The sequence below is a fragment of the Genypterus blacodes genome, unplaced genomic scaffold (assembly GCF_046128005.1).
Source record: "Genypterus blacodes isolate CSIRO-AG114 ecotype Tasmania unplaced genomic scaffold, CSIRO-AGI_Gbla_v1 ptg000012l_1, whole genome shotgun sequence".
Classification (NCBI taxonomy): Eukaryota; Metazoa; Chordata; class Actinopteri; order Ophidiiformes; family Ophidiidae; genus Genypterus; species Genypterus blacodes.
In genome coordinates, this window is record NW_027466826.1 from 5,172,560 (window position 1) to 5,460,917 (window position 288,358).

Genomic DNA, 288,358 nt, shown 5'->3' on the forward strand with positions numbered 1-288,358 from the left:
TGATGCCCTCTCTTGCACATCTGCAGAAGCAAATCAAATCAAGAATGCAACAACAAGGCCGCACTTTCAAGTCTGCTATGGTAACAAACCTACACAGAATGTACCTTATTCTAATGGTCTACTCTAAAGACTAAGCAAGAATGATAAATAATAGATTTCTTTCATTCATATCGTAATGATTGATAACACAATGTCTAGGAATCATTCAAGTATCCATCCCAGAATTCGAATCAGCACCGAACTTGAACAATGTTCCGCCCTTCCACCAAGTCGCTACAAAATCATGTCTTCATATTTTGAGTAATGCCATTATAAAACAAACAAACCAGCAGAAATAAAAACCTCCTTGGCAGACGCAATAACAACAATGATGCTGCATAGAATACAAAGAAAGTCTATACTTACTGTAAGACTGTACATCACTTTGGAACATTTGTTGTAGTTTTAAACTCAACTTTGTGCACTTAGTATTGACTTAACACTCGCTCAGCGCACATAAGATGACTGTCCAATCCGAGAATTGACCAGATATCTGTTTGCCCTCACAGCAGGATCGGGGACAACTGCTCGTCATCGGCAGGTTGCATTCCCAGAGCACAGCAGATGAAAACCACAGGCTCGGAATGCTTCAACCACCACATTGAGGCCAGACGTCACAAGTTAAAAAAGAAAACATCTTTCAAATGAATCCCTGTAGTGTCTTTGGATGTGTTATAAAATATGTATCCAGTCAGTTTTACTGTGGAAAATAAGGACACTTCAATCAATACTCAATGTTCCAGTTACTTTTTGATGAGGGGGGAGGGGGTGGGCGGGGGCATACACTTTGTTTTATTAATCAGTGTAAGATGTTCTACTGTGACCTTGAGTATAGGATTGGTGATTTGAATTGTACACTTGCACTGGTGAATAATAAAGATTAATGCTCAGAGATTACGCTCTTGCCATTGCGAGTGAGGCATATGAGAGAATACTTAAATGCAGGCGGACTGTGTGTGCGCTGTAATTGATCCCATGCTTTTATGATAAGTACTAAGCACGACACAACACACTGTAACGCGATGGGGTGAAAGCATAAATTACAGACAAGTTGTTACTTTCATTAAAATGATACTGATTAGAATTGTCATGTGGAGTTGGTATAAATTGCCCATTTACTATTTTGTCTGCTCTACTACATTCAAACTTTATCATCCCTTTCAGAGGCAACAATCTTTTCAAACGGCGTGCTGCTAATGCTGCCGTTCCTGGTTCTGCTCAGATAAAAACAACACCTTGGATCTGTATCATAATTAACATCCCGCTTCATCACACAATTAGTGCTTTGGAGCCAACCTTGTCTGAGGAGCCACTGCCTGGATCAACCTGATCACTGTAATGAGGCTGGCTGAAAACTGCCTGCACCACTGGTTTCTTCCTCAGCTGTCCCTGGTGATATCCATCTCCCGAGTCTGGTCCGGTCTGTCAATCTCTGCCATATGAACACTCTGCCTTGCAACAGCGCAAATTGGTCACAGTGAACGATGCTTCTGCCATCTAAACCAGACTGGCTATTGGAATCCACCACACAAAGAATTCCCTGCATCAACAGCACTGAGGTACAATCATTTATAGTTCAACAAGTACATAGAGTGTGAGAGCACAGAAGTTGACAGAATTTCTGCTCGGTATACCTAGTTTGACGTATTGTGAAACTGAAAATCAACAACTATCGTTTTCGTTGCCGCAAGGACGTTATGTGCAACTCCTACATCTCTTGATAGAAGTTATAAAGAAGAAGAAGAAGAAGAAGAAAACTAAAAAACTATGAACTCATGGGAAGCAAAGTTAGGCTAGACTTATACATTTTAGTCCAATTCCATGCTTGAATTCAGTAATTTTCAGTTATCTTCTTAACTTAAATCTGATAGGTGTGTATAAGTGTTTTTCTTCTTGTAATACACAAATCCCGATGGCAGACTAAAATACATGCTTTGACTTGTGGCACATTGATGGAATTGTTGTAATAAATAAATAGGACTACAAGGATCCAACAAACCCAAGCTGAGTGTAGCTGAGATGATGTTGATCCACTAGCAGTTTTCATATATCTTTAGTTAGACAGTTATCACAGATAGAGAGAAATCATTAAAAATATAGTGCTTATTGCAATTGTTTGTTTAAGCCAGTATCCAATAAAACAAGATCAATTTTGTCTGGGCTTTAATGTGATTTGAATTCTAATCAATATTATTATAGCATAGGACCTGTCATGGTCCACTGCAGTAGATGGATACAAGGGAGGCAGATGAGATGCAAAATGCCAAAACATGAAACACAGATGTAATTTGTATTGATATGAAAATACACTCTAAAATGTTATTTACGTGTTTCCTCTATAACTTTGGATAGTTAAATCTAAGACTGTGTCTGGGAATACATTTCTTCTTGGCAGATGAAAGAGAGCCAAGATTTCAATTAGTCATCAAAGCAAACCTGTCCATGTCTACCCCATTAACGCTTAACAGGAGACAGTATCCATGGTGATGGTGAAGGGGGTGACAGATATACAGCATACGGTGGCATTGCTATGGAATTTTGCACATTTATGTGATGAAGCTGTAGCAAATCTACACGAGTCATAAAGTCTCCCAGAGCAGCTTGTGTCTCTTGATAACCTCATATATTAACTTTGTATTTGGTTATTTGCTTTTTAGCATTGCAGAACAACAGTGTGTGTTCATCAATATGTATTCCATTGTCCAAAATCTTAACAATAAGTATTCCTTTGGCATCAATTACCTGTCAAAACCCTTCCTTGATCAATTTGAGTCAAACAGGATACATGAAGGATGAAAGCCAAAGCAGTTGTTTTAGATGATAAAAATCCAAATCAAATGTCATCCCATTTTTATCCAAATGGAAATCAAGTTAAGACGGTTTGCATTCAGAATCATGCTGCAGACATGAAAACAGTCAACTAATCCCAACCAAACATTTCCTTTTTTTCCCAGCAACTGAGCTGATGAACCCTGCAAAAACAATCAGGTTACCTCCCTGTGTGGAGGGTGGGCCACCTGTGGTATCGTACAGATGTGCACCGGAGGGAAGCCGCCCCACCCCCCCAGTGAATAGTGGGATGTATTAATGGGGTAATCTCTGGTGTACATCTCTGAGGGAGCCGGTGAGGAACACCACTAAGAAGTCCTATTCTACCCTCCTGGGGCCTGTGCAGGTGTGCTAATACTGTACCTGAGCTGTCTGAAGCACTTAGACTGTAGAGCAATGACTAACAAGACAAATTAGAAAGGTCCCTCCCCTCTCTTTAATGACAAGCCCTCTTCTCCATTTCTCAACTCTCCAATCATGCAGACAACTCGCCACGGTGTTACTCCAGCCAGGTCCCCAGCATGAGGATGACCCGTCAGTCTGCCACGTGTTCCACAAGCCAATCTGCTGGGATGATAAATGATAAGCAGGAGCCCGGTGCAGCTCGCCCTGTCAGAGGAGATTTTAGATGGGAGGGTTGATGAGGCTGCCGCACTGGAAGCACAGTGGTGGCTCTCAGCAGGTACTGAGCAGAGGATCCAGTGCCACCAATTAATGTTTGTCTTAGTTCACCTCGGGTATTCCAGAGCGAACTACACCGAGTAGGCAAACGCTGGACCCGGCAAATAACAGCCGAGCAAATATGTGAGACTCTAGGGAACACAAGAAAAGCTGCAAGGTATTAGGGGAAAACGAAACAACCAACAGGAACAATTAGTCTGGTGGCCCAATGGGAATCATCACCTGAAAAACAACTTCAAAACAGAAAAACAGAAGTACAGAATTATTTGCTCATTTTTCAACAGTGGGCTTAAATAGAGACCTGAAGAATACTGAACTGAATAACAGATGAACCTCAAATTAGTCAATTATTCATCAAATTGAGACATGTTTACTATGCGAATAAACAAACAAAAGCATATTTATAGGATGAATTATTATAGTTATGTCCTGAAAGCTTACAGAGGGACTACTTCGTTTGGTGTGAAACTGCCCAACACCCCCTCCCTCTTTCTGTCACGTATGAATCCTGCAGCAGCTCTTTTTTAAAATACCATCTAGAAATCATATTAACAGCAGAGGGTGCCAAAGCTTTTCTCTTTTACATTTCCCAGGCGCACTAGATTCCGCTGCATTTTAAACCTCCCTGCTCATGCACAAGATTATACATCTAGTTCACATTTTAAAGACTTAACATTTTCTCATTCAAAACATTTGTAATAACTTAACAGCAACATAATATAAAAGCAAACACCGGTGGGATCTCCTTAACAAATCATTGTCAAATGAACCAACAACACTGCATTAATCCCCGTGAGCTGCTCTCTATCAGCATATTTTCCTCCAGTTTCACACCCAGGTGTTTTCCGCCTCTTTCTTTCTTTCTTTCTTTCTTTCTTTCTTTCTTTCTTTCTTTCTTTCCCCTCCTATCACATCTAATTTCCCAGCAATATTTTAATGAGAAAAGCCTGGGGTTACACATTGCACCATTACTGCAGCTATGATCATGCAGCATATACAGGATGCCTGATAATTAGAGCTCACTTTGGAAGCACCAGTTACTGTGCTAACACGGCCATGTCAAGCACTATAAAGATTTTGATTTTAAATCTGTTGCATAAAACATGCTTCAGTGATACTTCACTGTCTGTATGCGCGTGTGTGTGTGCGTGTGTGTGTGTGTGTGGTATGTCCTCTGTACTAAGAGTGGATCCTCCAGCTCTGCTCTGACACAATGTGAAATGTGTTTGGAAAATAAATGAACCACTTCTGTAGATTCAGTTGCCGTTGCTGTTGCCTAAGACAAAGCAGTGGGCACTGTTCCTTCTTTTGAGGGCATATATGCAATGCTGCAGTGGCCATACATCTGTTCAAATCATCCTTGTTTTCAGGTGGCTGCTGTTCAGGTGAGTAACATTTTCTCCTCATGGTGCATCCCATCATGGTGGCCCCCACGCCACAAGCTCACTGCAAGACAACTCTGTCATTTGGAATGAGCATCCCTGTGACATTTAAACCACAGGGAGTCCCTGATGTGTTGGCAAGAAGAATGGAATTCATCCACCATGAAAGTACTGACTTGGATATATAGCACATCATGTCTAGATTGTCTTAAAAATCTTTAGATTCAAAAGCCAAATGATCGTGGGAAGCAGCAGGCTGGCCGGATCTGCAAGTGACAGATGTCTGGTATGTTTGGCATAGATTAGCTAAAAGCTTATTTCTGCACCTTCGCTGTCAGCGGAGTTCAGTCTCCTCAGACATTTCATCAGTTTTCAAATTATGTGCAGCCTGTGAAGCATCCACGCAACAGAAGTGGAGGTTGTCTAACTTGTGCAAGCACTGTTAAAGAAAAGTAAAATCAGCTGATTGCATTTCAAGGTCAAAGGGGAAGAAGCTGTGGATTTTAATTTGGGATTTTGATTGGATTTTTTAATTGATTTTGATTGGATTTAAAAAAAAAAATTAATAATAAATGAAACTCCTATCCCCATCTTCCAAGACCTGCTTTGCTCTTTGTACATGAGTAATACTAATGCGGCCAGATTTTTCATTGGATCAGTAAATAGGTCGCAGTGGTGACACGCAAAGTTAGAAGTTAGAAGTGGACTAATAAATCCCTTTCCACTAATGCAGGCTAAAAAGCTCTATCCACCTCACATAATGTTCCATCCAGCATCGCCCACAGTGGTGGCCAGTCAAATTGGATTAAGCTGAGGTGGCTTGGGGCTTCTCTGCAGCTGCTGCTGTTTGATATGGGGTTTAGGTGTGCTGCAAGTGTTAACTTGGCTAGACTTAAAAGACTTGCAGAGAAACATTAATATTTCATATGAAACTACAGACTACAATGCCAATGAGTCATTGGCTTGACAAAAAAGAGAACATTAGAACATGTGACTTTCATGTCGGTCTACACAATCGCTATCTGCTCAATAGTGTTCAGATTCACCTCAGTTAGAATCAGCGACTAAATCCTCACAACCTTTCATCTGTCACAAAAGGAAAAAAGGATTTGGTCATGTTCAGTATGAGTGTGAGTTTGAAAAAAAAAATCTTAACTGAAGAAATTTATTTTTCCAGCATAGCTAAATAGTATGCAACAACAGAACTGAATACTTTCCTTGTTGAAGTCATCAAATACAAAGCAAAACTCTGCCAGCAAATGTGGAATTTTTGCTCAAAGACAGTGTCTGGGAAAATCGGATATATTGCTTCACATTATGCAAAGAAGATGTGCTGCTCCAGAAGGCTGAACAGGAGGATAGAATGTAGATTGAACATATACTGTACATAAACTCATGCTCACCCAAAAAATGTTACTCTGAAGATACCGTTTGTTGGGTAGGATTCAAATGAATGATCATTTTCACACCACAATAAAACTGCGCCATGGTTCATTTGGACCCGGAAGACAACCTCCTCAAACCCATCTCAATGTGGTGGATTAGGTTTGCAACCAAATGTGATACAATACACAATATAATATATGAGGAATATAAAATATATGTTATAATAATACAATGAATTTATCAGATATCCTCTAAATTCAACATCCATCAAACATCACACATAACGCCATAACCCAATGTCCAAAAATTTTGAGATTTCTGCATCACAAAACTCCAAATGTCACCTTTCTTATATGGGTATACACTGATGAAGGTGCCCTTTAGGGGATCAATGTCCAGTCTGTTTGATGAAGAAGCAGTGATGTCCAGATCTGTCACCTACATGTATGTCAAACCCTTTGTATGCTACTGAATCACCGCTCAGGCCACACATTAGTGGGTGTCGCATGTCCTACTTCCAGCTCTGCATGGTAGCGATAATCTGTTTGTGTATTGTTTGAAAAATCCAATGTTGACTTGTAGAGCACCTGACATTAGATTGCAACAAAGGTGTTAAGATGTACTTGGTGACCAGTGCCCTTTGGTGAGTGTAGGTCATCTGCTTCTGCTGCCTCGGACACACATCTCAGGAACTATGATCATCTTTGTGACACTGAGACCACCTTGGAATTATTACTGTATTCTTGATCGTTACTGTAACAGATAATAGGTTATGAAATCTTATTAATGAAGTTATGTTTTGTATTTCATGAATATGGTACCAATTATGTCAGGAGCCTCGAAGGAGTTTGCCATACAGGCTTATTTTTCTAAAGAGATAATTAAACAAAGGAGATGTTTAATGATTTTTGTAATCTTTGAATCTAATGAGCTTTAGCATTCTGCAACTAAAATGCAATGAAAGTCATTAATTAGTAATCAATAGGGGGATTTGGGCCCTGACAAGGAACAAGAGATTGAAAGAGAAGAAGAAAAGACCTAAACTAGGCCTATAGAAAGACTAAATGAGAGTTGACATTGCCATGGGAACAGCACCACCTTGGGCATCGCGAGAGAGAGCTGCTGTGAAAACGAATGGGGCATCGGACCAGAGAGATGTTATAATATTGTAATGGAGTCCTGACCCAACTCAGCATGCAAAGGAGAGTTGGAGGGGGGAATACCAAATATCAGATCATAACTGTATTACTCACAGAGGCTCACTGCTCTGTGTTCAGCTTTCTGCTGCTCCGTGGCAACCTTAATGTTCTCATTTGGATATAACCTAGGCTTACAAACTTATCAAAAATGTTGTTGTTTTTTACCACAAGCAGCACAGAAGAATGATTCAAATAAAGCTTAACCATGAAATCCACGAGTTAGACAATTGCAGTCTTTACTTGGGGTCCAGACGCAGGAATCACACACATTGACAATTTATATTACTTAATGGTGGTACGATTTATGGATGTACTTCAAATTAACCTGAAGTTTAATTATACAGGTAATAGTTAATTCTGTATATAAAGACAAAAAGCATGTTGAAAACTGTTACATCAAAATAATGAAAAATGTGTGTTAATCTTTGCTGCTGCCCCATGGAGAAGATGCATATAGCAATATTCTCAGGCATTTATGCATGGGACTTTATGGGGCTAATAAGCATTAGAGAAAATCCCTGTGTGTCACTGATAAAGCCTCACTGTGATATGGATCAGAGAGGCATTTGAGTCTGTCAGATCAATACCTGCACATCTTCTGCCTGCACATAATCACTGTTTTTGCAGTTAGTATGCAATAGATGAAGAGGTCTTTTGCAGAAACAGTTTTAATTAAATCTGTATTATTAAGGATACATTTTTGAAGTCAAGATTGATGCATTCCAGGTCATGTCAAACTTCATGCTACTGTTGTTTTGTTAAACTATTCCTTTACGACCTGACGACTTCACCATTTTTGTTATTGAGACTGCAAAATATTTACAAATTTCACAAACTGAAAAGTGAAAAGTGCCGGTAGTAAGCATTGTCACCTAACAGCAGAAAGGTTCTGGGTTTAAATCCAGCTCAGATTAAATTAGGCCTTTATGTGCAGAGTTTGCATGTTTGGATTTTCCTCCCAGTGAAGAAGACACTTAAAATGAAGTAGAAGTGTGATTATGCTTGTCTGTCAAGTTTGTACCCTGCCTCTCTCCTTGGATAGGAAACTGAATTCTGTGTATTTGCAAATGAACTCTTCAAATAAGTGCGTAACACACTTTGCAACTGCACCTTTGCAAGGCTAGAGCCAATTTAAAAGAAGAAAGAAAAATAGAGCTAAAAACTAATTTAGTGTACCTACTGACATCTTTAAAGACATCATCTACTGCCTGGCCTCCTTATCCAGAATCAGTCATTTAGCAATTGAGTACATATTGAGAATTGAGTGCCTACCTTCTCACCACACTCAATGATAGCAAACATTGTAAATACATTATTTGTATAAATCAGACTTATTAAGCATGATGCAAATGACCTCGCGCAGGCCACAAATGTCTGCATCGTTGCATGTTTTCAGTTGAACATGGTAATTACTAAAACTGATTATGTAACTGAGCACAGCCGCAACTGCTGGTATTTATGGGGATTCTTGCTTCTGTCAGGAGAGCAATACAAAAGGGCCTCTCATAGGGAAATATGCAATAGTGTGACATTTAACGCAGCAAATAGCTTAGCTTTCAGCACCAGGGACAGTGCATTTCAAAACGTGGCCGGAGATCCTGGCTAATGAAGCGACTGGAATGCGCTGGGATGAGCCAGAAGACAGGAAATGCAGCATGGAAAGTTTTGTCGCTGCAGGGATGGGGTTTGTTGTTGGCTCCAGATTATCTGCAAGCTCATCCAGAAACTGGAGTGTGGCATGACTTTGGAGCCTGTAGGCTGAACTTACCTTCTCCTCCTCTCCAAAAAGTGATATTCAATTCAGAAACACTCTCTTATCACACATGATGACGACGTCTCCTCCTAAGTATGACAACAGCTGCCATGGTGAAATCTAGGGCCGCAATGAAGTTAAGTAGTTAAGAAGTAAATAATTAAGAATCTGCTTTTCAAAAGATGGGAATTCATGGACGCAATTACCTCTGCCACAACAGTGACCAGTCATGATAAACCAGTTGCAGTAAGTCATATGCATAAATTCCATTCACTCCTCCTTGCAAGCCCTTAATTTCCTAAGCATTATCCCAAACACGCATATTTAACGGATGCAGCTTTTCTCTCATTTCACCAGTACAAACCCCAGGTGCATCACATTAGTAAATATGGACAAACGGTACATGTCTCTTTATCGTCTGTAACCCCTTAGTAAGTCTGGCCCTAGCAGTTTGAAATTCATTACAGAACTGGCAGAGGTAACAATTTCTCCACTAACGATTGCCTCATTAGAGTGAACTTCAGCTACATTAGGAAACGTTTGCAGAAAATTGTCTTACTTTTTCACTGGAAAATGTTTATTTTATCACTATCATTATTGTCCTCTCCATCCATAGCTGTTGCTGAGTACAGCACACATAGGCTTTTTTGGAATCACTCTGTTGGCAAATACTAACTGAACCACCAGTGAAGAAAGCCAGTGTTAGTAAATATAAAAAATAATAATAATAAAAATAATAATAAAAAATTATTAATAATAATAATAAATTAAAATGTGAACCCAAAGAATATTGAATGGGGAAAATTAGTCCAAGTAAATAATCAGTAACTTGTAATTGTCCTTCTGTATGCTGCAATTCAAATGAAAAGTAAATGATTTGCAGGGAAATATCAAACTTTTAATGAGCTCCAAAATCTACATTTGTATGCAGTTTGACATATTGTAAATTAAATCCAGTCTAGCCCTAGTCATTCTTTACCCCTCATTAACCAGACTGAAAAAGACTTCATATTTAGTGTCAGATTGTACATATATATTGAACTGAGACTGAGATTTATCTATCTTATTTGTGTATTTGTGTATTTGGGTTATTAAATTTGAACTAAATCAACAACCAAATGATATGATTCTTCTGTCAACATTCTATGAGAAACACAAAGACAAACGAATAGGACAAAAAAAATGATAAAAACATTGTTGAGCAATAAATATTCTCTTTATATACAGAATAGATTATTCCACTTGTTTGTGCTCTGTTCCTGACACAGCATCAATTTTACTTTAGTCTGATTGTGAGCCTGAATGACGTTTTTTTCCCCAGTTCCCTGTGAGAGCAACCTTAATGAGCTTTTTTCAGTGCATATATGTGGCACCTTGCATACATTTTTCACAATAATCAGCAAAATAAAATGCTATATGTTCATATGATCTTCTCCTCTACTCTGAGTAGAACTCATCAAATAGGCAAACAACATAAACACCTACACTCTGCTCCACACATGTTAAGAGAAAGGTGACGCACCAAACATGTAAAGCACCCATTTAGTTGTGACCACCCCCTCACCTCATTGTGTCATATAGAGGCACTGATGAATGCACAGTTTATGCATTTGTATTGTATGCATTTTGAATCAGCTGGAATATGAGTGCAGGCGTTATTGAATGGTTACATAAATCAGCCATATTCAACCAGCAATTGAATCTCGATAGACATTAAATGACATAAAACCAGAGGTTAATAAGAGTTCACGATATACAATTCCGGAATTTAAGGGAAAAGACAAGAAATAGAACATTGACAATATTGCTGGATGACAAGTAAAAATGGTGCCTTACATTTAGTGTATCAGAGACATTTCTAAATGTATGTTCCTGCACTGGATGAAGATTTACAATGACCTGCACTTCACCACCCTGTTGGCACTGAATGAAACAAAACACGTTTGGCTCTGTGACAATGACGTGTTTGAATGTTGAACAAATGTTTTTTTTTTTTTTTTTTTTTTAGATGTAGAGCTTAACTGGAACCATTTTCCCTTGGCTACAAGCCTTTGATAAACAACTCAGTTTCCATTGTAAATAAATGCTAATCCTTATCTTGGCTGTCATTTGATGTTTAGAAGGTTATACTAAACACCCACCACTGTAAATGTGACTTTTTTCACTTTAATGAAAATGATTTGAATTTCCAGGATGTCTTATGATGAGCAAATTACATTATTGTTTGAAACCAAATACTGATCAGGGTTTTCACTGTTTTGTCCTTGGTATATCTTACAATACCTTTTGTCTTTTCACATTCAAGCAACACATTTCCAGTAGTGCAGCTTGTATAACCACAGCTCGACTGGTGATCACCTAGCAGCTGGGGGTTAAGTGTTTGCTCAAAGGCACCTGGGCAACAATTGCATATTGCAGATTTTCATTAATGTTACACTTCTGAGCTATTAAAATGTCCACAAAGGTGATTTTCAAAGGCATAGCCAAACCATCTGGCATGAACAACAGCGAAGGAAACTATGACCCATATGAAAGATTTTGCTGGAGAACTGCTGAGTAGCATCTGCTCGCTGCGAAAATGCCTTAGGTCCTTCACATGACATGACAAATTACATTGGGCAGTTTACATTTAATTATCCACTTCATTGCTCACTTCAATGAGGAAGTATGGAGCACATACTTGAGGGAATGAAAAATCTTTTACATTATGTTTAACAAATAATTCTAATCTACCCTTTTCCCCCCTTCTCGACCAGTCGTGAATGGACCTGGTCACGCAGAATCTTCTAAACTATTTTGGTATATCTGTTGGGCAGATATCACAAATTGTAGGCACAGGCTTGGTAGAGGAAATTAGTTTGATGGTGATAAATTGTCAGCGTTGTCTGGTGCAGTTAGTGGCCTGCCAGATGGGAGAATATGTTACCTTCGAGCCACAGCTGGCAGCATTTGCAAGAAGGAGCAGATCCATTCAATAGTTGTAGGCCATCACGACAAAGATCAAAGTAATGATGTTCTGAGGATAAATCAGAGAGCTGCAAAGAGTAATATATCATTTATTATAATGGTAATGCTTCTGTGACCATTGTGTTCCTTCAATGGATATTTGATGATGTAACAATCGGATAAATTAGACCAGCAGTTTCCAGCTGCTTGTTGAGTGAAACTGCTTTATTGCATTGTCCGAGTTCAGGAATAAACCAGAGCTTATATGAAACTAGAAACCCTCAAGTGCTCTCTGCCCACTGCATACGGGTTGGTTGATAAGTTCTGAGATTACAGAAATAGGAAGAAATATAATGGTGTAGTGTTTATTTTGCACATCAGCAGTATTCATTTGAACCTAGTGATTATATACTGTATATGTGACAAATTCCAGAGTTTCCGAAATCTTTTTGAGTTGCACAAGATGGACAAACAATACGCCTGCACACACAGCAGTATTTGCCATAGCAGCGATTTCAGAATGTTCAGCAGCCTTTCAGAATCTTTCAGACTTTCACTTGTGCCCAACGTTCAGCTGGCTGGCTGGCTTTTGATTGATTGAAGGATTTGTCGGCAATGTGAGATTGGTCCCATTCTGCCATTTTACCTTGTGTCTGTGTGTTATCTGCGTAAATCTGCATGAACATTGGTATTTGAACCAGAAATGATGAATGAGGTTAAATCCTCATGTTGAGACATGAAGTTCTTTTATCTACCTATGTTGAACGCACTTATTGGAAGTCACTTTGGATAAAAGCGTCTGCTAAATGACCGTAATGTTACTGTGGCAACGATGGCATCATCACACTTAGCAAAGCTAGACCATTTACGTCACCAAGCTGAGAGAGTTGCAACAATAATGTCATGACGTTACTGGAGGGCCACCACTGTGCCTTTGAGTTGCTCGAGAGATTTTGTCAAGTGAGTGTTTCTTTGTGGTGTTTGGATGTTCTCCCTGTGTTTTCATGCGTTTCATCTGGGTACGCTGGTTTCCTCCTACCTCTAAAGACATGCGGCTTAGGTGAATCAGAAACTCTAACTTGTTGGTGTGTTTGCCCTGCGATAGGTGACCTATCCTTGCCCAATGACCGCTGGGATAGGCTCGAGCACAGCTGTTACCCTAAGAGGATAAGGGGTGGATAAAGGTATCGAGCTATGGAGAATGAATTAATGTTTCTTATCAGCTGCCCTTGGCCACTTCACATGCAGTGTGTACATGGAGGTCTTGGTGGCTGGTTGGGTTCCTCTACTAACATCTCCATGCTTGAGTTTTCCTCCTCCATGACAGGACTTCTGATGCACTGTGACATTTGGCTTGTATCCAGTCACTGAGCTTCACTTGACTGATTTGGCTGACTTTGAAAGAAGTATCAGTCTATAAAGGCCCCTGTCTCTCCTCTCTGAAGAACGGACTTGGGTTTCCACAATCGAGTAGCTCTCAGGAAATTGAGAATCAATATATCCTCAAATCTGTCTGTTTCTCACCATTGTGTTCTATAGAGACCATTCATCCAAAAAATAATCATGTCAACATGGCCTGAACTGTTGATAACACAGCTGAGCATAATAATGGCTGTTGTCTAAATAGTTGCCATGTCAGGTTGCTAAATCCTGTTGCATTTCTTGATTAATTCTTGCATTTGTGGTGTTGCCTTCCCTCTAGTAAAGCTTATTTAGTAATGTCTGATTGATTTCAAGTTCAGTCCATGTTATGTACACACAATACAAGGCATGCATCACATGGCCCTCATCCCCAACCCAGAATGAAACAGAAGATATACTGTATATAGACTCAAATGCACACATACACACACAGGCTTGTCTTTCAACAGAATAGTGGGCATGATTGATGATGATTATACATTCATAGCAAGGTCTAAGTGAATAAATGATGCACTGATCAGTCGGGTGAGGGCACTATTTGATTTTTCTTGTAAATGTGTACTGTTGCTAACACTAGGATTGGCCATAGATCCCTTATTAGTAACAAGAAATAGATTTCCAATTTTATCTATTTTGTTTTCAAGAGATTCAGAGATGGAATTAACTAAACTTAAATAGGAGCACACAAACCAGGTCAGGCCTGACTTAGGCACGACAATTTTAACATTACTGCTATACTTTGCATACGTGAACAAAGGAGATACTCAGGGTTTCATGCTAGGTCCACTTTTATTCCCTGCCCATTCCCATTGGGATATATTATTTAGGAAAAAAAGATTTGTTTTTGTTGCAATGCGAATGGCATTGAGCTGTAACCTTCTTTAAAGTGGGGTCATCCTGATAGTTTATCTACTGTATTTTGGAGAGGTTAAGTCTGAAATGCTTAATGGCTGTCTTCCTCTTGGTGAAAGCAAATCTGAGATGGACTCTTTGGAACTTGAAAGTTGACCCATAAGCACTTTGAAGATCTCATGGGTAATGTCGGTGTGCCCTTTAGCTGGGAATCTTGGGGTTCTCTGTAGACCACTGATTTGGGTAAAGCCACACATGCATTCATATTAGCTTGATGACATTGCATGCATTTTGATGTGCATATAAATTATGGGTACTAATTTATTTAAACATACAACCCCATTTCCTCTGAGCTATTCCACTGAAATCCACATATAGTATGTTTGTCTGTCAATCACAACTTTATTGTGGTATTGAATATGCATGCATTTTGAACATGTGGTATTTGGAGATCTGTTAAATTTTCTCTGTTCAAATTTGTTTTCCTTCAATATTCACTTATCGCAACTAAGGGATTATTAAAGCATCATTAAATTAAGATTATGATTAGGCAAATACAGCCACATCGCTGCACTAAAAACAAGAATGGGATTATGTTTGTTTGGTGTTTTTTTGTCAGCATTCAAAAGTATTACTCCAACATCAATTGAATTAATCCCTACAAAGCCGTTTTATTGTTATTTTTCTCCCTGCAAAGGTAAGAAAGTCACTACTTGATGCTTTGTTAGAAATGTGGCCTATAAACATAATTAGGAAGACATCACATGCATTTGTGTATAAATGTTTGTAGGGAACAGCATACACTAAAGGCTATGAAACTGAAAACAGAAGGTGAGTCACAGCAGGCGCTATGACTGTTGCCCGGGATTTAGGTCAGCCAAATAACTCCAGGTGGCATGGGTCCTTCCCCGAGGACAGAGTGTGGCCTGTATCTGGACCAAGGTTAGCAACAATTGCCCTCCAGGTATAATGGGACATTAATTTTTAATGTAAACTAACCCATCTACAGTTGTGGGCAGAAGGTTATGAGTGGTGTTCGTGACACCACATCCTGTACTGTAAAGGTTCCCATGTAGCTTGTTCTTCCTTATGCCTTGTTTGTTGCCTTGTTCATTCATATTGTCCAGTGGTGGTGAGGTGACAAATCAATCCTGATTGTTATCCAATGAAACTTGAACCTTGATGAAGAGGTCAGAGACTGCAGAGTGGTTTAGTTACATTATTTACTCTGTCCGGGAGTGATAACCATAAACAGACAATACCTGTTGAAGTTTACAATGTTGTGGTCCACAGGTTTCCTTTTCTGTTAGAGAGAACGACTAATGGTGTGTAATGAATAATACTTTAATATTTCAATGTGTCTTGGTCACAGCATGAAATCCGTAAGACCTGCAAACTTTTGGCAAGTTTTTATAGATACACTGTTTGAATTATTGGAAAATGTGTGACAGAAAAAAAACCTAAGTGCTAGGGTGTTTTTGAATGAATTATCTTCATTTCACTCAATGCCCACAATTTAATGCCCAATTTAACACTTCGATAAGAGCAAATAGCAACCCACAAATAGATCCTTTGTTCAGTCTGGTGGTCTGTTTGCTGTGAAATCGTTGTGTTGATAATTGTTAATGTTTTAAACAGTAACTGGGTAACATGTTAGTGATCAACAAATCTGATATCTAAGCCCACAGAGTTGATTAGTCAGTTGATTTATTATAATGACAAGTTTTGAGTTCTGAAGTACAGAGGTAAAAATGTCCCTTGTTGATTTTTGTCCCTTGTTTGACCATTTGTCCATTTTGCTTTTACACCAGTGGAAGCAGTGTAAAGCGTTGCTCCTACATATGCAGCAGCTCATTAACAAGCTGACTCCTTAAAACAATGCATCAGTAATGGAACACCAGTGCTAATTAAAACAAGGAAAACATGTCCAGCTGCACCGGCTGTCCTCAAAAACAACTTCAATTAGTACCTTAAGTTGTTCTTGTCCTCTCATTGAACAACAAATATTTGTGTCTGTGCCAATTTAAGTAGTAGCAGTGGTTAGTAGCAGTGGTGAGCATAACCAGTCCTTTCATAGGCCTCCATCCTTAACAACAATGAACATCGTGGCAGGCAATTTTTGAGGCTGTGTAAAGTATCTTTTGTATTTTTCCTGATGTTTCTCAGTTTCCCTTGTGAAATGCTGAGCTGACTGAAATCATTGGAACAGCAGTACAGTATGTGATCACTATTTATGTTGTTATTATCCTAAATCTTAATTAAGTTTGATTTAAATATGTGTATGTAAAGTGTATTTCACCATCCAGATAAGTGCTATAAAAAAAAAAGTATTATCATTAGTCTAGTAGTGAAAGCACGGAAGTAACACCATTTCAACCAGTTAAGATAAGGTTAACACATCAATTGATCAATACCATACATTGAGGTAATTTCTGTTGTTATTTAACATATATACACATTTATGGTATTATAGTAATAGAAAAATCACAAACTTTGCCTATTGTGAGCAAAACGAAATCTAATACTATCAGATTTTTCAGTGATCCATATCAGATTTTTGATACTTAGATTATATGAGCTCATTAAATCTAAGAGGTGTTGTTCATAATCTTAGGTAACATCAATGACATTTGACCTGTAAAGTGACCTGTGCAGATAACACCAATCTATATTAATGTGTTCTGCTCCAATTCCAATATATATTTATGCGGGGTGAATATTTTCTGTCCTGTGAATAGGCATTTCTTTGGCATTCTCCTGGTGTTAAATTAATCTGTTGTTAATTATTCATTGTGATTTTCAGCAACTTGTACACAACAACAAATGCAGTGTCAGAAATGTATAGCTTATAAGGAAAAGGATGATTTTCTTGGTTATTCTTTTTGTCTATTTGGGTAATTATAACTTTTAATTACACATATAATCAGAAAATAAAGTGAAATCACAAACGCAGCACCTCTGCATGAAAGTTAAAGCAGTAGCCTTAATTTGACCTTTTGTGTATTTTCCAAACAGGATTACGATTTCATCACACGGTGCATTAGTGGTTGAGAGTCCACTTATAACACCCCACACTCATGATTCTTCAGCAGTTCAGGGTAAGCATGTCAGTTCCAGTATGGATTAGACGTTTAATTGCTTACTGTGTGTTTCACATGGCGAAGGTGCAATCGCTTATTTTACTCTCTGCCATCAATCAGTGAAAGGGCTGAACTGTAAACATTACAGTGGATCGAATTTTAGTTTCACTCATGTTTTAATGAAAATAGCCATTACGCAAAACATTCCCCCAACATAACAATCTTCTATTAATGAATAATATTTTATATGCACAAAGGGATCACGTTACATTACAGGGCAAAAATGATATGGTAACAAATGGAAAATATAATGGAAATCACTCCTTGATAATGTAATGGTTTGTTTTTGTTATAGGGTAATGAGGCACTAATAGGGTAACAATTTATCAAAATCAAATCACGTCTTACTATATTACATTACATATGTACAACGACTGTGTCAATCAGAGTTAAGTGAGGATATAAGAGGTTTTTCGAAATAGATAATAAAGGGTTACAATCATCAACAATAACATTAACAATGAGGGTACAATGAGGGGACAACTAATCTAATCAGCTAATCTGTTCACATTATCAAGATTTTAATAAATGTTCATTCTGTAATGATGTGATTGTATCTGTTTAAAGTCATTAAAACTTTATTAAAAGATGGCCATGAGGGTAATATCCTAATAATCATAAGGTCAACCCCTAGAAAATGCAAAACACTTGCTCTTCTGGTTATGTTTCCATACAGATTTTGTCCTCAGTAGGACACTGTAGGTCTCAGTTGTGTTAACTTCCAAAGTGCCAGTTTTTTAGCCTGATTTTAGAACAACTTGAAGGGTAGACAGTTTCACCAAAAGCAACAAGCTACGAGAGAAATACACATTCATGTTGTGTGCTTATTCAAATGTCACGCTATCAATGTGGATTGAGTGGAAATGGTGCAGAAATGAGGCATTAGCTTTACTTATGCCTTTCTGTTTCTTCAGCCTTGTACCATGAACCATCACTGAAAATGAGGGAGAAAGAGAGAGAGAGAACTATATAATCGTAAAACTAAGTAGAAACAGGTGGCTTTGTATTTTACAACCCAGATTCATTGGTATTGCACTGGAGGTGTATGTTTCCAGGAAATGGCTCCATCATTTGTAGTTTAGTGTTAATGAATGTGACCATAATCATAGATTGAAATAGTTATATTTGCATTTTACAGCCCTGACTCTTACACATTAGCATTTTATTATATTTATATTATCACTGTTACCCTGTTTCTTGATTAAGTATTACCCATACTTAAAATAACCACCATGTGTTACCTTAGTGATTATTACAAATGTGAACTCTAATATAACAGAGAGTCATCAGCCAGGCTTTAGTGTTCACTATACAGTGCTGTGAGTGAGCAGGTCTCTGATTGTCACAGTCAAAATCAAATACACTTTAAGACCATATTTTTTAGCTAGACACCAAGAACGTTGTACCAAATGTTTGAAGCCTATAATTTAACAAAATGTAGTCTAATTATCAGTGCAGTGATCAGATAAAGCAGTCAAACAAACAAGTGATTGAGCTGTTAAATTGTCACTTCAAAATGAATATCATGTCCATAAATATTAAGTTTTTCACTTGACATCAACCCATGATCTATTTATCCAACAGAATCAAAACAATTAAATGACAAATGATTTGGATCCCTTTTCTTTCCGGGGTCCTCTGTTAGATTAAGTGGAGCATTCTGAATTGGAATCAAGCAGTGAGAAGCCAACAGTGAGAAGCCAAATCTCCCTCAGATTCTCAACATGTGAATTGCAAACTCTCTGCCAAACAGTGAAGACATCAAAAAGCAATTAAATCTAGTATTAGAATATAACGTTCTGTGATACAGGGCCATGCATTTTAATTTATCCTCCCATGTTAGTTCACATTCTGCTTTCCTAAGCCATGCAGCTTCTGTGCCCTCATTCTCAGAAAAATCTGCAGGTGAGGGTTTGTCTGGAATTTACTTGAATAAGAAATGCAGAATGTTTGCATTTCAACAAATCAAATCAAATCTCGTGATATATAATCCAGTGGAGAAAGCCCCAAAATCTTCTATAAAAATACATCCAGTGTCAGCAAATAATATGAGCCAGTACAACTAGAATGTAGGTTAAATGAGTATTTAAAATTCATGTGTGATTTGGAAAGGAACTTTTAGCATAATAAGTCATAAATAGTATCCTTTCTCCTGAATGCCTGGCAAATAAGTGTGGCAGGTAGTCTAAAAGGCTTACTTACCCAATACTTGATATTCTTCTCAAACAGTGTCTGCGCAGATACTTGGAGATAGTAAATGTAGGATGTGCACCTACTGCCATGGATTATACGACAAACTCATTTCCATGCACACTCTAGCAGCACAGCCTGGCAGTGAGGAAGTGAGACCTCACTACATATATAGATACCGCTTACAAAGACAAAAATCTATTGGGACTCTGGCCAAACCTTTGCACCTGCCTCAGTTTGAATTCCACACACACACACTGTTGGCTGAGGTGAATATCAGATAATAGCGAGACCCATTGTAGATAGATTGGAGCCCCAACGGCTTTATGTTGTCACAATATGTAGAGATCGCTTTTCTCACTTTCCTTTCATCGTGTAATTACAAATTTGTCCTGTGTTGTAAATTTTTTAAAAGCAATGTCTTCCTTTGAATCACCAGTTCCTTCAAAAATGAATACATAGCAATGGAACTGATAAATAAAATCCATTTCCAGCAGGCCCAGAGACGCTCAAGTATTACCACATGTGTCATTTACATAATTTATGCAAATATATACACTGACCTCAAAGTTTCATGTATCAACTTGTCATCATCACTGTCTTTACACTACTCATCCAAATGATCAGACAGAGATTGCAGTTTGATTGTAAAAAGTCAACCCCTGTGCAAATGCATCTTGTATAAGGCCAGTGTGTATGAACACAATCCGGAGCCACGAGTGAGAGAAAAAACTAATGTGGTCAGACAAGTTCTTTGTTGTGGGATGTTATTTTTGCTGTTATACTGAATCCAGATGGTCTTAGGTTTGGGGCAAATATAAAATTGCTTTGACAGTTGCTGACTGTTTATGGTGGTTCTACAATGGTATTGACAGCCAAATGTCCACACAGCCATGAGATAATGGGTCCCATGATTGCATTACAATCTGATTCACAGCCAAGGAATATAAGAGTATTTTACAGGACCAGCTGCATTCTATGGTAGAAACATTGTTGAAGCATTATGCTCCAATATCCCAGGATGCTGATACACTCATACATGCTGCTAAGCAAATAGAAATTTGCAAGCAAAAAGTCACATGCTTTTAATAGTTGGATCTAAATATCATTTAACTTTTATGGGAGAACAGAATGTGAAGTAGATTTGACTTCTGGCAAACACTGGAACAATAATTGGAACTGGAACAGACTTTTCTCTTTTTTTCCCTTGCATTTGTCCCTGTCAAATACCCTATGTGATGTGATCTACAGATTAGCCTGCTGACACCCACTGAGCTGGAGCAGCCCTCACAACATACATACATCACATACATCACTAAAAGTCAATGAGCTGCGTGATTTTCCCAGGAATGTCAGCTCTACCACAATTTATGAAAAATCTGGTCTGAAGTCAAACAAATTAATTCATTGACTCACTGTCACAAAAGCTCAATTCAGTTTGGAATCAGATTAGAATAGTTAAGAATTACCACATTACCACAAAGTTCAATATATAATCTTTTGATCATAATGTACTTTTCAATAAATTAGAATAACTCCTACATATAACATTTACCTCAGCCAGCCCTGGCTGGGTAGCGTAGTTGTTACACATTTGAGATTGTTGCCCAGATCTGTTGTGCCTCCACTGCAACAATTTATCATATATATTTTGCACTGAGCTGCCACAACAATGATTTGTTGATTTCTTTATGTTTAGTGTTCCATTGTAGTCTGTTCCATACACTACGCCCCCTGCACTAATTCTACACAACATGAATGTGTCACAATATCCTCTGATGAAGGTTATGCAATATTTATTACTTACGACATGAATCAATGGAAAATCGAGCTCCTTTGATCAGTCAAATACCAAGATAACAAACAGATATTTGTATACTAATAGTAGGGGCTTGTCTTTGAGTTCATGTTGATTATCTGTCAAAATGTACGTATAATACACATTTAACCTATATTTCAGTATGAAAGGAAGGATAACTCCCACCTAATTAGCTATAATAATATAAGCTTTTGTTTGATCCCGCCATCACATGGCTTTCGATGATGTTAGGTGGTGCCACGTTAAAAAATTGTGGGGAAAAACAATTCCATCAAAATCTCAGTACAGCTCAATGAAGCTGAATGATCTCTCTCAGGCTCGACTGGATAAAGTCAAACGTCTTGGTCACAGACATCAATCCTGTTTATGGCTGTTAGGCTGCAGGATGTTTTCCTGCTCTGCTGTTCAACACAGCAGAGGCGTTGAAAAGACAGCACAAGAGCCGTTATTCTCCAGCTTGGGGCATCGCAGCTGTCAACTGCAGTCGCACATTCATTTAAAGATTGATGCTCGCAATCCATCTAAGTTAAGGTCACGGTTTAGTGCTAATAGTTAAATATTCAGCTGAACAGTGATTACACATTTGCCTCCTTCAAAATAACAACCAGGCATGCTGTTGCGGATATTTGTGAATTCATGTGAAAAACTTTGAATATTTGCTTTTTATCTAATAAATTTATCTGGCTGCTGTAGTAAGTTTGTACTTTACAGCTTAAGATTTTGCATACAAGATTAGATAACAGTAAAAAAGCACTGATACAGACATTGCTAAAAGTGTTCGTAACTTGTTAATAAAAACAAACAAAAACACACTTTTCTCTGAAATAAGTTCATAATGATCAAAGTAATTTGCAACCACCATTATTTATTCCATATTTACTAGAACTAGACACTTTGCTTTTAATTTTTTGATGTAACATATTATTTGAAATGATAAAACAAATGGAAAATGGCTTGGACACAATTACTCAGTGCTGTTTGGTGTCATTGTGAGTGGGAATATTAGGTTAAGGGTCACACAAACAATGACACCAAACAGCACAGTGAGAACATTTCTCCATCTAAACAGGCTGAATGACACCTGTGATACTTATTAAAGCAAAAACGCTTCAAATATCCCTACAATACAATTATTTGTTATCTTCTCTGTAAGGGGTATCAATAATTTAGCCCAAGCTATTTCCATTTGTTATTATTATTATTTTTATTTTTATTGAAAAAAAAAAACTCATATTAAATTGCTTTTGTCAGCTTGAATCCATTTCAGAGAATATTCATTTGATCACCTTGATCTTTCTTTATTTCTGACCTTGCCTTCTTATTTCTGTCTTTAATGACTTTGTTCCTTTGTTCACTCAGCCTCCCTTCCTTTCCTGTCTGCCTATGACAGATGTGAAAACATGAAAGTACGAGTGGCCATTTGAGTATCTCTTCACTGGGCATTGTAAGGAATCTCAGACTGGTTTGCAATAATCGTTTCCATGTTATTGAAATGACTGACACAGATAAGGACATTGTCCATTTGCTGCTTGGACAACCAAAGAAAGTGATGCATGATCCTGCTTGTAAGCTGTTTTGACACGGGTCAGCTGAAACATGGCTATGTGTCCTGAATTGAAGTTCCTCTCAGAGGGTACCGGTGGATTATTCCAGATGTGTACACTGTAGGACACAGATTCATCAAGTACCATCTCACTGGTTATGTCAAAGCAGCAAGCTCCCTCAAATCGAATGAGCTAATGTCCTATTTCATGATCTGCACCAGGAGAAAACAGCCTAAGGTTCTCTGTGTTGGAATCTGCGTTAACAAGCTATGGGAATATGAGAGCAGCGTGGGCAGGAAGCTCAGCTTGAATAAGCCTGGTGAATGTCACATAAGAACCGTCAGTGTATTGAGATTGGGGATATAAGGTTTTTGATTGACCAGCAACATTACATTTTGTGCTTCCACGGTTTCTTGCCATGCAGTGCTAGGAAAGGTGGTTTTGGCTGCACCATGGCAACATTACAACATTAGCACACATTTTAACCGAAGCATGAACCAACAACAGCTGGGAGGAGGCCACCAAATATGGGGACTGTGCCCGGAAAACAGGGATGTCTGGTCACCCCAGTGTTTGTCTGTACAATCCATTATCCACACACACAAGTCATTCACACAGACAGTCAGGTTTTCCAGCTATTTTTTCACATAGGTCATGTTTACCACACTGTATGAAGCAAAGTCACATTATAGGGAATACACAAGCAATATAAACCTTGTTGATGGTAATATTTACACTAAAGGCCTATTGTAGCTATTGGTAGTGCACACAAAAGTGCATTTGATGCAACATCTCAGGGCCATGTTTCATAACTTGATTATTCCATCATTAGGTAAAAAATGTATATATTTTGTGGGCAGCAGAATAATGGTGATTTACATAGAACACACCTAGATGGGCATGAAAAAAATAGAACTTTACTCCAAAACCCTATTCTGCATTAAAGCTAAGTGGTACATCTGTTATCCACAAATGCTGTTTCAGCCTGTATAAGTGCTGTTTGCTTCAGCTCATTACATCCCTACAGCAATGACAGATATGTATGTTCCATTTTGTAAAACGTGCTGTGCCAAACCACTGCGACATTATGGGCAACTCTACATTACATGGAATAAATCATATGCAACTGACAGTCTGATTCCTTTCTACTTTTACTGTAGGCTACAACAGGCTTAAGCTGCATCATGATCATTTGTGTTAAAGCTCCCAAACAGTGTATTGTACCTGAGCACCACCAACAGTAATTTAACTGAAATTGTATATAGGTAGTCATTTAATCATTTGTTCACTATAATTTCATTTCCTACTCTGTAGTAAGAAATACCAACAACAACTTTGTATAATAAATTAATACACAGTACATTTGTTAGACACACAAAAGACAATCACACAAACTGAATGTAATATTGGTATGAAAATATGACTTGATATAATGAAGTAATCAGGCAAATGAAGTGAACGGAATGGAGTAAAATGAGAAAAATATCACATGACTAAATAATGGTTTTGAGCGACAGCAACGCTAAATAGGAGAATTTGGATCAAGAGGTCAATTGGAATGAATCTGGTTGTTGGATCGTGGCTTTGATTTGAATCTTGCAGTCTTTTCAGAACTGAAGAGATGCACTTAAGGTGTTTTTCTCTTTGTCTTCTTATCAGCAGATGTTGTCTAATTATATCTGTCTCTTTTCAACAAAAATACACTACTTTACTATACTACTCCGAGTTATAACACCATTCTGTAAATACTGGGCACCCATCATAATCACAGAGCCTGTAAAAAGTTCAATCAAATAGAAAAGGAAAGGCTTGAAAAAAAGCTCAAGAAGGAATAATATTGTAAGAAAAGTTACATAAATAGTTTATTGGAAGAAAACTTTTACTGTGCCGAGGCATCCAGGCATTTAGGCTAAAAGAAAAGATTCAGGTCTGTGGCCTCCAAGACGATGCCTATAGGGCTTGGAGCACAAAGGTTTCTGTTACATCAGGCAACGGTCAAGGTAAAGGGTTTAGGGCGTGATAAAGTTTTTATGTCATAAACGCAGAGACGGAATGTGAAACTAAAGCTTTTGGCATAAATCTGTAGGGTATCCTCGGAATAAGGAAGAAGGTATGTTACAGAAAAAATGAAGTCATTCAGTGAAGCCATTTCTTTATTCTTCTTTTAACCTTGATTAAAGAATTGTTTACAGTTCCATCACAAAACATGCATTTCATAAGTAATAAAAAGATGTTTCTTATTGTATCAGTGAGGAAAATTAGTGCGAAAGGATATGAATAAATAATATCTTCAATTGTTATGGAAGAAACTGTTATGAAGCTAATGGAAATGTTGTGAGAAGTGAAAGGGACCTGCTGGTGTTGCCAAATGAAAAGTCAGGGGGTTGGTTATGTTTGCTGGATTGATCCTGTGGGGACCATGGCTGTCTCTATCAAACTGAATGACAATCCATCCAATAACCCTGAAGATTTCACAGTGTTGGGTCGGTACACAGACAAAATGATGGACTGCGATTGTCACCTCTAAGCAAGTCACTACCAGGAATAGTGCAGTGCTGTGCAGGGATATTGGCTGACTAGCACAATAGCTGATATTGCACTTGGATACCCACTGAACCAAAACGACAGACATTGCAAACTAACACTAAAACGAAAGTTACCTGAGGATCACAAGTAAAGGATCATTTTAGTATTTCAACTTTTAGCTCCAATATGCTTTAAAATCAAAAAGGTCAGGAAGATATTATTATTGTGACATTCCCATGTGCAACCTGCCAGTGGCTCATTCTGGGATCGACTGGTGCACATGTTCTCTGACTGAGAGGTCTTCCAGTTTCCTCAATGCGTTCACACATTACATTTGATTATGAGTTCCCATCTGGTGACTTGTTATTATTATGTTGCTATGATGAGAAAAAGCAAATGTAGCTTATAGCTGTCTCAATTTGAGAAGCTGACGAAAAACCTACATCATTTAATTGGCTGTAATTTCTGTCAGTGTTTGATGCTGTAGAATCTACATAGATTCACTAAAGTAAACAATAACTATGTGATGGGATGCTGCAGATACTCATTATGTAAACTGTTTGTTTCATAGGTACAGAGACAGACAGGCAGACTGACACACAAACACACACACGCAAAAAAGCCCACTGATCCACATCGGTTTGCCCTAGCAATTTACAAGTTACAGTGTTTCGGTTCAGAAATTGGACACAAAACAATTTGGATAACAGATAAGATTATTATGATTAGTTTCACACTTGGTGCATATTTCTGCTCAGTGTTTATTCACATATACACAGGCATTACCCTGCAGCTTCTTCTTCTAGTAAGCCTTTAATTGACTACCAATTAACAACAGCCTTTCACATGCATTGCTGCCTCTAAGTTTGCCTCAATGTCCATGGTCCCCCGGTGCTTACAGATTTTATGCTTATGAGTGTAACTGAGCCTTTAAATGCCATGCAATGAATTTGTGACAGATTTGTTTTCACATAAGGGCTTTTGTTGCGACCCAGCTCCTAGTTGAAAAGAGAAGCATCATAAAACCAGTTGTTTTTGGTTAAAATCAAAGTTATTAGACTATTGTTACAACAAAGGAAGGGGAGGCAAATTACAATGAAAAGTTTGGGCATGTAGGTGCTGTTTAAATCAAAGAAGTAACCATAACAAAACCAGGACTGAAATAATTGGAACCTATAATTAAAATGAAAACCTCACTGGTTTATCATAATATAGTTCATAAATCCAAAAAGAGCCAAAACAGCACCTCTATACCTCCTGTCACGCAACATTAAGCAATCCCTTTGTGTATGTGTGGTATCCACTTCTAGTAAACAGCGAGTGTGCAGCAGTCGCCAAAATGGCGCACTGACAACTTCAGACACATCTGTCAAGCTGGCCAGGCGTTTGCGCCCTCTGGCTCAGGATTGTCGCTTTGGGATTGGAGGGCCGGACCAGGTGCCATACCAATCAGGTATCTGCAGGAAGGAAGGAGGCGGGACGAAAGAGAAGCTGCCAGTCACATGAGAGGAATCCCACATCCCAATTAGAATCGCTTTTAAAGCGGGACACAGATAGTCCTGTGGCCTTGACAATTTAATGAACTCAGCTCTGCTTAGTGGAGTTTAAGTGTATATTTGACTCTTCTCATTAGTCTCAATATCGGCAAGAATCTAAAGGAGGGAGTATATTTCAATCTGCAATGTACATAAAGTTTTTTTTAAAACAGCCCAAAACCAACTATTAAGAAGTAATCAGAGCCAATCATGGTATTATTTTGGTTCCTGTTCTTCAACCAACTACATCAACTCCAGTTCAACTGTGCAAATCATCATTACAATGCTTGACTGTTATAACAAACATCTATATATCTCAATATGTATGTATATATCTCTGCCTTTGTCATAATAACAATTAAATTAGTTTTTAAAAGGCAGGAGAAATGTAAAAATTGCTTGTGAATATAATCAGAAAACTATTCACAAACATCCACAAATTTCCCTAAACAAATTGAAGCAGTGACATAGCTGGCATTTTCTGCATGAGAAAATGATATCTTTTCATTATATCTTTGTAATATCTGCCAATAGACCTGATTATAAAAGTCACTCAGTTGCCTCTCTGCCCTGCATTACAGTGTGCTCTCTTCTATAAGGAAATGAACACCTTTTATTCCCCCTAGAGGTTCCATTTCCTGTCAGGTTACACAGAGTTCAGTAAACCAAGGCCCTTCTCTTCTTGCCAAATATTGAAGTTTCAATATAAAGCAACTCTTATCATTCAACAGGTTCTTTATCTTCCACAGTCCAAAGCAAAATGATCACACAGGTGCGGTTTTGAATGACCCCTATGTTTTATTGGGACTATAAAGTACCCAAATCCAACTTACTATCTAGCAAGCAATTACCACTTAGCTTAAACTCTGCCCTGGGGTTACAAGCAATTTCACCCAAAGGTGACTACTACGAGGCTTCACGATCATATTTTCCAGCACATTGAAAGCAGATGATAGCTGGTAGTATAATGCCAAACTCATTTTCTAAATATTTAGCCTTATATAGCACAAAAAAATTCAATGAAATAATAATGCACCAGCAAAGGGTTGGTAAGAACGTTTAATGGGTGTCAGTGTTCCTGCAGAAAGAAAGGCCCTGCTGATATGGATGATTGGTCTTATGACAGTGATAGATGGTGTGTCCTGGGGCTTTGCTGGGTCCTGCTGTGCTGCCAGTGACACTTGGGAGTCCCACTAAATGCCTGTGCCCATGTCACGGACCTACAATGAAAGCCTAACAGGAATGTAGGCTAGATAATCCAGGGATACATATTCCCTCAAAACTTTTACGACACTGTGCAGTGAACAATGACGCCATCTTATGAGGGATGATTACTCTCATGGATGGTCATGATGAATGTTTGGTTGCATGTAATATATTATTGGTCGGCATTTTATTGTTTTAATTGAATGCTTGAAAGTCATTGTGCACTCATTACACCTTATTAGTGCTGTGATTGAGTTAATCTTTCTTATGATTAACTTTTTTTCATGACTAGTTTAAATAAAACTGTCTTATGCTTGAGGCAGTCTTTGCATCCATTGAGATTAGTGTATTTCTTTTGAAAGTTATTGACACACTGTATATTTCTGCCCCTGGATTCATATTGGAGACTAAATCTAATAGGTACTACACTGGGCAATGGCCTTCTTTTACACCAAGTCTTGTTGTAATTGGTTGGAGATTGTTTAAGCAAAGCAGCTGATTTGCTATTTTATTTATGCCAGTTATTAAATTCAAAAGGTGACTGCTCATGTGAACATGCTTATGATATAACCAAAACTTAGTTGGTACTTAATACAGGTTTGGCAATTAATGTTATTCAATATTTCTTACAGCTGTCTCAAACTGTAAAGGCAGGGGTTCAAGTGAGAGAGAGTTTCTGAAGGAGTATGCCCTTAATCCATCAGCAATGGCTGACACAATTGCATGCTGAGTAGTAGAGTAATAGGAGTGCAGAGAAGAATGAATGAGATTCTAAAATAACTTGGGTTGATAACTCTGATCTCCATTTTAACCAGAGGCCAATATTTGGGTGGCATTTCTTTATACCGACAGAAATTGGCACCATAATGAATTCCTCAATGATGGTAAGATAAATGGCTCCTAGCAAAAATAGATATGGCCATCTTCCAGATCTGATGTAGGAAATTGTCATTTTATATGTTATTCTGTTATAAAGGGACATCTTTTTGGACTTGAACATATTCTTTAATAAAATAGGTTTGAAATGTCAGATTTAGTTGTAGACAAGACCCCGTGCCTTATTCTGGTTCCCCAAGTAATGTAATGACATCACTGTAAAGTCAGAAAAAGACTGAATTTGCTTTAAAATCCCTTTACACAGCAATACAGGCTTGAAAATCTGAAATCTGAATATATGTATATGAAACTCCAGTTACTGTGAATAAATATAACAATCAAGCCTGGGTTTCTGCTGACCTTATCTATTATCCTGAGTCCTTGTTGACCAACTGTTGTAGCTGTGTAGTTATATGAAAATATGACTGAACCTACCTGGCAGGGATACAAGAAAGCATTTCATCAATGTCAAGAAATGAAATTGCTTTTATCAAAATGTTTTGAAGTCACCAGCAAATGAGCTCATCCTTCCACTGACTTGCACAAAAGATTGTTTCTATGTGATACTAGATTTCAATGCTAATGTATTCTATCATGAAGGAGCAATGAGCTTTGGGGTGCCAAACAGCATAAACAAGATTTTGGCCACTAACCCAAAAGCTGAGATTTTGGTGAGTGTCCAGACAATTTTTTTTTAATAGATTGCATGCCACATTTATATATTTTAAATCATTTTTCATTGTTGTCAAAGACTTTATTTCATATTTTAGATCACTGTAGCAGTATAAATATCATTATTTTGTAATGTACAAAGATTCTAAAGGCTATGCCACATTCATGGAGTCAGTGAGTGTATGGCGGTAGGAAAAAGATGCTTGGAAGGAAATTCTATTTTTGTGTGTGTGGCAGGGGGCGATTTGCATTCAAGTAGAACTATATGAAAGTAAAGGACAGAGTTATGAATTATGTAGAAGTGAAAAAAAGGCCTGCTGACAACAAAAAAACAGACTCCTCAAGCAGAGCTATTGCTGCAGCAGTGCTACGACTGGTTGCATAGACTCTCCAGGAGCTAAACCTATGCTGCCTAAATTATAAATGTAGACAAAAAAAGTCCAATTGTTCTGTTTGTCTTTGTGTCTATGTGATGCTATGGTAGAGGCGCCTGATTGCGATTGGCTTGTATGTAGTTGTTCCTTCACTACGGGGTCTCATAAATTGGGCCTGGGCCTAAGCTTGTTTATTGTTCACTGTTCACTAGTTTACACCAGGCTTCCAGTATGCTGGAGTCCTCTCAGTAATAACATTGTCATTTCCTGCTTGTGTAATGCTCTGCTGAACCTCTGCAGCGCACCATATGTTTCATTTGATGATATGAAAATGACTAAGTGACGCATGTATACATCATGGATATTTAATTCAATTTTAAATGTTTTCAATCATGTATTGTCGTATGCTGTTTATGGACATAGATATGTGCATGTTATCTTAAATTGTTCTGCTAGTGGTAGTGTAGAGGAGTGAATTCAACATGAAAACTCAACTGTGTCAAATTTAGAATTTCCCTTTTAATTAAACCCTGATGTTCCTCTCTTCCTCCTCACCTCATCTGAATCTTATATTTCATTACATGCTATTAAGTAGTCTCTTTCTAACAGATAACTAGAGAAACCCCTTAACATTGGGAGGGAAGAGGCATAATATATCTTTTGACCTTTGACATACAATCATGTTGTATTCACTTCAATTGCTGACACAATGAGTGAGCCTTTCAAGCATTTCAATGAATGCAATTAGTTTAATTGTTTATATGACAGCAATGCTGAAATAGTTCCACATGTTTTAATCAAATTCTTTAATCGCAGTTAAAAGAAGAATAGAGAAATCATTGGCTTTTCCTGACAGATTCCTTCGAGGAGATTCCCCAATGATTTGCGTCAGAAGATCTGGTTTCACATACAGTCTTGCATGTATGCTATAAAACCATTGTGAACCCTAAAGTCATCGCCTTGAGCTTTGCATTGCGCTACAGAAACTTTGCGATCAAAGCCACGTGCCTGTCCTGTGGTCCAAGCCCATGCCACAGACATTAATCCTTTGTTCCACTGAGACTTTCCTTTGTTCTCTATCAAAGCATAAAATTCTACCTGCCTTGGACAGGCAGCTTTTCTTCCAGTAAACTATTTTTGTAATTGCACTTGTAACATTTAATTGAGCTTTACCCAAGCCTACAATTTTCTTTTTCATTTTGTTAAACTCACTTTTATTTACGAGATCAGTGTTTTCTGTAGCGCCCAGTAGTGACAGAATTCTGTTAACAGTCAAGATTATGTCGGAAGAGAGTCAAAGATATTCTGCTAGACTCTATCTGCTGATAAGAAGGAGAAATCTCCATCTCACATCTTCAACTCTGAAAAAGCCATCTAAAAGTGAGAGACACAGCTTTGCAAAAAAGACTTCCAAGTGAAAAATTTCTCCGGTATGACTGACAGCCACCACTGGGAAAGATCCAACACGCCATCTGAATCGTCTTCTGAACAGAGAGACACCTGCAAACTGCTTGCACTGCTCCACTTCTACACAGCAGACCCCATGGTATCAATGGAGAGGTCAAACCTGCCTTGACTCTCTTTCCAAGGGTTGCTGTTATAAATGTGTATTACTTACATTTTCTTTGAATTAGGATACTTAATGAAATTTTCCAATTCATTCAAATGTACTTATTGGTCCAGTATTCTTCTAAAAATGAATACAATTTGAATAATATTATTAGCTATGACAACAATAATATTTCACTAATTGATAAATATAAATACATTTATTATACAAAGTTCTTGTAAGATATGCCTGAATGGTAAAACAAGCTTACCTCACAACTGATTAAATTATACAGTATATGAAATTGGATTTACATAACTGTTGGTGGTGCACTTGTTAGAGCAAAGTATGTAGAGGGTTAAACAGGCAGTAGACAGCATCCAGCTGTTTCATGCCACCTTATTTTGGGTGTTGTTACTCATATTTTTGAGTCTGCACCTGCCTTAAGAGAGTTTTTTCCTTTCAAGACAAGCTGATGGCCACATTTGCAATGGTCACAGTGAGAAGGACACATTCTGCTTTAGTAAGGAGGTGAAAGGAGCTGTTGGTGATTGGCCATATGTTAACGGCTCTCAAACTAACCCAACATACATCCCTTCCAATCTTATCCAGTTGTTTTTTGCACCCCAGTCACAAAAATACCAAGTGTTCCTGTGACAATTGGCTGCTCTTTTGGTGTGCCACTATGATTGAAGAAAATTTCCATCTTTTCTAACTGGCACGTTGACAACAGATGTTTAGTCAAATTGAGGCTCTTACTGTATTTGCTTGTATTTACATTTAACTCTGTCCCACACCTCAGCAGAATAGCTTGGTTTATGCCAGGTAATTAAATTTGATTTATGCTCTGTCCTGTTGCATTCAGTTCAACACTTAAATTCAACATGAATGTAACTTCAACATTGATTTAATTCAAATCTGTTATTCTACATAACGTATGTAAAATGCATAATTCATAATGTACTGTATGTTAAATGTCTTATATCAAGTCCTTAACTGTCTTGGAAGGCAAAAGAAAGAATCGAACCCAAGCATGAGTGGATTTCAACACCATATGTAGACAGACATCAGGTAAAGGAGTTTCTTCTTTTGTCCTTTTCACAGACGCTGAATCGTCTTATGCACATTCAGGCTTTTTGCCTCTTTGTTGGCCATTTGGTTCAGCAAAGACAATTTGCTTGTGTGCATATATTTATAAGCATATTGGGGTGGAAAGCTTTTAAAACTAAACCTTGTCGTATATTGCTACAATCTAAACGAGTGAAAGCAGCCATTAGAACCACCCAATAAAATCGGAAACTATCTAGTGTAACTTAATGGTGCACTGTACTATAATGTTTCTCAATAAGCCTCAGTTACTGTATTTGCAGCAACATTTTTAATGTAATTATCCTAATTACCGCACCACTTTCACAACCAGCAGTCTCTCAATGCCACTCACTTACATGACCTTTAAAAGCCTCAAACTAAAGTCAGAGTTTTGCTTGCGACACTCTGCCTGAATCTCCTCCTTTGAATGCCGCATAATAGTTACACAATTATACTGACTGCAAACTATGAGCAATTTCAAGGAGCTATTAATTTATCTGTTGAGAATGACACATTTACACTTTCTATTTTGCAAACATCACATTAGGATGCAATTTCACTAAATGTGTTCCATGTGTAGTGTCGTGGTGTTAATTATATTATTCTGATTATTTCCAGGCTGGTGGTTAGTGTATGCTTTTTCTCTTCTTGCACACAGTGTAGTGATAACATCCTTTCGTACTTTATCTGTGCTGTTTATTTATCTGTAGGGAGGCAGTGGCTCAGTGGGTAGTGCTTCCGCTTGGAAACCGGAGGGTCGCCGGTTGGAGTCCCTGCCGAGGTGCCCCTGAGCAAGGCACCGAACCCTCAATTGCTCCCCCCTCTGCGAAGGGTGGTAATGTAATGTAAGTCGCTTTGGATAAAAGCGGCTGCCAAATGATCGTAATGTAATGTAATGTATCCTATCTGTAATTTGTATCCCTCCTGCACAGATGTGAGCAATAGTATTTCTAAGCTAAGTTAAGCATAAGCAAGAAGTATTTGGTATGGAATGCATTTTGTTTCCCATAGAATGTTGCTTCTGATTTTAACAGCCCCCTCAGAATGGTCCAATGTTTTGTTCTCACCCATTCTTGGTCCTGTTAGAGGTATGTTAATGGTCATCAACCTGCTTGAGGATCCTGAGTCACAACTTTCAGACGGTGGGCTGAATGTTTCACTCCAAAATCACCTCTGATTACATGCTGCTCTGCACATAATCAAGTCACCCATTGCCAGAGGCAGAAAAGCAACCACACACATCACTGAGCTTACTTTATGTTTCTCCATAGGGATGTGGTTGTTTTCCTCTATGTATCTGATGTGATTTGGCTGCAATTTGGTTTCATCTGTGGTATGAACGTATTTTGGCAATCTCCTTTTTATTCAGATGGGGACATATCGCTGAAGCTTTTCTTGTTTATTTTATCACCATTCAAACAATATTTCTCTGTATTCTTAATTTTTCCTCTCACACAGATTTAGGGATGTTGACTTCGGTCCCACCAGCTGTAAATGTCTTGGTAGCAGTAACAACAGCTGTCACAGGAAACACTTTGAATGGCCTTACCATGAACCAGGCCTGCATGATACCTTGTTATATCCTTTCATTCTCTTTTCCAAGTTTAGAAAGAGAGAAAAACAAGTTCCAAGAGTACTTTTCTCCAATGAATGAGTCATTAGTAGACTCTCACAACACTTTGCTTGGACCTCCACTACAATACACTTATCAATAATATTGTCCAGGCATTTGTAGAATAAGCAAGACATAAACATTTTTTGTGCAACTGTTAACACTACAAGACATGTGTGTGGATATATTGATGTAACATGTTTTAAGACTGTTAAATGCTCAAGACTTTTCAACTTGGCAATGGTGTGTATTTTGCATAGAACTTGGACAACTGACATTCCTTTCCACCCTTTACCTTGCCTGAATCCAATCAAGGCAGAGACTAAATGACTTTAAACCACAAGAGTGTATCACAAACTCAATTCAGGACATTGGTGTTGTTGCTGCATCCATACCTGGCAAGCCAGAGCCTCATTTTCTGAAAGTCTTAATTCAGTTGCCTGTTGGAGCAGTGCCAACCTCTTGTACTTCCTTCTGCTTAATCTATAGCTGATGATGCATATATAAACTATGGCTGTGGCTCACTGATGTGGAGCTCTTTGAGATACTGAGCATTTTCCCTGCACAGACAGAAATGTGTAATACTTTCACTAAAAAACTATTTGGGCTTTGAATGTTCAACTGTAACTTGATTTGTTTTGATTTGCATTAAGTAGCTTTGATTTGAGATGACCTAAGAAAAAAACCGGAATTCTCATCCCTATGTCATAGCAGAAGACATTCTTTCTTCAAGGTGCTTGGGTGAGCTGCATATCCTGCCCTGCGTTCGTCATATGTTTCTTTTTTATGTTTCTTTTTATTTGGGTAATAATTTTAAATAAGGTGCAGAAAATCTACTAAACAAGTACAGGACATTCCATGAGCCTATTGTGTATTCACTCATATAAAAACATTCATGAATAATTATGAATAAAGCACAGTATAGTAGACAATGTTAAGTTAATGGTCTACTAGATCCTATATGTTAATATCCAGTGTGTGACATTTGTTCACAGATATTTGTTAACCTGTCTATGCTCCACTAAAATTATGTGTGTAATCTTTGAATGGATTTCATTTCTGACTTTTATATACCCAAATGTTTATGCACCTTTCAGTGACAAGCATTTAGTGATGTGTGCAACAACCTTAGTTGGCTACTTAGTATTTACACTGGTGTGGCTGTTTTCTCTAATAGTTAGATGTATAGATGGATGTAAATAGTAATGCAAAGGTCTAGTGAACATGATAACTGAAAGAATACCACATAGTATTCATGTACAAATGGCTAATTCCCAGTCAAAACTAAATGTTATGGGAAGATGCACTATGTTGATAGTAATGTTACCAAAGCTTTTGAGTAACAACTTAATATGATGCATTACTTGAAGGAAAGGAACAAATAAGAGAGTACATGTCATTTGGCACCTTATACCAAATTAATCAAGACAGACTGGGTCATTATCTGGGTCATGGTATTTAACAGCCTGTAATTAAGTAAGTTATCATGATCTACTATGTGGTCCTTGATTCAGAGCTACTATGGAACTATTGGTTAAATATTAATCAAAGATAGAGGTCTTACAGATGTGTCAGGATGTTGTGTACATTATTGCACATCATTATATTAGTCATCATGTCTTTTACACCCTGGAAAAATTTCATTAAGTTACCCTTCAGTGCACATACTAACATTTTTTTTCCTTGATTTCTACAAATAATTAATTAAATTTCTATTTGAATGCAGGGCACAACTTCATGATGTAACACTGCAAGGTCTTTGTAAATCAAAGCAAGACGTCTTTGGGAAAAAAACTGTAGATGAGGATGGAGCTGTCTGTATCCAGTTGCTAAGACATGTCAGTGTAGCAAGCCGAGGTAGAAAATGATTATGATTTCACCAGGAGAAATGTCTTGCTCCAGGCACAGAGACGAAGAATGCTGCTGCCTGTCCGAACAGTATGATGTGTTCATGGGTGAACATGACTTTGAAAATGATTTTGTAACATGACAATATTATTATTTTCTGTGTCCATACAAGCCTGAAATGATAACACTATATTGAGATTCATGATCTTGATTAACTGCATCAGCTGGTTTAAAATGTCTCATTGGTGGTGTCATTGATAATGTTACAAAGTGTGTTTGATGCACGAGGAAATAATGCCATGCAATAAATATTACATTCTGCGGTTGCTTTTTTTCACTCATAGATCTATTGATCCATTTCCTCAGGGGATTACGCCTTCATACAATACAGCACAATGCAATGACGGTACAGATGTGGTTAAACGTTTCAATAACCTTAAAATGAAAACAACAAACCTGCAATTTTAAATGAAATAAGTTGAAACTGAAAAAAGTAATTTGCATCCACCATACTTAATGTGATATTTAATGAAACGTGACACTTTTTAATAATTGGATTGTAATGATATTTTAAGCAGACTATTTGCTTTGACAATTACAATGATACCATACAGGCTGAATGATTAAGATTGTAGAAATCTGTATTGCTTGAAATATCACTTTAATCCAATTATTTATTATTACTTCTAAGAGGTATCAATAATTTGTCTAAGTCATTTTCAAATGTTTTATTTGATTAAAAGAATATGTTACATCAAGTGTCAGTTCTACTAAGATTTTATTTTAAGGGTACCAACACTTTCAGAAACGTCTTTATGTTACACAGAAAAAAGTTTGAACTAAATCTGTCTCTTTCTTTTTTTACTAAATGAATGTGACCATGTTCACAAATGCTTGTTGGGAGCTGAAACACTGAAATACACTAAGCACAGGTTTGAAGAAAAGATGAACAGCACCCTCTTTTCAAGCCCTGCACAAAAATATCACATAACAAGTGAAAATTTAAATAATTAAGTTATTCAAAGGAATGTCAAGCACCATATATTTTTTCCAAACCATTCACTTCATAATTTCATATGATATTTTGCTATACTATCATATTCTAAGAAAGCAAACATTCTTTCACCATACAGATACGACTCAACAATGAAGCGTCAAGGGAAATATAACAAATAACCTGCAGCAGACAGTATAGAAACGGGATATTACATCTAAGGGAGAAGACTGCTGACTAAGGGAACCTCCAAGGCGAACAGCCTCTCATGCCTCACAAAGGCACATTTGAACAGGTCCGAGCACCTGGTTGAATAACCATAGACTGGAAATTGCGCACAGCAGGGATGGTGCGCTTCTAATTTGAAACATATTCTGGCTATGAGTACACATTTATTCATTATAGCTCTTTTATTCTGGTACTCATATTCATGTTCACATGTTCACATCAACGACACTATAAAATATATTTTTATCTTGGTGGAGATTTAGCAGTACAGCACATTTACCATATACATTTATGAATATGACCTAATATTTGTTGCACAACCTTAAATCCCAAATATTTAAAGTGCTTGTACTGTTCTCTCACTATGTGTCATTTTGAATGTATTGATGCAGTATGTCTCTAGTCCCGAATAGAATGAATCCAGCACAGGAAATCAGAGCTACCATAACAGCATCACAGTAAAACTTTAGTGATCTTGTTAGCCATCAAGAAATGCTTCTAGAATCCATCAGCAATGACCTCTCAGGGGTCATTGGTTACAAAGGTATGCTCTCTCTGAGTTGATTCATGTTCTGGCCACTCTGAGTCATGGCTACTCCCCATCCAATTACTATCCCATAATATATCAAGGGAATTACAGGTACACTGAGCAAAGTCAGAAGGACCTGAAGACACCTGTGGGTAATGGACAGTGGTGGTGGTTCGGATCACACCACAGATATAATGATTCAGATGAAAAGGCAGCGGAAGGAGGCCAGAACGTCTAATAACTAGGTCAAAAAAAAAGCTGTGCTTGATCCTTCCCCAGCTCCTATGGCTACAGCTTCATTTCAATTATTTTTTTACTTCCATAACAGACAGGCAGGAGGGGACTGTTCTGGCACTGGAATAAAAGTAAGTTAGTCATCAAATCAAAGCTATCTCAATCTGCTAATGGGTTCAAATTCATGATTCAGACTCATGATAAAACTTGTGATTGGCACACAGGTGAGGATACATGTGTCCGCGATTTAGTTTTTGTCCTGCATCTCTATGTGAGGAGATGTAAGCAGCTATCTGCGATTCAGACTTGGGACTTAAAAAGTAACAATTATTATCACTATGTTCTGAGCTTATAATCACCAGCACAACACATGTAGTTTATTTTAGTCACATGTATATAAGCCTACATTATTGACGTAATGCTGTCAGTGATCACACACCCTGCTGTGATATCACCATCAATCCTAAATCATTTTTAATTTGGTTTCAGTTTTTCACAAAGTACTTCCCTGCACTGGTTGGTTATACAGTGAACAAATTTGAACTACTTCACAGCTGAATTAATGATCTTTTCGCAGCATCACTTACTTCAAAATTCCACTCAGTATTGATAAGAAAAACAGAAATTGCATCCCAAAATAACAATATGGATGTTACCATGGTTGACTTCATATTTTAGCATATTTTATAGCAAAGCAAGCGCATAAGGCAGAGAAATAGCCCCTACGGCCACACAGGGCAGAACAGCTGTACCAATGTGCATTAAGTCTCAACACTGGCTTGGGGTTACTGCCTTCATGTTGTTTAAGTTTCATTGAATTCCATTACAAACTGTTTTTCTGAATGCTAGAGCTGAGGCTGGGAATAAAAAGCTAACTCTAATGCAAAAAAAGGCTGTTGTGTAAGGGTTATTCATTGGATATGGAGGTAGAAATTGCTCTTTGGATAAGAAGCCATTATCAGGAATGTTTTTTCTCGATTATTCTGTCTCATTAAAACCCAAGAGCCAAAAAACACACTACAAAGAAATTTAATTCCAAAGTAAAATGAGCAGCAATGTCTAATGGTATGTCTAGATAACAGCTCCTACCTATACAGAAGAGAGTGAAACAACAGGCCTTTACACTTGCCCTCCCACGTTCATAACAGACTGGCACTGTGCTGCCATTACTGTCCCATCTTGTTACTATGATTAAAAGATGTGGTTATGTTTTTATGATATCTTAATATACATGCAGACATCCCCCTGCTGTATACTCACTCTTTCTGGGTGGATCTCAAGAAACTAGAGTAACATCCCTGTGTGTATTGTAAAGCACACTTCCAAATGATTTGGTAGGTGGAGATGCTGTCATTATAGGCAGAAAGTAACATTTCTCTTCACTGATTTTCCCTGCATGGACTGACACATATGTGAGTGCGGAGCTCAGTCACCAATATGTCTTGCACTTCCATGATAGTTTATATTTTGCTGCTTTGTGGATTTCGCATTCCTCATAATGTATTAATTTTAATAATTCAGACTTTTAACTAAATGGACAGGTGTGTTAACTTCTCAGTTTGTTGTGCTCAGCCCTCCAGAATACTATTCCAAGCGATTCCTAGGTTTTTGTGCATGAGTTGTCTTGTGACATTGATTTCGGGCAATACAAATGGTGGATATCGGATAATTATGCAGAACTTAACACAGCTCCTTTCTTAAAGAAACTAAGCTTAATGATATATCCTAAAACTGAATAGTGGATAGCTGCAGACACTTTTTTTCAGGGGAAACTCCACCACATTCACATGGTAAGTCACCTGAGAAGCAAGACCAGGCAGCTTTATTTGTATAGCACATTTCAAACAAAAGTACATTCAGAGTGCGTAACATTAGCAGAGAAAACCAATCAAATACATGCAACGAAATAAAATACATTTCCAAAGCAGTTGTAAGTTGAAAAGACGGATTGCAACTCCAGCCCACTTGTACTCTACCTCAGGGTCTATGTATAAAGTTCAACAACAATAGTAGGGATATCACAACCTTCCTCCCTTCTCTCTATCTCTCCTCTTCCCCCTCTTTCTATATAATAAAATGATCTCCAAAATTCCCTACACCTGTATGCACAATGTCATGTACAATATCTGCTTAAATAAAAAAACAAATTGCAAAAAAAAAAAGAAAAGACGGATTAAAAAAAAAATTAAATAAAAGTTACAGTGGAGTTCAAGAAATGAATAACTTATCTAATAATTAAATAATTACATTTAATTCAGGTTTTTATTTTACACTGTTGTCATGGTGAAATATGTTCACATTTATTTTCAGGACTGAGTAGCATTTACTCAGTTTCTGTCGAGCCTTGTAAGGAAAATCTACAAGTATACCCACACCTGCGCACTCATCGAGTGCGGCGACCATTACATGCAGAGCCAGGCGGCCGTAGACGCTCACTACGCCATTTGCGTTAGGCCGCGCAAATTACGCAGAGGCCCCGTCGCGTCAAAGCCTGTGTCAATGTTTACAATTTCGAGGAGAGGATGAAGCGTAACGACACTTCTGCCCACCAAAAGAGAATGGGCGAACAGCAATCAGGTAAATCTGTGCTCTTTCCTTTCAAGTTTGACGTCAGGGAATAACTAATATTAAATTGATATGCTAGCTGTTTGTCTTGCTAACGTAGCTGGGCGGTGCATGTCTTGATTTGTTTGTGTCGTGCTTGTTTGTCAGCCACTTTTAGCTCTCTTTACTGTGACGTTTGACTTGGCGAAAGTGTTGTTCATTCCTTTATTTGCATTCATTACGTTTGATAAAAGCCTAAGGGCAGCGGCGTTTATAAACTGCAACTCGGAAAAGATCAACGTTAGTGCCGCCACGAAATGAAACTCGCACTTACCAGTAGTCGCCTCTGTGGGGCGCTGTCCCGACAGTACAGTATAATGAACGCGATGGCTCCTCATCATTTTAAAACAAGACAGTGGTCATCTAGTCTCTCAGTTATGGCTTAGGTACAACTCTGGACTAATGCACGATGGAGAGCAATGGATTGACATGACTATTGATGAACTATTGAATTTAAAATGTTGATTAACTGGTATACTTAAAGAATGGATGCACATCTCTCAGTGTTAGGGTTAGTAACTACAAACATGATATGGAACATACGTATGTAGGGCAAACATAATTAGTCATGTACTTCTGGAAACAAAGGACAAATGGATAACAACAGGGCAGTACAGGAACCAATATGTTTGTCTCACTGAATGGATTTCTGTAGATGTGAGTTTGTGTAGTACGTCAATTTTCAACACATACTCCATATTTTATCACACTGAAAAAATGATAATGATAATACTTCCCCTTTATATTTTTGACCTCGAACACACAATTGTACACCTGCAATGAAAAGTGATATTTTGAGAACATTTACCATGTATTTGTTGAAGCTCCGTGTGACTCAAGAGATGCTTTTAATCCAAAAGCTTAGTGGAAAGCATGAGCCCTGGTGTTATGACAAACTCCTTTTTAATATAGAACTATAGGTGGCACAGAATTTGTCAGAAATGCTTCTGAACACAAGAAAATAGTTCTAGCAGTAAAAACTCGGAGCTGTTCCTGATGTTAATGCATTCACATGTCAAAACTGCGCACTATAATCTGCATTAAAAGTAAAATATGTGAAATGCAAGAACGTATTATATGTCATTGGAATGTTTGAGTATTTTTCAGCTAAATGAACTTGTGGAAGCATGCAGGCCGAATGTTGTAAATGTTAATACTTGTATTGTGTAGTTTGGCCCATTTGTGACATTTGCAGCCTATTCCCAGTGCTCACTAATAATTTTTACTGGCTCTGAGTAGGATGACCTCTGAGCATTGATTTACTCCTACTCCAAGCCACTGTGTGAGAGAGAGTTGTGGTCAAGTTGAAAATCTGCCACTCTGTGTGTCAGCAGCACATCCTGATGTAGTAGCCAGTCAGTTTGTAGCTGAATGTATTATGTATCGTATGTCATGCTGCAAATATGAAAAAATCTGCCTAAAAGTACATAGTTCAAGTGACATGATACAGTATGTAACATGATACATAAAGGCGATAAATTGAGGTGAATATAACATGATATCAAATATTATGTTACATTCAGAATTTTTTTTTAATATGGTTTACTGACATCAATTTAGATGTATTTCGTTTCTTCATTGTAATGTTCCACATTGAACATGATTTATATAAGCTATAATTAATTGCCAAAACATTGTCACTTCTTTAATTTACATAAATGATTGTCAAACTCCATAACTCAAGTAAACAGAGCTGGTTTGTACCCTAACTCATTATACTGTAGCATTAATAAAAACATCCTTCATGTGAACTATTTCAGACTGTACACAAAAAAATGTAGCCACTCTCCAAGGAAATCACTCAACTCACTGGCCTCATAAACATTTTTTTCCAGGAACCTGAAGTCACACTAATATGTGACACAGCAGGTACTTGATGGCACTGTTAAAACAGAATATCATTGCTTAAGGCAAGGTGACAGGGATAATAATCCACCATCCTTTATGTTTAAAATTTAAATCCCAGAGGTAAAGGGAAAAAGATGGCGATGTCCTTGTTTCACACACCCTCCATACTCAATCTATTCCGTCCAGGGCAATCAGTCAACAGCAAAGAGCAATCAGCAATCGCAATTTCTTTTTTGTTTTCAATACATCTATGATTGATTGATCGATTACTGTAAAGAGAAATCATCATAATGTAAAGGATATGAGACACAGATAACATTTTGAAGTGTAGAAAAGAGCCAGAAGTAATGAACCACACATGCTCTCTAATCACTGATGCTATACACACATTTGGTCCTATTCACCAAACTAAATTGATACTTGAGGCAATGTCACCCATCTCAATGACCTTATAGGGCATACATACACATATGTATCAAGAGTAATCAGTCAATAGCTATGAGCGCTTGGCAATCAGAATTCAAGATTTCTATTACAAATGATTGATGTATATGTAAATCATGTATGTTTTCTGTCAATGATGCACACTTCGCTTAGCAAGCAATTTCCATATAACAGTGCCAACAGTAATCTTCCCAGCTGTTTATAGTTATGTTCCTCATATTTTGCACCTTCTACTTAAAGATTTTTTTCTTCAAATCAATACATAAGGCAACAGTGCTGACCTCTATGACCTCAAAGTAAATACAGCTTCCATATAAGAAAATGGAGATCAATAATCTTTTGCCATATTATGTTAAACAATACATTTAGCCTTTTCTTCCTTTTGTAGTTTGTATATAGTTTCTTTATCTCAGGATGATGGGAATAGATATGTTACAGGTCATTTGGGGAAACTGCAGAATAATTTATGCGTATGCATTAAATGAGCATACGCTGGCTGCCAACCAACAGCGTTTACCCTAGAGCTCTGCGGTATGCAGTTAAGGAAAATGGGAAAGGTCACATAACTCAGGGGCACAGTAAGTGCTGCTACATGTAAATGTTGATTAATCTCTACAACACTCAAGAATTGTATGAAATATAATATATAAATACTTAGATTTTTGCATTTTTATCTCACAATTTTATAGTGGTATTTTGTCAGTTGGCTATGAATCTGCAATTGAGTAATGTAATGTTTTCATGACATTTTAGTAATCGGAGCCTACAGTCATTAATATGGTGTCTTTATTCATTAGTTCTGGTCCTATTTCCTTATTTGACATTCTGAGCTAGACCTTAATCAAATGTCAACGTTTACAGATTGTACTTATTCACTGTTGACAGCAACTACCAACAGTAAGTGAAGTAAATAAAGCTGGGCAAATTGTTTACCGCATTATCCTACACAACTTTTTGTTTAGTGAACATGCGGCATGTGCCTGAATTCCGCCAGCCTGCTCTAGCGCAACAGTCTAATTATATCTATATTCAAGAGGGATCCAAGTATTTCTCAGTGGGCTCTGTGCAGCTGACTGTGTGTGCATAACTGTGGGCTTGATTAACAAGTTGTAGAGTCAGCACATAGTGAAGTGTTTCAAGCCCACAGACTTTTTAAGCTATACAGCAAGATGGTGAAAAGTACCCGAAATTACTGCAGATCAATTATCACTCGGTCTCAGTTGATTAGATTTCACGCAATTTTTAGTATTACATATCTGTTTAACAGTTTCAAGACTGATCAAATGAATTTAACTGTTAATAAAATGTAAATATACCTCATAGAATGCCACCCAACAGTCATGATTCAGTACAATGGAATGATGAGAATAGTTTACAGAGTTATATATAGATAAATGCTTCCTTTACTCTGTTATATATTCTCATAAAACTCACTGAAGGTCAATATTTCTTTATCTAATGAAGATTCCTAAAGCTGTAGGAAATATGGCCAATGCTACAGGCAAAAGGGCAGCTCGTTAATCTAGTCACAGTGGGGTAGCAAAGCAAATTCGAGAACTTAAATGTCTTTCACTGGGAAACGCATGTAGCAGATAGAATATGTCAAATCTTAAGGTCAAGCAGGTGCTTCATTCTGATATATCTTGATAAGAATAGTCGCGCAAAATCGATCCTGAAATAACTTGAAACTGACTATTGAGACAAGATTATTATTGGTTGATTGTATCTGAAAGGGCAAAATAAGTACAAGGTATTGAGAAAATCTAGACTTCTGAAAAAGAAAGAGTCATGAATATTACTGTGAACAAACAGTCTCGGGTGTAATACTGTATGTGTAAAACATCCATGTAAACATATGTCATCCTGCTCTGTATTTCACTTCTGCTGGGTTCCAACAAATATTTGTAGAACAGAATTTTGGACATGAGCTCAATGCAAACGATAAAAAACAAAAAATCCATCCTTGAATTTCCATTTTGGCCAGTGGAAGAATGGAAAAGCAATTAGTATATTGTGCCCCAGTGGATCAGTGGTTAGCACTCCCACTTTACAAGAAGGTCCTGGGCATGAAGCGGCCAGCCAGCTCTGAGTTTGCATATCATTCTTTTGTGGGTTTCCTCGAGGTGCTACGGTTTGCTCCCATGTTCCCAAAAGAAATGGAATGACTTAAGCCTAGAGAGAAAAGTACTACTTTTACAGTGTCCACACATTTCTTGTTCTATTGAGCTCACTCTTCAGCATCACAGGAAGCGGAGGCTACTTGAAGTCATGTGCTTTAATGCCCATGGGGATGGACTTTGTCTGGGTTATGGACACTAACTATACCCATTCTCATTCATTCTGCAGTACCATTCCGTTAACAAGGACAATGGTCTTTAATTCAGGGAATTTGTATATGATCTGCTAGGGCTTAAGTGGTTAAGTAAACTGCCTCTACTTCTGTGAGTAGGGATGAGTTTGTCTGTTTGTGTATGTAATGAATGTTAGGATTGGCCGACAGCCCGCCATCAATCCTGAACAGGTGGCAATGATACAGAGAAAGGGTGACTTTTTCTTTTTTAATTAAAAGTAATACAAAGCTCTTGTAATTAAATCGTCCTGTCTACGTCCAGAATTACTGTATAGTTGGAAAGGCCAAAATGGAATTTGTAACACATACACCCAGGTTAAAATTTTACAAATAGAAAATGTGAATTCAGTGACCCTGTAATGGATAAGTGCTGTATCTGTGTATGCAGTCTTGCCTCGCAGCAAGAAGGTCCTGGGTTCCATTCCTGGACAGGTTCTTTCTGTGTGGAGTTTGCATGTTGTTTGCGTGGGTTTCCCCCGGGTGCTCCGGTTTGCTCCCACCCCCAAATACATGCAACTTAGTTGAATCAGAACCACTAAATAGGTGTGAATTGGGAGTGTTTCTGAGTTTTCCAATGACCACTGATATAGGCTCCAGCACTCCCGCGACCCCAAAAGGAGAAGCGGTGCAATCTGTGCAAAATAATGTCCAATCTCTGTAAGGTATATTTCTGCAAATCAGGATTTTAATGAGAAAAGATGGAAATAGTGGCCCAGTGAATTCCTACAATGTTTTTTGGGGGGATTTTTGGATTTCTGTTCAGTGAATGCTGGTGATCAAATGACCAGGCTCCAGTTTGAATCCCATATTCATATAATTTTAATCTCTCATACTCAAATTACACCTCATCAATTACTTGTTAGTTTGAACAAACAGGTTGAATGCTTGCAGGGTATTTGTTTTCATAAGATAGTGATCCTAAACCAGAGCTGCTATGGTCCAATTTCAGTCATTACACTGTTCAGTTTATTAACTTTTTATTTATCTCATCCCTCAGGTACAATTTAAAATTAGTTTCACTTACCTAGAGCTTAAGTTGTTTCTACCACATAAGTCAGCTTGCCTTATTAAGACTAAGTTAAGGCTAACTAAATAATCAATTAGCCAGACTGTATCCCCGCCCTGGCCTCTCCTCTGAAGGAGGGCCCGCCCTCATCCCTGAGCGTCTGGCACGTTTCCTTAGCAACGCATTGCCTCGTGTCTGTGCTGAGAGGCTGACCTGTCCTTTTCCCAATGGAAAATTATTGAAAGAGAGACTCCTGTAGTGTAAAAAAAAATCACCCTCAAGAACTGAACACTTTTTCTTCTAAATGGTGAGCATGCATCCAGCCGGCACACACCGTGTAACATTACAGTGGGATTGTCAGTGTACAGCTCACATGCTTGTATTGTTTCACAGTAGCAGATGGTCACTTGTGCACCCTCATAGTCAGATTATCTGTCCCAAGTAAATCCTGAGCCTGTGCAGAATGCAGACAGAGATGCATTGACTAGGTCGGGCATTGTTGCACTGTTAAAAAAAATCCTGTGGTTTTTTCGATTTTTTTATAACCGTAGGAATATTAATTCTACAATTTATGCCATGTGAAATTATATTTTTAGGTTTTGTTTTAGAAACCAAAAGCCCCTGCATACAGTGACAGGAAGAGACCTCATACTCAAATATCTACAACATGGGAATAGGTTCATCCTTAACAAAATTGTACAGCCTAGTATCATTATTATTATTATCTATATGAGTAGAGAACAATGACAAAGACATGAGGAAAATATAAGGCCATAAACTCTCTACTGAATTCTGACTGAAGGGACAAAGAGGATGTCGTTGACGCAAGAGGCTGAGTTCCCGCTCCTAATGAGTGAGGCTGAACCTCCTCCCACTGCCAACAGTGATCAAAATTGTAACACTGTATATTTATATTGCATGATCTATGGCTATAATTGGGCTCAACAGAGAGACATGACCTATTTATTAGACAAAAAAGAGAAACATTTGCCCTTCTTATTCTTGAAGCCATAGTAATGTAGGGTTACAGATTTATTCATGTAGTTTGTAGCCCATGTTTTTTTAAATTATGGCTCTGAGATACTGTATTGTATGTATACTGTAGTTTACTTAATTTGTAACCTGTTTGAGCTGACATTTGTGAGGTACTGTAAAAATGTTGTTTGAGCATGCGCGTTTTTGCTGTGGGTGAAATTTAATAATATTCTTACATATTGCAGCAACCAACGGTAAACAGGTTTAACTTAATTTTCATTTAGAGTAGGTTTTTTTCCCCTCACTTCTTATACACAAATGTATGTGGCTGATTAAGACCATGTTCTGGTAGTGGAGTGGAGCTACATTGACTTCCTGGTCTCTGGTACCACACACCAAGTGGCTCATGCTTACTGTCCGTATGTGACTGACCTGGTGGTCCTGTGCCAGATATAGTTCCTTTTATGCGTGGCTTTTGAATTTCCATCTGAGTGTAAATGTGCATACCATTATTCCCCAAAGCACCGCACATGCACAAGTGTTATGAACAAAGATGCACAGTCCATCTTTATTGAGGTGTTCTTCCAGAGCACCAAATAAACTAGAAGCACTATAGACTATACCACAGGGGGTCTTGTGACTGATGAAAGTATTGCCTCGAACAAAATGAGCAATTCAGAGGGGTGAAGCTGGAGAATCAGTGCTGCTCCTGGCCCTGGCCTAATTTAACCCATGCTTATACACCTGCTTTGAGGTATTATAGTCTTGGAAAAATCCCACCTTTTGTGATTTTCTTTTTCCTTTTTTTTTTAAACATTATGTGGGATTATAATGCGCACAGAGAAACTCAGGTTTACGTTATTTAGGAACGTTAACCGATTCAGTGCTATAGTAACCATTCTGAGATGAAAGTTGTAGATAGTAAATGTATGAAATTAGATGTAAGCATTGGCCAACAGGTTTCGCTAATAGTAGGGTTTCCATTACAGACAAGTGACAAGTTTCTAGTGTCTAGTCTAGTGTTGTTATCTAGTGTGGGCAAAATGTTTTGTTGCAGGTTGGAGGGTATTGGGTCCAACAGACAAGCAGTGGGACAGCAATCTCCTCTGTCAAAAATGGAGAATGACATGAGAGAAGTCCTGTTAGCTGGCAAGGGTGTTTGCTGAGTTGGTCAGAGTCTGAGAACGGTTAACTGTTGGCAGATACCTCACCGGTGAAGAAGGAGGCCAATGAGAAGACCTACAGGGAGCGTAGTGGATGGTGGCGGGTTTGGAAGAATATTAAAAGTTAAAAATAACTTTCAAGCATCAGTGGTGCTACTGACTTTGTCCTGGTAGTATGTGGTGCTAGTGTTTTTATCCTAGAGGTGAAATATGAAAGGAGAGATTGATACTCATAGAGATTGTCAGCTGAGGGTTGCTCATTGCTCTCTGCTGGCATCAGTGAGACGTGAGGCATAAAGGAATGTGTCTGTAGCCTGGTTGAGGCGAAGTGAGGTAAACTAGCTTTTAGGGGGCATGATAGCTTGGACCTCATCTGATCAGCTGAGCTGGTGTGAGAGACAGGGGGTTTCTCTTGAAGGAGACCATAGTCAGATGAGTAGGATGGGAATGTTCAGGTAAGGAAACAGTGAGTTTGTCAAGGCTATGTCCAGGGTTTTATCCCCTTTGTGTGTGGTTGGGAGGCACTCACCACAAATGATTAAACCAGAGAGAGAAAGTAGCCGTTGAAGCTGTATTATCTGGACTGATCTTGGTTTCATTCAGCCCAGTACCTTTATGTACAACATGCGCAGCAAGTCCTTGAATAAAGTCAGTTTCGTATTTAAGTAAAAGAGAGTACAAGGGTAGAGTTTTTTTCTGTAACCCTGGATGACAGGGATATTGAAAGCACATGGCTGAAAGGTGAGCAGATGGGAGAGTAGTCACTTGCCAGTGTCCTTGCTCGGTGAATTCATTCAGGAAGACTTGCAGGTCTTTATAAATAGGTCTTCACATAATATGGTGCATGCTTCAGCTAAGTGCATGAATACACAAAATACTACAATTTGCCCAGCCTCAACTCTTTACCTTGGCTTTATCGGCCCCTTTCGGTTTTTCACAACAAAGCAAAAGATTGGGGGCATTTTTCCCCTTTTACAGGACCCACCTGTTGAATTTCAGAGAGTGAAATCAGGAAGTGCACAGCCTAACCAAATAACAAAGCCAATGACCTAAGTCCAAATCTACAAAGAAACAAAGATTCAACCACGCTTTACTGACTAATTGCTGTGTCCTAAGTGTCCCAGATCAGCTACCCAGAATGCACAAGTGATCAGTCTGCCAGCGGCTGTGGCCAGCAACCTGCTGGTGTTTTTCTAATCAGTTCTCCAGTGGCCCAGCAGTGACATCAATAGCTCAGTGCTGTTTCAGTGGAATCCTGCTGGCAAAAGCACATTAAAAAAAAAAGATTCTATAATTTTCAAGTTAAGCTGCAGGATATAAAAGTCATTATTCTTCACACGAATAGTGGTAAAGATGAGGAAACAAATGCATTTGTATTTCAGCCACTCAGTCTTTCATTTGTCATATGCTTACATGATGTATATGCTCATGTTTTCTGCATTTGTTACTGAATTTAATTAATTTTATTTTTAAGCAGAGGTTGCTACAGGTTGAGATAGACATGTGATAAAGAATGAGGACGGACAAACTGGTACAAAAAGCTCTGAGTTCTGTTTATCAGAGAACAGCGATGTGATTTTTAGAATGTAGCCACTGGGAGACTTTTCCTAGTACACCCAAATGAGTGATGAGGTGAAAATGTCATGGACATAAATGGTGAACCTTATTCACTTTACTGCCCTCGTCTGTTGCGATAGCTTGACAGAGAATTCACTTTTTGTCTTCTGATTTACTGTTTTCTATTATAGAGACCTGTAAAGAACCTGTTGTCTATTCCAGGGCTTTGTAATAATACCTGTCCATTTCTGTATGAGGCTTATAACTGAAACTGAAATCAGAACTGTTATTTCAGATATTGAGATACATGCATCAGGGATCATATACAGTAAACATAAACAGGATTCAGAAGTCACACTGTGCAGAGATGTAGCCTTACTAGGTCAGTTTTGATTCCCAATCCCTAAGCAGACATACAACAGCAAACAGTGCATAAGGAGCTGCATAGCAAACATTAATTGCATTTTTTGATGCAGATGACTTTTAACAGCCACTGCAGCTTTCAGGCTTTAAAAGATCTAGATTCAGAAAATTATAATTTGAAATTCCCATGTAAAGGGAGTAGACCTACTTATTTCAGTAATGTTTGCCTGTGCTTGCTTATTTTCACAGATGAATTCCAGTAAATGGAGCAGTTGCTCCTGACTCATTAGCCAGGGTCAGCGGCTTGCCTTGCTCATAAAAATTAAGGAAATACATATTTTTTGACATATCAGATGTGACACGACACCAAATGTTCACAGTTCTCTCACTATTCTTTCCCTCTCATAAATGTGCTGGGAGACGTTTGGCGTGAAATAGGCCATGGTGTGCATTTCCAATGGAATGCAGCATATGCTATCCATTTGATTAGAAGATAACATTTAGTCAACTACAAGTCATTTGGTTTCCTCCTGTGTCTCCCTTAGTCATCAGTCTCGCAGAGGTATAATAATAACACAGCTATCGTGATGTTGGCTGTGCTGAGCCGTACTGAAAGCAGTAGGCAGTTGGAGACCATTAGCTGACCCTCACATGTATGGCTTTGCTTCTGACCCCATGGCCCTGATTACCCGGGCCAGCACATAGCCTTTGGTATAATCCTGATGCTCTAAATGATCAATACTTTGAATGCATCTTGATATCCAGGAAAACCTTTCTGTCTAGTTTACTTAAATGGAGGTCAACAGTGTGACCATTGGTATGAATTAGTATTGAATATAATTCAGATTTAATCACATAGGATAATTGCAGTTAAAAGGTCTGAATTAAGTTCACCCTGCAGAATACAGGCCTTAAACTACCTTGATATTTTGAACTCTGGAATTTATTAGTAGCAGTTAAATCAGGTAAAACAGTGTATTATTAATCATGGGGGAAATATGTGGATGTAATTATTTATCTAATATGAACCATTGGACTTGGTGTGTGTGCTTTAGTGCCACCTTGCTCTGTTTCCTCCATTGCAGAGGAGAATGTATAAAAATGGAATTATGCTCCTGCTCAACCTGCATCACTGCATCTTTGACTCATTCCGCTTGATGACGTTTGCTGCCACATGCTAAGTGATTTAAGAGGGTTATATTTTTCATCCATGTCTTTCTGCTTTTGATTAGACATTTTTGCGCAACAAGAGATAGGCGAAGTATTTTTTTTCTGAGATGCAGTGAGGTTCCCCCCCCCCCCCCCACATTAGGGAGAGAGGAGCAGCAAAGCGAGTGTCACAGGCATTCCAGGCCTGCGCTGCAATTTTGTTGTCAACATTGGTCAGGTTTTATAGCATCCCCACTCACCTGTTTGAAGCATGTCACCAGCAACATTTTCCCACTGTACCCATGGTCAGGGTTATTTTCATCTCATTAGTTGGTGGAGGCCCAGCCACATAAATTTCACAAACCCCTATTTGCTTGTCTGTGTCTCTTTGATTATATAGTCTTATCTATTCTATTCACGCAGACACCACATCTAAATAACGATTAATATTCAATGAATATTCATGTTTAATGTGGTTTGGTAATTGTGACATTTGAGGTTGTGTTAAATGAGATCTAACATTAATTATCAATGGAGTGCTATTTAGAAAACAAGGTTGTCAAGCTGTCCTTGACCTCATGCCTGTAATGATATTTACATGGCATGTTCCAGACAAGAATGTAATGAAACATTCCACATGCGGTTGTCTAGGGATTGGAAGGTTGCTGGTTCGATTCCGGGCTCCTCCTTGGGAGCATGTGGAAGTGTTGTTGAGCAAGACACTGAACCCCTAACCTGATGTGCAGGTTGCCCCTGTCCTCAGTGTATGAATGTGTGTGTGTGTGTGTATGGATGGGTGAGTGTGAAGTAAATGTAAAGCACTTTGGATAAAAGCGCTATATAATACAGTCAATTTACCAAACTGTCAGTACATGACAGGAGCCAACACACTGGCCACCATGATTACCAGAACCTATTTCCCACTGCATTACCCCATTTTCACGTGTTTCATGTGCAAAGATTATTGTGGTTGCTCACATCCACCTTTTTCTGTTGATTCAAAATTTTCGTAAAATATTTGACAGTTGTCTCCGTGCTAATTTCTGCCTTTTCATTTACTTTTCATTTCTCACGGTCATGTTCTCAATTTCTCTACTCTTTCTTTTTTGTCATTTGTTTTTTTGTTGTACATTTGCACATTCGCAGCCTGACTCTCTTTAATGAGTGGAGTGATGCGAGTGGACACCCAACCCCCGACAACACGTGATCATTCCCAGTTGGTCTCTAGAGAGAATAAATAGAATGCATGGAGAATAAATAAATAATAATAATAATAATAATAAATCTAATTATCGAATAAGAGATGTCTTGTCATAACTCACCCTATAGAAAGAGGGAGAGTGAAAGATATATTATAATTCTTCCATAATATAATATTTTGCAAAATGCTGCATTCAAGTGCAGTCATGTTAATTGGTAACAGGACTTCCCTAATCAAATATTTCCTAGACTCCCAATTTTCTAAACTTTATCGCCACTAAAAAGAGTGTTCTAGTTGTGCATTTAACTTTAATGGGAAGTAAACACTACTTCTGATAAGCCACAGCAATCAAAGAGGTGCTGAAGAAACATGGTTATACACCAAGCTTACTGTAATCGTCTTCAGATGAGCGTGTCGAATGTTAGCATGTTGTATTTGTTCAAATGGTGTTCCATTCTCCTGTCCTGCCATCTGAAGGTAATTCCTCTTATTACGTAAATAATCTACTGTGAAATTCAGCATCTTGTTGTCAGGTATGTAGCTCTGTGTTGAACAATCATTCAACTTCTTCCTGTTTGTGACCTTTTTGGTGTGTTTATAGTCTGAGGCTTTTGCTACAAAGGGAGATTAAGTCAGCTAAATTGAGGCAGATTTTTTTCCAATGTGACGAAACTGACTCACCTGTGATTGCACTTTGTCTCCATGGTTATTTATGCATTTATGCTCCATGGCAGTATATGTTGGAGCTTAGTCGGGCTGAGCTATAAAGCCTCCTGACCAATAATTTTGCACCACTGTTCCTACAGGGTCCCCTTAACAAATCATTAGGGGGTCTCTCCACATAATGCAGGTGAGGATATTTAGATCCCAACAAAATCCACTTGATTTCCCAGAGGATATTCTTCACCAATGCTACAGATTATCAGCGGAGGGCAGACGTTATTTATACGTGCTTCTTCAGTGTTGCAACTGAAACAGTAACGAAGAGAGTAATGGTTAAGATATCACAGATGATATTCAATCAACAAGCTACGGTAATGGCATTGAAGACAACTGGTGTTTTGCGAATGAAGTGAAATGTTGAAAAGCAGTTTTATTTACAGTGCCTTTGACATGAATGGGTCAGTACATATGACATGAAATACGTATGCCGCACATGACCGTTCCATCTTATTCCCATAGGCTTGCCTTTGCAGAAACTCCCCCTTTTATGGCAGCGCGCACTTTGCAGTATTAAAGCCGTCACTAACAAAGTGTTGATCACCAGTGTTGTTCGGATTTTGTCAAGCCCGCTCACTCAAACAAGGCCGAGCCTCCTCCGTTGTGCAGAGTTTGCTTAGGAAAGCTAAAAGAATGTTTCCTGTGTAACCAGTGTGCTTAGGTAGACGTTCACTTCAGTACAACATACAACATTAAACCAGTACAACATACAACATTAAACCTTTTCCTATTTGTCATACATGTATTTGCACAGCCGTTCGCACTTTTGTGTTTTTGCTTCTATTGTGCTAGATAATAATTGTAAAACTGCAAAGCCATGATTAGTTCTCACAACACAAACAGGGCACGCTGTAATAACCCTATTTGTGAGTGAAATGACCACCAACAAGCTGACCACCACAACCTTGTTGACATGTAAGCAAACACTGTGAGCTGCACTCCCACTAATATTTGAGCTTCAGCTTTGTTCTCTGAATAGCAAATCCCATCTGTTGTATAGTTTTCAGTCATTCAAGTTTTATCCTGTTTGCTTCATTTTTGTGTGTGTTTTTATTCCTTTAATATCTGTTGACACTTCGTTTTGCGGAACAACCTCTTCTTATGTTAATGAGGTCTTCAGGGTGCCCACAGAGCCTCATCACAACTCATTCACTTTATCACTCCCCCTGTTGCAGCGATAGCGGCGTTTCATATTCAACATTTTATTACTTATCATCATGTAATTCATATCAGCCTTTGTGAGTTGATCAAGAGAAAATGTGACCGTGCAGGGAGGGTGCTGTACTTACTTATCTTTTGTCCACGTATGAAAAGCACCTAAGGGAATAAGACAATGCTGTCTGCTTTAACCCGGTGTTCTGCCTGACACAGGGGTATCGGGCATCAGCTGGGGAGAGAGATTATTTTATCCGACGGTGTCATTCTGTGTATTAGCGCCATGGAAAGGGAAGCTGTTGTGACACACTTGGTGGTCAGCAGCACTGTATATGATTATGACAACTCTGCCACACAGCAGCTTCAATGTTACAGCTACGAGTCATGTGATATAATGAAACAATTAAAGCCTCTAATGCTGTCTTGTGACATTTTATAGAGTAAGCTTATTGTCTTCTACCATGAACAGTGGGGAGGGAAGAGAAGGGTGGGCTGATAATCCATTTCCTTTTTATATTTAGTACAGATATATTGCATAGTCTTTGTTAAGTTTAGCTTACCACAAAGAACTGAAGCATGGGCGCACTATTTACAAAATACATACACATTTAATTAAGAGATGCCTGTCTATCCATAGCTATACTCATCTTCTGGATCTCCATACTTATAACTATTATTATTATACTTAGAAGATGGACCAAGACATTTTGCATTCCACCTGAACGAGATCCAATATCACATTATAGAATATAAAGACAAAAGAAAGAATTAAGCCTTCATTTCCTACACAGTGACTGACTTTAATACAGGGTCTGTTCGACATAATTCACTAAGGAAAGCATTTGGTGACTCGGACAGTGTTGCACTGGAATGCGACAATAACAATAACAAGTTATCTCCTTGCTGTAATGCAAACTTTATTTCACCTCCATCGTGCCAAGAAACCTTTGCAGATATTTTACCAATTAGAAATAATCAGGATTCCAAAATAGTGTCCCTTTTTGGAAATGGGATAAAGTAATATCAAATTATTTCAATAAGATCAAGAACACTGTTGTCATCATATTCTCTCAGTGTCTTGTCATGTTGTTCCCCATGTATGCATCTCTCTGCTTGCCTGTCATCTCTCCTTACGCTGTCTCCACAAAGCAACAGCTCAGACATCACATTCCTGAATTTAATCTGCTTCTCTCTGTCCCATGTGTAGTCCAAGGTTGTAACAAATGGAAAATAGGGATGTAACAATCTTGTCAAGCATATATTATAATTCATTATATCATCATTCAGTATCACACACATAAAATGAATCCAAAAATCAGCCAAAATATGATTTTAACTTCACTTGTTATCTCTTTGTGTATATTCCTATGTAATTACATTTGTTTGTGTTATAATGAAATGCCTATAGAAAGTGATCCAATCGTCAATTATTCAAATTTTAACCTTTTAACATTGAAGAACTAACTACAGTTAGTTAATGTAGCTTAACATCGATCCTATATTGATTCAGACATACAGTATAAAGCCAAAAGTAGTGTTGATATTAACACTGCTTGTATTAACCCGTCAGTGTTCTTGTTTATTCATGTCCTTTATGTAATTGTGTTTAAAAATTTCAATGGGTGAATGGATATGCAATATTTGATCATACAGTGTCTAGCAACCGTTGTAAATCAAGTATCGGCAGGACAAAGAACTGCATGGTTTGGTGCCAAAAAGCCCTCAGCCAGGCTCACACCAAGCTCTGGTGTGAAAGCAGATCAAAACAAGAGGAAACTCTCCTCTTAGTTGTCTTCCGACTTCTGCTCAGTCTTTCAGTTTTTTTCTTTTGTCCGTTTACTTAATTATGAGAAAGTGATAAACAATAATTCATTAGTAATGGTTTGTCAGTGTTGACATTTGTTATGTTATAGTACTTTAACCAATATCTTTACTTTCCCCAGACTGCTGTTGCTTCTCATCATGTGGACTTCTGGAAAATGTGGAGCAGCATCTCATGAGACCGGATCCTCCACCTATTTGCCTTAACCATTCTGTACATCCGGAAATCAGCAAGAGAGAAGAAACATGGGAAGATTCTTATTTCATTTGACTGCTGTCTTTACACTCTTTGGCAGCTGTGTCATCCATTGCCAAACAGTTTGCAAGAGACGAGCTTCACTTGAATGGCAGAGCAGACATAAACAGCACCCAGTGCAAATGAATTGGACACTTGTGGAAAACATCTGCAGCGATTTTGCTGAGTGTTGGGATTCTCGCGTGAGAGAAGAGTTGAGTTGGCAGACGTTTAATTTCCCACAAATATGCCCACTTCAGTTGCAACATGGAGACAAACTGTTAATGTCTGCTGATGAAACACTGAAGTCATATGGCATCAAACTCCTGAACGTATCAAAAGAGGACTTTGAAAGCTGCTCCATAAATAGACAATTAAAACCTCAGTTTCTTTTTCCTCACAATATCAATGAAAGTGAGCAGGTGGAAGCGAAGTGGCTTGTCCCAGGTCATCATTACTTTATCGCTGTGCATAAGGGAGATACCCAGCTGTGTAAACTTGGCCTAAGGCTCAACATAACTGTAAAAGTGCATCTTTGCCAGAATTCTCCTCTGCTTAGGCTATGTTCCGGGAATGGTATTTGTCAGAGAAGCCTCTGGGAAGATGCATACCACTGTCAATGCTACCACTACAACTCCGGGAGGTTCTGTGAGAAGTTTGATGCTTGTGTGGATAACCCTTGTGAAAACAAAGGAGTGTGCTTGAGCAATGGCTCCACAGATCCAGGCCAGAGGACATATAAATGTTTGTGTCCTCCACATTTTACAGGTAAGGACAAAACTCGCATTCCATTGTTTAAGCTTATATAAACTAGAGGGCAGTAAAAGAGGACATACCAAACAAATCCAAACATTTCTCAGATTTCTATCGTTACCTTGAAATCCCAATGTAAAAAGATATTTATTGTACAAAACGGTTATAAATCATAATTTTGTCTACCTTATTCTTCTTGTTTTATACTGCTAAACAATCATCAGCATCTTAGCTTTGGTGATTACCTAAATTTGACCCATGTCCAAGCATATTATATTCTATAATACCCAGATCATTTTCTGTATCTAGGCTGAATTGCATCTCTTGTTCATGTCCATTACAAAATATACATAGCTCATTTTTATCAATAGCATTGTTGCCTTTTTAGAAATAGGTAAACTGATTTTGCACTGTATAAGAATCCAAATGCCACTCCTACTACTAATTAGAATAATGAAAATAATTTGACGCCTGGCCCGGCCTCAAAATTGATTTCTTCTCTTTGACCCACCCATCTACAAAATTTCATGGAAATACACGTTGACATATTCCGCTGATGAAACCCAGGCAATTAAGGTAATTGCTGCTTTCAAAAGGCAAATCTCCATATTTCCCTGCATTTTACTCAGATTTGTCTCTGTTTTACTCAGAAGTCACTATATGTCAGATGCCGGGTGAACTAGAAAACACTGTTACAGTGTTTATCAAAGAATAAATAACTAACAATTCATCCAATGCAAATGGAACTAGAAGGCACTCAAAGAGCAGATACCTTCAAGACAGGCTGGCTGCTTTTACATCTTGCATTAACAGCCGTTCTCAGTGCTGAATACATTTTCTGGATAATGACAGCTGATGATTTGCATGTAGACCTCACATTAACATGCAACCTTGTTATGCGGTCATCAGATCATTCCTAGTCTATCCTATCTCCTTGCTCCGTGGACGACCATCATCCATCCATCCAACCTAATAACGTTTATGCTTGTGCTGTCATTGTTCAGCATTGTGGTGACAGGTCCCCGTTAATGCCAAGTCGCAACTCCTACTTGAATAACTAAAATGAATGAGAGCGAGCAGAGCCAGGAAGATGAGGCGAGGGCGACATTTACAATTTGTGGGAGGATTTAATCACACAAATGTGTCTCCGCTGTCTGCATTGCATTTACGCCTTTTTCACTTGTGAGACATTATCACAATGCAAGCATGATCAGATAGCTTTCCAATCACAATGTGTACAGGAAGGATTCACATGTGACCTCATAATCTTATAATTATTAATCTAATTTATGCGGATAAAGAGAACATGTAAATTAAGCCATTGTTTAGTCTTGATTCTGTTTCAAACAGGTGTTTCCAATAAGGGAGTTAAAATGGTTGGAAGGGATTTGGTGATGATGATGATATGTCAATTTCCATTTCAGTTGTGACAATTTGACAACCAAGCCACGTAAGTCAGCGTAGTTACAAATTAAAATAAAATGTAATGTAAGTAGAATAAGGCCAAGTAGATATCAAGTTCCTTACGTCACAACCTTAAACGATTAATTAAGACTGCACACACTTAATTTATGTACTGTGCATTTTCAGCTTCTTCAAACAAGTGTCAGTTTTCCAGTCTTATCCATTCTTTTATGTACAATGTAACAAAGGATTCATCACTCTTGCGGACTCCAGGGACCTGTACTATGAAGCAATATTTGGTTGCTAAGTTTAAACTCAAGTGTGATGTTTCGATGCCACAAAGCTGACTCACTTCTGATTGCAGTCTGTATAGTAACTACATTACTTGTTGTTGTTTTAGGAGCTAACTGTGCCGAAATCACTGGACAGGAAAACTGTGACAAAATTTGTCAGAATGGGACATGTGTTCAGGCGTCACCTACCACCTTCAGATGTGTCTGTGCCACAGGAAACTCAGGTAAGCAACTCCTATTGAGATGGTTTTAGAAATGGTACACACGTATTGTCCAACATATGTGTCACAACATTTGCTTCAAGACTGGATCGTTTCCTTTCTGACCCCATATGGTTGACACATTTCACACTGATACCCAGTTTAGTCTTTTATTGTTCTTGATGGGATGATGTTTTGTTGTATCTCACTTGATCCTAGTTCCATATGCGCTTATATTGCAGCGGCACAGAGTGGGCTGGCTTGTTGTGCTGCTTGATGTTATATTTGTCGTCATACTTTATAGTGGTCTCTTTAAATCAGATACCTTGAAAGCTTATTTTATATTCACTGACACACACTCAGGAAAGGCCAGGACAAACTGCTGTCTAACCAAGCATGACTCAGTTGATAAAACAAAAGGTTTACTGCAAACAATGGCGTTATGAGTTACAGTATATTGTTTATACTGGCTATTATAAATTATTTTAGCAGTTTCTCATTGCTCAGCTTCTGTGGGCTTTAACATTATTGGCTGCAACTTAAATGGAATTTGTTGTAAAAGCAAAGCGACATATCAAATTTGTTATGTTTTTTTAATGCCCACTAGTCTGAGATGATGGACAAAATTGAAATACCCCAGGGCAAAGAAATCTGTTTTTAGCAGTTCATTACCACTTAAGAATCATGGATCAATTAGGGTTATACACGGAATGTCATCCAATACAAACACTAATGGGTAACTGATTTACTGTGTGTTGCTCACTTCAGACAAGTCATTTGCAATCAGTTGTATTCGAGCGCACAGTAAAGTAGTTCACGTTCTGTGTTTGTGTGACTATGATGTAGACCTGAGACAAAGGGGTATGAGCTGTGGTGCTTGTTTATGAGACTCTACTGGTTCAGTCTTTATTGCCCGTAATGAGTCTCATTTGCTGCAGTAACGAACAGTCAGGTTAATGGGTATCACCCACAAATGGATTACAAGACCCGTATAGGCCTCCGGTTGCCCTGGATAGCACAGTCTGCTGTAACAACAAGCCCGCAACAATCTTTTTCCAGTAGAAACTCCAGGTGGCTCGCCAATGTGATTCATCGCTTTATGTGTAGCACAATTTGTCTTGGCAGCATTCTTGAAGTGACAACGCTTTGCCTTTGGAGTCAGCCCGTGCTTTCAGCTTCCGATTTCCGATTTGGGTGATGTGCTGTCAAAGTTACTTCCAGAAGCCACAGGCATTTGTTTTTTTTTACAATAGAAGATCAGGGCCATTGTGATGAATCTTAATTAATCTTATTTTATTTTTCTTTAAACATTTGACCAAATGTTCTACTTTGGATGTCTTTCTATGCTATGGTCATACCTTTTGGATTTGTAAGCTGATATAAAAAATGTATGGGGATTTTATTTGTACCAGTACAGTATTATTAAAACAATGCATCGCTGTAAAGCTGTAATTGATGACCTAATGTTCAGCTGAGAAAATGAATATGCCTTTTTCCCGTCTAGTAAGTAACTGAACCTGCACATAGAATAATAGCCAATACTTCAAGTAAAATATTGCCTGCAGTAAAAAGCCCATGTCCTTTTAAAGAAAGATAATTCACATCAGTCATATCAGAAACAGTTTGGAGAGCTCAATGCGTCCTGCGGCTTCACAACTTTTATCTAATTAGTTTTAATTGTCACTGCTCTCTATGGTAAGCAGACTCCACTGGGTGCTTTCACATCGTCATGGTGTCCTGCTGTCCCATCAGCTTCTTGGGAGTTCTGTGGAGCTTGTGTTTCCTCCACCTCCCCTCTGCAGTTGCCTCATTAATCAACTGGAAGTTAGTGGCTGCTCCAGCACTGGCTGCCCTCACAGGCCAAAGTCTATGCGCACAGAATAATGAGCCCAACTCGTGGGACGTTTCAAATGAGATTTTCTTTTGATTTGACTGTCCTCTGTGGCACCTCTTGTGTATAAGGTGTAACGTATTACCATCTTTAAAGGACCATTTCTGTTTGGTATTAGGTGTTAATTGTTTTAGCTACCTTGTTGGTATATCAGACTTTTAAAGGTTAACCTGTCCATGATATGCAATAATATGATTATATACTGATAACAAAAGTTGGCAACAGTTAACATTTAAGGTTAGCACGTCCTAAGAAAGATTAATGCGATATTTTGCCATAAATGCTGTATATCAGAACTTCCATAGATTAAGAAATTCATTTGTCTCCATTGGTTCACCAACCATCTTTAGTTCTGTGCAAAAATATGAGACAAATGGTGCTGCTGTTGGTATAGACAGCTATGTTTCTGCAAGTGTAGTGGACATGTTATGAAAACTCAAAACTAGGTGGAAAACGAGGCAAAAGCAAGGCCTGAAGGTGTACACGTGAAGATTGATTCCCACAGAGGAGACTAAGAGGAGCCTCTGGGACATGAGCACTTGTATCAGCAGGGGAATTCAAAAAAAAATATGCAAAGGAAGAGGCTCTGGAAAGATAAATGTGCATGCACCTTGTGAAGAACACAAAAATCAAAAACCTCACCAGGGAATAACATCAAATTTTATTCACCTTGGACCTGCAGTGAATCCAGTCTAATTTTATTCTTCGCACAGTGTCACTATGGCAGTCGCCTGTCTTTGGATGAGTTGGTTGTGTTGATAGTTGATATTTATACTCTGCAGCAGTTAAACACCTCTGATTACAGCTTAGTTCAAGTAATTTTTGCTCAGCAAGTCACCATGAATGCTGCTTTGTTAGAGCGCTGTGCTACTGAGTTTACAGTTCAGGGAAGATCCTCCATGCAAAACACTGTTTATGTTAATAAGAACATTAAGCAATCTCTTATTCCAATTCAAATTTGAGCATAACAATTAAACATTTCTAAGACTTGTAAATGCTTTCAAAACACCAAGTGACCTGCACCTAATTTGATATAACACAGTGTATCATATTCTGTCTGTCTTCCCGTACAGCAAATTTACAGATGTGTGTGTCGGGACAACACCAGAGAAACACTAACAAAGCCCACACATATTTATAGCTGTATATTACAATGATACAATCTTATCTACAAATATGTAATTTAAACAGTGACAGAGCAGCGTTTTAAATTACCGTATATTCCAATTATATGATTACATGCATATTATGTACAGAGTTAACTAACATTTTAAAAGGATGAATGTAGAAGGTGTGCAAAGTGTGGTGGCTGCCTGATCCAGGCTATGGTACAAACCCTGTGACATTATTTCCATATTCTGAATAAGATCACAGTCATTTTAAATATGTCGAGTTGGTTGGTTTTTGTCTGACACTTTCTTAAATTGACAATTTAATTCGGAAGGATCTAAAGCCAAGATCAAATTCCGACAACAATAACACAATGTAGACTATTCCTGACTCGTTTCCTGACTATGAAAATAACATTTATATTATATTTATTTACTCAAAGTGTATATATACATACACATACATGCATAGCATCAATGTATGTCACATCAATAACTGTGTTAATAGTGATAATAATTATACTAATCATCAAGGTCCAGTGCAACTTCACACTTCTGTTAATGTTATTTGTCAATGATTGGGTTTTACTAATTTCAGTGAGCTCTGAGCGATGGTCACGTCACAAAAGCTGATGAAATTCTTTTACTCGTTGTAGTTTCTACGTCTGTAAATTAAATTGCATCAGTCTGAGTAAAAGTGCAGTAATGATGTCATCTCTTTTGCAGGCCCGCTATGTGAGAGGAGGAAAGACCCTTGTGATCCAAATCCATGCAAAAATGGTGGCATATGTAAAGAGGGTCCCAATGGATTGGTTTGTCATTGCCAAGACGGATTCAGGGGCCTCAACTGTGACTCCCAAGTTGATGTGGATTGCAAGTCTTATGCATGTCAGGAGGAACAAATTTGCTCTGTGGGGGATCATGTGAGCACTTAATTTGCCTTATTTAGTTTTTGGTTTTACCTCAGTGGTGCATACATATGAAATGACACATGGAAATGAATGCAGTGTCCTGATCAAATAGTTTCATTTTGAAGGCTGCAGCAGCAATTAATATTTTATCCCGAAGATTAGATAAGGGGAAGAGTGTTTGCTTCCTCTCGGGTTTTGATTGAATGACCCGCTGCACATTTAGGTGCCAGTTTGAAATGGCTTCCATCAGAACTTTGTATAATTGTATGGCTGCTGGAATTTTCACCTTTCAGTGAAAATGCTGCTCTAGTCACTCATTTTTCAAAATGAGTGTCATGTAATTAAGGATACACAAGGGGAAATACAGAAATGGCCTTAGTGTCTTTTCTGAACTTGCTGTATCTTGGCTATTTCACATAACATCTAAGCCTTTATGGCTAATTTAGATATTTGTGTGTATCGGTTTTTACCAACCTCTTTACATGTTCAAGTCATGACAGTGACTAATGCCCAAATGAAAATTAATTTTCTGCGATAAAGGTAAACATCATTTTGCTGTGGACACAAATGAGACAGAAGTAATTATTCAAGTAATTGCTTTCTGAAGCATCTTGAAACGTCTGCAAAGACTTATTTATATTCTAAGGAGGAGAAGCGAATTTTCCGCACTTGTTGCAGCTTGGGTTTGTGTGGCAATGATCACTGCTGCGCCATAATATGTGGACAAGGTAGATGATACTTGCATTTTTATGAGTTCAAATTAGGTCATGTAAGTGGTTGTTTAAATATAAATGAGTAAGATGGACAATTCATTCAAAATCATTCAAATAATACGTTTGATATGTCGCATTTTTGTAAATTCCCTTTATTTTTCATATCTTAATATACATCATTATTTACATGAATCGTAATGAAAGTGACTCCATAGACCATATATCTCAGGTACAGCATATGTGAGTGACCAAATGTGCAGTTAGTCATCTGATGTACTTTATGTAATATAAGCTTGTTTCTCAGGATGACAGGTGACCTGGTTTGTTTTGCTTCTGTTTGCAGACCTCTGAATGTGTCTGTGCAGATGGTAATATGGTCCCACCGTGCACGAGGCAGAAGAACCTCTGCAGCCCATCACCATGTCTCAACAATGCCACCTGTGTATCCAGGGAACATGATTACACCTGCAGGTAAAAACCACAAAAGGATCTAATAGAGGCCACTCTCATGGTCCCTTATGTAAAGATGACTGTAAATCTGCATTTAGGTGTGAATTAATCTTTAATTCTAGCTCTTTCCATCTGTAATACATTGTTAATACTTATTTTAGTTTATAGCTTTACCCTAATAATATCATCCTTTGTTGCAAAGACTCCAGTCTAAACTAGATCTTAATACTGTGTGTCTATAAAGGTCATAATAATATCTAAAAGTACCTCTTAATTAAGCTTTTTGCATGAGTGTTAAAACATTTTCTGTACAGCAGTGCCTTTGGCGTTGTACTTCTAGGCACAGGCTTACTCCATTACAGTATGCCTTTAAAGCCCTTAAGTTACCCCTCATTAATTCCATACGGTATACGCTAGAATTCCCAGTTCTAAGGCTCAGTTCTAAGGCTGACAGCCTTTGTCCATACAAGTTTGTTTCGATATATGAAAATTACCTCTGAAAAATTGACCTCGAATGTGGCTGTAAAACATCCAGATTAGTGGATTGAAAACCATTTCATCATTGTATATATGCCTGTTGCCATGTGTGTGATCGTTTGCTGAAACCTGTTTTATGTTTTTGTCTTCCCTTTGATGTCTCTATAATACAGATTATACTAGACGGATCAATTAAAGATAGTTTATTGGGGGGGGGTTCTAATCACAGTAGACTACAGGGGTGGTACAAGATTGGGGCAATTTTTGTAAAATTGCTTTGGAACATTCCTTAATTTGGTTACAGTGAGCTATTTTCATTTGCCAAATGAGGGCCACGCAAATGTAAAGCACGGCCTGTATTCTTTCACCGAGGTCTGTAACGCAAACAGGTCATGTAGTAAACCAAATTATGAGGCTTGTGTAATCGAAGCGCATGGCTTATTAGAGCTCAAGATTTAAGGTGAATTGATTTTAATGACACTAACTCTGTCTTCACAGATGTCGAAGGGGGTTTGCCGGGAAGAATTGTGAAAAAATAATTGACTACTGTATGCTGCTCAGTATCAACTGCTTACATGGGGGATGGTGCATGAGTATAATTGGAGGATATAAGGTAAGTAATTAAATCATTCAGTCTTGATGAAATATGAAGAAGTGAAAACAATACATGACTCATGCAGGACCTTAATGGATATTATTACCAGCAGGTTATTTTCCTCAACATATTTAGCCACATACTGTATTTTTTCACCTATCTTGAATATGCTCTCGTCTAACTGGTCAGAATTAGTCTCTATTTACACGTTGCTGTGAAATGTTATCTCAGTGTCTTGATTCAGTGACAAGAATTGAATTTACACCTTGCATCTTGATAATGGCTTCTTGTTACCTAGATGCTGCCTGATTTCAGAGCTCCATTGATTGGTCTTTATCCATTTTGAACAAAGAACTTGCATGGGCTGTCACTGTCCATGTTCAAGGCATAGGTACCCATTTACCACAAGTCATGTTAAAGCAACTCTGGTGAAATAACTATATAATTGAGAAGGTTGACTTTCGGGCTCATGGATGGATTTGGATTTTGACTGAGAACAATAAGAAAGCATTTACCGTAATGCTATCCGATATGCCAGACCACATGTGCTTGTAATTTGGCATTGTCATTTTACAAGCATTTACACAATAGATCACCAGCCAAAACGTTTTATGTCCTTGTGTTTATTGTACTTTCCTTGCCTAATTCAGAGTTGGCAACTGATGTTGACCGTATAAGTGTGTCAAGTCAAAACATCCGCTGTGAAAGTTATGCATATTCAGAGATGACTTCTTTGGCTTTGTAGCTCCATTTCTGAGCAGCACACTGAAATACTTTGAGTGAAAATGAAAAATTAAATTAATATTTTGAGTTTGACTGCAGAGGGAAAAAGAGAGACAGCGACAGAAGGAGAGGGAGTACTTCCTTTTCTCTGCAAATTTGCTCTCATCCAAGAAAGCACTGTCCTATGCTTAGTGTGCAAAGTAATATTCTCTGTTTTTCTTGTACGCCTCCGTAACAAAAACAGAAAATCAACAGAAATTGTTTAGAATCTATGATCACTGATGACAAAGTCTGATGTGTACACAGCAACTGGTGAATATACTGGATATTAAATATACAGTATGAAAAATATAATAAACACTTGTGTCAACACTGCATGAGCGTGTTAGGCTGCAATCAAACTTGATCTTCAGGCTGTAAGAAATGTTCTCCAGCAGATATCAGAGAGTTACGTGGGAGTTACTATAGCTCCCTGCTGGAGAGTTACATGTGTAATGAAAACGTACTGAAGATCTGAGTCTGAATCACAGATAGCTGCAGTGTGGGGAGGTCACAGTAATGCCGTTTGAGGACAAGTAGTATAAATACCAGTTAAATTTCACAATTCTCCATTTCAATTTGACAACTTGATACAATTGGAAATGTCACGGATCAATACCCTTTATTTAGAAATGTTACATTATATAACTAAACTAAAGAATTTATCTTGGAAATATAATGTCGAAATGTTGACGCAATTATGCAAACAATGCTTACAAGTATTTAAGTCATAGAACAAATATACCAAATTTGTCAAATGTAAACTTTACAATTGGGTGCAACATTGCCAAATACCCTTCAATTGAAAACAAGCAAACAAAAGAGATGAAGTTTAGACAGGACAATCCCCCACGGATATAAATGGAGTCACTGATTTGTTCGGTTTTCATGCTTGATATGAGGTTTGAGCATGTTCAACACGGAAATCCATACCTGGGAAGCCTTGATTAGGTAGGGCGGTAACTATAAGTACCACAGACCAGTTGGAAATAATACTTTTGCCTTTCAGTGTGTCTGCGCCCCTGGATGGATTGGAGAATTTTGTCAATATGTTGAGGATGCCTGCCTGATAAAGCCAAACAGGTGTGAGAATGGAGCCACGTGTATTACAACAAGTCAGCCAGCATCTCCCCCAGAGTACACCTGTATCTGCACCCTTGGCTTCACAGGTGAGATAACTTAGGTTTGTTGTTGGTTTCTGGAAGAATAACCAATCTCTCTGGCTATTTGCAAAATATCTAAAAAAAAATGTTGTTGATGATACTTTTTGTTTCAAGGAAGGTGGCATGAAATATCAAACAACTTATGAGAATTGTACCACTTCACCTACAAACTGGTTCATTAGATCAATCAATTTATATATACATTTAGATATTTTCTGTTGTTGCCTGTGGTAACTGGCTTTGTTATAAGTATGACATCTGTTCTGGAATTTGCTGATAGAAAATAACTGACTCGGCAATAAAACGCAGAATGTAAATTATTTATTGCTAATACTAATACATACTCAAACATTAGCATTCTCAACACGTCCAGGTTGTGCTTTGCTGGCACTATTTGCTAGTTGACAGGAAATAAACTCCCATCTAATCTGCTCTCTAAAGATGCATTAAGTGTTTCGGTTTAACCCGAGACTTGTTTGTATTTACAGAAAGTAAGGGTAGGTAACATAAATAGAATATAAAAGTAAAAGATAAAATAAAAGTCTTAAGCAATATACTGTGCACAGTGTTGTGTTGTGTGTGTTCACTGACCTGCTCTTTCATGTTTTGGTTTTAAATCTTATCATGTATACTGGTCTTCCCAAAGACTCGCTGCTAGAATACTGATCTGTAATTGACATTTGGCGTCTGGCGGCCCAGTTGTGGGTATGCATATTTTTGGAAAATTCCTGCTCAATTGAAAATCAATTTCTTTGGGACCGATAAATAGAAAAAATAAAAAAATTCATCCATTGAGATCATTGAGAAAAGTGAGAATACTTATTTTGGATGTGAAACGTCCCTTATTGTCATTTCGATGGTGGGTGGTGTGAGTTTTATGTTGGCTGGATGGAACACATTCCTTTGTGATACCTTACTCTTTTCCTTATTACCTCAGGAGGAAATTGCATTGAATAGGTTGCTAGTTGTAAGCCATCTTTGAAAGGGCACCTCTGGGAGCATTCGTTGCTGAAGGCTGATTCTCAGGTGTAGGATGTCTGGTGTGACAATGGCCCTATTATAGTCACTACACAAAAAGTCACTACTCTAGTCAGTAATGACAATAAATTATTGTTTGAATTTATATTGTCATTGTTAAAATCAGTAGTAATTTTTGTTATTTTGTTTATCTATTTTAGATTTTATTACTGAATTATATTAATATTTGATAGACATCCTGAGGAAACAATTAGCCCGATACAGCCAACATGTTGTTAATTAAACATATGAACATTCTGTAATCTGACTGAGGCTATGGTTTAGCTAATTAAACTGAAAAGAGCAGCAAACACCTACCATTTAGGTTGATATAATTGAAATTCTGTCAAGAGGGAAAAAATATATTTAGGAAATTACTATGTTAAAAAAAAAAGAGGCATTTCATCACCCAGCAGTAGATTTGAAGCAAAGGTCAATTCTCCTGTTGAATCATTTTTTTCAACCTTAAACTTGACTACTGATTGCGTCTAATCTCCCTACTCAAGAAAACTTCTTCCTAATTAGCTGCCAGCTCAGAAAAGAGCTAAAACTTGTTAAGTTGACAATGACAAGTGGGCTGTAAAATACAGTTACAAGGGAGTGTATTTCAGATTATGGGATTTTAATATTAGATAAAGTCCTCTCATGTAATATTTTCAAAAGCCTGAACAGTATGCATACATTAGCATCTCATAAGACAATTTTCACTGGCCTGGTTATAGTCCATTTAGTGATATTTGCTGGTTGATCAAAGTATCAATCAGGAATTTTCCTTTCCCTCTATATATTTCTTGTCCTTTCGATCAATATACAATGAGCTGAGAGGAATTGAACTAGTGACGTTAGTATATCATCAAAGGCAGCTCATGTTTTTACCTGTTATATCACTCCACTTTAATATGTAATATGTTTACAGAAAGGTCCAGACTTTGCATGTAGACACCAATTGACAAAAAATGATCAGCATTGACAACACTGGCATTATGGTCCTTGCTGAACATTGTTTTGGTGAAAGTACATTTTCTCTTCTTCCATTATTTAAACAGCCAGTGAATGTGAACATGTTCCGAGTGCACTCAGCTTTGAGCATCCCCCTCTAGCCTTTAGTCCTGACACACTCACCTGTCACTCAGATAAACCCTTACATAGCACTACATGAGCACATCCCCCCCCCCCCCCCCCCCCCTTCTCTTCAAAGCTGAAATCTTTTGCCACTTCAGGAATGGAAAATTGTCTCTTACACCACGGCAGGTCTTAGTGACTGATAGAATTCATCATTTTCTGGCATCTAGGGATTTCTGCTTTTGAATTTCAGGCCAAGCGGTATAGAATGGCCAATTTAATTTCAAGCTTTGCCCAGAACCCCCACTGTACTTGTAGATCATGACTCAGTATGCATTACTCATGGTAGGTAGGTCCAGTTTCTAGTTTCGTTTTGGAAGGCTTTTCTTTTCATGCAACAACAACTATTTTATTCCCGCTGTATATACTATATGCATCTACACACACACACACACACACACAGTTTTGGATTTGGAAAAAATTCAATATTTACATTGACAAACACCTGAAAGGAACCTTCTGTTGATTTTGACCTTCAATTCAGTCTATAATAATTACTAGTATGTTATTCTTTCCAGACATCTGTTTTTTTTGGATGAAATGTTTTGCATGCTTAATCATCAACCATTTATTATTGTATGATGAAAAAAAGGCTAACAATACTGCACACATAATTAATTATATTCACAGCCATAAATGAGTGTAGGCGTTTCTCAGTTTTTAGTAGGACAAACTGGTATAATTTGCTGCTGCACAGCATGGCATATTTTACTTATAATGACCTGTAGAAGCTATCGTGCAGATGATATCAATCATAGTGTTTGTGCTTTAGCATGAGGTTCCCACTGTCAAGAAAGGACTTTCACTATATGTCACTGCTGCTTTGTTATTGATGATAGAACATTTTAAATTAATAACCTGAGCTGGAAAACACCGCTCTCGCCTTCACCACCAGTACAGTGGTAGAGCAAGCAGCTGAGCACCCAACAAATATCTATCATGCAACCTGCATCCCCCACCTCATCTATTCTCATCCATCTACACGTTATTAAGTGTCCATTTTCTTAACAAGAACATGAGCCTGTCCAAGCAATATTATATTTTCTCTTAATTCTGTCTTGCCTTTCCTTGTGTTTGCCATCCTGAATGTTAGTTATTTCTTAAAAAACGACCTTTTCTTATTTTGCAGTCTTCTTTTACACTAAATTCAAAACCTCAAAATATATGGAGTGTTGATGGACCCTACAGCATTTTAATAATGAGGTGTTTGTTTCATGACACAAGTGATTTAAAGAGTTGCAGGCAACTCTTGAGAAATGGCAAAATAATAGATTTTTCAATCAAACTGGTTTGATAACAATATTTTTTTTAATACATTTTTCTTCCATTTCCATGGCTCCTATTTAAAATACATGGGTTGTATTTGAATAATGCAATGAACAGTTTGTGACAAGTAGCTACTAGTTACATTGTGTTGACAGAAAGTTTACAATATGATAGTAATGCAATGCAAATGAAAGTAATTGCATCCGTTTCACCTCTATTCTCAGGTACTAACTGTGAGAGTGATATCAACGAGTGTGACTCCAATCCCTGTCGCAATAATGGTTTATGCTCTGACTTGGAAGGACACTACAAATGCCAATGTCCCACAGGTATGTCAGACTGTGGCCAAAACTACTGTTGTGAAAAACATGCAAGTGTTAATTTTTAAAGAATAGAAAGCTGTGGTAGCAGGAGATGGTATTAACCTCATAAACTTGGATGCAGCGAAAGCAGGGTCCCACTGGTCATTTCAGCATACTCAAAAACAAAGCTGCTTAGTCTTCTCTGGGGAAACGTAATATTGGAAAACCTGTAGTATGTAAAAGAAGTTGGTATAATTTAATTAATGTGTGAATCACAATATAAAAAAATCACAATTTGAATATTCCTAAAATTTGCTATCAGCTCATTTTCAGGCTGATCTCCATTGTACGTTACCTGAGAACCCCTTACGATGTCATGCCCGCCATGGGACACAGATTACATTCTAAATAGGTTTCAATTATCACAGTGAGTAATTACTGTGGTGCTGTAGTTAAAATATTCTCCTGGTGCTTCAATTACACATTAATTTTACCTGAAAAAGCATGCTGATCAGCACACTACTGATCACAAGATTTATACATGTATACAAGTCACACAAACCAAATGGCTGAAGCATGCAAATGTTACATTCTGAAATTATTATTTATTAGTTTTAATTTGTAATAGTTGCTTATTTTGCTGCAGCAATTGAGACTGAATTTCATTCATTGAATATAAACTAATGGACCATTCCTGAGAGCTTTTTGTTGTTGACATGGAACTGTTAAGCCTGGTAATTATTGTTTCTTCCTTTACTGGAACAACAACAGCAAATCACTATGGGAACAGAGCTAATAATGTTGGATAGTTAACTATTATTTCAAAAGAAAAGTTTTATTTTAGCTGTTGTTTTAGCAATTCTTTATTTTGTGAAAATGTTACATTGTTGGCAATGCAATACTCAAGCCATGATACTAAAACATGTCAAAAACAAAGTCATTGAATAGATGACCCAAAACCAATGTTCAGTCAACCAGTGGACAATTTAGGATCTACAATATTTAAACAGCATCCTTAATTTCAATTTGACCAGATGTGATGTATTGTCCCCTGTGTTTTTTGGGCACTGAAGTAGAAATCTGGCTGGGATGTTAGAGGAAAAAGGCAGTAGACTGAGGACTATCATTGAGGTTAACGAGTGCGAAACTCCCATCACAGATGTCCGGCTGCATAACGCCCATGACCTCCCAGAAGGCTCTGCTGCAGCTGATGTGAACCACCCCAGTTAAATTTGCTTTCAACACTGTACCAAACTGATACCATTCACACTGAGAGGAGTTACCTATAAATAATGCAACTATTCAAACCATCCTAATTAGACAAATCATGTTTTGTGTTTGATTTCTCTCAAATGTTTATTAATCATACTGTTCTACACAAGAGTTTGTTATCAAATTCACATTACTGTTCTATGTAGAGAGCAGACTACCATACTTCTGTGGCTGTGGCATTGTGATGCTGTATCTTCAGTGATCGGATAATGTTTTGTATTTTGCACACCAGCTGGTGTGTTCTCTTTTCAGCTGGAGCAATTGGTTGCTCTTTTCAACAACTTCAGAAGCTGCCCTTGTGGCCAGGCATAATCCCTATTCATGTATCCCCAACTCCCTGAGTAAATGGGTACTAGATTTAGCCACACATCCACGGTAACAACATTCCACAAGGGGTACTCTGACTTTCCAGCCTTGGAACTAAATCACATCCGCTTCTTCTTCATCTTAAAAAATCTTAAGGTCTTCCTATCGTCCTTATTTCTTGTAACTCCTCATAATGAAGCTATTTATGTAAAATCAATAGATAAACGTGAGTTTTGTTTGGCAGTACACAAGCCCTTCACATGAGTGCACCAACTGCAAATTGCACCAACTACACATATAAAGCCCAAGTGCAGTGATCCCTCTCATAAAGCTTAGAAAATGTATTTATGTTTGCCCATTGTCTGTTGTTATTCTCAGCAAAGTCACAAAAATATTTATCTTATTAGACAGCGGAAATAATCCAAAAATAGAAACCCTTTTTAGAAACAGAACACAGATGGCTAAAGATGAAAAGGATGGAAAAACAGTTTAAGATAAAATACTATTTACTCATGTGGGGTTTTAAGGCAAGAACCAATAAAAGTTGACCTCTGCCAAAGCCAAGACCAGTTATTGTGAGTAATTGTCACTAGTTAAGATATGTGGATGGATTACTATGACACTAACAGCAGGATAAGACATTGATCTATGTCATAGTCATTGTCCATTGGTGGATTCTTATTTTGAATCTGAAATACTTCCATGGACCACTCAGCAAAAGCAAAATAGGCAAAGTCTTCCTAATGGGAATGTTGCTGGGCTCAAGAGTAGCAGTTGTGCTCTTGTTATCTATCAAATTATGTCTTGTTATTTTCTACTCCTTCAGGTGTTCAAGTATTGCATTGATTATTTAATTTGTATTCATGTTTTCCTGCAGGTCTTCTTGGAAACAATTGTGAAGTGGATATCGATGCTTGTGCTCTATCAAACAACACATGTCCACCAAAGACTCAATGTTTGGATCTTCCTGATGACCTTAAATACACCTGCCGTGTGCCCTGCCCTCAAAACATTCAAGTTGGTAAAAATATATTGATGGTCAATTTGTCTACATACTGTTTGCCATCTTCATGTAATGTTTTGACAGTGAAACTGTACCAACACACCTTTGCTGTTTTCAGTTATATAGACACAGTGTCATTATGTGCAGAGGGGCTGTGTGGAGTGGGATGTAAATGGTGCAGTGTGGCAATTGCTCAGTGTTACCCCAGCCAGTAACTTTACCCGTCTCAGAGATTAAACCAGCTGTGCCAGTCACACTCCACTCATAAACTCACATCATAAATGCTCCACCAAGAGGAGAGTAGAGTGCAGACAGATTTTTCAAGTGGGAACATTATATTGTTTTCCTGGAGTTGCCATTAACTCACAAATGCAGCACAGCACAGAACACATCTGCAGCCAAAGACAAATGACATACCTGTTAGGTGCGGCATGGCTCGGGAAATTTGAGTGGCTGTCTAGCAATCAGAAGGTTCCCGGTTCGATTCCGGGCTCCTCATAGAGAGCCTGTCGAAGTGTTGTTGAAACAAGACACTGAACCCCTAACTGCTCCTGATGTGTTGGCCCCTTACATGGTATGAATGGGTGAATATGAGGTCATTGCACAGCACTATATAAGTATATTTATATATAAGTATTTAAAATGAAATCAGTCTAAATTTGTGGATAATATTTGGATGAAAAATACATTTTCAAGACACTGATGCACGTAATAACCTCTCTGGTCTAGATCACATTTTACAATAATGAACATGCTACAGTAATTTTTATGCCATTACTTTGGGTTAATGAGTGCATAAACACAGTGTGCGGCAACATGATCTTAATGACGGCACAGTGCTTGGACATGGCAGTATAATAAGAGACTGCAGAGATTTACTCCGCTGAAGCTGAACACATTCATGTGGAAGAAACTGTATTATTTTATTTATTTTGTATGTGTGTGCATTTGAAACACCATCCTGTCTTCGGTTTGTTTGACTTGAGATGACACTCAGTATAGCAAAAATGTAGTAACAACATCATTATCACTTAAACGTGGGATCCTAACAAGCAGTCTAACGAGAAAGTGTTATATTTGGTGGGTTTGTCCATATAACCTGCAATTGGATGCTGGGCAAATAATCCTCTTGATACCTTGCAGAGATTACAGTATTGGTACAGTTCCCAAAAAATTAGTATCCCATGTTGAAATGAGACCCTCCTCAAATTAAAGACAGACCCATCAGCAGGAAGCATATCCCCTTTGGCTTTCAGTGTAATATCACAATGTTTAATGTGATAAGTAGGGATGATTTTCTGTTATTCAACTTACTGAATTTAAAATGATCTGCAAATGTCTTTACAAACATTGTCTTATTTCTGATTTTTATTTAGTGAGATAATCCTTATATATCCTTATACTTGACAATCCAATTAATTCCCATAGGAGGATTGACTGTAAATACAATAATCTGACATTGTTTCTGCTGATGCTGTACAGTATATTGGTTTAAATGTGCAGGAAGTCCAGTTCAATTTCAGACTTTTATTAATCTGTTGTTCAATTAGAGTCATGCTCTGTGACCGAGTCCATGTGCAAATGCAGCAAAGTCACAAAATCTGACCTATGCAAATCTATCTTTAAAACATGAAGTCAGGGAAGGTAGCTTAACATAAATGTATGCATCCACAGTTGCATAATTCAAACCACAGAGGCACATTTTTCCATCTGCTTTTTGAATGAGGCCGTATTGAGAAGCATATTTTCTGGATTTTCTTGGATATTTTCTTCCACCATGTCTGGAAGAAGACAAATGTGGAAACGTGTGATTGTTTGGCAAGCTTTCCGCTTCTGGCATTCACAAAGGGAGCACATATACAGGATTGAAAATGTTTCTGCCACCTGACATGAATGGCTGCAACTCAAGATATGCAGTGCCTGTATTTTTGTTTGCATGGGATTCTTTATATTTGGAAGAATTGACTCTACATACAAACAAACCCTGAATGGAGGAGTGCCTACTGATGACAGATGGTGCTGATCATCACTGTGAAGCAAAGCTTGTGTTTGGCCCCTTTACAGAAATGCAATGATGTCTGCATTGTACACCTTCCCACCAGCCGGCTCTGTCCCTTTGTTTCCCACTACTAAACAAACACATGTACCAGCTAGACTTGGTATCTTTTGTTGGCGATATCTCTTGTAAGCTTTAGCGCTCAATGGCCATTGATGTCCTCCTGTAAGACATGACATAGATGTTACATGGAATACTGAGTGACTCCAGTATAAAGCCCAAATCAGTATTCATGAGTGCACCATGTGGCTGTAATGAAGCTCATTTTCAGCCAAGAGCAAGACGTGATTAGTGGTTGTATTGTAAGATAATGACTGTATTGTTGTCCAGATAGGCCTCAACACAGTCCGAAATATTCCCTCTGTGAAGTCATTTTGCATTTAGTAACATACAGTCTATCATATTTCACGGAATGCATACCTAACATCTTTGCTTCTGTTGTTTTTACAGCCATGTGCTAATGGAGGAAGCTGTGTGTGGAATAATGCCACTAACTATACCTGTGTCTGCTCATCTGGCTGGTCTGGTCAGAATTGCCATATAAATGTCAATGATTGCGTTCAAGATTGGTGTCAGAATGGAGCCACTTGTGTGGATGAGATTGATGGATATAGGTGAGCAAATCTTATGTGTCTTCAGGCATGTGTCAATGCATCCAAAACAACAATATTTACCATTCTATTCTTTAGGTGGTAAAACAATTCCTTGCTGTTGTTGTTGCTGTATACAGTGTTAATGAATTCTCTTTAATCTCTTCCTAGCTGTCTTTGTCCCAGAGGATACACTGGTGTCTACTGTGAAGAAGACATTGATTACTGTGTTGGACACTACTGCTCTGAACATGGTGTTTGTGTGGACTCGCAATATAACTTCACCTGCCGCTGCATGCTCGGATATGAGGGGCCGCTCTGTGAACTGGAAACAAATGAATGCAGCAGCTTTCCTTGCACAAATGGTGCCACCTGCATGGACCTAATCAGTGATTATCGGTGCAACTGTCCCCCTGGATTTGAGGGTATGATGTGAACATGAGCTTATTCTGGTCCACCAGTATGGCCAGCTCCATCAATGTCAGGACTTAGATTTGGTTAAATGTAATTATTTTTATTATTATTATTATGAGTGTAGTAGTAGTATTATTAGGGGGCAGTTATCTTATTCTGGTCACCAATGTGAGTATCTTACTGTAAATGTTAAAAAGGGCATTTGTCAGTGTATGGGCACATGATGGAAAATGTATGATCACCTTTAGTCTAGACTGCAGGCAGAAAGAGGCTCTGAGGATGTTTGCATCTTAGTACTGTAGGAACTCTCAGGCTCGGAGAGGACTGACAGTTGCCAGTGGGCAGATCAACTGGACCTTTAAAGTTGTCAGTTAAATCTTAAATCAATTCTATATCTTACTCATAGCTAGAGGAAAAATACTTGCACTACACTTGCATTCTAATGCTGCAGCATTATGAACACATTACCATCTGTGCAAAACAGAACACAGAAGATGAATTGTTGACAGATGTTTTGCATAGTGCAAATATAAACAGCGATAGTCCGTTACCCAATCAAATGCATCCCTACATCCAGGAAATATATACATAAACCAGTTACTTAATGACATTTCCATTGATGTTTTCTGAATGTTCATATAGCATTGATTCATATTCATATTAGACCTCCACATTCTCATTAGGGCAAAACTTATCTAATTTTCTACAATTGCATATTTTGTAATCAGAAGACACTGGAATGTCCTCAGCTATTGTCCCTGTGACGTAAGACGAAGCTGATTGTGTTCATTTTTGTCTCCTGATTATACAGGTAGGACCTGCTCAGAGAATGTAAATGATTGCTGGTCACAGCCTTGTCTTAATGGAGGCTCATGTATGGATCTGATTAATGACTTCATCTGTCATTGTCCTCTTGGTGAGTACCAACTACATAACATTCATATTTCTAGTATTTTGACGTGAGTACTATGCCATTCATTTACAGGAAACTAAGAAAACTATGCATTCTGAAACAAAAATCACAAAACAAATTTAATGGCATCTTTTTGAAAATCATTTTATTCCCCATTCAGAAAAAACATTATCAAAGCATTTTCTGAATCAGAAAATGGCTACATAAATACAGCTTTACTTTGCTTTATTGATCTGGAAATAACAAAGCACAGTAAAAATATGAGCAAAAATTGTTTGCAAGAACATTATGTGACCGACGGCAATTAATGATCCTATTAAAGGTAAACAAGAAGATTACATTCAAGGACATCATGATCACCCTGAAACGTAAATGTGCTGATGCATCAGTACTACTGATAGCAATTTATAACAAATGTGGGACACACAATACACAAAATCTGCAGACCCTAATTTCAGATCATCCCTGGGTGGAACTCTCTTTCCTTTCATTTAAGATCAGCTCATATTTCCTCAGTTTTCAGTGTGAAAATCCAATGGGGGAGGAAAGGAGAAAAGGCAATAAAATGTAAGGAGGATCGATCATTTAAACTCTGATCCCAGGCAATTTACAACTGTTTCACAGACTCAGTTGATTGATCAGTTTATTTAAGTGGAATGTTTTGATCTAATCTCGCACACATTCTGGTGGTGCTGTGCCTCTTCGTCCCTCTTTATGCCAAAGTCTATGAATTAGTGTAAATCTGTGTGTGTGATTATTTTGCTATCTGTTAACAAAAGCATCTTATAACTATGAGAAATATAATACATTGAATTAAAAACATTTTATGAAGTGTAGACTTTATATTACAATAAGTTTTCATTATTCATCACTACAGGGAAGGTTAAAATCTAGTACATATCAGTAGACCTGTATGGAAAAGTCTTGCTTTGCATTTCAAGCTTGCAATTTTCAAACAAGCACACTATTTATTGTGTGTATTGTAATGCATCAGCAAACAACATATTGACCAATCGTAGGTTAATGGAAAATCAGTAGCAGCTCTATGGCTGGTTGGTTAATTCTAAAGACTCATCTAAACCTGGCTTCAGCAAATTCAGCAGAAGCCTAAGGTGTGTGTTTCAGCGCGGTCCTTTAATCAAGTGATGCCTTGTGTGTGTGACCAGCGTAGAACATTCTACAAAGATGGCTGCCGACGTTATTAGTGTAAGATGATTTACCGATCTACTGTCATCCAGAGGTTCTTTGTTATCTATACTAAAGTAGTGCCCATGGTCCAATTTATCTTGAGGATATGTTGTCACTGCCCCATTTCCAAATACGCTTCTACCTCATGTTACACAAAATCAACAGAAAGGCCTTATAAGTCATTAAAACATTTATTGCCTTGGAACATGTGGCCTGTGACCTGCCACTCTTATGACATTACAGGAGGAGCATGGGCGTCAATTAAAATGTTGTGCTCTTAATATTTTTTTGCCATTTGCTTCAATTTAATTTGTGCAAAAACAGAACACCATTGTGTCAGTAAAACCTCCATTAGAGCCTTGGTTTCACTGACAGATTTATAGACAGCTGTTCTTTTATTCCTTTCATTTTGCAGAAATTAAATTAGATAAGTGGTCTGTCACGTTTGCTTGCTTCACACTGCACGCATCAGGTTACAAAATTACATGATTGTGATTATTTTCACAGTCCTGCTTCACATCAACTTGCCAACTACAGTGTGTTTCTATTGTCAAGCCACAGAAACCTGTGTTACCAAGATGACTTTTAACCAGTATACATAGCAACTCGTTCAGCATGGCAAACCTGCAGCAGTGCAGGTTTAGTGTGGACCTACCTAAACCTTAATTCTTATTCTAAGAATTAACAGTATGTCATGGTGAAATGTTTGGTAATGTTTATCAGAAAGGTATTCTAATTTAGTAATCATTTGGAAAAATGCAGCATTTACAGAGGCAGACGCCACCAATGAAGAATGTGTTAGATTGATATGACAGGGGGTTGATAAAGACATTAAAGCTTGTTGATGTATGTCACTGTCCTAACATTACCAAACGTAGTGAGGCAGATTGCTAACCCTTCACCTGACATCAAACAGTATGACAAATGCATGCAGCCTTTATGAGGACCTTTGGCTTCCTCTGTGCTGTTGGAGCCATAGAAAAGATCCTGCAGTATTAACATCAGGCCAGGGCATGATGCACAACTAAAGCTATAGCTTACAGAAGGCCACAAGTGGAACAAAGGTTCAATTAGGTTTATACTAAATCAAGCTGCCAATTTTATTACCAGAGTCTGTCTCTGACTTGTTATCGCATCACGTGGATCACACAAGGCTTCAAGAGCTGTGGTTGAGACAGACAGTAGGCAGTGAAATCGGTGAATGAATTTAAGTGTGAAATAGCCCTGACACATTGGTTTGCAATTCTGATTCATTTTTTGAGTCCTCATCATAGTAGCCCGTACTTCACAACATCTTGTAATTCAGGGGTGGGGAACCTCCGGCCCGTGAGACAATTTTGGCTCTTTCGATGACAGCATGTTAATATTTATACTGTGATCATAATCAGACCGGCAGATTGTAGCGCAAATTTCGAAGCGCCCCTCACCTCTCTGCATGCCTCCTTCACAAGCTTTCTTCTAAAAAGTAGAGGTTAGAGGGAATGCCTGGTTTCAGCTATGGCCATATTTATATTAGCAATGAGGCAGAAACCTATCTCCAGGTTTATGTTTCTACCAACATTACTTCAGGCACTGATGCTTCTAGCAATTTTCCAAAGATCCATATTTGACATTATGCCACAGTCCGGCACATAAGCTGAAACAAGGATGGGAGATCAGATGAATGTACAAGTGTGTTTTTAAGCATTTATTGGAAAAAGAAAAATAATACATTTCCACAGACTCTGTGGGAAGAGTGGTGTGGTGGTGTGGTGTGGCTCCTGAAGTTAATGACGACCATCCATCCTGACCCTGATCCTGCAACAAAGAAGGATCAAAAAAGCACAGTGACACCTAGTGAAGCGGAGGAGTCACTTTCATTTTTGCAGAATATAAATTCATTGCTTTTGATTTGTTGACGATCGATGTGATTGGCTGAAATGCAACATGTTCCATATGTTTTCATGGCTAATATCCAGAATTTGCTAGTATTTTACCTCAACCCAAAGAGAGCCTGATAAAGTTGTAGTCCAACCCATCAGCGTTATTAGGTTCTTGGTTATTATTCACAGTAATGATGGAACAGTGGAATATTCAAAACATACATGTCCTATTAAATATTATAAAAAGCTTAACCCAGGTTTCAAAACCATGCCACCACCACACCAGATTTATTACACTCATTACACTTTAATATAATGGTTCTCTCAAAGAACATGATTTCCTTTCCTTTGATGTGTCAATTGTAGCACAGAGGGGGGTCCAATTAAATATGCTGGAGCACAACATATTTCTGCTAAGGAAAATGATTAAAACCCATAAAGCACTGAACAAGGAAATCGGAAAAAAACTGCAGTGGTTGCTTTTAATGTGTGCAGTAAAATATTTGCTTTCACTATAGTATGTCTTGTTACCGGGCATTTTAAATGAAAAACAAGTTTCAGTTCTGCCATTTAGTTCAGTTAAGCCACAAGTAGCTGTCAGGTAGAATGGGAAGTCCCATTTGGAGATGGTGACACTGTAAATGTGACATTCCTTCATGCAACATTAACCTCTGAGTGAATTGCACGCACAATTGGTTATTAAACACTTCTGAAGCACTTTGTTGGAGGCAATAGCTGTCCATTAACTAGTCAAGGCAATTCATAATGTGATCGGAAAAGGGTAGTTGGAAGGTCATGAAACATCTAGATGGATCTCTTGATGTAAAACACACTAAACAGGTTACAACGTAAAGAAAATGAAGCGTGCGTAAAGCTAAAGGAACTACACATCTGAAATAAATCTGCTATGTCTCCTCTGTGTATTTTCTGGTCTTGATGAAAGGGATTCTATTTTGGGATTCTCATCTTTATTTGTCCAAACACATGTAATCATTATGGGCTGCACGATCTGTCTATGCTTTATTTATAACAATAGATATTGACATGGGTATCTATCAGTGACATGCAGACGTCCATTTGGCGGGGCAGATAAATGTGATATAGATCAGTCTGGTGGGGTGTGTCTTTGTCAATGATTCCTTTGATTAGCATATTGCATAGCAAGTAGATTGTAAAAGAAAGAATCAATATCTCCATAAATCTACTGGAGAAACGGTATCTTTACCTCATAAAACTTGGTGCAGGGAGCCACATAATGGGAATTACTGTCATTTTATGTGTTTGATTTTTAGGGTTTAAAGCCCAAGGTTTTCTGTTTGTCTTCTCTTCAGGATTCAAGGGGAAAGATTGTTCTGTGGATCTTGACCTTTGCACATTTGGATTGTGCACTGAACATACACTGATATGTGTGGAGGCCAAGGATGGACAGAATGTCTCTTGCACATGTGAAAGAGGTAATAAGACCTTGATCAAATCCCTTGTACTGCAGGAATATGGTGCTTTATAATGAATGCTGCCGCTTTGCATTGTTTTGGTTGTATAATTAAAATTTTGCCAGCTAATGTTAAGAAATAGTTATATTGTGTGATCAGACATGTGTGTCACTAAAATATTACTAACCCCATTGATAAATAAACATTTTTAATCCTGTATAACCTGACAAATCCAACAGCTGGATTTTATAATTCATGCATAACACTGAATTTAGGTCAATCATAATTTCATCTATAGCTCCCATTTCCCTCCAATAGGATGGCAACAGCAGCTGATACTTATGATAGGGACAGCACAGATGTAAGGGGAGGAAGCGAAACTAGTGAGGTGCTGCAGAATAACCAGGCTCAAGACCCTTATTTTCTCAAGACAGGGATGTATGTAACACTGCATATAATAAACACTGTGGGAAATAGTGGGATGTGTTTGCTGAATGCAACTAAAACAAAACTTTCCTCCTTTCAAGATCATTATAAGTCTACCCCTCTCCACATCGGCTATGGTTTACATCCTTTTTCATATGAGTTTTTTCATCGTATAGTACTTCATGTAACCCAATCAATAAGCATAACTTCATTACTCCTTTTGCACTTATGGTTGGCAGATGTCAAAGTGAAGGATTGTAAGTGATTTCATATGTAAATGAAAGCAACCTGCGGTGAGCTACTCCACCCAGATCACTTCTCAAGGGCAAACTGAGATGCTTTCTTTTCTACATGTTGCAAGTTGCCTGACTTGACTTCCATGTTTGCGGACCAAATGTGTACTATCTCGAGGAACATTAAAGTCATACGTTCCCTTGCTTTAGGCCAGACTGACTCTACTTTTTGTTCATCACTTATGATGAATTCAGCATCTGTAGTCATGTGAGTTATTTATCAAACAGACACAACAGACTGGAAGTGCAGTATTGTGGTCATCTGAGGTGCTCTATGCATGAACATTGAACTTTTCTTCCTCTCTCCTTATTGTGTATGCATTTTTGGTAATATATTTACTAAGGTTCCTCTCTGCATCAGAAGAGCAGGTGCTAATAGCTCAGATGTGTTAAAAATAGTTGGTTAATGGATGGAACCTTTACTCTGCAGATATTAGCTGACAAAAAGTGCGCTGAGAAAGAGTGAGCTGACAAAAGAGTGAGCACAATAAAAGATCCTCACTGTATCAAAACATACAGAAATGCAAACAGATTCTTAGAAAGTGCGCCTTAGCCTCACAATAAACTGATAGAATATCTGTTTTCACAGAAAATAGGGGAGGGTCGGGGAGTTTTGGTGATATGCTCATTAATTTTAAACATCCAGTGAACTGAATATTAATAAAATTGTGCTAGGTCACTCTTGATAAAATATTGCACTTGCCTCAGTATTCTAATGAGACATTGGTTGTATTAACATCATCTCCACCTTCTCCAGTCAGACCCACTGCATCCCAGTCAGCTCTCTCTCACCACAGTACACTCTGGATGTGGTGCCCATTATAAGCTATACATTATAATATAAAGAAATACTATTATGTATTCAATTCAATTTGTGGTTTGTTTGATTTGGTTAATGAATCTTAATCCATCAGTATTAAAGATACAAATTAGATACATTAGCTAATTTACAGATTGTTGAGGTGGAATTAAATTCGTTAAATACATTTTTCCCCATGGTTCATTAGGTAATAAAAAAAAAGAACAGGAATTTTAAATTATTTACATGTAATTGTTTGTTGTGGTGGAGCTTCAGTATTAAGTTATGTCAGTTTATTCAGTGGCTAACATTACATTTGCATTATTACAAATAATCTGTGGGCTGTAAGTATTGTGATATAGGCGGGACATTGACATGCCTGTGTGTGTGTGTGTGTGTGTGTGTGTGTGTGTCTTGGCACACTGATGCATGTTATTTGCTTTATGTGGTTCCCAGTTTATAGCCTGCCTTTGATCTTGAAAACTACTTGCTTTAGCTTGTTTCATGTATTAAATCAGGGGCAATGACTGACTCTTATTAAACATGATTAAATGATCCAATGGGCTGAGTCTGCATGTGCCCTGCAAGCTCTTTGAATCAATACCGGCTTTGAAAACCAGCTTTTGTTTGTCGAAACAAAGTCATACTGATCCTAATTGGCTGCGGAATTAAACCAACCAAAGGGATTCCAATAACAAATGTTTTTTTTCATTCTTTTACATGTGCTGCAGGCTTTGGAGGGTCATTTTGTGAGGTAAATCTCAATGAGTGTGAATCAGAGCCATGCCAGAACGGTGGTATTTGTGTCGATGGCATTGACCTGTATCAGTGCTTCTGCTCAGAGGGTAAGTTGTAATGTATTTAGATCCTCCAGTAGTTTGAATGGCATGATTATGTGCCACATTCAGCTAATTCAAATGTCTGACCCTTACTTTTGGACTATTGTTTGGTTTTTTTGGTGTCTTCCTGTGGACATATATTACATGTATTCTATTTGATGGGTGACATTGTATCACTTTACATTAAGTCAGTACAAATGACCTATAACATAGAGTGTAAAAATCAATTTCTGTTGAAAAGCCACAGTGAAGCCCTGCCGAAAAGATGTTTTAAACTTGGCCATGTAGGTACAGGCAGTCACAAGGTGTATCCCTATTGTTCTTGATGGTGCGCCGTCTCTGTTTATAGATGTTATTTAATTGCATCAGGTTTGACAGCTTAGGCACAATATGAGACAGATATTTTAAGGCACCAAAGTAAGTGATTTCAATTGCCCTGTACCTGAGCCAATTGCACACATCGGGAACAGCATGTCTCCAGCTGATGCGATCATTGCCTTGCTGAGTTGAGTGTTTTCAGAATATGGGTCAGGCACCAGCACTGAGCTGTATGTACAAGAAGCTCCGAAGGGGGAACGTTACACCACACGTATTCTGTGCAGGAACAAAACCAGGTGGAGGTGCAAATGCATGTATTGTGTGTACTTTTGGTTTTGTACAAATCTATTTTCTCATGCGTGTGGACAACACATTGCTCTGCAGCACACTAATCAGCCAGACTTTTTAGCCAGATGGAAGCTACAAAGGTAAAAGTCACAAGTGCGCTTTGATTGGACTCTGTTTCTGATGTTCAAGCTGGGAAACATGGCAGCTTTTATGTCTCATAAACTTATATATGGTATTGTAATTTCTTTGACAAAAACATTCCAGTGTATTCAGTTGGTGGTCCATATTGATGCATATTTTTGCGGATTTCTTTTCTTCTTTTATAGCACAACAATTCGACACAAGCTCTGTTTCAACAACCCCCCCCCCCCCCCCCCCCAATTTAACGTAACTGTTGATTTTGCTGATTACCACAACTTGAACCAAAGAGGAGGAACTAATCAGTGGAATCAGCTGCTGTAGTGTTTGCTCGAAGCGAAAATCTGCATCCTCTCCATCCTCCACTACAGAAGGGTTGACACCTGCAGTTTATAGCACATGATGTTGATTGCTACTTCATAATTTTCGCCTACACATTTTCTCAATTATCTCGGCTTGAGGTCAAATGGCCTTTGTGTTTACAAATATTTACTATACATATCTCTGATCGTGTCACCACATTCCTACACTCAAACGCCTGATTAAGCAAGACGGAATACATCTCAGCTATTTTGCCAACAAATTCCTTGGTCCAGTTGAGTTGTTACCTGTGAGACATACCTCTGATTGAACCTTGATTGCGGGTGAAGATAGTTATGCATTATTAATGAAGTCAGGATAATTGTCAAGTTTTATGACATGGAGAGAGGTGGAAATTGGTTCCATGGTCAGTTTGAGAAATGATGAGAATTTGACCTGCAATGATGGTGTTGATGGCCAAGCATTAGTCATGGGCCTCCTGTAGCTGTAGCGTGTGACAGTGTTAATGATAGTCGTTTTGCAGCGTGACCATGCGGTGGAATATATTTATGGGAGAATAAAATGTCAGAAATTGGCAGTGCTCACTTTTATTTCAAGACATTAACCTTTTATTTATAAAATATTAAATGTGCTGATATAACTTAAAATTAATTATCCTGAAAAAGTGTTCACCAGGTACACACACAATATGAGAAGAATATGTTGAATAATATACGTAGGGGTAGGTTTTACTCCCGCATAATGTTGAATAAAAGTGAAAATTCAAGTTGGGTATAATGTAATATGAATTAGTTTCCTTTGTCATTCATGTTTTTGTCCCAAATCTGACATTCTGACATTCATGCCTCTGATGCTATATTGTCTCTTAATACAGGGTTTGGGGGGTTAAACTGTGAAATCAACAATGATGAATGTGCCCACGGATACTGCACGAATAATTCCACATGTAATGACCTGGTTGCAGACTATGAATGCATCTGTCCTTCTGGCTTTACCGGTGAGTTATTCATGTTATCATTTTCATAATCTAGGGTTTGATACATGTATAGTGTTGATTGGTGACTCATCACTATTGGAGTGGTCTCATTCTCTAATGTAAGAGCTTGTTTACCAATGTCACAATCATTGCAGAATCTGTGGCATTATATTTGTTGTCTACTTTGAGTGAGGACACCATGCTGCCCAAAATAGAATGAAAAATGATTTAATAATAGCACTGAATTGCTGTATTAGACCTAGGTCTTTTTTTAAATCTATCCAGACCAAATTCTACTCATTTAACTTTTGTGGAATAAAAACATAATTTATTTTCATTGATTGGTTTAACTGTGGTTCTACCATCTCCAGCTACTGTATCAGCACGGTATGTCTGCTCGGCATCACAGTTTCATTAACATGTCTGACTGTAACAATAATCCCACAAAATGAACCATCATTAAGATTTACGGACACTTTAACAAGCTAAATTATTCCTGCATCTGTCCCGACAAATTGCCTGCACCTGTGTGCCATGCTCAGCATATGTAAAGCAGTCTGTTGTCCAACTAAGATTTTTCCTGCATTTTAACTATTTGTATGTTACTAGAGTGGTAGACATAAATCATTCAAACATTGTAGCTCAGGTGAAGTGTTAACCCACTAAACTAGTTCAGTATACTCCCTGGTAACTCACCAAAGCTTTTACCAGGAAGACTATCTTTCTTCAGGAAGAATCTTTCATATGCGGGTGCAGATATGATGAGAAGGTGAACATTAGGCATGGCTAAATGAACTTGTTTGTGCTTTTGGCTTTTGGAACGAACGTGTCAAGATGAAATGATCTCTGTCGACTCCATTACTGCACGTAGACGTACCCCACATTACACTCGTTGTAATGTTAATGTCCCTTCCTCCCTGTAGGAAAGCTCATTTATATGAGTGGATGCTGAGTTTTGTGGCTACGTTGGTGTGTGTGTGTGTGTGTGTGTGTGTGTGTGTGTGTGTGTGTGTGTGTGCGTGCGCGTGTGTGCATTTTTATTGTGCCCAATTAACAATCTCTTATTTTACCCTACATCCAGATAAGAATTGCTCGACAGCTGTCTCTGGATGTGGCTCTGATCTGAAGTCTTGCAAAAATGGACAAATCTGTTCCCGCGGCTCGAGTGGGGAAGCACAATGTATTTGCCCTCCAGGTATTTCTTCTTTTATAGTATCCAAATGCAGTCAGAGTGTAGTTTGTTACATGTATTCATTTATTTATTGTTGTTTGTATGTATGTCTGTTTACAGATTTCACTTCGTCCTACACTGACATGCTACATTAAATACTACATAATTAGATAATACTGCTATTGTATCCACTTTGTCCCTACTGTCCTCTGCTCTGTTTAGCTTTTTCTACAGTAATCCCTCTTGTGAATTCAGCATTTGGAACTCATTATATCGTTGCTTGTAGTATCACCACCAAAACATTATTCTCTACTTAAATACCACTAAGAGCACATCTACCAATCCATACATTCACTTTAAAACTTGAGGTTGAAATCCCCCCCACCCCACTTGGTTGAATCGCTGTTGCTTGTCTCTGGATAGGATGCTGTTTATAAGTCAGCAGAATGGAAACTACTGGCAATGACAGCATTTTGTGAAATTCCAATTCAAGCGTGTGCCAGATGTGGGAAGGCAGATGGATGCTCTACACAGCTCAGCACATCAATCACTTCTTTGATCCAACTACTCACGGGCTACCATGGCAATGACTGCTCTTCATCTGAGCCATTGTGTGTTAAATCCTTGTGACCCTGAGGGGAACCTCCTCCGTGAAGAACTGGCAAATACATATAGATGTGTGTGTGTGTAAACATGGCTATGCTGGGCCATGCTGCAAAACTCCTATAAACCATTGTGTTGCTAGGATTTTTCATGATGGTTCAGGGTGTGTGGCTCCGTCAAGAGGGTTTCAAGCATGATTGTTTACCAGGTAGGTTTGCTATCCAGGAGGGGCTTGTTTCAAGTGGAGACATTTCTTTGAAAGGAGCGTGTACATAGCCGACACACTCCAGGGTTCGATGCTTTTCCTTGTTCTCCCTTTTCTGTTGAAGTGTAATCTCTTTGGCCTTAAGCAACACCAACGTAAGAACCTTATTAAATGTGTAAGTCAGAGCTCACGTAATCATGCTGTGAGCTGAATTCAAAGCAGTGATGATAGTGTTGCCCGGTTAGGATCCAGGATGTGGTTTTTTTCCACTTCTGTCAGAGGAGTAATATATCAGCAAAGGGAAATGTTTTCATTTTCCCCAAAGAAATAATTACCTAATATTTTCTTGGTACTTATTTGATAAAAGAAATATAACATAGGCTGTATACAGACCTGCGGTTTGTTTGCTTTGTTCCCATTTGGGGAATGTTTACAAACCATCCTTGATTAGATTTGTGTTCATACAATCTGACCAGGGAGTTTCCCCCTTACCTGGGAATAGTTTCCTTCTTCCGGACAAATTCACAAAGACAGGAAATCATCATCAGTTCTATGTGTGCATCATTGCTTTGCCTGCTATTGTCTCATTGATTTAACAGCACTAGGTACATTGACAGTAAATTAACTTTGGGGGAGCATCAATCAAAAACAATGTGGTGATGCGTCAAGTCATCTCCGTCGAAACAGCTCTTACAGAGTATGGAGGCAAACAACCAAATTTCACAAACAATTTCTCTTCTGAAGACGCATCGGCTTGGTTAGATATTTATTAAATGTATGAGCCGATACACATTATCAGCAAACAACTCTTTTTCATAGCATATACAGTACAGCGAGTGATTTTATTGAGTGGGTTGCTTTCTAGCTGCAAACAAACTGCTCCTCGGAGGGATTGCAAGCCGAGACCGCCCTTTCAAGACGTTCTCGGCCCAGTTGATTTGGTTCGGACGCTGTTGCGGTGTTCACACATTCCCAAACGAACTGATCTAGGGGGGTAAACGCTACCGGTTTTCAAACCTATCCCGTTTCATCAGTTAGTACAATTAGTTGGTAAATAAAATGTTTTACCAGATAATGATGCAGTAATTATTAGTAATTGTGTAGTATCAGGTTCGGTTGGTTGGTTTGTGTGTTTGATCTAATTTTTTCACTTCTTTCTTGTTCTTATATATTGGTACTGGTGCAGTACCTGTACTGCTCTTTTCAGCACATAAATTCAGATTATGAGCCTGGTAGTTCACAGAGGTCCACATACAGTTTTGTTCTCTTGTTGTTTGGTACCAAAATGCAAACCAGCAAGTGGGGATGCCAACACAAGTGCATACACTCTTAGTACATGTACGTATGTACTATGAACTATGTGCCTCTTTAATTCCAAGACAATTCTCACGTTCTCATGACGTGTTTCTCTACCTACTGCAGGTATATATACTGCGTCTCTTCTCTGTTCGGATTTATATGCACAGAGCATATGAATGTGCCTTGCACCCATAAAGTTTCAGAGTTCAATTCAATTAATTTTATTACAATCAAACACGGAGAGATAGAGGGGAGAGTGCGACAGAGAAAGGCGGAGACAAAGACTCCCCGTCGACACAGTTGACTACACAAGACACCCCCACCTCCATCTCTCTCTTTGTCCTTTATTTTACTGTGTGCATGTTTAGCCAGTACAGATTATGTGCAGCCCTGGTAATACATAATTGGTTATTGCTGTATCTGTAGCTACTAAACATAGATACATATGACAGTGGTGTCATTCTACCAACCATATCTAATAAATGTTTCTTCTCACAATAACATCATACTTACTGACATAGTTCTATCCCAGTTAACTTTAAAAGTGAACAACTTACAACATTAAGGGCCAGGTTCACTCAGGGTTTGTGGGCCTTTTACAGACAGTAACGAGACTGTCCATATTTACAAATGTGACAAACCGTGTGTTAACTTCTTTGCAGAAATGTTTGTTTCATACATACATACATGAATGGTTTATATCTACAACATGATTATAGATAGTTTATTGTGAAGTACAATGATATCAACTATAACGATCAATCCAATAATAGAATCATTATAATTGTCTTAATGTACTGTGATGTAATTTTATATATGAAGAAGTGAAAAAAGCAAATTATTATTAATTGAAATTGGGAAGGCATGTTGGATAAACTGTCCTTTCTCCGCAGGGTTCACAGGGGAGTTTTGTGAGGTAAACATTAATGATTGTGAGAAACAGCCCTGTGGATTCCTCAGTGTTTGTGAAGACACCTTCAATGGCTACAACTGCTTCTGTGCACCTGGATTTGTCGGTAGGTGAAGGTTTCTTGAGGTTACTGTCTGTCATTACTATTGCTATCCACAGACCCATGGTGTCAACAGGTTGCAGATTGTTACAGTGTCCTTTTCACCATCTTCTTAGGTAATAACTGCGAGACTGAAGTAAATGAATGTCTCAGCCAGCCGTGTCAAAATGGAGGCTCCTGCACTGATGAGCTCAACTCGTTCAGCTGCCAGTGTCCTCCTGGAATTACAGGTAATTGCATGCTTCTAACAATTATTTTCTTTTCACAAAACCTTTAAGTCATGGTCAGTAAAGGTTTAAAACAAGAGCTCTTTAAGTGGAACACATGACAAGCAAAATCTGATTTTACTCTTTACTTAGGTTACTAGTGCATATCAATTAAATAACAAATAGACATGTGTTGGGCTTATTTAGAAGTTGCATTCTATGTAACACATGCCATCCATATACAGCTAGCACACAAACAATGTAAAGAAATTGGAAAGCGAATCTAGATCCAGATCTCAGTCAAAGGAGACATTTTAGTTTGTGCCATTTCACTGTGGTCTCATATAGTCTTATTTCTCTCCTATAGTTTCCCCTCCAGGATACAGTTATATTACATTTTTATAGTTGCCATGCAATTCTTTTGCACAGGTATCGCTTGGTGCCACTATCTAGTTATCCAAAAGACACCCAGTTATAGTATCCATACATTAGTTTATTTGATTATGACAAGAAAGACAATTTATAGCATACCAGTTCCTAATTCAACAATGATTAAATGTGATCAGTACGTCTTTATTCTTTTGTGTGGAATTCTGTGGTGGGGTGCTGAAATGTTGTAGGTGATTAAGATTCACTCAAATGCTTCTGTTCTGATTCTGGAAACTGGGACATCATACTCCCTCCCCCACATGACCCTGCTGAGGCTGATGAAACCTTTGCTTGTGTCAAGGAGCCTACTAGCAACACGGAACCCTTAGTTCTCTTTTGAACCACAGCCATCTCAAGGTTCTTTGCCTTTGGGTGGTTTTGTGGATGGCTCTTCTTCTCCTTTCCTTTTCATTGTTCCAGTGAACTGTGAACTGCTCCGGCCAGTGATGAGGCTGCCAACAAAGCAGATTTGCTGCTCTTTGCTTTAGTGGCTAGTCAATACAGGACCCACATAAATTAAGAAAACGTTAAACAATAATGTAGCACTATGGCACATCATGGAAATGTGAGTCCACCAATAGATTTACTATCATATCTTTCCAGGAACCTACTGTGACATTGACATTGATGAGTGCATATCAACTCCCTGCCTCCACAATGCCACATGCGTTGACCTTGTACATGGCTATGAATGCATCTGTATGCCAGGCTTTACAGGTTAGTGAATGCAATGTATAATATTGAAATGTATAGATACTTTTCTTTTCTTCAATTCAATGGTGAAGATGCTGCATCCTTATTTTTCTTATTGAATGACACTCTATGTGATGTCCTTGAATCATAAGTTGTATCGTCATGAATATTATGGTTATCTACTCTCAATCATATAATGTGATGCAGCAATAGCCAGTTTGTCTAAGGGTATTATTAATGTTGTATCTAATGAAATCTATTCATGCTATTGCATTTTCATATTGTGAAGCTTCGTGACTCAGGTCAGACAGGTGTCAACAATGCTAGAACCAGTAGAAAGTTTGCATTTCTTCGGATGCACAGTGGTCTGACGTGAAGGTAAATTGTACTTTATTGACTCCCATAGGGGAATTCATCAAATCCATTTAACCGACTATCAAACTATTAGAAGCAGTGGGCAGCCAATATGCAGCTCCTGAGGTCCAACTCTGTGGCAATAATAATTAATTAATAATTAATAATGTTGTGCATTTGCAACAAGGAAGAGTCAGTATGTAATCAAGCATGTTTTCATGGTGACAATAGCAACCACTGATTCTTCGTTGTGATATCACAGAGTAGTTTAACACATGCAGACAATTGGAAACGTTAATTATAATTATTTCCCTGCATGTGGTGCTGTGATGCCAACTATTAAAAGTACAACGATGAATATGACTATAAATGAAAACACAGATTGGGTATTTCCCCACTAATATGGCTTTGGAACAGTTTGCTTCTAATTCCCAAAGCACAGGCTAGTGGCACATTAAACTGGGCGCAGGGATTAATGTTGTAATAACAATTGGACTGATATCTTTCTCTTTTTGAAATTTGTGTGAATAATATCTTTAAGAGAAAATCTTGCAATGTTAATGTGCATTTACTATCTAACAAGCTCTGAGGTAACATGGCTGTGTTCAGCTCCTATTCAGGTTCTTATCTTCAACTCTCCAATCATTAGTGTTAATGTCATTAATATGTATCTCATCTAAACTCGGGAAAATTTAACCATTTATTACCTTTTATTTCATTTACGAAATACTGTACATCTTCTGTTAGAACTCATATTGGTAAAGGTCCCCCTGAACCTGAGAGATTGTTGTTGAATAGTATGAAGGTCCTATCATTCCTATTGTCACCTTGAAATCAGATGTTAAAGGAAATTACCATGCAAATCTATTGTACATTCATACAGAGGTCAATATCTTCTTCTGGGTTTACTGTAGATGCGCCACTGAAATCTGAAAAGAAAATAACGAAACTAGTTTATATTGCTGAATTTGCACATTGCTTGTTTCTAGCTGTATTTTCTAGTGTCTAGTTTTTTTTACATGTTTTGGATCACCACCAGATTCTAATCAATATCTGGATCTAAATTGCACCTGTTAATACTCCTTCATTAGAGGCTAGTTTCTTCATTAAGATTGGTGGCTAGCGTTTACCAAGGCTATTTTTAAGGTACAGAGAAGAAATGGCAGCAGAAATATTGCTTTGAATTCTCCTCTCCCACTCATTAATTCCAGACATTTTGCAATTCCTTGTTATCCAGTTGGATTAATATTCTGCTGACAGCCAGGATTTTGTCAGAATATGTCTTTCAACATTTCTTAAAATGACCCAGATTGATCTTCCATAATGACAGGAAGTCTGAACTTCCAACATTTCCTCAGTCAAGAGAGCACTCTGTTGACCACCACATATGCATAGTCAGGTATTTTTAAAGTTCACAGCAGCTGATCGTTAATGGTGGGACTTTATTGTAATGATCTGGGCTGTGGCTGTGCTCATCAGTGTTACTTAAACCCCCAGAAAATTTAAGAATTGCAGCCAAATTTGGTGGGTGTAATTCAAATACTTTTTAGATTTATTAAAAAAGCTAAATGTCAAATAAGTGCCCTGTCTTGTAATGCACAAGCTATAAAACTGCAGACACAGTTCAGTCCTATTCAGTGGTATTCAGGACACAGCAGATGTGTTCTGTAATCCGAGCATTGATTGGTTTTGAACTGCCAAACATTCGTGGCAGTGATCCTTCCCTGTGACTGATCAGCCTGTATTTTCTTTTCTGTGATAGGTACCAAATGTGAACTTGACATTGATGAGTGTGCTTCATCTCCCTGCAAGAATGGAGCTACTTGCATTGACCAGCCTGGTAATTACTTCTGCCAATGCATGGCTCCCTTTAAAGGTAATGAGCACTGAGGGAACGGGGACTAAAAAGCAAAGTTAATTAACTTCACATACTGTTGTTCTCACCTGTCTGAACCCACTTCGCATGTCTCAACAAAAACTGGTACAACTTCATTTGCTGCCTTTAGTTTAAGCAAAGAGAGCCCAAATCATTATTGAGCTGTAACTGCAGGAACATATGGTGTGTGGTTTGGCCACACAGTATTTTATTCAATATGAATGATGTGCAAGTTGAATAAATTCAAGCGCAATACTGACAAATATACAGTTCACAGTGTATTCACCTGGGCCACATCGGTGAGTTGTTGAACGCTGTTGTGATTAAAGGTAGGAATGATTTCCTGAAATGTTCTTTGTGACAATGGAGCTGAATGAGTTTGTTGGAAAAAGAGCTCTGCTTTCTGTCCAGTGTGTGATGGACGGGATGGGCAGTTGTCAATGACAGAAGGCGTTTTGTTCAGTGACCTCCCCTCCATCACTGATTCAAATTGGCTCTAGGTTGTGGCCAATGACAGACCCAGCTTTCCAGATGAATTTAATTATCCTTTTGGCATCACTAGCACTGATGCTACTCCCCTAGCAGACCACAGCATAATAAATGGCACTGGCTAAAACAGAATGATAAAAGATCTCCAGCATCTTGTTGAACAGGTTGAAAGATCTCAGCTTTCTTGGGAAATAGAGTCTGCTCATCCCCTTATTGTACACAGCTTCACTGTTGGTCTTCCAGTACAGCCTGTTCTCCAAGTGGACATAACTAAATGCTTCACAATCCTCACCCAGAATACATATGGGCTCTACCTCTATCACTCAACCTGTCCTTCTCAAATCGACCACCATCTCCATGTTCTTGTTGACATTCAGCATCAGAGGATTCATCCCATTCCACTCAACAGATGTATCCACCAGTCCCCTGTATTCCAACTCCTGCCCATCCCTAATACACCACACCACCGCAGAGTCATCGAAGAACTTTTCGTGTGGCAAGACTCTGAGTTTTACTGAAAGATAGGTAGTCAGTAATCCAGGAGGCCATAGACTGATACCGCCACCCATCCCCTGCAGTTTCTCACTCAAAATTAGCGGTTGGATGGTTTTGAAGGCATTGCAGAGACCATGATTCTCAGAGTGCCGCCAGTACTATCCAGGTGAGAATGGGCAAGCTGCAGCAGGTAGATGACAGCATCATCACCCCGTCACAGTCAGGAATGGGAGCGTGGTCATCTCTGGGGAGGTTCGGAGTTTGTGATCAGTAGGGCTTTGCAGGTGGTGGTGAGACTCAATGTTACATGGAGGTTGCACATGTCATGGTAACTGGAGAGGGGCACAGCTGGGGGTCCTGTACTGAACCAATTGAAAAAACACATTGAGCTTGTTACCCCCTCCTGTGAACCTTTATTGCTGAAGCCAGTGGTCTCGTTCAGGCTCATCCACAAACATCTGGGGGCAGAATGAACACACTGGCCAGAAAAACATTACATATTAATTATTATTCATAGATGAATGTTTTATTTAAGTAAAGATTTTTTTGTCTATTTGCTTGTAATTCCACCTGTACCACGTTAAAAAAAGTAACTAAAATTAACAAAGATTCTGTCAAAACATGAGTCAAGTTGATTCCCTTATTTAGTGAGTAATCACAATTTAGTGGTAATTGCAATTTATGCCACGATTACTACACAATTTACATAAAGACATTTTTGGAGGAAGAGATTTTTGGCATAAAGTCCCAGGAATTGTTTGTAGTTTCATTTGCAGTAATGGAATTCCAAAAGAACAACAGCCATTGTTTAGATGAAATAAACAAAAACACAATATTCTGTGACTCCTACTAGACGAAGTCTTTTAAGCAAGCTGAGCCCACATTTAAGGCAAAACCCAAGAAACAGTCTGACAGCTCTAATGAGTGATGGGTGATCCCCCTCGAAGAACAACAGTGCGGCTTTACATGTTAGTTCAGCAAAGAGGAGCCATTCCTAAAAAGGCATGCTGAATTGATAAAAGGCACTTCAAAGAACCAGACCAAAATGAAAATGGAAGCCTACTGCACAAATCTGGCACAGCTGCTTACCCATATAACATACAAAGTGTAATGTTGTCCTTAGTGTAAACCATGCTGTGGCTGTCAAGTGCTTTTTCAATAACAGCAGCAGAGAGGTAGAAGAAGAAGAAGAAGCATCCAAGAATGAGCACAAATTCAAGCAAACTCCAAATGTTTTACAGTTACAGTCATCCAGCTATGTATTCTATTCTAGATACCTAGAGTAGGAGCCTCCACCAGCAAGAGACTTGGTAAATCCTGGACAGGTTCATAGATGTCACTACTCAATCAGGTCATCTACAGATTTGTAGTTACGTTTATGAAGGGACATGGCACTTTGCCTTAATTCTCATGATATAGATAGGATACGCAGGGCCAGATACATTTTAAACAGCAGAGCCCAATACTGCAATGTTTAATTTAAGGTTTTTATTGTAAGCTGTTTGATCTTGTTGCTAAATGAATTGAACGACGGATAAACCACATTCAAAAGAGTTTTAGGGTTAGGGATTTTGTTTAAAAACAAATCACCAGGAAATTAACTTGGGACATGGTGGTGGAGCTACTGCTCAGTAAATTATAATAAATGTTCATTCCACTTTTGTCTTAATACTAAACCACATGGTGGGGGTGCTTCATTTTAGATTAACAAGCAATTTTATCAAGATGGCACTGAAATGGCAGCTCTCAAAGAGAAAATGGTTATGAGAGCAGCCAACATAGAACCAACTGTCTCTAAAACCCAGTCTAATTTCCTTGCACTTTGACAGACCCCAGCTGGAGCTCTGTCTGAACAACAACTTTGCCAATTCTCTCTCTAACACAGAAACTCCAACTAAAAATCAACTTAAATAATGAACATATATTAGTAGTATATTTCTTAAAAATAACATCAAGGAAATCTCAATTTCAGAAGCAGGAGTGCCAGACCTTTGTGATAGACTTGCTCAGAGCTAAATTGAACCACAAATCAATCATTAAAATGAAAAATACACCTAAGCATTAATGGTCAATGTATATAATTTAAATTACAATTGTTGTTATTTAAATAACAACAAAAGTTCTTAGTTGTGAAGTAGATTACTCTAGCTTTGGGTTTTTTGCTCAAAGATTACATAACAGTTACCTTGTGAGGATTATAGTCTTAACTGAACCCAAATTCAGAACACTAAAAAGCCGGAAGCAGAGGTTCGGCCCACGGTTTTACTAAGCACAAACAAAGATATACACGCAGGCAACCTGGCTGGCTATGGGCTTCTAACTCTTAACAACACATGGGCTGACAGAAAAAAGAGCAGAGAGCTAGGTCTGGCTGCTGCTGACAAATAAGCTGACAGCAACTGACGAAATAGCAAATGGGGAGAGTAGACAAGCTGGCTATAGAGGGATCTCTTAATGGCAGACGAGGAATAGGTAGAGATCAGCCCCCAGGTGAACACCATCTGCAATCAGGAGAGAGAGCAACACACACACACACACATACACACACACACACACACACACACACACACACGCATACATGCATACATACTGTACATACATACATACATACATACAGAGAGACTATGGAACTGTGACGTCCTGTGCCTTAGTGAACTCTTGGATCTCTCTTATACAGTACAGTGTGTGCTGTATGTAGGCCCTGGTGATACTTTCTTGCCAATTGCCATGGTGTTCTGCATAACACACACTGACACTCTGAGTAGTCAAGCTGGACTGCAATATTCATATCATCATTCCTGACAGGCTAATTTCTCTCCTCTCCCATCCCATTTTTTTCAGCAACTCTCGTTCAAAATACGTTTCTAAGTTTGTCTGTACACGAGCCATATCATCTAAACACTGTCTACTCCACTCTCTACTTTAAACAGTATTTTCAAAATGCAATTAATCTTTATTTATTTGTTTTTTCGAAAAATGTCTGTCTTTACAACTGTTTGTAACAAAGTGTTGCAATATATGAATTGAATATGTTATATTTGCAGCCATGATGTTATTAAGCAACTTGCAGCTCTGAGATGTTAAGCCAGTTATAATTTCCCATCTCTGCTAAGTGCTTGATGTCTTTTGGGGGCCATTAATGCAAAATGCCCTTGAAATACCAAGTTAAATGCAAAATTAATTATGGGAATATGACGCTATGTAGTTATTTACCAAAACACCTAAAGCAATCATTCATGATTTCTATTTTTATACTTAGTTTTACCATCAGTGCAACAAGGCACAGTATGTATTTTTTACGCTTGGCTACCAGTACCACACCAGAGACACAATCAACTTGGATCCAGTTCAAAACAACAGGAATTCCCTGCTGAGTACCATCTCCACAAATCACTTGGTAGTTCTGGGGTTTCTGCAGTGTCTCAGGTGTGTAATAGGTTAAAACTGGAAACTCGTGATGAGTGTAAGATCATTGTTAGCCTCAATCAGCACCTCATCTGTCTACTTAATTAAAGATCACACATTTGAGAAGCAAAATTATACCATGCAGGGCTTTGTTGATTTTGCATTGAATTCCGCGATCACAGAATATGACTGATAAAATTTTGCAACATTATCAAAGCACTTTCATTTGATGCAAAATCAAGTGATTTTTAGCACTACAGGGCAGAAGGACATCAAAATAATTCTGATCAATTCACCAGAGCACATTCCTTATCTGTACTTTAGCCAAATATTCCATACTTACATAGACATACATACACATCCTGCAGAAACAGTGTCACCCACAACATTTACATATTTAAGAAAAAGTCAGTTAAGTAAATTTCCTTGGCTTGGTACAGCGTCATCTACAGCCAGCAAAGCCTTACCACTTGTTTTTACATACTGAACAGGGTTCCCTATCACCACCAAAAGTCCCCTTTTAATGCAGTTTCAATCAAAATCTGCAGTGACTTATACCTGCTGGGTGAACCAAAAACCATATGCCTAATATATAATTAGTTTAGACCTTGGGAAAAGTGTTTTTTCAGCAGTTGTCTGCTTCATGCATGCCAGTCGCCTGAATGTAATGACATGTAACGCTTTGATTTGTCATAGAGTGATTGTTACTTGACAGAGAAGTCATAAAACGAATGGTAAATTTAATTTAGCACATTAATATTGATATTAAGTGCTGCACAGCCAGAGGTGCAATTTTATCAAGTATCTTGAATCAGCATGGAACATGGCTGCCAATCAAAACTAAAGATTGATGCCATTTATTTGTTAATTGTTTTGTCTTGAATATTATACAGCATATTTTCATGTGATGATTTAAGTGCTAGAACAGCATGTGATGAAGGATTTGTACAAAGACTTTCACAGTATGAGTTTTTTTTAACATCCTGGTACTACATGGCCAATGAATATTGTTTACACTATTGCTAGTTAGATGATCCACCAATGTATGTTTCTCTGACTCTTAACAGGCCACACCTGCGAGTTCTTACCCTGTGAGGCCAATAATCCCTGTGAGAATGAAGCGGTGTGTGTGGAAGAGTCAGATCAGGAGCGTTTCCCTCTGGGTTTCCGCTGTCGCTGTCGCCGGGGCTTCGCTGGCCCCCGCTGTGAAATCAATGTAGATGAATGCAGCTCCAACCCCTGTTTTAATGGCTTTTGCTACGATGGTAAGAAACCGCCTATCTCACCCACATGCCCAATAACAGTAGGGAGAGGGATAGGCAATTAAGGCGAAAGCAGACTTGCCCACACACATCGGATGTGTCACATTTCATTTTGCTCACTTGCCATCTGACAGGCTGTTTAGAAGTGGGTCAACATTGCAGCTAATAACGATGTGATGAGAGTGGAGTTATTCCATCTGATCTTAGGAACTAGGACATTACCTAGTAGGTTTCATTAGGGTATAATTTCAGGAAATCAATTAGGCAATATTACTGTGTAGTAATTTGAGTAATGGATGATAAATGACAAAATTAACACAATATTGTTTTTCTATGTGATGTGATTTTACCCCTGGGTATTCCACTTTCTGCAAGGTAAAATATACATGAGGGACAGAGGTTATTAGTTGCAAATATTCCAGTAAGATATTTGTTACATAATACATGCCCTGACTCACACTTGTGCATCAGCAAAATGCTTCACTGTAGTGTTTCCTTACAGGCATTGTGGCACCTGTGACGTACTGCCAGTCTGAACACAGTTACACAGTTTGAAGTGATGGCAGTAGATCACCATCCAACAGTATCCTGTCCTTTACTACGTGGCTTTTGTCACAGAAGACATCTCAGCCAGCTGTCTTTACTAATCTTGAGTCCACCTTAAGTTACCAAGCAGGCCTCTAGGACCTATTGGCCAGCGCTCAGCAGCAGCCAGCCAGCCACAAGGGAGAGCACTGCATAGCCACAGTGGCTAGGATGAGTAATGCTGCTGCCACCCAGGACCTAAAGCATTTAATGAGAGTAATAGCAGCTACACGCACCAAGACAGAGTGACAGCATAGATTACGTGGTAAATCTTTGGGATAATGAAGAATCCTGGGACCCTGACTGAGGAAGTAATAAATTCAGTCCTGTAAGAACTGCAATTACCTCTGTCACTGGCTGCCTGTACACCACTGTTGTGTTGGAGAAACAGAATGATGCAGCCCTCTTTAACATCATTAATGATTAAAGAGAGGTAGAAATGCATTATTAGATGTGGGAGATTCGGATTTCTGATGGAAGACATTGACATATCTCTTACTTCTGAATAAAAAATGGCCTTGAAATGGGCTCTTTCCATCAGCTATACTTCTTTTCCCCCTTATTCTGTGTTAACCCTCAAAGTTGAGTGCTGAAATAAATGAGAGAATTCAGCTTTTTATTGAAAACTAGTGGGATAAATACGAGGCACAGAAAGAGGAATGCAGCAGAAGAAAAGAGGATTTAATGGCCAAGGCAGACAGACAGGTTCATTTAAAGAAGGTTAGTGTCAAAATCCTTCAGAGTGATGCAGAACAAGTGCCCCCAACAAGAGCATGTTTGACAGATGCAGCACATGATGCATTTTAATGGTCATACCGTCAAATACAAAAGAAAAGCAGAGGGAAAGAAATCACAGTGGATCATTCTGCTCTGTGCCCATACGCACCTATGCATTGGTACAATACTTGAGCAGATCCTATACAGGGCATGTGAATCATGATGCAAGGCTCTGTAACATCTTTCTCTTCTTCTTTCAGTTGTAGATGGATTTTACTGCCTTTGCAATCCTGGTTTTGCTGGGTTGAGGTGTGAGCAAGGCATTGATGACTGTGTGAACAGTTTGTGCACTCCCAACTCTGTATGTAAAGATCTCCATTTGGTAAGTAAGAAAGACTTTTATTGTTGTGCAATAATCAGTTGACAAAACAGACATTTCCTAAAACACTGGGTAAATAGAGTTGTATATTATGTTGATAGGAACAAATCACATACTGTAAGCTACATGAGCTTTGATGGTAATGTCATTCTGGAAGCAATTTATAGCTTTTCTGTCATACTAAAACAAAACATTTAAACAATAATGCAGAAGAAAACCAGCATCAGCCTCACAAATAGCTAAATTATTATTTTGTTCATTGATTTGTTGGTATTCTTTGCTCTAAGCTTCAAGCGTCTCAACAAATTAACAGAAGCATTTTACATTATAGCACTTTCATCCGAAGTGGTTTCAAAACACGTGGTCAGGCTCCTCGACGGGTGTTATAAGTTAAGTTGATTTTTTAATGCTAAGGCCAATGCAAAGATAATTCATGAGGATATGAAAAAAAAATATGTAATGCAACTTTGGCATGCTGTTAATAATGACAATTATTCGTGAGGATATGGCATGAAACGCTGATGTATATCGAATAAAAGTCTTATATTATCATATATATTATATGGAATGAAGAGCTAATATACACTGAATGGATCACCTGTGTCAGCTTCAACTACCAAGACGTATTACATGCGTGTAAAACACCGGAGAAGTTACGTGTCAATATTTATTATTCATTATCATGCACATGCACATGCACACAAGTGATAATTCTCGGTAATTGAAGCAGAAATGGGCAAGAGGAGTCCGATTCTACCCCGGAGCCTCAAAAGTAACACGAGAAGAGCCTCGATCAATGAAGCTGCTGTGGCTGTTAAACAGAAATGAAGGATTGAACTCTTAAAAGTGTCCAGATTTGTGGTTGATTAATAAGTCATGCAGACAATTTCACCATACACCCCCCTTATTGTTGACAAAGATTAATGACTAGCTTAAGTACGGTTACAGGAGATGATGATATTGTTAATGATGAAGATGAGATGAAGAAGATGGGGGCCGATTGGCTGATGTCTCTACATTGTGGTTTAAACTACTCTTGCCTGTCTAAAGCTATTTCTATTCCTTTGTTTATTGTTGGTGTTGTCGTATTTTATCATTTCAGCATCAGAGAACATAGAACGCATCAGTGGTCCTGCTACAATAAGAACTTCATAGAACTCGTGAAGCAATGATATTTAAAAGTCTGTTTAGTTGCAATGCTGTATGAAAATACCTCTTGAATTTAGGAAGTTTGATAAGATAGATTTCATGGTCAATTTAAACTTAAGATGCTCTTGGAAAACATGGTCCTGGTTTACAGCCAAAAGCTATTTTGGGTATCACAGATGGTAACATTTTAAATGTTGTTCACTGCCTTCCCTGATTAAAAGCTTTGGTCCTTGCTGTAGCTTCAGAGACAGAGAGCTTCTCTAAAATGATGATGTGGTTTCTTAAGATTGTTTTGAATTATTATGTTACCCAAATAGCTGATATGCTTTTACTTAAACAAGCTACATTACCAATTACTGTAGTTTCTCAAACAGGTCCTCTAACTGAAACAATGTAAGATATGAAATGATGATAGCCAATACACTCAAGTAAATTTCAATTTGATCCATACTGACTGTGAGAGAGACTACTGTTCAGATGTGGGCAGGTGATTATTCTGGGTGTTATGTGAATAACTGTAGACTCCACCATACTTCCCCTGCACATCTTTCTCCAAATAAGCACATTTACTATGTCGTTTAGAAAAAGGTGATTGTCTGTCTTCACAGGGCACAATGCATCCAATCATGGTATAGATTCCAACCTATATCATGTTCTGTGTCATTTTTGTGTATAACCCAATGATTTCAATCAGAAACAAAAGGCCACTACGTACGATTAGAAGTTGGTTTGATACGAGACATTCCAGAATTTCCAGTTCTGTTCCACTACAGCATTTTTGTTCCTCAGTCATTATTCAAATACAGACAGTTTTTGGAAACCCCTTCACATAGCCTTGTTTACAGTGCAGTTATTCCTCTCTCTGAACAGTGTTCCACAGAGCTTTAGCTTATTTTGGAGAATTGCAGCCCCTGAAGGTGACTTAGCAGCAAAAATGAGATTATGTTCTATTGCCAGGGGTAAGGAATTTGAGTCTCCTGGAGGTATCTAATTTATCACTGGATGACGGCATTTTCCCCCACCACCATAGGGCTCGCAATGTACAAATTATATCAGACAAAGTTTAACGGCTCCCCTCGAGTGTATGAAATACAGATTAGCACGCATTCAACCAGCAGTGCCTTGGACCTTTAGACAGAATTTTGGCAATGAGACATCTTGAATAACCTCTGACCATACAACTACCTCCATTCTGTATGCAAAGAGGAATCTAGATTGAAGTGGTCCCGCTGAAAGTAATAGACAACAAACATTCATCTACTGTGTCATGATTAATTATCATAATGGAGATTGCAATGATGAAGTAGAGGAGATGTAGTCTACATGCTGCACTTTAATGAGCAGAGGAAACGGGAGAGAAAATGTGTTTGGGATTGGTAGATTGTAGTTGTGAGCTGTCTGTCAAGTATTTCCAGCTACCACTACTAACTAGTATTTTGCATATAAACACATATATTGGTTGCAGAGAAGAATCCAGTCTATGACATATTTGTGTATCTATGAAAATGCCTGCATGTCCATACAGAAATTGCACTTCTGTATGATTGATAAACACTTGGATCATACACCTTGACTACCGTGGAAAAACAGGCTCGCATTTAAAGAGGGTGGAAGGTAGGAGGAATACATCTGCATAGCAGTAATGTGAAAATATAAGGCATGCCTCCTGCTTTTCCACACTTTCAACAGATTTTCACAAGGAAGATCTTCTTTGTGAGTGGGAGGGTGTAATCGACTGCATTTTAGAGAAAGCTTAGATGGATTTCATCATATTTTAACCATCACACCACTTATTTTCTGAAAAGAAAAGGTAGAAATAAGTATGGAAATAGACTGATATCCAGTCCAGACAGGACAGTATCGGTCAGTAATTCTCCAACTATTGTCCTTTTTGTGTGACTGGACTCTTCATGGAAAGAAAAAAAAACGACATTTCCTGCTTTTTATCCGTGACAGACTTATTCAACATAAAAGACGTTTTGCTATATGAACGATGAAATATTTCACATGTTGTAAACTTTGCATTGCTGGAATTCTTTCATGAAAGAACATCTGTCCTATTGAAGTCACTGTCGTTTCCCACCAGAGCCCACAAGAGCAAAGTGAATTCTTGAAGTTCTTTCAGAGTATTTAAACGTAGTTACCATGGAAACAGTTAGGTCATGGTGGAGCACAAAGCAGCCCAACCGTATACTGTACGTTCTTCAGAGGGCATTTTGAATGTTAAAAGAATAAAGGTAAATATGTATTGAGTTTTGAGTATATTCATTGGCCGTCATTTCCAAATGCAAATTCCCTCTATTATGGTCATTTCCACCACTAACCTTTCCATTATAAGATGTTTCTTCGACTGGCTACTCTCAAAGAGACGAGTGAGGCTAGATCCACCAGTTTATATTTGTTGAAATGTTTGTTTTATTTCCTTAAAAATCAAATCAAAAGTGGACCATAGTTGAAGAATTACCCACAAATGTTTAAATGCAAAATGCAAAGAAATATTGTACCAGTCCAAGTGCAGAAAGAAGGTGTCTGTATTTCCATTTAATCTTATTCTGTTTCACTTATTGCAGAGTTATGACTGTGTATGTCATGCTGGTTGGGAGGGGGAATTCTGCCAACAAGAAATTGATGAATGTTTATCACAGCCCTGCAAAAACAACGCCACCTGCACAGACCTCCTCAACAGCTACAAGTAGGTTTGCGAGTTGGCTGGAGGGCACCGTCCTCATGAGGTGCATCAGTCGCTTAATAAATGCGAGAGGGGGGGGTGAGTTGTTCAGAGATAGCAATATGTCCTTCCACTGGCAGCAGAGATAATGAATTGCAGATGGCAGGTAAAACAACAACATGAGTCAATCAATGGCTCACAGCATGAAAACGTTTCAGGGGATGTGTGACTCATTGGAGGAAAAAGCGGTTGTATCTGCTCCAGCTAATGCCCCTCTCGCCGGGGAGACGTAAAACTGCTTCAGGTGGAAAAGTTGGGGTATGGAAGTGAATGCGAGGTGGAGAGGTTGATAGTGTTCGGGTACTCACTGCCACCAAGTGGAATATTCAGCTTCCTTAAGAGCAGATACCTCAGAGACACACACACGCTGAGCTCTCTCTCTCTATCTATCTCCCTCCCTCCTTGCTCTCCCTCTTGCTCCCTCTCTAACACGCATACATTTCCATTTAATCCCCTCTCAGTGCTCTAACCTCTTGTGTCCTACATTAACTGTCCAGAATTGAAAGCTGCCTTGACCAATGGTTCTTTGAACCTGTAAATTCCCTGCACTAAGATCCAGGACTGAACCGACCAGTGCCACACATCTACATAGACTTTCTATTAGTAGTAGTGCAGCATTTAGAATCAAGACTCAAGATATGTTTTTATGCAGAAAATGTGGCTTTCATATTTGGACAATAGAATTTGAAACTATTTAACATATGGTGGATGAATTCAACTAAAGCACCCCTCATTACCGTAGCGATATCCATTTAAACCATTTTAGTATAGGTAGCCCCGAGGGAAACCTTTAACCTTCAGCATGATGGTCGCACTCTGTTTTTTTAAAGATTATATACAGTATATATCATTATTTTATATATAGTACATGTTAAATAACCACCTCTCCATACTTCATATTTTCTCTTTGGTGTATCCAAGGTGTTTGTGTTCACCCGGCTGGACAGGTGCGGACTGTGCAGACAGTGTGAACGAGTGTGATTCCGGGCCCTGTCTAAATGGAGCTCAGTGTCAGGAGTCAGATGTACCTGGGGAGTTCTTCTGCACCTGTCCCCCCTTCTTCAGTGGGCCCTTGTGCAACCAGCCTTATGACCCCTGTGACCCTCTCCACAATCCCTGCATGCACAACTCCACCTGCCTGACACGCTCCATCGGAACAGCCTCCTGCAGATGCCCAGCTGGTGAGTGAACACACAACCACCACAGCCCTGTGCAAATGTGGTGTTTTTTTTTAGCCCGCTATTCAGAGTGTAACTACGCCATTTTGTTGAAAAGGTTACATAGTACAGCTGATTTTAAGCTTCAGAAAATGCTGAAAAGAAGACAAAGTGGAAAATCACAACTTCTAGATACATCCAAAGGTTCTATTATGCATGTAAAAAAGAATTGCCCTATCACAAGCATGCATCTTGTTTGTCCTCTCTGCTCACTGTTTGAGGTTTTGCAAAAAAACAATTCTGTGCTTTAGAATTGCGTCTAATGTTGACGTAACGTGGCATTTGCAGTAGCACCACATAATTGTGTCTGTGCCTGAAAAAAGTGTGCAAAGTGTTCAGCTGCAGTTTATTGCGGTGGATATGAAACCTTGCTCAGTGGGGACCTCTTCTTGACTGAAGATGATTCATGACTTCATCCATAATCACAATACACTTGTAAAATGGCTCTCATATTATCACAAATACTAGTGGCGCAAATCTCATGGAAGTTTTCTCTAAAAAAGAGATTTATACATCGTTATTTTATGTATAACAGTGTTAACATTCAGTAATAAAGTGTTTTGGGGGTTTATTTATGTTCCCACATTATCCAAGGGAGCTGACAAGTAGGGTACCTCATTTTTGCAGCGACCGAGTACGCCCGGGTGCAAAAGTATATTTACACAAATAACCGCAAACAGCAGCATCCCTGACTTCTTTTCAAAATAAGTTTCTCCAGGCTAGCTCACATCGATCTGGATATCAACCAGTTTATTAGGAAATTAGTTGAGCTGGGGCTACTACAGTAAGGTTTAATTAAAATCAACAATCATTAAATTACAAGCTCTACTATTGTACTTTGTTTAGAAAAGTGCATATAACAACACTGTGCTGGTGATTATTGGCACACATACATTCATAAATGTCTGAAATCTGTAAATAATAATCATAATAATCCCCACTCAGATGTACATTCGGTTCAGTGTTAAGTATCCGAGCTCTGTCAACATTACAGCAAAGCCACAGCTACACCAGAATTCACAGACTATGGCTGTTTACTTTGTTAAAATGACCTTTGAGGAAGTTTATCATTGAGCTCCCTGATCACTTAGAATGTATGCGTGATGTACGGCCTTAACATTCAACCATATCAGTGTGCTTGTTAAGATGCCATAGGGTTGTAGTGCACCTAATGGTTCTATCAGTATGGAGATGAAAAGATGTTGCAAGATATAAATAGAGTGGCTGTTTTAGCTTTAGAGGGCTTCCTTAGAGAGGAATAGGAAATTAGGTGCCTGGCTGCATACATTACACCGAGAGCTTTGTGTGGGCTTGGGTGTCTCCACTCCACAATAGTGTCGTGACTCGCTATACTACATTATTAGTCACTATATATCCAGACGAGGATGGAACACGTACAATCCATTGCTTGATTTTTCAGATTGATTTTTTTTAATATTAACAATTACAGCATAGGTTATGTTTCAAGCAAATTTCATGGCCCTTACTTTATTCCCAGGGTTTATTAAAACAGAATGTGTCTGCCAGATTCCCACTGATGAAGTGTAATACGCAAATATTATACTACCCATTTAAAAGTGACATCACACAAACATTATCGAGGTTAGTATTTATAAATTCAGCATCATTTTTGTCTGCTGTTTTTAGTGGTGCTTAAGATGTATTAGTAGAGATGTAGTAAAGTAAGTCTGAAGTATGTCTTGGCCAGCCTTAAGTCAACTCCCAGTAACAACTTCTTCTACTAAATATAATCAATTTTAAAAGTTTATTATAATGATCAAAACAGTTTTCCCAAAGATGGTACACTGAATGTGACACACTACATTGTGATCGGCTTTTAGTGAGTGCATAATTCCGCTATTAAAGCCTTTTCCGTCTTCATTCTTAATTCATAACTTTTTGTGCATGGTCCATCGCTGTTTAACGCTCCAGGGGCACCTATCTATTTAAAGAACATCGCAACTACTTAAAACAACTTTTAATGAGAGTTAAACGTTTCCAACGCTGGGCAAATTTACAGATAACTTTTACACCTGGTTAGTTGTGACTGAGATCTGATCGCAATGCAAGCAATATTATATTTGAATATTATCTGGCATTTCAATGGTTTATGCAGTCATGAAAATCACAATATAAGGCAAAAGTAGTTTTGACTTATTTCATTTATAAAACATTATGTTGCACACTATGATAAGGAATATTTTCTCTATAATGGGTTACAGTTCAGACCTCAGAACCTGGATATAACAGGCGGTTGAATTAATTATTTCATAGAAAATTAAAGAAAGAATGTTGTTGCTTGATTGCGAAAGGCTCCTGTATGAAGTTTTTGTTCTTGCTAGAAGCGAGTCTCCTCTGAGGCACCGACCAGGAGGCCTAAGTCATCTTGCTTGGCCAGCACAGATGTTCCACTTTCCTCTTAATGAGAAAGCCTCAGCAGGGAGTGCCAGAGCTGATAGAAGAGCAACCTGAAAATGGGAAAGTTAAGGTTGAGGTTAGGGTGAGAGTTACTGGCCAACAACAACAGCAAATGGAACAAACACGAATAACACAACTAGCAGCAGCTCCAGGCACAACAGCGAGCTACAATCGGCTCTCCGTGCTGAAATTCAGTAGAGTTGCTCAGTTTCACCTTCTTGTTCTTTTGTCTTACAATTCCTTCTTTATCTTTAATGGATATTTTATATGATTTATACATTACATATACTATATGATTTGATGTTAAATTTGCAAAGCTTTAAGTTGCGAGTGTGTCAACTCTCCCACACCCAGATTTATTTATTTATTCATTTTGATCATAAAATTAAACAAAGAGAAATGCGAAACAGTCAAGCTATGACGCTCTGTCTCCCCAGTAGTAAACATTGCATTATTGTCAATTCCTATTTTCATATCCGTATGGTTTGTCACAGTTTTGGGTAATTCAGTAAAATAATAGGTGACTAATTGGTGTTTAATGGTGATGGGAGTCACTTCAGGATAACAAATGTCAGAATCCTGAATTTCATCTCCTATTCATTTATATATAATGAATAGCTTTTGTACGTTGTTTTTGTATGATGGGCAAATAATTGCTTAAGACTTCTTGATGTGTAATATTGTTCTAAGTTGCTTTGTGTCCATGACTAGGAGACATGTTTCAGTTTTATTGCAGGACAACAGTCAGGTTGCTTGCAGGAGGTTGTAAGATGTGCAGGAGGTTGTAAGACGTGCAGAAGTATTAGTTTAAGTTTTTTTTAATTACATTAATTCATTATTTTGGAAAGACTGCGTGGCTCCTTCACAAAACCCAAAATCCATCGGGTTTCTGTGGCTCCGAATATCCCCAGAGGTGTCCTAGCCAGATGGAGGACATGCCCCTTTATTTGCATGGCATGCTACACTAGCCTTCACCTTCTACAAGATTGAGATCGTGTCCTACCAAAACAGTTGGCTAATGACCTACCGGGTAGCTGTGCCAACCAGAGAACTGACCCATACATAACATGATACTGAAGCAGATTTTATTATTTATTATTTATTCTAGGACACAATTCCTTTCTCTAAATGAGGCACACCGACTGCCCAGAGGATGTCTGTGAATGCCACTTAAAATGTATAATGAGATTTTATTCCTGTACATACTCGGCATCAGTGTGGTTTATTTATTCGCTTAAAATGTTTTTCTGAGATCTCAAATCTTTTTTATCATTTTCCACATATGATAATAATACTGATAACACTGAGAGTCCACTTACTCCACAATCTAGGAGTGACTGTACATACACAGGGAAGATAATATTAAAATGCAGCAGGTGTTCAGTGTCAATATGACATCATGCCCTTCAGTTAGCAAAGGTCTAAGCACACGAGCCATACTCGGTTGCTTGGGGCAAGAGGTGGCTCTATTGGCTCCCTCTATTTCAGCTTTGAATGTGACTGTTTCTAGCCTGAACAACACCTGCATCAAAAACAGTCAAAGCATCACTGAGCACATACTGGTGTCTGAGGTTAACCCAGAAAAACTCAAAGTGATTAGATTCTTTTTCCACCCTTTTCGGAACCTAAAAAGGACGTTAGATGGTTAGGTATAGTTGGGTAGATCCATTATATATTATAGCGGATTTACAACTGTATGTGTGTTATTTTCCAGTATTGCATCGTATTTTGATGTTAGTAATATATAGTGTTATTATTCTTGTAGGCTTGCTGTCTCTCCTGCTGCTTCTGCAACTATCCTATTATTAAAAATAGTGCGGAGGTGTCCAGCTCTTTTGGTGTAGTTTCCAAATTGCAGGTCAAATAGTACTCTGGGAATACTGTCATTGGTGCAAGTAGAAAGTATGCAGACACTGCACCCATTGTTTAATACACACATGTATGAGCTGTATGTGGTTCCCCTGACATCAAATTAAGGGTGAGAATTCAGAACAACTCATATGGATCAGCAAATTAAAAAAGATATTTAGTTGTTTCTGAAAGCTGCACAGCTTCAGATGGTGAATTCCCAGTGGGAACGGCAGCGCTCACAACCATTCACATTACACAAACTATTTCATGAAAATGTTATTTGTTTTTTGTTTTTTAACATACATGGCTTAATGGAGCTCCCAACATAGTTGGGTTTTAGATCACAGTCTCTAATTGAGGAGGAAGTGGAATGTTGGTGTTCTGACAAAGCCACACACGCTAACATTACATTACATTACATGACATTACGATCATTTGGCAGACGCTTTTATCCAAAGCGACTTACATTACATCATATTACCACCCTTCGCAGAGGGGGGAGCAATTGAGGGGGGAGCAATTGAGGGTTCGGTGCGGAAGCTCTACCCACTCGACTACTGCCTCCCTAACAGCTCATGTATTTTGAGACTCGTGCCCAGGCTGCTCATTCCAACCTCTTAAGTCAGCAATGTTAAATCTCGCCTGTATTTCTGTCTTGTTTTTATGCTGATAACTCCTTATAAACACATCACAGAAACATAGCAAAGCTCAAAGTTCTTCTGGACACCTTCGCCATGAGATTCGGTGTGTTAGAAGAAAAAATCTTTATAAATTAACAGTAAAATCCCACCTGTTTTACAATACACAAACGTGAAATTTTTGTTCTCTTATATTGATAACTTATAGAGTCATAGAACTCCCTAGAGACCCACTGAGATCACCAAACTCTCCATCTGTGCTCCTAGTTAAGATTAGGAGTGCAAATAGTGCAACTGCATTGAGGCTCTGGTTTTCACCCACCATGTTTGAAAAGCTTATGTTGGGTGACAGCGGTCAAGCTTGGACATGCATTCTAACACAGTTTGTACATGGGTGTCAATTAGATCTTATTGCTGGGTTTGCTACCAAGAAAGCAGGACATATCTGCTCATCCCAAAATACTACATGCTATACTAGTGTGACAGCTGACTTTCATTGGCTACAACAACACATTGCAGGTGATAAGGGTACTGCTGTTCTAGGTGTGTGCAGTGTTATTGAGTTGTAGGAACCTTCAGTCAACAGCACTTTCTGGCAATGTTGGAACAACGATGCTCCAGATGTGCAAACGTCTGCACTTCGCGTTGAAGTATACTGACGCCCATACAGTCTTCAGGCGTTATATGTGAATAACATTACATTTTTTGTTTAAATTGATCATTATAACAAAAAGCACTTATGCAACCATGTGCATTGTACTGGGATTTGTGCACATATCCTCCCAATGGCTTTAGTTGTGGTTACAAGTACACAATTAAATAATGTGCAAATGTAGTTCATTGAAATGGGAAACATTGGAGTGAATGGCCGGAGTAGACATGTTTACATGTGCAGATAATTCCACTCTTCACTCATTTATTCAAGTAACCTACTTTTGGGTCAATGCATGTATGGTCAGAAACTCACAAGCTATTATACTGCAGTTATGGGGAGCCCGGTTATGATTATTGCTTAGAACATCATTATTGACCAGGTCAGTGATCTATTTTGTCGGTTCATTCTTGTTATTTAGAAAAAATGCAATCGTCCTGTCCGTTTATTGCGCATGACTGCTTTGTCTGTTCTTATTTGTGGTGATGGGCTGACAATTTGATGAAAGAAAACAAAGCTTTTATCGATTAAAAATGTGTCGATTAAAACATTTCAGTCATTGTTAAGTTGTGCACAAATAAGTAACTAAGAAATGTAAAAATAATATATTATGTTTGATATTAAAATGTAATCAGATGTCTCTTCGCAATGATTGTAGCTTCAATATGGCTGGAAAATGCAAAAGGGAATTATCACCAATTTCTTCCGCTCCATGGAATAAAAGCATGCATGGATATTGAAGTATATTTAAACATTAGGTAATGTATTGACATTGCCTCTAAACTTAACCATCGTAGTGATTAAGAATGATCTTAGGCTCAGATATTACACCTAGATGTCTATCCATGGATTGAACATTATAGGATATTCCTAGTGGGGACTAATATATAAATAGTGTTGTTGTCTGAAATTGACTGTGAAATATCTAGTTTGTTAATTCAGCTTGACAGTCTTACCGGCAAAGGCCATACTAATATTTTTAGGGTTAAGGGGGAATTGTATTTGGGCGTCATATGCAAAAAACGACAAAGATTTGCCGTGATGTTGAGTAATGCAGCTGCATGCTACATGTCCACCATGAAATAAATGTCTATGTGGAAAGATTCAAAAAACAAAAAACGGATACATTTCATCGAAGGAAACCAAGCTAAAAGGAGCGTAAATGTTAAACTAAAGCTATTCAGAGTGCCATGTGCCGCGCAACTGCAGTAAGATGCTTTTTGTTTGTGTTTTCAGTGTCTGGTAGATGATTAAGTGAGCAATTTTATGTGTTAGCTGTAACAGCAGTGATATATCAGGACGGTGTTCTTGTAAGCCTTTTTCGGAATTTTGGGCCAAAAAATAATAAATGCAGCTTAAAAAAGAATCTGCTTTTGTAAAAAACTTTGAGGAATAACATAACCTGAGATTTAAGCTTTGATCCCAAGGTTTAATGAAGCAGGACTGAAAACTAAAAGCTCAAAAAACTAAAGCTAGTAGTGTTAAGTTATGAAGGTTCATCATCTGCTGTGCATGAATATGCTCTGTAAATTTCATGGCATTCTGCAAAATTTTAATATTTCCTGCGTATTTCCAATGAAACTGATGCCAATGATGGAAAAAGAACATTTTGAAGTTGACCCAAGCCAATTCCGACTGAAACAAAACATATAATGATGAATTTTTTTTTAAATTGGGCTTACCATTAAAAAAAAAAAAAAGATCAACCAGTCTGTGATGGGTGAGATGTGTATGACAACACACCCCTGAATGAGAACGGCCAAACACTGTGGTTAAGATGTGAAAATCATTTAGAATGATCTCTTTTTGTACAACGTTTACATCACACCGGCTTTGATAGGAAGACCATAAAGGGAACACTCCAAAGACAAATTCGCACCCCTTAAATGAACACATCAGTCATATCTCAGCTGAAACGTCTATCAAAGACAGTTCACTATCCACTGGAGATTACTCACACATTCTTCTCCTTGGAGACATTCGCTGGCAGGAGTAGTGATCACACAGCTCCAGCCAGATGATGGAATGAGTACGCGCCTTGGGTATCGCTCTCTGTACTCTGTCAAAGAGAAGCCTCCAGTCACTGCTTAGTGGCACAAGATGCATTACATTTCGTTGACATTCGAAATTGTCCCCGAGGTGCTCCGCCATTGCTGTGACTGACAGCCCAGCTTGGGAAACCTGTGCTGTCCCATAATTCACCAGATGCTCTGTGCTCTCTGTGGTCTCATGGATTCCTTCTCATTCTTACGTCCCAAGACGCACAGTGCTGTGTCAGTGTCACTGTCTCACCATTTTTTTTTTATCATCACTCCAGTTCAGATGGAAATGTGTATCTGTGCATCTTTAATATGATATATGTAGACTTAATGCTGTTTGAAAATGCAAATTTGCCACATTCATCTGCATAAAGAAATGTATACATAACGTGACATAATTTTTAGCCATCTGTCCCATACACCAAATTTTGAAAACATGTTATGGATGTAAATCATTATTGCTATTACAGTTTGATCTACAGAGCCCTTCTGATTAATCTAATCATAACACTGAATGACACATCTAGTATAAGTCTACATCCTGCTTGTTTCTATATGAGAAATAAAACCTTCAGCTATTCCAAATTCACATTATAAGCTGTACTTGAACCACAAAGCAGCCGGAATAACATACACACAGGCAACAATAGTAGGATTAACTTTGACACAGAATTACAAGCCAGTTTTATTAACCCTTTGCAGTATATTTGTGTTTTCCCCCTTGTGTGTAAGGGCAGACGGTGATGCGCAGTAAGAATTCTTTAATGAGTTTTTGAAACATCAGCCAGAGCAGCAAGTTTTGATAACTGAGTCCTGTTGTGCAGCATGAAGCCATCCTACGAACCAGAGGCAGGCTGCTCACAGCAGTTGAATCTTCATAGGAATACCTCCAGCAGGCAGCACATTAAAAGCTCCCAGGCTGCCTTCAGAACTACAACAAAACATCCATGCTGATCTGCTTAGCCAACCCGGCTCTCAACCCCCTAATGAACAAGGCCAAAAGAGCTCTTGGGCTTAGCCTCTCCTTTTTACCCCAACTTAACAAGATGTCCCCCTACTCCCTTGCTCTCTTTTTCTTGCACATGCACTCAGACACACACACACACACACACACACACACACACACACACACACACACACACACACACACACACACCAAACCACTAACCCTCAGACCAATCTGTCTGTGGCACTAAAGTATTATTAGACTTACACACTCTCAAAGGGGAAACAGTGAGTGCTGAGAGCTGGAAGATGAGATATGCTACAGGGGCTACTAGTTCCATTAAAATGACATTCACTAGGGCCTTTGTTATCATCGGCCCTGACGTTTTCAGGATGTAGTGGGAGTTGCTGATCCATGACCATCTCATCCATCTTTCAGGATTTGAAGGAACTTGGTGTGAAATTGACACCAATGAGTGTAGCTCCAATCCGTGCCAAAACCAGGGCGACTGTGTGGACGGGGTCAACAGTTACAGGTAAAGCACCTTCAATACATGAACAAAACCATTATTTATTTTCTAATCTGTCAACCACAGCTAAAAGATTTCTCTTCAGCTTCATCACATTCCTATTGAGCTCTGTTCCTTCGTGCTTTTGCCAGTAGGAAACTGACAGCTCTTCTATTTTGCTTTTGAGACGGAATGACAATGAGGTTTTTTTTCCTTTCTACGCAGCTGCGATTGTACAGCAGGATTTTCTGGTCTGCACTGTAAGGAAGACATCAATGAATGTGCCTCAAGCCCATGCCACAATTCCGGCATTTGTCAAGACCGTGTGAACAAGTGCGTATGAGTGTGTGTGTGTGTGTGTGTGTGTCTCTCTCTCTTTCTCTCACTCACACTCTCGCTCTGCTTTTTCCAAATATCTTTGTTTGACCTTGCACCTGATCCTTTGTTGATTGTATTCATTTAAAATGTGCATATACCCGCTAGAGCCAGAAAATCTTTTTGTATTCTGTTAGAATTGAAAACAAATAATTTTCCAAATACGCTTCATGGTTGTGTGGCATTCCTCTCCAAGAGTGTTCATCCTTTACACACATACACTTATATTCTAAAGACAAATTCAGCAGGAACACATCACGTATCTAGATTGGACACTTGCTTCTCTCTGCTGTGCTTAATGGGAGCCCAAGGGCTTCAAGGCTTAGTCAGACAGATGGGTAGAGAAGTCCCAGGGCCAATTTGAGTCCTAAATGGTTTGTCTCCAGTTTGTATCCCATCATGATTGGGCTCCCATGTGACCTGGCCCCGCTCTGAGTGTTCCCCTGATTGCACAGTCCAGGGAGTTCACATCAGGTGTGCTTTAACCTTGCTGCCCACCACAAGCAGCGCACACACACACACCCCTGTCTCCATTTCCCTGACCCAAAAAGCCGAGCAAGTCCATCTGTACTGTGGTGATGAACCAGAGAGTACACTGTACTCACAGGTCTGGATTATATTTATCCATCCCTTCCTGTAGTCACTGTGAGCTAAACTCTGTGAGGCTGTGTATTCTAATTTAATAATACAATAGCACACTTGTGTTTATCTTACAGGATGTTATCCGTCCCATTTATTTATCTGTCCATCCTGTTTAGTTACACATGGTGGAAGGTTAGAGGATAAATAGCCATGTTTGGAACACATTTATTTATTTATTATTAATATTTGGGCTCAAAGGTTCTAAAAATGTTTTTCCACCACTTGGTCTATTTTTAACCACTGCTATACATTGCAACATGTCTTCAACATAATAGACAAAATATCAGCCAAGAAATAGTTTTTTGTATAATTATCTTATATTCCATGCCATTTTCCTTGTATTGGTTGCCAAAGTCATCCCGGTCTATTAGACACAAACTAAAAATATATCTTTACATAGTGTATAATTGCAAACAAATATAGATTGCACACACACATGCCGACTTCATGTGCATAGAGGGCATTTGGCTAATATGTACTGCTACAGCAACATCATACATTTTACTAACTCTGGGGTTAAATATCTGGCTTACTTTCAACGTATAGAAAATATTTTAAATCAAATGTCACCAACAAAAGGTCTGGATTGGTGTACATGAAAGGCCAGTGTAGCACCATCATTAGAAGATAGTGTCCCAATGGTATAGGGCACTGTGTCAGACCAGTGCCTTCAAAGTCTTCTTATCGAGCCACACCAGTTTTGTTTTGTTTGTCATATCACAACAAATACAGCTGAGCCAATCAATGCAGGCACAACATTTGATCTGATGTAACTCATTTACTCGTGAAAATTATGTAGTTAAGATTTCAGTGGCGAGGAGTCTAATTACACACGCTCTCCTACAAACAGGATAAGTATCTCCTCAGAGGTGCGAGGTCAAGGGATATTAGAGCTATCAGCAGCTGGAGAGAGGGATTTGAATCAAGTAAACGACATTATTGGACAGATGAGGCTCTTCCCTTCTTTAATTAGTCACCAAAGAGAATTCAAATGAGGGACACAGTGAGCCAATTACTGCTTTCATTGGCTGGCGTAGTCTAATAACAGAAATAATACTAATGATATAGACAAAAAACACACACACACACACATATCCCTTTGTTTTCATTTGAACTTGTGCTGAGTCTTTAATTAATATCTGTCAAATAAGTGACTTGGTTGCATGTCATCATCTGCAATTGTGAGCTTATTTGTACAAAGATACAAATAAGTACATACATAACAATTGATTATGACATCAGATCTTTTCTAAATTCTTTCTACAAGCTGACACTGTACATTGCTCTTAACCACACTTTAAGTTCTGTCTTATCACATCTTCCTTAGGTTCCGCTGCATTTGCCCCTCTGGTTATTTTGGAGCGCTGTGTGACCTGGATGTGAATGAGTGTGAAGATTCACCTTGCCTACATGAGGGTATCTGTATCAACAAGCCCGGGGGCTTCAAGTGTGACTGTCGTCCTGGATACTCAGGTAGGTCTGGCCCTCGGTGACATGAAAATCAATATGAGAGTCTAAAAAGCTTATCAAGACTGCTGTGGCTTCCTGTTATCGAGGTGACTCTGACACAAATCTGGCTTAGAGTAAAAACGGTTCTACAATGCTTGCTTTTAATTAGCCTGTAAGAAACAGTGAGTGCTTTTCAGTAAAAACTAACAGAAGATAAATTTACCTCACCTGTTTCATCTGATGAAAACTTCTCCGTGTCTCTAAGTTGCCTTTATTTCATCAGGTTCTCTAGTCTCGGAAACACTATTGTTGTTTTACTTCAATCCATTTGTCTTATTTTCCACCCAGACGGGTATCGAGTTATTTTAGTGTGTGTGTGTGTGTGTGTGTGCGTGTGCGTGTGTGTGCGTGTGTGCGTGTGCGTGTGCGTAAGTGTTCACACTATCTAAAGCCAGTTCCTGTCAGGTACAGGGAAGATTAATTTCATTTGTCTTCCACACTGTATCATCAATTTATCCTTCCCCAGTTGAGAAAGGGGGGAAATCTCTGAGGTATTGCTACTCTGGAGAGCAGAACCTGACATGCGTGGCCCAATTCCCACAGAAGCAGCTTTTATTATTAGGCCTACGCACAGCATAGTACAAGTCATTACTTTTTCTGTTGCTCTAAGCTCATCTGAGGAAACAGGGCTCCCCTTGAGAGCAAGCGGCTAGAGGATATATTTTGGATTGGCTCAAACCAACTGGAACTCATAGAAAATATTTGCTCTAGTAAGACAGCATTCCAACTTTTCACAAAAACAAATACAAGTACAGGGTAGTTGATTTCTCTGCCCTAATAGTCAATTTTCCAGTTTTGTTCAGTCTGTATAAGTGGGACTGATTGGATGTATTGTTCTGTTTTGTGTCATGATGTGTCATCTCTTCTTTCACTCAAAACTCCATAACTCACTGTGTCAATTTGATGGTATGATTATATTACTCCCCTTTGCCAACAGGGAAATCATTTTTTTTTGTATATTAAATGACAAAATTAATTTCACCCATAACCATTGCAGCTGTTTACTCATAAATCACTCTTGTGTTATATATCTACTGATTTTCATTGGTGTCATTGAGCTATAATGATGCCCCATTCCCACCTGTATCACTGGACATATTCATATTTCCAAGGGGTGGTTGTTCATTGAGTCAATTCAGCTCATGCGTGGTGTATATTGTTTAGGGGTGAGGCTTCTGTACATGTTCTGCTCTCAGGCTGTTTTGATAGACAGATGTTATATTAACAGCGGAGCAGGTGTCTTAAGGGACCAGGTTGTTAGTATGTGTGTACCTTTCAGCTTTGAGAGAGTAGAAGAGCATTGTTTCACTTCATTCATTGATTCATAAATATTCATTTTCGTAAAAATCCCACAGAGAAAGTCGACATTAAACAAGTATTTCTTCTTCAATGATCTGTACGCCAAATAGTCCATACAATAGCAATAACACGTTCTATAATTCTATATACATGCCGTGTTCTACACTGAGCTCAAACGTCATTAATACGACATGATTTATGGGTATTCCTGTTGATATAGATCACGGTTTAAGCACACCCTTCGTCACCTTCTGTTTTCCTTTTTCCACCCATCATTTAGGAGTACGTTCCCTTGAGTGATAGTACAGAGCAATCAGCACATTGTTGCAGTTTTCACAGTCGGCACTTTGTTGGCTTATAATCTCTGCTCTAACCCTTGGAGCGCTTGCTAGTATAGCTTTAGTATATAAAATTTTAATTGAAAATACCAATACTAATTAAAGAAAATGATCTGTTGCTTTGAAGTTAGAATGTATATTTGTATATAGATATACATAGATGTTATTAAATGTATTGATTTATGAATATTACGTTTGTTTGCTTTTATGTTTGCCAATATGTACATTTCTTACTTTGAGTAGATGCATGAACAAAGCTTTTTTAGTCTGATATCCTAATGTGTGCGACAGATCAAGTGTTGCTTTTTTACTTCAGTGTGGTGTCAGGCAAGTCTTCAATTGATGTTTGAAGCACCTGGCAGAGCCACAGTTCTTCAGATATATGATTGTATATCCCACACTGTACACTTGACTTTCATGTCATGTGATGCTTTGTACTCCCTACTTTATTTCTTCATAAATAGCTGCAATACAACGGTAGATTCAGACCATCCAGTAAAGCATCACTACACTCTTCAGGCTCATGTCACAGTGGCTCAGGTAACCCCTGTCAAGTGGTGCCGTTGTTATGTAAGCGGTGGTCTTTGTCTTTGCGTTGTCCTCGGTGGTGGATGAAGAAGAGATTGGCTTTTGGATCCTTTTAGAGCTGATCCCTGGTCATAAGAGTAAACAAAAGAAAATAAAGCACCACGTTCTTCTCCCACGGGGAAGGCAGCAAAAAGGGGACTTGTAAAATACACTTGTGCCAGTATAATGGTAACATGTGCACATAAAAATGAAATAAATACAAATTAAAGAACAAACATACACATGAACAAATAGAAGAAATACAAATACTCCATCAGCTCCTGCAGAATTGTGACAAAGATAAACAGAATCATAAGCCCAATAACTTGTTTGTTTACAATAACTACATATGAAAGCTAGTACATTGAAATATATATGAACCAGTGCTGCCAAAAATGAAAAACAATACACCAATCTGATTAGGAACAAATAATGAATTACGAAAAAAGGTTGGACACAGGAGAAACAGAAAAAGGGGGAGTCAGGTCCAGTCAGGAGCCTGGAACTATTTTCCACATAGGATCGATACAGTCCAGCTCATCTAATCTAAATCAATAGGGCAAATCAAAGAAAAAGAGGTTGGAGGAGGTGGCACTGAAGTACAAGACACATTAGACCACACACACACACAGTACAACACACTGCACACCCTACAACAGATAGGCTTCTTTGTGAGTATTCTAACACAATAACAACAATACACAGATTTTGTGCCCAGTTACAGTACGCTAAATGAAAATGACATTCCGGTGAAGTAAATGATTTTTGCGTATCCAAATGCTGTAATTTGTTTCGTTTTCTCTGCAGTCTAAATTGTTGTCGAGTGAAGTTTCAATACATGACACTTCTTGTTCCCTTTTAAAATTCCCATGTGCTAACAAATCAAATCTATTTCTCAAGTTGACAGAGGGAATGATGTTTTTTTTTCTATTCTCTCTATAATGACAAATTATTTCTGTTCGTTTGTGCTAACAGTGTGGTGCAAATTGAAATATTTCTTTGATTTTCCTGTCAGTAAAGTTGTTCACAACTTTCTCAGCCCTTAAATTTAAAGGTCTAACCAAATGATTAAAGATGCATCTGCTATCACTTTATTTTAATCTAAAATTGTTTTTGTCATCTGTAAATGAAACAAAACTATCTGTCTGTAGAATAAACAATAACAATAACCACTTATTTCCAATGCATTGGGAATAATAGTGAATTATCTCAATCCCTTTGTGTAGTAACTGCTTTAAAAAACCGCAGACAGTTGACAGCTGTGTTTGCCAACTTGTATTCGGATATGTTGACAGGATGGGGACTAATTCTGACAGTTTCAGTTCTGTGGTATTTTCCTCAGAGCTTGAATGCTTCTGACGCTTTCCTTTCTTCTGTTATTATGTTGCTTCCTCTTTGAAGTCGTCATAAATCATGAATATAATCAAATCTCTGAATAAAGACGATTTTTTTAGCAAATCTTTAAAGCCGAAATGTTTCGCACAGCTTGTGAAAGTGATGGTTGCGCTGAAGAGAATTCAATTGTTTCCTTTTCGTCAGCACATTTGGGCCATACGGTTTGCAGGGAGGACCGTGCTTTGTATTGAAGACAGTTCAGTCACAGGACATACTTATGTGACATACTTTTTCATTAGTTCAGTGCTACGCTTCACTGAGGCCTCTAAGGGACATTTGTTCTGCCAACTACTGGGCTGGGGTTACAGCTTAACACATCTATTACCTTTTGTTTCTAAATCTTTAATTACCTTGTTCCTCATTCATTAGTAGTACTGATATTATTTCTTCTGTGTTGTTGATATCAGTTCTTAGTTCATTCAGATAACTTTGGATTCTGAACTCAATCTTTTGAGTGGGGCAGCATGTCTGTAAGCTATCACCATATCAGTCTCACCAGAAAGAATACATACTAAAAGCAAAATAGAGGTCTATGTCTTCAGTGCAGAGTATTTATTGTTTCTCTATTTTGAGATTTTACTCACAAATACAACCTACCTGTAGTTGTGGGAATGTGTTCTGAACAAGAGGTGGGGGCTCGGGCAGGAACAACACATCATAAAATATTTCATACTGGATTCACTATGCAGAGTCTGTGGTGCTGAGCATCAAGGTAACAGAAAACAATGTGTCATAGGGGCCTACTTCAAGCACATATACGTATAACATGATCTAAAATACAGTGACTTGAGCTTTTAACAGTGAGCAGATATGACTATTAGGTCAGAAACGCAATTGCACAAGATGCATCTCTGTGTGGAGCTCAGGATAATACCAAGCACTAATCCACCAAATTTTAACCAGCAGAATTCCACACAAAGCCCAATCTGAATCACAAAACTGCGAATGTGGCGCACTCTAGTAGTTTGACCTGACGAATGTCTTAATTAGGGCATCAGTGTCAAGGCTGTCCAAAAGATCATAAATATATCTCTAAATATGCATGAGAGCAAAGTGTGTCAGTCTTTTTTGTGTCACTCTTGAGCACAACCATAGCCTCAGATGGTGTGTGCAACTGCAGGAATTCCCATCAATTTCATGGAGTAGTGTAGTCTCTGTAGGGCTGGGTGAGGATATTTAGATACCGGCAAAATTCTCTTGATTTCCCCAAGGATATTCTTATCAACGCTTCAGATTATTGGTTGAAGGCAGATAGTATTTGTGTTTATTACATTTCAGCCGGGATTGAAACTAAAAGCATTAATCAGAATAATGCTAAATCTAAGGTATTTATCACAGATGATATTCAATCAATAAGATACATGAATGATGCCACAAATATCGCTTTATTTCTTTTGCATTTGGCATGAATGTCTTAGTACACTTTTCATAGAATCATAAAAAATAGGACACAACACACAAGCTCCTCTAATGTGAAATACTGTTGCTGCACTTAACCGTTCGATCTTGTTCCTATATAGGCTCATCTTTGCAGAACAGGCATGTCGCCATAATACAAAGTGTCAACAAATCCTGATTCACAGCGACATGTTAAGCCCGATTGCTGGGATTTTATTTTGTCAAGCCAGCCTACGCAAAAACAATGTAGGAGTTCTGTTGAGCTTCCCTTGTAGTTACAGCCCTTTGATGTGTGTTGGTGTATGTACACATCTGAAATGTAAGACTCAGTGGTTGATTAGCATAATTTTTCAGTGTAAGAAATAAAAAAGAAACACACAATATTATAATATTCCTAATTGCCTATGGTTTGTTAGATGAATGTCAGCTCTCAAAAGATGGATTGTTGTTTTGAAAATGGTCTCCATATAACTGCAGTACCACCCAACACTGATGAGAAAATAAGGGCAGTGTGTTGCTAGCTGTAAAAGATATTTCTCAAATCTCTATTGCCTCATTTTCATAGAGTGCTGAAAAGGGTTGTTCAGTATGTGATTTGGAAAACAGCCAGTGATAATATGTAATGTAATAATAACAATACACTGTTTTGATGGGTGCACGCAAAACCACCGTTATGGTCCTTTAGGTTTTGATTCAGTGTTCCTCTGGATAGAAAAGACCTTCATTCAGAAATAAATTGTCAATTAAAATAGATAAGATGCTATAGTGCTGTCACTTTAGGATTTGTTCCTATTAAACAGTGATTTATAGTTGAAGACATTCTACATTTAAATCACTTAACACTTAACACATCCTCTAATTTCTCTTCTTTTGGATGAACAATTACAGTATTAGTTACAGTACGGCTGACGGAAATATACATAGAGGATGGGATATATTGAAAAAAGGTATTGTTTAGCGTCAGTGATCAATGTTCAGCTAATTTCAGCTAATTTTCAGGATTTGTTTAGTGATAGTGTCATTGTGTTGGAGTAACTGAAGAGAAGTAAAAAGTCTTCAAGCCTTTACCAGCCAGTCCAGTTGCCTAAAGATTTACTTTTCCTTGGATACCATGACATGGACTATGACTGAGAACCTTCACAGACTTCTCTATTTGCACTTGTTGGGGCACTACCTCCCAATGGGTAAATTAATTAATTAACAATACAAAAAGACTGAAAATCTCAAACTAACCTGAAGTCTGAAGAATAAGTTGAACACAACGAAACAAGGAGAAAGCAAAAACTAAACTAACTAAGGAGAAGAAGACAACTAAAAGCTACAGCTCAGAGAAGAGTCTCCTCTTCTTTTTTTTGTGCTTTCACACCAGGGCCTGTGGGAGACTGGACAGAGAAGATTTTGGCGTCCAACCAAGTAGTCCTTTGTCCTGTCGGTTCTTAATTTACGACAGTTGCAAAAGCTGTATGCCTAGATCTTGCATATCCAAAAGTTCGCCATTCACCCACTGAAATGTTTAAACACAATCAAATGAAGGAAATAAATGAAAATAGATACAGACATGAGGAATAAAAAAAGGATTCCTATCAATGATTACTTTGACTTTGAAATGTCTGCGTGTGTGTGGAACAAAATGACAAAAAGAACAAATATCGGAATGAGTGTTCTTGGTCTGCAAAAATCCCTTTGTACCACACCCAAGGAATCCGGATTTTTCTTGATTGGTACAATGTCTGCAACGGTATCCTAAATCCATGTCTCCTGGCACGATGGAGGTGAAAGGAAGTTCAGATGGATTTTGTCCAGAGATGAGCTGACATTTTTATTATAGCAAGGAGATAGCGGTCCGTTATCGCATTCTGGAACTGCTCAGTCCGAGTCACCAATTGCTTTCTTAGTGATGTGTGATGTGTTAAAACAGGCCATGGTGTAAAGTTGGGTCTTCTACAATTGTTTAGAAAATTAGAGAACAACTAGAGTACAAAAGAGTTGAACATGCTTCTATGGAGCCAACCTCCTTAACTCTTAAGTCAGTCATCCATCCCCAGTTTTAAACTAATAAAAGTCACGCTCCTCTGTTATTATGTTAGTTAAATATGCCACATGGTATTAAAACTTCCATTAATTTTCCTAGGGAATCTATGTGAAGTGAACGTCAATGAGTGCGTTTCAAACCCATGCCAACATGGTGGGAGGTGTATTGATGCACCCAATCAATATCACTGCCTGTGTCCTAATGGCTTCATCGGGCTTAACTGCGAGGCCAACATTGATGAATGCTTGTCGGCGCCTTGTCTTCATGGAAGGTACAACATTTTTCTTCTCTATTAATTGCAAAAACAATGGAAATTGTCAGAAATTGTGTGAAATTATTTTGATTACAGTTTTTACCAGCAGAGTGAATGGAGACATCACGTGTTTTAAGAAGCTAATGACTGCATTCATAGGTTGCCTTGGTAAATTATAGTCATTTATTCCTTTGAATAGACAAAGTCACTCTTTGAAAAGGTCATATGTCAAAGGAATCCTTGCATGTGCTAAAACAAATGAGTAAATGAACCGTGTGTCTTCTGGCCTTCTCAGCTGCAACGATGGAATAGATTCCTACGTGTGTCTTTGTGAGCGGGGTTGGAACGGCAGCAGATGTGAAGCAAACATTGATGTGAGTCAAGCTTAACAAAATTACTGGTTGTTTAGGAACAATCTCAGAAGAATTTAGTAATCTTTATGTTGGCTTTTGGTTACGCTAACTATATTGACTTTCTACGCGATTCAGTCGAACTAGAGGTTTCATTAAGTCAGTTGAACTAGAAGGGGATCATGTAAGCATTTTACAAATACCTGATTAAGTAGAAATTGCTTACCCGATGCCAAATTGATTTAAAAGCCAACACAGCTTGTGCTAAGCTCTAGACATAAACTACTGAGTTGCTTACAAGGTCTCTTGAAGCATTTAGTCGAATTAATAATCTGATCATTGGCATTTCTGTTTTTACTTTATATTTTCTATTAAACCACATAGGAAAAAAAAGCAATGTTTTGTAAGTACCCTGTACCCAATATTGTTGGTTGAGTGTTTCAGGATTGGGTATGTTTGATTCTGTTTCATTTACAGGAGTGCTCTTCAGCTCCCTGTCTGAACGGAGGCTCGTGTGTGGATCTCATTGATAAATATGCATGCTTTTGTTTGGATGGCTACACGGGAACAAACTGTGAGAATGACATAGACGTCTGCAAAATGGGCTCTTCAAATGTCTCCTCGTGTTTCAATGGAGCTACGTGCATTGATGGTGAAGGAGCAAACTTCACATGCAGGTAAGTTGGTCTAATGATGGGGAGTTGTTGCTGATGCCAGTCTGTCTCACTAATATCAGTGTTGCTACTCATTGAAACGTATTATTGAAATTGAATCATGTACTACTTCTACCTAATAATAACTAGTTTTACAATTATGAATCAAATGTACTACAAATGTACTACAGATGCTGTGCAGATGCTGTAACAGTCCTGTCGGATGGTTCCGAGTACAGGTTTCATTTTAATTGCAGACTTCCTCTCCCTTGTGTGATGAAGTGTATCTGAATACAAGGCGTCTGTGGTAATAGTGTGCAGATTTGACACAGCAGGTCCCTGGACGTCTTACAGTTAATTACATTGTCTAACCTTTTGCTCATGTACTGCTACTGTATGCTCAGTGTCATAGTGTAATGTGTCCTAGACTGCAGCTCCAAATAGATCACTGCTGTCGACTGCGTTATGTATTGATGCAGTGGGGCTACACAGTACCTTAGCCGAGTCTTTTCAGGCTTATTTGTGTATATCTTATAGTAAAAGGTGGGGAAATTACAGTATTAGTTCCAATATTACATTCAGGGTAAGAATATTTATATCAGGATACACAGAGGATTCAGATTTTTACATGTGCACATGTAGGACAAAATTGTACACGTTTGCCTTGCTAATGTGTGTACATAATGGTCGTCAAGGTTTTCCAATGTTTTTACTGCCAATGTGGAGCTGAGAAAACGTAAGTATAGGGTATAAATGTGTGGATGCTGTTAAATGTCTACCATCAGGCATACAACATGCATCTACATTGATATACACTTTCATTTTTTAACAATTTCCCCAAACTGCAGCACCTCAAACTCACCAGTTTTAACCATGAGTATACATACATACATGTATTTTTATCTTTAAAATAAAGCAAATACATTTAAAAGCCTTATCAGTGACGTTTATCAGATTCATGATGCTTCTATCCTCTTCAAAATGACGTATTTGACAGATTCCTTTTTGCACATCAAGCATATCTAAACCACTTTGAAGAATAGATTTTCTTTGGCTTAAGGGTAATTACATGGAACACACAGTGTTGTCTTAATTGGCACTATGTAAGGAGGTATCGATGCCATTGTGTTTCAGCGCAGCAAATGGCTTCAGTAGCACTCTATCCTCGATTTGCGATGCTGGGAAGCATCCGTGAAACACACAGGTTGTGCCTTTACCCATTTTCTGATGTGACATCACAGTAATGGACCCCAAGTGCTTCATGAACCCAAAGCTCTTGATCTCTTAGAGGCATTTGGCCTCCAATAGAATATAACTGTGTCAAATTCATATCATCATGTATCATTTTTAACACATTATTTTTAAAATGACATTTGTTTTGCAGGATTACACACTTTCTTACAGTTGGGCTCTCTTGTACTTTGAGGTTTTTGCAGAGTTTACTTCAATCCAGCACTAGTTGGGTTCACAGTATATGTCACCTTTTGTTTTGTTGTTGATTTTCAGCAGAGTTGTAGTCTAGTGACTTTGGGTGGAAATCCATACATGTCAGCATTCATTGATGTTCCTTGGACTTAGAATGAGCCTAACATGGCTGTCAGGTACAATCAGCCATTAGTCATTAACTGTCTTGGACAAAAGCTCCTCATCTGCAGAACAGCAAAATCTCCTAGACCATGTTTAACTGTAGGCTTTGTTGCACTGACCGCTTATTTCTTGATTGAATTCATTAGACAGGGATAGTTTGAGAGACTTTAAATGTGTGCTTTTTGGTACTTTTGGTCCATGTTGGAGCAAAGGATGTTTTTTTTTGTCAAGGCAGATGTTGGTGATGATGTTGCCCCTTCCAGCTACAGTTTGCCAGGCAGGATGCTGATGTGTCCCATAATATTGTTAGCATGATATAGTGGTCTGAAAATGTTGTCCCTGTGGAGATGCTTTGAAAGAAACTAACTACATTTGTGTAAATCTGTCCAGGGTGAATAATTCAATCTTGGAAAGGTTCTTAATTTTAGCTGCAGTTTGGCTCTAAAACAGTGTATAAACACTCAGCAGAGAGCAGCCTTTGGCACTATCTCTCCATTTCACCAAGTCAAAAATATTTTTTATCCCAAAGGAATTTAGAGAGGGCAATTTTAATTTAGTACATATTCCATTTTGAAAAGACCATAAACTGGTTGTTAGGAGTCCACAATATCTGACTGAAATAGTTTTTATTGTTTGTTTTGAATTTATATTTGGATAAGAAATAATACACTTAAAGAAAGAAAGAAAACATATGACACCAACGACTTCTTGGACACCGTGAGTCTATTTTAAAGCATGATATGTTTTCTTAGCTGTCCACCAGGTTTCATGGGGGATTTCTGTGAAGTGGATGTTAACGAATGTTGCTCAGCTCCCTGCCACAATGGTGCCATTTGCCAAGACCTTATTAATAGCTATATCTGCCACTGTAGGCCAGGTGAGTGCTCAGTTCTTTTCCCTTAATAGGATATGTTCTATGTTACTGGATTGCTCATAGAAATGACTTAGACATAGCATGTTAATGTATCAGTAATGTGTAACTACCTATGTGTTTGGTCCAATTCAGTTAGATAGGGTTAATCTCAGTCCCTGGTATAGAGACTGGTTTGAGGAGGTGGTCAGGATCTGGTTCATATCAAAGTTGAAATTTGATCATTTGTAAGGTTAGTGCAATCAACACAGGTCTCAATCCAATTATTAGGGGACTGGATTGATCGGTTTAGAAACGGAGAGGGATACATGTGGTTCACATTCAGTAAATAACAGCTTTGATTAGCCGCAGCGAATCTATTTTGTAAGACATCTTCAGATTACAATGTCAAAGGTGAACATGTATTTGCATGTGCTCAATATAACTCTTGTCTAAAGGCTGCACATCCCTATTTACATAATGTGAAGCAATATGTGTTTTTCCACCGACCAAACCAAACCAAGGGATACATATAACATTCCCAGTCCCAGAATTTAGACCAGATCAAAAGAACTACAGCTCTCAAACCCCCATTAAAGTGTCCTAGATGTGGTAGAGCACTGCTTTGTATACACACTGTACTTGTAAAACACCATGTTAATATTTACAGTGTGTCCATATTGGATTGAAAGAGGCCATATAAAGTGTAACAAGGTTACCATAATACCTACATCGCTTCTGTGCCTCAAAGCCATCCAAAAGTCGTCCGATTTTCTCCAGGGAGAAATTTGCAGCCTTACAGTACTAAAAAAGACAGCGATAAAAAGACGATACCGCTGCAGCTCATTAAAATGTATGTGGCATCTTACTCTTAAGTGAAAGCCTTTTCTTGTCTGTGTATGGGTGCGCACCCAAAAAGAAGCAAATCAATGTAGGAGAATCTGATTGATATTCACTTCAGAGGGTGGAAGTGGGAGAGCCTGGGCTCACCACGGCACTCTGTGGGCTTTTGTTCCTGGCAGGTTGGACAGGCCTTCACTGTGAGGATGACATTAATGAGTGCCTTCCTCAGCCCTGCATCCAGGGGATATGCATTCAGAATGATCCAGGCTATGGCTACACCTGTTTCTGTCGGCCTGGATTTGTGGTAAGGCTCTCCACCATCTTTTCCGTCACCTTTCCCCCTCACGTTGCCTCGACTCTCATGACCTGTTTTGGAACTAATGAAATACATTTCTGAAGTATAGTATTGTTGTTTACAGCCAAAATCAACTTTGTTTATTCCAAATGGATAAACCAGGATAATAAAAGAGATGAAATGGTGTCTTACGGTTTCTTTCACTTTGATGGCAGGACAACATGTGAGATTTGATCATTGTAAATTATAAGCCCTACTTTACACCATTAATAAGTGACTTTTGAGAAGTGCTGTATATTTGATCCGGTTTTATCAGTGTATCCAAAAACTAAATTTGGGCAAACTATACAACATCCCCACTGTTCCATCTCCAACATGTCGTTTCAGGAACTAAGAGAAGCAGCCTTATTATATTCTTGGGGACAATACATCACATCATATAATGGGTTTTCGGATATTTTTTGAGCCTAAGATCCATAAAGGGACCTGTAATAATTCATTTTATTCAAACATAAAGGCACAATCTGTGATCCAAATATAGATTCACCCTAGCACCTAAAACCAAAACACAAGATTTGGAAGCTGGGATCACTTCGAGATTGTCTGTCAATTGAATCTAACTTAATTTGATTGTTATGCTGGTAAAAATGCTGTGTTTACTTTATTTGGACAAACTCTTCAATTATGTTCAAGAAATTAGGTGAAAGTATTAAGGATTGGGGCTTAAAAATCTTGAAGTGTGAAGATATCACTAAATAGAGACACATTCTACTAATGCTGCTCTTAATTGATTAAACCAAGATATTCTTTCATTTGTACAGTAGATATTGTTGTGACCATACACTAGTCTAAATTATATTCATTATAAAAATTACTTTTGTTGTTATATGGCTTATCTAAAGGCACTTTTACTTTTCGTTCACAGGGGACACACTGTGAGTATAACTATGACGACTGCCAGATGAATCCGTGTCCTGAAGCTTACGCCTGTGTAGATGACATCAACAAGGTCAGATGCCTTCCTCCAGTTACGGATGTTGTTTCCATGGTGTCTGAAGTCAAGAATATCACCGAGGGCTCTACACTTCCAATGCCAACGCCAACCCTCGACCCAGCACTAGTGTCTGAGGAATCCACAGGTACAAATCACATAGATATAACAATAAACTACATTATAAAAATAAGTAGACTCTTTTAGCTTTGAAATGCAATTGCTTTGTTTTGATATTGTAACGTGTGAACAATATACATCCTCATCTGTATGGATTTTTACCTTTATCTCTGCCTTATTCCTGTCTTACTATTTATAGTCTTGCAGCCCATCTGTCACTTCAGCACTGTTCTGCCCCTATTTAATGTGAACTTAACTGTATTACTGTTGAAGTGCACATCAGTATGAACATGGACTGTGGATGTATAAACCACAAACTCATGGTTGTATTGAAAAGAAATCCCTTTGAGATTAAATTTGTTCCCCTTTTAACTATAATGATGCATCAGTACCTAAAGCATGGCACTCTCTTAACTTAAATCAAACTTTCTTGGTCAAGTCATTGCTTCTTTTAATATGCAATTACTTCCATTAACATGTGTCCAAGAAAGTGACACTAAATTATGTAAACTGAAAAGTCATTACATCAATCAATTTGTGCTGAAGGTGGTCCAGGGATTTTAGGTCAAATTATAAAACTATCCTTACTGTGTCCTTCCTGTCGGACATTTCCACTGCCCACAGTTTGCCATTTTCCTTTAAAACAGCAGCCTTGAACTGAGTTAGAACTCCAGATGCGATTTCCGCAGTCTTTGGATCATGGCAGGCAACGATACTGGCTTTGATTGCGAGATTGATAGTTTGTGCAGCAGCTGCTTAAAAAATGAGGTTTGTATCAACAACTACAGTGCATTTTCCCTTTCTGTTTGAGAACAGTGATATCAGGGTGTCATAACAACAATTACTTTCTGTGGCTATATCCCTTATCACTCACATTTTAGATACACAACACAATATGGTGTACATTATTGGTTTTGGATTTAGTCATCTATGTGAGAGGAGGAATTCGGAGCACAGGGCAGATTGTTACTCCGTGACAGATGAGGTTTGTCTGCCTTTGAAACTGTTCACAGAGCTGTAAAACAGACCTATTGAGCACAGACAAGCTTGAACCAATTCAGTGCGACACTCTGAAAATCACTATGGGCCACACATAATGGAGTCCTTACCCACTGCACCTGATGCAGCCTTCCTCCGTTGGTTTAGATAAGGTTAAACAGGCCTCCAAAATAAGGAAAACAACCCCAGCATCTACACAAAATTGTATTTACACATAAGTGTATAATCACAGTAAATAGATTTTAAAGTAAGAGGATGCAGAAACTCGTGACTTTATCTAACTAGGTCACCATCTAAAGCATGCAGTGCCCTTGGTGCTGCTTGAAATAGACTCAGGCAGTGCTCCTTTAAACCTAAGTCTGCTCCATAACCTTTGATATGCACTAAGTAAATGGGAATTTAAACAGAGTGGGAGTCGTTATTGTGGTTCATTGACTGAAGTGGATAGTTCTGTTTCGCTTCATTTTTATCATGGTCTTTTAAATGACTTGACATCATGAGAAGTTGTTCAAGATCTTTCATCTTCATTTTTTTCATTTTGGATGTATGACTGAATGATAAATAAGGTGAGTTCAGTTAGCAGCACAGTACAGAAAAGAAGCTTCTTTTCCAAGGAGGAAGATGATTTTCTTTTTGGAGATAATGGGGTTTCTTTTTTCATCATTGTGCCGTACACGCATTGCTGAGCTCCACAGTATTTTAACTCTACAATGTGTGTGAGACCTGATGAGAATCAGGACACTGGCTTACTGGAGTCCTTCGCTTGGTGTGATCATCAAAGTACAGAAAACCTGATTTGTTATTTAGCTTTTATCTGCACCAGAAATCAAATGACATTATAATTAGAAGAAATTCTAAAATTATAATGGGACAACACATAGTTTAGCATTTTTTCTTGTTTTTAAAAATCACATTTTAACTGTAATTTCCCATGGCATTTTTGTTCTTAAAGTCACACACATCTCCGTAGAGGATTTGTCATCCCAGGTATTCCTGTGTCACATGACAACATCTACGACTGCTGGTGTTTTGTAAGGGTGACTCCAGTCCAGTAGGTAGGCAGACCACAAAGTATGGAAGAAGACCTTTTTAGGTAATTGGCGGACATTGGCAGAAAAGCCTTGTGAACATACAGTATATTGTCAAGAAGGATGCCATTGGTCAATGGTATGAAGTGAAACCTAAATGTAATACTTCTCTCTCTGTTTTGTACAAATATGGCCGTATAGTTGTGAGTTCAGGCAATGTGACCAAATGTTTTTTTACAAGATTAATTAAATTTTCTCCAATTCTGTCAACCTAAGTCAGTGTACCTATGTCCTAAAGGGTATATACTCACAAAAAGCCTATTACTAGCCCTTTACTTGACCCTGAAAATGTGTAAAGTAACACTTCTGGTGTGTTGGTGTAATGGTTCTTGGTGGTTTCTCTGGTTGGTCGGCCCGACTCCTTGTGAGAATTCAGATGGGAAAGAAAGTAACCCCCCCCCCAAAAAAAACCACGGAGGGAGTCAAATCTCCACATCAATCATCAACATAGAAAAGTGGATTTATATTTATATCAGAATACAGAATATATGGAAGTTTGTCAAATCTTCACCTGTGGGCCACCAATTGTGTCGGCGAGTGTTTATGTGGATTCAATGGAAGGCTGTCAAAGGGCATGTTCAGCACAGTAAAATGCTACCCCAAAGTCCATGTGGGTGGTGTGGTGGGCCACACTGCAAACTAGCTGTGAGGCTCTGTTTCTTACAGAAGCTCTCATACGGCAACCAGAATATCAGCTTATTACTCAATATCAGCCTGATGTCTGAGAAGCAAAGGGTCATAGCAGTATTTCAGTACCTGTCTTGTGATGTCTCTCTGTCAGTTAGATTCTAGGTTCTAAGGTTTTACAAAGTTTGTTTATATCAGTGTTGGCAGTCCTCGATTAGCCATTTTAATATATTCAGTGACACAGCTTTACCAGTGAAGCATAATGGTATGTACATGATGTGCACAGTTATGAATATTCATGATCAAGAGCTTGGCAAGATGAAAAAAGCAGTGTCTCCATTTGTCATCACAGCAATAACGCGTGTGTGCCTGTGTGCGTGTGTGTGCGTGTGTGTGTGTGTGTGTGTGTGTGTGTGTGTGTGTGTGTGTGTGCGCTCCTGTACAGTAATGGCCACTGAGAGCAATTCCATCACTTATTTTTAAAGCAAAACAACAACGATACAATTAGACAATGGATTTGCAAATACATATTATATTTGGAACTTAATTCTTTGGTACCTTGACAGAATTGATAATTTATCACTTCAATATTCCAGATGGAACTCAATCTTCTTTCATTATATATCCAGCGTATAAGACATTTTTCAACCAATTTTGTAGGTAAAGGACGACCTTTTGCGTTCCCCCTGGGCTCTGAAATTGCAAGGGTCTAAGAATGGTATTCAGCAGTATTTTATCTCTGTCCTGTGACAAGTTCAATCAGTCAGTCTATTACTCTGCTCAATAAATCAGGGGCAAAACGGGTCTTACATCCTGCCTTTTTTTTATATAAATGGGACATTAAGTCTATATCAATTAAATCTTGCAGCACAGAGTCTATCCTCATATTAATTGATTCTTAGTTCACGTTCCTTCAAACATATTTTTCCTGTGGAATACCTTTTGCTTTAACCTGTCTGACATTCACATACAGCATACATTGTGCTGAACCATATGAAGTTCTTATCAATACGACTCCCATCCTTCTTTTTATGGACATGGTATTAAGACTGGTCCTAGATTAAGTCTAATCTGGGAGATTTATATCAAGATATGTTCCCACTGAGAGGACATTATTTTGGTCCGAAACCATTTCTTGCATTTTTCTTATATCAAGGCAAAGCTGTGGGCTGGAGCCGAGTGGTCACAGACTTGATCGCCATTATGTTAAACCAGAAGAGCTCAGCATGTTTTGTCATTACTATAAGACAAACACAGGAAACTTGATATCAACAATGTTTAATTCAAGTTTTGATGTACACCTACCATTTTGATTGATGTGTTTCTATAGAAATTCAAAGAATCTGTACTAAGAATATACGTTAGAGGCACAAACTGAGGACTTTTTGAAGGAGAGAACTGCTAATGAGGCCTGTTCCTCTCCTGGCAGCAGCCTGAAACTGCATCAAAGACAACATCAGACTAAACAAGGCTTTAAAATTAATGAATAGCTTTGTCTCTGAGGGGTAATTTTCCATCATCAGCATTGGCAAACCCCATCGTCAGGAGTGAAGCAGAAGACAGTGCTGCATTGTTGGCGTGTACATTTATCCTCATTAATTCACAGATCACAGTAGGCCTGTTCCTGATAAGTATCGCTTTTTTGTCGGCAGACTTTCCGCAGGGTATTGGTCATATTGCTCTCCCAAGAAAAGAGGGGTATGTTATCCTGTTTACCATATGCCCTTGGGGGCCCTCTGTCAGATCAGAGGGGGTCAGGCCTATTAGTTACGTGACGTGTAACAAATATTGACAAAGTCTCACTCGCTTTTGCTCAATTAATAATGGCGACAACTTGAAAAAGGAGCTTTACTGATTTCTCTGGTGTAATGATTTTTTGAATAACAAAAGACAGAAGCATGAGACGAGTATCAAGGAATGCTTTTCATTATAACAGGCTCTCTGGACAGACTATGCTGTTACAAATTGCAGCAGTTCCTTTTAAATGAGAAATATATTGAGCATGAGCACCTCTTAATGCTTGGCTCCAATTGCTGTCTGAGTCAGTCTTTTAGGTTTTTCTGCGTGACTACCCCCAATAAGCTTTCAGGCACTGGAACTTTTATCGAAATGTTCCATAATCGCCCATTCTCATGGATGATATAAACCAAGTTATTCCACTATAAAATGAGGCATGTAATAAACTTGTACGAATAGGTTACATTCAGCAAAGTCCTCTCTACTCTAATGTAGTGGCATTTGCATGCTTCATAGCTCTTTGGCAAGAAACGTATTATTTACAGTATGCCAGCCGAGTGAGCAAATGAAAACATCTTTGGGAGACCTTTTATCTCCTTCCAAAATGAAACAATTATCTACTTCTACTCCCCGCCCCCCATATTGAACTGTGCATTGTATATCATTGTTGATGTATCTCAAAGATTACTTGATGGTAGAGATCACTCGTATTTATATAATTAATTTGTCACATAGCTCCCATAAACCAGAAAGTAAAGTTCAAGCCTTCATGTCGATATGAATCTGCCGTGTTGATGAGTCATTCAACCACAAACTGAATCTTTACTATTGATAATGGTTTTCTTATGTATCTCAATCTGTGTACCGACCTCCCCATGGAGGAAAGTTTAATTTTTCTTTCACCGATCAATAGAGAAACCTCAGCAGACCTTTCAGTCACTACACATAAACTATTTGTCTTATGTCTTGTGTTCACTCTCCACCTATACCACCTCTTTATATTTCCACCTCTTAGATTCAGGCTACATTCAGTACGGTGGGAATTCTTACCTGGAATTTGACGGTATTGACCTCGACCCACTCAGCAACATTACAGTGAAACTTCAAACTCAAGTGGCCCAAGGAACCGTACTTTATGTGGACCAAGGAACAACTAATAGTGATTTCTTCTTCCTGAAACTCTTCATCTTGGATGGAGTCTTACAGGTAAAGTAGTGATTAAACATCAGTTTTAGCCAATGTTTGAGTCATTCATCCAGGAGCATGTCTTTCAACTTGTTATCAAAACTATTTCAGTATGCCTTTTGCTGTAATGAAGAGGAGCGAACCATAACGATCGACACATCAATTCATGTGGATGATGGCAAAGTGTACATCGTTACCATCAGGTAGGATTTATCAATTTATATTCTCAGTGCATCTGTGCTATCATCAGTTCATGTCAGGTTATTAATCAAACTTTGGTCTGGAAGTAAACACACATCACAATTAAAGTTCAAATTTCGATTTATGACTCTGCTTGAGCCAAAAATACATGTTTATAAAACTTATTGAGTCTTACTGATTTACAAAATGTATTAAATATTGTTAGACCCGTATTGCTGCATCCTTATCCGTCTATTAATTGTAGTCAAAATGTATGAGAGTTGACTATAACTAACATGAGCTTGCACTGAAATTGACAGAAATAATCACAAATATGAAGGGATCAGCAGAGTGAAAAGTGAGATTTTTTTATTTCAAAGTTTTTCAAAATGGGGGGCATATCTAATTTCCCCTGGGCTTCCTCCAGCTAAACACTGCTTCACCATATTTAGTATTTACTTTTGGTACCTCCTAGCAGTCCTGTCCCAAAAGAGCAGCTTGTTTATATTCATTGAGCATGTCCTTATATTGTGGTCCAAAGCCATTTACTGCTTTATAGACTAGTTACAGCACCTCTATGTCAAGTCGAACCTGATTGTGAGCCAGTGGAAAGGTCTGAGAGCTTGGCTGATGTGTTTTCTTTGTCCTGGTAACAATCGTGGCTGCAGCCTTTTGAATTTGCTGCAGGTGCCTGGTGGTGGAAGTCTTTTTTATTAGGGAGGCCTGCAAAGGGAGCTTCGCAGTAGTCAAGTCTGCCAAACATAATGGCATGAATGAATATATCTGTCTTGTTTGTTCTCTTATTCTGGTTGTTTTCTTAAGATGACAAAGGCATATTCCATAATTGCTTTATTTTATGTTTTACCATATGAAAAGCCAAAACTACCAAAACCTTTTTTATAAGAGTTGTTAAGAGACCTTTCAAAGCATCAAACAAAAACAACAAACAACAATGTTAGAATAAATGAAAATAAAAATAAAATATCAAACGGGTCTTATATAATGTCAAGTAAGTTTTATGTTTTTTTAGACCAAGATGCTTGCAGCTCAGTTAGTCTCAGCTTTGCCTGAACATAATTGTCAGTGTATATTTGAACCTAAAGAGAAGAAACGTTTATGAACAAAGATTTTTATTCCACGTGTTTAACTTTGGTTCCTTTTAGAAGTTGTCTACAATTTGGTGAGTTTCTCAGCCGTAACTCATTTCTTTATGCTCTATTTTAATGGATTTAGAGAAATTGTTTGATAAATGTACTAGTACTGCCAGCTCAGACACACATAACTAGCACAAAGCAGTGAGTCCTGTGCATTTGAGCTTAAACGCATTATAACGTCATGTTTCTGTGCTGAACAGATTAAGTTTCCTTTCTTTCTGCCACAGTTGCTTCATAGTCTATGTTGCCACCAGCTAATTCCACCAGGTTGTGTACAGTGGCCACTCCTTGTTGCATTAAAACCTCATGGTTGTATCCAGTACTAACATAGAAAAGTGGAAGTATTCAAATCAAATTCTGAATATATGTCATATGTAGAGTCCGGCTGAAACCTCAGATTACCATCTGACCTAGAATGAAGTCTGCCACTTGTCTCAAAGTTAAACCTGTAGGATTGAAAGCTGATTTCCTGCCGCTCAGGTGAACCGAACCCTGTCCTCCCTCTTCTTTCGGCAAATAAAAAAATACTCTGAGGCGCCCAATGGAATCTATCCCAAAAGAAATGTAAAATGACACTTTGTAGATTGTTTAAAAGGAGGTTCAGTAACAAAAGGTTGATGCCATAAAACATATGCTATGAAATGATTTACCCTGGAGGATGATAGACTTCAAACCTTTGAACAATGTATTAAGTTTTCAATATTTTTGTTGCCGCAAATGGCTATTATCACATCCTCCACATAGGCTGAGAGGCACAGGTGTTTTAGATGTTTTGCCAACCTAATACCTTCTAACTCCTTCCTGACATGCACAGCTTTGCCTGATTTCCCTTGTTACAGAAAAAGGGGATATAAAGCCACTGTTCATTTTCAGGAAAGTTTCAACGTCACTGTAGAACACCTTCATCATACTATGTTGTGCTTCAGTCTGTTTTCCAGATTTTGATTATTTCCGTACTATATATATCCTAATGCTGTGTCTGTAGGTGTCCTAGAGAATCTGTTGGTTTTTGTTTCTCTAATTACACTCAGCCTTCCTCTCTCTTTTCTGGCTCAGTAGACTCAGTAGAGTAGAGATCCTCGTGCTCTCTGTTGGTCTGAGACCGACTTAACCTTGATGTGGGCAACAATATCCAATTCTTTCACAATTTTTCGATTTAAACTCTCCAAGAGGGCATCCACAGACTCTCATCTTACGCTTGGTGAATTTGTTCAATGCTTGGTGTTTTTTCAAAATTACCATAGAGCTGTGCAGCATAGTTCTTTGGAAAGGAGACTGCAAGGCAGACATTTTGATATCCTTTGTTCTGCAGATGGACAGAAATATTCTAAGTTTCAGTGATATGACCGCATATTGAACGGATATCTGAACACAACATGTTTTGCTGTGGCATGCTTGGCTACTGTATTCAAGGACATACAGTGCGTCCTTGGACAAGCCTGGCCTGACAGCAGCACAGCACACTCATTGACTCAGAGATCCTTTGTTATGGGTTTATAAAAGGGACCATGGTTACTGTTCCACTACAGTTACATTATTATTAGTATTTTATGAATTTACAAAATATACTGTACATTAAAGGCTTACTTCTGATTTCATATCCTTGGTCCTAACTGGCTTCAGAGGTCTAACACTTAACACGTATAACGTATTTGAGTATATTTTCAAATTCTATGCTATCCAATGTATTGTAAAGTAACTGCACCACTATGCTGAATTTGATGGTGGGGCCTGGAACCTCTGAGTGGAACAGCTTGTTGAGAAGTCGGCAGCATGTGAGAATTTTAATGCACAAAACCAACATGGAACCAAGGCCTTGGTTGTACTCGCTGTCCTTCTGTTGTTCATCCTCAATAAGCCAAAGGATAAATTAACATGAATGGTGATTATTAACGTACTGTACTAAAGGTGAGCAAATTACTTATTTTTTCCCCGCCTGTTGAGATAGATCTTTGTTCACTTGTATTTTGTCAGGCCGATCAGGTTTAAGGGAGGGCACCGCTTTCGACTTTGTTTTTGCTGCGAGAAAAATACAACAGCAGTATGAATCAATCATAATGTTCTGTACCAATCCCTTAGAGACACGGCAAGAAAGAGAGCTGTCATAGCTGGAGGGTTGGGAGTATGGAAAAATGGTTCCCAGCGTCACAAAGCAAATTCCTTGTAATTGTCTGATGGGCGAGTCCGTCCATCTTTGTCTGATTTGACCCAGAGCTACAACACCATGGCCATCCTCAACGTCACTGCCTAACTCATTATAGTCTTTTAATATATCTTCCCGTCAAAGATGCTTTTCAATATGTTAAATAGAAACCCAATGGGGCTGACTTCTCAAGGACAGTGAGCACAGTGCCCTCTGGCTGCAGGCCAGGCCGCTCTGGCAGACTGCTTCTAAATTAACCGCTTCTCCATGCTGGCTCTAGAGGAAGGACTTATGCAGTTTGGAGTTAGTGCCCTGGAGTGTTTAGCCAGCATACGCATCAACCTGCAAAGTACAGGCTTAACAAATCAGACTAGATTGCTTCACGGACCTCCTAACTTCCACTCGGGGAACAAGAGGTATCAGGATGCATTGAAGCACAGACTGCATCTGTGGCCCGAGTACCCTCGAGCTGCTGATAGTTAGTCCAAAATCTGCACTTAGGTAATTATCCACCCTCCCCTGTTGTTTCGAAATGGAGAAATGTTTTTTTGAAATCGGTGAATGGCTGTGGGGTGGTACCAAAATAGTTGTTTAAAGACAAAATGAACACCTAGAGAACAACATAGAGTGCAGTTGAAACGGAATTAAAATGCATGGATTTGTAGATCGAATCAATTCAACAAGTGCTCAAATTGCTACTTTTTATTGTAATTGTAGTATTTGCTATTTCCGTCCAGTTATCAGGGATTTACGGCCTTTATGTTTCCACCTATGTTTCCACCTTGATATGCTGTAACAGGAAATGCCATGAAAAGATAACATAAAAAGAGAACGACCCAGCATCAGCGTTTTTTGCACAAATTTTAAATTAACATTTGAAATGAAAGCATTTCATAACAACTAACCTCACTCTTTCAGACAACACCTTGCACCTTGTGAAGCAGAGCTAACGCTTAATGGCCATGCAACAATAAAAAGCACAGCAAGTAATTATTGGCTTGGACTCACAAGCCAAAGAACAAACCGTGTCTACGTCGGAGGTCTGCCACTGCAGTATCTGCCCAGTCAGGTAAGTCACTGTGGTGCTAATTCATAAAACACAGCACAAGATGTAACATGTTGGTAGCAAAAGTGTCCCTTCATTCATAAACGGACCTCACCAGCCTCTTTTAGCTTTTAGGTTTCTGAACAGCTTTATCCATTGCCATTTCCAGTAAGGTTATATTCAATCAATACGCCAGACTCGTCAAAATTGTCAGCACAAAAGAAAGTCAATGATGCTTCAACCAATACTACTGTATAACACAGGCAAAAAGCAACTGACCATGGGCTTGCAGATGAATGGGAAGACATTGTTATTGTCAGCTTACAAAGGCACACTCAGGTAGCTTCAGTCTGAATTGTGGGGAAATCAGGCTACTGACCAACAATAATTTCTGATTGCGTGACGACCTGATTGTGTGACGACCCGATTGTTAAACATTATAGCAAATGAGACCCCTCCCCCCCTACTCTGCGACATTTGATTAGGAAGAAATTCAGCTCGAGTCTGAAATCACCGGGTAGGACCAATATAGTTTTAAAATCTGGGTTAAACTCCTACAGTGTCAGCCCAATGTACCAGATGGGTAAAACACCTCAAAGCGTTTGTTTCCCTCCACAGAGAGCTAAACCTTTCCACAACTTTACTGGCTGCATCGAAATCATTGAAATTAACAAGCTGAGAGGCTTCTATCTGTCAAATGCCATATCCGGCAGCAACGTAAACCTGTGCAGGTAAGGCGTCTGAATTCTAAAACAATGATTGGATGCATAAGATTGTTTTCTTTCCTTTAACAGTCAATTGTTCGGAAATCACCAGTTTATTACAATGTTTACAGGAATTCTGTATTTTGTTCATGTGTACTATTTTGGCCAATCTTACAGATACACTTCGTACACAGTAGAGACCCCCACTGCAAATACCTTAAGTTTGGCAGGTCAGTCGAACATCACAGAAGTGAACACGTCAACGCAAGCACCAAAGCTTTCTGTGCAAGAGCTTCAAGATTGCCATGAAGGTCTTTGCAGAAATGGTGGAACGTGTCACCATCCACAAATGCCCAGTGGATCTCTGCTCTCCTGTCACTGCCCCCTTCATTTCACTGGAACGTTCTGTGAGAAAGGTAGGTTCATACCATATATTAGTAGTAGTAGTAGTAGTAGTAGTTGTAGTAGCAGTATTTATAGTTTGTTTCTAGATTAAAGCTATTGTACCGTGCCATCCACAGTGGTATCAGCAAAAACCAGCCAACACATTATGGTGGTGAATCCATGCTGAGCCTCACTGGTTAATAGGTTTTTACTTTGAAGGAGAATAGAGTCGGCTGCTTTAGGAATTTTGAATGATGTGAATTATTCAGGATATGATTAATGAAGTGAATGATCCATATAAGCAGCTTGAACCAATGCTGTGTATCCGTGTTCACCTCCACCACTCACTCACTCGGAAATGAGAATCTGACCTTGTAGTTCTTCCTCAACATTCAGACTCATTCCTGTCCCAGGCTTATTTTGTGGCAACCGTTCAGACACTTAAACAAATGATACATCAATACGAGACACATATAGTATGAAGTTTCTCCCTTTTTCCCCTCAGATGTTTTAATTATTTCTGGTTATTGCAACTTGGCACTTTTTTGACCAACGTCCCTCCCTCCCACCTATTTCATGGATTCATTATTCATACTGCAGACAAAATAAAAATCAATGAATTGAATGCATACATAAATTACACCAATAACTACACACACAAAATACATTGTCAAAATACACAAATTCATTGAGAATATTTTGACCCATTCTACCTCTTTCTTGCAAAGAATGTTCTGTTGATATTCTGCTCAGAAATAAGGCACTTTTAAGATATGGTCAACTAGCCATTTTCACCCCCACTTTGTTGTTAAAAATGATGTATTTGACTATTTTTACATCACAAATTGAAATGATACCCATTAAATAGGTTACATAGGCTTTTGCACGGTTAGGTCAGCTATTGGAAATGTAGTTTTGTCATGACTTTCGCGATGTAAAGGGGGAGTTATTTTATTGGTTGTAATACATTGGATCTCAATTTACATGTGTGAGATGAAACATAAGACGTAACATGTAGAGTAGAGTTGTGTCTTTGGGGCAGTTCAGGACCTATTAGGTTTTCTTTCTGGATGCATTTCTACATTGGGGTAGGTCACATTGGGCTCTACCCAGCTCAGTGGGTAGAGCTTCCGCTTGGGAACCGGAGGGTCGCCGGTTCGAGCCCCTGCCGAGGTGCCCTTGAGCAAGGCACCGAACCCTCAATTGCTCCCCCCTCTGCGAAGGGTGGTAATGTAATGTAAGTCGCTTTGGATAAAAGCGTCTGCCAAATGCTCGTAATGTAATGTACATTCACATATATTGTGTATTGCAACTTTGACACTATTCAATATGGACTCCCCATTACACAAAACGAAGCAAAGCAAAAAGTACAAAATGTCCACTTGCTTGGTGATCATTGAAGGTTTTAATCCAAGACTCATGATTATTTTGCATTCACTCATGGCTTTTTACATCAGCAGATTTTGGATAATAGTGGCCAATGTATGTGTTCTGCATTGTCTGCCAAGATAATATTTGTAATCAAGAAATTCTCATCACTAGAGACTTTCAGTTGTGGAAGCTACATTGATCTGCACTTCTGTGTGTGCGTGATATGGGCTCATGGTTATAGTAAGTCTGACATAAAGGAACTTCGAAATAAATCACACTGCATTGCTTGAACAAGCTTTGTGTAAGGGACACACACACCCCGAGTTCACATCGATTTGATTTGTTCCAAACTTGACTCATGTTTTGGTAATCTATTGAAATGTTGTTGTTTGCATCTCCTGGCTTCATGACAAAAACTGAAATGTATTTATATGAATCCACTCATTTGTATTCTCTTATCTTGTATTCTCATGAGGGACGGGTACCTTGAACCATTTCATAGACGTACAGTATTTCTCTATGATAATGGCCAAACTGTATTTCTGTCTTGGTTGATTTCATTCATTAGACATAACTTCTCAGGTACAACCTCAATCCATAAGATGCACAATAAGGCATAATCGCACATTAAACGCATGCCCCATAAAAATCACTCCATAACCCCATTACACCTAAAATGAAGCAAATGTTATTGTTGCTGATTTGTGTTTTGTTTTTTCAGGATGCTCATTTGAAAAATATTTTCATTTTTACATTTTTAGCCAAATCTCATCATCTCATCAAGGAATAAATAATAGAATTTATCCAAAGCTTTTTTCTTCTACGGCCATAAAAATGGGATCCTATAACTTATCACACTGATAAAGTTTTCTACTAAAGCTACCGCTGGCATTTTACAGTCATTTCTGCTGAGTTGGAAGAAGCTGAGCAGATCAGTGTATCAGGTTTAATAGAACGCTCCCTCGTAAGAGCAGAGTGCAGTGATGTGCTCAGCTCTGTAGGCTGCTGACAGTGTCCGGCGGCTGTTTACATGCTGCACTTGCTTTACAAGACTTAACATTACTACAGGAACTGTGCATGATGCCAAGTGGCTTACATCTTGCTGAATTAAGGCACAGGCATTGAAAAGCAAGTCACGGCTGCTCTTTGTATGTTACGATATGGCCCGAGAGAAAACTGAGCCAGATCGAGTGCAAGGAGGAGGAGGACTCGGGGAATCATGCAGGGCGACACAGGGAATGCCAGAAAGACGCTTTACTAACGCAGGGAAACAGAAAACACAAGGGAACACAATAGGAGAGACAATAAGGGGGATAGCTAAAGTGCAAACACAAGGAAAATGGGGAAAACAGAAATATAGGAGCAAAAATAAACTCACGGAATACTAAATAAGTTAAGACAATTCACAGAACTGCAGAGCGTAAATAAGACTTAACCTGAAAACAATGGAATACTAAACAGAAAGGGCAAAGCAAACTTCCAAGAGTATCACATAACACAGAGAGGTACATGGAGCACTAAGACAGACCCAGATGGGAGACAGTGAGCACAGAAAAACCAGGGACATTAACAGAATCAGGAACAACTGGGACAAAAGGAGAGAACAATAAGGAATCACAAGGGCAGGAAGTCAGATACACAATAACAGAGAACACTACAAAAAATACAAAAGAAATAATACAACCATGACATAACACAACCATGACATAACACAACGTTATGACACTGTACTTATGATTATGCTATTCTTCCCAGTGAAATGCTGGGCCATGTGTATTCTGTTACTTGTGATGGATCAATACTCTTTTTTTATTATGCTGTCATCAACACAGTGTTCTCGTCAATACAGATACAAATAATATTTCAGTGTATAAACCTTAATGACTCGATACGATACATTTGTCCTCGACTAGAGTATAAAATGACTTTAGTTGTACGTAGCAGATGTGCCATTGTTGTCGTGGTTCTCATTTTCATATAAGTGCATTTTGTGTGTGTAATTGTCAGAGGTGAATTATGACTCCGCATTATGACCGCATCAATTACTCATCCAATGTGGTCTGACGCTCACCCAAGCATAATAGACAAACACACTCTCCTGGAACTAAGGACACACCAAAGAGTGTGTAACTAACCTGTTGTATAAGTGCCTTACGCGGAGAATTTACCTCAACAATTAAAACGTCCTTTAGCAGCAAAGACTTTTAGAATTTTACAACCATTCCTCCAGACAAAACAACCTCAGTTCATACATTTCTCTGGGTTCTCTTCTTTCTGTGAACCTGGTTTGGATTATGTCTTGGTCATTGCAAAATACACATTTCATCCTCTGAATAATTATGTTGTGTTTTTTCCGCTTGAATTCAACTTCTATGCAGCTTTTGAAACTGATTTCCCGGGCCTTGAGGCAGTAAAGCACAATGCTCCCTCCACCTTGCCTCACAGTAGGGAAGACATTTTGGTGTCCTTTTCCCTCCAAACATAGCATTTTGTGTTTTTGGCCAAAAAGGTCAACCTTGGCTTCATCTCTTCACAGAACATTTTCCCCGGAAGGCAAGTTTGAAATGTGAATCAAAGTACTTAAGAGGTGATTTCCTCTATTTCAGGGACTATCATTGTTTTCGTATGGAGGACACGAACGCAGAGGCTCGAGCACGTTCTACATTTTCTACCATTTTCTGCAGGACTTTTGTTCTTACTTGGATTTTTTTCACCTCCTTACACATTTTCTATACATTCGACATGAACTATGCAGGATATCTATTCCTAGGGACAGTAGAAAAAATGTCTCCAGTTGTAACATTTGTACAATTAATCTGTGGATTACTGTGGTTTATGCATCTACGCATGTTTATGCATCCTTTTGATCAGCTGATGGTTCAGATGGGTAGATCTTTCATGAGAAGAACAGAATGTTCCAGAAACCAATCTTTTTATTGAACAGGGTGCATCTACAGCCTATGCCTCCAGTTTCAATCTCATATCATCCATCTCCAAATAGGATTTAGAGAAGTCTGGTTCACCTACGTTTTAAGCTAGACTGTGGATGTGGTGTTTTCAGCATCAACAAGAACAAATACGATACTAATCTCTGGCAGATTGTGAATTATTGTGATTTAGTTGAAGACCAGGCGACATTTGATGATTAATTAAATGAAATCCAACGCCAATGGGTTCACTTACTGTCATTGTAACCATCAACATACAGTAATTGCAAACACAGATACAGTTTTCATCACATAAAACTATGAATCCAGTCAGTTTACTGTATGTGTGAGACATATTAGCACACCCAATCTGCAATTTGACATGTGAAGTATATACTTAGGATCATTTACTCTGCAGGGGGCATATGAAGGGTCCGAAGGGTGCTTTGTTCTAGTAAATAATAACCCAGTGGCTCGTGGTTGAAACGTATTTCACATCAAATACTCAAGCATGTGACAGGTTTTGTCACAATAAAGCCTGTTCATCTTGGGATGTTAGAGTGCTAACCTTTGATAAATTGTCTCTTCAAAGAAGAAGCAGTAGGTCATAGACCTTGCCAAAGACAGTCTGTCAAGTATATAAGCATTCAGTTGAAAGCTAAGTGATCACAAAAATTAGTAATGGAGTAAATGACTGTGAGGTAAGGAAGTGGGCATAAAAGACGAAACCAGTGAAGCAGGAAATTATTCAGAGTTGGTCTGTATTGACTGTAACCTCTTTCTATGGCTCATTACCTTATGTCTTTACCTCTGATAAATCTGAAGCTGTGGTATAAAATGTTGGCCAGAAAGAGAGCATACCTGATGTATGTTATTTCAACTCCTCTTGCTTTCCAAGTCACCTTTTTGAACCTTTTTCTCTGATTTATGTATAATCCCCTGTTCCATTCTGTGCTCTTTTCTTTCTCCATATATGCCTTATTACTTGATTCCCTTCATTATCAACCTTAAATGTAATCTCATACAGCATATTTTTATAACCCAACCTGTAGAAACTATGTGGGAACACTCATCACTGAATACCTGACACAGTCCAGATAAATCCAGATTTTCAATACATATATCTTTATTATTATTATTATTATTATAAATATATATAGTGTTCCTGTATCAAAAAATTAAAGCACTTAATCATCACAGTATATAATGTTAAGTCAGTCCATTTAGGAAGCACAAGTGATTGTGAATCAATTTCACCTGCTTTGGTTCAAAGTGCGAGTGACAACAGGTGCAAAAGCAAGACAGCCCCCAAAAAAGGAAGAGGTTTTGCATGTGGTGGCCACAGACAATTGCTCTCTCCTTATTCTTTCAGACTGATTCTTCTCTAGTTATGTGTTTCTCAGGTGTCCTTGTCACTACTGCTAGCATGAGGCGGTACCTGCAAGCCAATCAGGTTGCACAAGTAGTCCAGCCCGACAAAATAACCCTCATCAGGTTTCTGATGTGGATGTTTTCAGAAACAGGCCCTCATGCCACCCTCATGGAGTCTGACGTCCTCTAGTGGGACTGTACCCACAGCCCAGCACTGTGAAACTCAATTGGCATTCGCCAGAGAAGACCAGAATTGGCAGGTCCGCCATTGTCGCCCTGTTCTCTTCACAGATGAGAGCAGGTTCACACTGAGCACATGTGACAGGCATCAGAGAGTCTGGAGACTGGAGACAAAATCATCCAGACCACTGTTGGTGTGTAGAGGCATATCCTCTAAAACAACATTTTTTTGATTTTAAGTTTTTTATAGATACCAGTTACCAGGCACTTTTGGGATTTATTTTGAAAGAGGTGTAACAATGATATTTCCTCATTTGCATTCATAAAACCCACGTCACACAAACATTAACATTACGCAGTCTGACAGAAACTTTGATAAATATGAAATACTATTCATATTTTGAACTGTACTGAATTTGCTTTCCTGCGTGTTTGTGATCAACTAATCTGATTGAAGTTTTGATCTGGTCGCACACATATTTTAGGGCACTGTGTCTCTAACGCTTGTGTCAACTACAGTGGTCTGCCTGCCTGTCACAGTCTCTCTTTCAACACTCTCAAACACACACACACACATTCTGTTTTCTTTCCGGATGTGACTTGTACCATTTTGCTTTGATACCAGAGGAAGCAGTATAAAGTCTGGACCTTGAATATGTGGCAGCTCATTAACTACAGTAAGCAAAACTTTGCTCTGAACTTTACTTTGGCTTTACTTCAGATAGTGTGGTGAATTTAGAATCAAGCTCTGTGATGTTCGATAAATTACCACCATTTATGCCATGAATAAGCTCATGTGTGGTCTCACATGACCATTGACGGTTGAGAATGAAGAATGTTATTATTAATGATACATTTGAGATGAATTATTAGCAGTGGAATTTTCAAGGTATGAATTGGCCCTTAGTATGGACAATATTATTATAAGTAATGTGAAAAATAGCAGGAAAACATGGAAATGAGTAGATAAACAAATCAAACAATGAAGATTTCTTGAGGAGAGTGAGCCTCTTCATTGTTGTGTCTGACATTTATGGGACCTGATGAGGGGTTGTCATCTTCTTGCTCAGCCAACATACAGACAAGGTGCTGCCAGCTCTTTCCGTGGGCATTTTTCTGTAATTGCTGCTGCCTTGAAAAGAGCGCCAGCTCAATTTGCCTTACTCTGAAATTGCCAACAAACTATTACAGGCCGTCTTTTCCTTTCACAGTGAAGGAAACATGGCTTTTATTTTACTTTTGGAATTGGAAGTAGCAGCTGTCTTGTCCACCCTTACATGAGTGTCTGAGTTACTCGGAGGAGTCATCTAATCTGATTGGGAAGAGAAAGAGCAAGAGTAGGAAAGAGACGGAGCACACAAGAGAGGATAATAAGATTGTGTCTCTTTTAGAAATGGGAATGACCAGAGAATCTTTTCTGGTGTTGGTCCAGTGACTGATTATTAAAGTGGACCGAGTCGGTGACTGAGCAGTCTTTAGCGTCAAACCCTGCCATCTCACCTGCTGTTGCTTTTGCTTGCCATGTAACCTGGCTCCCATTCTTATTGTTATCATGTTATATTACGTGTTGGAATAAACAGGAGCCATTAAAGGCAATCCTGGCACCTCACCCTTTGTGTCATTTATATGTGACATCACGCAGAACCAGGTGCCTGTACTATAAAGGAAGCTCATCAGACTTGGCCCTTGTTTGTGTAAACTGGCTTGACAAAACCCCAAAACCCCAATTCAGGCTTAACCAGCATCAAAACGTTGGTAATCATCACACTTTGTTAACATCAGCGACAAACCACAACAAAATGGAACAGTGACATGCGGCATATGTATTTCATACCAGAGGTGTTTGTCCGTGTGTGTGTGTACTGTCCTATTTTGCACAGGAAATGAAGCTGGATTTGATTCGTCTTCAGTGTCTTCTTGATCGAATATCATCTTTGATAAATACCTTGTAGCGTGTTAATGAATGGCAAAGCAAGTAAGAAGCGTACATAAATACTGTATGCCTTCTGCTGATGATCCGTTGCATTGGTAAAGAATATCCTCTGGGAAATCAAGCAGTTTTTGCCGGTATCTACTGTAAATATCCTATGGAGAGACCCCCTGAAGATACCTCAAGGGGATCCTGAATGAACAGAGACACTATTTTTCAAGCAAGGTTGTTGTTCATCAAGCGGTGCTTTATATTTCTGCCTACTTAAGCTCCGACTCATGCTGCTCCATACAATGGTTACACGTGGCGATCAGAAATGAGGCATAGAAAAATCAGACTTGAGCCTCAATTTAGCCGACTAACTCCTTAATCTGGATTTATAGCACAGGCCGCTGCTTATGAACTCTCCCTGCATTTAAACATGGCAAGTGATTGAACTATTAACAATTTCCACTCTTGAGCCAATTATTGAGAATTACACACTCACAAACCTACTGCACCTACTGATTTGATACATCTTTACAGAATTCCTCACTCAATGTCTACATTATATTGAATCTTGTAATCTTTTCTTTATTAACATCCAGAGGGACAGACAAAAATGTTACTTTATGAACTTCATAAAAGAGGGTTTTTACTGCAGGTCTGTTATGTTATATAGCGCTGAGATTGTTCAAAGTAAACTCATAACTTAGTGTGGACTGCAGTTTTTCCTTGAGAGCCGGACTGAAATGTTAGAATCCCTTGAGCTCAAGCCGGGGTGGCCTGGTTTGAGTCTTCTGTCATGCACCTGAACAGCTCGCTATCCACCAGGTGTACTATGTCCTTTGTGTAAAAGCTCACCGATCATTACTGGCTTGTGGAGTTGATGACCTCAGAGTGTCTCCTCCACCTCTCCTTAAAGTCATTCCCCTTTGTCATCCAGTGGGAAATAACACAGCGGCACATAGTCCTGACAGGGCCCTGCTGACTCTGCTCACAGCCAAGCTATCAGCATCGCCAATGCACAGTTTTGCTGTTCTGTTTATAGTCACACACTCTAGGGTGTTGGGTTTACAAGATATAATGTATGACCTTATTAATATCTATATATGAATAGTTCCTTTGCTAAAACGGAGAAGAATTCTAGATGATATAAAATTATTGCAATGTAATATAAGACTGTTATTTGTGTTTTTGTTGTTTTTTTACTTCAGATTCAGATTTGATTGGAATTAGATTGATATCATTTGGGATTGATACTTGTTTTTGCAAATTATCCCATCATATGAAAGTGTAAAGTTCATTTTGCCACCAACTGATCTCTCTCAATGCATTTCATTGTTTGTATTTGATGTTTTTTCCCAGATACCACAGTGTATATCCCATCCTTCGACGGCACATCTTATTTAGAGCTGCCGCCCCTTGCCTCCCTGCTCCTTTCCTCTGGTGCCTCCAACAATCAGCCTGCTACTACCAAGGACGCTTCTGTTGTTCTCTACCTGACAGTGAAAACAAGATCGACACAGGGCACCATCCTCTACAGTGAGTATCATGCGCTTATCACATCCTCATCACAACACAATATCTAAGAATCTTTTCATATTTTTTGCTTTATGAAACAAATACAGTATGTGGAACATCTGCACAGAGAAAGCATACCAGACATTTACATGAAGCATGGAAAATTTGAGTGATTTAAAATTGATTTACTTTTTTAAAGGCCTTGTTGGCAATCTGTTTGTTTTTTTATCACACACATTAAAGTTAATCTCCTCAGGGTTCATTTACTGAGGATTTGAGGGTGTTTTTAAGTCACAAATGAGACAAACACTTTACTGTGGGGCGTCCCCAGGCTTTGCAACAAGAAAATAAAAACATTCAGAGCTACAGTATGTGGGAGATTTTAAGTAAAACAAATAACAGAGCTTAGTAAAATACTATCATATTTCATTAGTTTCCCTTAAGAAGAAGCAGCATCAGTTTTGAAATGTGCACTGTTGCATTGTTTAATGTGTAAGAGAAGCAGGTATTGTTGACTGTTAAACTGGGCACACAGAGAAGAAGAGTGTGTAAGAAATCCATTTATTGTTTCTTTCCTCATCCTTTTGATTACACTAAACAAATGATGCATTGTCATATTGAGATCTTTCCAGTGCAGGACTTTATTTTCAAAAATCCAATGTAACAGTGCTAATGTGCAAGCACCTTTGCCTCACCATTCAACGATTGCACACAGAGACATTTATCATGGGAAACTGAAATTACTTTTCACCACCCAGAGTCACCTCATTCAGAAAACTGTGTAGTGATTAGTTTGTGTGTTAGTATGATGAAGAAGCAGAAGCATTTGTTGACCGTAAAAACTGTTGGCTCTATTGTCATTACACTTGTGATTGTTATCATTATTTCTCTGAGTCTTCTGCGGTATCAGATCATCGGTATGATCAGTAATCCAAAAATAATAAGTAGCTGTAGTTTATCAAAGCCACAGATTCAACTGACTGAGTAGGATGCTGTAAGAATCCTACTCAGTCAGCTTATGACACGAAACATTGAATTCAGATTTCAATTTATCAGCAGAGTTTGAAGGTTCCATGCTGCTACACCACAGAGACTTGTCTGAGTTTACCATCACATTTGACTTTTCTTCATATCACAGTATAATAGCACATACACAATATAAAAGAAGCTCAGTACAACAGTGAAGGGAAATAATGATCAGTTGCTATATACTTGTATACCAAACACACACGTTATTATAAAATTCAAATCTTAATATGAAAATTCACTTGACTGACTTGCTGGAATGCCGGCACCAGGAGTCTGTTAACTCAAGGGGAAACACACAAGATGGGCGATGTTGCTTTGGCTGAAGGTCACAAGGTACCGAGCCCAATTTAGGTCAGATCCTTCTCAGGATGCAGGTGGACCTCCTTGGGGACCTGTAGGCTAGGTGTTATCTGCCCAGATCTTTTGTTCAGGAACCTCACAGACACCTGAACTAATGATGCAGTCTGGCACTTCTCATCAATTTAAGTCAAAGTTTGTGGGTTTAGGAGCATGAAGTTGCCCTCAAATTGGCAACAAAGTGGTAAATAGTGCAAAACTTTAGTATCTGTGACAGTAACGGTTACAGGAGCAGCTGTGACGTTTAAGTTTAATACGTCAGTGACGGATGGTAAACACTTTACCAGGTTAATGGTAAATATGTTCATTTAACCACATCATTTTTTCATTTTACATAAACAATATTTTCAGGTGGCTAGCAGTTATCGTTTAAAGTTATGCCGCAGCTCATCAACATCTTACAGTGGCTTTTTCATTGTCCCCCTTAATGTCAAACATTATATACAGTATGCATGTCAGACACTGTATATCAGATTATTACCCGGCATACTGTGCATTATGGGACATTAAATCATCACCATCAGCTCTTTCTTCCAGGTTCCACGAACCAAGGAAGTTTACAACTACAAGTGTGTTCCTACAAACAGAGTGCATTTTATAAGTCAGTCACATAATGAAAAATGATGAGGATGGAAGAGGCCTAGGAGAGAGAGATGCACAGGGTGTGCTGGCAGAACAGGACTGATTGTCTTGCCTTTGGTGGACTGCTGTGAGGTGTTGTCCTTTATTTTTTTCCTGTGCTGTTGATGTTCCAAGCTTTAATCTAAAAGTGAACTGTGAAGCCTACAGAAGTGGGCAGGAGCTGTTCGATTAAGCAGGGAGGAAGGGTTGGACTGACCCTTCAAGTCAAACACTGGGCTCTCCATTGTACGTTTACCTCCAACCAGTTATTTTCTCTCCACACCTGCACACACATACACGCAATTCTTTTGTTCGAGAAGGAGCTCTGCATGAATGCAGGCCAGACACTTAGTAACTACTTCTAACAAAGGAGCATTGTCTTGGAGTGGGTAGATTTGTATTTTTGGTTTAATGTAGGCTGGATTATTAAAGCGCTTTGAATATGTTAATTAAGTGAAAAGAGAAAGTTGAAAGAAGGTGAAGAATTGTGAACTGTGAAAGTTTCTCATATATCCCTATTGTGATTCCTCCTTTTGTTTGGAGACACTAGAACTTGATGCTGTTCTGTTTTTTCTGTTTATGTGTTCAGGTGAAGAATATACCTAGAAACATCTGCCATCAGTGAATTTTGTGTTTTAAAAGTCACATCGACAAGTTCCGAGAATCGAGTAGATCAGAGGAGTTTTTTTTTAAAGAGGGCGGGGTGAAAAGCTGATGAAAAGCCCCCTGCTGGTGGGACGGTACTGTCCCAACCCTCTAGACAGACAAAGGAAACATATATAACCGATGTAGCCTCTCAAACAATTTGAAACCATGACCTCAAAATGACCAGCACCATCAGATCACACGTCCTTCACCCAATAGAAAAGCTTCTAATCTTTCAAATGCCCTAATTGGCTATTTTTTAGTGGCCCATGGGGCCTGAGAAGAAATGACATCACCGCTGCAGCCAACTCTCACACACACACACATATACACACACACTCACACACAGCAAGACAGGCTTGAGCAGAAAACGCTATGATCACTGCCTTACTTTGAAAAGAAAGATACAAATGCAAATCTTGTGATGTGCCCCTGCGCAAATATTTATGAAAATACACAATTTAGCTATTTTTGATTGTTTTGATACACCTAAGGGAGCATGGGGATACTTTGTAGTGAACGCCTCATGACAATCCTGACCTATGAAGATCTGAACAGGAGGTTTTGGAGCACAAAGAGTTCTTCTCTTAATTTGTCGTATTTATATATCTTTATTGAAGAAAGCATTAGACATGACAATGAGCATACAGTTATGGGACATTTTGGAGATAATTTTTGATACAGAAAGAGGGGGAAAAGAGAGAGAGAGAGAAGAAAGAAATGTTGACTGGGACCTATGGAATGTGATACACACATGGACAATATGTATAAGGAGACGAGGGGACAGTGGCCTTGGCTGATGCCCAAAACACTCGAAGATATATACAGTAGTTCATTGTCAAAGTGAAACTAGTGAGGCCACATTATCCAACTTCTATTATTATTGTGTCCATTTATTAAACAGTGTGATTTTTATGACTTGTTTCATTTAAAGGTGAATAGATTTTGTTGTTCAAGATGTTAAATCTAATGGCCCGACTGTCTACTTTAATTGTTTCCTTTGCTGTGTTTCTGTGACGTATTCATAGAGCATAAAAACAAGCTAAAAAAAAAAAAGCATAGGCGAGATTGGCCAATTGTTACATGATGAGTGCTTCATGTGTTAATAATCAATAACTTTGATAGATGAGTCCACCATCAGTGAGTTTATTTTATAGCTCTGCCACTGGCACATGACATAACCCATACCATATGTCATTTTATATTAACTACCCCATAGATGCCATCCCATTGATGTTATTTACTTGGTTTCATCATTTCTTACCACTCTTAAGACGGATTAGCTCTGAGTGCAGATCAGAGCTGTCGGGTAAAGTGAACATACATGCTTTGGAATAAAGCAGGTGGGAGTAAAAATGTGGCTGAAAGCTGCTGGACTTAAATGTGTGTTCCTTAGGCTGAAAATAATAAAGACTTGAAAAGCCTGCACTTTTTATGAAACTTATGATGTTAGCATCTCCACTGTTCTTGCACTCACTGGAAGCACATCTTTACAAAGCTGCTTGCATTCTTCTACCATGCATCTCTCATAATACATTTATGGGCATCATTTTTTCAAAGGTCAAAAGTTATCCAGACTGAATGCTGAAAAAGATGATATAACACTAGTAACACTGGTAACACTGATTCCACTGCGCAGCCACATCGCAACATGTAAAGCGTGAACCAATCACAATCACAGCCGGGAACAGTGCACCAAAAACAGGCACTGTGATCAGAACACAGGGTCACCGGGTCACCCGAATGTTTATCTCAACAGTTCTCTGTCCGTTACTCTTACATTTCCAATGTCCATGAATATTGATTTAAGAAAATGTGAATGACTGTAGAAGTTGTTAATTTCTTACTTGCATCATCACACACAGGCAATAGAATGTGGCCCACCTTCCCATGTACTTTTGTAGTTTTAGTTGCAGCAAGTGAGAGTGTTAAACATGGTATATTATATAGATGTGTGATGAACCATCCAACCAGGAAATCAATACATTGTTAATTTACTTGATTATATGATTGTAGACACCTGCGGTAATAATTGAAGAAAATAGTTTGCTTAAAATATCACTACAATCTAAAAATGTATTATCCCTTCTAAGAGGTATCAACAATTTTGGCCTGGCCATTTTCATTTGTTTTATTTATCTTTTAACATTTTACTTCATAATGCCTATTACTTAAGTCAGTTTCAACATATTTCAGGGAAAATTGTGCCGTTCTATTTATTTTTTTTTTTTATTGGAATGGTACCAAATGTTTTAGTCATGTCTGCATAACCAAGCTTCCAAAGTAAATTTGGACTTTAAATTAGTGCTTTATTTAAGGCAGATAGACTTTAAAGGTCAACCAGCTAAGGAGTTAAAATCTATTCCTGTGACTAAAAGTTTGTTGTCTGCTGCCCAGACCTAATTAGAGTCATTAAGATGTATTTCACTTATTAGTGTTTTCCTATAAAATCAACAATGTCTCTGGCTGTGTTCGCAGCTGCATGTGTGAGACAATTAGTGCAGTGGAAAAAGGTTGCTTTTCTTAGTTCATTGTACCAAAGTGGTATTGGTTTGAGTTATTGTTCATTTGGACAAGAAAGAAAGAGAGAAAAACATCGCTTGTTCTATGCGGCCTCAAACTTAAATGAATACTTCTTTGTGTATGTGATGGAAAATACCAATTCATTTAACAAAAACAGGTGTAAAGTTCTCAATATACACCAAACATCTTGCTGAAACTTTATTTCTTACACTTTAATTGGCATAACACAGGTCACAAAACAATGCTAAATGTCAGAGCTTTGACAATAGAGCCATGGGCATTATTGCTCTATTTTCTTTAGAAAGATTATAAGTATTATTAGTTAACTTTTCAGAATAACACACCAGTTTCTGTGTGTAAAGGAAGGAAGAGCACACTGGAAACATGGCTGAAGTGAATGATCAGATGTGAGGTAGAAAGTGAATTAGATTGCGCTTGATGTTGAGGGAGCTAAACCATTTCACCTCCATCCCGTCATATTGGTTGCCTTATCTGGCCGCATTCATCTAGTTGTGCGTGTCAGTCATCAGAGATCCAATCCATTGATTAGTTTATGAAAAATAAGGATTGGTGTGACAGCGTGACACCTCTTTATTATTTCCCGTCCCTGTCTTCAGCTCCCAGTCAGCTCTATTTGGGAACACTGATGGGAATGCTGCAGTTAATGTAAAATAAATTGGATAATCTAGTTAAAACTAGGAAGTACGTCAACCAACTAAATTAAATGGTGCTATTCTTTATCTTAAATGACATTGAGTGTGTTTTCAGTGCTGCAGCACACAGAAAACACAGAGTGAGAACCTCTGTCATACAGAGAGATGAATGTACAGGTGAGAATGTGTCTGTGGAGGGCACAGTGCCTTTTATCTAGTGATGTTTCCTGGCTTGTAGAGCAACATCTTTTTTTCATATCAGAGGATAGGAGCTGAAAAGAAAACTCCAGAGATCAAACAGACAAAGTTAATCAGTGGAAAACAAAAAGACGAGCATTGAGATGCAGGGATCTCCTCTGCCAGACCCCCCCTCCTCATTGTCCTCCCCCCTTTATATACAGCCCTCCCCGAAGCAAACGCGCGTCTCCCCCTGGACTTCAATTGTCAGCTTGAGAAGAGAAATAGGAGGAGGTGTGGTGGAGAAAAAGAGATAAAGAGAAAGGGAGCAAGAGAGGAAACAGGTGACAGGCTCTGACAAAAGGACGAGCACTCTGTGAGGCTCAGCGCAAGGTAACAGGGCCATGGGGACAGCAAGGAACAATGAAGAAAAATAGAAAAATAAACAACACAGCGCTGCAGACATCTATAGTAAGAAATGTTGTACATAAATGAATCATAGCACTTAACTGAATTGATGTGGAAGGAAATTTATTCTGTGTTGTTAGCACCACTTTAGCAAACTTTGTTGGTCCCTGCACAGACATTCATTTACTTTACAAAATAGAGATAAAGATTTGATTTTACTGAAGGACAGACGTCTGCATGTGTTTTCTTGTACCATAAGTGAATGTTTTACTTTTGTTTAACTAACAAAGCACATACTGTCCTTTAAAAATTATAGGACATTCTCCAAGTTGTATACGTTGTGTGCATTTGCAGGTAATTTTGGAAAAGAATTGTATAAAGGTACTATAAACACAAGTTGTACAACACAATAAGCCACATTTACTGTAAGTCCTAAGACTATCTTTTAGAATATTCAATGAAAGAGGTGTTCCTACAGTATTTCCTTAAGCTTCTCACATACACCGGTATGAAATCTCAGTGATGTTTTACACAGTATTTGCTTTGCATTTCTTAGTGATCAATGCAGTCAGCACTAAGTTGATTAACCTGTTTATTTAAATGGGAAGTTCTGGTCTGAGCTTGCACACATTACATTGGAACTGCACCTCTTTTAAGTGTCAAGCTCTGTTCTCTGCATCTCTGTCACACACACACACACACACACACACACACTGCCCACCACCTGTGCACCAGGACTCCCAGTCTGGGTCTGAATATACTTGTAGTTGTGCCTCCTCTCTTCAAATTGGAAGCTGTACAGTCGTAAATTGATTTAACCTACCATTAATAGTTGTACAAGTTCATTTATGTTTAACAGCAGAGGAGGCAGGATAAAGCGTCTTGGATTATAATATGTAGCAGGTCATAAACACGTTTGGCTTTTACAACATTGATCTAGTAATGGGACCCATTGCACTAATTAACGCAAGGGAAGCTTTATGAATCCCATGAAGTCAGGATTGTATTTTCTTTAGAACTGAATTACAACAGAATTTACATGTCTGCTGATGAAATGTGTTTGTTTTAGATTTGCATTACCATAATACATTTGATATGGCAATTAAGCTATAATACTAGTATCATTTTGTTTTGACTCATGTTCAGGACGGTAAAGAAGCACCTGAGTCCTTCATTTCAATGTTCCGCAGTTCAAGGTGACTTTATTTCTGCAGCCTTATTGCTGCCAGCTTCACAAACAACATTAAGAGAAAAAAAAGGTACTAGCTCGAGAGTCATAATCCTTCATCGAAAAATAAAACAGGGAATGAGTGAATTTACGTAACTTAGTAACCTTAGGTTGCATTTTAAGTTTGCCATCGCTCAGCCATATAAAATAATGTTTCTTCACTGCCAGGAATAGGTCCACAGAGAATATGTAATGTTTAGAATATAACACAATGTTGATCCGATTTTATATTAGATTTTAAGCTTTGAAAAGGCTTGCATTGGCTCCCATATCAGCAAAATCACAAGAAATACCTCCAACATAACACCAGACTAGACCCTACTAAAGCTTACTCCTCATCCTCTTAGTTAGCAACAATAATTTTGTTGTCATCGTCACATGGGGACAGTCTGATGGTACAATGAACTGCCCCTGCAAAGCATCTCAGAGCTCCTATTGTATGAGGAACAGTTTGTTTAATCTAGGATCATCTGACACTATGGTGCTAATGGTCCAAAATGTGGATGTGTGTATTTCTGCTTTCAAGGTTTGGTGGTGTGACAACTGATGGCCCCTATCCATAATAACATGTATGACTTCCTTGAAAAAGAGACTTTTATACTAACATATCTTTACCTTTTCAGCTCAACAGACTTTGGGGGATCAGTTCCTGCACGTGTTCCTTCAAGACGGAAGCCCTGTTGCTACACTTGGTTGTAGCAGCACTCGTGTTTTGAATGCCGCAGCAGGCCAGATCATCAACAATGACAGATGGACGCCGATCACAATCAGGTATGGTTTCACTTCCATTCCTCAAGAGGGGCGACCTTACTGTGCCTTCTGTACATTGATTTTAGATGTGCAGTCTCTTTACTTTATTTACCTTTTTGGAAACTGTTTGCAATCTCCCAAGCCACTCACTTGGTGAATGCAGGGAATAAAGTTTTCTTCCATTGCAACTCACAAGGATGGAAAATGCCAAAGTGTCAGACTCAAAAATATCAGGTGTTCAATGATTTCCATAGCACATCAAATTGGGCAACTGACCATCTGCTTTAATATCAGCATAACAAGATTGAATTCAATTAACCAATCCTGACAAGTCCAGTCTGCCAAAAACACATCTTTGATCATTATCGGAAGCATTTACAGATAGTAAGCAAAGAGCTGGCTGGATTGTTTTATTGTTGCTCCATCTTGTCCGATCACCATCTAGTGACACACACACAGGAAGGGTGTAATGAAAATGACATAACTGCTTGTTCAGAAATTACTGCTGGTTTTAATTTCAGGACAAAAGTCTCAATTCTCTAGCTTAATGGCACAAGTAAATGGAGAAGAGTGGGGCGAGGGGTTAAAGTTATTGCATCTTGCCTGTAGATTTGTTGCAAGCTGCTCTATTTTCGGTTTAGAACTTCCAGAACTTTCAGAAACTAAAACCTCCAGAGGATGTTTTTCAAAGATACAGTATACCCTCTATAAGTCTTAGTCTGTATTAAATCTGTCATCAAAAGGAAACTATTTAAATTATAAACATAGGCTGCCCTTCTGGGTTCATATTTAAATCTTAATACTATATATTCACACAGCATTCTTTTTATCATTTATTTTGAGGAATTTACTGTTAATAATAGATGGAGATATGGAGTTGCATTTTGTATAAAAGCTGTAAATATGTTGAATTTGTGCTATAAAAAAATAGTGCTTGTTCCGTGTCTGTTCCGTGCTCAGTAATTAGGAGTTTTGTCTGTCTTAGAGCCAACAATTATGTCTTTAACCTTATACTTAACAAACTGGTCCACAGAAAAGCACGGGCCAAATCTAACTGTGAAAATTAAGATAAAGACCCGATGCAGCTTAAAACTATTTACTGAGACATCTTGTTCTAATTAGGCAGGTGTCTGTGGGTGTTGTTGCATTCAATTTGGGTCAGCAGAAGAGAGAACAAAATTTTGAGATGGTTGCGGAATGGCTGAGACTAGTAATTTAGTAACCTAAGAAAAAAGAATAATGTTATCAATGTGGGTCTGTTACCTTGGAAACTTTGTTTTAAAGTTATTCAGATTAACAACTGGATAAACATTTCATACTGTATAAATTACAAAATAAAACACACTGCTGGGTTGGTTAGGGAGATTTGTTCAGAGCAACATGAAAATTGCCGGGAAAATGTAGGATTTGCCATGAAAGAATGTAATAAGATATTTGATCCATGATATCAGAGGGCATTAGTGACATAATTTGGCAGAATGCTGTGGACTGGTATTGACTGGATAGTTATTGTACTTTGATTTCTAAGAATGCATCAATTAGTCATTGTAATTTTTTTTTCTGTGTCGATTGAAATCCCCAGTTTTACTGTTATTTTCTCTAGCCCATTAGTAAATTTCAGTGTTATTACTCAGAATTCAGCTTGTTCTCTGCACACAAATGCTCAAACCACACTGCAGTGGCTGAACACAGAAATGAGTCCACACTCATACTGGGACTTCATTGACAAACATGAAATCTGATTAGACTGCACCTCACTCTACCTTAATGTTTACTGGTGAGGGACACACAGAGTCACAGCCTTTCTGCAGTGAACTAGGAGCAACCTGATGTAGTTACTGTCAATATGATATCCGTCATCCTCCTCCAAGGACAGAGAAGAGACCAGTGAAGGGATAGAGGAGGAATACAATGTTAATAATGTGTTTAACTTATCAAAACTAGTTAATTTTGAATTAAACCTATGCAATTTTGTTGGTTGAAAATATTTACATACATTTTAGTGATGCATTTTTAATTTACTAGCTTCCTAGGTTGTATTAAGCAAAAAATGTGACGGCTCCATATTTTGATTGCATTGGACCTCAAACAGTACAGAAAATACAAGCTGAGACAAGAACGTGACCTTCTAAAAGGGGGTCCATTTACAGTTCTGACCAAAAGGAATTCGCTATTTTACAGTAATTAGATTTCTACATTTCTGGGTTCGCGTAATGTCCTTCCACTTTTCAGTTTCCTGTTCTTGAGTGTGTGTGTTTGATCTTTTCTGTAGTAAGGTGATAAATGGCCTTATGCAATGCAAACACAGTCTTTAGTGAGAACAAAGCCGCAAATCCATCCTCGTCCACATCAACCATGACATTTTTATTTTACAAAAGGTCAAATGTCTGCAGAGTGACAAGGTAGTCCTGATCTACAGGACCTGTGACACATTTATGTTCTGAAAACAAGAATTTAAGACACGTAACCCTGAAATAAACCTGAGGCCTACAGGAATGTTATTCTACATGAGCAGAATGCAATGTGGAAATCATTTCTTGAAATGAAAAGTAAAAGATCTACACACATTTCTTGATTCTCGGGTAAACTGACGTGGTTGACGCCAATCTATGGACATTTGCACTTGTTGTCTCACCCAAATAAGTCTGATCTCACTACAGGGAAGGGAGCCAGTGGAAGGAATGAGAGATGGCTTGGTGCTGTGCTCTCCCATTTATTCTTGGATCATTCAGCATTCATACGAATATTAGTGCATGACACCATATTGATGTTTTGAACAGTGCAGACGTACATTGCATCTATAGTATTTGGCAACAATGAGTAACGCTGCTTTCATCTGCCATCTTTCATCATCCATTCATCCATTTTCCACCACTTATCATAGCCCAGGTCATGGAGGGCCGCCTGCTAAGCAAAGTAGTTATGTTTAACTGTAAATAATCCAAGGTCCATTGACCGAAAGGGGGCAAATCAAAATTGTCTCATTACAGTGCAACACATATTCACATTATAACCACAGATGAATAAAGCCTCCGTTAAACTCACAGCACCATACTCTGAGAGATTGTACTTCGCTTTCTTAATGGTGATCCATGCTGGGTTTTTATGCACTGTTGTTTCCATAATGACGTTATTGCTGCCACAAGTAGTTAGGATGAGTACAAACTTGCACATTAAACAATACATCTAAAGGAGCAATTTTCATGACCCGTCCTTAATTGTGATCCTCTTGGAGCCATATGGTCCATGCAAACAGCCATACACTACTCCACCTCGCTAATCATCCCCACAGAAGGGATGAAAGTCACTGTGAATATTTAATCGGGAATTTACCGCCGTCTTCTGACATTAAATTGGATTAATCCCTGTAGAGTAGCTTTTGTTTGTGTGACGGCATTGAAATGATTAGACCAATCTTAATATGCTTAACACGCCAATGCTTCAATATACTTTCATTTATTAATGCTGTCTGTTTAGGAGTTACATTACATTACATATAACATAAAGAGCTTTTGTCCTTATGAAAGCCATAAGCTTTCATACGTATTTGCACTCGTTGTCGGGGCTCCACCTCCCAATGGGTAAATGATTTGATTAATTGGGGAGGATCAATTAATTAATTAATACTTGAAAGTAGTTGTGAAAAGATCAAGCAGGGTAAATTTCCTATTAATCAGAGCTAAGTGACACCAGCTCTTCAGATGATCTCTGGAGGAATTCCATGCAGTTGATCTCCAAACCTGTGTTGCTGGAATATTGTCGTCTGACCACAGTGGAGCTGATGAGGGACTCAGCAGGTCTCTCTCTCTCTCTCGCTCTCTCGCTCTCTCGCTCTCTCTCTCTCTCTCGCTCTCGCTCTCGCTCTCAATACACCCCGCGTGGATCATTGTGGCTTGATGAGCGCCAATGGTAATGATGGCAAGTGGTTCCAGTGGACTCTTCACCATTGATCTGGCTCCAGCACAGTTGGTAGAGAGAGCTTAGTTGGGAATCCCCAGGGCAGGATTCCAGAGCAGCAGGCAGTTTGACATCTCAGAAGTTCTGTTATGTCGGTAATTCAGGCCCTGACTTACAGGAAATTAAATTATTTGAAACTAAACTTGAAGATGAACATGAATGCAGACAGGTCCAACATTCCTATAAACATCAGCTTTTATCTCATCTTCAGCTCTAAGTCTGTATGGAATTTCAACCATCTAGACCCAGTGGATCATATTTTACTGAAGTTTTACTAAATTGTGGTCATTTTCTGCGAGTAGGCGGTTGTATACTATTCAGGAGGGCTAAATTGAGTTTTATAAGTTATATTTTTATCGAATACACCGTCTGTATCCATTCAATTGCTTTACACAGGGCTGCAGACCCGAACTGATCACCCTTCCTTTAAATTTTCCATTGGTCAAGCAAGGAGTCGATCTAAAGCTCATTGGTCAGTTTTACTTTGTGTCTCCATGCTGAATGATGTTGCGTCCAGCTTAGATTACGTGGCGGAAAGGAAGAAAATGTACGACATTGTCGGGGGTACCTTGTGAAGAGGAGGAGGCAAGCACTCGTTTGTTTGGGGAAGAGGAGGAGATGTGGAAACCAAATGACAAGAAATTGAGAGAATATGAATACACAACTGTTCTTAGTCTTGTTGAAATAATTTGATGACATCCCTTTGTTCAACATCAGAATCTTTCTTCAGCAAAGAAAAATGATTATTTTTGATGGGGAAAATGTCTGCAAAGGTGTTTTAATTCCAAGTCTTGGCACGATGAAGATGAATGGAAGTTCCGATAGATGAGATGAGATGAGCTGACGTTTTTATTATAGCACAGAGATAACGGTCCATTATCACATCCCGGTGAGGCTCAGTTCCAGTCACCATTTGCTTTCTTTCAGAACGAGGTTGAACAGACACTGTATAAAAGTCAGTGTCCGTGTAGAAGATGAAACCTTGATTCTCTTTTTTCAATTTCTGCCATGACAAACTGAGACTATTTATGGTATTATCTCATGCTATTTAATGATCTTCCCAATGTTTTTGGTTGTCAAATTCGTATTATTTATTGAATTTGCATTTGTATTGCTTCTGTGAAAATGTCCATGTGATGTTTGCTCACAGAAAATGACAAAAATACCAAACCACCAGACTATTTGTCTGTTTTTGAATAAATATTCGGGTATATTGTATAATATATAAAGCTAAAGAGATGTTACTTGCTCTTTCACACTGGTGGTCGGTCTGAATCTGGATTTGCTAGACCTACAAAAGAAGCTATTTGAAGGCTTTTTTCCTAAACCACGTGCAAGGTGATCTTTGATCATCTCTAGTCAAAGTGGTGATGTGTTTTATTTGTAGTTGCACTTCAGCCAACTCTCCCACAGGAGGATGATCCCTGTGTGGATATCATGACAACATCATTAGTGACAGTCTCACATTGTTAGATATATGAGTCACAGAGGATTGTTTTGAACATCTAGAATCCCTTGTTGATGAATGGGTACATTTATGTTGCGCACACAAGTACTGTATATCATTCTCCGGTTTCCTTTAGTATGAGGCACCAGCCTTGTTTCTGTGCATGCTTGGCAAACAGCTGCACTTAGATGACCAAAATGTTTTGAGAAATGTACCATAGATTGGAACAAAAGCCTTGAAGTATGCTGCATTTTGGAGAGACGAAACCATCACACTGACAACCATCTGACTATAATAATGAGCTCAGTGATGAGCTTCCTGCTTTTTCTGTCCATCCCAAAAGCACTCACATCTGTTTGTTTGTCATCCGTACTGAGAATTTGTTTTTTTGGGTCCATCCATGTTCTTTTTCATGCTGTACATGTTACAACAGCAATACGGTTCTAGTCAGGGTTGTAGCGCTTTTCCCACAAGCATACTGCGGTTTATAACTGGGGAAAAATGAAAACAACATTTAGTTTATCAAGGCTGTCATTATATGTTCACCTGTCAGTTGCTCCCAAAAATAGAACTTGCAGCCTTGCCCACTCACTTTGAGTTGCAGATGTGAGGTCTTTACATTCAAGCAGCATATCTAGACATACTGTATGTGTGACACATGTGAGTAACTCATGGCAGTGTGACTCAGTTGTGATTTAATGTCTGCTTGAAAAAACAACAATTTCCACATCCCACCTGACATTTTGTATATAATGTGGTGTGATATGACAGACTTGAATAGATTTTAGAAAATATTTTTGGTCAATCAGGGCTTATCCTCTGGTTTGCATTTACAGCCAAAGTTGTGTTCGTTGCTTTAGTGTGGTGGTTTAAAACGAATGCCACAAGTGGCACATATCTCTCTTGTGATCGTGTGTGTGACTCACATGTTGCATGTGTGACACAAGAGTGTGCCTAACTCCACGGAGACCCAGATTCAAGACTCTCAAATCTCTTGATGACTGCAGAATTTACCACCAGCATGCACCACATTATTATACTGTAATATCCCACTTAAAAAATGTTTTCCCTTCTTGCCTCATAGCCAATAAAAAAATTGTTGCAAGGGCACCAAAGCAGTTCACGATGTTTTACTGCCATCTGTTGCCAATTCTTTCAGATGTTTTATGCAATAGCAATATCTTAATGATGATCCTCCCTCATTATTAATTTTGTGCAGGGGACTGTGAAGGAGGCATGTTCAAATAGGATTGCAAAGACAAACACCTACCATCAGGTTTAACAAATACCTTGGAGTAAAGGTGCTGTGCTGAAAATATGTGCGTGGTCCCAGAGCCTTGCAGATCATATTTTACTGGTAAACCTCAGGAAAGTTGCAGTTTGGCACTCGCGCTGAATTAATCATACCCCAGACAGTCTAAATGAGTGTGTTAGTCATGACAAATCACTTATGATTAGAGCATTAGCCAGATGAAGAAATGCATAAATGATGACTGAGGAAAGTAAAAATGATCACAGCCATATTGGGGTTTTGTGTAGTGAAAGTGAAATATTCATACTTTTTATTTTGTTTACCTCAAGCTGAGAAATTGCTGTTGTTGGTCCTTGGAGACCAACACTAAATGGAACAGGGGGCTCAATAATAAAATTACATACTTCATCTTTGCTTTTGACAAACTCCTGCCGCATTTTTTGCTTCTGATTCAGTCACACACTGGTTTGTGCATTAGAATTGTGTGTGTGTGTGTGTGTGTGTGTGTGTGTGTGTGTGTGTGTGTGTGTAGGTGTGTGTGTGTGTGTGTGTGTGTGTGTGTTTGATGATGATGATGTGGGGCATATGTGAGAGCTATCTAGCTGCAAGCCATAGTCATTTTTATGAATAGTCATGTTTGCCTGGAAGCAAGACCAATGCAAATGAGTGTATTTGAGCATTCATAGGCTCCTACTCAAAAGACCTCATCAACAAACATCATTCTGTTTATTTAGTGAGCTTGCTATCCATGTCTCACAGGCACAACCGCTGCACTATTAACAGGCCAAATAAAATATTATAGTAAGGACCGGAATATTCCCCCAAATGCCCGAGGCAAGAGGGAGTTTGTTACAATGGTGTGACATTTCATAATTTCCCAAACAGTCACAAACACATGGAGTTTCATTTGTGCTCATTTCAGTTTGTTTTTAATCTTGTTTAATTTCCCCCTGACATGAAAATAAACAGTCGTGCAATAGTCACAATGTCATTTTCTGTAATCATGTGCTGTGATGCTTTGCCAGTGTTGAGAGATTGACTTCAGAAACGACTCCAGCAGCCTGAAGAACAGGTTTCATTACAAGATTATTTGGGCTTTGATTTGAATTATACTTTCGCAGTCGTCCATTTGCTTTAATGTATCGGCGTGAATGCACAAATCTCATGAATTCCATACTTGTAATTAGTCGTACCTAGGGTCGAATGTTTGTGATTGCCTGAGGGAGATATCCTTGGAGGCTGTTTCATAATAGCAGGAGAGCAATTGCTCTGATTGTTTCCATCTGGTCATTAAAGCAGACATTTGAAGTTTTTTTTTTACCCACAGCGGTCCAATCACAAATAATGAGCGAATGAATTTTAAATATGCCGAATCTGATTTGCACATGAGAAATAAGAGATGTGCAGAGGCCAAACAGAGGACATTAAAAGATTAAGACTTGTGTTTTGAAGCAAAGAATGATCAATAAACTAGTAAATGGCACTGTGGACTAGTGCAGTATGGAGATGGCTCTATAATAGAAGCGGCTTTATGTGTGTGGCATGGATTGAACCCCTTGCATAATGAACGGTTCTATAACGAGGCCGGTATATTGCGGGTATAAAACCCGTGATAAATTAGATAGAGAGAATCACTTGACTTTGCCAAAGCTGGAATATGACACAAGTAGACCAGCTACTTAACATTATGGCTGCAACATTAATGACTGGTACAATTGTAGATTTCCCCAGAGAGACAGGGAGGGTCAAATGATAAAATTGTCTTCCTTCTCATTATGTTTATAATGTATATCTGGTTTGGTGCCCTCATTTTTATCGTTAATTAATCCTCAATGACATAATGAGCACTTACAATCATGATAGTGTTTATGCTGGCAGATTTGTTGCCCTATTATTAGTAGTAGTAGTAGTGGTAGTAGTAGTAGTAGTATTTTAGTTTCCCTTCCTAATGTAAAGAACAGCATAAATGTATAGTATCGAGGATAAGGCTATTTCTGGAATAATTATTTAAATCCATCTGTGGAAGCCATTAACTTTTTTTTGTTACCTCTCATGGGTTCTGAGCTGCAGCTTTGGATACAAATGCACCATTGCCTCCGAGCCAGTCTGCCAGCGCGTTCGGTTTGTCATTTAATAGTGTGTAATGTACTGATACTCGTATGGAAACAAACCCATACACAATCAGTTTATGGAATAGTCTCAGTGGTCACATTTGCAGCTCCATTACAATGACTGTTCTCTCTTCCTCTCCATCTCTGAATAATTTTCACGCTCGGCTGAATTTATTGTGAACACCGCATATACTTGGGATCTCTTTTCTTACTAACCCCACCCCTATCTCGTACACTTCTCTCTCAACAGATACAATCTGGCTGCTGGCAAGCAAGGCAGGTCATGTATGATTGAAATAGCAGTAGATAATGGCACCGCTCATCATGTGGAGGAGAACACGCCTCACCCTCTGTCAGAGGTAAAGCAACCCTCTCACACTCACATCAACAATGGACAATCACTGCCGAACATTGTAATTTATATGGCATAACATTGTTTTTTTTATATCCCTTTACATGATAATGACATTTTTAAATGACTGTAGTAACATTTATGAATTGAATATTACAATTTTCATACAATGTAAATATAAAATGTAAAATTTACTCAACACAAACTTGACAATTCATCCAAACTTTTTTGCAGCGTAAACAACAAACCACCTTAAAAAAAATTACTGGTTTCTTTGTCCTTCTATTTTTATTACTCATATTGTGTAGTTTTGTGTGGTATAATGTTTTCAAATATTTACTTCCATAATTTTCTATATACAATATTCTCATTCTCACAATCTCTTGTTTGTGTTTAGTAGTAGAAGTTACCTTTAAACTTTTTACTCAGAAACAAATAGAAAGCAGGTGGTTTAGTCAAAGATTTCTGCTCTAGTCTAGTGAAGGACTTTTTTTTAACAAGGCAGCCAGTGAAAGAACTGCTAACGTACTCCAGAGAGTTAAATTAATTACTGGTCTTATTCTCAGCAGGCCTACATGATGCAAAGTATTCACAACTAAACTGTCTCCTTCAACAGGAAATACACAATACGAATCCTTCAAATGATCTTTTGTCACATTTGCTCTTTATGTTGTTTTGTTGACACCAATTGTTGCAGGTAAGGATTCTGTAACTGTATTGTGAATCTGATACATTTGGTGGATACGTCTAAATTAGAAAATGGTGCTTGCTGGTTGTTTTGTTTGTTTGATGAAATATCCTTCTTTCTTAATATATCTATCCTGTGAGGAATAATTGAACAGATTTTTATGACTGAATCCCATTAATTCCTTTTATTATATCTTTGTTTTAGTATATCAGAGTTCATTTGTCTAAGCTTGTTCATCCTTGGCAGCAGTGTGTTGTCAATAAGCACCCTTCAAGGTATTATTGCTCCTTTCAATTGTTGAACTTTGTGATCTATCTGATTGTTCCTAAATTAACTAAGCTGAATAATAAGGAGCTGAATGTCTCGAAACACTCTACAACACAATTTAGTTTTATGAATGACGAATAACAACACCAACTGGCAACAAATGGAGGTGTTCTAAGTATTTGCCGAGATTATCACAGTTACCGAGCGTGTAACTAGCACTAAGTTAGTTTCCACTTGTTAATCACAGGCTGTTGTTTTTTTTTATACATTGGCTCATTAGTTTGATTAACTGCAATGCTATTTTGTTGTTAAATTAATTGTGTTTTTCAGTTTCAAAGACGCAGAGAGGGCCTCAACCTTCCCACCGGCTCTGTATGCCTCCCCCTCCCACAATGATTTATGATTTTCTAATTTGAGATGACCAGAATGAGTCATTTTTTAAAGCAAGCTAATAGCATATTCATTACACCAGTAGAAGCTTTGTAACGATTCTATTGCAATTTGATTGATTGTTAACACACGCCTTAGGTCCACTTTCATACAGGAAAGGAATATGATATTAATGTTATGATGTGGTGAATGAAAGCGGTTTTGGTTTGATCTCTCGTGCTCCTTTGCAATTTTAACGAAAGAAAACAAAATAGACAAGCGAAGTGGCAAGAACGCAACAGTTGGGGTTGGAGGTAATTTCATTAATTTTCTATACAGTGGAGGATTAAAGCAGCATGCGCTAGAATTAATGAACACACTGTCAGCGAAATGTGTGGCGGAATTTGAGATGGGTTCAAACTGTAAACATGCTCCCTAAATGGGCCAGCAGCTGACATGAGAGAGATCATAAACACACAAGCAACTGACAGCCTCTGATCTAGATAGCTGAGAAACATCCGAGGGTGTGACAGCAACTGCAAAACTCGACTAGAAGATCCTTTAAGGCGATTCTTGAATACCAAAATAAAGCAGGTCCATTAAGAGTTGTAAAACACTTAAACTAATTGTACAACACACAACTCCATGGTATATTGTCGTTGCAGTTAATAGTGTTCACATCACCAACCTGCTGTGCTCAATTCTTATATCAGATATCCATTAACATTAACTAGTCAGTCTCCTGAACATGTGCAATAGAACAATACCAAATAGTTGCTTGTGCAAAAATGTAATAGTATTAATATTGGCAGGAGTATGTAATGGTGCTTTAATTCGTGTTGATTGCTCCCTCATTAATTAATCATCAAGCATGTTGGGAGTCTGCCTTGAAAGTGTGAACTATCTCAAAGGAAAGTTGTAATCAATAATCATATTCATACAAACAACCTCAGCTCACTGCTCGGATGGAAATATATGTAAATTGGTGTTAATGTGAGTGGATATGAATGGAGTTTTTGTATGCAGGCCTACTTTGATAACATATACAATTAGACCTTGCATGGGAAATGTGATGGCTGTGTTAGACTGAGTTGTAAGATCGCAAGAGTTATGTAATTCATTTTACAGAATTTCCATGCACATCAAAGAAAGCATGCCGCATTTTTAAGCATTCCATCTCCTCATTCTGTCAACTTGTATACTATGAGAAGATGGCAGAAACGTACAGCTGATAGTGTTCTAGTTTTTTGTTGTTATATACTTTCCTATTCACCCACACAGACAATGGGGACATGTATAATTGTGTGTGATGTCTGTGAATCTTCACGCTGATCACTGGGTTACCTCCATTTCTTTCTTTGCAGGGAACTTTTGGGCCCATATTTCTTGGAGATGTTTCATCCCAGTGGGAGATACATGACAGTGCAAAGGGAATGAGGAGATTCATTGGATGCATCAGAGAGCTTCAGGTCAACTCAAAGGAGATTTACCTGGCGGGTGAGGCAGTGAAAGGGAGAAACATCAAGAACTGTGACCCACCTGTCTGCCAGCACCTTCCCTGCCGTAACGGAGGAACTTGTATCAGGTACTGGGTCACCTTCTCACAAACCTCAAATTGCTATTCTAATCTAGCCTAACCTTGTACGCCCCTAAGCTAAAATGAATTGTAACCATTCCATTTTTTCTTCATTAACCCCTTAAATGTAGTTAAATCACCTACAGTTGCTATGATTATTACATATGCTTGTGTTTCAAATTTCACAGACCATGATTAAGTGCACTACTGGTATCGGACCATTGTTGAGCAGAATTTTCATCAATCTCTGAAGAAAAAAAATAGAGCAATAGAGCAGAAGTGCTTCCCGTTTGCATCATCTGCATCCTTTCTGCTACAATATCAGTACAGTCAATATCGCCAGTGTTGTTGTTTTTTCATTCTCCAAGTTTTAAGACTTTTTTTGCAAGGACTTATACAAAAACGTTGGCATTAACGATCAAACATCCGAAGGTCAAACATGCCTACTTAAACATACATACTGTATATTTTCAGGTCCTATCTGTGAAAATCATATGAGATGAATAATTGAAATACCTAGCAGTAGTATCTATTAAAGTATACTGACAGTCATCAGTAAATAAAGGAACTCATTTAGAAGTAACAGACCATCACACCACGTTATTATTAAATCTAGTGTGATCTTCACATGATCAGTCTTGAGGCGATTCCATCAACGTATAATTATGTTCTCCCATCCTACTATGTGGGAAGGTTAAACTATATGTATATATATATTTAGTTATATTATATATGTGTATGTGCGCTGAACAAAAAGAGATCAAGAAGAAGTCAGATGCGGTGGTCCTGGGTTAGCATGGTTACAGGTGGTCTGCTTTTGTGAGGCCTGTTGGATTAACTTCCAAAATGACACTGGGTTTGAGAAATGAACCCCCATGACTGGCATCAGCTCTACAGAACATGCAGTCCTTACGCCTATAGTGTCATCTCTTAACACTCGAGGCATCTGTGACATGGTGCTGAACAACTAGAACTTCCACTTACTGACCCCATCATCAGGAACACCTGTGTAGTAATCATAGCTTCGGCATCTTGATATGTCACACCTGTGCAGGAGATGGTTTATCGTAACAAAGGTGAAATGATCGAAAACAGTGATATAAACAGTATAAGTGTTTATAAAAGTCTAAACATGCAGAAACTAAAGAACGTTCCCCAGATGAGGATTTCGGCAGGGAGCTTTCACCCAAATTATGTTATTTTTTCATTCCACTACACATTAATACGTGTATATATACATAGACAATTCTAGGGCCTCTAGCAGAACTACTTAAATTGCAATTTTCATTAAGTTGTGTGTGCAGGAGTGTAACATAAACAAATGGCACACCTAAAGCTCTACTTAGCTGCCGTTTGTTTTCATTCAGCAAATAGTTTAGTATTGATACCCTGAAAGGGCAACAATCAGCCCAGAGCAGAGCATTGGTAAGTCTTTTGTGAAATTGCAGATCAAAATTCCATAGGATTGAATTGAATCAATAAGATCTCTTCACATAAGGAAGCATTTGCATTGTATCCCTTTCTTTGCTCCAATGAATGAGGTATTGATTCTTATGTGATATGAGGGATGTTTTAGGTCCTTGATGTGTGGATGGTGATGAGAAAAACATCAACATGCTTATGAAAGTACTATGGATTAATTTGTTGAAAGATCATTGCCAAAGCCTTTATCAATTTGATATGATCTACCAGCACACAAAGGAGAAGTAGAAGGTAAAATTTAATTATATAGCACTTTTCTTGCACTTTCATCAAGACAGTCCACGTTGTTGGCTGATTTAATTTCCAGGGGGAGACTATTCCAGGTCCTGTCGACAACAACAGCAAAAGCTCTATTATTTCTGGTCTTAAGGTTAGACCAGGGGACAGTGACAAGACCCAGTGGGCCAAAGAGTCCTACTGACAGAATAAGGGGCGTTGATTGAGCTTTAAGTGAACAAGCACCAATTACACAGTACATGTAGCACAGAAGATATGCAGCCTTCATATGTCCCTCCTCACCCTACAAGATTGTAGGGTGTCCCATTCGTCATTTTGAATGTCAATGCACTTAGCAAAGTGCCGGATCTACAGCAGTCCACAACTCCGAAATTAATTTCCAAATTAGCTATAACCAATCACAGCGCTATTCGCGGACATTCGTCTGTTCGACATAGAAGCAAGAATATGTAAGGGTAAAGGCAATTCAAATCATTATCTGTGTGCGTCTTTAGTTCATCAATTGCTTGAAACTGGTAAAACCGGCAGTTCCTGAACTTCCAACAATTCTAACACTAATGGGCTTTTGGCCCAATAGGACTTTCAACTGACTACTGGAGTGTCGGAAAAATGGTCTGTCAAACCTGTGGGCAGTCCCTGATGCGTTCACACGACAATTGATGTGAATGTAGCGTAATTGCAACATGTCCAAGCCAATATGTGACCAATATGGTGGCACCTGCTTTTGCTAAGGCCATTTAGTTGTTGAACATAGATCTGTCTCAATATCTAGTGCACATACTACTTCCTGTATTGAGACAGAGCCCTTGATTAAAATCAAGAAAAAATGTAGCTTGTTAAAACACTTTTCAGCAGTTATCAGTTTACAGACTCAGCAGTTATCATTTGACAGACTGATCCCTGACACTGTTGACAGAGAGATTCTTATTAGATTGTAAAGTGAAAAACCCTGTCATCATTGTTACAAGGGAAACTCTTTGACATATTTCTGAGTTTGAAGGGAAATGTTTTGACTGCCGTTTGATTCTTAATAGTGCAACAGACCAATGTAAAAGATTCACACATGTACAGCCCATATGATAATGATTTTCTATCTAATTTTCCTTTACAGAACTTCAATTTCACCGTGACCACAGAAATGATTTAGTTCCGAGTTGTTTGTCTTTTAGCACTTCAACTGTTCATCACCATTAAAATGCATTTCCACTTCTTTCTGCATATCCTAAATATATTAAGGTTTGTCCCTGGGCCAAATTGATCCCTAGTGCAGTGCCAAATCTGCACTATACCATTCTTTCATCGTTATCTGGTGCAGCTCATCATACTGTCATCACACCCTACTTACCAGCTATCTTCCTTCTTTTTAAGTATGCATGAACTAAGTATGTGATGCTCTTTCACCTTAGGTAATCTAGTAAGTAGCAGCTCTAAATGTCTTCCTCAGGGTGTTATGACACTGTCAATTAAGAGCCGCATTTATTAAACAGGAAATTAAATAGGACAGTGTGAATATTGGAGTATGAAAGGCTCTGAGAATACCAATTATAAGCCGCACTTGTCGTGTGCAAAAAGACTGCGCTTCGCAATTATCTGTGTGATGAATACACTTTAATGCAGTAGCCTCTTGAACCAAAGAGCAAAGTGAGGTCATGAGGAGATCACACAGCTCGGTTCATTCCGCCAGTTGCCCTGCTTTGAACTGTTAATGTTTATAGGGATGAATAGAATTTTGATTGTGAGTTCAGCTGGATGGAATTTATTGGCGACCCTTGTCATGCACTTTAATGCCGTCTGTCTATCCATCTATCCATCTATCCATCTATCCAGTCAATTTAGTGTTTCAATTCAGAAATGTTCCCCTTTGCTTCCTGAAGCCTCTCCCACAGGTTGGATTGGCTTGATGTTTTTTTACCATACAGTCAAGATGCTCCTGAAACGGGATTGAATTCCAGTAATTGTGCAGGCTAATCAATTTTCAGATAGAGTACCAGCTGACTGCTTCTTGCCTGAATAGGTCTTGTGTACTTTGGAGCGGTGCTTTGGATTATTGTCCTGTTTTAGGGTGAATTTGGCTCCAATCAAGCATCGTCCACAGGGTATGGAATGGTGTTGCAAAATGGAGTGATAGCCTCCTTGGTTTAAGATTCCGGTTAGTCTGTACACATTTCCCACTCTACCAGCATGAGAGCGTCCCCACACCATCACATTTCCTCTACTATGCTTGACAGACGCTGTCACACACTCCTCTAGCATCTTTTCATTTGTTCTGCAGCTCACACATTTGCTTCTTTGTGATCCAAACTTAGATTCATCTGGCCATAACACTTTTTTTCCAATCACCCTCTGTCCAATGTTCTTTTGCCCATTTTAATCTTTTCCTTTTATGGGCCACTCTCATATGTATGGCTTTTTCTTTGAAACCCCGCCTAGAAGGCCAGCATGCCAGAGTCGCCTCTTCCCTGATTAAGATGAGACTTTTTTTGTGGGTACTATTGAATAAAGCTGCCATTTGAAGACCTGTTTCTCAACCTAGAGACTGATGTTTGAATCCTGCTCTACAGCTGTGCACTGGGACCCCCCACTTCTCGTTCTATCCTGGTTAGAAGCAGTGTGAGCTGTTCTGTCAAGGGACTACTGCACACCTTTGCAAGATATCTTCAATTTTTTGGCAATTTCTCACATGGAATAGCCTTCATTTCTCAACAGTGCAATAGACTGACTGGGCTCTGAAGAAAGCCCTTCAGTAGCCCAAAGAACGCCAGGTTTATTGTTTCTTAAACAGCACACATGGACCTTTGTATGCCAATGTAGATTTTCCGTACAAATCAGCCGTCTCAACCCATATTAGTTTGTTTTTTTACCACATTTACAATGTCTAGCCTGTATATCTGGCCAAATTGAATGTTATATTAATAGATAAAACACATCTCAGTGATCTCAGTGTGTACTGTACATACAGGTGCAGCTCAATGAATTAGAATATCGCGAAAAAAAAAATTATTTCAGTAATTCAATTAAAAAAGCGAAACTCCCATGTATTAAAGATTCATTACACACAACATGAAATATTTCAAGCCTTCGTCCGTTTTCATTTTGATGATTATGGCTTACAGCTCATGAAAACCCCAAATTCAGTATCTCAGAAAATTAGAATATTGTGAAAAAGTTCAATATTGTAGCCTCACAGTGTCTCACTCTAATCAGCTCGTTAACTCAAATCACCTGCTGAGGTTTCCCGAGCCTTCAAATTGTCTCTGTCTGGTTCAGTAGGCGACACAATCATGGGGAAGACTGCTCACTTGACAACGTTGTCCAGAAGACAGTGATGGATAGATGGATGGATGGATGGATGGATGGATAGATATTTTACATACTTATCCACTCCAGCTGACAACAATCTTGACCTTAATTATGTTGCCCATGTCCTTACCTGAGAGACAGCTGGCTGCTCTTTCTGTGTTAGTGTTAGTGGAGGGAAAACAAAATGTACTAGTATAAGTTGAACCCACAACTAGAGTTTATTACTGTACTTATTTCAAATAATTCAAGGTCCAAAAAATAATTATGTGTACTCACAATAAGAAACAAAAACATGGCTATCACCCTACGTACTATTGCATTCCCTGGAGGATATTTCTCGAGAAAACTAGCTCATTACAGTGTTTATATTGTGTCTTTGAATTTTTGGAGGACAAGTGCACTCAAAACAACTGCAGTTTTTATACAGATAGGCATTCTAAATGAGTTTCTGTGGAGCCTTGACTCACTTAATAATAGCTACAAATCTAACTTGGGGACATGTCTCAGATGACTCTATAGAGCTGTAACAAGAAATGCATCCGCTACACTTTTGCTTCTTCTTTTACTGTTTTATTTCTTGTTATTTTAAAATCAGGGCCTCTAATTCAACAAAGTACAACAAAGGGAGAATACATTTTTCAGATGTCATATTGATGTCAGTTTAATTTACACTAATGGACATTCAAAAATTGTATTGCAACAACAACAATAGTTGAAAATGATGGTTATCAAAAGTATTTATCACAGTTTTTGTGTTAATAGATACATGCTCAGCCACAAATCAGGTGGTCTAGTTGGTAACTTGGTCTCGTTGGATCTCACTTAATGGAAGTTCTAGGATTTTTATATGAGTTTTTCCTTTAAGGTCTGGTAATGGTCTAAGATAGGTTCACTGTTGCTCAGCCCAAGTTCATCTTAGGCAGCTGCACTTACTAGTAAAAGGCTTTAAGATGTTTCACCTCTCATTTGAAAGGCTTCTTCAGTTCTGAAGAGGTCTTGTTCTTCAGTCATGAACTGAAGAAAGCGTTTCGTGAAACATCTTGAAGCCTTTTACTAGTAAGTGCAGTTGTCAAAAATGAACTTTCCTTGAATTCCATGACCTGGATGACTGAGAACCTTCACAGACACTGTTCCTTTGTGCCTTTTATCATTTGAAGTGTTGTGTGAGTAAGTCTTTGTGTGATTGGTGACAGTTTTGGAGTGTAGCGACTGGTCTAGGAGAGGACAGTATTTTGAGGTCTATATTACAGTTGAGCTGTAATACTCCTTTTTTTCAGTGTTGATTGGAGGAGAGAGATGAGATGCAATATTATTAATGATATCTTGTGGCCACGAGATCATTATCCCATAGATATTGTACTATTTTGATTAAGTTTTTTAAATGTAGATATAATACTGTCATTAAAATGGAGTCATGGTTATATAATTGGCTGTGACACCTGAAGCTGCATCAGTACCTCCATAGACTCAGCGGAAACAGCAGGATTGACTTTGTGTGTCCGTGCGTTAGGTTACCTGTGCTGCCTCAGGAGTCACACTGTAAATGATTAGCCTAAGCCACCTTAAGTGTGCGATCAAAGCAGGAGCTTGCAGGAGCTTGCTTGTTTTCTAAGCCAGAGCAGCTCATTGATTGTATTACTGAAAAAGACAGGAAGAGCATCTGAAAATCTGCAGCCGGATCGGGTGCAGACTGTATATCACCGTATAAGGCTGTGCATTTTGTATAGACGTTACAGTAAATTGTGGCCAATACTTCATTAATTATTTTACGCATGGCCACGCATTGTGACTGATTAAAACAGGATGTCACCTCTTCTGCACTTAATTAAGTCCCTTGTGTGACTTCATTCATGTCTGGCTCCTCACTCCGCCACAATACAAATGTGTGGTTCCAGTTCACACGTCCACTGATGGCTAATTTAGTTCTCTGGCAGCCAAAGAAATTGTATCAGATATGTAAGACCCAATCTCTCAGTTAGGCTCCTGCTACAGCTGAGGCCTATAACACCAGTACAAGTGATTGATGATTCAATGGAACTTTTCCGTCTGTATTTTTTTTTTTCTGGTTGGTATAAAGCAATGATTCATCAGGCATTGATCACACAATCTGGCACTGTATTGTAATCCTCTCACACTGTGTGCCATGTGACTGAAATGACTGTTTTCACAGAATTTGCAGGTTTACAGGGACAGATGTACGAACATGAAACACGCAAAGCAAATTGCCGTCCGATTACAATATTGCAGTATTTTCGTAATTTTCGTATAATGAAGGTCTAATTTACGAAGGCTGCAGCTAATTACACGGTCAGCGAATGAGCCCACCTACCAACAGAATGTGTGTGTGAATGAGAGTTTGAGCAGCACAGTAAATGGGCCACTTTCAAGAGTAAATTGTAGTATAAAGAGGGAACCGAAGAAGCATGTTTTTTGACAGCTGAATGCATCATATCTGCATCCTAAACCAGCGCAAAAGCCTCAGTACATCTGGCCCTCAGTGTTTGAAGTCTTCCTTGTCACTCCACACAAGCTTGCTTGTCACTTCATGCTGATATCAGCCTTGTATTATCATTTCAATTTCCCTTCACATCACGTCGGTTCGACAGCTTACTCTTTACAAGTATATTTAGAAGAAAATCATGAAAGAGCATTACTAGGCAACGGCACACAAATCGCCGCCTCGGTCCTGGACATGTTTTGAGTTCATGGAGACTATACAGTAGAGCAGAAATCCTCATTCACCTAAGGGGCTGACCGTTTAGCCGTGTGGCCTCCCACTGAAGTGTTAATGATAACATTCAGCTTTAGTGCGAGAAATGTATTGGATCTCTAGCCACAGGCAATAGTACATTAACAAGGAGCAGCATGGACAACATAGGTAGGTTGTAGAATAAAGTATGAATGCCTGGTTTATAATTAGTGAACTCTATTCAAATACTTCAATTCACTAGACCTGCCACGGTTGATTTTTAACTGCGTGATGTTTCAATCTGTCAGACATGCAGAAGAACTCTCAGTTGCTCTTCATGTCTTTTTATCCGTCAGTCAAGTCAAGTCACATAAGTGATAAATGTTAAATGGTTAGTACCTCGCTTCATCTATAATACATGTAGGCATTGCATTTTAGTTTATTGAAGGAAATCTGGATCTGGAACTCCTAAGATGATTTATTATTGATGTGACAAAAAATTGCTATCTATACGTAAAGAGGTCTAAGTTGAGGTTGGCTTTTCTTTCACTCAATGAAATCAAACACAACATCTCAATAAAGTGACATTTATGAAAAGTGTTGCACTAGATGTTAAACACATGAATATACATGATCCTGTAACTAAGCACGGCTTTTTGCAGAGTGCACTGAGTTCTAGGTTGGGCTTGGCAGTAAAAATACTGCGTGATCCCTGGAGAAAAGGTCCCTTGTGCTTTTCTTTACGTCTCCCCCCTATAGGGATTTTATTTCAAGTACAAAAATACGCTTCTCTCTGGCAGTGCAGCACAGTAGAAGTTGGCTCCTTGAAAAAGTCCTCATGTACACTCAAGGAAGTATTTGCAAGGGGCCACTGCAGAGATCAGGGGACATGTGGAGTGACCCTCTGCTGAAACAGGAGCCAGGGCACTTCAGGTGAATGCCATTGTGTAAAGTCCATTTCACACATGAAATAAGGACATGGGAAATAATAACGCTGAGGTACGAGTCATCTCTCACATACATCCCCATCCTGAAACCCACCAATTCAACTGCACACTATGTCTTTGCCAGTTTGTGTCTTTGGAGGTTTATCATGGTAGTCAGATTTAGAATTTAGAAGAATTAGGAATAAAGTCATTTTGACATTCATCAAAAAGGCTTCTTCAGTTAAAACTAGTGTGGGGGGATGATGATAGCATTTATGCCATGCTGCAGCCATGCCTCTCGCTGTGGAATAGTAATATGTGTAGTTGTAGACGGTGACTCTCCATACTCATCCACATCCCACATGGGGTTTAGGGTAATGCCAAGGGACTGATGTGTCACATGTGTTCATGAGATAAGTCTGCCCACAAGTTCAAAACATCACCTCCTCTTACTTTGGATGGGAGTTGTGGCAGACACAATTGGGCACCTGCGCCTGGAATGCAGACTGCGACTTAAAAAATGGATGAGGGTTATGCACCGAGTAAAAAAGGAGAATGGGCTTTAATGGTGTAACAACCCAGCCACAAAGATCCGATCACAATGCAGCTGCATTCAGATAATGAATATGCTTGTTAATGCCAGGGGAAAATGCAAGTCCTGTTATCAGAAGCCATTATCCAGGGAATATATGGGGATAGTGAGATTACATTTGAATGCAGGGTGTAGCTGAGGTGTCTGTCCTCAGCAGCAGCTTAATGACCCCCATGCTCTTTCTCTATTTTACAAAGAACGAGGTGGGCTTAATGCTTTCCTAACAAGAATTGCAGATTGTCATGACAGTAGAGGCTCATGGGTGAATGTTACCAACCAGCACTTTAAAAGACTCATTCATTCACTGATTAACAAGGGATTAAATTTGAGAATTGCATGTGGCTGGGCAGATTGTTTTAGACAACATAAGCTACCTGGTCAATTATTAATATTTTTCCTGTGCACAATAGATTAAAAATGTAGTGTTCCTCAATAATTTAAAGAGTGTGTGCTTCAGCTTTACAGTCTGAATGGCATGAGGCAGCGAGTAGCAGCCTAATGCAGGCGTGATTAACATATTCAAATTAGTCTGCAAACATTACTACAATTTTGTAATCAAAGTGATTGCCTCTGGCAAATTGAAATAACCTTTCTGTCACCCCAAACATCACGTTTTTGATTGGACCCCTTAAAACTCAAGTGTTTTCCTCTGTGCTCCTTCTCCTCATAGCTAAACTTTTACAATTACCATTTTGGAAGCGCAAATATCTGCTGGCCCTCTTTCACTACTCATATACAAATCAAACAATGAAGAGCTGTTTAGTTTTGATTCAAGTACACAGCATCTACTAAGTACAAATTGTCCTTGAAACATATTTATCTCTGCCAAGAACAAAGCAAATTAAAGCTTTTTAGAGTTTGACTTTGACTGGTAATGATGACTTGTCTTTCACTTTAGCCAATGAGGGGAGTGAATCTAATGTTTCAAGATTCATTTTATTGATTATTTATTGTTGTTTCTGCTGTATTTCCTTCACATAATCAGCAAACCAAGTTCTGCATTTCTACTCTCGCAAACCTGTATCACACACAAACCTGTAACCTTGTATACTTCAGAGCAAAACTCTACAAATTCTAAAATGGGAATTAAAAGTGTGTCTCCTTAGCTAAAGCAGAAACCTATTTGGAGAGGTTTGCCCTTATAGTGGCGAGTTTTAAATTGGCTGCTGAGAGTAGGCGAGAAATGTGACATGAGTCATAAAGATGCAAAATAAGAATCATGTCCATAGTTATTCCCTTATACATGCAAAACTCATCGTATACTACCGTCTGTTTCTAAAATGATAGTGCCATAATAGAGTTTGACGTCTTACTATTTATAATTTGTGACATGAAAATCCCTATCTTCCTGCATTCTGTAAGAAAATGTTTCATGTTTCCTTATCTTTTTATAAATGATAAAACTCTAGAGGATCAAAGCGATGTCATTCTCTTTGGTATAAGATCTTGAACATCCGACTTTTCAGAGCTACAGTAACAATTTTGAACATCGGGTGTGTAATCTGCACATACATAAATATATACATTTATATGACAAAGTCTGTGTTTGTCGTAGCACCCGCACTTTGGCAAAAACATAACATCAAGTCCAGCTTTTCCACAAATACCACCATTGTAAACAAACCCTTACAGCAGAAAAATAATTCCCATGTGTTTATTTCTGTAGTCTAACCTTGCAGTGATGAGAGGTCTGTGTTTTGACACTTTCACATATGGATCACAGATTGTACCTTTAACCACACACGGTAGCTGTACCTGTACCTATGTACTTTATTTGCAAATTAGCAGCTGGTATATGTATATACTGTCTATTTACATTATTGATCTTGTTCAAACAGGATGACATAAATGACAACACCTGTACAACACTTAAGTGAGAGAGATGATGTCCATTGGAATATGGTTTTACATTATTATTTACCTTCATTTGGCAGATGCTTTCATCCAAAGTGACGTACATATGAGGTTTTGATACACAAGCGAAGATCTAACCCATAGAGAACAAAAAGAGTAAATCTTGGTGTTTTAAAGACAGAGAGGGACTCAGCGGATCGATAGGAGTTTGGTAACCCATTCCACCACCTTGTTACCAAACAGGAGAAGTGTCTGGCTCGAGATTTAGGGCCTGGTTGTGGTAGTGGCACTAGGTGGCGTTCGTTAGGAGAAAGAATGTGAGAGAGAGAGAGAGAGAGAGAGCGCGAGAGAGAGAGAGAGATTGTGAGGGTGCCATATTGGACGCTGTTTTGTAGGGGAGCATCAAGGACTTGAACTTGATGCGGGCAGCGACTAGTAGGCAATGGAGGGAGATGAATAGAGGAATGACGTGTGCTGGTTGAAGACCAGACGAGCTGTTGCATTCTGGGTCATTTCTTGCTGTTTCAATGCACATCAGAGGAGTCCTGCCAGTAAGGCGCTGCAGTAGTCAAGGGGTGAGAGCCTGTGTCAGGAGACAGATAGGGTCTGATTTTCCAGATGTTATACGGGACAAATCTGCATGACCGGGGCACTAAAGGTGAATTGGTTAGCAATCGTGATGCCCAAGTTTCTGGCAGACTTTGTGGGATCAACTTAAGAGGAGCCAAGCTGGATGCTGTTTGTAGGTTGTTGGCGAGTATTGGATGACAAGGAGCTCAGGTCTTGATAGGTTGAGCTGAAGATTCCGGTCTTTCATCCATCTCAAATATTTGTGAGGCATGCTGATATCCGTGCCGAGACTCTATAGTCTTCTGGCAGGTTTTAAAATTCATGGCCAGCATTGTGTAGCTCGCCTGAAATTGTCTTGAAATTGACATTAGCAACCTGTTACAAATCATACACCAAACCATTCTTAATTCATGCCACAGAATGTAAATATTTCATTTCCAGAGTCCTGTTTCTGAAGGAGCAAAATAGTGCAGTGCAGCTGCTCCATATGTATTATTATTTTATAGCTTTGAAACTCCACCAATGCCTCCTGTATCTGATATTAAACCTTTCAAAACTTCAGCACATCTTAGAGCATTTTATAAACTCCCTGTCTGAATGATACTTTGCATGCTTTATCAGCCTCCACTCCTTGCCTGGAGATTAAGCTCCAGCATATGAATGGAGGAAAGAAGGAATTTGAATTCACTGTTACATTTTTTTTTCTGACACAGTCCTAATAATAACTGCCTGCTGTTGCTATTTCACCTCTGTGTGTTTGTTTGTTTGTTTGTGTGTGTGTGTGTGTGTGTGTGTGTGTGTGTGTGTGTGTGTGTGTGTGTGTGTGTGTGTGCGTGTGCGTGCGTGCGTGCGCGTGTGTCTCTTTACCAAATGAAATAAGGTAAAGGAAAAAGTATGAAAAATATATACTGTATATAACCTCTCCTCTTTGCATTCACATAAATGCTTCTCTTATATATCACATATGCTTCCATAAATATAATTTCCTTTTGAAGCAGTAAAATCAGGAAAAAGTGTGTACAAAAACTACAGAAGTAGTAAGTAGAAGTAAATGAATACAAATATTGTTGATGTTTCTGTTGGATATTGTCATTTATGACTAAATGGGCAGGTGACTGTCTTGGGTGCTGAACTCGTTCTGGTCATGGTAACAAGTGTGTGTGTGTGTGTGTGTCTGTGTGAATGTTTATTCATCTTATACAGCTGACAGAACGTTGGGTGCAACTACAATGTCTAAGTTACAATCAAGCATCTTACATAGATGATAAACTACCTTTAGATTTATAATACTCTAAAATATTACAGCCCTCGTTCACCTCCTTATGAGTCAGGCTCAGAACTTATCCTCATCATCAATCAGAGATAAGCCTGATACTTCCCACCTCCTCTTTGCATTCGCATAAATGTTAATCTTATAGATCACATATGCTTTCCAACCTTTGCTTGGAATCATTTAAAAATCATCCACCCCTTGTTGTTGTACGTAACATCTCTCATCTCCAGTTCTTAGAGCCACAGTTGCTATTCGTCACCTTTGGCCCAATTGTGTCTTTCTCTGTCTGCATGGTTAGTGATGCTGAGGACTGGTTCTGCGAGTGCCCCCCACTCTACACAGGCCGACTGTGCCAGTTTACTGCCTGTGAAGTCAACCCCTGTGGTCATGGAGCCACATGCATCCCAAAGTCCCCGATGGAAGCCGCATGCCTCTGCCCCTATGGAAGACAAGGGCTACTGTGTGATGAATGTAAGTATCTCAAACAACTGCATGTCCAGACAGAACAACACAGCAAAGATAAGATGGATAGATGGATAGATGGATAGGTAGGTAGGTAGGTAGGTAGGTAGGTAGGTAGGTAGGAACGTCGGTAGGTAAGTAGGTAGGTAATAACGTAGGTAGGTAAGTAGGTAGGTAGGAACGTAGGTAGGTAAGTAGTTAGGTAGGTAAGTAGGTAGGTAATAACGTAGGTAGGTAAGTAGGTAGGTAGGAACGTAGGTAGGTAAGTAGTTAGGTAGGTAAGTAGGTAGGTAGGAACGTAGGTAGGTAGGTAGGAACATAGGTAGGTAGGTAGATAGATAGATAGATAGATAGATAGATAGATAGATAGATAGATAGATAGATAGATAGATAGATAGATAGGAAACTGGTCAGGAAACAGGCGGCCGCATGAGGGACTAAAGAAGTTTGTAGAATATGTTAAGTAAAAAGATTCATGAAACTAAATTCTGCTGAAACGGCAGAAATGTTTTCCTCCAGCACTGGAGTCGGTACGACTTAGATAATCAATGCAGAAGTCATTGCTGCTTTGCTGCATATTTAAGTTCCTACGCTTTTATCATCACCTGTGCAGATGTATTTTTTTAGCAGTGTGAATCAAGTGTTCTACAGACTGCCTTCCCTGTAGCTTTGCTGGATAAAAATCTATTCTCGCAGTTGTTATCTACGTTAAAAAGCCACCTGAATCTGAATCCTTCAAATGTAACAAGATCATGTTATATCTGTCATTAAAACACTGTTTTTATTGCAGTATAGTGATCAATAATAATACTATTACAAAGTCGTGTTTTGCCTCATATTTTACAACTGAAGCACCCCAGAATTATAAAGACCTGTAAATTAGGCTTGTAACAGAACAGATACCAGCTGCACCTTCAGGATATGTTTTATGTGCACATATCTTGAGAGTTTACTACTTATTTGCTGTTTAGCTAAATTACTTCCTGAATGATTTGTACACAGCACAGACAAATGGTCAAATATTCCATATGAGATTATAAAATCCAGTATGTGGGCTTAATATGTAACCGTTCAGATTCAACCTTGCCCTCTGTATAACAGGTATCAAAGTTCCGTTCCATATTTGTGATTCTAAGGCTTAATATCAGCAGCTGCAACTGTGTTTTGATTAGTCTGCATACATACACATCACAGACACTAAGAGGCCACTTCCCTATCTCAGACGCCCATGCAAACACCTTTCAATACAACGCAGTCTTATACATTAAAACACCGCCACATAACTGTGACCACAGCTATTACAAATCATATTCACTTAGTATGTATAATATTCCATCTCCAAAGATATGGAGATTTCTATGTTAGAAAATATGTCCAATGTTCCTTTTTCCTCTTTCCGGCTTGGCACTGATGAAGGTCCTCACTTGGGCATCAGCGTCCAGACTGTTATGTAAAAATATCCCCATGAACATGTGTGCGAGCAAAGTGTGTCATGCATAACCATGTCTGCAGATGGTGCACAGAACATGTTCTCTCCAGTGAGTCAATTGAGATGGAGAGATGCAGACAGGTTCACAGCTTGGCCTCTGTTGCGGATGCTTTTAGTAATACCTTTGGCTGCGTCTCTTTGGAGAAAAATAACTGAAGACCTCTGTTAGCACTTTTAGCCGGAGCTCCAATCTGGCAGACGACCGGGCGAATGGAATCTGCAGTGTTTCCTGTTGGCTGCCTTCAAGTTATTCTATTTATTTATTTTCTCAAATCGCTGCTCTCATACAGCTCCAGCATTTTTGGCATGGGTGCTGTTCTGCAAGCTCTGAGAAACAAAGTGTCTCGCTTGATTAAAATGGACTGCGGGAGCAGCGGGGTGGGATATACGTCACTCAGCCACACCGTGCGGCCCCCCTGACAGACTCCTCGCATCCTAATGACAAACGGAGTGCTCTAATCTCTGAGTGTCACACTAAGTATATGGGTGACAGATGAATTTTAATCTCGATAACAGCAGATTAGTTTAGTGTTAAAATTGATTGCGCCGACTCCTCTCAGGCGCTTGTACTTGGAACGTGTAGCGCGTTTCCTCACGTGGAACCTCCCGCTTTTCTCACCTAGTTCTCACGTGGCTTGATCCCGTTAGTCAGACTTGGATTCATTTCCGATAAACAACACCGTGGAAGAATCTGGATCTGGTTCCAAACAAACTCTGGAGCTTTTTGTTTGTGGTTGCGAACCTGATCCACATCTGTTGTTGATTGATCTAGAACCAGGAAAGGTTATGTGTAGTTATTAACACTAATCTACAACTGGGGTTCATTAGTTTTAAGATAGATGCTTGTTAGATATTAACTAGCCAGACCTGTGTTAGGCACGAACCAAACACAACCCCGGCGTGTTTGGCTCACTTCCTGTAATTGGGTTGGATCACGATACAACTGGCCACAATCATATCATACTAGGATTGGATTGGAGCTGGAACTAGAGACCTCCTCTTCCAAGCGCTGTCGAGCCAGTTGTTTCGGTCTCGCTGTCACGCTTTTCTCACCTGTCCAAAAATACCTCACCATGGGTAAACACAACTCAAACTAAATGCTGCAGGTGTTAAATGACCTTAGATTTATCGATGAAAGTCTGGCCTGACTAGGTGTAAACAGAAAAGGGAAGACTAACCTGGGAGTGCTGAAGTTATGCCTGAAGAATTCTAATCATGAAGCATTAATGGATATTTAAGAATACTCAACAATGACCTACATGTGTGTACGACATGAAGTTCAATATGAAACCAAACACAATATTCAAAATGCAATCGCTTGTTTTGAATGTTGATTTTGAAGGATTTTTTTTCTGCCAATTTTATAAAGCCTGTAGGCATGCACTGTAAAACGGTGTAATGCATTTTATTTTATTTTGGCAGATTAGGTGAGAAATATTTTGATTTGTCAGGACTCCAATTCTACTCCACAAGCTTTAACACTGTGTATAATATTGCCCTACATCAGCAAACTTCAGCATTGATTCAGTCAAATTTCTGTTAACCTTGCACTGCTGGAAAAGACGGGGGAAGAATATAATAATAAAAATGTATATCTTTTAACTCGGGGGAAGTGATGCGCTAGTTGCCTTGTGGCAGGTGAGGATTCATAACGGAGTGTTTACTGTATATGCAGCTTTTGTCAGAAAGCGTCTGGCAGTCTGCTGTCTCACCACACGCCCCAGTAAAGTGGAAATGGAATATTGTTATGAAGAATGTGATGGTTGCTATCATTCCATCTACCAAAAAATAGCATTAGCTCCAGATAATGTCATGCAATTGAATTAAACAAGCCTTACAAACCTTTACATCTAACAGTTTAACACAAGTCTAAGTCTCTTCTCCAAGCATTCAGGTAGAGTTTACAGCCTGATGATACCTCACATGTTACCGGAGCATTTTAGATATGTTTATTACAACCTCAACTAGATTCTGAAGTCTAAATACTACACTTTCCATACATCACACTTGTAAGGAGACCCAGACATCCTTGCACAATTGATTGCCTGATTGTGTGTTTTAGTTTTTCATTGACATGTTTCCTTCCATCCCTGGATCTGCCGTTGGATCAGGATCAGAACTTTGACTCATACCACCACCTTTCCACCATGTTTCATCCAAATGAGTTCAAAACCTTATTAAGACTCAAATCAATCAACCAACAGGTGCCGGAGGAATAATAGTGGTTTTATATTAATGCCAGGCTACCTGATATTTACTAACATGGCTTTAGATCAATAGATAACCAAATGTATGACTATAACACACTCAAGGTCATTCTCTCCATGATCAGAGTAAATCACAAACCTTTTAAACAAGGAGATTTCATTTGGCATTAACCAATGATGCCACTGATCAACCCCCGAAACAGGTGGGAAAGAGCGGGCGGAAGCTGTTCATCTAAAGGGCAATGACATCATTAGGTAAAACCTGATCATTCCAAATGCAGCGCAGGGTAAAAAACAAACTGTAGCTGTAACATTGTGTCCATTCAGTAAAGATAATAGGTAAAAATAGCTCTACCAGACGAGATAAGAGACAAAAATTCCGGCTTTATTAATAATTCAGTAGCCAAACAGAGCTGAGGGGAGTCGCAGAGGGGTGTTCTGAACCCCACTTAGCTGTTGCCTGGGGGTAGGGAAGAATATGCGCGGTGTTTGCCGTGGATCAAGAACATGCCTGTGTGTTGAAATTTCCCCGCTGTGTACAAACATGCCAGTGTGTAATTTTGAATGAGCTGGGGAAATTTACATTGAGTCCCCAGTGTCAAATCAAAGGGATGGGTAACGTCAAGATGGAATACAAGAGAGAGCTTTATTGGCTCAACCGAGTAAGGAAATCTGCGTTTGGAATTGATAATCACTGGGATTATTGTCGTACCCCATGTGAACATTATGTATGAAACAATGCTTACTTGCCAGAATCCTTCCTAAACAGCCACTAATGAAAATAAAATGGGAATGAGGAGGTGGTGGTACTTGAAAACAGGTCATCATCTAATAGTATTCTGGAAAGAATATGATTCGCCCACTCCTGCTGCTCTCCTGTGTGACAATAGTGCCATCTATTGGTGTCCTATCAGGTGTCGGCCAGTGAGGGAAGGAGATGATTCAGACCTGCTGCTTCACTGATTCACACACAGAAGACACATTTAACAATATACAGTCAATCACACATTAATGACGTCGCGTGTCTTGACTGAAACTGTACATTTTCCTTGTTTTGCAGCCATCAACATAACTCGTGCCCGATTCAGTGGAAGCGACGCGTTTGGTTATACATCATTTGCGGCTTATTCCTCCATTCCAAGCCTTAGTTACTTCTACGAGATCAAGCTGAAGTTCACACTATCCGACAATTCATCTGCTGTGAGAGACAACTTGATCCTGTTCGCAGGACAGAAAGGACAAGGTGAGCTCCGCCTGGATATCCATACAGCCATGTAGTTGTGATTTCAACTTTCTGAAAGGAAGAATAGAGCTTTGGATGTCTTCCTGCACATATTTAGCTGTCAAAATTCATTAGTGATTCTGAAAAAAACATTGTGTTGCCATTTTGAGAGGTTTCACCCACTGTTTGTGCTAATGTGCTATCTAATAGATTCCCTCTCCTCTCAGTTACTGTAATCAACAGGATTCCCAATGGATTTGGTCTTGGCAGATTTTTGAGACATTAATAATGAGTCTTCCTGTCGTCCACCAATTAGACCACATCCAGCGCAACTGTTATTGTTCTTGACTTTCAAAAGTAGCAGGTTGGCACCGCTCACAGGGAAATATGTGAACCAAGCACGTCAGAACTATTTATGTTAATTGCACAAGAGGTGTAGAGATGTAGGTGTGCTGTGACGCTGTCGGCAGGCATCAGGGTACACGAGGATCCTCTTCCTCCCGGGTCAGCGCTAAGAGCCGCTAAGTGCCACGTCACTGTCATTGGTATATTTCATCAAAAAGGAAGAGAGAGAATAAAAGCAAAGGAGTTGCAGATCTCCTGCTCTTGACTTGTTTTCTCTTGAGAGTGCAATTCATCAAGGAAGTAGAAACACAAAACAGGAGCAACATGAATAATGAAAGGCTTGTCAGGGGAACGACCTGCACTATAGGGAAACACACAGCAATTCAAAGGCAACAATGTATGAATGAATGAAATATGAACAATTCACATGATAATTGATGTAATAATGTGTCACATGTTGAAGAATAAAGCCTAGTTTATTCTTTGATGTGTTGAATAATTTACAAAATGTAACAAGCACAGAAATAAACAGTATATAATAGATATATGCGACAAACAAGCCATTGTGTCATATTAATACAGTGTAGCTGTTTGTCACTGACGCAGTGTTTACATTGGAAGTTTTTACAGAAAGAAGGAGCTGAGTTTTCTAAGTAGTCTTTCCGCAAAATGCTTATATTATATATTTAGATTTTTCTGTACTTACGGCACAATTTTCATGTTTTTCAGGAAGTGATGGCGATGACTTCCTTGTTCTGGGGATACGAAGCGGTAGGGTCGTTCATAAGTTCAACCTGGGATCCGGTGTAGGAATCATCGTTAGTGATCGACTGAACCACCAGATCAATATTCACACCGTCACCATGGGCAGGTTCAGAACCATTGGATGGCTAAAGGTGATTCATACGTAATGTATTTCATATATACAGCATATATACGATCATACAGTGTGTAACAGTCCAGTGTGTGTGGAATCAAGTCACAGGAACTTAGACTTCACTTTGAGAGTTGTGACTTACTTGTGACTGGCAAAACAATGACTCGGCCCACGTCACACACACACACACACACACACACACACACACACACACACACACACACACACACACACACACACACACACACACACACACACACACACACACTTCTAATATCACCAGTAAAAGATTATCAGTATAAACAAACAATGACACAAAAATCCCAACAGATTGTTTCTGATCCTGCACACCTGCTTTTTAATAAAAGTATCAAACCGCCCAGAGCTGCTCCAGCAAACTAAGAATGTCTGAATTCTTAACACTATCCTCCAGTATTGCTTCTATCCTTGTTTTCTTTTGTAAATTCTATGCGTAGATGTATTGTTGTTTTTTATTATGATGTTTTAAAGCAACCACCGGCAAACCCAAATAAAATGCAAAATGTCTAAATCAGTGGATACAAAAGTTATTAAGTATTGACGTGTTTTTGACTGCATTCCGATGTCTTTCTCAGGTTGATGGACAGCGTAGCAGGACAGGATCTTCTCCAGGGCCTCTGGTTGGCCTCAATGTTTTCAACCAGCTCTTTGTAGGCGGATATAATGAGTACGCTCCCGAGCTCCTTCCACTTGGCTCCAGGTTCCAACAGGGCTTTCAAGGTAACACCTCTACCAACTTACAATCCAACTCAGGCGTCAACAGTAAAAACAATCCTGACTTTGCTTGAGGCTCAAAGCTTCAACTTTGTCCCTGTGTGCGTGTGTGTGTGTGTGGTTGCCGGGGGGGGACGTACAAGCACTGTATACACACAAGAGCTTTAAGGTTGATTGTATCTGCGCCCTTAATCACTTCACAGCCGTTATGCGTTGTGTTCAAATCTCTTCCATTACCGATAAGTCACTCGGATGAGATTGTCAATTATCTTCTAACATCATCAACATCATTTATGCTCCATCTCAGGTGACCCCCGTGTAGGAATGCGTTAATGTATTGAATATAACGTCTAGGCCTTCTAATGTGTGAAGCCGTGGAGAAATGTTTCCATGTCAGTAATGATGACAACTTCTATGAATATCATCATAATAACCCTATTCCCTGCAGTCTGGCAGTCTGGCAGTTAAATGTGTTATTATAAGATGTCACGGTGTTGTCCACGGAGGTAAACAAGTGCTCTTATTTTGTTTCTGTGTATGTATATGTCATATAATTCATCTTTTCCCCCCAAGCAAAGCCTCAAACACATTAAATCAGCTCTGGTCAAACCTGTATCCTTGGTAAGCAGTACCTGAGTTAGACGACACAAGTGGAACCATAACCTTTCTGCCGGGGATGTAATGAGAACTCATGAGTGTCTAATCAGATCTGTGTGACCTTCCTGGAGCCCTAATCATGATGGCTGGCAGTGAACACACCGATAATGCACTTCACTCCCAGTTATCAACAGATCCACACTCCCCTGTGGAAAGGTGGCAGAGGAGGTGTGGTGGCTGTTACTAACATCTCTTACTCTATTGAAGCTGGTGATCAAATTACAAGAATTAACCGGGCAGTTTTTTATTCTCCGGTTTTGGTGACGTCGTCGAGAGAAAAAAAAAGCCCTTAATTCTAAATTCAATGTTGCCTTGGATATTAGAACGATTTGAAATGTTTTGTGGCTTGTTTTCCAGCATTTTCCATTTGCAAAAAAAGAGAAAAAGTTGCCGCAGAAACAATGCAGATGTTTGTGTAATTTTGTAATGCTTCTGGGCTTTTGTTCTTCTGTTTGTTGGCTCTGCCGCCACAGTCACAATGCGCATTCAAAACCAAAAATCCTCATCTTCCGTCTATATTTGCAGTAGCACAACCATCACTCCAGTCTGCCAAGTGCAGAGAGTAGACAGCATCATGCCATGAATATTCATGACTGAGCATGACATTTCCCCCTGCATCCTGTTTATGCCAATGACTAATGCAGTGGAGTGAGGGAGTCTGTGCGGGCAGATGACTACACGCCTTGTGTTTCGGGGGGCCTTTGTATTTATAGAAGGCGCTCTGCAGGTACCGGCCAAAGTCAATGTTGTCTCGATAAAATTGAATAATGAAAGAAAAAGGCAAATATGATGAGGGGGGAAGTCATTTGACATGGGACGGAACCCCTGTGCTAGCTGCAGAGGTTTTATTATAGCAAATAAATCCGAGAACTTCCAATTTAATCAAGGGTTGTGGATTGGAAGTATTGTCTGAGGTGAATATTGATTTTATTTGGTTACAAAACACAAAAATCTTTACCAGATTCCTTTCAAATACTGCAAATATTTGTGAGATGTTTTTTTCATTGGTTTTGGTAAATAATGAACTGAAATTCGCTTTTTTTTTGTCCCATATTTGTGTGAGCACCTTTGAAAGAGATTCCACTGATGTATAAAATGTGTTTGCTCTTTCTAAGGGTGCATATTCGATGTGCAGTTAAGAACACGAAGAGAGGGAAAGTTCCAAACACTGGGACAGCACCCTGCGGGACGATCTGTGTCCGGCCGCAGCGTGGGACAGTGTGGAGTCTCACCCTGCATCCATGTGCACTGCAAGAACGGAGGGACGTGCGTGGACTCTGGCTCATCAGTGTAGTACGTGAAGATATCTCTATTTAATATTGTGGTATGATTCTTACTGACAGTGTTGCGTAATCACATTGTACCAGACAGGAACTCTTATACAAGTATGATGATGAGGAGCTGCTGTTTCTATAACTGACACGTCTGCTTCTGTCTGCATTGCAGTTGCCGATGCCGATTTGGCTGGAAGGGGGCGCTCTGCTCTGAGACTGTATCTGTGTGTGACGCAGAGCACAACCCTCCACCTCTGTGTGCCCTCGGCTCTACCTGCATCGCTCTGCCAGATGGATATACTTGCCAGTGCCCCCTGGGGACCGCAGGACGCCACTGCGAGAAAGGTCACGTCACTGAGCCCTAATTGTATCCTGTTGGTTTGATTATAACTTTATTAAAGATAACTGTCATTGCTCAGTTATTTAATTGTTCTTTTGTTTTGTTTTTGTCTTCTCAGCTGTGACTATCAGTGACCCGTTCTTCAGCAGTAACTCTTCCTCGTGGATGTCATTCTCGTCGATGAGTGTTAGACAAGTGACTTATTTACAGGTGCAATTCCAGTCGTCGTCACCAGATGGCATCCTTGTCTACACTGCACAGCACCTCAATGCAAGATCTGGTATGAAGTTTCAGCTCTAGACCGGTTTAAGTGTTATAAAAGATGTTGTTTGGCAAAATGAAATAACTTTTAGGACCATGAATCAAATGTATACTTCTATGCACTTTTATTTCCAATTACATTCTTTTCTTTTCTTTTTGCAGGAGACTTCTTTTGCCTTTTGTTGACATCAGGGTTCGTCCAGCTGAGGTACAATCTAGGGGATGGCACCCACATCCTGCAGTCTGTGGACAGAGTGGACACCAGCGGCGGCACCTGGCACACCGTGCACGCCGGCCGAACCCGGCGCCAAGGGTTCCTCAGTCTGGATGGCAAGGAAGTCAGGGAGAACAGGACTGAGGGAATGACCACCCTTGATGTTGGTACAAACATTTTTGTTGGGGGTTTGCCCTCCCTGAGCTCAGTCTCCTCAGAAGCCACTGAAGGCGAGCCAACGGGGTTCACCGGTGGATTAAGAGAGCTGATTGTCAATGGCTACGAGTTTGATCTGACGGAGAGGGGGGCTCTTAGTGGAGCCAACATAGGGGACTGGGATGGGACAGCCTGCGGGTACAAGGTGTGCCACAATGGAGGTCACTGCAGGGCGACAGGCAATGACTCATTCACATGTACGTGCACCCCGTCGTGGACTGGCCCCGTGTGTAACGAGTCAGTCAGCTGCGTTAACAACATGTGCCAGCACGGTTCAGTATGTGTTCCATCTGATGTCACGTCATACGGCTGTGTGTGCTCCTTTGGATGGGGAGGGAGGCACTGTGACAAACAAATATCCACCGATACTCTGAAGTTTGTGGGAAACTCGTATGTGCAATACTGGGACACGAAATACAGCACGAGGGATTTAAGATACAGCCGGGTGTCGTTCAGCTTTTCCTCAAGCACAAATGACAGTTTAATTATGTGGATGGGTAAAGCCGGACACGATGATGACTACCTTGCAGTCGGGCTTCAGAACGGCCACCTCACAGTCGCCGTAAACCTCGGAGAGAGACTTTCACTTCCTTTAACCTTCAGGAACGCCACGCTGTGCTGCGACGCGTGGCACCGCGTCTCCGTTTCTTTAAACAGCACGGTGATCCAGGTTTTCCTCGACAATAAGAGAATCCTTTTTGAGGACGTGGATCCGTTTGAACATTACGTGGCCTTGAATTACGAGGGTCAGCTTTACTTTGGAGGATTTGAATTACACAGAAATATATCATCGGTGACATCGGGGTTGTTTTCAAAGGGCTTTGAAGGAAATCTGAGAAATGTTCACCTGACTGACGACGACGACCTCGTGCAGTTTCTCCAAATCGGCGAAGGATTTAATGTTTATGAAGGAAGTCAATAGTCATAAGTAACTTCAATCTCCAGTAGTTATACATTTCACTTGTGACATGTTTGTTTTAGAATAAAGCTCGTTTTAAAAGTGATACATATTACAACTCAAACTTGATTTAGACATTTTCAGTGTTTATGGCAGCACTACAAACACACCGTAATCATGTAAAAAAACAAAAATGTAAACTTCTACGCTGGCAGAGATTCAGTCAGTAGTTTAATGTGGTAACAAACGGTGTTATGGTGCTTTTTCCTTTCATAGCGTGCAAAGAATCAAAGCTGTTATAATCAACAATAAAAAAGGATTAGCTTTATTATGAACTGTACAGAAACACAAGGTGCAAAGGCAAACTTTTAACTATTTTTGAATATTACAAGCCAAAATGTACAGACATATTCAATAGAAAGTTATGTTTATAAAATATGAACGATTTAAAGGAAATTTAAGTGGGGGAAAAGCAGATCTGTCCATTGTTTTGCTCCGTTACATTCATGCCACAAATGCAAAAGTTCAACTTCTCACCAAATGGTCCATTTCTGTGTCTTTTACCAATATATATATATATATATATATTTTACAGTATATATATATACGCACACACACAGCAGTATATTAAAATGTTAAAAATTGAATTTCTCAACCATTGAAAACTTATGTGGAATTCCAAAGAGTAAATTTATGTTTGTCTTAATACTTCAAATAAAAGGCTTCCTCATTTTGGCTCGACTTGTAAATGAATTAAAATGGAACACTTAGAAACTGCAGACCCGTGTACACACAAAAAGCCCAGACTGGTACACACTAGGGGGCGCTCTATATCCAACAAAAGTGGTTCGATTACCGGCCAGCTCATAGGACAAAAGTTACAGCACCCCTCCCCCCCACCCCAAATTTGCTAGAAAAAAAATAGAAAAATAAATAAGAAAATTACAAGTAGCTGTCTTTTGAACTTCTCCTTCCGTTCTCATAATCAGAGTCCCGCCTGTGCCTGTGTTTGTCCTTGTGGCGGCTGCTGTAGTCGTCGCTATGGTGCCTCTCCCGCCTCTTGTCGCCGTGGCGGTTCTCCGAGTGTCCGTGGTACCGGCTCCTTTCCCGGTACTTGTCCTCGTAACTGTGGTCGTGCTTCTTCCCCCGCTCGCGCTCGTGGTATTTGCTCTTTTTGCCGTGGTGGGAGTCTCTGTGCCTCTTGTAGTCTTTGTCCTCCGTGTGCCGCGGCCTCTCCCACGGGTCGACGTATCGCTCGTCCTGACGCCTGTCCTCCTTGGCCTGGGAGGACGGTTGCCCCGACGATTCGGTGACACTCTCAGGATACTGACCGTCGAGTCCGGGGAGAGCGTGTGAAGCACCGTCCTCAGCCCATTGCTTGGCGGGATTCTGATCCTGTGCGTCTGTGGTGAACGAAGTATCGGAGGAGGGGTGAGATGGGTGAGACGGGTCATCATAGCTGCCGGATACCTGAGACTGCTGCTGAAGAGGAGGAAAAGGTGCAGCGGTGTTGTTTCCTGACAGAGCCGGTGCCGCAACCGAGTCTTGCAGCAAGTCTGAGGCCTCTGTGGGAGTTGGAACAGTACTAGTCGCTGCCTCTGGTCCTTCCACTTCAGGGTGGTAGACAGATGGAGCCGCCGCTGCAGCACCAGCGTGGGACACACCGGCAGCTTCCACTTCACTATGCAAAGGCTTGATGTTAGTTTGGCTCTGTTCCTTGTGTTTGTGCTGCGCCTGAGGAACATGTGTGGGTTGAACGGGTACAATGGGATCACTTCTAGTGCTGCTCGACACGGGAACAGGTATTGGACTCAAAGCCTCTGGCTGGTTGACTTTATTCTTCGGCAGCTCTGTTGTTTTCTTATCTTCTTTCACGCTGGAATATGCCGACGTCTTTTTCAATATCCCGCTTAAAGGAGGTTTTATATGATCTGCGACAACCTGGGATTTGGGCTGAGCCGGAGAATTCCCTTCGGGCTTCTCTTTTTCACTTTCAGACGGGAGGCCGGCGTCACCGGCGTCTGCTGAGGCGGCACTTTGGTTCTCACTCGGGGCTGTTGACAGGCTTGTCAGGAACGCTTCAGTGGACACATCTGGAGGCTTATCTTTCAGAGAGACAGACACGGCCTGGGTCGTGACCGGCGCCTCCTTTGCTGCCTGGCTGTGAGCGGTACATGATGATGGCGATGATGACGATGACGATAGTGTTGACGATGATGTTGATGAGGGCGGCGGCGATGCAATAGTTTGGCTGGGTTGGTCTGATTCAGCTTTAACGGCTTTTGTTTCCTTCTTCTTGATGACGTATCGGTCTCTGGGTGTGGCGCCTGCAGGACTTTTGGACAGTCCGGGGATTAGAGCCTCTGCCTTTGGAGGTGGGGGGCTCTTCAGAGGTTCCTCGGCCACTGCGGGCAGGCCTCCGAAATCCGGCAAGGGTGGCAATTCCCCGCCCCAGCCGACTAACACGCCCGGAAGAAAGCGCAGCGGTTTTTGGGCTTCCTGGCTATTCGGCTTTTCGGGGACAGAGGATTCTTCCAACGGCGGCTCCTCGGCTTCTTGAACGATGTCAACAAGCGCTATGTCCCTCTGTTTTGTAGGCGCGGCCGTTAAGGAAGACAGGTACAGCTTCTCCTCTATGACTTGCGTCTCTTTGGGGGAGATGCTCTGGGGCTCTATCTCAGGTACGATCCTCACTGCTTCACTCAGGCCCACCAGCATGAAATCCCTTTTCGGTCTCTGGCGAATTATGAGTCCGAGTAAAAGGTTGGCACGGTTGTTCTCCAAACCTGGGAAACCAAAATAAGGTTAAAACATATTTGCAGTGTTTCAGAGAAGGGAAATTAAGAGCAGAAACAAATGGGGTGGGGAAGTTACCTGGTCCGTCAAAAGGCACGAGCTGGTGTGGGACTTTCTCAGTGGCGCTCAGGGGGATGAGATACATGTCCTTCACTTGTTTCAGGTTATTGGAAACGACGCCGAAACGCTTGCGGCTGCTGAAGTAGGCGTACAGGAGCGTGTAGGAGATCTCGTCTTCCTCCGTCTCGGGGGCAAAGCGGATCAGGCACACTTCCTTTAAACGAAAGCAAAAAACATCCTCGGTGTTTAGTCCAAGAGTGCATAATGAAGTCACATGCAGGTTGGGGGATTCAGAGACAAAGACTCACTTTTGTTCCTGTTGCGCGGATCTTCTCCAAGTAGTCCCACACCGTCTGTGGACTGATCCTGCCGCCGACTTGAACGCTGTCGGGAAGATCCTGAGAAACATTGTTAAAAACACCAAACGTCAGCGTGCAAACACCAAAACAACTCGAAAACGACATTCACTTGTCACTTCGTTACCTCAGTCAAGTTGTCTAAGATGCCCGAGACGGGGAACGCTCTGGTCACCAGCTTCGCCACGCAGGGCATGTTGAGGAATCCTCTCCAGAGCGCTTTGAGGCCGGACAGGAAAGCGTTCTCTTCGTCTCGCCCGCTTACGTGTTCCAACCTGTGGAGAATGGTGACATTTAGCAGCGATGCGGCGACTGTGTGAGAAGATGCAGGTCAGAATCGGGGATGAAACCCTCGCGTACCTTCCGTCGTAGCTTGTCGGCCGAGCGATTTGGAAGCTGTCCTCCAAAGCGCTGAGGTGCAGGTCTTCCTCGGTCGCACCTGGAGATTTGCTGTTCGCCTCTTCTGCTTTGGTCGACTGCCTCCTTACCACCGTTGTCGCAACTTTCACCACTTTTGTTGGTACTTCTTCCACAGGGGGCGCCATACGACCTTTCAACAAAAAGAAGCATATCAAATGAGACGTCAAAGCCAGGCTAGATAGAAAATAACCGGATCAAAGACTTTGACTCGGTTCACCTGTGCAGATCTTGCAGTGGAGATCAAATAAGTGAGACTTGTGTTGGTCCGTCGTGTCTTTATCAGTCTTGGTGTTCTCCGCATTCTTCTCTGGGGTTTTTGGTTGTTTTTGGGCTTCTGAGGCATCTGTCGTTTTGGCCGGTGGCTCGAGCTTCAAGCAAACACACAAATATCAATTAGGCATGAATGATACTTCAGAAGTCGTCGTCGGATATGCATTAACCTTTCTCTGCTTCAGATCGGTGTGTGGAGTGTCGCTTTTTTCCCCCTCAATTTTGCCCTCTGTTCTATTTGATTTCACACAGAAGTTTCAAGCAAATGTAAATTTAATTTAGTTGGAGAAAATGCCAAATATGAATGGGCTCAAAAAGAAACGGTGCGGCCGCTTCAAAGTGTGCAAAAGCGCGACAAAAATGCCTCCCTTCAAAATGTCAGAGATGACAAATAAGAGATGTGATGTCATGTCGTACTCCAGCTGTGTCTTACCTTGGTGGTCTCAGGTGCTTTTACCGGTTCTGGGGTCTCAATTTCAATTTCGATTTCACCTTTATGTGTGATCTTAGTGATGGGCCTCCTCTCCACTTCCCTCTGCTCTTTTTCAATCATTTCAATCGTCTGGAAAATAACAAGAGTTATTGCTTTTTTCTGGTGGAGCTACAGAGTTGTTCTCAAACTAAAATGCATCCATTTTTAGATTCATAAACACAACAACAAAGATCTTAAAAGATACAATATAAACGTCCTCACTTCCTTCAAGCCATAAACCTCAAATCAGAACCTGAATAATTATCCATCATGTGAATTTAAGTGTCGATATTTGAGAAACGACAGATCAAAGTGTTACTTACGTGTCGATTCTCTCGTTGCCGCCACGCTGCTAATTCCTTAGAGGCCAGTTCCTCGGGACTCATACGAACCAGGTTAGCTGGAGAGATTTCCCCTTTGAGAACCCTTTTACAGAGGACCTGAAAAAGAAAGCGATCGAAATCAACTTTAACTGCAAAATAGAAAATGTAAACTTGGAGACTATCAGTCTGAGAAACGTCCCAATCCGACTCATACACAAAACACACACTGTACATTAACGCTTACGTTGTTTTTCGTGTCTTTGAGGTTGAACATTAAGCTTCTGTATTTGTTCTTGTATTTGTTGTCCGTGTCTTTATAAAGGTGGAAAAGTTCTCGCTCCGTCTTCTTGGCAACTTCGGACGCTCTTTCCAACGAGATCTCCAAATTGGATTCCTTCAGCCTGAAAACGTGGAAACATGGCAGATTTGTAACAAACAGGTCACGAACCAGCAACTACAGAGCTGATTTAGCTTTTAATTGTTCAATATTAACCGTTGCTGGAGAATTTCCTTCAGGGAAACTCGCACGTTTCGCCTAATTTGCTCCACAGACACAACCTTCTTGGAAGCTGCGGATGAAAAATTTGGTGTCACGTTTGGGATGAGCTCCGACGACAACACAAAAAGGTGAGACACACACACACACACACACACTTCTAATGAGCAAGTGGGGGGACCTGTGAGGTGCAGTTCAGAGGAGGTGTTATCAGATATCTAATAAATGACACTGAGCTACGTTCATCTAAGTACATGTACATCTTAATAAATCTGGTCGTCTTCCCCATGATTGTGTCGCCTACTGAACCAGACTGAGAGACAATTAAAGGCTCAGGAAACCTCAGCAGGTGATTTGAGTTAACGAGCTGATTAGAGTGTGACAACGTGAGGCTACAATATTGAACTTTTTCACAATATTCTAATTTCCTGAGATACTGAGATTGGGGTTATTATGAGCTGTAAGCCATAATCATCAAAATTAAAACAAATAAAGGCTTGAAATATTTCACTTTGGGTGTAATTAATCTATAATATATGAGAGTTTCATCAACCCTAATCAACTTTAAATGACAACAGTGTGGGGAGACATTTCTGGGGGTAAAATCTCGCTTTTTTAAATCTGGTTTCTTCAACAAAATAGCTAAGGAAGAGGAATTTCCATTGTACCAGTAACTCAATGTCAACATGGAACACAAGAACCAACTGTAACATCCCAACAAATACCTGTTTTATGTGCCAAATGTTTGGATTCAGTCGACGTCCTTCTCTCGGAGTCCTACGCCGGAAAGCAAACGCAGACAGTACATAATACAGTCATGCAGCAGAGTCCTTCAAATTAAAGAACAACACGTTACAATGAAATACTTAAAAAAAATGTTTGTTTTGAAGAAAATGTGAGTTTCGGGTGAGGGAACGGTACTGAAGACTCGTGAGTGCACCATGACAACCAAAACACCTATGTGCTACAAAGTAACTGCAACAAACCCTTACTTTGTGGTAAGACTTGCTATGATAAATATCAGAGGATGCATTAGCTGGGGACACAAACCACAACACACCCTTTGCGTATTATAAACATTTACGTTTCTCCAATGTTATCACCAAGAAATGCTCTCCTTTTCGTCCCGGGACCTAACCGATGAGACTCACCTTCCTTACTGGCCTCATCCCCCCAGATGTGAGCGACTGGGAGGGTCCATGTCTGGGTTTGGCTGGCGGCGGCTTGATGTCCTGCAGCTCGTTCTTGACGGGTTCCTCGGGTTTGGCCACGCTCGGGACTTCCGGCTCCACCTTGGTGCTTTCGTCCTCGCAGCACTTCAGGCAAACGTACATCTGGTCCTCCTCCTCCATCTCGCGCACTTTGGTCAGGTCCAGTCCGACGCAGTCCCCGTGGAACCAGTCGTCACAGCGACCGCAGCCGACCATGAACCTAAATCGAGCAACGTCAGATAGGAAACAACAAAAAAACCATTATGAACTATTTACATTTCTGAACTTTGGACTCAAACTTTGGTGCAAATTCTACCTTTATTGGTGAAGTTAGAGGCATTTCTAACTGCCTTGTCCAGAGTTGTCCACATATTTTGCTCTACATTAGCAAGTTACTATGCTTCCCTAAATAGAGTCTTGAGTGAGTGTTTCAAAAAGATAGGTTTGATTCTAAACTGCTTAAGACCGTCTGAACATTACACTCACAATAATGTACTAATGTCCAAGCATCCATTGGAGTAATAGTAATTACTAATTAGACTGCAGTTTACACTTTTCTGTATTGGCAGACAATTTAAAGTATGAATGGGTTGTAGGCTCTTTGTTCAATGGGTGGAACTAACATTTTCCCTGCAGCATCCAGGTTTGGGTGGTGACAAACTTCAGACGAGCATTAAATGAAACGTCTGACGCTTACATGTTGTTGTGGTGTTTCTTGCACAGGCCGCAGCAGTTGTTTCCATCCCATGCGCTGTCGCTGTTGGCGGCCTCATCGGCCGCTTCCTTCTTCACGACGGGCGCGTTGTCCGGAATGAACAGCTGCGGCTCGTCCACGGAGATGCTCCTCACGTTCTTGCTTTTGGGTTTCAGGAGGATCTTCTCGGGCTTTTTCGGCTTGGGCTTCTCCGCCACTTGCACTCCGTCCTCGGGCGCTTTGGGAGAGGGGCCGGGGCGGCTGGGCGGCGGGTGGACGGCCTCGGCCTTGGGAGCCGGGGCGGGGCGGCTCGGCGGCGGGTGGACGGCCTCGGCCTTTGGAGCCAGGTGCGACGGCGGGGGGCATTTGGATGGAGAGGCGACGTGCACGGGGGGAGGCTTGCTTGGCGCTTGCTGATCGCCCGAACGGCTTCCGGACGACACGGTCTTCTTCAACGGCAACTTGGGCTTCTCTTTACTTTGCCCCGCATCCTGCACTCGCTGCACTTTAGTGGCGTGCTCGCCTTGGCTGTTCTCTGCGGGCCTTTTGAGAACCGCGACTTTAACGGCTTTAAGTGCTTTCATATTGTTCAGTTCCACTTTTTCAATGACTTTCGGTGGCATATTTAGAGATACTTTATGTCCCTTGATTGTGCTGCTCGGTCTGCATAAATCAGAGCCCTTATTTTTGTTAGGAGTCATTTCTTGTTTGGGCTTAAGCAGTTTTTTGGCACCGGCCTCTTCCTTTTCTTTACTATCCGTCTTATTACTCACAGAAGCTGCAGTGTTCTCAGTGTTTAGCTGTTGCTTGGCGCCATCTGTTTCTGTGCTGCTGACAATTTTGTGCTTACTATTATCATCCTCACCCTCCAACTTTGCCTCTTCGGAGGTGTTCATAACAGTCCCGTTGGCGGTCTGAACATCATTAGGGTTGACATATGGGCCCAGGCCGAGAGGTGCGTCGTTAGCGCCGCACTTCTCGACTACGTCCAATTGTGCTGCGTTCTCGGAAACGGAATTCTGGACACTGACGGTGCCCTCGTGTAACATGGTGAACTCGATGTCTCCGGCGTATGAAAAACCGTCTTCTAAGCACGGCAATTGGCTCGTGTCGGCGTTTTCCGCATAAGAGGGTCCCGGGAGTAACTCGATCCTGAATCCTCCGATCGTGACCGTCAGCCGCCTCAGTTCGACGGTGGGATTGAGCCAGAATCCGCCTTCGAGGTCGTGAACGTTAACGCGCCCTCCCAGAGTTAACTCCTTCTTCAGCTGGGAGCCCTGAACTCCTTTCTCGATTAAAAACGACTTGGGTTGCCAGGTGCCCGGTCTGCTTCTCGTCCTTCCTCGGAGCACGACGCCGGCGGAGGTTTTGGCAGGATCCTGGTCACCACTCTGTTCTGTTTGAAGAAGGAGAAGCAAGATGTAGAAAACACTTTCATTCATTCATTCACTTATTGAAGGTACTGCAAGAATTAACAACCCGAGCGATAAAAGGCCTTACCGCTTTCTAAATTGTGCGGACGTTTCCTCGGTCTGCCGACTGGCCGCTTGACTGGTAGAGAGTCTGAAACTGTCAATTCGCCGGCGGCTCCACTGAGGCCTGTGGATGTGGAGCCGTCGCAAAGACCTGCGAACAAACACAAAATGAGTATCTGTTTACAAACGCGGGGGGGGGGGGGGATCATATTAAACCAGCATCAGTTACCAAATAAAGCCGTGTAAAAGTTTTCAAAGTCTTCAAAATACAGCTACCATAACAAAACAAGCTGAACTGTACAACATCTGTCTATATTGCCTGCATGTGATACGGACCGCATTTTCTTTCTGAGCAGTTTCTTTTTATCTCGCATCAGATTTGGACTTTGACTCAGGTGTGAACCAATCTGACACTGAATCTGACACCCCCCCCCCCAACCAAACGCAGAATAGAGTATTACGACTTGTGTGAATGAAGCTTTAATGCAGTTTGGATCTTGTGGTAGATGATACTTTTGAAAAGCTTTCAGTTTGACTACCAAAAATACTACAGAGAACATCTGAATAACAAAACCTGAAATAAAGCTGTGTTACGTGTGCGAGCAATACTAACACAACGCTTGATGCAGCTGCACAGAAAGCACGAAGTGACACACACACTGCGCTTGAGAACACAACAGAATCCAACCTCAGTCGCCGCACGTACCTGTCGAACTATCCATTGGAAATGTAGATTCCTCATTGTCCAGCAGATTGAAGTGAGAGCTGGCCGACGCGAGCATGGGATCTTTGTCGCTGAGCATGTTCTTCAGTGAGTCTTCCAGCAGGAGTCCCTCTCCAGACTCCTTACCAGCTTCACATTCCAAATTCGGGCCAATTAGTGGGGAGTCATCCAACTGGTCACTGGGTAGTAAATGGTTAAACGTGTCCACAGTATCCATGAATGCTGCTACCTCCCTGCAGGTAAACAAGAAGAGTCAGAGCGTCAGTGGCCTTTAAATAGTTCACTGTTGATCAATTTTCTGTCATCAAAGCATCATCCAGCAAATGATGAGAGCAACTATAATACACAGCAATATAGAGCATCATCAAGTCAATGCAGAAGAGGCTTATTGCTCTAATCCAACACAGCTTCGACGCTGAAAAGTCAGGATAAGAGGGTTAAACACGAACAAGATGTCGTTTGAATAAAATACAAAATTTAAAAAATCCGTCTATTTAGCGACATCTAAAGGTTAAATCAAAACACCAATCTTATATTTACTGATAGAAATACCCATAATAAGATGGTTCAAACTTCATGTCTGGATAACATCAATCCCGTATGTTAAGCCTGTGTTAGCAACGCCGTAGGTCAATAAACCAAATCGGTTAATATTGTTTAACTTCTAGGGCCACGTTGACGCCGAAGTAACGGATCGATGGTAAACACGGGGAATCTTCTGATAAGTGCAAACGTAGCTATGGCAAACGGTAGTTAGGCAAACAAACACAAGCTCAAGCAGGCCAAGGGATGGAACGCGAACGCAACACGAGCACAAACTACACGCTAACTTAAGACATCGATCAGCTGGTGCGGGGTCTCTTGACTTATCGGCTGAATAAACACCTTTTTTAATATCAGGTCTCGTTTGGAGTGATTATGTGTAACTTAGGTTTGATAGGGATCCGTTACTGGCTAGCCTGCTAACGCTGCCTGACGGCTAACAACACCCTCATTCGAGCTTGCGACCATGTAATTCAACTTAGCAGACTAATGCTAAAGGCTAGGTTTGGTGCGTATTTCTTCTGTCAAATAACCAGCGTATTAATAAACAAAATATAGCATAAGAGCTAGAAATGTAAGCTTTTGTCTATGATAATCGGATAACACATTTCTTCCACATGCTACCCAGCTCGCGTTAGCGTAGGCCCATTGGTTCCAAGTTTGTTTGTAGCCATACTGCAACTAGCTAACATTAAGCGAGCCTGTCCGCTTTCCGCTTCTGCTATTTTGAAATATGCTATATTATGAACATACGGGTCTCACCTGTTATTTGTACTGTTTCATTCAACTTGTGTGAGGTTACATTGTAGCACAGCTGTTTCCCAGCTCCACACAACTTCCTCTAATCGTCCGTCATTCGTCCCGCTGCTGCAAAGCGCTTTGACAGGGTGATTGTTTTCCCACCCGTGATTCGACAACAGGGCGGGGCGTCAGAACCTTACAGCCAATAGGGAGCGAGAAAGAGGAACCGCTCCCAGAAGTGCGCAAACCTTACCAATATTCAAAGTTTATTTATGTTTTATGGTAGGCGTTATACGTATATATCGAGGGGTAGGAGTTAGGAAGTCTGTATTTACAGTTATATAACCAAATTCGTGCGAAATCGTGGAAAAGCACAGCCTTTTGGTGTCAAGTGACTACCATTGACCAATCAAGTCATCGCTGTTGGACGCTTCTGTTATCACGTGGGGCAGTGTTTACAGGGAGTAACGTTTTATTGCCAAACTCACTTCCACCAGCGGACACGTTTCCTTATATTGCGTTACCTGATTTGCAAACTCTCCCTTTGTACTGAACGTCTGCAAATCAGCAAATCGTGATACAGACATCATGTAGTCCATCCTTGGCTGATTTTAAATCCACACATTCAGTCTCTATATCCGCTTATCGTATTCAGGGTCACGGTGGGGTGGGGCGGGGGTGTCAGTGTCTGAGGGGCGGGGTTAACGGACCTGTCAGTGTCATGGCTGACACGCGGAGACAGCTGTCCTTACATTGACACCTGCAGGGAATTCAGCATTTCCAATTCCCCTACACTGCATGTCTTTGATGCACTGGGTCACTTGGTGCCCGAGGCAAGACTACATATGGCAAAAGAATACTTAAACAGTACTTGAGTACTTGGAGGAAACCCATGTGAATACACACTCACAACATGCAAAGTCCCTAGTTGGAGGTTGGCCGACGTTGTATTTCACCTGGGCGACAGTGTTAACTGATCAATTACCAACAAGCCAATGTGCTGCCCTTAATTTTTGAATCACATTTTTTATGTTAACAAGTCTTTTTCCTTCTGCAGACTCACATCCACGACCAGAGGAAGTGCGGCAGGAGTACAACATGGGGTAGAGCAACTGAGAGAGAGGAAGCAGAGTTCTGACCGTTTCTCTGAACAGACTTCTCACACAGGAAGAGGTATGCAACTACACAGGCAATGTCATCCCAGGAGTTGATCATCTGGTGGAACCACAGCAACACAGTACCATCAATCACCATTAACTATGGACCATTTGGCATCATGGAGTCAGATAACTCCTTTATTTACAATTGTCTGTGCATATGTTTTAAATACATAATACATACAATTAGTATAAATTTATAATAATAATGGGAGGGGGAGAAAATGAGAGGGGGAGGGAGGGAGGGAGGGAGAGAGAGAGGGAGAGAGAGTTCATTGGGATAGTAGGCAGAAGTCCAGACAGGTACATACGGGTGGAGGGGGGCTGGGGGATGTCAGCACGGCAAGATGGTGGAGGGATTTTCATTGACCCATTAAACGCCCTGCTGGTGTTGGGAGCCTACTCAGAATTGAGACATCACAGCTGCCAGGGGAAGTAGAAAACAGAGCTGGAAAACATCTCTCAGGGTGCAGGGTCCCTGGAGGGAAGGTTAGCAGGAGCACAGGAGAGAGCATGTATGCCAGATAACAGAAGACAGCAAAGCAGCCAGGAAGCAGAGAATAGTAAGAGAAAGAGAAACATCTGCTATGCCTTATTCCCCTTCCCATCCTTAGCTAAGCCTATCTAAGCCAAAACTAAACTTAGGCCAGCTCATCACTCTCGCACAAAAGGAGACAACATTCACATCCTGATAACAGCAGTTTAATTACCTTACGTCAAAATGTAGCGAAAAGGGTGTTTATAGTCTGGATTTAAAGAGTGCAAGAGAAATTGCCTCTTTAAAGAATGCAGGGACAGAACAGGAGCTCAAGATAACGTCAAAACTGCTGGCGTGCTTCTGTTCTTACCTGAAGACAGCAGGGGCAAGTATAACACAATATCAGTCTGTCTTAAAGAGGCTCTATTGGCCTGTTAACAAGCAATAGGAACTGAGAAGTAATATAGTACATTGTAAATACTGCAAATGCAAATCTTGAGTTGGTGATTGCGTCTTATTTGTGCTCTTAATTACTGAAATTGAAATGAAACATTACTGTATTACTGTAAGCTGAGAACATAAAAAATGCAGGATAATGTCAGAGAAGCGGTTGTTTTTATTGATTTGAGAAAAGAATTCAACACACTCAATCACAATGTACTGCTGTCTGCTCATAACATCGCCGATCGATTGAATGGCATCATAATTCAAAAGCATCGCACTTAAACATCATCTTCATTGTCATATTACAGTCCTCTCTCAGGAGCTTCTATGGTTCTATTGTGGGCCACCATTTAGAGTAGTTATATAAATGGTAAGGTTTAATCATGTGAGATAATCTGGTGTAGTGTGTGTCTGGTCTGTTAAAACTGCGCTAAAACTTTTACTGGAATAGCTGCTCTTTACATCTTTCATCTGGTTCTAATCCATACCATAAAACATCATCTTCAACTGCGGCCCAGGCCATTCGCTCTGTGGTGAACTGGGCTGCCCACTCCCCTGATGGAGTAACTAGGATGACCCCTCCTGCACCACAGACACGCTCTTTCATGTAGCGAAGACACATCTGTGCAGCATCTGCCGCAGCTTTACCTATGTGGAAGAAAAGCAAATCAGAAAAGGAGGACAAACAAATGCAAAATAAAGACACTGAGGGAATTCTGGTGTAGTAGTCCATTGATGATTTAAGAACTGAGAGGTAGAGGGTCACTGGTGGCTGGAGCTTATCCCAGCAGTCACTGCACAAGAGGCTGTATATGTAGAGACAAAGTAATTCTCACACACACCTACAGGCAATCTGGAGCTTCAAGTTCAACTAACCGGTATGTCTTTGGGCGATGGGCGGAAACAGAGCACCCAGATGATTCAAACCCAAGACCTTCTGACTTACTGAGAGGCAACAGTGCTTCCCAAGTCACAACTAACCAGGTGTAATAAAACTGTTCAGCTTGAATACATTTGAATGATTATATCCACCCACAAGTTAAAAATATTGCCAAAACTTAGTAACATTATTTAGACTTGGTACTTTGGAACAGATAACAAAAAGTTAACTCAGATGTCCCTTTCCTTTTCCAATTAAATGTATTAACTCCATTACTAGAAATCCATTTTGCCTTCACTGTATTCTTAAAAATGCTTGAAAAAAGAGCAGAACTGTACTGAATCCTAAATGTACATAAATTACATTGCAAGTCCAGTTTTTTTTTTAATAGATGTAGCTTATCTGGAAATGTTTCTGAGGTAATATTCATGCAAATAGTGAATTAAGTGGGATACTTAACCTTGTTCAATGTGAAGAAGAATGAGTCGTGCCAGGGTGACTTTAAGAATGGATTCTCCATGGCCAGTACACGACACTGCACCACTGAGGTTGTCTGCATATCCTCCAGAGCCTGACATACAGGAGACAACAAGAAAAGGGACATCTTCTTTTTAAAATACTTTCCCATGGTTGTGTCCCCAAATTCTACAGTGATAGAACCGAACAAAAGCAGATTAAGTAAAGAAGAAAGAGAGTATAATTGAACTGAGGAATTTACTTGTAATGTTAAGATGCTGAGAGAGTGTTTATGTTTTTGTTTTAAATTCAACTTGGTGAATATTGGTTTCTCAAACTTTGCACTGACTGGAAAAAAAGAAATGAAAGAAGAGCTGCAATAAAAATCAAAGAATCAAGGATATCAAAGAATCACTTAATATTAAACCATGTGTAATTTCTTTTCCAATAATTTTCATCATTTGGAAACCATGGCCACTGCCAGACTTTGAGTATGGTAACAAATGTGAATCACTTTTTGGAATCAGATTGTCCAACAAGTCCAGGGGAACACAAAAGCTGAAAGTAATACATTTGGCAGTCAAATATTATTTCGAAAAACCGAAAATACTATAAGAAAACGCGTTGAGGGCTTATTGTTTATACATCACAGTAATGACAGGACCTGCAGTCCACTAAATACATTATAAGACAACAATGACATACCAATGATCGGAGAATCTCCAACTCTGCCAACCATTTTATTTCTTATTCCTCCAGTTGATGTCGCACATGCAACATTACCATTAGAGTCCACAGCCACTGCACCAACGGTATCATGGGCACTGCAATAAGAAAGGTTCAAATAAAACTATTTCATAGAGTTCGCAGAAACATCCAGCAGTTTTAAGACACAGCCACTTTTGTATACAAACAGTTCCTTTGCATAAACACTGTACAGTTAAGCTGCCACTTACTTGAAACCCGAGAATACATTTAAAGCTAACAAAGCTGACAAGAGCTCTCATTTCTCATTACCCAGCCTAACAGCATTCCAGAGCTTTAGGATACATCTAGAAATGTACCCAGACACATCAACAGTGGTGTTACTGAGGTTCATTGGGTTAATGGAGCTCATCTCATTGAGTCTTTCAACAATCAGCCACCCTCACCCAGGCGACCCAGCTTGTGCCCAGGTAACACTACCACACCCATGGATCGCCTCTCCAGACTAATTCCCCAGATATTGTTTTATTATTAGCTGACAACATTTTTCTAAACTGCGCCACAATACAGTAACTGGTTAGAGGTGAGGTGACATTCATTTGCCAAGCAGCCATCAAATTTAATGAACCTGATCCAATCTCAATGAAAGCGGTTGCATTGTTGAGGGCTACAGAATGTGAAGGTGATAAGAATATAATACTGCGTCTACATACCACTGAGAATTGAACAGTTCATTCACTCCAGTAAGATATGTCTTCTGCTTCTCCCATTCCCTCCTCTCATACTCAGTCACCAGCGTATCTGTGGGAACTGTAGCCATGCCGATGCTATCTGCAAACAGGTTTGCACCTCTGCCTGTCAGCAAGACGTGGTTAGTCTGTTCTTTTCATGGTAGCAAACGTGTGAGGGGGGAAAAAAGTACAAACTGATGAGATTATGAATGATTGTGTTTGTACACATTAATATCTCATGGTCATAGGTTATTATTATTGACACGGGATGTCAACTCAACTTTTCCATACTTTCTAACCATCAGAGATGTCCTTTTCACCTTTTCCATCACTGCCCGTGCAAGTGACACTGGGTTTGCAATGTTCTTCACGGAAGAAACTGCACCACTTCCAAGAGTCTTCCCATCCATGATTATGGCATCCAGCTCCACCTCTCCATCAGTATTTAGCACTGAGCCATGCCCTACAATCAAATACAGCTTTAATGAATTGGAGTGTCGGAACAACTGCCAGCACTACCCCCCCCATGAGACCCCCGCAATTGCCAATAGTCCCACTGTAGCCCTTCACAATAAACTGGAGGGCAAGACAGGTGTAATCCTTCACTAATACTAAGACAAAGCCTCAGCATTACATAGCTGCAGGCTCAAAAACTATTCATGTCATCATAATGTTTGTCATCTTTGTCTGGCTTTATTTTTACAATGAAAATAGCAATTGCCCATAATGCTCTTTGGCAGTCGATGGGAAAGTTATACTGATATCCAAATAGCAATAATAATTGGAGATGAACTGATTCTGGGGTTAAGGCCTATCTGAGCATAAAATTACTAATACATTTTAGTTTCTTCATAAAATGTTTCAGTTTGAGTGATCAAGCAAACTAGTGTCCGGTGATTCGGAGTATTTCCCCAGACATATTGCATCTTTGAATCATCCCTCTGTCCATGTTGATCTGATAACAGAGACACAGGGGAATATAGTTGTGAATTCCATCCTATGCTCCTCCTTTATTTAGAGGGTGTGAAAGAGTATGAATAGAGACTCAATAGAGAGGCAGCCTGCAAATAGAGAGGTAAATAATCTCAATCCTTAGGGACACCAGGTTGTTCTTAAACTGAAACGGTCAGAAATGATGTGTACCTGCATCAAACACGGTGTCATCTTCCATCGTCCTCACGGCTGACTCAACAGCATCCAGAGCATTCCCTCCTCTTTTCAGCACTGAAAAACCCTCACGTGCTGCAGTTTTTACTCCATCAACAGAGGCTCTGGACAGCTCATCTGGGATGGCCCACGCCCCACCGTGAACAACTATCACTGGTTTCATCTTTATCATAGTCCTGCAGCAGAAAAGACATCACTGTGTTATGGAAGTCTTACACGGGACCAAGAAAAGAGGGAAGAATGGGCTATTAAAGTCTATCCATAGTTTTACCATTTTCTTTTCATAGTCTAGGTTTGATTATTCCTTTCTAACATTTCCATATATTCAACATTTGTTCTCTTTAATTTAATTCAGAACTTGGGTAAGAGAACAATAAGCATCAATGCAGCCCAACTCATTAACAAGTGAAGGATTATCTGTATTAAGTAGCCTTGCTGTAATTGTCTCTTGTTAAATTAAGTAGAGTCAAAGTATTTTGTAATAGCATTTGTGGAGCATTGCACACACTAAATCGTTTTCCATTTTATTCTAAAGAAAATGAAAATAGATTTACAAAGAATAAATTAACAAGGCTTTTATTTAGTCATTCATTTTTTTCCCATTTCCTCACAACAAAACAAATACAAATAAAAAACATAAATCTTGACATTATAGTGTACTGCAATTAAGTTTGTATGAAACAATTTTGTAACTGTTTGTTGTATGTTGTTGTCTGTTTTATTTTTAAATCATAACATACAATAACTTGTTTTTTTCAAATCTAACCACAAGTTGGGTTCTACATGGAGCCTGTGTCCTCGACTGGACCCTGAAATATGCAAAGTTCCAGGTAAACATTCCAATTTGCACTAATAGAGTTCTCCTATTGGGACAAAGTCAAAGAATCTGAACTTTGTACTTCTTCAGGGAGCATATGTTCTTCTAATCAGCTTATAGTTAGTCTTTTTCTTTCTGTAAGCTGCAGCTCATTGTGTCTTGATAGTTACTTCACTGCATATGTCTCATCCTGCTTTCTGCAAATGCATCTCTTGTTGTACCTTTATGTAACTTGACCTATAAATCAGTCATTGTCTTTCTCTCCTCTACGCCATTAATTATTCTGCCATTAACAAGGCCTTTGATTGAAAATATGTTCACAGCTAAGATGGCTGTTTGAGTAAAACATACTCAGGCTGTATTTTGTTGTGTAAGATTTTCATATGGGATGTTTTCTTACCTCCACTGACGCTCCTCTGCACTGTTTTTTGCACGTGCACAAGTATCAAGTCAACAATAAGTATAAGCAACTTTACCGGCGAAGCCTTTCAAAATAAGATAGATGTGATCGACCGTATGAATTTTAAGAAAGTGACATAAGAATTCCACGTGGCAGAATTCTTGTTTTCACTTGGGGATTTCAAAGCAATAATTGTAAGAAACTATCTTACCACAGCCGTAATAACATAGCCCAAATGTATATTTAAAAAAAAAAAAAAAGTTACTTCACCTAGCAACCACAATCACAAGTCTCTCCAGGTAAACTTACTGACACCGCCAGGCAAGTTCAGACGCTTCCTTCCTTTCCGGCCTTTTCTGGCTAACTTCACGCAGGCGGGGCTTAGTAAGGGAAAGGCGGGGCGACGAACTATCAACAATGCAAATTGGCAGCTTCAAATATTGGTTAAGTCCATCAAAATGTCTATCAATATTTTTTTCGGAGTTTATAATTTTAGCCGAATTGTTGTTATTCATGTATCAAAGGCAAAAGCTGAGATAGTTGATCTTGTTAATCTTTCATGGTCGCGTCAAATCATAAACCTCACTAATATCATAAAACCATAAAGCTTCAAACAGAGCCCACTTGACCATGCATTCACAAACAAGTCAAGGACATATGATATCTTGGAATCTGCCGTTCAGACTTGAAGACACTGATACTTTTGAAGAATTGGATGGGTGAATTTGCATTCAATTCGAACTAACTATTCCCTGATACTTACTTACCTAAAGTATTTAAAATACTTTTTTCCCCAAATCAATTCATTTGGAAAATAATTGTGTTCTATATTATAATTGAATAAATGAGTATTAAAGTCTTCTTTGAACTTAAAGAAAAATCTGTTGTTATTAGATTCCTTCCTTTCATCTTCGATCTGATCTGTCCGTCTAAACATCTGACATTTCTTTGGAAACGTCAAGGTTATTATTAATCGACTTATTTGTTGTGGAGATGCAGCAAAAAACAAATTTGATAGCAAAAAAAAACACTGTTTAATTCATTGTAAAATAAATGTTGCTTATTGTCATTATCTTAGTATTTTTAATTATTTAAGTTCTAACTCAAGTCGGGATGTAAAACCAGCTCCAACAATAAACAGGGGCTATCTTTTTGTAAAATATCTGCATATATTGTTTAATTACAAATGATTATTATGATATTTAGTAAATTTCTGTAGAAGCAAACAAATTTCATTTAAATAATATACTTAGTCTCATTCAAAGCAAAATAATCTAAAATAATCCAAAATAAACTGTCAATCAGACATCCACACACTGTAAAGAAAATAGTACACACCTGTGCTTGTTTAATCAATTACATTTCTGTCTAAAAGAAATCCCTCATTCAGCTTCAGCTTCAGCTATGAGATGTGCAATGATGTACTCTGACCGCTAGATGGCAGTAAGTTCATATAAAATCAATGTTGTAACATTGCGCACTGACTCACTCAACAAGTACCCAACAATGCTCACTTAGGTGCAGAAAAAGTATTCGCTCTGCATTTTATAGTGTCCATTTTATAAAGTATTTCTCTGTATTTCTCTTAATGCATTTTACTGTCAACTGTGTGTGTGTGTGTGTGTGTGTGTGTGTGTGTGTGTGTGTGTGTGTGTGTGTGTGTGTGTGTGTGCGCGCGTGCGTGCGTGCGCGCGTGCGTGCGTTATCTAGTATCCAAGAAGCAGAACAGTGAAGAGGTCGGAATGAAACACTGGACCAAATGTTTTGAACCCCAAGTCGTCATCTTAATCACAACACTATTATCTCCATGAAATGATGGTTCATTTTATACTTTAATTCAGTCTGGCTCTCTCACTGTGAAACTGCAAGCATAACTACAGGATTACAAGATTAAAGCACATTAACAGTCATAATCATCATTCCCATTGGTGACATTAAGGATTAGCATCACTGTTGTTGTTAGAAGTCATTGAATGGGATACAGATGCATTAGTGAAGGTCCAGCAAGCGTGAAATGCAAAGACAGATCTGTTGGACTCCACCCATCTTTGTAAGGTTATCGAGTATGTGCAAGAGTGAACTTTTGAAGATCAATACCGGCTCCTTACAAGCCTCTCAAAATGGATAATAATGCCATGAAAATATTGATATAGAGCTTAGATAGCGGCTCAAAATGATATTTGTGTTTCTATAACCTCTGAAACGCACAATTCATTAGAGAATCCTCTTGATTGATGAATGTTTGAGGAGGAACATAAATTGAGACATTCAGTTACATGTGAAATCTTTAAATCAATCAACATGAGTAGGCTCAGTAGGTTTTCGGCTCGTAAGCTGGTTGTGACTCATAACTTGTGGTGTCTGAAGTAAGTAAGTACACATTGACTTGACATTTATCCTCTCGGATAACACTGGCGCCTGTCATTCCCACCAAGTCTTTATCATTCTGTTAAGTGGAGTCAGAAGCTATTCGAAAGGTCAGGTAGACATAGAATCGGCCATTAGTAAGTCCAAGTCAAAACTCATTTGTAAGTAAGTAAAGCCACATGTTTGCTGTGACACAGAACTGAAGCTCAATTCCACAGTTGAGGGACAAGAGACGCATTCTGTAGAAGCATGAGTGCAGACGTCGTTGACCCTCATGACATTTCCTCAATGAGACTCTGTAAAGCTTTTATCTGGCAAGTACAGAGCAAAACACATTTACACTTCAGGAGCAGACACCTTGACCCCCGGTAGGTGCTTTAATTGGATTGTCTCACTTAAATTGGAGGACAGATGGTGAAAATCCTGACTTTTCTTCCTCTAATTGCGTTGTTTCTGAATTCTTGATGATGGATTTCTCTGCGATTTACAGTTTTACGCATCCGCAAAGGATGCATTTGCTCGGAAAAAACAAAGCGTGGTTGTTTTTCCTTTTACTGTAATAGTGAAACAGGACGGTTTCTGACTTTAATCTACAAATAATGAACCGAAGAAAATCATCTTCATCCTTAAAATACAGTATTTGCCCTTGCAGAGTAATCTCACTCATGCAGGCAGTGTGCCAAGTGCTGTGGGCAACGACAAAGAAAGTACAGTGGTTTTTTCCCACTTTAGAGTGCCGGACCACTGGACATGCATCAGTAGTCCCAATTAACAGAAGCAACCCACTAGAACTGCTTATTTCTGCTTATCACGACTAAAAAGATGAACTAACTGACTGAGAAATATCTACAATTGATCAGATCTCATTTAGCTCTAATGAACTGTGATGCTGGATTATGAAAACGATTATTTTCGGATCTCTTTGTTTTTGAGGAGCGTTATCACCCAACCGTGTGGGTTTGTTTCTTTGAGATATTGTATTTGAATTCAGACTTTGACGCATTCTTTTGAGTTATGGTCCTTTGAATGTGCCACCTATAATCATTACTCAGTGCAGTGCAGCGAACAGTGCATTACAAATCGTTCATTATTACTTTGCCTCTTACTCCCCTCTTTTTCAAGGCTCCAGATTATGACATAATAGAGCTGAGGATATTGAACAGTATGCAATTTATGATACGTACTAAAATATAGTTGATTAAGTTCCTGGTGCTCGGGTATCACAGCACGCCACAGGGTGTTTTCATTAGTAAGTAGTAAAAGTAGTAAGTAAAATCAGTTGTGTGGACTTGTTTTTAGGAGCTGGTGCCTCCCAGATGTTGATTAGCTGGATACATCTCATGTATGCTGGAAGAAGTGAGGAAAAGGTGGAGGAAAAGGAGGAAAATGGAACCACTGCCTGATGCTGTATATCCTTTATTTAGTGTTTAGTGGGCACGACGCAAGATTTTCACTGTCTTGCGTCGGTTTGCCTCAGAGCCAAAGGGTCAAATTCAGCTCCAATCAAGAACCACCGTGAGTGTTGGTGTGATTCAGAAACAGCCGACCAGATTGAATTGAATCTTCCCTATTGAATTCATCATTGTATCATCATGCCTTCTGATTCAAACGTTAACCAGGTAAAAGTGCATTAACATCTGGATTTGAACGGAGGCTGAATAGCTCAGTTGGAACAGACTTTGGTTAAAGATTCCTGCTTTGAGTCCCAGCTTGGTTGTTGTTGTTGTTGTTTCCACTTCAGTTTATATTTAATTCCTCTGCTCAAGATCACACACACTAGTTATCCTTTATGCAGGTTTATGAGCTTATGAGCTTGTTAATAGTGCATTGAGTTTAAAGAAACCTGCTGCAAGTACAAATAAATACACAATCAAAAAATATCATTTATAGATTTATAGATTTCTATCAGTGTAAAGACGAAGAAATAGAAGAAGAAGAAGAAGAAGAAGAAGAAGAAGAAGAAGAAGAAGAAGAAGAAGAAAAAGAAGAAAAAGAAGAAGATGATGATGATGATGATGATGATGATGAAGAAGAAGATGATGATGATGATGATGATGATGATGATGATGATGAAGAAGATGAAGAAGAAGATGAAGATGAAGATGGTAATTGCCTATTAAAGTTATGTACATTACAGTTTTTATACGTATCGTTAGAACAGGTCCACATTTTCCGACGTGTTGTCTACTAATTCCGTCCAAACCTCTTTTTTTATTTCCAGTTGTGTGTGCGCGCAGTGGGGACCATCTTTGTTTTTCCATCAGCTCCGTCAGTCCCCCAGAATATGGCCAATAACGCTGCCGGGGGGCGGTGGTGGTGGTTGTGGAGGTGTTGGGTGGGGGCGGGGAGCAGCACAGTCTGCAGACCGGGGAGAGTGTGTGTGAGTTGTCTGGCGGGGTGCCGAGTAGGAGAAGCAGCGGCAGCATCAGCAGCAACGGAAGCAACGGCGGCAGCAACATTCTAGCAGCGGCGGTGGCAGAGATGGACTCGCACCTTTGAATCAGCTCACCATCACGGCCAAAAAGCACTTCGGAAACCCTGGGGGTGGAGAATTCGTACTTTTTTCTTTCTGCTCCGGGTGGTGGTGGGGAGGAGGAGGAGGAGGGGCGGGGGGGCGATGGGCCACGGTTGCCCCGTTCAGTAGCCCGAAGCTGTAAGTTGCATTCCGACGCTCGGCTCTCTCTCTTTCTCTCTCTCTTTCCGTTCAGTCTCACCTGAGCGGCCAGTTAAGAGCCCCGCCGCGACCACCATGCATCCGGATAAGTGCTTACCTGAGCTGGTGGCCGACAGAAGCAGCCTGGACTCGTCCTTTGCGCTGGCAGCCGGCAATCCAGGTACATTTGACGTTTTCATGCTCTTGTATTGACTGTGGTATTCTCCCTTTTCCTTCTCTAAGGAAGGAAAAACACTATTTAAAGGGGAAATATAGTGATTTAATTCTAAGATACCTCCCCCTGACTCTTTGATGCTTTGATGCTGTCAGGATGTTGCTGTTGTGACTCCAGTGCTGAACTTTTCCCAATATCAGGTATATATATTGCACGGGGCAAGTGAAGACATAGAGACATGTAACCTCTCTAACCCTGCTGCTCTCCAAGGTCAAGCATTGGCTCCCAACCAGAAAATTGGGTTTTTAATTGTTTTTTATAGGACATGGCAGCACAGCAGCACAGACTTAACGCTGTGTTGAAGTTCTGTAGGCGAGGAACTCAATTCTTCTATCATTTAAAACCCACCACAAAGACAGATCAATTAGCGTAATTGTAAATGGATTGGGTTTAAACTCTGTTCCTCCTCTGGTAGATACAGTATATTGGTCAGCAATGCAATTAGCACTAAGGAATCGTCATGGTTTTAGTCAGGATTGTTTTTAAAAGAACACTGAAACTTCTGACTGTATATTGTTATTATAATTAGACATTTACATCCTTTATTTTTTCACTTTTATGTGTTGTGCATGTGTCATCAATTATCATATCCCAGAAAACTCCAAAGCCTTATTAATATGTAGAGTAATGGCGTTAGTTTGGTATGAGAAGCATGGATTTATCAGCATAATCAGCGGCATAGAAGGGACTAAGTGCCATCAAGGTAGCTGTGTTGTAATCAGCTTGAGTCTGCAGCATGTTGTTCTCAGTCACATACTGAGAGGATGTCACTTCGTAAGCATATAGGACAGAGATGCAAAGACTGTTTCCTCCCACTATATCTACAGTTAATAGTTCAGGAAAGAGATATTGTTAAATGCTTTATGGGATTAACTTTAGAGGCAAGCTCTGACACGCCTTTTCAGTTGTCATTCTTTTTTGGCAAAGGTGTCTTTACACATGGTATTAATCTCTGATTTGACAAGCTGTTGATGAGTGCAGTTGCCCCCTGCAGATTTGTTGTGCCAATGTGTTAATGAGACACCTGAAAAATCCCGCTTTTGTTTTTAACTGTGCTGCAAATGAGATCATCTGTCACAAGAGCATTTTTAAAGCTTCCCCCAAATTTACACAGCAGACGGGATATGGGATACGGATACGACGATCACTTTCAAAAGCAGTTTAAAAGTGTTACATACTGTGAGAAAGTGGGAGATAATTCACCGCAACAGAATATCATGTTGCTGCAAAAACAATTCCGCTCTGTTCCAAAGCCAGCAATTCATCGGACACGTTCCAATAAACTTTCATCTCTCAAACTCTCCTTGATGTGGAGGGATGAAATAACGCTCATCATTTTAAAGCAGTTTGACACAGTTGTTATCTTTATATGGGAGGGCTCATGGATAATGCAGAATCTTGAAGGCTCAGTGGACGGTTAGATTAATTGCAATTGCGTATTTGCATATTCAGAGCCATTCATCACAGAATAGCAACACGTGTAATCCTGCATTATTTACATCATGCTTAATTGTGAAGAGGATGAAATAAATGTGAGGTTTACCAGGGGCTTCATTTAACAGCTGAGCGATGATTAATATGTCCTGAAGCTGACACTTAAGCATGGCTCTGTTATTTATAATTACTTAAATAGATGTTTTACACGTCAGCTACACAAGCTAGTTTTTTGTTGTTGTTTGGACTGAGAGACCTTAATTTTGAGTAGTTTGATTCCCGAGCCAACCTACTGATCTGATTTGTTTCCCATGCAACAGAGCGTTAATGTGGAAAGGGGGTTTAAATCGAAAGCAATTTGGCCTCAGATGATGATGTCATTGAAAAACTGTGCAGGATGTGTAGAGTTAGAAGGAGATTATGTTGAAAAGTAAATATCTGCAACACCTCTATGATAGTTCATTGAATGTTTAGCTAAGAAATGATCTACCAATGTGATCATGTTGCTTTTCAATCATTTGTCTTCCTGGGCAGATTTATCGAAAAGCTCTTAAAATTTTAAGGTAGAATCTTTGCTCTCCTTTGTTATCTTCAATAGAATTATGTATGATTTTATAACCATTTGTAGTAATAACATAAAATAAGAACTACACAGAATCTGTCATTTGGATGTCTTCCTGCTTTTCCCCACTTCATTAATTGTGGGAGCTAAAAACAAACTAGACACGGAAAGCCCATTAATGTGCAGCATGAATCGAATCATTGATCATATTGACTTGCCCTAAATGAACCTTAGTCTGAATAGCATTTTGGTCGTTTGATCCCGAATACTGTGTCAGGAAACGCAGACAGAGATGATAAAGGGGAATGACAGTGAGAGTTCTGGCTGAAAGAGTAGAATACTGTCATTGCTGGGACCTATTCCAGGATTCAAGAGGGTCTCGAGACCCAAAGTGGGGACCGATTTGCGTCCCATACTATCGCCTTGTGTCTATGTATCAATGACTTATACTCAAGTGAATCAGGAGAATAGTTTTGTTCACCCTCAGATAGAGAGGGTGAACTGAAGTGCAAGAAAAATGTGTGTTGAAGTGTTGGAAACATGAGGAGGTGGAAAAAGCTGCTTGGTTAAACGGTTAAAGCATCTCGCTGCTGCCAGTGCCGGTGTGTGTGTTCATCAAACACGTTTTGAATTGGGGTCTAATTGTCCACAGGTGTATTGGGTTTGTGGATTTTATGCAGGTTGAGTCTCTTTATTTTGAAAATGAATACATCCACGTCGGGTTTGTGTAGATTTTCCACAGGTCTGTTTGGTTTGGGTTTTCTCAACAGGCTCACACACATCCTCATAACACAGGGCGTTATGATGCACTGCAGAATCGAATCCACCATCTTCGAAATCAAAAAGGGGTTGTTGAAGGGATGAAGAACTCAGTCAATGTGCAGATACATAGGGAGAACTCATACACTGACACACACAGTTGGGAGGACATTAGAGTTGCCATGGAGGATCGCTGTTTGTAGAATGAATCTGTCAGAAAGTAGAACTGGTTGAACTTTTGATTTGGACCATACTTCATCACAAAGTTACAAAAAACTCTATGAATTGATTTTCATTTAATCTTTCCATGTCTGTTTAGAAATAGTGGATCACATTTTCAGCATATCCATTTTGATTCTCAGTATGAAGCAAAGATGTATCAAAGGCGCACAAAAATTACATTTCAGAAAGATAGACGTTAGACATTACATTTTAGGCATTTAGCTGACACTCTTATCATGAGTGACTGTCAGTGACTTACAAAGAATGCATGAGTCCAATGTGATTAAATTCCAAGGTCGGCAGCATTTCAGGCATTAGCAATCAGTGCATGAGTCAAAGCTGCAGCCCTTAAACAATAGATATTAGATATCAGATTATATGACTGTGCCTCACATATAACAAGTAGAAAGTGTTGTATTAAAGAGATAACAACCACAGCAAATAACAGTAATAATAATATAATACAATAATATCAGGGTCAAACAAAAGGAATTATACAAGAATAATAGCCATGATGTTGCCAATATGCATACAGATCTTTTCATTATCATCATTTACTTTGAAGACAATCAAACTTTGAGAGTTCAGTTGTAGGGGCAGATTTGAAATGGCTGTCAAGTTTGATCATTAGTTATCCAACATCACAATGTGTTGTTAATCATTTCATACATAGATAATCACTCCTCTCATGCTGTTGTGAGGGAAAAATACAAAAACTACAAACTTACGAATCAAAACAAAGTAAAATGGGATTTGCTGATTTGTTGGTGACCAAAATCCATGCAGCCGTTCAGTCTAACTGAACAAATTTGAGCAGTTTTGTCGTTCATGCTTGCTTAGTTTCCACTCAAGTTTTATAAATCCATAAGCCTCTGCATTTTACTGTTACCCTGCTGTGATGTTTTATCCGGCATAATTGAATTTCCATACATTTTCCCATCAGACAGCGTATTAAAAACCCAAAAGAAGCAGGGAGCCCAGCACAGCCGAAAACACTTTAATACAGCCATGTTGTAGATTTACTTAATACTGTTTATGTTTTGCACAACTATTTGTGATCATCAGTGTTTCTCAATCATCAGGCTTTAAGTAACTATAAGGAATAAGTCATTATTAAAAATTTGCAATGGTTATAATATGAAACTGTGTGAATAGTAAACAGCTTTTCTGCACTTAAGTTTTTGTCTCACACAGGCCATGTTGTAGATACACAGCTTGGTGCATTCGCATGAAGAATGGGTGAAAAATGAGTAAATTGCACGTCTGTGTGCGTTTCCCTACTCGTCTCAAGAGAAATGCTGGAAATCTGTGTGTGCTCAATGTGAACAACACGTTAATAATTCATTCATTCATAATTACAGATATGGATTTTGGTAGGTAGAAGAAATGGTTGAATAATGTAGAAGTTAATGCAGAGTGCTCACTTTTCACTCGTTTATAAGCTGAGTGAAAAGTGAGCACTTTGGCAAATATTTTGGACAAAATCTGAAAGTAAAATCGTCCTGTGATGGTTTTTTTATCTCAAGGTGTTTACTCCTTTCTCCAGTTATTTTTCCAAATGTGTTTTTAGCAGTGACTCTATCTTAATGCTGGCCACATCAGTCAGGTTATACAAGGTGTGCAACCTTTTAGCAGCCTTTGTAAAATAAAGCTGTGCACAGTATAAAAAAAAGAGCAGGTTCATTCACAGGTTTCAGCCACAGCGCTTCCACTCTATGGCATCCTGCGATTTGTCTGCTTAATGAGACGATTTTGACCCCACCCTGGCATGAGAGTACAGGCAGTAAACTAAGTAATAACTGAATGTTGCACACAAACATTATTAGTTTGATTGGATGCGTTACTGTGAACTTTCTTTTATCGACCTTGCAATTTCGTGTCGTCGTTCCAGGGTTGAATTGGAGAACAGAATTTTATTTTTGCTATTGCAAGGTAACACACACAGACCTTGTTTAGTCTGTATTGTAGGGAAAATAATAAAGTTGTGAAAGTTATAAAAGATATGAGGCTATAAGCAGTCAAAATGTAACTCATACTCGTTACTGTTTTATATTGAATTGCATGTATATGATGTAATTCAATTCAATAATAGATAGTAGCTCCATTGCTGTTGCACATTAATCTATAGCTCATATGTTTATACATGTTGATAAGACTCAACACAGCAGTTTATCATACATTTGTTTCAAATGCAAAGTGTCAGAATATAGTATGTGGTACCTGATATGCAGTATCTCCTTTCATTCATTGTGTTCTAGTGAATAGTAATAGTGCCTACACACTCCGGCCAAATGAGGCTTTTATCCCAGTATCTGACAACGGCCAGGGTACCGTTGGCTATGACATGGAGTTCTGTGCGACCCTCCAAGGATTTGCCTCCCCGGACCATCACTGACCACCCCCTCGCCAACCCGGTCATGCTGGATGATGTTACAGGCAGCGTAGCGTTTACCGTGTCGTCTCCAGACTCTTTTAACGCCTGTCACATGTGCTCAGTGTGAACCTGCTCTCATCTGTGAGGAGAACCGGGCGCCAATGGAGGACCTGCCAATTCTGGTGTTCTCTGGCGAATGCCAATCGAGTTGTTGCTCCGTGCTGGACTGTGAATACAGGTCCCACTAGAGGATGTTGGGCTTTCATGCGACCCTCATGGAGTCTGTTTCTGACAGTTAGACTTCTGCTGTAGTTAGACTGCTGGAGGTTTCTTTGTAGGGCTCTGGCACTGCTCCTCCTGTTCCTCCTCGCACAAAGGAGCAGATACCTGTCCTGCTGCTGGGTTGATGCCCTTCTAGGGCCCTGTTCCCAGCACTCCTTGTGTCACAGCTGATCTCCTGGTATCTCCTCTATACTGTTGAGATTGTGCTGGCAGACACAGGAAACCTTCTTGCGACCGCACGTATAGATGTGCCACTCTGAAGGAGCTGGACTTCCTGTGCAACCTGATTGGGCTGCAGGTATCGCCTCATGCTACCAGTATTGACTGGGACACTACCCGACCACAAAACTATAGAAGAATCAGTCGGGAAGGATAAGCAGAGAGTAGTTTTCTGTGACTACCACATGCACAACCATTCCCTTTTCGGGGGGTTGTCTTGTTCTTGCTCGTCCTCTTGCTTTTGCCTCTCCATTGCAGCTGTTGTCACTTTCATTTGCACCAAATCAGGTGAAATTGATTCGCAAGCACTTGTGATTCCTTAATAGACACATTGATATCCCTGAAGTGAAATGAGAGACCGATTAGCCCTGACTGATTTGATAATTGTAGGTATTACATTTCTTTTTGTCTATATTTGTCCCAAATGTCTGGTAAGTGTAAATGTATTCAGTTGGCAGAAACCTTGTAGGTGTACCAGATTCTTGACTTAAGTGGATAAAACCACATATTTGAATTGTAGACACAGAAGACTGTCTGAGCACATTTTCTCTTTTCAGTAACACCTTGGCGTTCCATTTAAAATAATATTTTCTTGAAGTTCTGGGCCGTGAGGAGCTCCACTGAAGCAGTTCACAGTCAAATGCAGTCTCATTCAGTTCCCACAGTAAGATTTTTTTTTCTATCCTATGTGAAGACTAAACTGAATCCACTGACCTTCAAAGCGCAATCTCCACTTTATGATCGCTCGCATTTCCAGATATTTAACCATGATTGCATTAGTTTGAATGTTTCTGGGTGTATACATTGACAGCTATTTTCCACTTCGTTCTCTCTCTCTCTCTCCCCCCCCTCTCTCTCTCTCTCTCTCTGTCTCTCTCTCTCTCTCTCTCGCTCTACCCTTCTGTCTGTTTGTTACATACCAAAATATAGATGTCCCATAACGTACTGATTCACACTTCAATATTCTCCACGGTCTATAAAAGCAGCTGTACTTAAAAGTGAAATTCTCCACAGACAGTGAAATGAAAAACAGAACTAATCCTCAAAGATATAAAGAAACTAAACCTTAATGAAATCAGGGGAATTGACCGTGAACATATGTAGCATTCGTTTCAAAAACCAAATGTGTTTTGTTTGCAGGTACAAACTTCCATAAGTATGCATGAAAAGACCCTTCTTTAGCTATTCATTTGCATTTAGAACTGTCATTGTGTCGAGAAAATCCTGTCTTCAATATTCATGAAGCAGCTACAGGATTTGTCTCATAATGAAATCAACTCTCACTTATACAGAGTTATAAAAACACTCCACCGTGCTATTTGACACGATACAATATAATGTAGAAGAGCCATCAATGACAACGTGGAGGCGGCAGAGAGAGAGAAAGAGAGCGTCTGGCTCTGGCTGAAAAGGGGTGACCAGTGGGTGGGGTCAGTAGAAAGAGCTCAGGCTCCTGTTCAGCTCGGTAAGGGAGGAATTTATCATGGCACAGGCAGGAGAGAACACCTGCAGCATACAGGATCGAGGGGACAGCAAAGTGTCCGGTGCAGGGATTCTCGTAAGGACGGGGAGGAAGTGGAAGGCAGCCGAGGCAGTCAGGCAGACAGAAGCTCAGCTGAAGTGCAGAGGTCTTCGTGGGAGTGTGGCACAGGGCAGGGCCCGACTCAGGGGCTCAATGTCAACCCTATATGACACTGCCAGTCCGGAAGAGAGACGGAAGCTGCTGCATGAGGAAGGAGAGATGGAAGCTGCAGCGTGAGGAAGGAGAGACGGAAGCTGCTGCATGAGGAAGGAGAGGTGGAAGCTGGTGAATGAGGAGGTGAATGTTTCAGTGGAGGTAGAGCGAGCGAGCAGTGGGTCTGTGATGAAGGGGGGCCTGGATGAAGTGGGAACAGGCGATGGCGCATAATGTCACCTAGAAGGAGCATTTTGTGCGACTGATCTGTTGGTTCGCTCTCCTTGGCACCAGACTGGGTGATGAGAGTCGACCTGGAGAGGCAGCTGAAAATTCCATCACATCTTATACAGTCCTCATTGAGACCAGATATCATCTTGGGTCTCTGAGGCCACAAGACAGCTCTTCTGACTGGAGCTGAGTGGGCCTTGGGAGGAGAGGACAGAGGTGGAGCAAGAGAGGAAGTGGATGAAATACCAGGGGTTTGCAAGTCATTCTCCCCAGTAAGGCTTAAGGGACCCTGGGCATTGCAGGATCAAGCAGCAGAGAGAGCATCTAAATGGCTGTGGCTGACCAGTGGGGTCAGGAGAAAGCCACTTGGACACAGGCCAGGGTGAGGGTGACTGTTGCAAGACCCGAAACACAGAGAACACAAAGAGAATATAAAGTTGGGCGAAGTCATTCTAGCACAGTGTTTAATTGAGGACGGACAAAGGGATTATTGTGCACTTAGTTTCATTAGAAGGAGAAGTTGTGAGTAAGCATTGGGTTTATAATTATAATCCTTTAGAGTAGAATCTTACAAGGTCATGTAAAATACGATAGTAAGCTACATCCATTCATTCCCACACAACACTTTTGAGAAACTCTTAAGGCCCTTGTTTACTCAACATCATCAATACATCTCTCATCTTTCGTGAGAGTCTCTCATATCAAAGGAGCCGTAGTTAAACCCTCTTTAAACCCTCCTTAAAAACAATCTTGACCTTTTGGAAAACTATTGACTCATTTCCAAATGGGCATTCATTTCTACAATTGAGGAAAAAGGCTGTGGCGAAGCAATGGTTGGAGGTTATAAAGGCTCACGCCATCTTTGATAAATTCCAGTCAGGTTTCCCGATGAGGCACAACATAAAAATCAGCCTTTAATGCAGTGAATCACAGCATTAACATAAATATGCTTAAACACTGGGTTGTGCTTGTATAGTGGTCGGCTTGATCAGCACGAGAATCATGAAATCACGCTTTTTGTTCCTGCTTCTTTCTTAGAAACATCTCTCTCTCTCTCTCTGCCCTTGATCCATAATTCATGATTTTGTTTGATATCACTTGGACTACTACCATTCATTATTCACCTGCCTCAAACTCTGCTCAAAAGAAACTACAACTCATTCAAAATGTAAGGTGTCATTTTCCTGCCATAATTCCAGAGCATCATGTTGGATTTTGAAAGCCTGATTTCCACACAGATTTTATTTGCTTGTGCTCAAAACCATTCTTTTTAAGCTTGACCTTAAAACGTTGCGCTTGCTTGCATACATCTGCCTGCTCACACGGGTTGCCTGCGTTCTGCTCACACACCGAACACAGACAAAAGTACTCTACTAATAGGAAAGAACTACGGTTTTGACCAATGAAGTTATCACTGATTTCTCTGGCTCTGGAATTATAGCAGGAAAATTACGTAATACAACTGGTTCAACTGATTCCTAAGCAGAACCAGCCATGTTCAAGAACACGCATCTCCTTGGGTCTGTCTTCATTCATTGCACTGGCTCCCCATAAATTGCAGGTTCAATTTTAAGATCCTGTCATTCACTTACAAGGTTCAATCAATGTCAAAGTCTGTATTTATGAACTTTTCACTCAGGTCCCTCAGGTAGGATCTCTCATTAAGTTCTTCTGGCTATCCTTTGGACCGTTAGTAAATCAGACAGCAGTATGGACTACGGTCATGACTGAGTCCCCATTGTAGAGACAAATCAAGTCAGACCCGTCCATTTCCATTTCCAGATAGATTGGATAGATGTATAGGACTCACACCTTGCATTTGAAACGTTTCTTTCATTATCCAGATGAAGTATCCAGATGCAGATTATATGTCCATTGCAAGGTTGTGAATGAGGCCGCAGTGTCAGTAAGATTGAAACGAAAGTATTGACGAACTATTTTACCTCCATATTTATCACAGGGGCTGTCCACACCTGCCCAGCAACATGGGAGTGATTGTTACATCTTCTTAATAACTCCAGAGACATTCATTCATTTGCACCATTTCTTGTTTTTTTTTTAGCTTACCAGAGGTTGACGTTTCATCCATTTTAAGCTGTTGTGTCTTTGACTTAATAGACAATAGCTGTATCAAACAAATGGTCTTAAGTTGCTGAGTAGAACTGATAGAAATGACCATTAAAAATTGTAATGAGTGAATTTTTGGAACTGCTTGGAACTGAGGGATCATTTAGTTGGAGTAATGGAGGTCATGGCAAGGAAAAAGTCTCAGAAGTGCTGTAAACCGCAACGTTTTTCTATCATTGCCATCGAGAAATGAGCGCTTAATGAGGAATGTTGGGTAAAAATTCGATGATCCTCTGGTGTTTGAACTCTTTAGACATGCTTATATCTTTCACTGGGTAGAGAGGGATGACGGGGCTAACACTAAGCATGTGCTTTAGGAGGATAAAGAACTTTATCTTTGTTGAACCACCGCTCCTTAATGAATGTCCAAACAGACGGAGCTGTTTGAACCTCAGTGCTTCATCCCCTGACAGAGTTGACAGAGTGAATTGCTGTGGTCTAAATTAACTCTTTGAGTGTGAAGTGCAGATCTGTGACTCCTTCTCTTTCAGTCAGAGGCCACACTCTTGATCACACAGTACATTTTTCCTGTGATATAGAAAGAAAATAGACCGCCGAGATGTCGGGGGAAAACATGAATCTGTGCTTTTTTTCTTCTGATCTGTAGAAATCCAAAGCTGGTTCTGTCACTTCTCCCCACAATGAGAGGAGAACCATGTTGTGGCTCTGTAATGGTGTAGCTGGGAGAATAAAGAATGTTTTTGTGTGAGAGAACACCACAGATCTGGAGTGATGGTGCTTTAAGGGCCTGATGAGTCTGAATTTCAGAATCACAGAGAAAATGCAGCATAGGGCAGTTTACTTTGACAACAAACAAAAAGCCCCTGAAGTAGGAGGGAGGCTGTATTGGAGAGAAAGAGTGGGCACAATTAATGAATAATTTAATGTTAGATGTACAGTATGATGGATGCCCCTTTCTGATACTGAAAAATAATGATGTGGTACTTATTGGTTGTTTCCCTCAACAGTATATAACACAAAAAAAGAGTTCCGATTTCAACAGCCCTATATGTCAAATCTTGTCACGACACTACAACCTCATTTACTTCTTACTCATTATCTGAATTTGTTATCTGGATACTGACGCTGTATATGCAATGTCCAGATACTGAAATTGCATTGAATGTAAGGTATGGTAAGGTATAAGGGGTCCATATGTCCTTAAGCGTGGGGTTAGCAGGATTGGAGGCCGACTACAACCAATGAGTGCTCGGCGAAAGACTCACAGGTTCGAGTTTTGTCGTACATCTGAGTAATTATCTGTCTTTTCTGTCTTTTCTGTTGTATGGTGCAGAAATTGAAAAGGGTGATGGTGGTGAAATGAGGAAAGATGGCGACTTGAAGAAATACTTGGATATCATCAGCAATAAAAACATCAAGCTGTGCGAAAGAGTTCTCATCCCAGTTCAACAATATCCAAAGGTAAGAGACATTGTGACCTGCTCTTAGCACAGAAATACGACTGTGATGTACAATATGAAGTTTAATGACTCAAACTAATGAGGCCACTCCACTACGCAACTAAAAGACCGGCCGTTCGGTCTATTTTGGATACCTTCAGTCATTTTTCTGGGTGTAAAATAAACCTTTCCCAACATCAAGCTTGCAACTCCTCCAAACCCACTCGCCCTTCAAGCTCACTCGCTCTGGGTTTAAGTATCTCCCTCTCGATGTGACAGGAACATTCTGAGGTCTTTTATCTGCCACCTGCTCATAATGAAATTCAAATCTGTCTTTGAGAGACGGAACATTCTGCCTCTCTCTTTAATTGGGAAGATTACATCGTTAAAAGGAATGTTTTGCCCGGATTCCCTTATTCCTACCAAATATTTGTCTGACTCCTTAGACAAAATGATCAAATCCTTTATTTGGGGTTTGAGGGCTCTAAGGATCTGCTTTTTCCAGTATGGTATAATAAAGGTATACAACCCTTCCTTGATTTGTACACGGATGGCATTTACCAGTCTGTCATCACTACACGGATTGCCTGCAAACCACTTATTTAAAAAGACAAAACAGATGCCTATGGTGAGCAGAGAGGCTTCAACACCCCCTGTTATCAATGAGAGCTCCTCAATTTGACTGTGTGTTCATACATGATGCTCCGAGTCAAGTGATAACATAAAACAACAAAACAAACTGTATGGTTATGGTGATTTCTGCCACTCAGCACATACGTCACATCTCTCCTCCCACGCCCCATTCTTGTGACACGGCACTTTGTTATAATGATATAGGGACGGTCATGATAGAGGAATGCTTTGCAACCATAAGTGTCAAAACGTTATTCATTTAAATGTCAAATGATAACATAAATGTGTTTCCCCTGCGTTGTTATATTGTAAACCAGGGTGCATTAATCATCCGTGCGGAAAAATACATAAACCTACATTCCACATTTATAAATATAGATTTTTGGACAGAACAAGTTTGGTTGACAATATATGCACATACACACTCTCTTTGGGTATTCATCCACATGAACTGGGATGAATATTTTTGCACATTGATCTTTTCGTCTCTACAGTATATGTGATGACAGGAATTATCATGAAGATCAACCAAAACAGCAGAGCAGAGAGGAACAGTTGGATGGGAAATGATAAAGGGATGCCAGTAGATTGCAGGGAGTTAGAAAGAGAAGCGGCTATTGTAAGTTATAATTGAAATACTTAATACACAGGGTGCATTAGCAATATCATAGATTCATAGTTGCTTAATTTGTAGCTATGGTTTATTATTATGTTCATTATTAAGATCCTTAAGGGGTTAATATACTTCAAAAAGGTAACAGACGAGGACAGTAGCGGACCCTCGCAGTCATGCAGATGCAGGATTTATACAGTAGCTTGACCTTTAGTGCTCTATCAGAGTCATGAACAGGGGAGGGTGCTGACCAGGCTGGCCCCCGTCTGTGCCTACACCTTTTAAATACCGTCACCCTTCCCTCTCTGAAAAGGAGGAGGAAGAAGCTAAAGGGACGGATGAGGGAGGCAGAAACAGTAACTGGTCTTCATCTTTCGGTGGAGACATCTCTCCCCCCTGCTCACACTCTCTCCAACTGTCTCAACTATCATCACCAGAGCTACTCACGTTTTCAGCATAGCTACAAAATAACCACAGTCTGCATCGGCCCATGCATTTAGGAAGACTGGGATCTTGCTAGAATGGATCTCACTCATTAAGATCCCGTTTTTACCACCGGGATTTGGAATTTCACAAAAGTAGAGCAAAGAAAAGGCTCATCTCATTTTCAGCTACTTGCATTGTTTCATTTGATTTTTTGTTGTTGTTGGTTCGTCCTACTACTTTATCCTCCTTGCTTCTTGTTTTTTGCCACAGTCAATAGATAAACACTGTACTGTATGTTGCGTGGCTGCTCTTCTTTGAACCGTTTGACCCATAGGCTACAGTGTGGGTGCGCTGGGCTAGCATCAGGATTACTCCCTAGGGCCCTTTCCCCACAGATGAGATGCGTTACCTATAGAGCCAGTTAGTGGGCTCTGCCTGAGATCATAAAGCTGGACGTAAAAACACATCATTAACATGTCAAAGAATGCCCCAGCACTGGAGGAAGCATAAATAAAGCATTAATTGAATATCCTAATGTGCGTATGGGTAGATCTACACTTCTCATAGTTGTAATCAGTGAAAACCACGCCAGAATAAGACATTATACGGAGACAAAACAGTGACAATAACAACAAAAAAGCTCACATATTATATGCCGCCTCAGAAAATGATCCCATATAATGAACACAGGAGTGCCGAGAATGCAAAATAAGCATGACAACGCAGTCCGATGGGACTGAGCATTTGTACGACAACAGTTACTGTGACCTAATTGCACAATCAGCAGCCTCCATGACTGCCGTGTCACCTAAAACATCTTGGCAGCGGTGCACTTTCACTTACTGGTAATTAGCTAGATGAAGCAACTCTTTGGTCCCCTGCTGGCAAAGAGGAGAGGATTTTGAAAAGTGTAGAGTTTAGTGTTTTAAGGAATTTTTTTGGAACAGGACACACAAGTCTTACTGTTTGACTAATCTCACTTTACGCCAAAGCTATTTGTGCAATGTCCACAAGTATCCCAAATCTGTCTTTTTCCATTTTAGCTGATCAGCATTTCATTACTGCGACATAGATAATTACAAAGTAAGGATGTGTGATTTGGTGGGGAAATTCTTCCAACCAGCTTATGATGTGATACTGATGCGATGCATGGAACATTGATATTGTTAATTATGAAAGAGCTTGTGAATCCATCCATATGTCAGACAGTGTCATTAAGTTTGATGCTTATGCAGTATATTATTGCTGATATTAACAATACATGCCCAGCCCCATAAATATCCTCAGTGTAAGTAATTGTCTTAACATCAACCAAGCAAGAGCGTGACTGGAACTCACTGAGCTCGATGTATACTGCATAGATGATTTGAAGCTTTGCACTTAGGGGAGTGTGTGTGTGTGTGTGTGTGTGTGTGTGTGTGTGTGTGTGTGTGTGTGTGTGTGTGTGTGTGTGTGTGTGTGTGTGTTTGAGCAAACTATCTTGTTATCCCAGGAAAACAACCTTTGTTGTCTCGATATAGGGAAAATTATCTATGAAAACGGTAAAGATTTTTTTTCACACAAACACAACTGAAGTCAAAAGCATAGCTCGGTGTAAAACACTAGTGAAGACAAATCCGACACTGCCTGCCCCGGCTGAATCACACGTTCCCCTTCTGTTGTCAGTGTCTGAGATCTACTGTGAGCTACGTACATGAGAGCTGTCCACGGCTAAGATCTGCTCTCAAATCTCACTCATCCTTCCCTCACCCTGCTCCTGTCAGTGAAGCTGCTGTAATTATTTTGTCCGTATTCCGCCGTACGTCAGCAGAAAAACCTCTTTAATTAATGTTTGTCATGGCACAATGATCTGAGCTTTATTTAAAGAAGAAATCCCAAAGTGCCTCAGTAGCCTTTCCCACTTATTACTCTGGAAAATAATGAAGTGAACTCTTCTCTGTTTATTCTTTTATCCACCAACGTACTGTAGTATTTCACACGAGTCTGATTTTGAGGTTAGAAATGGTAGGGATGATGCATGTTAACGCTATGTTCCATATGTTCGACAATGTTCTGTGCTGTTGATTGAAAAGGGGCCTGTATGTAGTGGACTGATGTAGGGGTCAGATGTTGAAATGTCTAACTTCTGGAGGGCTGTGTTCAGAGTCGATGACTTAAGTAGGGTGCGTAAGTAGGACTGCATAAGTCAAACTATCTGCAGGGGAAGTTCGGCGTGTTCAGAGTTTAGATGCACACGGCACTTAACTTCAATTCTGAGTGGCACATTCAGAATATTAAAACCAGCTGCCTCCAGTCTAGTCTAGTCTAGTGAGGTTGCCAGGAGTGCTGCCTGCTCAGCTTTATGGGATTGAGATTTTCCAATTGTCTCCTGTCCGTCCCTTTAAATCACCCATCTGTAATCTTCTCCAAAATCTGTTTATTAGGAAAAACGGCAAAAAGGCAATTTTTAATGGGTGATACGGTACAACAGTTTGATATTGTTTTGGTAAATTTGATATTAGAAAAGCACAGTAATGAATAAATCTTGCCATACGTACATTTAGATGTATTTAGACAGACATTCTTCCCGCAACTGTCTCCATGTTTCGGGGAATAAAGCAATCATGTGCAGAGCAAAGAGCCGAATTTTGGGTTTGAATCCCACGTACACTCTTCTCTATCTCAACTCTGAATACGGCTCTTGTTATTGGAATTACCTGACTCAGAATTTTATCTTCTTCTGTTCACTTTCAAAACATAACTGGTGTCGCAGAAGCTTGAGACACGATGTGGATTTCAAGTTGCCAACAGATGTCTGACAGAACACTGGGAATATTCTGAATGTGTGCATATAAGAATACTTTCAGATTCATGCTTTGTGCTGTTAATTAGAATATCTCTTATTTAGGTAAGAAGTCGTGGTACTCAAGGAGCCATCCTGCAGATAAAAGACCCATAGGACGTAAAATTTTTATTTTGTCCTTGTGACTGCTCGAGTTTTGAGCTTATCAGTGTTGGGGTATTGTGACCTTTAAATAGTGCTGCAGCTGTGCACTACCCATAGAGAAATCCCATTTATGTCTGCCCAGAGATGTCAGTGTCCCAAAGAAAGCCCTATCGTGTGGAAAGGTGTTTTGCTTAGATAAGCCCTGAATACAGTAGAGGCTTACAGAGTGCGAAAGAAAATTAAGCACTTGTTCGATAGCATCACAGTCCCACTTTGAGATCCCACTGAGTCAATGTTTGTGTGATGACTTTGTCTGGCACAATATAAGATGAATTATATTAAAGGGGAAACTATAGTTCCACATGTTAAAATGATTTTCCCCACTTATGATGAATAAAACTCCATACCTGACTTGTCGTCGCATTTTGTGAAGCAGCTTCTGGAGTTCATTTGCTGGAAATACAAGGATAAGCTTAAATGAAAGGAATAAAGAGCCTGAATCCAGCATTTAAAGGCCACAGCTTGTTGCAGGCAAGCATGAACAGGTTAGGCTATATGAATTGATTTTTTTTTTTTCAATTCACCGTGAAAATGATTTACCTGCTGCTCCGGCTGCACAGGCAACACAGCTTGTCTGGAACTGTTTTCGAGCTGTTTAAGCTTTGTAGCGTTGAGTCATTTGGCTGCTCATCTGTATTGATTCTGGCTTAAGGTAATTGTCATTAGTTAACATTGTGACATCAGTGATTTTGATGATTTCTGTAAAGCTTCCCTATATTATTTATTATCCCTAGTTTGATTAGTGTACGTAAATATGTATATGCAGTATGAGGACCCACTCCTTATACTGCTTTATTTGGCATAATTACTTAATAATGTAGCTTGAGGAAAACATTCAGTACAACGCAATTTCATCTAAACTTTTAACCATTTCAATAAGATGATTGAAACAGAGTGGGTTTTCTTTTAAATGTATTGATCACAAAAATACAATTTGAAATATCAAGTCAGAAATCATATGGATGTTTCCCATTGACTGGTTAAGTGTATTTTATCATTAAAGTGTGTTTTCAATCAATGCTTATTGAAATACAAATGCCAAAAGAGGTTGGTAACTACATAAATATTAAGATCACCACTGATGATACCCCTGATTAGGATTAATGCTTTAAAAGCCAAACACATTCTGCACATGCCAAGTGAAAGCAAAACCGCCTCTGCTGTGCTTTCTTTAACCTCTGTGGAGCTCAGGTGTCTGTCACAGCCCAGTCATTCCTAGCTGCCATTAAATAATAAACCTCACCTAAGGCTTTAATCCCGCTATCAGACCGGTGCCTGGATTTCCCCAGTAACACACCTCACTAACCTGAGAGCCCCTGGGACATCTGGCAATCTTAACTGGACCTGGCACACTGTATTACACCGTGGCCACCATACACTTTCACTGACAGGAGCTCTTGAATGCCACAGTATTGTGATGAGTTGTAGGATTTCATTTTTTTCTCCTTCCAATTATTATTTTTTGTATTATTACATTTTTGCCTGAGGTGCTTTTTGTTATTTTCCAGTTCCCAGTTTTTAGCTTTAAGGATTTTTATTCAATAATCTTGTCAGGTTGAAGAACTTTTGTCCTATTTTTTATTATCATATATTTACAAAAACTGATGGACATGATTTTCATTTACATAATTAACACTTCTCTATACCAAATTTAATGCCAGAGTAATAATTTGGATAATTAGTTTACTCAAATTGAGCATCAACTTCCTGCCAATGTCTGTATTTATTCATTTTCAGATTAACTATAAAACTGCCAGTATAGTTTCACATGAATCTTAACATTTTCATTTTCTATTCTATTCTTATCCAGGGTTGTGTTTTGCAATTTGGTGGTGGGTTTTGGTCATTTTCATTTTGTGTATTGAGTAGTTTTTGTGTTTTCTTTATTCTATTTCTTCATAGTCGTTTATTGCACAATTCTTGCGACACACTGATGTTATTGCGTCTGAGACACACTCAGGTCATTGTTCCATATCAGACATCAAACTTATTTTGTACTGTATGTGTGTGTGGCTTTGGTGAGGACTTGATGCAATGTCTCATTCTGAAGGAATCGGAGTGCTTTGCCACTGGACCATCTTCAGTGCTGATGGAGTTGAACTGTATGCAAAATGTTTATACTTACTTTAAATTCCTTAAATGCATTTTATTGATTGTAGCAGCTCATAGTCAGGCTTCGAATTCAGATCCGGAAAGCTGGAAAGTGCTTTTCCAGTTCTTACAGCTCTACTTTATTCAGCAATTTCCCTCAGGATAAATAAAGTGTTATCTTATCTTATTTGTAAATTAATTCCACTAAAACCAACACTAACTTTTGAACAAAATTCTTTGTGAAATAATCATCTGCCGTTATAATTTGCTCCCAACTTTGCAGGTCTGAAGCTCATTGTTTTGCTTTTACAGCAGCACATTTACTGCACTGTACAGTGTACTAGTGTGTCTACACTTAGCTGCTCTCATCGGCCCCATTTCAAACAGGAGAAACAGCATTTTCCATTAAAAAGAAGCAGCCATAAGCCGCCTGTTTGCTACCTTACACAGCACTATGTGGCAAAGTAAATGACAAGTGAAGGACGCTAAAATAGATTTTAGACGAAGAATATATACTTGATGGTAAGCATGTATATGCGCGCGCACACACACGCACGCACGCACGCACGCACGCACGCACGCACGCACGCACACACACACACACACACACACACACACACACACACACACACACACACACACACACACACACACACACACACACACACACACACACAAACACACACACACACACACACATGCTGGTTCCCATCTGTATCTGACATTTGTTTGCACAAATATGATTACTCCCAAGATGATCATTCCCAAGATGCAATAGTAACGGAAAACGTGAGGGCAGTAATGTCAACCTCTGTCACATCAGCCGCACATTGACAGTGACAACCAGAAAAAAATTGTTTTTAGGACAGAGGGATTCATTTTTCTGGCCTCCATTGTCACGACTATCTATGTTTCTTTTGCCGTTGTATAACAAGCAAACTGCTCTGTAAGTAGATCTTTAAGGTATTCTGGTGCAGATTGTGTGTGATTTGTGTTTTGGCCCTCGCAATCCTCCCAGGTAGGTAAAGTATGCGTGCCACTTGCCATCACTTGTCTTACAACAGCATAGTGTAGCAGATGTGAGTAAGTGCATGCATTGTTAAAATAGAATATAATCCCTAGCTAAAGGATTATTAGAATTGCCTTCATTTGGGCAACAGAAATGAACTCCTGTGGATTGTTAAACGTTGACAGTGCCTTTTGAGTTCATAGACGACTGCTGGCCGTAACAGTATTATAAGTGGGTAATATTTCAGGACTGCGTGCTTGTTTGTTTTGAAGTCTTGTTCCACCTAGAGGGTGGAAATTGATTACTATAGCTTAACATTAGGGCTCTGAGGAACATGGTGCTGTGGTTTTACTCATTACTGTGTCAGTCTTGTGGTGGAAAAGGCGTTTCTAAAGTGTAAACGGGGCAACAACTGCAAGTATGACTTTTCAACTGTATATCGCTAATACCAATTTTACAAATGCAGTATGAACATAGAAAACAGCCACAACAACAAAAATCACTTTCTCTTAGCAAGGACTATCTTTTGGAGTTTGTTGTTTTGTTGATTTTAGGAAAGGATTTCTATTTAATTTAACTTTATTAAATCTCAGGGAAATCTGATCTGATTTTATTCATGGAACCAAACACCAGCATCGTTTAAGTGAAGTACAGAAAGCTGCAATGAACAAGACAGTATAATGATAACAGTTGCAGATATTTGTATATGAGAAGATTGGATTAGTTATAAATGTGAGGATAGGATACTTTTTACAAATAGATAAGAAAGAATCCTTTGTTTGTCACATGCAGTCATACAAAGCTAAACATGCATGTGGAGTCTATTAAACTAAGGAGGAGTGCTATAAATGTAAGGCAAATACTAGGCTATATTCTTATTATTATCATTATATTATTATTAATATTGCTAATATAGCTGCTGTTGTAAGATTGGTGAGTTTTTCTTTTTCTTACTACTGGCAGTGTCTAGGTCTGTTTGGGTTCAAGAGTCTGTCTGCTCTGTGTCATGTCGAGTCGGACTCAGTCAGCACTCTCAGGTTAGATGTTTGTGCTCGGGGTGAGATTCAAGCTGCATAAACATCCCTTTACACAGCAGGCTTAGTTAAATATGAGTACTTCTTGAGGTAGATGCACAAAAACGGACTGCAATATTGGACTCGTTCCGTTGCTAGAAGCTTTGCTGAATGTCTACACAACAACTCTCCTCTTAATATCTGTGTAGGTTTCAGTGTCGAGGCTGCTGGGTGCACATTGTATTATTTCAAACCTCATTTAACACCGAACCGTGCCCCCTTTTTTTAAGCCCAAATTGCTCGCCACGGAGCAAGAGACTGACTCCAGACATTCATTAGCTTAATGAAAACAGGCCACTCGTCTTCTACCACCCATCGAGCACTTTCTCAACACGGCCACAAAGACCATCTGCTCTCCAGCTCCCTGCCAGCTATAGGACCGTCCTGTAAAATGGGTCCCCGTGAAGAAAGACACTGAAAAAGGTGCTTCGTGCCATAATCATTCAGAGGACAGGGAAGGGCAGCGGGGATGAGTTTTGTCTCTACAGATCCCTTGCCACCTCTTACCCGCTTCCAACATAAGATGCAGAATTCACTCATCACGTTAATGAAATAAGCTGAGTATGCAGTTGTTGCCGTGTTGAATTACAGCAGCCACACAGCTGGCAGTGGAGTTATTAGCAGCTCGGCCTCAGTAGGAGAGGCTGCATTGTAAAAAGGTTATATCATTTTAGGCTTGGACAAGTTATGTGGATGGCGGTGGGCGTTTGACCACCTGTTCCAGCTCTAGAGGTGGTCTCCATCATCTGATCCAGCACACACTTCAAGGTTGAATTATTTATCATAATTAGTTATCATTAAAACAGCTTGTGTTTCAGTGAAAGTACCTCACTGCGGCTGTTTCAAATAGGAAACAAATGATTTTGGCCTTGAGCCTTCATATTTTCTTCAGAAATATTATATTTGACCACAGTTGTTGTTATGAGTCTCACCTCTTGTATTAATCACCGCTGATCTCAGCAGCGTTCGGCCAGAAACAACCCCAAAGTTGGTATTCTCAATAAGAAGAGGAGAAATTGAGGGAAATGATGGTTCAAAAAGCCCCGAGGCTTGAATCTGATAGTTTGTCAACTGGATAGTATTTCTTAATTTCCCATTGGGAAGAAAGCCATTATTTCAGACTTTATCCCAGCGCTGACCCGCGGAACGCTCCGAGAGCCATTATTGGTTTGTGCCCATGTTCCCCCTTTTTTCTCTGTGCGACATGGATAACCCTAAGCACCAATAAGATATATCACTAGGGAGGTTCAAGCTAAGGATGGATTCTGATGTCATGCTGCGCCTCTGATGAGAGGCCTATTCACCTTTAACCTGCTGCATTCACACCACAGTTATATTGATCTATTACAGTCCACATCAACATTCCGGTACTTATTTGAGTAAGAAGAATCTGCAATAATGGCCAACCTACATTTTTGAATAGACTTTTTTCAAATGGGTCGAATTCTTTTTAACCATGCTACTAATTAGAAAGACTACTTACATCATTTTGTATCAACACAGGATCCATTTACTGGACACATAATTAAATTGAAACATTTCCTTTTACTTTTTTTATTTCAGTGTCAGGGTTGTCTTGTCAGAAATTTTATTCAGCCATTTAATGTTTTGTCATCTTCTCTCTTTTGTTGTAAATCTTAGAAATGGAGCCTGATTGCTTTTTTCTTCTTCTTCTTCCCTGTGTCACAGTTTAATTTTGTCGGTAAGCTGCTGGGACCACGCGGAAACTCCATGAAAAGATTACAAGAGGAAACGGGGGTGAAGATGTCCATCCTCGGAAAGGGTTCCATGAGGGATAAAGCTAAGGTATGTTTGTATCAATTTGCGTTGAGAAACAGCTGTTTGGTGAATGTTCAAATGGAAATGTTTACAGAAAGGAAGCCAATACCGTGTGGGTACAATTAACAACTTTGTTCAATAGATTCCTCTGCAGTAGCCACGTATGAAAGAGATGAAGCTCGCTGTCAGATTCCTTTATCCGGCTGACATTGACTCATCGTGGCCCAGACACTTTTCTGGATCTATAGCCAGGGCATAACCGCTCTCAGCGAAATCCTACAGTGACATTACTGCTTCAGGTTCACAGACCCGAAGAGAGGATTAAAGACTTTGATTCTTACCACCTTATTCATGAAACGAGAGCTGGATTTCAATACATGAAGTACTCTCGGTATGTGAAGTAAACTGGAAGCTGTGAACATAACAGGATGTTGTGGCTCTCATGTTGACTTATTTAACAAACTTATATTCACATGTTCACATTCATGCTGTTCTTGTACTTTTTTTTCCTCTTACTATTTATGCTGTATTCTCAAATTGGAAACCTTCAATGTGCTTGTAATATGAATAATTACTGACCTATATAGGGCAATATTCAAAACTATTAAAAACCCTTTATTAGTAAATTCCCATGTTTGGTTATTATATTTTGAACAGAATCTAAATCACTGATTTTGCAGCAAACTTTTCCCCATAAAAACAACTTTTACACTTTCTATTTATATTCACAAAGATTTAATAGCGCCCCTGTTGCATTGAATAGTGTCACTGTTCCCATATGAATATAAAGAGACAAAGAGAAACAAAACATCAACGTCTATTCTTTTCCTCTCCTTGGCTTAAGTTTGAACATCTTTCATATTCATAGTTAAGACAAATATTTATGTTACCAACTTTGAAATGAAGTGAAATGAAACTAAACATCACACATGAAGCATCACATTTCATCACTTCCCTTTTATGTTGCAATCAACACACGATACACATCAGCACATTTCATCACTTAGATTTGAACAAAGTGACAGTTTGTTTTGGTGACCTGATGAGCTGAATGTGCTTCGAGAGCATCTGTCAACTTGTCAGTCTGCTCTGTGCCGACTGAGCTTCTCTGCTCCCTCACACATGCTTTTGATAATTTAATTTTGCAATTACGCAGTAAATATGCGGTTAAATGGGAAATTCTGCAGCATTGTGGAAAATTGCAGTATTTTGTAGAAATTACAATAATTTTGTACAAATCATTTAAAAATAATGAATCACAACACATGTAGTTCAAGTATCTAGATATTTGCATATTTGCATGTCCCACCCACATAATGTAGCAGGTTTAGCTTGTTGCCATTTCCTGTATATTTATTGGGAAAGCAGCATCAACCACATCGGTAACTCAGAGTTTGTCTGTAAGAACAATAAGACACATTTAAGTAACTAAAGTAGTTTACTAAAGAGCAAACTAAATGTTTAGAAATTGTTGATACAGGGTGTGTAACTGTTTGACTGAGTCACTGTTGAGTGAATTAAACAGTTAATAAAGACAAACCTGGCACTCTGATGGATTTAATGCTGTGGAAATGGACTTAATTAATACTTAATTAACCACAATGACAATTACAGCTGAGGGACAAGCACCTTTATTCCCCATTTCTTTCCTCAGTCTTTATTTGAGGCTTTCTTCAATATCATTAACCGTAAACGAAATATTAATGCTGAATTCATACATTTAAATGTTTGATTCGTCTCAACTGAAGTATAAACACCTTCAGTTGAGATTGGCTGTAATACAACAAAGAAACTGAAATAGTTTTGGTCATTAATACAAATTGAACTTACAGGTTTACAGTACACATGGTGTGATTACATTGCACCAACATTTCTTATTAACTTATGAGCTATTAACCCAGTCTGTATCTGAATGAGAACAGACTGAGAGGTGTTGTGCTGTTGATGACTGATGGAAATGACACATTTATAGCTCTGTCTTACTAAAAGTGCGCTGTAGCAATCAGATTTCACTGGGGGCTTTTGTTGTGTGTGATATTGATCTTTGCTTAGAGTCATAGTTGGTCTGAATGACTCTGTGATGAGACTGACACCTGGAGGTCACGGCTGAATTGGCTGGAAGACTGGCTGCCGTTTGAATGGTGACACACTGACAATGTCCCCTTACAAGCAAAGGCATGTCAGCCCAGTATTATCTGACATTTTGTCGCAGCATCCCTCCTCCCACTGAGTGCTCAGACACTAACCTGGCTGGCTCCGGGGCTGAACCACAGGGCTGAAGTTAGGAGCACCATTTCACACTCACAAGCAAATAAAACTCTGCAGGGTTAGTGAGCATTGTATTGGTGAAACACTGCCATACCGAAGCTAACAGATGTACAGTTAAAAGACATTTACGCCTCTCTAAACATTAAGATTCAAGCAGTTTAGCAGCCACTCTGTAAGAACACATCAGTTGTCCCCGATTTGGTCCTTATTGATTTATACTGACTGTCACAGAATGCTGAGCCATCAGAGAGAATTTTAGCTGTCATTTCTGAGGATGACCTTCCTAGATGATAGAAAATACTGGCATAATTACAAGATTTGCTGATTTTTCAAGTGAATCAATGACACTCTTTCTTTCCTCAACAGCCACCAACAAAGTTGTCCTTAAGCAAAACAATTACTGATGCAGTGCAGCATGGTTGCATAAATGTTAACTGTCTGTGTTTAGTCGCCCCTCGCCAGTATGTGACTTGCTCAGAATGCAGCAGTCATGTTGTAACAATCTCTTCTCTCCCCTTCATCATCTCCTCTGGTGTCAACTGGAAAGTGTTAACTGCGTTGAGAAACAGCTGTTTGGTGAATGTTCAAATGGAAATGTTTACAGAAAGGAAGCCAATACCGTGTGGGTACAATTAACAACTTTGTTCAATAGATTCCTCTGCAATAGCCACGTATGAAAGAGATGAAGCTCGCTGTCAGATTCCTTTATCCGGCTGACATTGACTCATCGTGGCCCAGACACTTTTCTGGATCTATAGCCAGGGTCATAACCGCTCTCAGCGAAATCCTACAGTGACATTACTCTTATTACAACAGCTTCAGGTTCACAGACCCGAAGAGAGGATTAAAGACTTTGATTCAAACCACCTTATTCATGAAACTAGAGCTGGATTTCAATACATGAAGTACTCTCGGTATGTGAAGTAAACTGGAAGCTGTGAACATTACAGGATGTTGTGGCTCTCATGTTGACTTATTTAACAAACTTATATTCACATGTTCACATTCATGCTGTTCTCTGGTGTCAACTGGAAAGTGTTAACTGTAGAATTTACTGCTTTTAAAGCTTGTAAAGAATCAACCTGAACTCAAGCATAAGAGATATTTTTCTGCATATATGGGAGTGCAAATTCCAGTAAAATAAGGCATTGCCTCCTTTTTATTCTTGAGCGGGTTTATCGTATTAGCTGATGTCTGTTTGTCCGTCTGTCGCGTTGATAATTTAGACAGTTGTAATCCAATTTGGATCAAACTTGGCTTTGGTGGATCCTAGTTTGGGTCAGTTATTTTGATTATCTTACCACTTTAACGTTAAACATTTATAACATCATAACCTTTGAATGACAATTCGTATGATCAAAAAAAAAATTCCCCTGGATTTGTTGGGTCCATCCCCATTCGTTCATAGAGGCCACGCCCATTTCTGCTACTATATTTCACGCCCTTTGGAATTTTTCCACTTTTCGGACAATTTCTGTCACAATATAGAACACGTACTTATTAAACTTGTCTTATTAAAGCCAGATAAAAATGGATCTTTGGTTTTTGATATTCCTTACCATTGTGCGATAGTTTACTTCGAAACATTAGTAGAAATTAGAACTCTATCTATCTTCTTGCACCTAGCTGATTTTCCACCTGAAACTGTTCAATTGTCACAAGATTTTAATGTAGAAGATTAATTATATGTTGTATTTAGCCATTTTCAGAAACCTTGATGCCCCACCGTTTAGGCTCACAGGCTCCTGACCCGTGTAGCTGTGTTTTTGTTTAAGTATACTTATAAAAGCTCAGAAAAAGTAATTAATCATACTTTACGTAAACTCACAAAACTTGTGCAGCATCTCACTGAGTGCATTTGCAGTTTTCATCTTGATTTGTTATGACTCCTCATATTTGGCCTGCATTTATTGTAATACAAGTGGTCACCGGCCATCAACATGAATAATCCAATATGTGAAAGGCTGTTAATGGATTAGAACTCAGTATATATTCCATTAAATCAACAAATAACAGTTCTTTCTCATTTAAAAAAAAAAAGTCATCCTACAGAATCATTTGCCAGACAGTTTTACACTCTCTTCTCCTCTGTGCAGTAGATGTGCAGCTGTGGAGGAGAGTCATTCTTCTTTGTGCAATGGAGGAGGCCACATATCATTCCAAAATGTCTCCCTGTGTGGTACAAGTGTCTGTCTGTTGATGAATGAAGCTGCTCAAGTGTCTCTGAACCTGAAAGTTAATCAGAAAAGTTACTGGTTGGGAGGTTGTAGCCTGAGATTGCTCCTGATAAGAGAGGAAATGAATGGAGTTGTGTGTCAGACTCTGACTCTACAGAGTTTACTTGATGTTAGAACACAAGACAATGGACGCAACGCACAAGACTTAATTTAATTGTTTGCTAACCCTGAGACTAGACCTGATCTAAAAGTCTTGCAACATTAAAATGAGGCATCTGAGGCTGTTTGTGCATCTTATCAAGTGAGAAGAAAACCACAGGGCAAACACAGGATAGGCTGGAGTGATTACATATCCCATCTGATCTGAAGATGAAGATGAGGGATGTGGCCTGAGGACCTGAGCTACTTTGCTTAGCCTGCTGGCGCTGTTACCCCCGACCTGGATAAGCAGAAGATGAATGGCTGAATCATAATTCAAGCTTTGCTGATAATGTTGTGTGTACAAATACTGCAACATACTTACTGATGATAAAACACTCTTCTCCTTTTGTCTTTACTTACAGGAAGAAGAATTAAGGATGAGTGGGGAGGCCAAATATGCTCATTTGAGTAACGATCTTCACGTTTTAATTGAAGTCTTTGCTCCACCTGGAGAGGCTTATTCCCGCATGAGTCACGCCTTGGAGGAAATCAAAAAATTCCTAGTTCCAGTAAGTCACTGTACTGTTTACTTCTCCGTCTTACCTGTTTCCTACGGATGATAGTTGGATATGAAAGTATCACAGCTGAGTCATTTCTCTTCCAGGCAAGTTGACACAAAACCAACTATTTCCTAATTTCATACCCAGCATTTTGCAAATAGTATATTTACATTTAGATGCTAGTGTATTACATCTGCTGTTATACTTCTCGCACTCTCATTATCAAGTAGAATAATAATGTATTCAGCAATTAAGGTGCAGATTCAAACAACTGGAAAGATTGCACATACAGCTTGATGGACTTAGTAATAATTAATGTGCACGTTGTGTACTCTTGCTGAGTCTAAGCTGTAAATATTAATCAAGCTTTGCAAATGTGACAAGCCTAATGGAGGGGTTGTGCTATGCGAGTCCACTTTATGGAGTTCATGTTTCTTTCGCCGAGCCAGGGATCTTTTGAGCGTGTCTGCTCACTGGGCCAGAAGGATGAGGCTGCATCTGCACTGAGCCCCTCAAATCCCTCCAAATCGACTAGTAATCACTCAACACCGGCCTGCCAAACAGCAAATAAAGACATGCAGGGTTGTTGATATGTTTCTGATTTCTGTGTGTCAGCTTCCAGGACATATGGAGCGTTATAGCACAAAAACAGCTTGGCACATGATCAGTAAAAGCCAGGTCAGCCTCCTTGTGTTTCCCAGACTCTTAAAAATTGCATTGTAAACTCTTTTTGGGACCGTTAACATATTGAAATAAATCTGAGACGAGATGCCAGTGGCTTTGTCGTCTCGACACACAGATTGGAATTTCATTGCCGTTCCGATTTGCATGCCATAAAAAGCGGTACGTCTGCATGTGAATGACATCAGCAGCAGTCAGTCTGCACACAAACACAAGCTGGTAACTGCTCTAATCCTTCATCTCCATCTTAAAATACAATTAAGGCTGTTGTGGACCTTTTAAACGTGCTTCAGAAAGCAACGGCTTGTGTAATTATTTCTGTTTCATTTGTATCCGTTGTGGTGTAAGAGCAGGTCTTGGATATGAGGCACTTAAAGACGAGGTAAAGAGGCGATCAAAATAATCAGATCAGGCAATTAGACCGCTTAACAATCGCAGCAGTAATGTGTGAATGGCAATTGATCTTAACACGTACACAGCGGTAAAGTTTTCCCATCTTCATCGGTGACTGAATCCCTTAATGCCAAGACTGTAACCAAGAGCTGATTTGAAGGAGAAAAAAAATTAAATGTCAAAGATACAATTAAAATCTGATATGAAGTCCAAACTTGATGCGGATGTCATAAAGAGAATGCAGCCAATTGTCTCACTTGTTTTAGGACCTCTGTTCCACACTCCTCTTGTCTGTGTGTGTGTGTGTGTGTGTGTTTGTGTGTGTGTGTGTGTGTGTGTGTGTGTGTGGGAGTGTGTGAGTGTGTGTTTTTTTGTATGTGGTTTGTTTTTCAGACCTCACTTGCTCCCAATTCCACGCATTCCAAAGCAATAACAAAAGCAGTTGTTTATTTCATATGCAGAGACATTCGGCCTCGCAGTGTCACAGGGTGTTTCGGCAGGGATGCAGCAGGAGGACGCAGTGCGCTGAGAGCAGATCGAGTTGACCAGTTAATATTTTCCTCAAAAAGAATCTGGAGTAGTGCAGATAGCAGCGCTGAGGACTATGAGGAATGACGATGAGAACTGAGCTCTGATAGATTCCAGCAACAGCAGCGGGGCGTTTTCCCTGTCCGTATTACTCATAGTGTTATACTGTGTGTGTATAATATAAAGGAGGGATGGAGTTTGTTACATTGCTACGGACAGAACTTGTGTTCCGTTTCATGCAGTGTTGCTTTATTAGAATTGTTCTTATAGTTAGTTTAAAACACATATTACAATTGTAGAGTGTGCTAAATGAACGGTATGGAATTGTTTATTGTTTTAATGTATTGTTTTTGATATTGCATCATACATCTTTGGGACAAAATGGTCCAGAATCATCTGAGGAAGTGTGATACACACCCTTACTTGCTGCCTTTCTCTCTCTCCCTGCTTAATATCCACCCATGACCACCATCTACAGGGACAAACAATTTGCATGAGCGATGCATTTTTGCTGAGCTAACTGGCCCCAGGTGTATTGTATATTGCATATACGGATCTATTAACAAGCTCACACTGTATGTCAGACAATCTGTGTAAAGCCATTCTCTCTCCCCCCACACACACACAAAGGCATATTTGTGTTATAGCATTAAGTAGCTCGGCAGTGTAAAAGGACACTAGACATGCATTTTCTGAAAAATGATAATTAACTTCAAGGTCCCATTTGTGTTGTGTGATTCACACCAGTCTGTGCTAATGATAAAGCAGACAGCTGGCTTTGCTCCTCTCGGATCAGCATGTGTTTTTATGTATTGTGCTGGGGTTCACGGAATAAATTGCTTTGAATTTGATGCTTCGTTTTCACCCACATCCCAGTCCAATACTAAAAATAGATGTCCTTTTTCTGCTGTTCTATTGCAGATATTGATGAATTCTGTAGAAGTTAAGCAACGTCGGCATAATTAAAATTAGAACAACAAGATTTCCTTAGCACTTTTTTGGGGGAAACAGATGTGCACAATAAGGAAAACATTTTGAGGCCTGACACTCACACATTATTTAAACATTTTTCTAATTCAATGTCATTGGAGTTCATACCTCTATCAAGACCGAGTGTCTTCTCTTATCAAATGCTTCTGTTGTGAAATTCTTCCTCTGCGATTCGCCCATCCTGATTACTTCATCAGGATGGACATCAATGGCTCAGATTTTGAACGCTTGACAATCTGGCTCTGAGACAACAATGCTCACCACTGTCTTGTCCTAAAGAGACTCATAACAAGAACGATAAAAACACTTAATTTGCCATACTTGTAATTCAAACATTTATAAAAACCGATCTGGATCAGATTGCTCCTATTAATGTGCTATCATGGGATACATACAGCAGATTAAAACATCTTATTATTGCAAACGATTGGTTATTATTATTACTTTTGCATAACTAGTGAGCAATCAACAAACGTGTAAAAACATCATATCCCACAATATTAACAATTTTTTTTTTTTATCTCTATATCCATTGATTTGGATCCACAACAATGGTTTATGAACTTTCAGCAAGTTTCATCAAGCTTACAGGCACAAAACGATCATAACTTCTCACAATATGAACATTTAGGATGTATAAACTCTGAGGAGATTTAACTCTATCATATAATTCGAGCTGCAGTGGAGATTTGGTACATTTGAAAAGAAATACATTTGTCATATTTTAATTCAAAGTGGAATATGAAACATGGTACACATTCCATTGATTCCTAAATTCTAAAGAGGCTTTTTCAACTTGAGAAATATGGAAAATACAGGCTGTCCATTCCAGCCAGTACATCTTCACACCATTCACTCTGCCTCCATTTCGGCTTTCATCAGATGGGGTTTGCCTCTATTTAGAGGTGTTCCCAAACAGTCAGCTGGGAGAGTGAATGTGAACTATAAAACCCCTCTGAGCGAGCGCGCCTTCACTCAGCCTAAACACAGGGGAAAGGGAAGAAACATCACTCAAGATATGTTCCAACGTGAGACGTGACATTTTCTTTTTGTGATGGGTTTACACAAAAGCATTGAATATGGGATAATGTTGATATGTTATTTATATATATACTGTATTTACAGGGAAGCAGCACATAGTAAAGCACAACAGCTGGATCAGCGAAATGCAAAGTGTGTCCCCCTGTTTACCTGTTGTTTGTATTTAATGTACAATCCAGTTTGTGACTCTAGGCTCAGCGTGGAAATGGCAGAATGTACCAAAAGGCTCAGGAGGACAACTGAAGTCTGGTTTCTTGCCTCAAACGTGGCAGTGCGAAGCCGTCTGCGCAGTCCAAAAGCAGGACTCCCACACAACACGGGGACGTCTGTTGATGTTATTGCAACACTTTAGCTTCCTTTTGTGCCAGCCTAGAAAAAAAAAACTCCCACTGCTTCAACGCTCAGACTACTTCTGCTGGCATGGCAACGTTATATTTCATCATCCAAACTCAAGCTGAAAGTCATGCCACAGCCAGGATCATCATAGTCACGCTGTGGCACATGAGAATCTGAGTTGTGCAACGCACCCCCAGCGTTTTGAAGTATTCAATCGCTCCTTGTCTCTTCCTCTCTTCCTCGTAGTCATCATTGAATAACTCCAGATGGATTTTTGCTCAGTCTTCCCACTCTCTGCACATGCTACACCTTCCACAAAACACAGAAAGTAAGATTCATTCACTCTCCTTATTTGGAATAATCTCCCTCTATTTGGTTGTGGACGCATATCAGCTGTCATCATATATTTATAATCATCTGAGATCCCAAACAGATATATATATATATAGAGAGAGAGAGAGAGAGACAACCATCAAGTTTATATGAATAGATCTTTTGACAGGACTCATTTGCAGGTGACAGACTGGGGCCTCATCTTCTCAATGAAAGCTCCACTTCACTGCAGCCAATTAATATATGCTAATTATGCTGCGCCGTAACACTGTCAAGATAATATGATGCAGGCTGTATCTGCTCACGGAAAACAAGCTTATTAAGTAGACCTACACGGCTACAATTAAATGAATGAAGCTTAGCGAAACGTCATATATTTGCACAACAGCTACACGCTATTTCATATGCAGTTCTTACATGTTTCATTATGTCCGTGTCAGATAACAAATCTCAAAGGATGTTTCTGACATGCAAAAAGTTACTAGGAGTTAGGGTTAAGTGGCAAAAGGGGCTCAGTGATGTGGTCGCAATTATTTTGCCTAGAAAGTAGCACAATTCAGTGTTGGAAATGCCCTTCCAGATGCTCGGCCCTCTCTCTCTCTCTCTGCTTATTGGTTGTTTGGCGGTTTTTGGCTAACCAACACACGGTGATTCAGGCTCTTTGGGGTCCATTTTCTGGGGACGGCATGGAGAACTTTGTCTTCTCCACTTCTGTTACCTGCTCTTGGTTGTAATTGGTCCAAATATCACATGGATGATTGAGCTCTGACAAGACAAAAGACAGTTGTTAAGGGCTACGGATAAGCAGCATATGTGGGGGCTGAAGCATGAAAGTCAAGCTTCAGCCCCCACAAATAACAGATAACAGATAAGTGACAGGACAAACAACTGTAGGCAGTAGATGTGGATGATGTCTGTATGTAAGCTTGAGCGGAATTAGACATCAGCATGACGTGATTCATCAAATCAGCTTGATTAGTTTGAACTTGATCTTCTGCTTGTGGCCCTTACGATGATGACCTCAGTCCCTGTACAGCATATGAGATGCAGCGAGAACATCTGGATTGAGGAGGAAAGACATACAGTAGTTCCTTTAACTGATCTTTATTGAACCATATTGCACCTAATAATGGTTAGAGGTAGGGGGATGTAGCCCGATCTTCCAACTTCATTCAACACCAAAACGTCTAGAAACCATTAAGGGACCATAGGGGGCGCACCTGAGCACTCTTTCGTTCAGAAGGCTGTTTTAGAAGTAATTGTACGGTGTAGTGACCTTAGCAAGTATCCTTAGCAGCACTTTGTAGGTACAAGCATAGGTTTCTCATTGTTTATTCAATAATGCCTCTGTCAACAATCAATTTTACAAGCGGTTGCAGATTTATTGTCCCTTGGATCGGCTCCCAGCTTTCCAATTAAAGTCTCTGCCAGTGTCCTTCAAACCAACACAATGCTTGAGGCTTTATTACTTTATTTTTTACGTACTATGGCAAGCGCAGCACATCTGCGCAGTGTATATTGTCTTGTAATGTCTGGGAACTCAAGAGTGAGGACTTTTCCCCCCCACATTCTACATTTGAAGTGAATAAATGATTTGGCTTTAAGTTAATCACATTGTCCCTGTATGACATAAAACCCATAACTGCAAATAAAACACTCTAGAAAGGTAATTTTATTTTGTTTTCCTTCCCTAATTTTCCCCAAGTAGGATTAAGATTTTAAAGTAAACTCCAGTCTGGTGTTTTCTGTCTTTATGTAATGAATTATGCAGTAAATACGGTCAAGCTTTCCCATGGGGGTTAATGAGGAAGTCAGTCATTCCAAATGCAGAGCGGTTTACCCAAAAGGATGTTGCATACCGTGGTGGGATCCAATTGCTTTTGGAGCATTTCTATCCTATCTCTACTGACATGGCACAAGCAAACATTAACACATTTTCACCATCTTCTGTAGTAATCTTTCTGTAATAAGAAAGCAGACAGAACCAATATCACTCCAGCCACAGCTACAACCCTACATTATACTTCACCATTATAAGTACTTCATTATAGAACCCTTTAACTCTGAAAGGTTCACACCCCACCAAACACCACGGGATAATAATCACAGTTCAATCGTATTCACAATATGTGTTGCAACAATCACAGTTTTCATTTTGAACCGATTCTGCAGAGCTAAAATCATCTCACTGAGGCAGAAGTGATCAGACAATGAAAAACAACAAAAGCTATTGAGGCAAAGGTGGTTTGTGTTATAAGGGGTAGTAATTAACAAAGGATTACCTGCTGGGTCTAGATTGAATTTTCAGACAGTGAATGAGGCGGTAGAAACATATGGAAGAAGTAAAAAGAACGGGAAAAAGCTTATGTTAAGTCATAATTATGAGATAAAAAGTCAAAACTATTATTTTATGTTTTTACTGACAGAAATGGGCTTCCATAGAAACGTTATTTTTGTGATTGTTAATCTGAGTCACACAGCGCTGCAAGACTGAGTTTGTGCTGTACTTTGTGTCTTCTGCAGTCATGGACTTTGAAAATGTGTTTTCTTTGCTTGAAATGTTTTGAAAAATGTTGGCACTCCATCCAAGTTTATGAAAAGTCACGTGAATGTTTTTAGAATCATCCAAATCTAAAAACCTGAGAAGGGAAACCACCTTGACTTCTATTTCCCCAAAGTTCTGCATGCATTTCGTCTTGAGAAACCGGCCTGTGACAGTTGCTAAGAGACATTTTGCAATTCCCTGTTCTCTCACATGATGATTCTCTCAGGAAACCATTTACCAGTCTCGACCTGATGTAATGTGGCTAATGGACCGACAGTTCATTCAGCGATTCTGTTTAGAAAAGCAATTCAAATAACACGATTCCCCTTTCTCTCTATTCTGTCCTATCATCTGCGTCTCCCAGGTTGTCCCGGTCCTGCAGTGCTTTTGTCAAGCACAAAGGCAGAGACTCAGTGCTTAAATGTGTTTGTGGGTTGTTTTTTTTGGCTTTTGCTGGTTTTCCAGATGTGATCGGTGCAACTGACTGCACATATATAACAGGGAGACCACCAGCAGACACTGAAAATGTCATTCTCTGTGCTTCCCAGTGTGTTGCAGTGTTTGTTCATTACTCTGTGTTCAAATTTACAAAACAAAATCACACGATGGTATTTGTCATTCTAATGTTTATTGCATCATTTGGTCCTTAAAATCTGTTTTTAAAGGGAGGGACAAGGAGACATTGAACATTAATTGCAGGACTTGATGGAGCTTATTTGTATCATCAAGTTCAGCTCTTGCACATCGCAACTCTGCTTATGCCAACATCAGGCCAATCAATGAAATGTTTCAAAAGTAATCTCTCACCTACATTACTGCCTTAACCATTTCCTAAAAGATAGAAAGAAGAAAATGAATATTCAGCCTTCAGAGGCACTGTGTGTTTCCTGTGTTTGACAATTTAAATTTGACATTTGCTGCTGCTGTTAGGAACATCTGTTCCAATCAGAAGGCAAATGTTCTTGTTTTTTCACGAGATACATGCTGGATTGTGTTCCCGTAGGACTACAATGATGAGATCAGGCAGGAGCAACTGAGAGAGCTCTCCTACCTGAACGGCTCTGAAGAGTCAAGCCGAGGGAGGACTGTGCAAGGAAGAAGCTTAAGACCAGGGTCCACGACATCCACAAGGTATAATACCGATTATTTCATTTTTACAGCATGGGCGCCATAAAGAGTCCCATTTTGTGAGTCGTTATTTTGTGTGTGAATACAATAATATATTTTTGTACATATTATTTTGTCCTTCAGTTTCCACTTGACGAACAAAGTCTGATTCTGATCACGGCTTCTTTAGGTTGAAACATTGTCATAGTTACTGTTTTCCTGAACAAAGCAGAAAGAAAATGCGGTAAATTCATTATTATTATTGTTTTTTTTATTAGCCGAAGCTCTATTATGGCATTGTTTATACACAGCCTAACTGTTCCAAGCACAATATCGCCAGCTAGTGTGTTATCAATCAAACTGGTTTTTGCTTCTGAAACTGAAAGTCAAGATGTAATGGGACCCAATACGGCAAAATTATGAGGCTCTAAAACTCCTCCAAACCCGCCATCTAAAAGCAGGACACTCAAGCCTAAGCTGGGTAAATTGATGGTACAGAAAGACTGTGGAAGACACATCGCCAGACATATACCTGGTTTTTATGGCACGGAGTAGTTTTGATCTTCTGATCTGTGTGTTCTTGCATGTGCAGTAAAAGCAGGAAGTAACACTCTCATTTACATAGATTGCTCTGCTGTTGGATGATGCTAAGAGTACAGTTTCATAAATAATGTAATCCAGACACATTCAATGTAAACGAGAAATTAGAAGTGTTTAAAAAAAAGGGTTTTGTAGGTGCTTAAGAACCTTAGAGCTCACCGTCTCCAGTCCATTTACGACTAGGGACTGGAGACGGTGAGCTTCAGTTTGCTTGGAAACGCTGTTGAACTTGGAACGGAACAATTAATTAGGTTACTTAAATCAGTAATAAGTAAAGGGGTAAGTGTGTGTAGTCTAAACTCCCTCTTATAAAACCTACACTTTCTGTGCATCGAGTTTATAAAATGGAGAATTTCTTTACACACCCAATCACAACTTTCTGTCAGCAGTTGGATGTGATTTGCATGTTTGTACTATATGTATGTGGCTATATTAAGAACATGTGACGTCAATTCATCAATATATGAACTCATCATTTAGTATAACAGAGCATCTCCTTGTAATGGTTCTATATCTGCCCATTTTATAATAGACAGATAACCAAACGACTCCAATAAAGCCTACAAAATCACTCATGAGATTGGCTGCATTTCTATTGACGTCTCACAGTAAGTTAGGTGTTGTGGAAACTCCATTATCCACCTGAACCGTGTACAAACTGTGACATTCCCAGGAGAGTAAGCCAGAGCAGTTTGCCGTGACAGGTGGTAGATGTGCTTCATAGAGGAGAAAGCTGTAGATCATTGCTTTCCTGCCTGGATTTTTATCCTTGTGGCACACCGGTAAGATTTTCTGTAAACCTCCGCGAAAAATATGCACCGGTAATTCCCCTTTGAGTTTGTGTATTTTGATATGACAATGAGCTGCTCCCTAGTGAAGGATGTGTGAAAGGGAAAAAAGGGATATCCATACATCATGCTGCTGTTAACGTGTTTACCGGATAGTTGTGTGATGCTAAATCCTTCCTTCAGTCTCTGAGGTGAACCTGCAGTCATGGTGCTGGACAGTCACACCTCCATTAACAAAACAGTCCATATCCAAATTCCTCATCTCTGCCCACACACACACACACACACACACACACACAACACTAAACATTTGGCTTTTGTTTACTCAGAAAAAGCACTGGGGAAAATGACAGCATTCTACATTATTCAAAATTATACTCACCTTATTACAGGCAAGCTTCCATCCTGAGAGTATTCAGCAGATTTATTTTGGCAGATGGAGATGCGATTTTTGCACAAATGCACAATGACCTCACATTCGCCCATTCATACACTGATGGCAGAGGCGTATCATGCAAAGAGCCAAGCTGCACATCAGGCGCAGTTAGGAGGGTTCAGTGTTTTTGCTTTTTGGGACACCAGGAAAAGCCTGGAATCTAACCGGGTGACCTTCTGAATCCGAGACAGCCACTCTACCACCTGAATCACCATGGAGATGAGACATCCACATCCGTTCTCAAACATGCATAACGAGCACATTATGGCACTTACCCAGCTGGAACACTTCATAACACTTCATCATACATGGCTCAAAGTTGATGTATTTGTAATGCGACACAGGAGCTGCTGTCATTTTCCCAGGAATGTTAGGTGTTCCTTGATTTATGAGAAAAATCAATCAAATTACTTTTTAAATTAGTGATAAATACACACAAACAGCACACGCAAAGATTATCATTTTAAAAGCTGTATCGTGTCTTGTATCTCATCTTTGCTTGGAAACAGAAACGGTTGGAAACTCTTGTCCATTTGTTTGCATTACCAGGGGCCATAGAGGTGCAGGACGGAGTGCAGCTGCCTCTCGGGGGACAGCAGGGACACACAGCAAAGCTTCCACAGCTTTAACGAGAGATGCTCAAACTCCGAGAGCCAGGAGTGCAGCAGGGAAGGCTGGATACAGGCCCGCACTGTTACCGCTCACTCAGGAAACATATGATGACTATGTAAGTATGGATGAACTACATTTCTAAAGAATCACACCCCGTCTTAGATTGATTTATAGAAAAACTCCTCTTCGTGTTAGGGGCTATGTAGTGTCAGTGGCCTATTTTAGAAAAGTCTGAACAAAGTGAACCGTCTACCTTTATCTTCGCTAGCTAAACTCCTGCTGGATTAAATACTAATTAGTAGATAAGAAAGGCGGCGCGGAAGTCTGCAAGGGTCAGATCTTGGGCCCCTTAGACTTGTATATCAATGTTCTGTCTTTGAATCTATCTGTGCTTTGAATCTCTCCCTCAGATACTGATATGATCTGTATCTCGCTAACACTATCAACAGTCCAATGGGTTTAAAATTAATTTTAAGCAACTGACAATACAATACAACTGAGCCCCTTTTTCAGGGCATCAAGATATGATCATTTCAGAGTTTTCATGAGGAAAGGGAGGAAAATAAATGTATCCACTTGTTAATCTTGACCTATATTTCTTAGTAATAATAAAATGTCCATCCAAACCTTTAGAAACATTTAATTATTTTTATTATACTTCTAACCATCTATAAAAATGAGGAATGTAAAACTAAACGAGTTTGTCATGCTGTATACTTCATTACCGTCTGACATTTCTTTCCTATTGCAATGCTTTTGTTGAGTTCCCAAGTGGCGCCGAACATTTGTATTCATAAATGTTCAGTGCCTTTGTTCATCCATCCATTTTCCCCTCACTTCTCCTGGTCTGGGTGGTTGAGGCAGCATGCAAAGCAATGTATGGCACATTTCCCTCTCACTGGCCACATTCTCTTGCTCCTTCTCGGGGATCCCGAGACATTCCCAGGCCCTGATACAATGTATAATCCCTCCAGCATATTCTGAGTCTGCCCTGTGGTCAGCAGGGAAGCATTCTGATTAAATGCCTGAACCGTTCACCCCGTCCCTAAGGATGAGTCCTGACACCCTGCGGAAAAACAATTTCAGCCAGATTTATCTTCGATCTCATTCTTTTGGTCACTACCCAGAGGTATGTTGGATCTGTTGCCAGTTGGGCGGCAGGCAAAGGTGGGTGTCTAGTCGAACCAACCTCTGGCTACAAAGACTGACATGTCTGTGGTGCCTCTATTTCTCATGTCGTGTGTGTGTGTGTGTGTGATTGTGTGAGCTCATGTGTGTTGTAAAAAAGAGGGTGGTGCTCAGTGCTGCTCCGTGCTGCACTGCCAAAATGATATCCAGATGACAGTGAAAGGCACTGGGGCCTGCTTAAAGTCTACAATCAGCAAAGCATCCTTGGCTGGAAAACTAACAAACATTAAGACTGGTACTCAATAAACTCAAACTCATTGACACTAAGCCTTTACGACCTGAATGACATCAGTTGCAGGGCTGAAAGGAAAGAGAGCCCCGCCCCCCGCGGTGGACAAAGACGGCTCTAGACATCCCGCAACTTGTTTGGTCCTCAAACATTCATTCAAATGTTGTTTATCATGGAACAAAGCACCATTGAGTTCAACAAGACAGTCTGTTGTAGCTGAGTTTGTGTTTTTATGCTTCACGAGGCTTCTCTTTCCATGGTTTTGTCATTTTCTGCAGTAGATGTAACAAAGAATGCATCGATGATGCTTTCACCTTTAGCTAATGTGGCTTTCTTGTGCTTTTCTGTTGAAACATGCTGAGTAAGGCATTCTCACCTCCATGGACAATTGAGAATTCCTGACCACATAAAGTACAGAAAGCTGTCATTGAGTCACTGCTGAACCCACATCTTCTTAGTTTTCCATTGTTTATTGTAGCTGCACATTCCTTCGTATGTTGTTGTCCAGTAAAACGGCAAGTCCTGCCTAGCTGAAGCTCCTATCGGACGAATTCCGTGTAATGTTGAGCTTTGTGGTTTGCTTGCTTGTCAATAATGCTGGACCTCATACTGAGAAAGGAAGCTGAAAGTTGAAAACAATTTTTTTAAAGCACAAATGTCCTCATATGAGCAGCAAATATACCTGCAAGTAGTGGAGCCACACCTGCTGAGATGAGAAGAAGAGATGAGACCTGAAAAACAGAATGCATTGTGCACAGAGGGGAGGCACTGCACCCATTCAAGATGGAGTACCACCTGCATATTTTTGCAAAGCTGCCTTAAGTCATACAAGCTTTAGTTGTAATGCTATTTTATAAAAAACACCAATGTTTGGACTCGTATTTATATGACCTATTTGGTATTGTAGATAAGTATGGCTAAAATTCAATAAAGATAATGGAGGAGGAAATGACTATATTTTACCTGAATTGTAAAGAAATTCCAATAGAATGACTGAGACAGTAATAAAAAATGCTTTTTGTCAGCAAAATGTAGGTCAAATTTAAGGCATTGTGATGTTACTAAAATCTGGCATACGTTTAAAAATTGAATGACTAAGACTAAAACTGAAATGAAAATCCCTGTCAACATGAACACTGCACCACATCCATCATAGAGCTCCGGTGAGCTAATGACAAAGCCCTCGTGGCCCATTCAGAGAGGGAACTACAGTCTAGTCTCAGTGCCTTCGGCAACGCATTCAAACAGCTCAGTTTGGCTCTCAGCATTAAATAAAGCCTCAGAAGCCACCATCCAACAGAAATACTCCTGTGCAGCCCTCAAACATCTCTGTGGCAAACACAAGCCTGGGAAATGTGGATCACTTTCAATACCTTGGTAGCCTACTGTCCTTCAAAGCAGATACTGATGATGAAATTCATTATAGCCTCAGGCCACTAGTCTCAACACTGAGAAAAAGGGGTTTTGAATCCATTGACCTCCCGGCCAGGACGGAAATCCAGGTGCTTGGAGCTGTACTGCTGCCTGGACCGCATACAGCAGGCAGCTGAAAGCTCTGGAGGCACATCAAAAGAGGTGCCTCAGAAATATCCTTAATATCAGTTGGGAGCATAGATGCGGCAACTCCAATGCCAGTATCCCCACCGTCACTACAGCCTTCTTATCGGATGATGTGCTCCAGGATTTCCAAAGAAAAGGTTGAAGGATAACATCAAGGCAAATATCACAAATTTCCACATAGACCTTCACACCTGGGAGGACACAGTAGAAACCCTGTGTGTGCAGATTCAGAGAAGAGAGAGTTGCCCATCAAAAAGGCCCAACACACAACAACCAAAATATGTTTACCCACCTGAAGACCCGCAAGGACTAAAAAGGAAGGATAATCAGACGGACCGGCTGGATCGTAAACCTTTATACCAGTACACCACAAATCTCACAACCTTTAATCTGTCCTAATTATGTTTATTCCTGTTGCCGTTGTGGGTTGCGGCTACTTTCTTCATTTATTTTGATGCCTTTTTGATGATGCGGTTTCTTTTCCTCAAACTGTGGAGACTTGTGCATCTCAGTTTTCTCCCTATTCTTAGCATTTTCTGCTGTTTGTTTACCCCCAAAACGTCTTCATTTATCAAATAGTTGCGTTTCGTTGCATCACTAAAAGTCAATAACCTACCATTTGCTTGATAATTTCAGGTCCCATCATGATTTCTGAAAAATCCTATAATAAGGTGTGTGCGAAAATTAAAATCCGAGGAAAGGATAGATTTGCGTTATGAATAATTATTTTAAAATAAGTGGTTAATCCTCCACATTGGCCCATTGTAGCATTTTTACATGAGACTGTAGATGAATAAGTTATATATTTGTTTTTTGCCATGTATTAATGTGCATAGGCACTATTAAATGAAATAAATGCAAATGCAAAGGACAAACAAGCAATAAGCAAATATGGATTTTGTATAAAGAGCAATATGATTTTCACAGTTTAATCTTCTAATTTTGACATGGTAGTGACTTGATCATTGGTTACCAAAATCAGAGTTCATAACAACATACAGATAGTAGAGAGATTGATGTTGGAAAAGTCCTTGGATCTTGAACATTCTCAAGGTCATGTTGAAAAGGTTGCACAAGGTGAGCTCCCAACTTTTACCCAAATGAGAAAAGGCAACACTTCTACCTATCTATTTCCTCAGAGCTTTTCCACTAAGCGAAGCCCCCATGTGTGCTGGCAATTGCATATTGGACTGTCTGCAAGGGGACATGCACAAGCACAGTCTCATTACCAAACCAAATTGAGTTCTGGTTTGGAGCCTGTGTATGTCTGAGGAGTGAAAAAGCTCAGCATTTCCCTCTTTGTAATTGGAGGATGGAAAGGATGTGGGAGCCCAGAGACGAGGGGATTATGGAAAGATGAGTTTGTCCTCACCATTTTCTTCCCTCATATCTCACTTTACTATTTTTTTCTACTACATTACTCAGTTTTTTTTGAGCGTGGACCCAGAATGGAACGAGGACTTGGTGAAGAAGGATCTAGGCTTTTCTCCAATCCCCTTCGTGTAAAACATGCCACTTTACATGTAATCATTACGTTTACAAATTCTGCATTTAAACAATGAAGTGGAAACATAATAGATTACCAGTGCTGGAATGCAATTTATTGTTACATCCTGTGTTTGTCTTGGCGAAGGTATATAGTGTGTGTGCGCCTATCGTGTAACCAGGATATCTCCAGAGACTTTTGATTGATGGACTCTGTCTTGCTGTCATGTCTGTCTCATACAAGTGATACTGTAAGAATAACCATAATTGCCCCTAATCGAGAGCAGTATTGATTCAAAGCGTCAATGGGAAGCAATGGAAAGCTTGTGGTCATATATCATTGTTTGTTATATAATTCATGGATGTAGCATTTTCTCGATCTTTCTCCCACAAATATCACCTTGGTATAAGTGTTCACTTTCACCGACCTTTGAAAGTGGTTCTCCGCAGCAGCACGTAATCGAGTAGAATGGCTCAAATTAGCTTTGATCATTGACGTGTACAGGATGCGGCATCGTAGGTGTCGTCTGCCCTGTTCGTCAGGAGGACATCTTAAAATCAAAACAGACACAATTTCCAGAAATACTATAGATTAGCAGGATTTGAGTGACGGTAGATTCCAGAGTTTGGACACCGGGATTGTTCTCATTTTCTATAACAATGTCAAGGTCAAGATTTGTGCTCATTTCCGATAAACAAAGTCACCAAGTTCAATGATACCAATTCAGACATCAGATCTAGATATGAGATTTCTAATTTGGTCTAATGTTAGATAGTGCACGACAACTTTTTGCCAGTTTTGCAACGTTTGGTGGAAATTTTCTGTTCCATCGCCCTCAAATGAATAACCTTGACTTGTGAAGATTATCATGTTCATAGCATGTTTTGTTAGCCAGAAATCCTGTTGAATAACTCCAAATATTGCAATGGGGGGAGATGCTTCAATGAATTTCTGTCGATACCTACAGCATGTGAGAGCGTGTTCCTGGCACCGATCACAAAGTGGACTGCTGTCTTGGTATACATTTGTCTGATCTTACTTTAGACCATTGGAGGATCTCGAATTTTAACAAATTGTAGAACTCATTACTCTGCCTTTAGTGCTCTGTTTCATCTATCAGGTCCAAACCCCGGTTGGCCTTCCACATACTTTTTGCTGAGATCCAGGGTCTTACGAGTTGAGAGTTTACACTGGCAATTATTTTGTTATGGTTGAAATTGAGTTATAATATTGTATCCAGTAGAGAATTATGGGTCTGTATAAATGAGTGTGGGCACTCGTACATGCAGCTATAATTTGTTATTGTGTTGGAATGCCTAACATGCTATTGTTGGCCCCTGGATGTGAGATTAGGCTCTCGTGAAGCTCTCTGTTCCTGTGTTTCTCCAGTGGGCTCATTGTGTACAGAGTCTCTCGTGATTAATGGAACCTATTGTCAGTCACATTAAACTAATACAGGGATAAGGCTTATATTACCTGAAAAATCACACCAGTGATTTAAACCTGTAGTGGACTGCAGCGCATGCACTTCTTATTTAAACTGTATACATTTAAGCATCATTTGTATTCATTAGAGTGTATCAGATATATTTTTAAGTTGAATTCAGGATGAGTGTGCTCATTTTGCCGTTGACTTGTTATAGTCACAATTCAATTATAATTACGATAATTAAGATCGGTGATGCTTTCGCTTTTGGGCAGACCGACTCAATGATGACTGTCTATTTAACACATCACAGCATATTGCATATTACAGACGGTGCATATTATGTAAAATAAATGAAAGACTCTAAAGCGATTTAGTAATCCATAAAGGATAAAGAGCCTGTTTTACCAAAGAACCAGTGAGGCCCATTAAGGACCTGAATGTCCTTGGATTTAATAAATTTGTGTAAAAACCCACACGATGCATTGAGAACTCTGGTTTACAAGGCTGAACACATGGCTGCTGTTTGGGATCCTCTTATATTGGAGAGGTGAGGTGAGGAACGTATTTGGGGAAGGATATTCCCAGGCAAGTGACACTGAACATACAAACATATAATCGTTTTTGTCTTTGCTTATCACATCAAGGACAATTCAATCATCACTGCATTAAGTTACAAAATGAATCCAACATGCTATCCATCTGTACTCAAATATGAAAGTGCTTGTGATGCAAATTTGTAATCCAGTCCAGGCCTTTTTCAAATTCTGGGTCTTATTGTTGTGACCCATTGTTCTGAAGAACACCTATGTCAGACATTCTCGTGCCAGGTCCCAGTAAACATCATAAGAAGTTCAATTATGAGGGTAAAAGACATCTTGCCACAAATGCCAGAGTCAGTCCGGCTTTTCTGGTGTTGTTTGTGAAGGTTTCTCACAGGTTAAGCACAAATATGTTCAATTAAAATTGTTTGGCAGGGCAGTGTTGACTTTCACATAATTTTTTTTAGAGTTTTATTTGGCACCTAAAATGCTGTACTGTAAAAACCTTGACTTTTCTGCTGAGCAAGTGCAGGATCATAAGAATGGGAGGATTTTGTAGAATCAGGGGAAGGATTTCAAAGAATCTTCAGATTCCAAAAGGCTAAAGTTACCAAAAACAACCATGATTTTGTGATTTTGTGATTTTAGTTCATCAGTTCTTCTCTTAGAAGTCTACAAAGCGTACATAAATTATGGATCTTGTTTTGAATCAAATCAAATGGAAGTGAAGATGATGAGCGTAGGATTCTGTCATGACACAATTCTACAAAATACTGATAAAATGTAAAATGCAGTACTTGGCTTAAACCTGAGCCCAGCACCCACACAGAGGCAGAGCAGGAAATGCCATAATGTGATTAAACACAGAGCTTTTTAAGGCTTTGAAGGGAAAAAGTCAAAGCTATCTGCTGTGGATAAAGCAAAAGGACAGCCTTTTGAAATGGGGATAAATTCTCCCCATATCATCTTTTTCATGAACATAAAAGATACATGAGATTCTACAAGTTCTCTTGAAAGGGAAACATTTCTGAGGCCACCTTAGGCTGCAGTAATTGCTTTGTAATAATAAACGGAGATACACTACTGAGTTCACATTTGTTGGATTAATTTAGGAAATCCTCCATGCAGAACTATGTTGTTTATTAAATCAGATGTAAGACTTACATTTCCACTTCGTCTGTGACTGAGGTAGAATGCTTAATAGCCTCAGCGGCACCCTGAGGGACCTCCAGCTGCCTGAGAGGAATGAAGAAGAATCCAGTCCCCCCCAAGGATTTCAGACTTTTTGGGGGATTTCTGCAATCTAAATTTCTGATTTTGCTGCAGAAAGTTCCTGAATTTTACGATTAGTTTTTCCATTGATCACAACTTAGACACTTTTTATTTATATTCACGAAGTTTAAATAGATCTACATCACAAACAAACACAAACAACACGCATAGAAGAAACTCGCTCTATTATAATTCTTCTTCTTCATCAATGTTCTAATCATGAGCTAACGAGAAACAAGACGTTGCCGTATTTCGCACTTATTTTCCTTGTTTCAGATTTCAGATTTAACCATAGCAAATTGATTTTATGTGGAAAAAATACTATTTTTGTGTATTCATTTGAATAACATGAACTAACTTAAATATATCCAAGTCTAAATGTGCGCTTTGAGAATTTAAACAACAACAACAACGACAAGCCGATGTGCAGCCCCTGCTGAAAGGCTAAAAACAAACCAAGACAAAGGGCTCCAAATCTCATTTTCCCCTGCATTTCTTTCTGTGGAAAGGCGTTCAGAGGCAGTTCACCATGATCGGTCACTGTCAGGGGACATGCAGGTTGTCTATTGATAATGAGGCCCAGTGCTGAGGGTCTTATGGTTCTTGCTGTCCTAATTACACTGAGTGAGGACTCTCCGTTTCTGTGTTAACATTTGATTTATCTCCATTGTGGTGTTCTGTGGCGTTAATTGTTTTTACAGATGAGCTTCAAACTACAGGAATCGAGCCTAATTAGGGACCAGACTGCTTAGCTGGCCAGCTGGTCTTGTGCATCTAACACTACATTTACATCACAAGCTACCATTGACCCAGTTGTGATTTGTTGCTCACATGTGGCACATCTCAGATTCTTTAATAAGCAGATGGGATCTGATATTCCCAGAATAAATTCAGTGGTAAATCTGGTATTATTCAGTAGCTGTTTCCTATGTTGTCTATTTCCTCACCACCTCGACCCCTTTCTACTCTGTCTGCATATTAATGACACGGCAGCAATCATTGGTGGACATAAGCAAGCTGCAACATGTGCTTTAATCCCTCTTACTACTAAAGATACTCAGATACTAAACCCTAAAAGTCAGAACTAACCAAGCACCAATTCATAAACTTTACTTATGTTGCAGTTGTGGTCTCTTCGTAAAGAAAGAACTCATCTCTATTACAACTTCCTAATGATGTTACTCATGTCTCAGAACCCTCACAGGTGACCTTCACGTCTGCCATCTTGGCTATCTGATCTGTATTAGATAGAGGCAGGTATGCAAGTGTAGCCACTAGTAGCTTAGCGTCATGTTAACAGGTATTAAATGCCTCTAATTCTGCACTTTCCTTGGTTAGCTTTCATGGATTTAGGCTGGACAGAGTTGATGAACACTTAGTGGTGTTGGTTTTTCAACTTTCAACTTTTGTGGTTACTGTTTTTGTACTGAATTTTCTATTATTATTAATTTCTGTGGCACTGATCTGTTACTGAGGATATGAAGATCTGATACTCTCTATATCTGTTGACAGTATTTTAAGAAGGGAAAAGTACTGGTTGAACAAAACTGACACACTCATTAACTTTAATTTAGTCAATTTTGTGTTCACAAAAAGGAAATCACATAGGCATGTGAAGTGTTTGAGTAATAACCCATCAGGAGAGTGTGTAAATATGCTTTCAATGTCATTTATTTTACATTGGTGTACGCCTCTCATGAATCACCATTTACAAAACCATTTTTACAGTTTTGCTGCATTTAATTGTTAGGAGTTTTACATATAAAATAACAGACCTGAATAGGATTGGAAGAGATTAAATTTAATGAATAAACCAAAGCACTTTCAACTCAAACAAATCTCTCTAAATGAGTAAGATCCAACCATTTAAGATGCAGACAAAGGCTTAGAGCTGTTCACGCCTCTGCACACACTTTGATTACATTCTCAAGTGCCTTTTTCCAGTTAAGGTCTCATTCAGGTAGTATGTTTACATGGACCTTTGGTACACTGAGATTGATTATCCCTGTTGTCATGAATAAACCATTTCATAGATTTTCCCTGTCCGCCTGCAGAATTTTATCCACACACACACACACACACACACACACACACACACACACACACACACACACAACCACCGGCAATATAAAAAATGAAATCCTTTCAATCTGTCCAATATAATCCATGATACTCTTATTTAGCCGGGTATTAATTTGCGGATGTGGATCGTCTCTCGAATTCAGTTTGGGTTTGATCAGATTTGGCCGACATTCTATAGCAAGTGAGAGGATCTTCTGCATCTTGGCGCTTGGAGTGGAGTTACACATAGGGGTCGAGTAACAAATGTATAACTCCACTTCAAGAATTTATGGTTTGGTAAAGTGACTTTTTCAAAGGTACATACATACAGGTGCATCTCAATAACTTAGTTTATCTTAGTTTTCCCCATGATTGTGTCGCCTACTGAACCAGACTGAGAGACAATGTAAAGGCTCAGGAAACCTCAGCAGGTGATTTGAGTTAACGAGCTGATTAGAGTGCGACACCGTGAGTCTACAATATTGAACTTTTTCGCAATATTCAAATTTTCTTGTGGTTTTCATGAGCTGTAAGCCATAATCATCAAAATTAAGACAAATATAGGCTTGAAATATTTCGCTTTGTGTGTAATGAATCGAAAATGTATAAGAGTTTCACTTTTTGACTTAAATAAATTAACTTCCATGATATTCCAATTTATTGAGACGCACCTGTACACCTTAATACAATGAAAACACTAAGGCCAGATACCGTGTATTGAGTAAATGTAAACATACTGGCTGTAATCCTTTCTACTCATCCTCCCACTGAAGATATATAAACCCACTGCAGTTTACAGTTTACAACATTGCTTGCATAGTATCGTGTTGATCCATGTAATCCCACCCATTGATCCAAGACACAGGGAAGGATGGTGGCAATAAGTCGATTAATATCAGTGTGCCTGGCATATTAAGCAGGTCTCTCATGGTTGAAGAGCTGGGAAGTAGCCAAGTATATTTAGCGCACCGATGTACAGTTTAGGAACACCAGATTCATACTTTTTACTACTATGTGAGAGCTGTGGTCAGTTAGTTAGTTAGTTAGTGAGTTAGTTAGTTAGTTAGTTAGTTAGTTAGTTATAGAATATTTTGCATATACAACATTTTATGCAATATAATCCATGTCTTTCCAATTAAATTAACAAATGGTGCAAAGTGGACCATTTTGAAATTGACAATTATTCATCCAGATGACTTCTAGTGCTTTGAGTTACTGAAGAAGTTTCATGCAAAATTCCAGAAAAGCCTGTACCCTTCAAACATGAACATAGGAAGTTGTGCATCTTATAAATTACTAAACTTTGGTCCTTTTAAGCTGTGTCAGCAAGCAGTTGCAAGCACTTGTCAATATTTGAGAGCTGTATTGGCCTTTCAGACTTAAAAGGTGTCAATTAGGCTCCGTTTAGTTACACTATTTCCCTGTACAAACCTGAAATCAATAATCCTTGATTCGCACAACCGTTTGTGGTTTCCAACATTATTATGGACTGCAAAATTGTGAATTTTGCTTGTGGAATGAAGTGTTGATTGTTCTTGGCTAACTAATGATATGGATAGAACTGATCAGAATCATACTCAACGTTTTTCCTTGCAGGGATATGATGACGGATATGGTGGAGAATATGACGAGGAGAGCTATGAGGCCTATGAGGATGACTACAGTCAAAGCAATCAGACGAAGAGGTGATGGCTGCATGCAGACAAATGCTGGATAAACAAAAATCTAAATCAAAACAGTCAATAAGAGGTTGACTTATGTTCTCAGTAGAGGTTGTATAATAGTCTTGAGGGTTTTACATCATAAAATGTTTGCACATCTCACACAATATCATGTATGTTCATCTTGATAAAAATAACAATAATAATGTAATGACAAATCATTTTTACTCTCACTGGTAATCCTGAAACATTAGAGGGGACAAACTATTATTTTGTTATTTTGTAGTGTACTTAAGTAGGAATTGTGGGTGGAAAGTTGCCAAAGTTGCACACAAATGAAGTTACAGACATGGATCCAGTAAAGCCAAGCCTATAGGCCTGAACTGCCCTGAAAGCGGAAAGTGGATCTTAAAGCAATGCAAAGTTTGTGAAATATATCAGTAAATAAAAATAATAACATTACATTGTGCAACTGTGTCTAATAATGTCCCCTTTAAATTTCAAATCCATCCTTCATATCTTACTTATACAACATATTTACTAATTGCACGTGTTTTTTATTTTGACTGTGATGTTTCCAATTTGTCTGGTTTAGTATTTCAGAATATTATGAATATGGACACGGAGGCAGTGATGAATCATACAACAACTATGGTGAGTACAAGAGAGTCTCCTTTACTTAATTAAGTTCCAAGTTACTTTATTCAGTGGTTTTCTAATAACAATAATATAACTGTGTTTATTCTTTATTTAATTTTGTTAGATTTTGAAACCAAACAAAGCTTTCGTACAAACACTTGAACCGTATGTAAATGGCGGTGGTCATTAGTGGCTAAAAGGTCTTGGCCAAACAATCCTGGCTCTTACCTGCGCTGATATTTAAAAGGTGTTTCACAGCAAATAAACAAAGGGGAATGTTTATGGTTCCAGCCCACTTCTAATCAGGCTCACCCAGAGAGCAGCTGCATGGTTTAGTCCCTCTGCCTCTCTGGCTTCAATCTGCTGCCTCTGGAAGCTCAGGGGGTTAACTGATGGCCATTGTACAGGAGCATTTTCCTTTTGGATTTGTGCCCTAATAGGCTTAGATCATAGTCCAGAAAAGCTGTTACTGTTGGTGCCTATGCCAATAACACTGCTGTCAATTGAAAATATTGTATCAGCAAAACACCAACTGGAACTTCAACGTTACCAGGCCTTGTTATTTTAATCCTCTAGAATTAAATGGAATCACACACCAACACAGAAATCTAAAGAGGGACATGTACAGTTCAAATTAAGCAGAAATGTTACAAGGTTTCCTACGTGACAGCAGCGATAAATTGGTTGCCATGCTGCGTTTGCAGCATCATTCATTTTCAGCACAATGAAGTGTGCATTGGGGTGTTGAAGCTGGACCGAACCAAAACCAAGGGGGCAGTGATTTGATTTTCTGCTCCATAAACACTTTCTTATCTGGAAGCAGCGCAATGTGCTGCAGCAGAGGTGGCCGTCTTAATGTATATTGGGCTCTAAAAAGGAGCTACAGTGAGTCAGATGTCGGTACTGGTCCAACAGGGGGCGGAGGGCTGATGAAAATTAATTTTATTTGCAGGAATCACAAAGTCACTGTGCTGTTCACACTTTGGAATGAAATACTTTTGGGCGTTCGGATGTTATTCTCAGAGGAGTAGATGATATTAAGAGGTTATCTGATATTATCCTATTAGTAGACTAGAATGTGGTCATAGTGTAACTTGGTGTGGTACATTTTGCAAATGCATCTTTCTTTAATGACGTGTTTCCTCTTTTGGCAGAGGAAGAATGGCCGGCTACCCGCCCCAGTCTCAAAGCCCCGGCTTTACGGCTCACACGAGGGGGCTACAGAAAACATCCTTATGGTAGATACTGAAGGTGCTCCAGAAATGTAACAGCCGACTTAAACTAATTATGATTTTTAAATAAATGTCCTCATGAAAGGTTTACAACAGCCAGTTTTATTTTGTCGGTCTTAAATAAATCACCCCAAAAAGCACATAAACCCTTAGAATTCAAAATTGTTTCCATATTCCAAGCTAAGATGGACATTTTGAAATTAAATGAAAACGGGACACTTACAACACTCATCTGTGTGCATGAAGGTTGTTGATAATGGAACTATTTCTCTTGGGGGGGTGTTCAGTGCACTTTGGATCCCTTGGTGCGATGACACACAGGGCAAGAGTAACACATGGAGCAGCTGCTACAATCATCCTAGACCATGGCCGGGTTCAATTGTGGATGAGGTTGTTTTTTGAATGGGAAATTGATAAAACTCGAGTACTTGCAGCTTGCGGGTGACGAATGTTTGAAAGAAAAAGGAAACAGGTTTTGTGTGGACTGATGAGGAGGAGGAGATATTTCCAAATTTATTTAGAGGAAAATACGTTTGCTCTATGTGTAAATCATTGATGTTTGTAGTCATTGTTGTGGCCAGAACTCACTGGTGCAACATCTCAATAGACAGAAAGAAGCCTGACCGTAAAACACCAAGCCTTTCATTTCACCAACACAACTTTCAAAGTCATTAGATCGCTGTACAAGTACCACTCAAAGAAAGGCGCTCCGATGAGAGTGGAAATTTGGGCCGAAAATCTTGATTACTTTATATTACACTGTCTCCTTCCCAAGATGTAACCCTGCTTCTGTTATCAAGCTGCTCTCACACAGCACTTTTCATGCACTGGCTACAATTTTCCCACTGTCAGTTAAAGGAAGAAAAGAAAAGATAGCAGCGATATGCAGAATGGTAACAGATGCTCCACATGTTACTCCACCCCATGTGTGATCCCACGGCAGGAGGGCACTACGATGCTCTGCAGGGTATTAGTTTCTATTTTTCTGCCCTGGAAGTTTCCCAAATATCTGTAATGGGCACGCAACCTAGTGTAAGATACTGTTTTATAAAAAATATGTCACGGTTGTTTTATTTAAATTATATTGTGGCTCAATATGCATTTGCTTTGATGGGGACGAGAAATAAATGGGCTTACATAATTACAAAACCACTGGATCATGTAATTCACCGATACAACAAAATGTTATTCACCTTTTTCTCATTTCAGAAGGAGAGAAATTGTTCCTCTTCGACTCCAGTAGTAGCAATTACTTGATGCATGATTTACTTCTTGTTTTCTGCCAAAATCATCACATGTTTCTTCGAATACGAACAAATTCACCGATGAAACTCATGGCTGAAATCGACCTTTCGCTGCATCGCAAACATGATTGTAAAGCTGTTCTAAAATGAGTTACTGTTCGCCACTTCACATCTAAAAGATAGAAATCAAAATTGATCATTTATGTCGTCAAGCTTCCCCATAACCGCTTATTTGATGACATTAAGTTAGAACTGAGCGGACCTCAGACTAAAGTGAGGAGACGGAAGGTTACCATGGTTCTTCAGACATATGAGATCGTGCAAAACTGATTTTTTTATGCTGGGGATGAAAGTGTATCATTTCTGATCTGTTCTTTGTCCTTTGTGTAATCTGTATTTGTACATAACTCATTTAATAAAAACATCAAGCAAAACACAATGTTTAAGCCTTTCTAAATAGGTGACCTTTAACTGGTAATGGAGCTATAAATTGGTATATTTCTACAATTCCCTCTAACACTGTTGCTTGCTTTGCTTTCAATCGTTTCATAAAGAAAACCCACCAACCTGACCAAAAAGAATAATTACTTAAATATTCCTTATTTATGTGAAGTGACCCTTAAATCTCTATTCCTACTAGAAAGCAACAAATGTGTTTCCTCTTTCTTTTCTTATTGTTAACCTATTCTTTGACACATTATGCCATTAAACAGATCCGGAGAGTTGCTTGTACTCTTGATGACATGCCGTTAACAGCCGTCCCAACTATACTTGTATAATAATTGCCTTAATAATGCCTTAAATAGATTCAGCGTTTGAAGCTGTAATGAAGAGATGCCTGTGTAGATATTCACCCTCTGACAGGATGTTACTGCTGCAGTGTCTTCTTATCTGCTCATAACTGTCTGCATGTCTGTTATCTACCCTGAGAAAGCTGCATATACCCTGTAATCTTCCAAGCTTTAAATATCAAAAGTGGAATCCATTTAGCCATTTGAACAGCTGGAGCCCGGCTCTCATTAAGAGTGTAGAATCACTGGACTGAAAGGAAGACTAAACACTAAGCAGGTAACCGTAATAATGATACTAATTTAAATTCTAACTTGCACTTAAAAAAAAGTAAACCTGACCTTTTCAACCCAAAATAAATGAAATGTTTCTAAAAAAAAAAAATCCCTTAGCGTTTCGAACTAAAAATGCATCTAAATTGTTCTAATAAATAATAAAGTGGAATAAAATACACTAAATGTTCGGCAAACTAAACATCAGATCAGTAGCATAAATAGAATCTGAATAATTCATTAAAATCCTTGTTAAAGTTTCATGATAGTTATAACACATTGAGTTGGTTTACTTTTTTCACAGTGATGAAATGAATCTCTCTGCATGCAGTCTGTCATTCTTATTGATTTTCTTTGTCTTACACGTGATTTACAGGTTATTTATCACACTGTGTTCTCCCTTATAGATGTAGAACACAGTGGATGTGATCTGCCACAGATGGCTCCAGAGAGGAAGGTTGCAGGTGAGAAGACCCTGTGCCTACATTACATCATACACAACTTCCTGTCTAGTCTTCAAGCTATTTACAGCTCACCTACGTAGCTTCTGCAATTATAATTCAATTGGCTTCTGTGAACCTGCATTTATCCTCTGGGAGTCGTTCTCACCTTCGGGTCACATGGGAGTCGTGTGAGAGTCGTTGGAACACATAAGGGTCACACATTAGTCATGCAGGCTGACAGTGCTGTCCTAACATTTCTACCAGGAGCTTTTTGGGCTCAGAGCTGTCCGCACCTCCGCTGTGTGATCCCCACAGGCTCCAAGGTGTGTGTGCAACTCTCATAGGATAAATGTCTAACTTCATTTTCGTACCAATTCCCAGTGAACGGAATTGCTTTAGGTGATAATAGCTTTAAACCCTTGGGGGTCTGAAGATTGTCGCAGGTTTCAAAAAAATCTTTGTAAGAAAAGAGAGACTTTCTGAAGTGTGGAAAACTTTGTTAGTCAAGAAAGTCATGTTTGATTCTAGAAGTGACTTCATACAGTTTTTGACCATCCGTCTCTTGTGTTGTCATATGTGATTCATCACTTTTTACTAAGAATTGAAATGTACTGTATATTCCATCTGATGAATTCACTACTTCAGCTCAATTTGATCAGCTTCACTGTCACACAACTTGTTTTCTTACAAGTGACAGCTTATTAACAACATACAGTGAGGTGCAGCGTTAAAATAATGCAATGAAGTCCATTCTAATATGCTTATTTTATGCAGCCGTCTACTGTTCCCTTAAAACAAAGGAGATAATAGCTTTCTAAAACAGCGTTGTAAGTAGAAATAATTACACAAGGCGGGGTGGAAGATAAATCTACGTGTAAGTATGCAGTGACGGCTGGAATTTAAGATTAATTATACATATGAACAGTATTCTTAAGGGGGAAGTTACAGCTGCAGGAAAGGGACTTTTAAGCTGAGTTACTCTGAATAAAGCCAACAAAGCATACTGTAATACTTTATGTGTATATGTATGTATATAAAAACACTGGGCATTGCAAAGTTCAAGGTCAGATCAAGACACAAGGAAGTCTCAAGGCCGAAGATAAGGCAGTTAAGTCATAAACAAGGGCAACGGTGCTATACCATGTTTAATGTTAAGGTTATTATTTTGTTTGTATTTATTTGCAGATAACTATTTAGTGTTATTTGATGAAAATATACATTACATTGACATCATATTTGTGTAAGGAGTCAAAAGGAAGTCCTGCGTGTACAAAGTATATCTCCACAACATTCTCTCATCTACTTCCCTTTAAAAAATAAGAAACATTTCAGGGTCAGATATCATAGGAAAACACTTTCAGAGGCAATTGTGGCAATATTTGTTTGTAATAAAATGTCTAACCTCATGTGGAGTAGCTTTTTCAAGGCTTTATATGGAATCACTAAATTGCAAAGTGGAGGACAGTGGATAGAGCAGAAGTAGTGTCAAAGTCAAGTTGTCGTTTTTTTGATTATGTGGAGTTGCGACATGAGTGTAAGTTGAGTGCAGTGTGGTTGTTGAGGTATTACCTCTCCATAATCATACCAGCTGTTTGTCTTCTGCTTCCCCACACCTTTTTTAAACTCTAAAGCTGTTAGTTAATGTATGCAGACTTTGAAACAGGTGCTCAGCATGGAGCCAAAAATACAGATAGAACTGCAGACACATAATAAAACGTTTTTAGTGTTAAATCAATGCAAAAAGAAAGCTTTCTTTTTTTAGATGTGAGGAAGAGAACATTTTAAAGGTAATATTTTTGTTTGTAGAAATGAAATTGAGCTACAAACTTGACGTAGATATAACAGAGACAGATGGGACATTTTTCGGGGATTGGTTTACTAATAGACTGGTCGACTGAACTCAAATCCTCTGATCAGTTTACACAGTGAGGAAATGATATTTATTTTCCGCATGATGAATTAGGGACGGTGTAACTTTGAGTGACAACATAAATGATTGAATCAGATTTTAATCCAAATCTGATGGTGGTGGTTCATATATGCTATGTAAATATACTTTTAGTTAACAGATTATGAAACACATTCCAGTTTCCTTTGCTCCTGTGACTTATACGTACTATGACATAACATGAGATACTGTGTAACCATGCTGCTTTCCAATATATCCGTGTTGCATAATGAATGATTCTCTGCATTAACAGTAAATTACAACAATTATTGGCTTTTATAAAATCTTGCCACAGTGTTGTTCCAGTCTGACATCATGCTTCTATTGATACCATTTTGTAAGTTGTGTTGCTTGTGTCCTTTGCAGAGCTTAAACCTCCCAGAGGACAGAAGACTGCATTCACATATCACACATGTACAGCTCCATCATCAGTCAGGTAAACAGCTTGGTGGGTATCAGCTTTACGCGCATAGAACATGTTTTCTTTCTATCTTCTTGAATACTGATTTGATCACATGTTAAGGTTGCATGAAGGAATCTAGTTGTCCATCAGCTTGTTGACAGTTTCTATAAGTGAAGCCTCGCTATAAATACTGTATATTAACACAGCGGAAACATACTGTGAGATATGTTTCACCCAGGTTGTGCCTCAAGATAAACAGAAATGCTCATCATTCTTCATGAGACAAACATCAGCCAGCTATTCATCATATGAATGTGAGGAAACCCACATGCTGAGAGGAGTCATCACTGAGGATGGGGCTGTTAAACATTTCAGACAGGTTGACTTAAAGACATTCATGTTATTTATAGATGGCTGTCGATCAAAACCACGTCTGATTTTGGTTGCAGTAGAAGATAAAAGTCCCCAAAAATGTGTAAGGCTGTAAATGTAGTTATAGAAATGTCAACAACACCTAATGAATGAGCACCTGTGATAAAATACTGAGATTTATTACTTTATGTTGCTATTATTCAACAGGATTACCGTCATTTTTGGCTCCGATAGATATTTCTGACACTGTTAAAGCTACTTAAAGAAGTTTGTTCTGTTAATAGCTCCTAATGACATTTTTATTCTTTGAACAGTCGTGTTTATTACCGCCCATAAATCGAGAGTTCACTTCTTAACAAGTGTGCCACAAGCTGAAACCTCCAGGGGCCTGAAGTTAAGTTTGAATTGTAAGTGAGGATGGAGGATCTGTTCAGAAATACATCACTTGATAGTAAAGCTTCTAAAATTTCTAGATTTTGTTTATTTTTACCCCTTTTTCTTCATGAATATTGTAAATCATACCTCTCCTAAATTTGTTTCCATTATTTTAAATGGCCGTTTTGTAGAATTGCTTTTATTAGCTACTATTTGCAGAACGGAGCAGAAAACCTACGACCTTTGCTTTGTTTTGTTTCGTTAGACTCAAGAACGTCATTGTGTTTTAGTTCAAATTAAATCAAACGTAAAACATTTCTCACTGCTGTTATTCACGGTGTGTTTCTCATCTTTAGTACGCCGTTGTGTAAACAGAAAGGCTTTGAGACATTGCTGCTGTCCTTTCAAATCTCTTCGCCCACACACTTTACAGTCACATACAGTAAATATCACAGTGCTACACAGTGTTTTCCTTCCTGCAGCATTGTTTCCTGCATTGTTTTGACGTTTCCCATCTGAAAATAATGTCCTCTGGTTTTTTATTCCATTGCACACAGAGATAAATCTGGACTTGGAGTCTGAAAAGAAAAGAAGACATAATGGCAAAACTTAAAAATGACTCACAGGTAAGAAGAGAATGTGGAGCAGCGACTACTTTTCACTTTTACAACAACTAAAAATGCAAGCGGATTTGTTTTATATGGTAATGAAAGCCCAGTCTGTGCCACATCTTTGGTAGTTGACGCCGTCTTAGACATTCTCCACATGTGCTCTGCAAACAACCTAAAGCTGAACAGATTTCAGTGGGTCCAGAGAAATACAATCCTAAGGCAAGGCACATAAGTATTATTTTAGAGGTAATAATAACATTTTAGACCTTCACATAACTGCTTTTGAAAGGTGTCTCGTCCTTGTATTTTTTCCTGAGCACACTTTACAAGACAGTCTAATGATTAGACTGTCTTGTAAAGTTGCTTCCACCAGACTTGTGTCTGAAAGTCTCTACAATGAGAGTGGATACCTCAGTGTAACGCTAACCATAAGTACATTAGTAATAAAACCTATCGTACTTGTAACATATTCATAAATAGATTACCACGGCTACAATTGATCATTCGGTAAGCGCAAATACAGTTTGGTTTTGTAAGGATGTGGCTTGTTCATTGTAACTGTTAATTAGTTGCACATGAACAAAATTCTACATCATATTTGTAGGAGAATAATAAATCTTGTAAAATCCTGTTTTACTTACAGACACTATTATTTATAGTCAGGTGTCTTTTGCCCTTAATGTCTTCGTTATGTCGCAGAGATACTGTTTGACAAAATGCTTAAGCTCTTTGCTTTTTAGTGTGCCTATTGCTTAAAAATGCTTTAAAAAGAATTTCATTTTACAGAATATACAATGTGACACTTTCCCATTGGAATCCCTCAGCATGAGACAGATATCTCCCATTAAGCTCCATCGTCAAGCTTCAGCAGCATGATCATTACATAGCACCCACAGCAGCCTGTAAGTGAAGAACATGAAGTCAAAGCCCAGTGGGGAATGCTTAACAACAGTCCTCTCACAGGATACAGCAGATACTCGGACAACATAATAAGGCATTTACTGATGGGAGAGACTTTGGGTGACCTCTCGAAATGCACACCAGAGGAAGAATAATGATAGATAATGGTTGCATGTGTAGTGTGTAGTTAAGGGTTGTGTGGAGTTTATTGTTTGTTTTATGGCTTATTGTTTGTACTGGACAGTTGTATTTTGCACATTTATTTTTATAAAAAATTAAAAAGGCCTTTGTTCACCAAAAAGCTAATGGCTTGTGTTTGTAGGTTTAATTTTGGTATAATTTCTGCTGGTTTCTGGTGTTCTTTAGATGGCTGAACTTAGTATTTAAGGTTCATTCCACAATCAATAACAAACTTTAGAAAATATATGACATAAGATTGATGGCAAAAATGACGGAACTTTGAGTGTTTGGGATATATCTGGAGTTAGTGGTGGTTTTGTTGTTTCCCTCCCTTTCAGGCTTCATTGTTTGAGCGTCCCAAATGCCAACCGTCAACTCCTTCACAAAATAAGCAGTCCTTTGTGAATTCTGAGTCAGACTTCTTCCTTATCCTAATGTCTCCTCCCAAATGAATCTGAGAAAACCTAAAAGAAAAAGTCATAACATTTGGTTATAGATACACATTCAGAAACATCAGAAACATCTCATGATAATATAATTGTTGCTCAAATATATATACGTACTGACACAACGGGGAGGATTCTTTAAAATACTCATGGTAACTACACAACTTCACTAAAAAACAACCGTGATGACTGAAGTTCAATCATAAAGCTTCCCTTAGGACGAGCAGCACAGGTGTCCTATCAAGGCAGCGTTGCCAATGACGCCTTATATTTAGAAGTCACTCTTTATTCTGATTTATCCAGTAATCAACACTGACATACTGCGCACATAGACATTGACATGTTATGTATATTAAAAGAAATTAATCAACATCATTGCTGTTTGGAGGGTTGAGGGTGAAAGAGAGATAGAGAGAGAGATCACAACTCAATTTATGAAGACTGATCAGCTGGGCGGGCTTATCTATCAAACAGATTGATTCAGATTGATGTCACATCACTTGAAACAAATTCACTTTAAAATGCAGGCGCCACTGCAATGAAGCAGGTCTTCATTATGTGTGTGTAGTGGTGTGTTTTATATGAATAGCCTCCTCGACATGGACAATGATCAAATACTGTTGGAACTCCTCTTGTTAAGCCTTAAAAATGTTGAACTGAACTAAACTTGATATGTAAATTGGTCATCAAGAGGGTTTGACAAGAGGAAAAAAGACATTTTATTGTGTGCTCCAGAGCTATTTGGTATTTTAAATGATATTGTAGAAGCACTTTTATTACAGCTATATTTACATTTACTCTCAGGACAACTATAATTTGCATAACAAGTGCATTATTTTGTATTTTTGCATAGTTAACGTGAAATTTCAGGGGTGGGACAGAAAAACATCCTCCAATTCTGAAATGTCCCTTAAACCTCTCATTTCTAACTCTAACGCCACTCTATAGCCTTCTGATCTATGCAATCAGGAGGTGTAACGTTTAAAACACTGTTGGGAAAAGAGGAGAGGAGAGAAGAGAAGAGAAGAGAAGAGAAGAGAAGAGAAGAGAAGAGAAGAGAAGAGAAGAGAAGAGAAGAGAAGAGAAGAGAAGGGAGGAGAGGAGAGGAGAGGAGAGGAGAGGAGAGGAGAGGAGAGGAGAGATAGACTTAGACTTAAAATACTAAACCCATAAATTAAAAAATATGATGCTAATAAGCCCACAGGAATAAAAAGCTGACTAAATGTGCCCGGTCAAAATGTCAGATGGAACCTAGAGATTTGATTTGATTTGATTTGATTTAATGATTTGTTTCAGACGTGTCACATCGAGTCGAGAAATATAGTGTGTTCAGTATTCTGCATAAAGCCGTTTCATTCCATATACTGTACATTGCCATTTTCTTTGCATATATTTCTGTTTCATTCTCTACATAAATATCAGCACCGACATCATCTGCTTATACTATGGGCATAAATTTGTCGGGGCAGATACACTCACGCTTGCAAATCATATCAAGGTCATGTAAAGTTGAAGTTAAAGTTGCTTTATAACCTGTGTTGTCTTGTTATTCTTAACAACAAAATCAAAACCGTATTGGAAAAAAAAGTTGAGATGAAAGGAGAGAGGTTTTCCTTTCAGCCCTTTTTTTCTTTCAAGGACAAGCTGAGTGATTCTGGCTAAGAGCTGCATGTCCATACAGAGAATCACGCTGGATGTCAGACTCATGTTGACAGATTATAACTGGGGGATCATAAAGAGACAGCCCACAGATCCAAAGGGAGTTCCTGCATTTGATACACACACAGATACAATGTCAGACTCAGGGCGCACAAGCCTTTCAAACTGCACACCAAGGACACATTTATCACGTGTCTATCATCCTCACAACAACTTTATACAAAGCAGGATATACTTTTATATGGATGTTTGCATTTTTTTATGCATCTTTGCCATTGATCTCTCTTTATACTGTGTGTTTCTCATTTGTGTTGCAGGCTTTTGATTCTATGAAAAATGGCAAATCAACTCAAGTTTCGCTCCTTTTATGGACAATAAAGATTTTATGAAATGATCTATGTCAGTGTTGTATTTGTCTGGCTTGAAAGTTCAGGTTTTCATATCAGTCGACATCAGACGATATCAATAATTAGCCTATTTAAAGTCATCTTATAAGTTCTGTTTGTCACATTTGTTTGCTTTTCCTATATAGCCAACTATTTTGATATTGAAATTATTAAGTATTTTTCTTTTGGCTTTTGTTGAAAACATTTATTTCACTTTGATTTTGTCCTATGTGAAGCTACACGTCTGAAAATGACCCAAACTATAATCAGATTGTAAAAATTTGTTCCTGTCAGATGTGCGATGAATGTTTCGAAACCTGCAGGCACAAACTTCATAACCGTCATAGATTTGATTCCCACCTGTGCTGGTACAATATGTGCTGGAGTATTTTGATATTATCAACACGGGGTGTAGCTGCAGTGAAATTGTTTGAATTTGCTCCTCCATTTCTGACTTTTTTTTACCAAATTTGCTCAGAGGGTGCCTTGGTCACATTAGTCCTCTGCTGTCATGCCTCACACTGCAACCAGGGAGCACATTTTCAGATGGAAGATGTCGCTCTCACGTTTCTTCATTTTTGTCTGCAACAGCCCTAAACTCACACAGTGTGCAGACAGCGCCAATAAAACCACATTAACTCACATGGAAGCCTGTCACAACTAATCAACCCTATCCCCCTCCTCCATTTAAAAAATAATCTATTACAAATGAACTTAATTATGTGGCAATGTGAGCACACAAGCCGCTACAGTATGGATGATGCTCAGAGCAAGAAAGCCTCTGGCATTACAATGAGCAGCCAGTTATGGGACAACCTCGCTGTCTGCTGTCTTCAAAACACAACCGGGTGGATACACCAAAGTTGTGTTGCACACTTGAAGGAAGACAACAACTCTTGTTTTAATAGGCAACGTTATTCCCCTGTGCTTCAGTAAACAAGCAACCAGCTGAGTACATGTATTACATTCACTCTCTTACCGCACGATTATGTAACAACCAATTAAAATGTCACACCGTCACCGCACGTCATACAATCATGCAATGAAATGGAAATAAAAGTATTGAGACAGTCTGACTTGTATACATCCCATATTCTACATCAGAAGATAAGCAGCAAGAACGACCATGTGACCTGAATTGTTGGAGCGATGTCCTCAGATGACTCAGGACTTTATGACGGAGAAGTAAAAAGGTGACCATGAGCACATCATTGGAGGTTTAGTCATGTTCATAAATCCCTCTTACTATTGTTGGTGAAGTTCCTGTCGGAGTGATATTAAACAGAGCAGCTCCTCCTTCACTCGAAGGGTTAAAATACAGTTTGGTCCCTGAGAGTTTGTGCAGCAAACAAATCCTTAAACTTTTTTTAAATATTCCAAAGAGGCAGGACAGTGGGAGACTCATTGGGCCCCTTACAAAATGATACAAAATGGCAAATGACACAACAAATACACACATTATTTCTAGTTTGCAACACCATAGACCATATTTTGTCTATCCTAATGATCATTCTAGCTCATCCACATCAAATTGACCAAGTTATGCTGATTTACTACTGAAATTATTATAAATTGGGAATGGGAATTTGCCATTTTAATTTCTCTGTCTTCACTCACTATCTTCATTGAATTTGAGTGCGACTTCTGTACACTTCTATGACGATGACATCATGTCTATTGTCTGGTGTTGTAGCTTAAGTAAAGGTATCTACGGCAGCACAGCAGCTCTGATGCGTGTTGTCATCCAGCAGCTGCTGTCATTATCAGCCTGAGTGCACTCTGTGTGTGTTCGCTGCCTACTAATAAATGGTTCACTTAGTGCTGCCAACATGAACATGTTAGTCCATTAAACAAGTCAAGCCTACTGCTGCGCGCAGACCAGATGTCACAAGTACTTTATGAGTGTGACCGACACTGCCACCTGAAAATACCTCACGACTCACAGCTCACATTTCATGTTGGTAGCCATGCTGCCTGCTCTACAAATGCGTATGCAGTGATTAACACTCGGTGTAGGCAGTATAAGGATGCAGTTGCTCATATAAATAAGCATGGATGTATATTTCTAAATATACAAACCACCAAATCTATACTTCATGGTAGTGTGATGGAACTGTTGAGACTTAATGAATGAATCGACCTGTTTCTGTTAGGGTTAGAAGTGCATTTCATCAACATGGTTCTCTATGATTCAGGCATTTGTTTCATGCTTTACGTCTGATCGATAGCTCTACATTCATCTGCCTCAATATCACTTGGAATATCAAATATATTATTTATTTATTGTAAATACAAATCAGCCTTCCCAGATACCTGAGCGAAGACGTCTACTGGCTCAGTCTGAATGGAAAGTAAGGACTTATAATCACAGGAATCTCCATAGAATGCTTTGCAGAGTCCTCGACATGCTTTGATCAATTTGATGTTGGTTCCCTTGTGACAGCAGGTGAGTCTGGTGACAGAATGAGAGGATGAGCTACAGTTTAGCAAGAGCTTGCAAATTCAGGAGAGCTGACAGCTACTGTAAACTACTGTATCTGATTTTAGCTCCCTTCTACACAAAAACTCTGCTCCCCAGCTCATTAAAACTATTTTTGGAGATGTTTTGGAGATGTGTTTTGAAATGTGATAGTGGTGTGTGTGTGTGTGTGTGTGTGTGTGTGTATGTGTGTGTGTGTATGTGGGTGTGCATGTGTGTAAACTATGCAGCAACAGCGCCGATGTGTTTTTCCCTACAGATTCAGGCATTTACATCTTGTACGCAAACTGTCTTCACAAACACAATATTGCTTTGCTTCTCTTCTTTCTCGCACAACTCACTTTGTGAAAGGATTTACAGCACATCCAGCAAACCGCAGACTCGTTTCCCGAGCAGTCCTCGGTTTCTTTATACATCTATAAATCAATTGTAAAGGGATTACAATGTGTATTTCAAAAATAAAATCTCCCCAAACTATATAAAAGTCCAAATAAAACACAATTTACATGCATCATCTTTGTGAACTAGTATGAGTCTTTCCCAAAGAACACCAAGATATTGCTTTCGAGAACAAATAGTGGAATCTCAAACTTTTGCCAATGAGTGTGTTCTCATGAATTATACAAACACGAAGATTCTTCATGTTCTGATCACAAATGATATGGGTAAAGATATCGCCTTGGCAACGGAGCCTCTGAAGACAACAAAAAGGATGAGCGGCTTGTGTGCCTTCGTCTTCTGGTAATGAAACTAGATCTGAGTGACTTAGTGTCTTTTCTACAGTAGGAAAGAAGATCAAGTCGGATTTGCTATGACACGAAGCAACCAAACCCAAACCAACATACTTCTTCTTGTGAGTATACTTTGCTCAAATCTGAAGCCTGAGTTTTGTCAATGTACATGGCACATTGAAGAATTTGGGTGGTTGATTCAATTCTTAGTAGGATTCATCAACGATTTTGTGCAGAGCGCGTGTAGATTGGCTGCAAGATATTTTGTAAAATGATTTGGATTTGTCCATATAAGTCATTAATCATCTCCTAGGCAACCTGGTCCACATCTGCATACATTTATTACTAACAGTCCTGTTTAGTTCTTTCTCATGGTCATAGTCCTTATCAAGATAAACTTAACTTAATAAGATCTTGGGTTCAGGATTAGAAACTATAGAAACCTGGTCATCCACCCTCCTTAAATGTCTCTCCACTTCCCCAGCCATGTTCCTCTACTCATCCTTTAACACCTCTCTTCCCATCCATTCTCATACCTTACTCGTCCAATCATCCTCTCATCTGTTCCCTCCCTTCATCCGCTTACTGAGGTTCATCCGCAGAACTGAAGAAACCTTTCGGATGAAGCTTTCTTCAATCTCTGTTCCCCAGGGATAATACTTCACCATCTTCTTACCCACTCTCTTACCTTATTCATCCATTCCTTCCCTTACTCAACTCATCCTTTCACCAGTCCTTTACTTCCCTTTTTGCCTCTTGACCCGACTCCTCCAATCATCCTCATCTGTTCTTTTACCCTACACATCCCATCATCCCTTCACCCCCCCCCTCATGCAACCTCATCCATCCATGCTTCTGTGTGTCTGGGGCTCTGATTAGACTCGGATGATGCGATTGGAACCCCCACGCCGTACGAAAGATCTTGTTGCCCCAGAGGGAGAAGAGAAAAATCAATCAATCTGATAAAACTGTTGAGGCAAATCTAACAGATATTTCATGGGAATTGCATTTTCTAAACACACTCTATTTAAATGAACATCCTGAATAAATTAATTAATATTTGAGAGGAGATGACAGAATCAGAAATACAGGAATAGAGCTTGAGGAGAGAAAACATTTCATTGTTTTTTACTTCTAACACTACATAATGCATAATCCTCATTGTTCAACTATTACCATAAATTTACACATTTTGTTGAAAGAGGAAGAACTTGCCTCAAAGTTCATTTAATATTGAAACCACCAGCCTAATAGAACAGAAAACTCTGGACTAATATCATAAAACTATAACTGTCTGTAAACACAATAATGCATCATATTATGGGTGATAATTAATTTCATTGCTGTTGACTATTGTCACAATAAAGACGTTATTTCAACTGTGTTATGCATATTATATGTCTAAAGTCCAAACTTTGCACGAGACTGATGTGCTGTTTATCACTGCTCTGCTCTTATTCAGCTCCATATAAGCACCGATACTGTGTGAGATGCCATGACAGTAAGAAAAATGACAGATGACATTGAACTGTATCTGTCAAGATAGACTGTCAAACATATTCAGGAAGAAGCAATTCTCCTTTTGCCAAAATATATTTCCTTTTTACAGCTGAGGAAAAAAAATGCATACACTTTTGGATTCGACCAGAATGACAAAACTACTGACAGCAACTATTGCTCAGAGGGAAAGATGATCCATCCTGCCCACTCACAAACAGCCAGCAATTGATTTAGCCAGTGATTGTCAGTCAAGGGGTTATGTTTGGCTATTTTGCGACTCCAGATACAAATGGTGATGATATTACACGAGGCGGCACCATCTACAGGGAATGGTTTCCGATCAAACAGGTGAAATTAGTCAGACGTTTGACATCTTTGCCCAAAGCAACATCCAGAGTGTTCCCATCTGACAATGCTAATGGACACTAACGCATTTAAGAGGAACACAAGTCACTTTTTGGATCCCCAGGCATGATTATGATTTGGGGTCCCTCCACCGAGATGGCATGGTCTCAAACTGTGTTGGAATTACTTTTTGGAGTTGGCCCTCTGTGTATGATGGGGCATTTCTCCAAAAGCCTGCAGAACTTTGCTTGCACTTCAGAGAGAATTTATGATTTGTGTAATCATGACAGTGGAAGAAACGCAACAACAAAATATTTTTCATTATAGTCAAGATCAATCATTTATAAGACATTTACAGTAAACATTACCCCCTCTGTTACATTTGTATCTTTGGCAAAGAGAATGCTTAGATTTACCCACAGATAACTTGTCAGAAATGTTTTGAAAAAATATGTATTTCTGTCTGTATATATGAAATAGTCGTTTCTTTAAAGTTGCCTCCATTCATCCATCCATGTCCTATCATATCCCGGTCCGAGCTCAGGCTCTCCCTGTCCTACAGCTTTCTACAGTATCCCCAGGCAATCCTTATCAAGATGGGGGCATAGAATTTATCCACATCTGCGCCCATGTTCCTCTTCAAGGTGGACACGTCTAGAATACCTCCCCAGGGACGTGTCCAGGAGGCGTGTTGCTTATATGCTCGAATCACATCAGACCATCTGTTCTATTCTAAACTCCCAATGTCAAAGATTCTTACCCTATCCAGATCCATTTACAATCTTCTTGAGAATGGCAGGATCATCTATAACCTCAATAAAACATCTGTGTACATATTTAAGGTGACTCAACAAAAACTGTGTTGAGCCACTTTTATAATTAACACATATTTTTCACTGACCTTGGCATGAGATATATTTTCAAACAATGAAGCTTGAAAGGAATGTTTACTAACAGGAGAACGTATTTAGATGTAAAATACTCCTTAAGCTAATTAATCTGTCAGCATAGTTACACCTACTCAGAGTTAAGATGCAAGGGTGCTTCTGATTGATTGGCGCGTTGATTGATTGATGAATCAGCCGCATCAATCAAAGTCTCTGAGGTTGCTGGGATTGTCAGCTGTCCAGCTTTCTGGGAATGAAGCCTTACAGACGTTTGCCTCCTGTCCCTACCTTTAAAACAAGCACCTGCCTGTAATCTTGACGAAACTCGCAAAGGAAAGCTAAATTCTAAATGAATTGTTGGAGTTAATGAGTAATGAATAAAGATAGAAATACATTTATATTATATCTGTTGCCGAGAAACCATTCTCCCTTCACTGTCCCCATATTTGACCCTAAATGGGAAGAATGGAGAATGAGGCAATCATGCGTCCCAGGAATTTGGCAGGGACGCTGGTGATCAGGAGCTGTGCCACAAACCATCTGAATGTTTACAGAATAATGCCTTTTCCTGTTTTTGTAAACATTGTCAGTGTCTGCTACCGGTCTCATCAGTTGTAAAAGTAGGCTGGCACAGTTCGGTACCTCTTAAATCCATGAAGAAAGCAAGTGTGTGTGTGTGTGTGGAGGGGGGGGGGGGGGGCGACCTCAGCTAAATGCCTTAACTCAGCAAACCTGAACCTGCAGCTTATAGATCCATCACACAGCGGAGGCAGTGATGTAATCTCACTACATGCTATACGTGTCAGGACCTGTTTTATTTTCTTCATGGAAACAGATAATTTTTAAAATATTTGTACAAAATGAATATTAGTAAAGAAACACTATTTGTGCTTTTCTGAATACTGTTAAAGAATCTTTACTTTCTAAACACACACAGTGTATGAAAATTGGACTTTTTGGTCTTTGTTTTTTTTCTTCTCAACCAAACCAAGCACATTATTGATGTAATTTGTAATAAATCATTCCAAAAAAAGGAGGAAGCTTTATCAGAAAGGAAAGTTATAAGCCTAATCCTAAACGTAGTGAGGTTGTCTGACCTCGGATATCCGTGCAGGTGGATCCACTGCCTTATGTGAAGACTTCAGCTTGGCAAAGGAGGAAGAGCAGCTCATACATTAAGTGGCTCACCAGTACTACTTCTACTGCCTCTGTGGGAAATGTTTGAGGTGCAGTGCTTTGTTGCAGACAGACTGATGAATTTAGTTGTAATTTTCTAAAACAAACCAAATGTTTTGGATTTGTTATGATTTTGAAAGTTTCGTCCACATTCACAAATTATTCTGTGGACATCTAAATAAATCATTTGCTATACATGATTTTCAATGTCTGTAATTTCTCCACCATACAGCTGTTGAAATATTGAACGCTTGTGTTCAGGCATGCATGAAGCTGAGGGCAGGAGGAGAACAATATGAAGTGGTGAAGGTTGGGGTATGGAAACCTGATCTTTGTGCGTCAGTGTTGCTCTTTTAAAAACAACTGAAGGACCAATACGCCGATGCCTGATTGACGCCAGAGACATCCAGACATTTCGAAATTATGCAGTTGCCATGACAGAAAGCACACAGGTTACTTGATGGAGTGATCTCGAGGCCGGTAAATTGTGAATATGGCCCTCAGTCATCAGTCATTGTCAATGGCATCTAAGGCCAGTCAGGTATTAACATTATGCTGTAGGGTGAACTGGTCCAACAGCATAAGAATAAGGATAACAGGATATACACA

At 39.3% G+C, this 288,358-nt stretch overlaps 4 protein-coding genes across 4 annotated transcripts; 2 read left to right on the plus strand and 2 right to left on the minus strand.

The window, feature by feature from the left end:
- Positions 1 to 57,056: 57,056 nt before the first annotated feature.
- Positions 57,057 to 196,846, plus strand: eys (eyes shut homolog). The gene is given in 53 exon segments (XM_076164047.1): positions 57,057 to 57,813; positions 59,603 to 59,719; positions 63,422 to 63,618; positions 64,663 to 64,790; positions 65,745 to 65,859; positions 67,613 to 67,772; positions 71,396 to 71,500; positions 73,929 to 74,068; positions 76,561 to 76,724; positions 76,872 to 77,125; positions 77,926 to 78,030; positions 82,409 to 82,531; positions 84,760 to 84,873; positions 86,807 to 86,929; positions 87,990 to 88,100; positions 88,651 to 88,681; positions 88,683 to 88,755; positions 88,757 to 88,864; positions 88,866 to 88,890; positions 91,080 to 91,202; positions 91,313 to 91,426; positions 92,435 to 92,548; positions 94,641 to 94,754; positions 100,211 to 100,408; positions 101,968 to 102,089; positions 105,806 to 105,927; positions 106,885 to 107,144; positions 116,163 to 116,259; positions 116,458 to 116,565; positions 118,577 to 118,722; positions 125,887 to 126,058; positions 126,336 to 126,414; positions 126,868 to 127,067; positions 129,383 to 129,507; positions 130,503 to 130,627; positions 131,544 to 131,757; positions 137,196 to 137,386; positions 137,477 to 137,568; positions 141,761 to 141,911; positions 142,506 to 142,618; positions 142,769 to 143,007; positions 152,102 to 152,278; positions 160,522 to 160,669; positions 169,666 to 169,774; positions 172,456 to 172,676; positions 185,889 to 186,061; positions 190,809 to 190,991; positions 192,045 to 192,211; positions 192,807 to 192,951; positions 194,718 to 194,895; positions 195,049 to 195,221; positions 195,335 to 195,496; positions 195,640 to 196,846. Coding segments are annotated over 53 exon segments (9,195 nt in total). The 3' UTR covers positions 196,830 to 196,846.
- A 152-nt stretch (positions 196,847 to 196,998) lies between these two features.
- phf3 (PHD finger protein 3) lies at positions 196,999 to 207,538 on the minus strand. The gene is made up of 16 exons (XM_076164058.1): positions 207,408 to 207,538; positions 206,085 to 206,335; positions 205,404 to 205,529; positions 203,907 to 205,299; positions 203,150 to 203,429; positions 202,724 to 202,775; positions 201,996 to 202,071; positions 201,747 to 201,903; positions 201,503 to 201,619; positions 201,141 to 201,269; positions 200,655 to 200,805; positions 200,378 to 200,567; positions 200,145 to 200,292; positions 199,970 to 200,059; positions 199,680 to 199,875; positions 196,999 to 199,591 (listed from the first exon to the last, which is right to left on the minus strand). Exons 2-16 carry the CDS (start codon positions 206,317 to 206,319, stop codon positions 197,748 to 197,750), a joined length of 5,184 nt encoding a protein of 1,727 aa, XP_076020173.1. The 5' UTR covers positions 206,320 to 206,335; positions 207,408 to 207,538; the 3' UTR covers positions 196,999 to 197,747.
- A 2,091-nt stretch (positions 207,539 to 209,629) lies between these two features.
- LOC143012070 (isoaspartyl peptidase/L-asparaginase) lies at positions 209,630 to 213,589 on the minus strand. Its single transcript, XM_076165123.1, has 6 exons — positions 213,381 to 213,589; positions 212,558 to 212,700; positions 212,220 to 212,383; positions 211,507 to 211,625; positions 210,806 to 210,916; positions 209,630 to 210,113 (listed from the first exon to the last, which is right to left on the minus strand). The coding sequence occupies exons 1-6, from the start codon at positions 213,574 to 213,576 to the stop codon at positions 209,905 to 209,907; spliced, it is 942 nt and encodes a 313-aa protein (XP_076021238.1). The 5' UTR covers positions 213,577 to 213,589; the 3' UTR covers positions 209,630 to 209,904.
- Positions 213,590 to 227,962: 14,373 nt separating this feature from the next.
- On the plus strand, positions 227,963 to 270,855 carry khdrbs2 (KH domain containing, RNA binding, signal transduction associated 2). Its single transcript, XM_076165969.1, has 9 exons — positions 227,963 to 227,984; positions 231,056 to 231,183; positions 241,682 to 241,798; positions 246,780 to 246,926; positions 254,768 to 254,895; positions 257,245 to 257,422; positions 268,668 to 268,756; positions 269,328 to 269,386; positions 270,526 to 270,855. The coding sequence occupies exons 1-9, from the start codon at positions 227,963 to 227,965 to the stop codon at positions 270,618 to 270,620; spliced, it is 963 nt and encodes a 320-aa protein (XP_076022084.1). The 3' UTR covers positions 270,621 to 270,855.
- Positions 270,856 to 288,358: the final 17,503 nt, after the last annotated feature.

What these genes read in the sequence shown, in the direction of transcription:
- phf3 (XM_076164058.1), bottom strand. Translation starts at nt 206,319, where the DNA reads ATGGATACTGTGGACACGTTTAACCATTTACTACCCAGTGACCAGTTG. An exon ending in TCCAATGGATAGTTCGACAG is followed by an intron (nt 205,530 to 206,084) that starts GTACGTGCGGCG and finishes GTTTGTTCGCAG; the next exon opens with GTCTTTGCGACGGCTCCACA. An exon ending in AAGGAAATTCTCCAGCAACG is followed by an intron (nt 201,904 to 201,995) that starts GTTAATATTGAA and finishes CCACGTTTTCAG; the next exon opens with GCTGAAGGAATCCAATTTGG.
- LOC143012070 (XM_076165123.1), bottom strand. Translation starts at nt 213,576, where the DNA reads ATGATAAAGATGAAACCAGTGATAGTTGTTCACGGTGGGGCGTGGGCC. An exon ending in TGACACCGTGTTTGATGCAG is followed by an intron (nt 212,701 to 213,380) that starts GTACACATCATT and finishes ATTTGATTGTAG; the next exon opens with GGCATGGCTCAGTGCTAAAT. An exon ending in TCTTCTTCACATTGAACAAG is followed by an intron (nt 210,114 to 210,805) that starts GTTAAGTATCCC and finishes TCTTCCACATAG; the next exon opens with GTAAAGCTGCGGCAGATGCT.
- khdrbs2 (XM_076165969.1), top strand. Translation starts at nt 227,963, where the DNA reads ATGGCTGTGGCTGACCAGTGGG. An exon ending in TCAAAAAATTCCTAGTTCCA is followed by an intron (nt 246,927 to 254,767) that starts GTAAGTCACTGT and finishes GTGTTCCCGTAG; the next exon opens with GACTACAATGATGAGATCAG. An exon ending in AGGAAACATATGATGACTAT is followed by an intron (nt 257,423 to 268,667) that starts GTAAGTATGGAT and finishes TTTTCCTTGCAG; the next exon opens with GGATATGATGACGGATATGG.